General features: G+C 51.1%; 4 protein-coding genes and 1 long non-coding RNA gene across 9 annotated transcripts; 2 read left to right on the forward strand and 3 right to left on the reverse strand.

The window, feature by feature from the left end:
- Positions 1-4277: 4277 nt before the first annotated feature.
- Positions 4278-10302, forward strand: LOC132478016 (uncharacterized). The gene is made up of 5 exons (XR_009530357.1): positions 4278-4441; positions 5087-5361; positions 6084-6157; positions 6420-6519; positions 8916-10302. It is a non-coding gene; the product is annotated as an uncharacterized LOC132478016 (long non-coding RNA).
- On the reverse strand, positions 7230-30609 carry DOC2B (double C2 domain beta). The gene is made up of 9 exons (XM_060080692.1): positions 30237-30609; positions 22511-22590; positions 19248-19322; positions 16734-16843; positions 16465-16591; positions 13687-13844; positions 8838-8919; positions 7957-8053; positions 7230-7366 (listed from the first exon to the last, which is right to left on the reverse strand). The coding sequence occupies exons 1-9, from the start codon at positions 30607-30609 to the stop codon at positions 7230-7232; spliced, it is 1239 nt and encodes a 412-aa protein (XP_059936675.1).
- Positions 30610-57849: 27240 nt separating this feature from the next.
- RPH3AL (rabphilin 3A like (without C2 domains)) lies at positions 57850-199995 on the reverse strand. 5 transcript variants are annotated; one of them, XM_060080694.1, is made up of 9 exons: positions 199968-199995; positions 145371-145482; positions 141476-141619; positions 138646-138775; positions 109252-109338; positions 83037-83211; positions 62730-62843; positions 61132-61276; positions 57850-58992 (listed from the first exon to the last, which is right to left on the reverse strand). In XM_060080694.1, the coding sequence occupies exons 2-9, from the start codon at positions 145445-145447 to the stop codon at positions 58962-58964; spliced, it is 903 nt and encodes a 300-aa protein (XP_059936677.1). In that variant the 5' UTR covers positions 145448-145482; positions 199968-199995; the 3' UTR covers positions 57850-58961. The 5 variants fall into 5 exon arrangements, with proteins under 5 accessions (XP_059936677.1, XP_059936676.1, XP_059936678.1 ...); XM_060080693.1 differs by lacking the exon at positions 199968-199995 and adding an exon at positions 171722-171806; XM_060080695.1 differs by lacking the exon at positions 199968-199995 and adding an exon at positions 171722-171806 and having other exon boundaries at positions 57850-58996.
- Positions 199996-212998: 13003 nt separating this feature from the next.
- On the forward strand, positions 212999-215791 carry LIAT1 (ligand of ATE1). The gene is made up of 2 exons (XM_060082802.1): positions 212999-213179; positions 215367-215791. Exons 1-2 carry the CDS (start codon positions 212999-213001, stop codon positions 215771-215773), a joined length of 588 nt encoding a protein of 195 aa, XP_059938785.1. The 3' UTR covers positions 215774-215791.
- A 13448-nt stretch (positions 215792-229239) lies between these two features.
- RFLNB (refilin B) lies at positions 229240-237135 on the reverse strand. Its single transcript, XM_060081302.1, has 3 exons — positions 236867-237135; positions 234018-234127; positions 229240-232217 (listed from the first exon to the last, which is right to left on the reverse strand). The coding sequence occupies exons 1-3, from the start codon at positions 237080-237082 to the stop codon at positions 231887-231889; spliced, it is 657 nt and encodes a 218-aa protein (XP_059937285.1). The 5' UTR covers positions 237083-237135; the 3' UTR covers positions 229240-231886.
- Between the last annotated feature and the right edge of the window lie 1372 nt (positions 237136-238507).

The raw sequence follows: 238507 nt of genomic DNA on the forward strand, positions 1-238507 counted from the left end.
TAATTGCTTTAAACTGATAATCATTTAAGTTCAAACATTCTAAAAGTTCTACATTTTTTGCTCCCCTCCCCCACATTTTGAGTTTTTGATATCATTTTACATCTTTGTGCTTATCCCTTTACTGTTTATTTTAGTTGCTTTTTAAATTTTTTTAAAAATCTAAGTACTGGCTTATTTAAGTGATCTTTAATCCTTACTATATATTTGCCTTGCCTATTGGGATTTTCCCTCTCCTATAGATTCTTCTTTTCCATTTAGAATAGACCCTTCAACGTTTCTTTTAGGGTAGGTTTAGTATTGCTGAATTCTTTTAGTTTCTACTTGTCGGAGAAATTCTTTTCTTCTCTTCTAAATGATAATCTTGCTGGATAGAGTATCCTAGGTTGTAGGATTTTCCCTTTTAGGGCTTTGAATGTATTATGCTACTTCCTCTGCCCTGCAAAGTTTCTCCAGAGAAATCCCTTGTGGGGATTCCCTTGTATATGACTGTCTCTTTTTCTCCTGCTGCCTTTAGAATTCTCTCTTTAGTTTTGCCATTTTAATTATGATATGTCTTGGTGTGGACCTGTTTGGGCTCATCTTGTTTGGGACTGTCTCTGCTTCCTGAAATTGGATATGTTTCCCTCTTTAGGTTTGGGAAGTTTCCAGCCATAATTTCTTCAAGTACATTTTTTTTTTTTTTTTTTTCTTTTTGCGGTATGTGGGCCTCTCACTGTTGTGGCCTCTCCCGTTGCGGAGCACAGGCTCCGGATGCGCAGGCCCAGCGGCCATGGCTCACGGGCCCAGCCGCTCCGCGGCATATGGGATCCTCCCAGACCGGGGCACGAACCCGTATCCCCTGCATCGGCAGGCGGACTCTTAACCACTTGCGCCACCAGGGAGGCCCTTCAAGTACATTTTTGATCCCTTTCTCTCTTCTTTTTCTGGAACCCCTATAATGTGAATATTGGCACATTTTATATTATCCCATAGATCTTGTATGTTGTTTTCTCCCCCCCCTCCTTTCTTCTGTTTTTATTGGGTGATTTCTTTTATTCTATCTTCCAGATCACTTACGCATTCTTCTGTGTCATTTAGTCCGTTGTTCATTGCTTCTAGAGTGCTTTTTAGCTCAGAGATTGAATTATCAATTTTTGATTGGGTCTTTTAAATTTCTAGTTCCTTGGTAGAATGATCTGTGCTTACCTCTACTGTCTTAATTCAGTTAGCATTTTTATTACCAACTTTTTGAATTCATTGTCTATAGACGGATTATCTCTTTTTCATTATTTCTTCAGGGGTTTTCTCTTACTCTTTCAGTTGAGACTAGTTCCTCTGTGTTTTCATTTTACTTAACTTTCTCTGTCTCTATGAATTCAGGTGCAACAGTTTCTGTTATGGTCTTGAAGGGGTGTTTTTATGTGGGAACATCCCTGTGTAGACTGTGTGCACCTAACATCTTTGGTGTGTGGGTTGAATTTGATGTGGATGCCAGCCCACTACTTTCCTCAGGATGTGATGACAACTATCACCTTGATAGGAGGGTACGGCTGGCGTTGGAGGAGCCAAAGACTGTGCAGGGTGTGAGGCGAGACTTCCTGTCTCCTCACTGGCCGCAGTCGCCCTGTTGGGTGGGGTCTGCTCCCAAGCTGCTGGAGTGGAAGCCCTGAGGGTCGGGCTGGAGCTGGCTCTGTTCCCTTCAAGTGTATGTTTTTCCTTCTCCCCACACTGGAACCTTTGCCCCGAAGGAGGGGAGTGCTGAAATAAGCAGGTTTTGTGTGCTTACAGATGTCCAACGTGCTGCTTGTGTAGGTATCTGCAGTCACGCTCAGAACCAGACCAGGGTTGTCTTTTCCCCTATTGCGGTGGTCTCAGCTCTAGTGTTAGGTTGTGGCATGGAGTGGGTGGGGATGGAGCGTTTGCTTGGGGATCATGGCATTGTGGTTTCAGGAATCGAAGTCGCTGCACTGTCATGAGAAGTCTGGGCTACTTCTGTGGTGCTGAGTAAGCGCCAGCAATGGCCGCCACTCAGCCTGTACCATATCCCAGGCCTGTGGGTCACCTCTGTGTCCCTAGATCGAGTCTTTTTCCAGGATGTGGCTGCCCTAGATTCATGCCAAGCTGTGGTGTGGAGTGAGTGGGGCCAGGGGGTTCACTCAGCTTGGGTCAGAGAGTGTGGCAAGGTGACAGCTGCTAGGGCAGAAATCCCTCCGCCCTGTTGGGTGGCAAAGCCAGCACTGCGTACTCCTCACCAGTACAGCCTAGGCTGCTCCAGCCTTTCTTTGTGTCCCAGCTGTTGTCCAGGCAGCCAAAGGGTCTTGCCTCCTCTGTATAAGACCCCAGGACTAGAATGCCCAGTCTGTCTCTCAACCGGTTCACTCCCCAGGGTGAGTGTCCACCTGTATGATCTCCCTTTCCCTCTTAGTTCCCTCCTGGGGGCACAGGTCTCGACCCGGTGCTTTTCTTCCTGTCCTACCTGGGATGGGATTATGGGGGAATCTTTCTTGCAGCCTTGGTTGTATAGGAGTCCTTCTGCCAGTTTCCACGTAGTTTTTGGTGAGAATTGTTCTACATGTGGATGTATTTTTTGATGTGGCGGGAGATGAGCTCTATATCCTCTTACTCTGCCATCTTGATCACCCTCCCACTCTTTCTTTCTCTCTCCTTTCCTCCTCTCATTCTCTCCCTTTTTCTACTCAGGGGACTCTGGTACTTGGGGTCATTTCTCATCTGTACCCCAGAAGTCTTTGGAGCTAACAGGAGTCTTGTGCATACTCACCTGGGCTTGGACCCGCCATCTTCATAACCACATGCTCCAGACTCATGGACTTGGCTCCTTTCAAACAGTGTCCATATTGGCAGCTTTCATCCATTCATTCAACAAATACTTACTCGAGGCCTGCCTTATGCTCAGTCCTGGTCTGGGGCTACTGTGGTAAACAAGACAGGTGTGGCCCTTACTCTCATGAAGGTTAGTGAGGGGAGAAAGGAATGAGCAAATACACAGGTGATTTTGGTGGTAAGTGCCGTGAAGAAAAGAAAGCAGGCTGATGCGGGAGAAAGTGACTGAGGTTGTCAAGACAGGCCTTACAAAGAGGTGACGCTCGAGACCTAGATGATCAGACTGCACCAGATCACCAGGCAGGTTTCTCTGCTGAAAATAACAGGATCCGACTCTAGTTAACGTAAGCAGAAAAGGAATGCACTGGAAGGATATTGGGTACTTCAGAGAATGGGCGGGAGGCCTGGAAAATTAGGCCAGCACAGAGGCAGTTGCTAAGGGAGGTTGGCCAGAACACTGACCAAAATCATGCTACAGCTGGTTCTTGTTAGCACCCAGCCACCGCTGCTCTGGATACTGACCTCAAACCCTGGACCCACAGGCACACCACCACCACCAGAGGGACCTCCAAACTGGGCCTGATCACCGCAGACCACAGGTTGTTCACAGGTAAGCCGGGGTTGCTCCCATCTCACACAGAGTGAAAGCCACAGACTTTATAATGTCGTCCTTGATCCAGTCCCCCGTTCCCTATGCTCTCATCTACCCTTCTCTCCTTGCCCCAACCTGCTCCACCCACATCGCTTTCCTTGCAGTTCCTGTCACACCAAGCCTGCCCCCACCTCTAGGGGCACTGGCTGTTCCCTCCACTTGGAGCACTTTTCTTCAAGTCTCCCCAGAACTGCCCCCTTCACCTCCTCCAAGTCTAAGCTCAAAAGTCACCTTCTCTGGAGGCCCACCACATCTCCCTATTTAAGCCCAGCCTCCCCTGCCCACAGGATTCCTTTATGCCTTTTTTTCCCTTGTCATCTTTTAACATGTTATGTTTACTGTTTAATAAACTGTCTTGCTGATTAATCTGCCCCAGGTGCCTAGACCAGTGGCTGGCCTTGGAGTTAACACTCCACAGCTGTTGGTTGGATGTGTAGATGATAACATGGCATAAAATGTCTTGGGAGGCATAAGTTGAATCCTGGTCTGTCACTAACCAGCTGTGATTGCACAAACATTTTACCCATCTGTAACATGGGCACCTACCTCAAATGGATTCTTGGTGAAGAGTAAATGAGACAATGTGCAGAATAAGCCCTGGTTGCCGGGCTCTCGTTCTTTCCTGTTCACCCATTCAAATCTATTAAGATGAGTCTTCCAAGCCCATATGATCACAATGAACGTTTCCATTTACTTTGGATTATATGTTATTATAAATATTAACAAATAAGACTTAAAAAGGACATCTTTGGGTAGGTCAGACGAAAGTACAAAAATTGTGTGTGGGGCTGCAGTTTCAGGACTGTATCTGCAGCCGTCACATGATAGCAAAACGGTGGTAAGCAGTGCACGAGTCTGCGTCGAAGACAGCCAGAATCCATGCATCGGGAGGTTCTCTCGGTTGGAGAAGGAACAAAGGGAGGACATGCTCGGGCCAGGAGATGCAGTTCCTCGCTCTCGCCACTAGAGGTCAGGAGGTTACCGCTTCAGGGTTGGAAGACGGGCCCGTGGGGGATTAGCTATTGGTGGCGGTGGGTGCTGAGACTAGGCAGGGGGGTGGGGATGGCGGTGGATGCCACACCTGGTGGCCCCCTGGTTATTGACATCTGACTTTGGAATGACTTTTTTTTGTTTTGTTTTTGTTTGGTGTCAAATTCACCATCTTTGTGGGTCTGAGGGACCAGAGGAAAGATGCCAGCTTGGGGTCAAAGGGAGAGCTCACACTGCAGCTTCTCAAAGCGCCTTTTTCTCTAACAAACAGATACAACCTGTAAGGGGTCCAGAACAGTGCCAGGGTCCTAGTGAAGGTTCTCCCTGGGAGGTCTTCTACCCAGGTGCCCCATCCTCCACTCGGGCTAGCTGTCCAGGAGCCCCACCTCCCAGCCTGACTGTCCCTGTGGTCAGCTGGGACCATGTTTAAGGACCAAATCTGCTCTTGCACAGTCTAGGGCAGTAGAAGGCCTTGGACTAGGTGCCAGGTGTCCTGGGTTCTTATCCCAACTGGGTCCTGTGTAGGCCTCTTCTGCTTGCTATGTGTCTAACAAGGAAGTTGTACTAGGTGAGGCTCTAGGTGTACTTCTAACCTGGCCATTCAGCATTTCCGTGTGTTCACAGGGAATTCGTGAAGCTCCTCTCTGAATGAGAAACCTGCCCCCCGCCCAAAAGGCAAAGCTAAGACGATAACCCAGAGTTCACCCAGGCACAAGGTTCCTCATAAATAGACTCAGCCTCTCTGAATCTCCTTCCTCATCTGTCAAATGGCGATGGCAATTAAACCCATCTCACAGGGCTGTGAAGATTCATCAAGACAACAGTGGTTGTAAAACCCTTACCACACACAAAGCCTCCTTAGGGAAAACCAGGACTCCCTGACCAGCAAAGTTTGCCAGGTACTGTATGGGGGCTGGAGTCCTGTTTCCCCTGCAAAATGGAAAAAGGCTGATGGGCACTTGGTGGGATTCACATGATCACCCCAGGCCTCAGATGGTAATGTGCTTTGTGTCTGCAGCATAAGGTCTAGCCCCAATGCCCCTGTGAGCCCTGTACAAGCGTTGGTGTGGGTGTGGTGTCCAGAGCTCTGGGCTGGAGGTGGTGGGGCAGGGGCCATGGAACCTGGTCTGCCCCAGCTGTGGTAGGGCTGGAAGGCCTCAGGTAGATCACTTTCCCTCTCTGGGCTTTGTTTCCCATCAGTGCAGTGATGGGTTGAACACAAATTCCTGGGTTCTGCATTTTGTTCATCCAGCGTTCCTGAAGGCCCCTTAGTCGGCAGGAAAAGTTCGGGGCTTAAAGCCTGAGCCCAAGATTCTGATGCCCTCATCCCCCTCCTGGAGACCTTCACCCAGGGTGCAAGGGGCTCTCTCTTAGCTTCTGGAAGACAGAACCAGCCCTTCCCAGAAACGAGGCCCTGGACTGCTGCTGAGTACTCCTGAAAGGGATCTCAGTAGGGCTAGGATGCAGGGGCAGCCACCTGGGGCTCCCCACTTCCCAACCCTGAACCCAGAAGGGCCCTGGGGGGGGGAGTGGGGGAAGGGGAGAGGAGGGTAAGGACAAGGAGGACTTTTTGCTTCTTTTCATGCAGAGAAAAACAGACTCTTTCTCTTCTTGACTGCAGCTGACCTGATGCTTAAGCTTGGAGCGAGAGGCAGGATCCATCCTCCAGCTTCCTCAGGAGGAGAAAGATCAAAGGTAGGAGAGCTGGGTCTGAGAACTGAACTTGACCGTGCACCAACATCAGTTTAAGCCACTTCCCCTATGTCTACAAGCCCAGTTGGCCTGGCAGCTAGGGGTGGGAGCAGGACTCAGTGCTGTTGCCCCTAACAAACCCTGCTCCCTCTCCCAGAGAGACCCTGGGTCCCAGACAGTGCCCCTGGCCCAAATCACCTTTCCCCTCCAGGCCTTATATATGGTTCCCACTGCTTACACTGCTCTTCCCCCTTTGTCTGCCTAGAAACTCCACTCACCCTTCAAGACCTTGCTAAAGCATCACTTCCTCCAGGAAGCCCTCCCTGCTCTCCCAGCCGAGTCAGCAGAATCCACAGAACATGCAGGTGGGTCAGGCTGGCCTTGGCATTCCTCACAACCCCATTGTAATGGTTTGTTTCCAGCTCCCTGACTAGATGGGGACCTCCCTGAGGGCAGGCCCTGGGTCTCATTCATCCCCAGGGGCCTGTGGAATCATTGAGTGAAGCGCTTGGCCTGTGCCCACGTGCACTGGGAGCTCCAGGATCTTTACCAGACTCCTGGCTCTCAGGTCAACTTTTTTCCACCCACCCAGTCATGCCAGAGATGAACAGATGTAGTCAGAACCTCCTTTTGGGAATGAACTTTCTTCAGAGTCCTGTCTTGCCCCTGCCCAAACTCTCCTTCTCTTACTGCCCCTCTCCCTGATGGCACCCCCGCTCTCTCAGCCTGGGGTCCCCTGCGACTCACTGCTGACCTCTAGTAGGGTCCTTGTCTTCTGGACCGCCCCATCTACTTCCTACAGGTGGGTGCGGAGGCCAGGGTCCTCTTCTTCCACGTCTGGCCCTCTCAGGCCCCAGGGGGCCGAAAGCAGGCCCAGCTCTCTGCCCCCGCTGTCCCTCGGAGGGGCTGGGCCTTCCATGGCCTCTAAACGGGGACTGCAGTGGCTCTGTGTCCAAGCAGGCGTCCTGGATCTCCCCAAACTTGGGGGCGAGGCCCTTAGTGGCAGCTGAGGAAGCCCAGGGCCAGGCCTGTGCTGGGCCGGGCAGGGGTGGGTGCAGTGGGCAGGTGGGGTGGGTCAGTCGCTGAGCACGGCCCCCGGGAGCTCGTTGGTGAGCGTGTGCCAGCGCTCGATCCGCTTGTCCTTGTTCTTCAGGCAATCAAACCAGTGCTTCAGGCGCTCGCCCTTGGCATTGATGCCCAGAACCACGCCGCCTGCAGAGGGGAGCCAAGAGGCAGCCGGGACACGGTGACCTCTGACTCTCAGGGTCTCTCTGGAACCAGTACCCCCTGGCACCCCTCCCAGACTTTGTGCTCCAAGGCCAGACTCTCTTCCCTGCCCACCCGCTCTGAGGGTGGACCGTGGTCTGACTATCACACTCTTGGAGCCCCCACCCCCCACTCCCCCAGTCAGGGCCCAGGGATCCTGCTCTTCCTTTACCCAGGACCAGAGCAGTACCTGCGGAGCAGCACAGTGGCTTGTGTTGGTGCCAGGGCGGCTCCACTGTGCACAGCCACCAAGCCCATCAGAAATTTGGGGCCACAGTGGCTCAGAGTCCAGCCTGAGGGGCTGACCATCACCTCTTACCCCTGCTCCACCACAGACTGCTGTGTGACTCGGCCAGGCCTCTTTCCCTCTCTGGGCCTCTTTCTCTGTCAGATGGGGTCAGGCTGGATCATGTCTATGGCCCCAACTTTCCCCACAGGCCAGGAAGGCGGGACTGTGGCCTGATTCAGGGCCCCTGCCCTTTGCTGAACCCAGGCTGGGCATGTTGCTAAAGAACATTCCCATCGTGTCCTCTCACCGATGAAATCGTTGGATTTTCCAATGTCATAATCCCAAACGGTGATCTCCAGGGTCTTCTTGGCCAGGTCCCCGTGCTTAATCTCATAACAGAATTCCTGGTGGCCAGAAGGGGAGTGTCAGGACCAGTGACACGGCCTGTAAAGTCGGCCGGTGGCCAGTGCACAGCAGTGGATGATAATGGATTCTCACCCATCTCACCCACTTCCAGATCCTCGGGGTCCCCTTCCCTCTGACCCACCTGCCCCTTTATCACTGAAGCTGCTTTTCTCAGGATCCTCAAGAGTCTCCTTATTGCAAGTCAATGCACACTTGGCGGCCTTGGCGTGCTTGACCTCTCTTGGGTCTGATTCTGCTGACCACTCCCTTCTTTGTGGAACCCTCTCTCCCACCAGCTTCCAGGATCCTTCAACATCTGGTGTCCCCCTCGCTCCCTGGCAGCACCTCCTCGGCCTTCTCTGCCTGCACCCGAGTCACTCAGGCTCTGTCAGAGGCTCCCCTCCCTCATCTCGTTCCTCGGAGCTCCTCTCCAGCTGCACCCACCCCCTGGGCTGAGGACCTGGGTATCTTATCTGCGCCCACCTTCCTGGGGCCACTCACATCCTCACACCACCCCCTCCACATCCAACATGGCTACATCCCATCAATTCAATCCTCCGAAGAGTTTTCCAGGCCTCTCCTCACTTCTGTCTGCACCACCTTGGCCTGGTTCAGCCTGGCCTCACTTCTCCCACCAGTCCTCCTACCCCACGGCTGGGGGCTCTCCTGTCAGTCCCTCCCCAACCTCCAGCTCCCACAGTGACCCTTGAAAAACCCAGTCCTTCCGGGGTCCCCTGTCCTGAGGGAGAGTGAGTGGCTCAGGGCTTCACCAGCCTCTCGTACCTCGTTGAACTCTGGGTTTAGGGTTTTCTTCTTTACCGCTGTCTTATGTTTGGATTTCTTGTCCACATCTGGCTTCAGGTATCTGGAATTATAACCAATCAATAGGCAGAGGGTGAGAAGACACTCTGAGTACACATGGAGCCAGCAGGGCTTGGAAGAGAGAGATTCCCAGGCCTCCCGTTCATCCTAACCATCGGATGTCCCCAGCACTACTCTGTGACAAAGGTGAGCGGTCAGTGCAGTGGGAGAAGCAAGTGGGTCCTTCATCACCTGGACCTCTGTTCACAGCCCGTTCCTGACGTCACAGAGCCCCTCCATCCCCTAGGAAAGAGGATTTTATTTCTGGAAGTCTAATTTTCACAGCTCACATTTCCCACCAGAAAAACATTTTTAGCAAAGTTGGTCCCTTGCTAGAGCTCTTCTTTTTGTAATAGCAGATTATGGAGATAGAATTCACACACTATAAAATTCATCTTTCTCAAGTGTATAACGCAGCAGTTTGTGGCATAGTAGCTGGGCTGTACAGCCATTGCCACTACCTCACTGGAGCTTTGAGGAAGGAAAAAAGGTCTTCTGGGCAGTGACAGCAGTGCTTCCTGAAGGGAAAGAGGGAAGCAGGCCAGCTCCCTCCACGGGCATCAATCAGCTCCGTAGACTTCGATGCACAACAGCAGTCTTCATCTGGGGCTCAGAAAGGTGGAGGGACTCACCCAAGGTCACACAGCTGCTCAGCACAGGGATGGTGCTCAGAAGCCAGGCCCTCTCCTTCGCGAAGCTTCTTACCCTGTCCCTGCATGGACACTAGTGACAATTGCCCTGCTCCTGCTGGCAGGACCACATCTGTCTCACCCACCACCAGCTTCCTGGTACCCAACTTGATGCCTGGCACTGGGTGGGATCAGTGAACATAGAAAGTGGCACCTCATTATTGCTTTTCTGTGCACTTTTTTAAAAAGTTGTGATTGTTATTACATAAGAAATACTGGTTCATTATAGAAACACTAGAAAATATGTATTAACAGAAGTTGGGGGTGGAGAGAGAAATGAATACACAGGTCTGCACAAAAACCTGTTCTTTAGCAGCTTTATACAGCCATCAGAAATTGGGACGACCTGACGGACGACTACTTGGCAATGCAGACCTACAGACCGAGCTCCGGGCTCAGGCATCACGCAGCTGGCTCCCCAGAGCGTTAGGTTATATAGGAGTTGCCTTTGTAAGTCAGTCTGGAAAAGGCAAAACTGTCGCAACAGAAAACAAATCAATGGTTGACTGGGGCCAGGGGACCCTTCTCGGGTGATGGTGTCTGGGTCTTAACCATGGTGGTGGTGACAAGCTTGTATACGTCAGTCAGTCACACTTCAAAAGGGGAGAAACCGGGCTTCCCTGGTGGCGCAGTGGTTGAGAGTCCGCCTGCTGAGGCAGGGGACACGGGTTCGTGCCCCGGCCCGGGAGGATCCCACGTGCCGCGAAGCGGCTGGGCCTGTTGAGCCATGGCCGCTGGGCCTGCGCGTCCGGAGCCTGTGCTCCACAATGGGAGAGGCCACAACAGTGAGAGGCCCACATACAGCAAAAAAAAAAAAAAGGGGGGGAGAAACCTACTGGATATAAATTATACCTCAATAAAGATGACTATTTAAACAGGTTGGGGGGGTTCCCTTAAACCCTCACCCAGAGATGGTGAATTTCTGCATTCCTTACAAGCTTCCATGCACTTCTTGACTCGTCTTTGCCTGTTTTACTTTGGGGGCGAGGAGGAGGCATGGGGGCGGTCCTGCACAGTGGGAGTGTTTCCCAGCCCTGCCTCCGGAAGGCCCTGAAGGGACGCTGTCCCAGGCTCCCTCAGCGCTGCACAGCCAGTGTCCATCTAGTGATCCTCACGAGGCCCCAGCTAGGGGTCATCCCCTGTCCTGCCCCCAGGCCTTTGTCTATGCTGTCTCCCTGCCTGGAGTCCCTTCTCGCCTCACCTCACCACTGCAGGGGAGCTTCCCGAGGGAGTGTGGCCTGTGTGGGCGAGAAGTGCACCCTGGCCATGCTCCAGGGGCCCGCCCATGGCTGCTCACCCTCCCTAGCAATCAGCACTTCCTCCTGCCTTGGCCACCAGGGCTCATGGAGCCTCCCTACCAGTGCCACCGCTGGTCCCTTCTGCGCAGCGACTGCTGCTCACCTGAGGCCCCTAGAAGACAGCAGAGGGCTGGAGAAGGAAGGGGTTGCCTAGGGCAGCACAGCAAGTTGCTTTGCGCTTTCTCAGTGCCCCTGGGTGTGAGATGGAGATGGTAACAAGTACTGCACAGGGCTGCTGGGGGGCTTCAAAGAGGCCTGGCACAGCCCTGGCACCCAGCAATTACTCGGTATGTGTTAGTGATGATTGTTAACCATCATGAGACCCTGAAGAACTGGACTTGGGGTCAGCTTCCAGCCTGGGGAAACTGAGGTAGCTGTCATCTGGGGTGAAGTTTATAAAGATGATAAGGGTGCCGACAAAAGACCTTGGCCCATCTAGCTTTGCCCCTCAGCATCCCCCACCTGGCACTTCCATGTAGCTCTCTTCTCGGGGCCCCAGATGCTCTGCTCGGAATCTTACCTGTGCCTTTATTTCCCCTACTTATAGCAAAGAGAAGGCCCATGGTCCATGAAGGGGCCTTTCAGAGATAGGGAGCTCTGAGCAGTAGCCCGTGCAACTCACCCAGGGAATTTCAATCAGATGTAGGGGTTTCTAAGCTGCTGGGGCCTCCCTCTGATACAGCGGGACACCCACAGAGCTGTCTGTCTGAAAGGCCCATGGCTGGAGGGTGGGCCCAGCAACTACCGCACCTGTGGCAGGGGAAGCCCCAGGCACGGTGGACAGGCCCTGCCAGGGCTACCTCTCCCTGGCTGTGGGAGGTGGCTGGACCCTCTGTTGTACCAGGTGAGACCCTATTTTCTGGATAACCCAGCATGAGACCCTGGAATTCCTATCAACTTGGCAGGTGGGAACTGAGCCCAATTTAGAAATTTCACACCAGCCTTCCCTTGTGGCACAGTGGTTAAGAATCTGCCTGCCAATGCAGGGGACACGGCTTCGAACCCTGGTCTAGGAAGATCCCACATGCCGCAGAGCAACTAAGCCTGCGCGCCACAACTACTGAGCCTGCACACCTAGAGCCCGTGCTCCGCAACAAGAGAAGCCACCGCAGTGAGAAGCCTGTGCACCGCAACAAAGAGTAGCTTCCGCTCGCCGCAACTAGAGAAAGCCCAGCGCACAGCAACGAAGACCCAATGCAGCCAAAAATAAATAAAATAAAAATTAGAAAAAAACCCTCTAGCATCACAGTTAGAGGGGGAGGCACTGTCCTCCCTCCCCAGAGACAATCACTACAGGATCACACTGGTGCCCCCCACTACAGTTTGCTTTGGGCTCAGCATAGCTCTGGCCACGTTCATTCACCTGGTCCTCATTTATTCACTTCAACCGCATAGTACTCCACTGTACACAGATGCCACATTTTATTAATCTGCTGATGAACACGAGGCTACTTCCATCTTATCGCTATCACAAGCAATGCTGCAAAAGCAGCTTTACGCCAGGGCCTGGGTCTCTAGGACACAGACCTGGAAGGGAAATGATGCGGCCACAGGGCATATGCATCTTTCTAGGTTACCGAGTATCACTTCCCTCCACTGTTTTTAAGAGTCTAATTGTCTTCTGAGCTATTACAGCATTTCCGTTCCCAGTGGTCTCTGATCCACTGGAAATCACTGTCTTGCTAAGGGTTGAAGTTGGGGCCCAACATTGTTTTTTGAGCAGAAAACCAGTAGTCCTTGTGGTGGCCTCTGTCACCTGGGCCTCCTTACTGTCCCCTGAGGCCAGAGCCATCCCTGCTTCTTTTTTTTTTTTTTTTTTTTTTTTTGCGGTATGCGGGCCTCTCACTGTTGTGGCCTCCCCCGTTGCGGAGCACAGGCTCCGGACGCGCAGGCTCCGGACGCGCAGGCTCAGCGGCCATGGCTCACGGGCCCAGCCGCTCCGCGGCATATGGGATCCTCCCAGACCAGGGCACGAACCCGTATCCCCTGCATCGGCAGGCGGACTCTCAACCACTTGCGCCACCAGGGAGGCCCCATCCCTGCTTCTTAACTATCTTAAACCCTCTGTCCCTTTCCCTGAGCAGAAACACCTCCTTTCTGCTGAGCCAAATTCCTCCCCAAGTCCTACCCTTCAAGACAACCTCACTACATCCATCTTTTGTTTGTGGAGCGCACCAAAGCACAGATGGTGGTCACCAAAACACAGGCTTTATCCCTCTCCAAACGGGATTTATCCCTCACCAGCTCCTGCCTGAGCTAGGATCACAGCCTGTCCTGACCCAGGTTCACGGCTCTGGGGCCCCGAGTTAAGTCTCTCCCCAGTGCTACCAGAAGCCCCACCTGGCAGGGCTTGGTGGACCCCTATCTGTGTCTGTGGTACCAGAGAGCACTGCCCACATGTGCCCAGCCCTAAGCCCTGATGGAGTCCCTTCACTGGATCTCCTGGCCTCCTGTCCTCCAACCTGCACACAGCCTTTCCTGGGCCCCATGACCACAGAGAGACCTGAACCAAACATCAGGAGATAACTGCTCTCTATCTGCGTGACTGGGCTGCCACTCAACTGCTATGGACGTCAGTTTCCTCATCTGAGAAATAGGTTTGGCCAGATTCAACCCACAGAGTTGCCCAAGGAGCATAGAAGAGTATGACCTCGTGGGCACAGCACCCCTGGTGCTTCACACAACTACTTGCCACACGGACTACTGATCTCGATGCATAGACCTCCCAGTCCCTGGAGGTGAGAAAGTGAGGAAGGAGGCGGCTGGCCTGGGCCGCACACTCACGTTTTCACGTAGGGATCCGAGTAGCCGTTGGCGTCCATGGCAGCCAGGTGTGCGCAGCGCACAATGCCGACCAGCAGGCCCTGCTTCTGCGAACTGTACTTGAGGGAGATGAGGATGCGGCCCCGCTCCTCCAGGGACTTGTCTTCTGTCTTGTCCACCTGTGGGGCAGGTGGGCGGTCACTCAGCTGTCCTTGCCTGCTCCCACCTCTCCTGCAGCCACGGGCCCAGGCCAAACGGAGCCCGGTGGGTGGTGAGGGGTCACCCTGGCCCTAGCTCCCTGGAAGGTGCTTCTTAGGCACATTCCCAGCCCCAGGGGGAGCTAGGAGGCAGGTGGGGTGTGGCCTAGGCCTGCCCTGTCTAGCGCCTGCCTCGGATCAGACCTCAACTCTAGGCCTCACTGTGTGGCCTCCCCACCCCAGCCAGTCCACTGAGACCATTCCTCACCCTCCTGAGACCACCTGTTTCTACCTTCCAGCTGCTACTCACCTGGAACCCCTTTCCTTTACCCTCTGTCCACCCAGCCTGAGCCCTATGACCCCCAAAGGCCCCTCCTAGGTTTCTCTGCCAGGCTCCCCTTGCACTCGGTCCCTCTGCTCTTGACTGTTCGCTGCCTGGCACTAAAACGGCAGCTTACGTGGCCCCTCATGGGCAGGGGCCATGCTTGCACCTCTCTGGAGATGGAGCTCCTGTTAGGTGAAGGAAGGACTACCTTCCCCAACTCCCACACCCAGAGCAGACATGGCTAGCTGATGACTGCATTCACCCTGAGCTCAAATGCAGCCTCAGTATCTTCTCAACACAGCGCTCAGGCAGCCTGTACCCGTGGCTCAGAGGAGGCGGGTGAGATTTAACTACCTGCCACTCGGGCCTGGGGCTTTGTGTATGTGATAGCCCCACTAAACCATGGCTCTTGTGGCAGTTGTGATGTGTGAAAATTAAACAGTATAAATGAGCCAGGATATTTTCAGCCGTTTTTTTAGGGTAGGGTATACTTTGAATTGTTTCACATGAAGACCATTGAACTGGGCATCGTTCAGTATTTACGGAGAACGAATAGGGTTTACAAGGCTAAGCAAAATCTAAAAGGTATCATCAAAATTAAACTTTACTGCTGATTGATTATCCTGAACTGCACCCTTGTCATTGTGGGTCCCTGAACTGGACCAATGAGATCCTAGCAAATTCAAGCAAGGCTAAGCAAGCCCCTGATCACACCTGGTGCACTAGCATGCATGCTTTCACGCACCTCCCCGTGCATGAAACAGGTGCTCACACATACATTCCACGCTCACACACGATTCACACACCACACAGGTGTTTGTTTACGTCAGGGATCAAAACTCAGAAACACAACTCCAGCAGGAGTTGGTGTTGCCTTTTATAAGTGACATATATCATTTGGAGAAACTGGGTCACCTATGGTTAGTAACTAATAATAAAATTAAAAAGGTTATCTCCATCACACTAATATCTATGAGTGGGAGAGAATGTGATAATGGAATACAATTTGCTCAACTTATGCAAAAAGACAGAGCTGGGTTTCTGGGAGGGAGGTCTGACCTCAGGTCACTTGTTCCAGGCCAGGCTGCGCTAAGCATGTGTCTCAGGGCCCTGTGGAGGAGGGGTACAGGCACTCAGGGGACAGCCGCTGGACTCTGTCCTCTTGAGCTTTCCCATTGCCCAGACCTCTGGTAGGGTATCGTCCTGGGGAGGGGACCGTGCCCTGAACACCATGCAGTCCCTGAAGGCATAGGTTTCTTAGGGTCCCGGGCCTTGGACCTCTTGGCCAACCCCTCCCGGCCCTTCTGAACTGGGTGAAGGGAGGCCTGGGGAGGGGAAGGAACGGGGAGGGGAAGGGGGAGGGGAAAATTGCTCAGAGACTCTGGGAGGGCTCAGCTGCTGCCGACGACCAGGGGGCAAAATTGGTTTTGACGTTTTCAAACAATTGCAATTTCTAGGAAAGAATGATTTTGTCTCCTCTGGGTATCTCACAGGCACCTCACGCCTAACGTGTTCCAGCTGCGCTCCGAGCACCCCCAGCTGCTCCTCCCATGGTCCTCCGCATCCCAGTTAATGACCCTTCATCCTCCCAGGTGCTCGGGCCCCAGGCGTGAGGATGCTGATCTTCAGCCCTCCTCCTGCCTCCACTGCTGCCCCGCCTAGGCCTGAGGCCTGCTCCTCCCTCCACCCTGCTGGTCTACCCACCCTGGCCTTCCACTCCCTCCCACTCTGAGGAGCCTGTTAAAATGTCCTCAGATGCCTTGGCCCCTGCCTAGCACCCTCCTGTGGCCCATCTCACTCAGGGATAAGGCCAGAGTCCTCCCAGCCTCCCCAACCCCCAACCTCTGCTCTCAGCTCCCAGGACCCCCTCCCCTCGCTCGCTCTGCCCCTCTCATTTGACCTCTTGCCTGTGCCTCCCACAGGCTGGGCGCTTTTCCATACAGGGCTTTGCACCTGCTGTTCCCTCTGCCTGGAATATTCCCTGCTCGCCGAGTGAGCCCTGCCAGAGCACCCGTCTAACCCACTGACCCCTCTCATGCTTTCTTTCTCGGCCCTGATCCCTGCTGAACAGACTATCTGTTTGGGTCGTTTATTTCATTTTTGGTCTGTCTCCCACCCAAACTTCATGAGGGCAGGGAGATTTATCTGTCTCCCCAGCACCTGCACTTGTGCCAGGCACATAATAGGTGCTCAATAAATGCTCCTGGCCCTGCGCTCATGGCAGGGTGGGCCCTAGACGGCTGCAGAGCCCATGACTGGAGGTTGTGGCCCACTCACCGGCAGCTGCTTCTCCAGGCAGATGCTGAACGTCTTGGTGTGGTTGGGCTTCAGCTTCTTGAGGGGCACCCGCGTCTCCCCGATGAGCTCGTTGTGGCGGAATTTGTCCTCGTCACACACGGAGATCCTGGAGGGCAAAGGGGCCTCTCAATTTGCTTCCAAAGTCAGTGCGGATTTGCAGGTGGTGGGCCGGGGGGGTGTGGGGAGGGCCTGCCCTGTGGACAAGGCTGGGTGGGGTGCGGGAGCCGGCAGGCCGGGGTCTCACCCACCGCAGGGTCTTTCGGATCATGTCTTCGTCTGTGATCCCGTAGTAAGTGAGGGTCTCGTTCCACGTGGGGTTCAGAGTGTTTCGGAGAGTTTTCGTTCTGAGCTTATTTGCCTGGAGAGAGCAAAAACGATCCTCTGAGTGTCAAAGAGGGTGACGGGCAATGTAATGGCCCCAAACACATCCCAATCCCCCAGATCCCGTACATAAGCGCTCTTCCCTGGCAAAGGGGGATTAACGCTGTTGTTAATCAGCTGACTTTAACATAGGCCGACTGGGGACTTCCCTGGCGATCCAGCGGTTAAGATGCTGCACTTCCAATACAGGGGGTTTATCTGGATGATGTGGGTGGGCCATGTCCCACGTCATCACAGGGCCCTTAAAAGTAGAAGAGGGAGGCGAGAGAAGAGTCCAAAGGAGCATGACAAGGGGAGAAAGTCAGAGAGGCGACACCAGCTTTGAAGATGGAGGAAGGGGCCACGAGCCAAGCAAAGGGGGTGCCTCTAGACGCTGGAAAGGAATGGGAAATAGCTTCTCCCCTCGAGCCTCCAGAATGGAACGCAGCCCTGCTGACACGTGATTGTAGCACAGTGGGACCTATGTCGGACTCGCACCCTGCAGAACCGGAAGGTATATGAGATTTGTGGTGTCGTAACCCAGCCAGTTGGTGGTCATTTGTTAGCGCAGCCCTAGGAAACTACAACAGGAGAATCCTGCCTCCCAGGTGCGTGCCCAGGTGTGTGGCGGGGGGAGGGTGTCTGCAGGAGGCGTGGTCTGGGCAGCTGGGAAGCCTGGCTTGGACCTAGATTCTCTCCCTCAGCCTCCTCGCCTTCGCTCAGGCTGGCCCCTGCCGGGAAGGCACCTCTCCTGGAGGACACCTGGGGGCTGCCTCCCCTCCTTCCTCAGTGCTTCCAGAGAGCTTGGTTCTCAGACTCCTTACCTGCCTTGCCCCCTTCAGACCCTGACTTCCGTAGCCGATTCCCTTTGATGTCCGCCACAAACCGGCCCAGGCTTTGAGGTCAGACAGCCCTGGGTTCAAATCCCAGCTCCACCACTTACATAAGCTCTGTCGAGCCCAGTGGGTTACTGACCCTTTCTGAGGGTCAGGCTCCGGGGCGTAACACCACATCTCTCTCAGCCTGGTTTTTACGACCTTCTCTATAAGGTGCTCTATGAAACTGCCCTACAAAGGAATCTATCCTATAGGGGGTCCCTAGGATTCAGCAGCCAGGTACTGCCGACTTGAGGTCCCAGGAGTCTAGAGACGCATGGTCACTGAGCCCCCGAGTTGGGCCCCTTCCACTGGTCGCATGGCCTTCACAGCCCTGGGGGTCCCCCCTGCAGCATGAGGACAGAGAGGCCTGGAGTGGGGAGCCTGCTCCTCCAGGTGTAGTGGGAGGTCCACTGCCCTTTCTCCTGCAGCCCTGCCTTCCCTTCTGGGATGGCGCCCCTGGACCAGGGGGAGCCCGGGCCCCAAAGTTAACTCAGGCCCCAGCAGCCTGTGGCTCCTCAGCCCGGGGTGGCCACCTGGGGGTGGGACCCCCCAGTTGGTCTGCAATTGTCCTGAGCAGTGGTGGGGGAGGCCCTCTGCTCAGGGGGTTGCCCCCACTGCTGATTCTTCCTATCAGGTCACTCGAGGGCCAGGAAGGAACTCCCCAACTTTGGCTTCTAAGAAGGAGGCCAGGACAAGAACACCAGCCACTGGGCTCTGCTGCTCACGCTCCTGTGTCCTGTGTCCCCTGTCCCTCTGCCTCCGCCCAGGTCTCTACTTGGAAACAAAGCTGCTGGACTCCAGTTGAGTCCCCCCTAGCATGGGGTCTGCCCTACTCACCCCTTGAGATATCTGTGGGCTAGGGAAGGACCCAATTCTGAAAAGATGTGATCTTCCCTCCCATGACATTACAAATAAAACTACACTGAACTGTAAGACGTATGAAAGGAAGTCTCATCAAGTTCTGATCTTCTAGTGCTGAAGGCCACCTTGATGCTTTTCATAGAGAATTAAAAAAAATTTTTTTCCCTCTCCTTTCATAGATGCACCTGTTGGGCTGGTCTGCTTGTCAGGTCATCTGGTACAGGAACAAGGGTTCTGTAGTCAAATAATTTGGGCAGTTGCTGACTACTCCATCCCCCTTGTGGGGCATCACAGAGCAGCCCATCAACACATTAAAGGCTCTGGTAAGTCCTGCAGTAAAGAAACCTGTTTAACAATGTTTCCCAGTGTTATCTGGCCACAGAACCCTTTGTTTACACACAGTATTAACGTCCAGCTGAGAGTGTTTCTTATAAAACGCTAGCCTAGAAAGTCTCCCAGGGAGTTTCCCCAACTCAGTAGGCAGGTGGTGGTGACTCAAGGTCCCTGGGAGGCCTAGAGGGTGTGGGGGTGACTGGGTGCTCTGGGTGGAGGTGGAGTGAACCCCTCACCTTGCTTGGGCTCTGAGTGGGTGTGGGAGCTGTGGGCCTCCCTGGGTGCCCCAAGCCCAGCCTGGGCCCCAGTTACGACAGGCAGGCCCCTTACCTTACTGGCTCCTGGCAGCAGGTGCAGCTTGACATAGGGGTCTGCCAGCCCATTGTGGTCCATTGGCTTCAGGCCCTGAGCAGAGGAGAATGGCAAAGGGTGTAACTGGGGGCTTGGGGACACAGCTGCCAAGGCCTCCAGGCACCTGGGTCAGCAGGCATCCCTGCCCCCTGGGCCTCCTGGCTGGGTCCATTCACGACCCTCTTCACAGAAGCAATCCTGCCCCACACGCCCAGAATGGGGGGTGATCTCCCCCCAACCCCCCGCCCCAAACGTCTGGCCCTGGGCAGGCGACACGGGGTGCCTTGGTCAGATCAGCCTCTTTCTGTTTTCCTTATCTTGGAGGCCAGGTGACTCACTTTCTCTGAATGAGGCTCTCGTTCTCCTGCTGTGGTCAGGCCTTTCCTTCCTCCCGATCCCCCTTCTCCCTGCTCCCCATGCACTGCGACTTCCCTCACAGACCCTAGGCCCTTGTGACCCTCTGTCTGCTCATCCACACGCTTCCCTCTGCAGCCACGGGAAAACGTTCTGTGTCCTGGAGACCAGGCTCAAGTTCTCTCTGGCTTTGCCACAGCCCCCTGCCAGTCTGTGTCCCCAGAGGCCACACAGGCTGGCCGGCCATGGAGGGTCCCTCCACAAGGTGGCACCCCTCACTCACTCAACCACCAGTCAAGTGTGCACAGCCAAGGAACTCACGGAACCATAAACAGACAGGGGCCTAGCTGACCTCACGCTCCCGGGACGGCACACGGGGATGGAGGAAGGCTGCTGGGGCACGTGTGGGGTAGAGATGGCAACCTCACAACCTCATTCAAAGATGAGCTACAGGGCCTCCCTGGTGGTGCAGTGGTTGAGAGTCCGCCTGCCGATGCAGGGGATACGGGTTCGTGCCCCGGTCTGGGAGGATCCCATATGCCGCGGAGCGGCTGGGCCCGTGAGCCATGGCCGCTGGGCCTGCGCATCCGGAGCCTGTGCTCCGCAACGGGAGGGGCCACAACAGTGAGAGGCCCGCATACCGCAAAAAGAAAAAAAAAAAAAAAAAAGATGAGCTACAAGTTGGCTGCTCATGACCAGCCCACCTCCCCCACTTCCCAGGGGAGCTGAGGCTCTTCTTCCCCCTCCCCACCTTGTTTCGGAGGAGCTCCCAGGTAGGGGCTGAGATCTGAGGTGGGGTCTTCCAACCTCCAACCAGCACTGCTCTGCTACTGGGAAGGGGCCCACGGGTTTTAGAGCCAGGCTGGCCGGGGTTCAGGTCTCAGCTCCTGCACTTATCAGCTGGGTAAGTGGATGACTTCATCTGCCTCCTGAGCCTCAGCTTTATCATCTGTAAAATGGGTTAATAGCCCCCACATCTCAGGGTTGTTGGGGGAGCTGAGGAAGCAATGCTGACACGGGGCCTGCTGGTGGGGCATTTGCTTCCCCCTTCCCCTAAATGCCGGGCCCCTTGGAAGATGCCGGAGAAGCGGCTGAGGGTGGAGGCATCTGAGCTGTGCCGGGAGCTACCTGGGCTCCAGCTCTGCCCTGCTCCGTGGGGCCGGCTCCAGGAGGAGGCTTGGCCGGGTGGCCCTGCGTGCACCGTGGCAGAGAGGCAGACCTTCCCAACACAGGCCTCTCATCCCACCTCTCATCCTTTCGCACAAAAGTGGAACTTTCCAGTTCTGCTGTGGATATGAGTGCCCGTATGTGCGTGCGTGCGTGTGGTGCGGGGTGGGGGGTGTCTGCCGCCAGGCCCTGTCCTGCAGGACAGGATTAGGTACTGAGCACTCACTCATTTAATGCTCACAACCACCACATACGTGGGGATGATTAACCCTATTTTACAGATGAGCAAACTGAGGCAGCTGTGCTCACCTAGAGGGAGGGTCCAGTGCTGGGGCATCTGGCATCCTCCCAGAGGATGCCTGTCGGCCTCAGCCTTCCTACCCCCTGGGGCTCCTCCCCACACCCCACACCCCAGCCCAGCCCCAGCTCCTCCGATGCCTGCACCGCCCCCTCCCCTGCAGAACTGGATCTAAGCAGAGGATGAACTGGAGACTGTGGGAGCGACCATGGCTCGGGGTCCTCCCATCCCCCATCTCCAATGCATTGAGTGATACAAACCCAAGTGGACACACGCGTGTGCACACACATACACACACACACCCAGTACACCCACATAGCCCCTCTAGAGCCTGGGTAGGGAAGGCGGGGCACATAGCACAGGAGGGGCCTGGAGTCTGGGTGGGGAGAAGGGACGGCTCTGGCCCGAGCAGCCTGGCAGCCAGTGCCCATTCCCAGTCCCCAGGCCTGGACAACCTCTACACAGCTGGGTGGAGGGAGAGGGAAAGAGGTCTGCCGGGGCCGTGCACCCTGCCCTCCACCTCAGCACAGCCGGGGGTTATCAGATTCCCAGCTCTGTACCTAGGGCAGGTCTGGAGCCCTTTCGAGGAGGGCAGGGAGGAAGGCAGGGCGTGCCCTGTGTCACAGCCCGAGCAGCTCCCAGAGGAGAAGGCAGGGGCGGGGGTGGTGCTGGCCCAACAGGGACACTGCTCACCCCTGCCACGGCGGCCCAGGCCGGGTGGGGCACAGCCGGGGCCGAACCAGGCAGCCTGCCCCTCTGGGGGAGCAGAGCCACGGGCAGGGCGGGAGGAGGGGCGGAGGAGCTCGCGGGTTGCGGTGCTGGTGGTGCGGGGCTGGGCGCGGGCAGCGATGCCGGAAGCTCCTCGCTCTGAGCCGGGCCCAGGCCCTTCCACTGCTCTACCGGGAGGTCTACCAGGCCGCACGGCTGCCCTTACCTTGCGGGAGAGCATCAACTTGGGCACCTTCCTCCCAGGGGGAGCGTCGCGGTGTGGGGACGAAGGGAACAGCGTGGCTGAGAACAGAGCTGACGGGTGCCAGGACCAGCGTGGGGTTTACAGACGCCCACGCCTCCACCCAGAGAGCAAGCTCAGGCCGGTGCGACCAGAGACTAATCCCCCGCCTGGTGTGGCGTCAGCGTCCGGAGCCTCCTCGGGGAGTCCGGAGGCACCCAAGTCCAACCCTTCCTCTTGGCCTGCAGGACAGGCCTGTCACCTCCCCGCCCGGCCTTCCCTCCTTCGACAGCTCCCCAGCTCTGGGGCCTCTGTCTCCTGAAAGCTGCCCCCCACCCCCGTTCTCTCCGGCTTCTCTGTTCTACTCTTTCCCCTGAAAGCCTCGCCGTAGGGGAGGCAGCTTCGCCTCAGGAGCAGCTGAGATGACTGAAGCCAGAACTCCCTCCCCGCCGTCTGCGCACAGGTGGGGCCTACCTTGGCCTTGCTGATGGTGCAGTGGAGAGCGTTGTTCTCCTGGTCGTAGAGCAGGCTGAAGTCCAGCGTGCCCAGGGCGGCTGCAGACAGGGAGGGCTCAGGTCACGCCGGGCCCACATGGCGGAGAAGCGTCAGCCACCCCTGCGCGGCCGGACGGGGTGCCACGGTGACCGCGCTGACTGCCACCAGCAGAGCACCTGCTGCATACCGACCCCCCCAACCCTGGGGAGGAGGCTCGGGGGTTAGGCCCGTCACCTCCAGACACCGCGAGCGGTGAACTGAGAGTCAAAGCCGGGCAGCGGGCCCCTGACGCCTGCGCCGTGCCTCGCGGCCCGTGGCTGGTCCAGGGTGGGGCCACGTGTGCTGCGCGCTCAGCTAAAGGGGTTCCTGTCCTCCTGCTGCAGCCACCGGCCAGGGCTCTAGACCCCAGCTCCCCCTGCCTCTTAACGGTCCCGGGGTGTGCGAGAAGGCAGAGGGGTCAGGCTCTGCAGCACTGCAGGCCCCGGCCCGGCCGACTGGCTGGCCCACTCACCACCCGCCAGCAGCACTTGGGGTTGCGGCTCCCTCGTCTCCCTGGTCCCTCGGGAGCCCTGGGCAGGGTGTGAGGAGCGAGCTAGGCCCGCATGCTGCTACCCTCAGCCTCTGAAATACAGTGAGTGATTCCCGAGGGCGGGGAAGAGGGTGCTGCCACCCTCGGGCGTGATAACACGCGGCAGCTGTGGCTTTTCTCACCGACATGGTTCCCGGCCTGAAGGCTGGGATTGTGGGTCGGAGCAGACCTCAGGGGCAAATCTCTCCCCTGCGAGGTACACATTCACAGCATGTCTTCAGAAGCCCAGATCCTCCTTGCAGGCTGCTGGGCTGGTCAACTGGCATCTCATTCATTCATTCATTCATTCATTCATTCATTCTTTACCAAGTGTTTACAATATGCCAGACTCCGGGAACGAAGGTATCAATAAGACAGGGTTCCTGCCCCGAGGAAAGCACAGCTTAATAGGAGGAACAGATGAAAAGGGTTGGTCAGGACAAAGCCTAGTGGGCCAGGACTGATGGAGGGCTCAGGGGGGACGCCTGGCCTGGATGTGAACTGGGGCCATCAGGAAAGGCTTCCTGGAGGAAGTGACGCTTCACCTGAGCCATGCAAGACGAGTAGGGCTTGGCCAGTGCACCTTGGGGCTGGGGGAAGGGGCATTCCAACCACAGGCCAACCCAGAGGGTGGGGGGCGGAGTGGTTGGAGTGATGCTCTGGGGGAGGCCAGGGATGCCCAGTGTGGGTCTAGAGCAAACCACAGCCTGCTGGCCGAGCCCAGCCACTACTTGTCTTGCACCCCAGCTTCTAACACAGGGTCAGGCACACAGCTCAGTGTCTCTGTCATTGTCTCGCGGGGGCACCCGTAGGGTGCGAGACCTGCCCTCTGACGTCTGACCCTGGGTTCATATCCTGGCTCTGCACTTCCTTGCTGTGTGACCTTAGACAGTGTATCTAGCCTCAGTGTGCCTCAGTTTCCTCATCTGCAAAATGGAGACACAACAGCATCCACCTCATGGCATTGTGCTTTAACACCATGCCTGGGGTACAGAAAGTACTCAGTAGACAATTATAGAAAGAGCAGATCCATTTAGGTGATTCTTCTAGATAACTGTACTTGCCCCTCTGAGACACTTTCTGGAATGAACTCATTCCGAATTGGATCACTCCCCTCCCAGCCTTCGTGAGCAGAATACACAAATCACACTTTTCGGAATAACCTGAGTCATTGCTATGACTACGGTTACTGTTCTGTGTGTCAGGGTCCCAGCCCAGACCCAGAAGGGCAGGTGAGATGATTCCTCCACCGAGGGATCCCAGGTGGCCACTCTTTTTTGAGGTTTTCTTCATTTTTTCCGCCTCCTCCTTTGCCATCAGTTTGAAAATCCTGTTAGAGTACTTGCCCCTGGAAGCACAAACAGCTCTCTCTCCTATTCACTAGTTACTTGTTTCTTCTATGAAACCAGGTGAGAATACTTGTTAAAATTGTTTCTAAACTAAAAGTCAATAGGCCATGGGACTTCCCTGGTGGTGCAGTGGTTAAGAATCCGCCTGCCAATGCAGGGGACACGGGTTCAATCCCTGGTCCGGGAAGATACCACATGCCGCGGAGCAGCTAAGCCCGTGCGCCACAACTACGGAGCCTGCACACCACAACCACTGAAGCCCACACGCCTAGAGCCCGTGCTCTGCAACGAGAGGCTACCGAAATGAGAAACCCGTGCACCGCAACGAAGAGTAGCCCCCGCTCACCGCAACTAGAGGAAAGCCCGCGTGCAGCAACGAAGACCCAACGCAGCCAAAAAAAAAAAAAAAAGTCAATAGGCCTTGAGTGGAGCCTAAAGTCCTTTTCCCTGAGCAGAGCATGCGTGCTTTAGTCCAGGTGTATCTGGCCTTTTGCTGCCTGTATCTTAGCTCCCCTCTGTGCGGGTAAGCAGGTGAGGTGCTGTAAGAGAGTGATCTATCACCACGTCTGTAACAACTAACAGCCATGGGCCCAAGCTTCTCCAGGCCCAGGCTTTTGTAATAATAGTCTCTAAAGCTCTTGGCTTTGCGCGACAGTAAATCAGTCTGCTGTCCCCTTCAGACCTAACCTGTGGCTTGTGCCCCCCAGACATTAGCCTCCTGAGGGCAGGGACCATGCCTTGGCCACACCTCTGACACCAGCAAAGAGCAGATGTTCAATCCACACGGCCAGTCCATCCAAACCAACTCATTCTCCAGCTTCGCATGGGAGCAGAGATGTGGTGTGATGCTCATCTATTAAAACAACACAGTCCACGATCTCTGCCCGGTTCCCAATTCCAGAGAAGGACAAGCCAGCAGACAGAGTCCCCACTGGGAAATTCAGCTCCAGGCGGGGAGAGGCGTCCCTTCCACTGGCTCTACAGACATCCGTGTTTAAGGAAGGCCCAATGCTGCTCAGTGAAACCAACACGGGTATTCGCTTCCCAGGAAGGAACAGCAAGCCCAGTGCTGCCCCAGGATGGGGTTGATGAATTTCTTTGAACTCCAATGCAAGTTTTATAAGAAATAATAGTTTATAAATAGAAGCTCAGTCACCATTTTTAGAGACTTGCCGGTGGTGGAGCTCTCTGAGAGGGCTCATCGCCCAAAGTCTTTATTTCCTATTTGGAGAAATGAGGCTCAGAGAGGGGAGGTGATTTGGTCAGGGTGGCACAGCAGAGCTGGAAGCAGAATCCAAGCCTCTTCACTTCCATCCTGATAGCTCCTGCCTTAAAGCTTAGTGGCTTCCAAAAATTTTTTTCTGCTGCTTTGTTTAGCTGAACTCTTGAGAGGGTGCAACGGAGAAACAAAAGAGAGAGAATAACAGAATTGCTCTTGGGGTGTGGGGAGTGGGAAGGGCTCAGCCACCGCCCTGGAGGAGCCTCTGAGTTGAAAACCCCCCGGGCTTGTGCAGGCCAGGCGGGCCCTGAGGGCAGGTGAAGGTGCTTGTCTGTGTGAGCCACAGGGTCCTGTCCTCCAGCCACTCAGATCACACCTCCTGGCTGAAGTTAACAGCCTTGGATAAATAATGAGGCTTGGTCACTAATGGGCCTTTGAGAGTTGTCACCAGCTTGTTGATAATTATAGAGCTTTAATGGGGCTAATTCAGAGAAAATCAAGCTCCAGCCCCTGTCAGTTCCTCTAAGGCAGCACATCCCTCTGCTCTGCTGATGGAGACTGACAGCATCATTTTGACCTTGGTTTGCACCTGGACTTTCCTCACCTGTACACCCTTGGGAGCAGGAAACCAGCCCTGGTTTTGTTTTGTTTTTTTAAGAAAAATGTCAGCCTCTGGAATAGTTTAAAAACAACAACAACAACAACAAAACCATGGCAAGAACCACAGAAAATGATCAAGCCTGCGTCGAAAGCATTTCATAGTTGGGGAAACTGAGGCACTGACCAGGCGCTGCAGGGGGTACAAAGAGGAATGAGCCACACATCATATAGCCCTGCTTCTCGGGAGCTCAGAGGCAGAGGGTTAGGACTTTTATAAACCTATTAATTCCCCTGCTTTACATTGTTCAAAAATTTTCCACTGCCATCTGGACTCGGTTCAACCTCCTTGGTGTAGCATTCAAGGCCCACTGTGATATGGCCGCTTCGGCCTCATCATCAGAGGCCTTTGCCCCTTGCTCCAGCCACTGGACTCTTCCTCCTTCCACTAAGCCAGGCTGCGTCCTCCCTCCTCCCAGCCTCAGAGCACCCTCTCTGTGGGGGAACTCTGTGCAAGCCAGTGCTTCCCATTTGGGTTCCTGACTCCCTGTCCTCACTGCTGGGCTGCTTGTGTGTCATGGTTTCCATGAACTCCCTGACGGCAGAGATCATGTCTCAGGCATTCTGGAACCTCCACACTCAGCAGAGTGCCCGACACCTAGTTGGTCTTATAAGGTTAAATGCATAGAAATACGGTCCGGGTAGAATATGACTTGGCTCCAAGGAAAGGGAATCACAGCCAGTGGGCAGAGGGAAATTATTCGAGCTGAGGGACTTCTGGGCAGGCCTAACAGCGATTCTTCCCCTCCATCCTTGCTCCAGGCCTCTGTGGGGATCAGTCCTGACCTAGCCCAGGGTGAATCATGCAGGGGCAGGTGTAAGCATGGGCAAGAGATGTAATTCTGGCCAACGAGACAGAAGGACAGATCTCCTGGGGACTTCTGGGAGAGGCTTCCTCACTTTTAAACTGAGACATGGGAGAGGAAACTGATCCTTATCAAATTTAGGATCTTACTATTACATGTGATGTCTGGACCTGCAGCAGCCACCTTGAACCATGAGGGAGGTCAGCCTAAGAGGAAAAGGGCATGGCCATGTGGAAAGATAGAACCATCACCACTGACGCTGCTGATGAGCAGCTGCATGAATCTACCCCAGTGCCACATGACCTCGACACTCCTCACTGTTTAAGGCACTCTGAATTTTTTTCTGTTACCTATAACCCCCAAATATCCTAGTCATTACAGCTTTGAAGAATGGACTGTTTCCACAGGTGGAGATTGGGTGGGAGGGCATCTCAGGCAGGGGAGCAGCACATGCGGAGGGTGGGACATAGGACCCATCAGGAGGGCAGCAAGCAGCAGAGTCCAGCTTAGCCAGGCTGCACTGTGGACCACTGGGAGGGGAAGGGCACTGGGGGGACACTTCTAACTATAACATTTCTGCATCTTCTCCCCATCAGCGCTCCTCTATTAGATCAATTTGGAACCTGTCAATTTTGTGCTTATGCCTTGAGGTGAATTAATAAAGGATGGGCTTTAAAGAGAAGGAACAAAAGGCCGAATAAATAAACAGCACTTCACTCTTGGCCTTGGACAACAGAGCAACCGTCCTAATTTCTTTTTGTTAGAACAGACATAATCCAATAATTAGGGCAGCAAATAGCATAACCCTGGCTAAAGCTGTAATGAACCATCTGGCTTGAATCATTTAGGCTTATTGTGGGGATCTGGTTGTCAGAGCTGAGACGGGGGTAAAGCCTGGAGTATTGGGCAGAGAGCAGTTCTACCCCAGAACCTGGTCCCCCCATGGGCAGGAGCCAAGATTTCTGTGCTCCCATGGTGGGATGTTTGTTCGGCCACTGAGGGGGTCTAAGCCCAGGGTGGCTGCCCCTTGAAGGGAATGAGGGGGCCAAGCTGGCCCTGGCTCAGCCACACACCGTCCTCCTTGGCTCTTTTCAGCAGAGTGCCCTGGTGACATGGGTGTGGCCAGCCCATGGTTCAGGCTGACAAGGCTGTGTCAGACCTTGTACCGCTGACCTCAAGTGCGTCTGTCCCCTGGCAGGACAAGGAGCTCTCTGGGTCCGGGGCCCCAGCCCTGTTCCCTCTCTGCTGCTAGGAGAGTGTTCTGTGAAGACTGCTGAGTGGATGGACTGAAGATGGGGCGCTTTCGGGTCCCCTCCTTGCCTGTGGGTTCAGGGACAGCCAAAAGAAACAACCAGATTTCTCAGCTCTTAGCCGTATGTCATCAGAGGGCCCTGGGTGGCACCAGGAGGGCCTGAAGCTCAGGCAGAAGCCCTGCCCTTCTCGCTTGCTCCCTTGGCATAGCGGGAAAGATGCTGGAAATGGGAACAAGTTCCTCACCCCTTCTTCTGGAGCTGGCTGAAGATTCAGGACATGCAAAGGGGTGACCTGAGTCTCCGTTAGGGCCTGCCCAAAGGCACAGCAAGTGAGGGGGTGCACCTTGCCCAGGGTGCCAGGAGCTGGGGGGGGTGGTGAAGATTAAGGTCACAGCCCGGAGGGCAATAGACTCTCCCGACCCAGTTTCCCCAGGCCGGCAGGAAAGTGGACGGAGAGGACTGCTCCCCATCCCCATGCCCAGAGGGCAGGGCCTCATTATGCCAGACTTTGGCCAGAAGGCTGTGGTCCAGGCCCGAGAAAGTGCAGAGCAGGCAGCTTCCCAGCACAGGCCCGGCTCCGAGCGACCCACGGTCTGACAGGCCTCCTCCCACTTGCACCTCCTGGGCCTCCCTAGGTAGGGTGATGAGAGGTCGGGCCCCACCTCTTCCCGCAGTGGTCACCCCCACTGTCAGCTTCCAGAGGCACATTTTATTCTGGGGGAAACTCTAGACCCCCAACCTGAGGCCCATGTGGGCATTCAAGCCAGACGCAGCCACCCTCGCTGCGCTGCGCGGGGGATGGGACCCGGGGAGCCTGGGGGAAGTCGGCGAGCGACCCCTGCCCCGGGAAAGGTCCGCCTCCCAGGCAATGCCGGCGTCTGACTAGGGTTTTCCACCTGAGAGTGACGCGGCTGGGGCTACAGCTGGGCTGGGGGCCTGACGAGCAGCGCTGCCCCATCCCCACCCCAGTCCCGCGTAAACCCCTCCCGCACCGCCCGGCGACCTCTTCGTTCTCGGTTTCCCCTCCAGTCCCTGCGCGGGCACCCTCAGAGCCCAGAAAGGCGCCAGGAGCGCCAGCCGGCCGGGCCTCGGCCCCGGAGGCCCCGGGAGCCCTGGTGCTTGCCTACTCCCTGGGGCTCGGGGCTCAGCCCCGGAGGAGGAGGCGCGGGCTGGGGTGGGGGACCCTTCCCGGCCGGGGAAGCGGGTGTAACAGGTGGGCGAAGGTCGGCGGCCCGGTCGAGAGCAGCGGCGGGACCAACGGACGCGGGAGGAGGAACCACCAAGGTTTCTCCAAAGGACAAGCGGCCCCGCGGTCCCCTGGCCCTCGGCCCCCACGCCAGCCAAGCCGCCGCGCTCTGCGGCCGCCGGCCCCACCAGGGAGGCCGCCCGGCCCGGACCCCGGGCGCCCTCTGCCTCTCGCCCAGCCTGACCCTCGGCCGAGGGGCCGGTCCGCCGCGGGCTCAGGAGAGGGGAGCGACCGCGCGGTCGGCAGCAACTGGTGTCTCCCCGGGGCGCAGATCCGCCCTGCCTGGGAACAAAAGCCGCCGCCCGCGCCGGGGCTCCCAGCGGGCGGGCCGAGAGGGGGCGCGGCGCGGGCTCCGGGGAGCTGGGCCCCGGAAATGGGACACCCCCGGGGGGCCCCCAAACTTCCCACCTCTCCGATCTTCTCGGGGGCTGTGTCGGGGCTGTGTGTGCCGGGCGCGCGGAGAGCGCACATCGCGGCCGGGGGTAGCGACACAGCGAGGGGTGTGCCGGGGGAACCGAGATCGCGGGGGATCCGAGGGCGGGCGAGGTCGGGAGCGCGAGCAGCCGCGCAGGGGCGGGGGCGAGAAGCCGGCGGGTGGGAAACTTACTGCAGTCGTCGGACTCGTAGCCGTCGGCGTCCGGCTCGTCCTCGGGCAGCTTGGCAGGCGGTCGCGCCGTGCTGCGGCCGGGGCCGGGGCCGGGGCTGGCGCCGTAGGCTCCAAACAGCTGGTCGACATCCTCGTCGTCGTCGCGGGCGCCGTCGGAGGGGCTGCGGCGGCCCGCGCTGGCCGCGGCCGGGCGCGCGGGGGCGTCCGGGGGTGCAGCGACGCGGGGCCCGGCGTCCGGCGGCAGGCCCCGCGGGAAGCGGGGGAAGTAGTCGGAGATCTGCTTGATGGGCCGGATGGGGCCGGGGCACACGTCGATGGCCATATGCTCCTGGATGCTGATGGTCGCCTTCTCCCCGCGCCGCCGGAGGGTCATGCAGGCAGAGCGGCCCCGCCCGGGCGCGGCCCGGCCAGACTCGGCGCGGCCCCGGCCCGGGGGCGTTTCAGCAGGCTCGGCTGGGAGCGGCGGGGGCTGCGGGCATCGCCGGCGGCGCCCCCGGACGGCCCTGACGCGGCTGCTGCCTGCTCGGCGGCGGCCGGCGCGAGTGAGTGCCAAGGGCCGGCAGGCAGGGGGCGGGCCCAGCCCGCGTCACCGGCAGCCGCCGAGCAGTGCGAGAGTGCGGGCGGCGAGGGCGGCGCGGCGCGGAGCGAGCTGAGCGGCGCCGCACTCACTCGCACTCACACCGGCGCGCACGCTGGCCCGGGACCCCGCGCGCGCACAATCGGCGGGCAGGGCCACCGGGCGCCTTCCACTCACGCACCGCAGGACGGGCGGGGAGCTGAGCAGGGACCCGCACCTTCCCGCGCGTGCCCGCACTTTCTGGGCTCCGTTCACACAGGACACATACCGGTGTGCAAGGACACTCCCAGCGCACAGAAACGTGTGCAGACCTGGGCGGAAGCTCCCACTGCTCCCACCTGCAGGACACACGTACCCGTACAGAGTTGCCTGAGGCGGCGGTGGCACCGTATACCCCCCAGTACACACACGTCCCTAACAGGACACACACATCCCTAACAGGACACACACATCCCTAACAGGACACACAAACAGCGCTCGTCGAGGTGGTCAGGGGACCCAGGGCACCCCTGTCCCCAGCACACCTAACAGGACATACGAACACACCCAAAAAGTGATCAGGGGACTCAAGGCACCTCCCAACCCCCAATCTAGCAGGACACACAGCCACACTCCTAGGAGTGCCGGACAGGATGCTCACACACGAGCAAGACATCCACAGCTGTACAAGGTCACTACTGGCACAGTTTGTTCACCCTTCCTCTCAGGTCACATACAAACACACTCTCTGTAACCAGGAGTCAGTCTCTCACTTGGTCCGTGAGTAGGTTGAGGGACCCAGCCCCCGCCCGCCCCGCATGGGGACAGGGTGGGTGAGGACCTTGACCATAAGCCGTGGTCAGGAGAGGATGAGGGCAGGCAGGGCTGGGCATCCCCAGGGAATGATGAGCCAGGCAGAGGTGGAACGGCAGGGCGTGGCCAGCCCACAGGCTCAGGCTTCCCACACGGTTGGATAACCAAACAAACGCCCAGCCCTGGCTGCTGTCCTGCTTTCCCGGGAACAACGCTCTGTTGGGAACGGCTGCTGCTTATACAGGTGTGTCCCCAGAAAGCCCTGGGCACAGACGGAATCCTGCTCACTCTCTGGTTTCCACTGAACATCAGAAATGCTTATCTTCTTGGCTGGGTCCCTTCCAGGAAAACTGAACGCAGGACCCCAAGTCTGTGCCCCTCCACCTACCATAACCCCTGTGGAGGTGTGGAGAGCAGAGAGAAGAGAGAGGAGGCCTCACCTTCATCACTTCCAGTTGCATCATTCTGGCAGATCACTGGCTCTCTCTGAAGCTCAGTTTCCTCAGCTGTGAAATGGGGCTTCTTCCAACCTCACAGCATCGTGGGGAGGCCGCATCTAGCACAGAGCATGGCAGATAAGAGGTGCTCACCAGCGTCGGCTTTCTCTTCACCCTTCCCTTCGGGAGATGAGACTCATTGGTGAGACATGTGATGGAGATCCGCAAGTTGTTTCACGACAAGTTCTGAAATGGATGGTGAAGGTCACCACCCACCCTTGAAACCTATGGTATACTCTGTCAAGAGCCTTCAACAGCTGTTATCTCACTGATTCCTTTTATCACCCCACGATGTAGGCAGGGTACAATGTTCCCATTTTGCAGGTGAGGAGATTAAAGCTCAGACACAGTGACTTGCCCAGGTGACTGCTGGCTGGTGGCAGAGCTGGGGTCCTGACTTTTTGGAGGCTTCCACTGCCCCCATCCCCGCCTTTCCCTCCTCACCCCTAGAGAGCAGAGCTGGAAACACAGGTAAACTCTTGCTCCCCAGAGCTCCTCCTGAGGCTTCTTGGCTGGGGACAGCCCGAACTGAGGAGGAAGAGAGAGGGGGCCAAGAGTCTTAGGGGTTACAGTGGGAATGAACCAGCCTGGGGGCTCCCTAAGGACCATCTGGGATCCTGGTAGGAGAGAAATTCAGCCTTCCAAGAGTCAAAGGCCAAGGGAGGGACAGGAGAGCCTGGAAGCCTAACACAGTGAGTGGGTTTCCCATTTCCAGGAATGCTTAAGGGGATTAGTCCTTAAATAGGCACGGAGTGACATCTTCTGTGCTAGAGGTGGCTGCTTCACAAAGCGATTATGTAATGACACAGGGTACTAAAATACAGGCACTGAACCATCATTTCATAATTCATTCACTTGAGGAGCACGAGAGTGTTGTCTTACAGATGGGGAAACTGAAGCTTCAGGAGGTCGAGTGACTGGGAATGAGAGCCTGGATGTCCTGACCCTGTGCCCTTTTGATAGCAAGGCTCTGCCCTTGAGTTCACTGGGAGTGGGGACAGAGGGGGCTGATCACTTCCTCCTGGCTTCTTGACTTTCTGTGGGTCTGGCTTTCTGGAGGATCAGCCGCCGGCTCTTGGCTCGGCAGGTGCTGGCTCTAGGGAGGGTCTGGAAGAAGTGGGAGTGGAGGGCCCAGCCTCCAAAGCATCCAGTCAGTGAATGCCAGGATGACCACTGGAGAAACACGTGGCATATCTGAGGCCAACCTCCCAACAGGGAGTCTGAAACACCCCACGTCAGGCATTGTGACTTCTTTCCTGGCTGAGAGCGACCAGTTAAAAGCCTTTCCTTCCAGTAGGTGAGAGGCATTTAGAGGAAATGACCTCGACCCTGCACTTGGCTGGACGTCCTTGGTTGGCGTCTCTGCTGGTGTCCGTGTGCCCTGGGAGGAAGGACCCTCCCTGGCCCTGGTCTAACGTGAACCCCCATTCTCCACCCTTCCCTGATTACTGGAGGAGCTCTAGGCTTGCTGTGCTGATAGAAGTTTCTCTGTATTGATAGAAAATTTTAACCCAAATTTAAACCAAACGAGAGGCTGTTGGAAAAATTCCAAGCACTTGCTGTTTGATGGAGAGGGGACTTCTGGGGGCCCTTGTCCATTCATTTCTCTAAGAATCCACACTGCAACAAATATTTATTGAGCACCTACCCTGTGACAGGCTCCAGGCTGCGTCCTGCAGGGGGCCTGATGGTGAACAAAGCCCCATTTTTCTTTCGATTCCAGAGGACAGAGAGCAAATCAGGAAGGGACGGGGAGCCATCCACTCTGGCCTCCCCTGCCTCTTCCTCAGCCCACGCCGGGGCCTCAGCCCGGGAAGCGTGTAAGTTGATGCACAGTGAGTCGATGGAAGCGGTTGCCATATAGCCTGTGGCTGCTGAGAGGCAAACTGGATATATTAAGCAATATTAAAAATGCAGCTCTTTCTGATAATTTATTATACACCTTTCATCAACACATTATACTCGTCACAGTACGTTTACTAGCACTGGGCCTACCAGTGAGGAAAAGTTAACACTTACCAAATGATGTTATTTCACAGATGTCAAATGTTCTTGGAGCTGTCGTGATGGGCTAAATGGCTCAAAGAGATGTCTCCTTTTCCTCCTGGGACACCTGTTCAGTGGTGTGCAGACCACAGGTCTGTCAGCACCCACAACTCCCACTTTCTGAGGCCTGGAGATGGAGGACCTGGCCCAAGGTCACGGGAGGCTGACCCAGGACTTACACCCAGGGGCTGAGGGGAGGGACTACGCTTCTCTCTCCCTCTCCACACAGGCCATGGTCTGGGCTGCTGGATTGGAAAGAGGCCGAGGGGAGAAGCTCACCTGGCAGGAGGGGCTTGGCCCAGGATCAGGCTGCCTCTGGCTGGAGATCAGATGCCAGGGAGGGATAATGCTGAATCCTTAGGGGAAGCTCCAGAAGTAACCTGCTGAAGGACAAGGTGTGTAGGCTGAGGCTTAGATGACAGCAAGGATGAAGCAGCCCTCTCTGCCCCCACCCTAAGAGGCCTGGGGACTGCTGGAGCCCAGGGGCTGGCTCGAGTGTCTTCTAGAGCGGCGTGGACGTTTCAGCATTATGCATGGGCTAGAACGGGCAGGAGCTCTAACTGGCCATTATGAAACTGAGAGCCAATAGCCACGTACGCTCCCTCAAAGAGCTTTGAATTATGATGCAGGTCAGAAGATATTAACAGTGCAAATGGTGGCTTCCAATTTTATTTATTTATTTGTTTGTTTATTTATTTAATTTTTGGCTGTGTTGGGTCTTTGTTGCCGTGTGCGGGCTTTTCTCTAGTTGCAGCGAGTGGGGGCTACTCTTCGTTGCGGTGCGTGGGCTTCTCATTGCAGTGGCTTCTCTTGTTGTGGAGCACGGGCTCTAGGCGCACGGGCTTCAGTAGTTGTGGCACGCGGGCTCAGTAGTTGTGGCTCACAGGCTCTAGAGCGCAGGCTCAGTAGTTGTGGCGCACAGGCCTAGTTGATCCACGGCATGTGGGATCTTCCCGGACCAAGGCTCAAACCCTTGTCCCCTGCATTGGCAGGTGATTCTTAACCACTGAGCCACCAGGGAAGCCCAACTCATTCTACTTTTGAAATTTATAAAATATTTCAGTCATAGAGAAAAGGCCTAGAGTATAACATAAAGACCCACAAGCCAGCCTAAAAACAAAACATTTCAGGTTTCTCAAAAAGCTAAACATAGAATTACCATATGACCCAGCAATTCCACTCCTAGGTACACACCCAAAAGAACTGAAAGCAGGGACTCAAACAGATACTTGTACACTAATGTTCATTGCAGCATCATTCACAACAGCCAAAAGGGAAACAACTCACCTGTCTACCAAGAGACGAATGGAGAAGCAAAATGTGGCATATCCATACGATGGGATATTATTCAGCCCTGAAAAGTAATGAGTTCTGCTCTAGGCTACAACCTGGATGAAAGTTGAAAACATGTTAAGTGAAAGAAGATAGACACAAAAGCACAAATATTATATGACTTTCCTTATAGAAAATGTCTAGAATAGGCAAATTTATAAAGACAGAAAGTAGATTAGAGGTTACCAGAGTCTGGGGTGAGGGGAATGGGGAGCTTAATGGGCACAGAGTTTCTGCTTGGGGTGACGAAGGAAGTTTTAGAAATAGAGACCGGTGATAGTTGCACAATATTGTGAATGTGATTAATGCCACTGAATGCTACACCTAAAAATGATTAAAAGGCAAATTTTGTGTTTTATATATATTTCACCACAATTTTAAAAATTACAGATGCATTTGAAACCCCCTGATATTCCTCCTCCATCCCATTGCTCTCCCCAGGGGCCATCCCTGTCTTGAATTCCATAATTATCATTTCACGCATTCATTTTTATGTTACTCAATATGGATGCATCCATAAATATATGATATTGTCTTGCACATCTTAAAGCTTCATATAAATGGCATCATACTGTACACATCCTCATTCAGCTGATTTTTTCACTTACCATGGTTTGTGAGATTTATTCCTGCTGATGTGTACACTATAGTTTGTTTTCATTGCTGTGTAACATTCCACTCTGTGACTACACCGCAGTTTATTTCTCCTTAGTGTCATCATTGGACATTTAGCTTGACTCCCACACTTTGCTATTGCAAACCTGTTGCCATGGATAGTCCTATCTCCTGGCCCACACGGGAGGGTTTCTTTGCAACTTCCTGGATAGGGAATTGCTGGGCTGAAGGATATATGTATCTTCAGCTTGACCAGATAATGCCAACTGCTCTCCACAGTGGTTACGACCCTTTCATTCCTATCAGCTGTGTCTGAGGGTTCCGCTTCCTCCACAGCCCCATCAACACTGGATGTCGCCCACCTTTGGAAGTTTTGCTGGTCTAATTGGTGTGAAAGGGCATCTCATCATGTTTAATTTGTTCTTCTTGCTAACTAGGTGCTGTTGCATTTTTTCCCCACTAAGAGTGGGTGTGAGCTGACAATACATAAACGTAGTAAATTGAAAATTGAAGCATTTCTATTGATAAGGGGTAGGTTAAATACAGTATGACTCACCTTTACAATGGAATATTATTACGTAACCGTTAAAAAGGACAAGGCAGCTCTGTGTGCACTAATATGGAGGATATATTGATATTCTGATGCACTAAAAATCTTTTCATCACAGATATATTGTCTAGTAAAAAAGGAAGAGGGGGGCTTCCCTGGTGGCACAGTGGTTGAGAGTCTGCCTGCCGATGCAGGGTACATGGGTTCGTGCCCCAGTCTGGGAAGTTCCCACATGCCGCGGAGCGGCTGGGCTCATGAGCCGTGGCCGCTGGGCCTGCGCGTCCGGAGCCTGTGCTCCGCAACGGGAGAGGCCACAGCAGTGAGAGGCCCGCGTACCACAAAAAACAAAAAACAAAAAAAAAAGGAAGAGGCATAAAACAGTGTGTTCTCTTTGTACATAAAGATATATATACACATGTATTTATATATGCATAAGATACCTCTGAAAGAACAAACAGGAAATTGATAAAAACAGTTCAAGGGAACTGTAGGGTCAGGGAAATTTTTTTGCTCTGTGCATCTACACTACACATATGTATTACCCGTTAAACAAGAAATTCATAGAGACAGAAGGTAGAATAGAGGCTACCAGAGGCTTGGGGATGGAGAGTGGGGGATTATTATTTAATAAGTACAGTTTCTCTTTGGGATGATGAGAAAGGTCTGGGAATGGATAGTGGCGATGTTTGTACAAAATTGTGAATGTACGTAACCCACTGAATCATACACTTAAACATGGCTAAAGTGGCATATTTATGTTATCTGTATTTTGCCACTATAAAAAAGTAGGAAAAATGTTTTTAAAAAAGTAGGAAAAGAATAAGCCCATGATGAAAAAAGATTTTAACTGTACCCTTTAAAAATAATAATTATTTAAAATTTTGTTCCTTTCTGAATCTCCAGCCCCTGAAGATATAGTCCTAACCCTGGCTCCACAGCAGGGATGGTGGGAGCTGGGAGCCAGGACCTGGATCTAGCGGGCAAGGGTCTCCACTGGACGGGAGTTGAGACTTCCAGAGTCCCCCAGAAGACAGAGATGCCAGCTCCTGAGGCCTCACCTTGGCTGAGCACTGCCTAACTCCCCATCAAGACTCTGGTCCCATGAACTTGGTGGCCTGGGTGTCCCATGCAGCTCTGAAGTTCCCCAGCCCCACGCTTCCTTCCACTGCTGCTTGCCTCTCAGCCCCGTCCCCGTGGCTCGCAGATCCCTGCTTCTCTGTAAACAAGACCTCTGATGATCTGGGCCTCACCATTTCGCCCAGCTTGGCCCTCTTTCATGCCTTGGCACTGGAGTCTCCCCAGATCCTTCTAATGCTCTGCCCACGTGTTGTGCCCTAGCGCCCACCCCCTCCGTGCCATTCTCACGGCCCCTGATGCCTTCGCCCCTCAACACGACAGCCCCAGCCCGGTACCCCTCCATCAGCAACCTCCCTCCCAAGGGCTTCACGTCAGCCACCACTTCCCATGGCCACACCCTGGGCCCTGCCGTGCCCTGTCGCCGCGCTACTTCCTAAATCACATCTGCAGCCCAGGCAGGGTGGGGGGATCAGACACCAGAGAAGGAAGACCTGGTTCACAGGGCGGAGCAGCTTCCTTTAGTCTCCCGGCTGCTGCGGACACCCTCGCCTGCTGGTCCCTGCATTTCCACCTGAAAACCTCCGAGGGTCCCAAGCCCCCAGCAAAAGCCCAAAGCACAGCCAAACAGAGGACACCCTGTAACCTGGCGTTCCCCAACCTCTGTCACTTATGCACCAGCTTCTCAACTGGGACCTGCGTTATTATTTACTTTAAATCAACGTGCATTAAAAAATGCTTTAAATACCCAGGTTAGCTCTGTTCTAACCATAATATCTGGGATGGGAATTGACGCGGTGGTTACACTTCTCCACTGCACATGGAAATAAACATATAATTATTATAATAAAATTGTTTTCATTAAGTAAATAAGGTTACGTCCATTGCCCAGGGTCTCACAGCCAGAACGAGGCAGAGGTGACGTGTGGCTGGCCTCGCTGCTCTCCCAGCCCCCGTCAACCAGCCAAGTCTGCTACGCGTCGAAGCTGAAGACGACAGAACACAGCTCTGTGCAGGTCCGTTGCAGGGTGGGGCGAGCCTGTCTGAGGCTTGCTTGGCATCCTCGTGGCACCTGCCAGCTCTGGGCTGGCTCCCTCCCCACCCCCGCACACACACACACACACACACACACACACACACAGGGCAACGGCCCAGGGGCCTACGCTCCCACGGGGCCAGGCCTTGGTGCTCACCTTCTACCTCATTGGAGAGCCCAGGGTCTGAGTCAGGTTAGCAGCATGGCAGCCCTACACCCCCTGCCCCCAGCTCTAGATCCCCAGCGACCGGCCGGCCCACGCAGGAGGCAAGGCCTTGGCCTCAGTCCTGAAACGTGAAGGCTGAGAGTTAGGTCAGCAAAGGGGGTGGACGGAGGAGGAAGGGGTCCCGGCAGAACGGCTGGCGGTCGCGCAGGCTGCAGCTTGGGCTGTGAAGCGGGGCCCTCCAGGGGCCGGGGGTGGAGGCCTGATGGCCCTGCTGAGCCTTACACCGCCCCCCTCCCGGGGGGCTGCTTTCCCGCGGGCTCCCCTGCCTCCTGGGCGAGTGTGTGAGCACTTCGCTGCATCCGCATTTAGAGTCAAAGGCTCCAGGACGGTGCAGGGTCCTCACAGCTCCTCCAGCCTCCCCTCGCACTGCCAGCCCGGTGCCCAAACACGGTGCCCAAACACACCCATCGCCCAGCCGGGCTGTTCCACCTCTGCCTGCTGCCCTCTCCCTCCCACCCCCGCCACCGCACACACCTGCGCTGTCCCGATGCTCAGGTGTTGTTCCTCCGAGGCCAGAAATTCTTTTCAGGATGCCCCCTCGTGGCTGGGTCTGTGCCTCATTAGAGCGCTCATCTCACTTTCCGTGACTTTTGTTCCAGCATCTGTCTCCCCGACTTTCTTGAGGGCCTCGAGGGACGGCTCCGTCTTTGTGACCCTCAAGCTGTGTGCTCAAAGTTGACATGCCTCTGGAGCCCCGGGGGCTTTCCCAGGACTCACCCCCAGGAGACCAGGTTGCAGGCCCAGGGCAGGCCAGGAATCGCCCAGGGTCCCAGAGTTCAGAAGCTGGGGGGCAGGCAGCCTTCCACAACACAGCCAATGTTTGTTAACATGGAAACCTAGGCCGAGAGAGGTGACCTGACCTGTCCAAGGTTGCTCAGTAACTCTGAGGCAAGCCAGGGCTTGTGGCTCTGTGCCAGCCACTGTCCTGGGGACAAAGAGGGTGGTTTTACCCTCTCCTGCCACTTGGGATCCTTTGGGCACAGCCTCCAGCTCAGGACTTGAAGCACATCCCAGATATGCCGGTGGGGTTTTCCTGCTCCCTGGGCCCTGCCTGGGTTCTGGTGGCCCTGGTGGTGACTGGAACTTGACCCCTTCCCACAAGGCTTTGGCAGAGGATACTTAGTCCTGAAGAGGAATCCATTTCCTTTCCTTCATCCTATCCTCCTCTGCCCAGGCCCATTGATGCAAGCCTAGGTCTGCCTCAGGGCCTTTGCACTAGCCAGCAACTCCTCCAAAATATCCTTGTACCACATCATCTCATGGGGGGCTCATTCCCACCTCTTAGATTTCAGCTCAAGGCCATCTCCTCGAGAGGCCTGACAACCCGAACAAGCCAGCTGAGTTCAGGTCCTGTTTACTGTTCATTGTGGGTGAGCTCATTGGAGGTAGGGACCCAGCACAGTGTGTTGCCCATAGCTGGCAGGCACTCAATTCACAGTGGCTGAAGGAAAGAATCAAGCACTTTGACAGCCGGGCCAGCCAGAACCAGCCGAGGTTGTTGGGGAGAACCTCGGGGTTACAGGCAGGGCAGCTGTGGAAGGAGGGAGGCAAGGCCAGCAGAGGCCTCGCCAGCCCACCCGGCTTCTCCCTGCCGCACAAGCTCCCACCCTGGGCAGGCGGTGGCCCTGGAGACAGCAGCGTCCAGAGGGAGGAGGGAGGGAGAGCAGAGGGTCGTCCATCAGCCAGAGACGTGGAGAGCCTGATAAATGAGGGAGGCCGTCTGAGGCTCCTCCACCAAATGTCTGCCTGGTGCTCTGGACGTCTGGGAGCCTGGTGGGCAGGCGGACGGGCTGCTTCAGCCCAGCTCCTATGGGGACTGCGGACAGCCAAGGCAACACCCTGACTGAGGAAGAAGGACAATGCCCTCCCTCTCCCTGAACCCCCAGGCACCTCAGTGTATGGCCAATGACCTTATACAACTTTCACCCCATCCTGCAAGGCAGGTCGTTATTTTGTTTGACTTATTTTGAATTTCAATATGCAAGAGTATAGAGGTTGACATATCAAATCCCAAAACATACCCACCAAAATCAACATGTTCCTCTTTTTTTAGAGACTTTTTTTAGCTTAAAAAATGTGAACTATAACAGAAAATTGCATAAAACGCAGATGCACAGTGTAATGAATAGTTATAAAGCAAACACCAGTGTAATCACCACCATTTCATCACAGAATCATGAAGTAGGGAGTTACAGTCCCCCGCCCAACCCGAGCTGTCCATGATGTGTCTCTCTCATTCCACGCTTCCCTTGCCCCCTACAAACTCTGATTTTTATGACACCACTGCCCAGGTTTCCTGGTCTTTTAAATATATAAATACAATAAAACATTACAGACAAAAATGTCCCTTCCTGAGTCCCACTCAGTGGGCAAACATAATTATGATACATCATTCCAGGCTCTGTCTGATGTTCTTACTATGCATACTTGTATTAGAGAAATACTGTTTTATATAGTCTAAAACGTTTCACAAGTGGCATCAATACTGGGTGTATTATTCTGCAACTTGCTTCTTCACTCATCTCTAAATGCTTTACCAAAAAACAGCTTTATTGAGGTATAATTTATACACCATAAAATTCAACTGTTTCAAGTGTATGATTTAATGGTTTTGAGTAAATTTACAGAGTTGTGCAACCATCTGCACAGTCCAATTTCAGAACGTTTCCATCCCTCCAAAAAAGTCTAAATGCTTTCTTGTTTTCTCTCTTTTCCTCTAATCGCTTTTTCTTTTTTTCTTTTTTTTTTTTTTTTGCGGTACGCGGGCCTCTCCCTGTTGTGGCCTCTCCCGTTGCAGAGCACAGGCTCCGGACGTGCAGGCTCAGCGGCCATGGCTCACGGGCCCAGCTGCTCCGCGGCCTGTAGGATCTTCCCGGACCAGGGCACGAACCCGTGTCCCCTGCATCGGCAGGCGGACTCTCAACCACTGCGCCACCAGGGAAGCCCTCTAAACGCTTTTTAAAAAAAATAAATTTATTTGTTTTTATCTTTGGCTGTGTTGGGGTCTTCATTGCTGCAAGCAGGCTTTCTCTAGTTGCGGCGAGCGGGGTCTACTCTTCGTTGCGGTGCTCAGGTGGCTCTCTTGTTGTGGAGCATGGGCTCCAGGCACGCAGGCTTCAGTAGTTGCGGCATGCGGGCTCAATAGATGTGGCTCATGGGCTTAGTTGCTCTGCAGCATGTGGGATCTTCCCAGACCAGGGTTTGAACCCGTGTCCCCTGCATTGGCAGGTGGATTCTTAACCACTGTGCCACCAGGGAAGCCCTCTAAATGCTTTTTGATACACATTTTAATAGCTGCCCTCTATAAAGCTCCTACTACGTGCCATGCGTTCTAAGAGCGTTACCTATGTCACTCATTTAACCCTTGCAGAACCTCTGTAAGATGAGTTCAGAGAGGGTGAGGAACCACCCAAGGTCCCTCTGCGAGAAACTGATGGAACAGGCCAGGAACCCAGCCACCTGAGCCCAGAGGCTGCAGAGCAGTTCCGTTCCCCAGTGCTCTGAATTCCACGTTTTTCCTACTATAAGCTACGTTGGGCGAACTTACACAGATGAGACACTGCAGCTCAGAGGGGCCAAGTGACTTGCTCGATATTCCCGGGGTGGGAACCGGCAGAGCTGGGATTCGGATCCAGGTCTGTGTGACTCCCAGGCTCCCCCTTTTCTGGTCCCCTCTGCTGCTTTTCTCTTTTCATTACAGCAAAGGGAAAAGGGAGGGAAAGGAGGGGGAGGCAGGGTAGAAAAGGAGAGAGAGATGTCAGAACCGACTTCTAAATTCGTGCATGTACCCACAAACACACTGACACAGCCGCACATGCGCACAGAGTGCTGCACACACCTGTACGGGTGCACATCCACCCAGGTGCATACGCACAGCTGCACACACACTCACCTGACCAGAGTCAGTGTTCAGAGGCCCCTTGTGCTCAAAGTGAAGAGAATGTCAGAGTGTGTGTGTGTGTGTGTGGAGTGGGGGATTCAGCCTTGCCGGGTCCCTCGGTGGCCCCTGTGTCAGGGTCCAGACCTGGGAAACGCTCCATCAGGGGCAGGGCCCCTCCCTGCGGGGGGGCTGGGCCTCCGTTCCCGCAGCCCCCTCTCCTGTCCCGGTGTCTGCTGAGGGTCTTTGCTAACTAAAGTCTCAGTTCCAGGGAAACGGAGCTGGGTGTGATCTCCGGGGACTTCACGGAGCTGTTGGAGCCACCGGGCCAGCCCGGCTCCTGTGCTGCCAGGAGCCGAATCCACCGTGTCTCTGCTCACTGGCCTAGATGCTTCCTGTCCCCAAAGATCATTCCCGTCCCTGGACTCATTTGAACCTACACAGACATGTGAGGGGCATGGGAGCCCCGCTGAAAAAGCAAGAGCAAACACCGAGTGAGCATGTGCTGTGTGCCAGACATATGGCCTCGACGCAGGTCTGTGAGGCGTGCATGGCGACCACTACCACTTCAAACATGGGGAAACCCAGGCACTGGGGGCCTTCTGCAGGACCCTACAGCTAACAAGAGGTGGGCTCTGGATGCAAACCCGGGCTGTGTGTCTGTTCCACTTGGCACGGGGAATACCCAGCCCCCCAACCCATGCAACAGCACAGTGAGTTCTGGCATCCAGCCCCCAAGCCTTGGTCCTGCCTGGTGATTTGCAAAAGCTGGTAAGCTGACAGGTTCATGATGAGGTTTTTACCCAGCTGTGGCAAAATGGGAAAAACAGAAGATAATGTAGTTACTTTTTCACAACGTTGAATTCCCTTAATTCAAAAAAGATGGTCTTTTCTTGATTCTTTTTCCTTTCTTTTCTGAAATGAGAGTGATCTCATATGATGGTTATGATTTTATATTCTTATTCCGCAAGATAAAAATGTGAGCAGCTGCATGCCAGCCCCCAAATCTGGGGGAGGTTTTGTTTCTGGTTGATGGACCCCCGAAAGTTTGGGCTTCTTCAGGGTCCCCCCAACTCAGCCCACCTCAGCCTGGAACTGGGACCTCTCCTTCTGTAACAGTCCTCTCCAGTTTCATATTTGCATTTGCCAAAACAATCTAGTCGAGGAACGCCTGTCCAGGATGTTTAAAATCTTTATGCCACCAGCTCAAACTCTGGATTGAGTTAACAACAAAATAGAGGAAAACTTTTTTCTTCTTTAGTAGTCAAGCTTCAAGGCAACTTCAACCTAGGAACTCAGCCAGTTCCTGGGAAGTGAAGGATCAAAGACCTCTGAGCAGTAAAAAAAAAATGTCTTTAGAACAGAGCTTAGCTCGAGTCCAAGCTTTGGCCTTAATGGAAATTAAGAACAATCGTTTGGTAAAGCTTGTTTATCTCCCTTCCCCCAGCTAACGTGGCGCCCCCAGGGGCAGCGGGCAGGAGGTTGGAAAGGAGACCCGCAGGGCTGTCTGGGGCAGGTCTGTTTAGGGCAAGGCAGCGGCTCAATATACTGGGGCCATTTAGTACCGGGGGCCAAGGGATCTCCTCACATCCACAGCACCCTGAGTAGTCAAACAAAGTTTACACGACACTTATATGTTGACCTGGAAAAAAAGGGGTGCTCCTAATACACCTCAGAAAGATTTCCGTGAAAGTGGCTAAAAAGCAAGCACAAAACCCAAACCAAAACCAAACAGACAAGGGAAAGGATAAACTTCAGCTGTCTGGAAGCTTCGGAGAGAGTGGAGAACACTATAGGGTGAGTGCCTGGGCTGGGTGGGAGGTGGGGTCAGACAGCCCTCCCCCACCCCCTGCCAAATTAGCAGTGCTGTGCAGGGGCCAGAGCTTACCTGGGGGAGCTGCCTCCTGGCACCGGCCGGTACCTTAGATGGTCCCAGGGTCATGTGTCCAACTGCAGTTCCCAGCCTCCCCTGCTGGAGCTTGCACCCGGAGACTGGGAGCTAGTCTGTCCGCCCCCCGGACCATGTGGAGTGGGCGCAGCCAGAGAGAGCAGGCGAGGCAGGGCATTTACCGCTGTTATCGTGACTGAGGCCCCAATCCGAGCAGGTGTCGTGCATTACTTCGTGTAATCCTCACTATTGTCATCTTCAGCAGACTGAGTCTCAGAGAGGTTAAGTTATCTGCCTAAGGTCACACAGCCAGCAGATGCCAGAGCTAGAAAAAGAACACAGCTTTGTCTGACTCCAGGGCCTGGGCTTTCTGCCCCTGACTCTTCAGCCAGCTGGTGGCAAGTCCTGCCACCTGGGGCTTCTAGGGAGGACACACCTGCTTGGGCCCGGCTGTGCGCCAGGCCTGGGATTAACCTCACGTTCTCTCTCACCCCTGGGGCTGCATGGACAGTGGCAAGCAGAATGCTTTCATTTCTCTTTCCCCAGATACCAGCTCTGACACCTCCAATTTCTACTGCAATCACCGTGTTTGCTGAGTCAAGCAGGGTATAAGGAAAATCGCTCTTTCCCTGGAATAATTTTTCATCTTGTTATTTCCATTAGCTGACTCTGTTTGAACCTGTTCCACACTGCACTGTTTGAATTCCCAGCTTGGAAATCCCTGGGCTGGGCGGGAAATACTGCTTCCCTCCTAGGAGTGGATGAGGGAGGTGCTGCCAGCAGATGGGGGGCAGGGCATGGAACACAGTGGGGAGGGGACTGATAAAAACCAGGGCAGGGGGCTTCCCTGGTGGCACAGTGGTTGGGAGTCCGCCTGCCGAGGCAGGGGACGCGGGTTCGTGCCCCGGTCCGGGAGGATCCCACATGCCGCGGAGTGGCTGGGCCCGTGGGCCACGGCCGCTGGGCCTGCGTGTCCGGAGCCTGTGCTCCGCAGCGGGAGGGGCCGCAGCGGTGAGAGGCCCGCGTACCGCAAAAAAAAAAAAAAAAAAAAAAAAAAAAAAAAAAAAACCAGGGCAGGAAGGAGGGGGCATTTTTGTTTCTTCTGACTCCAGAGGAGGGTGTGTGGTGGAGTTCCACAGGGCTCTGCTGGGCTGATGGGTGTGGGTGTCAGAGGCCTGCTGGGACCCACAGCCAGGGGGCCCAAGGAAGGCAAAGCCATTGGCAGGAAGCGGGGGGTGGTTCCAGAAAACTAGAGGACTCTAGACCCATGCCCCGGACCAGGGCACAGAGTAAGGCTGCCTGAGGATGCTGATTTCAGTTTTCGACAAGTTGAGAATCCTCAGGGGACCATGTAGATGAGCACAAGCTTAAGAATAGGGGGCTGGGCTTCAAATCCTCACTCCGCCACTTGCTAGCTGTGTTATCTCGTGCAAGTGGCTTAACCTTTCCCAGCCTCAGTTTCCTCATCTGAGAAGTGGGAGGAATATGTCTGCCTCCCACTGTCGTGAGGACTAATGGGGGTGAAGTGTGTGAGGAGCTTAGTCTAGCATCCAGTGTGGCCCGTGGGACCCAGATGTCAGCTGTTTACGGTGAGCAACCCTTCCCAGTGTGCCTGGGACCTTTCCAGGCTTTGACACCAAAAGTCCTGCATCCTGGGAAATCCCTTAGGTGTGGGGACACTGGGATGGGTGGTCATCCCGGCTGCGGTCTCCATGCTCCTCAGATCCAGCAGGGGAGCCTTCAAAGTCCACTTAGGTGCTCTGGGAAAGGCTGAAGCCTTTGCTAAGGTTTCTGCAAAACCTGGGGTGTTTGCATCCCCTCTGGCTCGGGGGTTTTGCTTTGGCCGGGTTGACTCCATATTGTGGAGTGGATACCATTTCCACACTAAGATTCTGAACCACAGAGATTCAGATATGAAATTCAGCCCCTTCTTCCCCCAAATCCATTTCCACAAGGTATGTGGGTGTGCAGGTGACACTGTGGATGTTTCAGGTGGGGTGGGAGTGGCTTATATCACTGCAAACAGCATCACAGGGAACAAGACAGGCCAGTCCTTCGGCCCCCTTGGGGGCGTGTGGCCATGTGGGGGGCAGTGGTGGCTTCACTCAGGAATCCCCAGCCTCACCCTATCTCTCTGGCATCACCCTCTGACCTCTCTTCCTTCCTCTAAATTCCTGTTCATTTCTATCTCTTCTGGGGCCTTGGGCACCGGTTAGACTATGTTCTCAGGATCTTCCACAATCAGCCTTAAAAAGTATTTTCCTAAACGAAGACTGTTCCTTCCCCAAGAAGAATGGTGGGGCCAACCATTCAGATAACAGCAGGTTGTTGCACATGAACTGTGTTGAATGAACTGTTTAGACTGGGAAGGACCTCAGAGTGGGGAAAGGCCACACTGGGGATCTGTTCCTGGTTGTGCAGGGCTCCCTTCCCTGGCTCTTTCAGAGACAGAGCTCCTGGGCTCCCACTGATTTCCCTCCTGGTGCTCCAGCCCCTGTAGCGGAGCTGCTGCTGTTGAGGGAGCCCTCCTTCCCAGGTGACACCTGCCCCAGGCTGGCTCTCACCCCGGAGCTACAAAGTCACCACCTTCAGGGCCAGAAGACCCTGGAGCACAGCTGGTTCAACCTTTTATTTAATGGGGAAACTGAGGCTCATGCTGGCAAAGCCCACCTGTCTGTACCCACACGCTCTGGAGGCAGCAGAGTCAGGGCAGTGAGGAGAGGGGTGCAGCCGGATGGGTAGCCGGACTTGCTTCTGCCACACCCCAGGCAGCAGCTGCTTTGGGGCCTGGAAGCCTGGCGCCCGGGCAGGGTACTAATGGAGGCTCCAAGGACCAGGTCCTCAGCAGCCCGGGTTTGTCTCAACATCAGCTCTTCCCTGGGAGCCTATCAGCTGCTTGGAACTGAGTGAGCCCCAGGCAGGGGACCCCACAACTTGTGGAACGTGTAGGCTCCTGATCTGCTGGCCTTTCCCTGGGGATGGAGAACAGATGGGCCCTGGACTTGGGAGTGTTTCTATCCATCCATCCATCCATCCTCCCTCTGGACAGCAGTCCATCCTTCTGTCCATCCTCTCTTGTCTTTCAGTACACTGGTCCACACACAAGAATCATTCATTCACTTATCTTCCCATCCATCTGCACAACACTCCACCCATCCACCCCTCCCTCCCTCCCTCCATCCTTCCTCTCTCCCTGCCTCCCTCCCTCCATCCTTCCCTTCCTCTCTCCCTGCCTCCCTCCCTCCATGCTTCCTCTTTCCCTGCCTCCCTCCTCCCCCCTTCCTCCATCCATCCTTCCCTTCCTCTCTCCCTGCCTCCCTCCCTCCATCCTTCCCTTCCTCTCTCCCTGCCTCCCTCCCTCCATGCTTCCTCTTTCCCTGCCTCCCTCCTCCCCCCTTCCTCCATCCATCCTTCCCTTCCTCTCTCCCTGCCTCCCTCCCTCCATCCTTCCCTTCCTCTCTCCCTGCCTCCCTCCCTCCATGCTTCCTCTTTCCCTGCCTCCCTCCTCCCCCCTTCCTCCATCCATCCTTCCCTTCCTCTCTCCCTGCCTCCCTCCCTCCATCCTTCCCTTCCTCTCTCCCTGCCTCCCTCCCTCTCCCCCCTTCCTCCATCCATCCTTCCCTTCCTCTCTCCCTGCCTCCCTCCCTCTCCCCCCTTCCTCCATCCATCCTTCCCTTCCTCTCTCCCTGCCTCCCTCCCTCCACCCTGTCCACCCACTTACCCACCTCCCTCCCCGTTTACCCATCTCTCCACCCAGCAATATTTCTTGACAGCTAACCAGGGACTCAAAGATGCATAAGACATGACCCTGCCTTTAAGGAGACGGGGGTGGGGGTAGGGGTGGGGGGACGGACTCTAGGGAACCCAGCTCAGCTGCACCTCATCTAGAGGCAGCGCCCAGGCGGCAGGCGCGCAGATCCGAGCAGGCTCTGCCTTGGGCGGGGGGCAGGGATGGCAACACCCAGCTTTAGGTTCCCTTTTCCCCATTAAAGAGCCTGGGCAGAGGGTGGAGAAGCCAGCAGTGGGGAGGGAGAGGCTTCACTTGTCAGCTGCTCAGCAGGTACAGTCAGATTTAAAATGTCCCCAAAGAGCGTCTGCTGAGAGGCAGGGGGTGAGCACGCTGAATTATTTCTCCAGTAATTGGCACTGAAGCAGCTGCAGACATCCTGTGGTCTGCATCAAAGAGCTCAGAGCTTGGCCTGTCTCGGTGAGGCCTTGGGGGCAGCTTGTCCAGGTCTCCCAGGGTTCTTCCAGCTCCCACCCGCCTCTCCCCTCCCCATCTCCTGGTACTGATGAGCCGCCAGGCTCTCCCTGGCTTTCTGTACAAGGCAACCTGGGGGGCGGGGCTGGGCGCATGCAGGTCGGAGCCCTGGCCAGCTGCTGGTGAAGGGACAGGGACGAGGGCACTAGAGCACCGAGGCCCTTCACTGCAGGGGACAGCCTTGCGGGGGGGCTCTGCCAGTGTGTGTCTGGCAGGGTCCCTTTCCCCAGATGGTCTGGGCAAGGCCAGTGCCAGGTTTTCCTTTAGTCTCATCCCTCCCGTGTGCAGAAGAGCCTTTGCTGGCCCTTCAGATGAGCAATTTGAACCGACTTGTCACACGTTTTGTAAACGGTTGGACCTTTCTGTGTGTGTGTGTGCGTGTGCGTGTGCATGCTGTCCATCTCCCCTGGCAAGGGCCCCTCCCAGTGCATTTCTGGCTGGTGCCTGGGGCACCTCTCCCACTGCGGGGCTCTCCACCTGGTTTCCTTATGCCGGAGGCTTCTCTCCCTCCCTGGGGGCAGAGCGCAGGGCTGGGGCGGCCTGGGGCGGAGGATCCAGACAGCTTGGTCAGTTTCCAGAGGCTTCCTTCCTGCTGCAGAACCAAATAGAGACATCAGGTCAAAGGGAGCCCCTAGGTTGGCAGTAGGGGTGGGGATGGGTCCCACCCCTGCCCCTGGGACTTCCCATCTCTCCACTCCCTCCCAAGGGACCTCTGGGGAACAAACTCAGAAGACTACTTAGTCCAGTTGTCTCATCTCATAGATGGGCTGGCAGCAGAGCCAGACAACCGGTGTCCCCAGGCTGTCCCTCAGCAGACAGTGTGAGGATCCTCCCCGTCAGGCCTTGACTGTGGATCTGGCCATACTTACAGGGTCTGCACACAGAAAGAACAGCCAGGCCAGCCAGGAGCAGCTACATAATTTGCGGGGCCAGTGCCAAATGAAAACGTGGGGCCCCCTGTTCAACATTATTGAGAATTTCGAGACAGTGACAGCAGAGCCTGAACCTGAGTGTGAGGCCGTGTGTGACTGTACAGGTTGTGCATGTGCCCGTGAGGCCGGCTCTGAGGCCGGTCAGGTGCCAGCCGTCGAGGAAGCTGCTGAGGTCCCTGGGTGGCTGCTGTTCCCCATGCCATGAGCCACAGGGGGCAGAGAGATGCAGGACAGCATCCTGCATTAGAAGGAAAGGCAGAGCCTCGTGCGCTGCTGGTGGGAATAGACAATGGTGCAGCTGCCGTGGAAAACAGTGGTGATTCCTTAAAAAGTTAAGTGTAGAACTACCACATAATCAAGCAATCCCACGCAATCCAGCAATACACCCAAAAGAATTAAAAGCAGGGTCTCGAACAGATACTTGTGTATCAATGTTCATAACAGTCTTACTCACAAGAGCCAAAAGGTGGAAAAAACACAAATGACCATCAACAGATGAATGGAAAAACCATGTGAACTCCCCAGTGGAATATTATTCAGCCATAAAATGGAATGAAATTCTGACACAGGCTACAACGTGGATGGATCTTGAGAACACTAAGCTAAGTGAAATAAGCCAGACAAAAAAGAACAAATACTGTATGAGTCCACTTACATGAGGTACCTAGAGTAGTTAAGCTATAGAGACAGAAAGTAGAACAGGCGTGCCTGGGGGTGGGGAGGGAGGAATGGGGAGTTAGTGTTTAATGGGCACAGGGTTCACTCTGGGATGATGAGAACGCTCTGGGGATGACGGTGGAGATGGCTGCACGGCAATGTGAGTGGATTTAACGTCACTGAGCCGTACACTTAAAAATGGTTAAAATTTATGTTATGTGTATTTTACCACAATAAAAAAAAATAAAGAGAATAAAGGAAAGAGGGGCAGGTGGTGTGGGAAGACAAGACAGTTGTGGAGGTTTGACAGTTGAGATGGGTTGGGGGCTGTGGAATTGCAGCTCCCAGTCCTGGAGCTCAGGGGTCATGTTCAGGTGCGGCTCCCACAGCCCTGGGAGGAGTTGCAAGTCCAGAGACAGGCTCTGGCTCCAAAGGTGCTGAGAGGCTATTTGATTGACGGAAGCTCCTGGAAACCCTCTAAGCCAAATCCTCCTGCTTATACAGGCCTGAAAAGACACTGCTTCCCTGAACCTACCCTGGGTCTCCCGATAAGGGAGGATTCGGGAGAGCATGGCGTGTGCTCAGCCTCGCTGGGCACGAGACAGCGTCCAGCGTGGGGGCAAAATCTCTGTGCAGTGACTGAACTTTATTCTCATTTGTTAATTAGCAGAAGGAAAATACCCCAGTGGGACAAGGGGCTGACTTTACCCTACTCATCTAGACATGTTATGATCTGTGTCTTTCTCTGCCTGCACATACCTCCCTCCCCGCACTGAATCCTGATTTGTTCTCACCAGACCGCCCCCCCTGCTCAACCCAGCATGGTCTTTGGCATCTGACTGCTCTGCATGCAAATACAGGCACTCTTGACCTCCCTGGGCCTCAGTTTCCTCTTCTGTAAAATGGGAACATTAGAAGTATCTGCTGCATAGGTGGGTGAGGATCCCTAAAGCATGCAGCAGGTGCCTGACTCAACAGATGGTGGCCGTGACTATTATTACACAGCAAAATGCTTCATCTCTCCCAGGCCCTGGCTCAGTGGAATTGAGGGCTCTGTTGGTTGTCAGCAAACAAAGTGGTGTGAGGAGGCGGGAGCTGTGAGGGAAGCGAGGGAGGGCACCGCCTGGGGTCCTTGATGGGCCTCCAGCCGGGCAGCTCTCCTCTCCACTGCCTGCTGCCCGGGGGCAGCTCTCCTCTCCACTGCCTGCTGCTCCCGGGCACGGCACACTCGGGGAGAACACGTCAGAGACAGTTCACCGGAGAGGCAGGAACAGGAAGAGAGAAGAGATTTCAGGCTTCTGGGAACCTAGGGATGTGATGCCAGAAAGTGGGCGTTTTCTCCTTTGGGAAAGGTGCCAGCCCCCATCTTTGTGGGTAGAAGTGACTCTCACCTGCTGGGCCTGTGGATGCTCTTTGCTCCAGGGCTAAGGAACGGCTGGGGGTGGGGCCTCTGTCCAGGGGTGGGATGTGGCAGCAGGACTCGGTCCCAGGCTTGTCTCCTCCTCCAGTGGGGCGCTGTGTCGTCTCCTCCTCCAGTGGGGCGCTGTGTTGTCTCCTCCTCCAGTGGGGCGCCGTGTTGTCTCCTCCTCCAGTGGGGCGCTGTGTTGTCTCCTCCTCCAGTGGGGCGCTGTGTTGTCTCCTCCTCCAGTGGGGCGCTGTGTTGTCTCCTCCTCCAGTGGGGCGCTGTGTTGTCGTCTCCTCCTCCAGTGGGGCGCTGTGTTGTCTCCTCCTCCAGTGGGGCGCTGTGTTGTCTCCTCCTCCAGTGGGGCGCTGTGTTGTCGTCTCCTCCTCCAGTGGGGCGCTGTGTTGTCTCCTCCTCCAGTGGGGCGCTGTGTTGTCTCCTCCTCCGGTGGGGCGCTGTGTTGTCTCCTCCTCCGGTGGGGCGCTGTGTTGTCTCCTCCTCCGGTGGGGCGCTGTGTTGTCTCCTCCTCCGGTGGGGCGCTGTGTTGTCTCCTCCTCCGGTGGGGCGCTGTGTTGTCTCCTCCTCCAGTGGGGCGCTGTGTTGTCTCCTCCTCCAGTGGGGCGCTGTGTTGTCTCCTCCTCCAGTGGGGCGCTGTGTTGTCTCCTCCTCCAGTGGGGCGCTGTGTTGTCTCCTCCTCCAGTGGGGCGCTGTGTTTTCTCTGCCAGCCCGGTCCTCATCACCCGCCCACCGCTCCCCTGCCTGGGTCGGTCTAGGGGTGTCATCCAGGGAGACGCAGGTAAACTGGTTCCACTAGATCCATGGGTCTTCAAAGTTGGTCTCCTGCACTTCCCTGGTGGCACAGTGGTCAAGAATCCGCCTGCCAGTGCAGGGTACACGGGTTTGAGCCCTGGTCCGGGAAGATCCCACATGTCGCGGAGCAACTAAGCCCGTGCGCCACAACTACTGAGCCTGCGCTCTAGAGCCCACGAGCCACAACTACTGAGCTCATGTGCTGCAACTACTGAGGCCCGCACGCCTAGAGCCTGTGATCCACAATAAGAGAAGCCACCGCTCGACACAACTAGAGGAAGCCCGTGTGCAGCAACGAATACCCAACACAACCAAATAAATTAAAATAATAATAATAATAATCTGCCTGCCAATGCAGGGGACACGGGTTCAATCCCTGGTCTGGTAAGATCCCACGTGTCGTGAAACAACTAAGCCCATGCGCCACAACTACTGAGCCTGTGCTCTACAGCCCACGAGCCACAACTACTGAGCCTGCGTGCCACAACTACTGAAGCCCGCACGCCTAGAGCCCATGCTCTGCAACAAGAGAAGCCACCGCAATGAGAAGCTCGTGCACCGCAACAAAGAGCAGCTCCTGCTCGCCGCAACTAGAGAAAGCCTGCGTGCAGCAACGAAGACCCAATGCAGCCAAAAAAAAAAAAGTTGGTTTCCCAGTGGGGAGCATCAGCATCACCTGGGAACTTAAAAATGCATGTTCTCAGCCCCATCCTGGACCCCTGAGACAGAAGCTCTGGGGTGAGGTCCAGTGACCTGTGTTTTAACAAGCCCACCGGGTGACTCTGATGCTGCAGAAGGGTGGGGGCCACTACTGAACCTCAGCCTCTAACACTGCATTTGACACTTCAGCAGCTGCCCAGTCAATACTGGATAGATGAACCATTATTCCCCGAGGGGAAGAGCATGACCATCTGCTGTGTCCCAGGCTCCATGCAGTCACTGCACTTACCTTCTTACGTCAACAACTCTTGAGGCAAGGGCCACATCTGAATCCTACGGGAGTCATGACTAATAGCAGTGGTAGGAGTTTTACAAGTGCTTTCAAGTTTTTAATTTCCACAACAATCCTGTAAAGGAAGTATTATCCCCATTTTACAGATGAGGAAGCTGAGACAGAGAAGTACCCATAATTTCAGGTACTAAGTAGTAGAGCTGGGATTCAAAATCAGGTATCCGAAGTTCATGAGCATTCCACCTGTGGTCTCTTTTAAGGACTCCTTGGGTCATCCAATATTTGGGACAAATCAAGTCATTTCTGCACTCCATGATCTTTACAGATGACACAGAACATCCTCCATCCCTAACTGTGAGAATCTCAGGTTCAAAAGTTAATTTGTAAGTTGGATGCTTGAGACTCAGAAAGCACGGATTTCTTGGTTCCCAGAACCACCATAAAGAACCCTTAACTCCTGGCAGCTCCCAGACCCTGGTGGGGGTATCTGCATCCCATCTCTGCCCGAAAGCTGAAGGCTTCCGGGGTTAACACATGATGAAACTGCTTCAGAACCCCATCAACCCTGGGACACACCTCTAGGAAACACATTTGGAATTCACCCTGGAGGCTGTAAGGATTGGGTCCTTCTCCTAAGCTAGGTCTGGTCCAGGCACGGGGTTCTAGTGGGAGGTGAGTGTGGTGGCTTGTGCTACATCAGGTCTGAGGAGTCTAAAGGGGGTGTCGGTCCCAGCACAGAGGCTCCTGAGAGCCGGGAAGCGGAGGCAACAGCCCCTTACAGGCTGGGCATTTGGATGTAGGGGCCTCTGGAGCTGTATTTTCTCTGCTCGGCAGGTCCTCATCGCCTCTTTATCTTACTTTCCTGCTATGGCTCCAGGGCTCTCACCCACATCCCACAGGTTTATCCTGTTTGATATATATTTTTCCAAAAAAATTCCATGGTTAGAAATATAATTTGGTACAAAGTTAAAAACTGTACTATGAAGTTTATAACATAGGGCAGCAATCTCCTGCCCTCCCCATCCCCAACCCAAGTCCCTCTCTAGGCAACCCTTAGAACTCAGCCATTTCTGCTGGTGTTTACCTTTGTACTGAAACCTCATGCTGATTCTACTTCTTGATTTTTCAGTTTTATATATTATATGTCATGATATAGAATATCATGATATCATATTCAATCTCTCCAACACAGGTATGCTTCTTATCCTGTTTGTACATCCTTGGGTATCTCCCCTGTCCTCATGCTCCAATCTGGGTTGGCTGGCCTTGGCCTCTGGCCCACACACACAGCCACTGCCAACATCCTGGGGACTCTCTTTGCCCCTCTCCTCTGTTGGATCCTCAGTTTCCTGTGTTCCTGTGTCCTGGTTTTCTCCCTTGTTTGGTTGGAGCACATCCTGTAGTAGCTGCCTGAGAAAGAATGTAAGGGAGGTAAATTAAAACAAAACAAAACAAAACTTCACAAGTCTGAAAATATCTTCATTCTACAGTCATTAAGATTTGGGTGGATATAAACCCAGATTAGAAATTATTTCCTGCCAGAATTTGGAAGATACTTCTTCACTATGTTCTGGTTCAAAATTTGCTTTGAGAATTTCAAAGCCATGTTAATCCCTAACCCTTGGTATATGACGTGTTTCAAAAAATTTTTTTTCTCTTTGGAAGGTCTTAGGATTTTTTTTCTTTAGGATTTTTATCCTGGTGTCCTGAAATTTCATGATAAGGCTTGCTATAATTCCCTAAATTTTTATTCTGAAAGATTTCAGACATATAAAAATAATTCAAATATGACATATAATGAAATATTATAAATATTACAGACCCATCTATCCATTGCTGAGATTAATGAAACATTATCAGTAAAGTTGAAACCATTCCTTGTGCCTCTTCTCAAGATGTATCTTGAAAGCTGTTGTTTATCCTTCCTATGCATTTTTTATTCTTCTACTGCATAAAATATATGTTAATATATAACATTTTTGCATGTTTAAAATCTCTATATAGATGGTGTCATAACATATTTATTTTTTATGCCATCTGTTTCTTTGCTCAGCATTGTTTGTGAGAGTCATCTATACTGAGCGTGGCCTGACTATATCACAATTTATGGATCTCGTCTTCTGTCGATGGTATTTAGGTTGTTACCAGTTTTTAGCTAATAAAAAGGTACTGCTCTAAACATCCCGTGCACATCTTCTGGAGCACACATAGAAGAGTTTCTATAGGGAAATGGTTCTTGGTTCTGCCAGCACGTGGAGTCATCTGGGGAGCTTTACAAAATCCTAAAGTCAAGGCTGGGCCCCACATTGATTAAACCAGAATCTCTAGGGGTGCATCCAGCATGAGTGTGTGTAAAGCTGGCCAAGCGATTCCAATGAGCTGTCAGTGGTGACCACCACTGCTCTGGACCAGTGTTCCTCAGAGTATGTGGTCCTCCAGCCAGCAGCCTCACCTGGGAACTTGATAGACGTACATGCTCAGCCCCTGGCCCAGACTTGGTGGGTGAGAATCTGTTTTAGCAAGACTTCAGGTGATTGCACTGCACCTGCAGGCCAGGTGCATCTTCATCTACAGGTATTGCCACATGGCAGCTCACGATGGTGGTGGCCCACCGCACGGCTGTGGTTTTATGTCACTGTGCTCAGCACTTGGTGGGTTCTTGCTCTATGAAAGCTCCTTTCCTTCAGTCCTGGGAGATATTCTTGTATCATTTCTTCTACAATTTTCTCTCCTCTCTTTTCTGTTTCTTGGCTTGAAATTCCTATTAGTTGGAGGTTAGACCTTCTGCATGGATCTGATGTTTTGGTTGTCCAATGGTCTTGACTTTTCCTTCTTTGTTTCGGTGTTTTACTTTCTGGGAGATTTTCTCACATCTTCCATCCCTTCTAATGCCTTTTAAAATTTCTGCTATCATACATTAAAAAAAATTTCAAGAGCTTTAACACTTCCTTTTAAAAAATGACATTCTTCCTGTTTCATGGGCAAATATCTTCAGAGGATTGTTCTCTGACCCCTTTCTTCTGTGTCCTGGAGCCTCTGTACGTTCAGCTGCTGGTTTTGGTCAACTGCTGGTACCCCTGGCTGTTGCCACTATGACTGTAACACAGCAAAGCTAACAGGAAGCTCTGTACATGTGTGTAGGGCTTGGGAATGGGGGCCTCATAGTGGTGACTGGGGAGAGACTGGGGAATTGGCAATTTCAGGATCTGTCCATCTTTTCTCTTTGCTCAGTTTCCCAGAGAGAAATTCAATAATGTCCTGCCTTGGGGTGGCTGGATGGGAACAGGCCCAGCTGTCAGCAGAGGAAGGGGGCTGAGGGTCTCCCCATTAACCATCGCTTCACCCCAGCCTTTGGCCGGTCCTGGGGTTCCCAATCCGGAATCCTTCTAGTTCAGCCTTGGCCAGCTGTACACCTGTCTTCTACCAGGATCAGAGAAGGGCAGTCGTGTGCCATCTGGGCTCGGGTCAAACCACTTCTTCCAACCAATACTATTTTCACACCATCTTGAACTTCCGCCTTAGGGATACCTGGTCCCTCCATGTTCTGAGCATTTGGGGGATTCTGCAGAGAAAATGGGCTTGTTAAGGGTTGCCAGCTCCCTTAGACACTTTGGGGAGTGGGGGAAGCTGGCACTAAACAAGTTATATGCTTCCATCTTCCAAAGTTTTCAGACCTCTCTTACCTGCTGCCATCTTTGCAGTTCATGTCATTTTCATTCCTTTATGTCACTTTGGTGGGGTTTGGGGAGACGGAGGAAATACAGATGTGTTCAGTCCACAGTGTTTAACCACAAATCCTTGCCCGTTTTACACGCATTTTGACACATTTACATATAAGTTCATATAACTCATTTTGATTATTTGTACTTTTAATTTTTACTTAGATGGCCTTGTTTTTCCATTCAACGTTAGGTTTGTGAGCCCTTCTAACCCACGCAGATCTAGCTCATTCCTTTTACTGTGGCTTAGCAAGTGTTCCAGCAACCAACGTACCACATTTTTTCCATCCATTTCTCTACTGATGCATCTCAGAAACACAAGTGATTGTGGCCTTTTGATCAACACGCTGGCTCAATGCAAATTCTCATCTTTATTGTTTTTATTCTGAAGCATAACTTGTCACAGGGAAACAGTGTTCTTATCACTTTTTTTTTTTAACTGTCTGCCAGCGACTAGGGCAAAAGAGATAATGGTGGGGGCCTGAGAGCCTGGAGAAGAAGGCCCTTCGAGGACCAGGCACGGGGTGGTCAGGAGGGAGGGTGTGGGCGCCGTACACACAGAATCACGCATTCTCTCTCCTCCAGGAAAGGTTTTCCAGAAGCATCTGCCCACACTTTGAATTAAGTGTTTTTCTGCCAAACTGAGCCTACTGAAGAGGAGTGAATTAATGGCTTAGGGAGCTTCACGCCCAGCAGGGGGCTCAGCTGAAGGCTGCTTGCTCTCCAGTGAGTGAATTCACAGTGTTCACCAGAACCCTTTCCAGCTCCAGCAGCCCTCGGGGAGGCCAAGGAAGGCTTCCGAGAAACCTAACAGAGAGCCAGGTTCAACAGCAGCTCCTGGGCCGGGGTGGGAGGAGTCTGCATCCATGTGCAGAGCCGCAGGGGAAGGGGGAGGATGGGTGGACCTCTCATCCCACCTGCTCTGGGTTCCTCTCTGGGGGCCACGCTCAGGTGTGGGGGGCCACGCTCAGGTGTGAAGGGTCACGCTCAGGCTCTGATTTCTTTTTCCATGAATACAAATATGGAGAAAGCCCTGCCTGGCACCCTCTGAAATTGCAGTGCGTAGGGGAAGGCCCCAGAAGGTGGGTCTGAAGGCTCTTCCAGTCCAACTAAGACGAGAGCAAACTTAAAATGAACATAGGGGTAGACTGGGGGTGGGGCTGGGGGCAATAAATAAAGGTCACGGCTGAGGGGAGTGACTGGGGTGGCGGTGGAGAGGGGGGCTCCCAGGAGAGAAGGGGTGCAGAAAGGCACTGGGTGGGGGGAAGCAGACTCAGCCCCGCAAACACTGGTTTGTTGAGTCAGAGGTCACGTCCGGCAGGGCTGGCGGTGGAGGGCCCTGGGACTGGTCAGGAAGGAGCCGGGTAGGGTCTGGTTCCAGCTCTTTCTCTCTCTCTCTCAAGCTCTTCCACTGGAAAGTCTGCCCCATGCACCAAGCACGCCTCTGCTCAGGGCAGGCAGAGGGGACCGTCGGAGCCCACGTCAGCAGCAGGGGCTCGCCCAGGTGTGCCTTCTACCTTTGGGGGAGAGAAAAAAAGGCCACTATAGGGGGAGCAGAGGCAGAGTCCCACCCCAGTGACAGTGTGAACTTTGGGAATGAAATGCAGGGAAGGCTGACTCCTTGCTGGAGTGGCCTGCACCTGAAGCAGCTGCCCCGTCTGAAACTAAGCAGGGGGCTGCCCGGGAGGGCCGGCGGCTGAGAGCTGGGCAGGGGCGCCTGCATGCTGGGCCCAGCCCTGCTCCACTGTGCTGTGTCATTGCAGGCAGGTCGCCCAGTCCCTGTGCTTCAGTGTGGCCATTGATACCTGGGCTAGTCAACACAGGTGATCTTGGGACGCCAGCAGGAGCAAATGGACATGGGAATATACAACCTTCCTCTAGGCCAGTCCTTTCCAAGTAACAGCTTAAGCCCTGGAACCCTGTCTATGTGCTGGGCCACACAGCCTGCCCCGTGATTACTGGACAGTTCCTGAAGACACACTCAGGTAGGTACCCCACATGGACCCTGGATCTTACCCACCCTGCAACCTGCAAGGGACACGATGTGGTCCCCATTTCAGTGATAATGGAACTGGGCACTGAGAGATCAAATATGAGGTTGAATCTTATGGATTTGACAATATTTAACTGTTTTTGATCTACAGAAATGCAATTTCATGTGGTTCGACCTGATGGTTTGCCCAAGTTCCCATGGGTATGGGTGGCAGGGCTGGGACTGGAGCTTGGGCCTGCTTGATTCCAAACTGCCCTCTCTGGGGGGATTGCAGGAGGCGAGGGTAGGGGGCAGAGGGCGCACGCCCATGGTGCCTCCCTCCCTGAGACCTGCCCACCCAGTGTCACAGTCTGTCTCTGTCCCTCATGACCATCAAAAGGGGAAATGAGGGAGGAGGAGGGAGGGGAGGGGAAAGGGGAGGGGAGGAGGGAGGGGTGGGGGAGGGGGAGGGGAGGGGGAGGGGAGGGGAGGAGCGCTCCCACAGGGTTCCCTGGTGGGTACTCCCCAGCCCAGCAGGCCTGCAGCCGTCCCTGTGTGCGGCAGGGGCACCAGCTGCTGCGCTGACCCACACAGTGTGCACTGTGGATCCTCTGGTTGTAGACGCACTAAGCCCAGCTGGGGCTTCTTTCTGGAAGGAGGCTAGGCGCCGATCGTGCACCTGCACAATTTTCTCCCGCTTGAGTGTGAGGACTCCCCTGTCCCCCAAGTGTAGGGTGACCTCAGGTTGGCCGGGGCAGGTGGGAGCTTGGACTCTTGCCCTCGGCTTCCACACCCATCACATGGGGATAATGAGCCTCCTGTCTATTTGGCCAAGAGAATGAAAGTTGACCTTGGAAGTGCAAGGGCAGGCCGGCCTCCATGCCGTCAGCTCTAGGGGTCCTGAATCCTCCCCCTCTTAGGATTTGGGCCTGCCCTGGCCTGGGCTCTGTTTTGGGTGAGTTGATTTGCCTTCCTCAGCTATGCAGTAGGTTTCTGGAGGTCAGGGACTGTCCCCCACCACACCCGGCCCAGGCTGGGCACGCACTGCCTGGCGAATAGCAGGTGCTCTGAAAACTGTGACTGTTAGGCAGGAAGGGAAATGCTCTGAAAGATGATACATTTCATAAAGCAGAGGATGGAAACAGCCATTGTTACAGTTACCGAGAACGGATAGGGAAGGTCACCACTGTTCTTTTGGGTCCCTCTTTCTGTTCATTGTGGGCACGGATGGGTCTGGCTTGCCTCTGTTCAATGGGCACCTGGCACAGGGCTCGAAAATGCAGAGAACTGAAAACACCCCCTAGCATTCTCCAGGGCAGAGAACTGAAAACACCCCCTAGCATTCTCCAGGGCAGAGAACTGAAAACACCCCCTAGCATTCTCCAGGGCAGAGAACTGAAAACACCCCCTAGCATTCTCCAGGGCAGAGAACTGAAAACACCCCCTAGCATTCTCCAGGGCAGAGAACTGAAAACACCCCCTAGCATTCTCCAGGGCAGAGAACTGAAAACACCCCCTAGCACTCTCCAGGGCAGAGAACTGAAAACACCCCTTAGCACTCTCCAGGGCAGAGAACTGAAAACACCCCCTAGCAGGCTCCAGCGCAGAGAACTGAAAACACCCCCGGGGGTACAGATAGAGAGGAGGTGGGTACGTTGGAAGGAGGAGCTTGGTACTCACTGTGGCCTTTTGTGTCCGGCCAGGGTGGGGCCCCCACTGCGGGTCCGCAGAGCTGGTCCTGTCTCGATGGCCAGGCTGCTCTGGCTCCCTGAGAGGTGGCTGGGTGGGCGGGGAGGCCCCATCTTTGATGACTCCACGCTGCCACCTGCAAGAAACCACATGAATGATTCAGGGTTGGGTCCTTTGGGCCTTGAACTGAGACAGGGACCATCTCAGCCTGACAAGGAGCTGATCTAAAGTCTCCTCATTTGGAATTGTGACCTGTATCTATGGGACCGTCTGCCAGAGCCCCTTCCCCTGGGAACCGCCACCCCCTTTCCCCATCCACATGGCTGCCATGTTCTAGCGGGACCCCACCCTCTGGCCACTGCTGACTGGCCCACAAGCTACAAAGGCAATCGAATGGGCCCTCAGGTCATTTCACTAAGGAACAAGTAGTTACCCACATGAAAACTGGCAGTGGGGACGAGTCTGTCCTGCCCTCGGAGAAGGAGGGTGTCGTGGGGAAGCGTGTAAATTTCTGTTAACCCAACAAGAGGGACATTCACTGCTGCCTCTGCAGACTAAAGAATCCTCACTCAGACACGGTCGTTAGCCCCTGCTCGGCCCAGAGAGCAGAGATGGGGCCTGCAGACTGCACTCCATCTTCCCATCTCCTGACCCGCTTGGCCGCAGCTGAGAGCCGGTGTGAAGAGAGGGGACAAGAGCTGCGGTAGTGGGAGGTGAGGAGTGTAAAACCTGCCCTAGCAACCAAGGCTGGCAGGTAAGTGTCCTCCACTTTCCTAAGGGAGAATATGCAGCCTGAAGGGGCCTAAGAGATCATCTAGTCCAGGGACAGTTTTCACCTCATGCATCATCCCTGCCTACTAATACTGATCCCTGGGAAAACTGCATGGAGGAGGATTCCGAAGCCATGTCAGGCTCTGTGGGAGAGAGTACCATGATCAACTGGTAATGTCTGCCATGGGCACAGGAGTGCCAGGCATTGGCATCTCTGACCTAGTCCAGACTGCCACCCCCGGCAGGAATTCCTTCTGTATCAGTTCTGGCAGAAGATCACCCAGCCTTCCATTTCCTTCCAGTTTGAGGCAGTTATTGAAAAGCTTTCTTCTTAGGTATTAAATTCAGCCTGAAATGTCATGCAAGTATCCCAGTTCTAACCTTTGGAGTGACTCTGAATGAAGCTGGTCCTTTTCCTGGGAAGGTCCTTCATGTGTCTAAAGGAAAGGAAAATGTGCCCCCAGTCCTTCTCTGCATATATACCTGAGCTTCCCTTCCATATATATATATATTTTTTGGCTGCTCTACACAGCTTGTGGGATCAGTTCCCCGACCAGGGATTGAACCCAGCCCATGGCAGTGAAAGCCGGAATCCTAACCATAGGCCGGCAGGGAACTCCCCTTTCCATCTGTTCTTGAGTGGTGCCAACACTTTAGCTCCTAGCCCTCCCAGCTGAAGGCCCATTTTGCCTCCCGGATCTAGAACAAGTCCACAGACCCACCCACTGGGGAGCCACTAGGGAGCGGTAGCCTGAGGAAGCAGCAAAGCCACTGCCCCGGGGGCTTGGGAAACAAAGAGTGCTGCTTCCCACACTTACCTGATTCCCCCCGGGGTTTGTCGCCTTTCCGGTCCCTGACCCCAGTGGGTGGGAGTCTGTCCTCCAGGCTGGAGGAGCTGAGATCTGAGTCGCTGTCACTGTCGCTGGAAACCACTGGAAAAGAGACACCAACACAGGAGGTCACCCCCCACCGGCCACCACCGGCAGGCGTGTCCTTCCAGGACAAAGTGGCATAGGACCTCCGCCGGCCCTGGTGTTTGGGGCACGGGGACAGTGGTCCGGGGATAGGGATGGCAGGGTACTCCCTTCTGTCAGTCAAAGAGGTGAGTCCCGGTGCGAGGAGGCTAGGACTCGGGGGTGCGGTGCCCAGTATGACCAGCACCGGCAGGGAGGGCTCAGTCCTCAGGCAGCCATCTCCACCCATCACCCCCTCCCTGTGGCTGAATCAGAAGCCTCTTGCTGGGAGGAGCTGATTACCCCCTTTGGTGCAGGCCCAACTGCACCTGGCAATGTTTAAAGGTGCCCGGCCATGCTCTGCAGGGATAATTCCAGTCCTCGCTGACCCTGATGGAGGGCTCCAGGGCCCTGACATACACTAACTCAAGGAAGCTTCAGAACAACCCTGCAAGATAGGAGATAGCATTGTCCCCATTTCACAGGCAAGGAAACCGAGGCCCTTGCCCACAGTGGGATTCTTACTCTGGTGGGCTGGCTCCACAGCCTGTGTTTGTAACCACTCTGATTCCACCAGAAGAACTGAACTGGGAGCCAGCAGGCCTGGGCTCTCATCCCAGCTCATCCAGCAACTCCCAGTGGGGTCTTGTGAATGCAGAAGGACCAAGGCTGGTGGGGCTGGAACCCCAGGAGAGGGAAGGGGAGGGGGAGCTCCCACAGGGAGCACCTGCTGTGGTGGAAACCCTCTTTTCTGGACTAAATGCAACCATATTTGGCTGGTTAATCAACAGTGGGAGTCATAAAACAGGATCTATTCATACATTAAACACTCCATTTTAATTTTAAGCATAGAAATGTACATCCATTCGCCAATCTTTTTTTTTTTTTTGTGGTATGTGGGCCTCTCACTGTTGCGGCCTCTCCCATTGCAGAGCACAGGCTCCGGATGCGCAGGCTCAGCGGCCATGGCTCACAGGCCCAGCCGCTCCGCGGCATGTGGGATCTTCCCGGACCGGGGCACGAACCCGTGTCCCCTGCATCGGCAGGCGGACTCTCAACCACTGCGCCACCAGGGAAGCCCCATTCGCCAATCTTTTGATGAAGGGCTTGGATGCTTCTTTGAGATTGACCCACATGGTCTTTTGTGTCTAAACTGCATCCATATTGCATTGTGATTCTCAGGTTCAGTTTCTTTAAATTGGAGCAGATCTTGAAGACATGGGCAAGCAAGAATCCTCTATTTTTCCGTTTCTTTCTCCCTTTTTTTTTTTTTTTACAGCTGTGCTGCCTACACCTAATTCCATAGCTTTTGTAAGCAAGTGACTTCTACCAAGTCTTTCCAAAGTCTTGGTTTTAATGAAACGACTCTGTGTCTTTTCTGACTTTTTTCATCAATTTATATAACATTTAATTAAATGATGTATTTATAATAGCAAGTATAACCGCTCAGAAAGGTTTGGGATCACAGGTAACCAGCTCGCATAGGTGACTAACTCAGCGGGTGGGGTAAGAGTCAGTGTGTCTTCCCCAGGAATGTAATATGCTGGTTACAGAGGGAGTTGAGTGCTTTCTGCCAGGCACTGTGCTAGGCACCTGGGAAGCATTATCTTACTTCATCTGTAGAACAAACCTGAGCCATAGGGACATGTTTGGTGGGAGATGATACTGGAAACAAAATCAATCTATATCAAGGGCAGCTAATGGGTTTCATCTGATGCTCTAGGCCCCTCTGGAGCAGCGTGCAGAGGAGAATCCTGAAATTGCATTAAGGTCCAGCAGGGAGAGAGTCTGGTCAGTTAGGGAAGCCCACAGTGGTTACAGGAAGGGAAATGGCAGGACCTATGCCATGTAGCTTCCACCTGGATCTAGAGCCTTCTGGAAAGTCTTCATGCCTTCAGCCGGTGTCACCTTTCAGCTAAGGAAGTCACAAGTCATAGAACCAAGCAACGAGAGGGGCTGGAGCTGGCTGACCACTTCAGCCTAAGAGATCTTTGCCCCTGTGCTTCCACAGCAGGGCAGCTGTGCTTCGAAAGCTTTAATGACTAATTGGTTCTTCTCCCTCCTTCATCCCCACATCTTGCCAGTTTCATCTAAGCGGTTCTTGAATCAGTGGCCTCCTCACCCTGGTCGCTGCCCTTGCTTCACTCAAGGCCTCATCGTCTCCAGCCTGGATTGCTGTGACACCTCCCAGCTGGGCCCCATCCACAGGCACCTCCTTTTGTACAGGCTCCACTAACACACAGATCCTGGCTCACCCTTCTTTACAGGCTCCCCGGGACCTACAGGATCAAGCCTGAACTCCTGCCCTCCACTACTTCTTCAGCATCATCCTGCACAACTGGCTCTCCTATCTGGGGCTCCTCTGGCCCCACGTGGCCTGGAGCTCCTGCCAAACTGCCAGTCAGCACCTCCCGCAGGGACTGGCTTCCCTCTACCCAGAATGCCCTGCCCACCCCTCTTCTTCTGGCTTAGTTTGGGTACCACCTCCTCCAGGAAGCCTTCCCTATGGCTCCCACCTGTCTGGCTGAACGCCTTGTGTGTTCTGCTACACCTGCAGCAACTACTTCCCTCTTTAAGTGTTCTGTGTATGTTTCCCCCAGCAGACCGAGAGGCTCCTGGAGGGCAGGGGACAAATTGCACCACAGTTAAGGCTGGCGTTCTTCTCCTGCAGAGCCTGATCCGTGGGGGTGGATCAAGAACGATGCTAACAGGATTGCTTCCAGCTTTGCCTTCCTGTCTGCTCAAGGGTTTTGCCTCTTCTGCTGTTTCTTTCCCTTCTTGCCCTCAAGGAAGAGTTCTGCTTTGGCTTTCTGAGCTTTTGTGATGAAGAATCTAAAAGAGATGGGGACGGGAGGGGTTGTGGTCCACATGCCCCCTTTACAATATTTGAGAAACACAAGTAAAGGCCTGATGTATTTTGCAATTGCTTTTTAGGTCCCAGACTGGGTTTCTTTGATTATGAATCTGCTGAGACCCGATTTTATGGGCATCAGTTTTATAAGCATTTATGTATTTTTGGCTCATTCACTGACTGACTAAATGCCAACTCTGTGGGTCCCCAGACAAAGGGAGTGGGAGGTGGCAGGAGGTAGCAAGCCGCTCCCCACGTCTCCCTTGGGGCAGATGCAAAGGAACTGGGGAGGATTCTTCCCCCTCCCGCAGCAGGAGGAGGGGGTGTCCAGCAGCCTGTTAAGCAGCGGGAAATCCCTGAGGGGAACACGGTTACTGTTCTCCACATTGGTTTCCCCATCTCTTTGGCAGAGATGCTTACGGATACTTTATTCCTTTTTCCTGACTTGGAATGTTCCGTCTCCCCCATGTTTGATATGCAGGACCTTCAAAATTCTGGGGCAGGGTGGAGAATATGAGGCTGAGGCTGAAGCAGTGCGGGGTAGGGGACATGACATGGGGCTCCATGGTATGGAAATAATGCCTGGATTCTTTGGTGCTAATGAGCAGATGCCACAGGGCACGACGTACCAAGAGCCTGAAAGGAGACGATGGGAAAGGACATCCCAGGACTCGGGTTATGGTGGCTACTCACTCACCCTATTTCTTCACTCTGCTCCCTGTTCTGTCATCTGTGGTACATGGTCACAGTGCTGAGCTAGGAGTGGGCTTAAGCTGCAAGAAGACTGCTATGCTATGTTGCGAGATCATTTTTTGTTGGGAGGGGTATGTGCTGTCCAAGCACCAGCGCTGGAGGTGGGGTTCGGGGGCCATATTGCCTAGTTCCCACTTGGTGCCTGTGCTGTGCAAGGTTTAGAAAAAATAAACCTCCCCAAGTGACACTCAGTTGTCTTGTTTTTTGTCTCCTTTTATAGACAAGGGCCACAGCCATGGAAGGGGGGGAACAGCCCCAGATGACAACTGAGCTCACAAAGACATCACAGAGAAGCAGCCAGCCAACGACTCATCCCTTTCGGATACGTCTCCCTCGGCTCAAGCAACCTTGCTCACTGTGTCTGTGATTTCAAGCAGGGGGCCAAGCCTCAGCTTAGAGGTCTCTGTGGTGCAAACTCAATCCCATCTCTAGTCCACTCTAATGAACCCCACTCAAGAGAAATAAACCCAAGGAAGTCGGCAGTGTGGACACCTGGCCTCGGCACTTAGGTCAGTGGGAAAGAAACGCACCAAGGAGACCCTGTGGAGAACATCCCTGGACACAGCCCAACGCAAACGCTGTTTATCCAAATACTCCTCCGGCAGCAAGGGAAGAAGTTTTTCTTCTTCCTCCCCCTCCAAATGTTGCTGGAAAACCCGAACCTTGGCTAATTTGCCATTCGATTGCGCTGCCACCTTTTTCCCTGCACGGCAGCTGCAATCGTAAATCTTCCAGGTTTATTAACAAAGCTTTTAGGCTCATAAATCTTTTGGCTCTTGCTCTTCCACCTTCAAGAAAACACTCTGTGTGTCTGAAGGCTGACTTTTTCCCTCTCATTCCCCAAAGGCTGAGTCTAGGATGGTTCGGTCAGTGATGAGCACTTGTATTCTGCCCACGTGTGATTTTCAGATTGAAAATGGGAAAACACCAGGGAGAAGACGGTCCCGAGAGCTTCTCCAAGAAGGAGGTGTCACTAAATGGATTCACCCGGGCTCTGCCAGGAAGCAGGGGGGGGGGCCTCCCCCTCTGCAGTGGCCTCAGCCCCCGGACCGCTTGCTTGGGGACCTGGCGTCCCTGAGATTTTCCCATCATGCCGCAGCAGGGCTGCCCCACTCCGCCCAGCTCTCATCCTCAGAAGCGGACAGCCCCGGCCCCAGCCATGCCCGCTTCTCTGGGGAGAGGCCAGCTTCTTTTTTTCTTCCCCCCTGGCTCACTCTTGGATGGATTTGCAATTTGACTGTCACCATGGAAACTCAGAGTTTTGGTACATGAAGGTGGGGGGAAGTCTTCCCTTTTGGAAAGTCTTTCCTGACTGCCTCAAAGAACGTGTGGCAGCTGCTGGTTTGTGGAGATACCTTGCCTGGGACGGTCCAGGGGACAGGCAGGATGCTGGCCACTGGACCTCACAGCACTGCACTGGGATTTGGGGGACCTGCTTCCTGCCTCTGCTCTGCCACCATCTCTCTTTGTGACCCTGGCAACACCTCAGGGCTTCATCACACACAAAAAGAGGCCAACCTAGACAGCCACCCTGGGTCTGAATCCTAGGATTCAACTTCAGGTCAGGTTTGTTCCATCAGTGGAGAGACCCCAGTGCCCAACTCTGGTTGAGAGGCGGGGAGATGTGACTTCTGGGCCACACAACATCTGCCTGCCTCGCACAAGGACAGCCAGCAGCCTGTAAGCTTGGGAGGCCCTTGTGAGCAACTGCTGCTCTGCTCGGAGGCTCCCAAAGCCCCAAGAAATTACGGGAATTAGAGAGGAAGAGAGATATTTTCAGCAAACATTCTGCCAAAGGCAAAGCAGATGGTGGAAAATTTTGCATACTAAAAGCAAAAAAAAAAAAATTTTTTTTTAATGTAAAGGAAAGATAAGGCCCTGGGGAATGCAGAGACGTCCCCAGTTAGCCTTACCCAGCCCACCAGGCGGGCACAGCTGCAGAGAAGAGTCACAGAGCTGTCCCCATGGGGACGGGCGAGGGCTGCCCCACCTGGGAGTAGGGCCAGGCTTGCAGCCTGAAATCCCACCAAGGTGCCTCCCGAGTCTGGGGCTCTGTCTGGTAGCAGCAGCACCGAGGTGCAGGGGTGGTGCAGAGGCTCCAAGTCACCCAGTGTCCTCGCTCTGCCACTTCCCAGCTGTGGGACTCTGGGTCGGTGTCTTCACCTCTCTGTGCTCAGCAGGCCCACCTATGAAATGGGGCAATGATGGATCCTTTCCTGGGTTGTTGTATTAATAGAGATAACACAGGCAGTGTCTGGCACATGGTAGGTGCCTGATAAATGGGAGCTATTTTATTTGATGGGGGGCGGGCATCCTGAACTCATGGCCCACGCCATCTGGCACAGAGCTGGCCTCTGCACTCACCATGTTCGGTGCCCGGGCCAACCTCACAGGGGTGGACTCACCTTTTCCAGGGGAGCTTAGATTTCCAAGTTGTGTTTCATAAGACACTGGAGGCACTAGGTGCCTTCAGAGGCTGTTTGGAGGCCGAGCTGGGATTTGAACCCAGGCCTAACTCTTGTTGGAATCTCTGCTCTTTCCTCCTCACCCAGGATGCAGGGCACCCCATGGTCTGGCCTCACCCCAAGGGCTCTGGGCCCCTGCAGGCAGGTCAGTTCATCCTCTGTCTCCTCAACATGCCTTTTCCCCCCAGAGGCAGGGGCCGCAATGTGTGTGAGAGAAACGTCTAGTTCACTCCCAACATCTAGGGTTGAATTCTAGCTCTGCTTTGGACACTCCTGGACAAATACCTTCATCTCTCTGAACCTCAATCTTCTCATCTGTAAAATGGAGCCAATAACAACTTCCAATAAAATAAGACCAAGAGATCAAGTAGGACATAAAGCACTGTAAGTCTAAACAGCTACACAAGCCTCTACATAGTTTTGAAAATTAGATGCCAATTCATCCTCCAGGAACCCGTCCAAACCGTGCCTCTGTTGGAAAATTTCTCCAGCCCAAGGACGGAAGACAGGCCCTCCTTCACTCTCCCCACAACTGCTGGGGCAGCTCTTCTGGCCCCTCTCAGACGACCCCTGGCATTGCATTTCTTTTCCTACAAACACCTGCCTCCACTTCCCCAACTGTACCAGGAACCCCTTCAGGGCAGGGTCACGTCTTAACTGGTGTCTGCCTCCTTCCCTCAGCCCCCATCACTGGGCCTCGGGCCAACCGGGCACTCAGCAAATCCGTGCTGACTGCTTTCTGAAAAAGCCTCCCCAGGAGAGAACGCGGCTCTGTGTAGAGACAGAGGGACTGATGGTGGTCAGCAAGGTGGTGGCGAGCCAGCTCGGGCTGGGCTGTCCACCGGGCAGGCGCCTCCTTGCAGCCTCTCCCAAAAGGACACTCGAGTGGGATGAGCGAGCCAGGCGATGGTGGCCTCAGCCTGAGCTAGGCACAGACTAATGGGGGGAGGGGCTGTTGGAGGCCGGTTGCCATGGACACGGGATGAGTGGGCTCTGGGGAGAGGAGTGCACTGTGTTCATGCAAAACCTTCTCTTCTTCCAAACCCCAGGCCCGAGGATGAGGACGGGCTCTTCCTTTGTTTTGGAAACTCCCTCCAGGGTCCCAGAGAGTCAGGGTCTGGACAATAAGAAAGGGAGTCCCAAGGCTAGGGGGCCTGTCCTCATAGGAATGGGCTGGGTGGAGCCAGAGAGGCTCAGAGCCTGCCTCCCTCCCTCCCTCCTGGACTCGGAGTCAGGAGATCCGGGTGACCCTCCCTGTCCAGCTGCCTGATCACCCTGGGCCTCATTTCCTCATCTCTGAGGTGGGGATAGTCACAGGACCACCACAGAAGGAGGGGTGAGGGAGTGGGACCCGGAAGCTCTCCTTCCTTGGTCCCCCTTCCAGGCTGCCACCTGGGACCTCAGCAGGGACAGCACAGACCAGGCCAGGAATTTAGAGTTGGGGAGTGGAGGGTTTCCTATGCTTGCTTATTCATTTGCCATTGATTTTAATTAACTTCCTCCTTGGGGCTTGCAGACAGACAGGAGGTACCAGATACTGAAGGCGAATCTTCAGATCAGTGGTGATATGGTCGCCAGCACTGAAATCCTGTGGTCCTGCCCTGGCTGGAGGAGCTCCAGATGGAATGGGAGATGGACGGATGGAAGATAAGAACAGCTCCTTCCAGAGAGAACATGATACTCTGTAGGGGAGGTGGAGAGTGTTCAGGGAAAGGAGAAGTCAGGAAGGACTTCCTGGAAGAGGTGGAATTTAAAGATGGGCATGATTTTGGCAGGTAGAAATGCTGGGACTGGGGTGTGCCAGGCATCCCTGACAGAGAACAGGAAACGCAACGGCCAGGTGGTGGGCTTCTCCAGGGCCAGGATAGGCTCAAAAGGAAGGCTCCAGACTCAGGCATCTAGGGGACAAGGGGCTGGTCTGGCTTGGATGTGCTCTGCACTATTTCTCTCTGGCAGGTAATTGCTTCTGATCTGTGGCAGAGATGAAGCAAAGTGGGTGAATACAGTTCCTGACAGTTCGTTTGCTGGGATGCAAAACGCATCTTCATCCACTCCATGACGTCAGTGCTCTCTCTCTGTCCTTCTTTCGGTCTCTGTGCCTTTGTCTTTGACTTCATCTCTTTGTGCCTCTCTTGTTGATGGTTTTAAAAAAAGCTCTCTCTCTGCCTTTGCTTCTCTTGTCTTTCTTTCCCTCTCTTGTGTGTCTTTGTGTCCCTGTGTGTTTTGAGTCTTCTTGGGTTTGTCTCTTGATCCCTATTTCTGTTTTGGTCGGTTTCTCTCACTCTCCAGTCTCTGCACATGTCTATCCATCTGTCTCTGGGTCTCCGCCTCTGTCTCTGTCTATCACGTCCCCTCAGAGTCTGGCCTCAAGGTGTATCCCTCAGGTTCCCTCACCAGGGCTGGAATCTCAGTCCCTGCTCAGGCCCATGGCATCTGATCTCAGAGCCTAGGTGGGGGGCTGGGCTGCCAGCTTTGCTTGGACTCCATGTGGACCCCAGGAGTAACTGAGGCAGGGGCGGCCCGGCCCCTCCTTCCTGTATGGAGATCACCGGACAGACAGCTTCTCCCAGCCTCTGCCGCCACTCCTGGACCAGCGAGCGGAAATCATCCTGGCCCCATCCGTGGGGCCGGCCTCCACCCCGTGATGGACAAGAGGCCTGGGGAGAGGACTGCTGAGCTGAGTGGAATCAGCACTGTTATCTCCGAGGGCTTTATTGGAGTCAGATAGGGCAGGCGGGCCCAGATTTATTCACTTCACCAGGTCCCCAAAGGCCGAGAAATCTAGAGTGGGCGGAATTAAGCTGCAGGTCCACACGGCGAGGCAGGTGAGCGGCTGGAGAGGGGTGTGCTGTATTGCACGTGGCGAGAGTTCTGCAGTCATCTGCTCAGCTGAAGCCGGGCTGCCTGGGGGTGGGGCCGTTTCCCCAGTTCAGCTCAGATGGGGGATTGCAGGGTTGGCAGCGGGCAAGGAGTCCCAAGACCTTATCTTGAAGCTGGAGTCATCCAATCAGCTGAGGCTGTCATCGGGTTGGGACAAATTAGAAGCGAAAGCCATGCCCCTGACCTCTGTGGTGTGGCTAATGAGGGCCTCCTGCTCTTGGAAAATCAACCCCCAGGCCAGCGAAGATGCCCAGGACAGGCAAGAGGGCTGCAGGGGGCAGGGGTGGGGCGCAGCAGTGGGGACAACGGTGGCTCCTGGAAGCTCAGGGCTTCTATTCTGGGGGTGGCCCCTCCCTTCACACACGCCGGCACCGAGCTAGCCCTTCACCAAGGGCTCCGAAGGTCACGACAAATTAGTAACGCATGGGCTTCTCTTTCAAAACACAGCCACGCAAGACATGGCCAGGCCTCTGCTTCCCTGAGACTTGGGAAAAGGGCAAAGTTTCCCGAACACCATGGGGATTTCTCATTCTGCGCACGCCGACATTCCCATGTAAATTATCTGCCTTAGTTTCCTCTTCTGTAAAATGGGACGACAGTAGTACCCCCAGCACAGGTGTCGGGGGATTACACAAATGCACAGAGCCTGGCATGGGCTGCGGTCCACGGCAGCTGAAGCCTGAGACCTGCCTCTTTCACCTGCACAGACCAACAGGCAAGTGGCACCCAGGCCCTCAGCTGAGCCTGGAAGAACGGTGGCCGCATAGAAGACTGACTGTCAGTGTTTGCCCAAGCGGGCCTCACAGTGAGCTCGGGCAACTCAGCACCACCACCCCCTCTCCTGCCCCCAGTGGGATGGATGGCATTCCCATCCCTCAACGGCTAGTGGGAGCCACAGACAGGATTGTCCAGCTATGACTTGTTTTTGTTTATTTATTTTTTGGACCCAAACAGCAGACCTACACCATGAAGACCGGGGTCAATGGCCTTCAGGGTGCCGGGCTGGACACACAGCACCCTCCTCAGGTGGTTCAAAAGCAGCCTCTCCTCCCTCCTCTCTGAGCAGTCCTGTCTGGTTCACATCTGTGTGTGTATTTGGTGGTTTCTATTATATTTATACATTAAAAAAGCCCAGGTACTTCCAGCTGCCCAGGACTCTAGAACCCATGCAGGGTGTAAGACGAACTGAGACAGGGAAGGTGATAATGAAGCATTAGGGACAATCCCGGGGACAGGACCGTGAAAGGAAGACTCAGGAAGTTCATAAGCGCTTAGTGACCATTTACCACAAACACAGGGCACGGGGTGGGGGGAGGGGGATGGGATTTCACTGGCAGCACATACCCGGAGTGTGTGTGTGTGTGTGTGTGTGTGTGTGTGTGTGTGAGAGAGAGAGTGAGTGAGTGAGTGAGACGGGGCCACCGCTGAAATGGGGCTGGTCTTTCCGGTAGACGCAGCCTCAATGTACAGTCTGGGAGCTGCTTGCCTGTCAGAAATTCCTCCATAAAGTCTCATCCCCTTGGATTTGGAACCATGAGATATGAAAGCTGGAAGAGAACGGACTCTCTGTTTCAGTCCTCGTCATCCCCATCCTTCTCATGGGGAAACCAAGGTCCAGAGAGGAAGAAGGACTTTAAAAAACTAAAGTTTTCCTGCCCGGGGATCCCCTAAGAAAACACAGGAGCTCTGCAAGACCCTGGGGGCGACAGTGGTGGGTCACCTCCACAGAAGGCACAGAACCACCGTGGGCGGGATTTGTGGGGTCAGGGGAGGAGAAAGGACGCCCAGGTGTGCCATGGTCGGGCTCCTGTCTCCCACTGGTCAGGTGAAGGGTCAGTGAGTGAGGTGGGCTGGATATGAGAAGCCTTCACTTCCACAGAGACGTGCGCCCACTGTTTTTGCAACAGGTGTCCCTGTTGGTCTAACTTCTAGTCTCTCTCTTTCACTGGGATGTGGAAACAAGAGCTATTTCACTTTCTCCTTAATAACCCAGCAAGGGTGATGATCAAAGAGCGTGAGAGACAACAGGGAGGGGTGGGGACTGCAGCAAACCAGAGACTGCAAGGCCTGTGTGAAGGGGGAAGCTGCCACTTAGCCTGTCCAATTTTTCCAGGGAGGGGCAGTATGCCAGACCTTCTGATTTTCAAAAAAGAAGCCAGAACTCCATTTTTTTTTTTTTTTTTTTTTTTGCGGTACGTGGGCCTCTCACTGTTGTGGCCTCTCCCGTTGCGGAGCACAGGCTCCGGACGTGCAGGCCCAGCAGCCATGGCTCACGGGCCTAGCCGCTCCGCAGCATATGGGATCTTCCCGGACCGGGGCACGAACCCGTGTCCCCTGCATCGGCAGGCGGATTCTCAACCACTGCACCACCAGGGAAGCCCCTCCATATTCTTTTTAATGAACATTCTCTACCTTAAAAAAAGTTGTCAATGAATTTAAAGCAGTGAGTCGGATCGAGTCACTGTTCCATCAGTTTGCGACCTGTAATGCCGGCAAATGTCCAACCCACCCAGGACAGATGGCATCCCACCTCCAAACGATGAAGCCCTCCTGCTCTACTCTGCCTTCTTCTCCAAGCCTCGGCCAGCCTGCCCCCCGCCTGCCCCCTAAACACACACTCCCAGCTGCTCTGAAGGCTGCAGGGAGTTCATGTACCATATCCAGCCTGGTGTGATAGAAACGGCAAGTCCTGAGTCTGCTGGGGAAACACTGGGGGTGAGTAGGGAGTGGGGGAGAGGGCAGCTGAGCACCCCGAGGAGCTTCCAAAACACTCATGTCTCAGGAACAGAGAAAGAAGGAAGGCGGCATAGCACCAACTGGCTCTGGGCAGTGAGCAATCCTGTCTGAAAATAAAACATTTTACAATCCACAACCGTGGCTCATTAAGAATGAATGGATGTACTGGTATAAATAGCATGCTGCGTTAAGAAGTCAGGAAACAGCATATGCGTTTGATGGAAAAACGGCTGCCGCGAAACTGCTGATTAGCTCAGTCGGCTGCAGCTCTGTGCTAACGAGACAGGGGTCTCGGGTTCAAAGCCATGTGGCTTTCTCAATCTTGGGCCATAGACTGTGTCCCCATCCCCCCAGCCCTGGTCACAACATGGGGTCATAACTCTGGATACATAGTAACAAGCCCCATAGTAAGCTTCCCCCAGTTTCTGAGCCATGGTATCCCTACTATAATATCCAGCCTCTGCTTGAATGCTCCCAGTGACAGGGAGCTCACTGCTCTGTAGGATACAAAACACCCAATTCTGTGATTCAATGGTTATTGAGCAAGAGATACAAATTTCTCCCTGCTCCCAGCTCTGCTTTTGGGGAAAGCAGCCTCAATTGGGCGTAACGGGCCACACCATCTCTAATGTCTGACAGGTTACAGGCTTGATGCATAAAGGGCATCCTGAGCAGGAGGGAGTTGGGCCAATCATGTCCTCCCCAAGTGTGGACATGGGTCCTGAGAGTGGGGGCAGAGGCTGAGACTGAAGGGCATGCAGACTTGCAGCTGAGTACCAGCTGCTGGACGGGCAGAGGCTGGGGAATGGAGCTGATCCAAGAGTTCCCTGAGAAGCAGAAGAAGATGCTGCCATATCCCCCCATCCCCACAGGCCTCGAAAGCCTGACTCTCCATCCCTGCTTCTGGCAGAACTTCCTCAGCAGCCTGGCAACCAAAAACCCTCGAACCAAGTCCGAAAGGGGAAAGCCAGTGTGTGTGGCGATTTGGGCAAGAGCTTTACTCCGAGCTACACTCAGAGGGGAGGAGAGTGGGCTGGGATTCAGAAGCCTGGATCCCAGGCCCTCTTAGCTGCAGCCTATGTGACCTTGGGCAGACATCCCACCCCTCATCCATCACTTAGAGTCAATTTCACGTCCTTAGCTGCCCCATAGGCTGTTCTGAGCATCAGATGAGATAATGGCTGAGAGTCAAGGAGCTCTGGCTGAGGGCAATGCAGTACCAATGACTCGGCTTCTCCAGGGGGACAGGAGATGGCGGCGTAGGGGCGGGAAGGCTGGCTGAGGGTTCACTCCGGAAGGGCGGCCCCAGGAAAACATTTGCAGCTGAGCTGAACCAGACTGCTTAACCCAAACAACCTCGAAGCTTGCTTTCACTGGACTGCAAACAGAACCACAGTTCAGGATTTTAAAAAAAATTTTGTATAAAACCTAGTGAACCAATAAAGTGATAATGAAACTCTGATTTTTCTTAAAACAACCCAGCTGGAAAAAATCCAAAACCTCAAAGTACTTTTCCAGAACAGACCTTGAAGTGACCAGCGTGTCATTCTGTTCAGTTCCACCCAGGGAGCCTGTGCTCTGCTCAGGGGGATGACGGAGGGTGGGAGGAGGGAGGGTTCCTGCAGAGGGTCCTGGGGAGGGATTGCACCCGGGCCTCAGTGGGGAGGGGAAAGGGAGTTTGCCTCGTGGCTACTGGGCGCTCAGGGCACCTGCCTGTGCTCAGCTGGGGCTTTTTGGGGTCTAGCGGGGCAGGCAGAATGGAAAGGCCTCCCCGGTCTGGCCAGTCCACAGGGCAGTGACGAAAGCTTTAGACGGCGATGGGCCCCCGGCCCCCAACCCCTGCCTGGCCCCAGGCTCTCTAATAGAGGTGAATACAGCAAAGCCTCACAGATCCAGGAGTTGGTCTCCTAGGAACCTCGGCTCTCTGGCTCCCATCTGAGAAAAGGACACACATCCTAAAATACCCCCGGAGCACTGTATGGACCTGAGACTTGGGGCTTCAGCGCTGCCCCCATCCCACCCCAGGTGTACAGCCACAGCTGGGAAGGGCGGGGCAGGCCAGCCACAGAGCAGACCCAGGGCAGTGCTATCTCCCAGTCACAGCACTGGAGGCTGAAGAAGATAAGCGCCATCACACTAAGTGTCCTCGGCCTTGGAGGCAGAGAAGCACAAAATCCTATCTGAGGAAAACTGCCACATGTAACGACTTCAGTCAGATCAATTCAGCTCTCCATCAATAGGGCATCAGGCTCCTCCAGCATAAGTACCAGCCTGCTTCTATGATAATGCAAGGCTGCAGAAGGGAAAAGCTTAATTTTCCAGCCTCCTCTTTCAACTTTCTTCTTTTCCTTATAGTGATGGCTGGAACTGTAACAATCATCTTGTGACCACAAGGGAAAGAGCAAGAAATATCAAGACATCTGTCCTGACCTCACTGAGCTGCTGAACCAAAGCTGCAGTTGCCTCCTCTAAGCTTTCAAGTATATGAGAAGGGCTTCCCTGGTGGCACAGTGGTTGAGAATCTGCCTGCCAATGCAGGGGACACAGGTTCGAGCCCTGGTGTTAGAAGATCCCACATGCTGCGGAGCAACTAAGCCCGTGCGCCACAACTACTGAGCCTGCGCCCTAGAGCCCACGAGCCACAACTACTGAAGCCCGCGTGCCTAGAGCCCGTGCTCCACAACAAGGGAAGCCACTGCGACGAGAAGCCTGCACACAGCAACAAAGAGTAGCCCCCGCTGGCTGCAACTAGAGAAAGCCCCTGTGCAGCAACAAAGACCCAACGCGGCCAAAAAAAGAAAAGTATATGAGAAAAAAATGTAATCTCTTATTACCCAAATATGCCAGATTAATATCCCTACACCCAGCAAATATCTTTCCACACACTGCCCGAGGGTGGGAATCCAGCTGAGAGGAAAGATGCCTGCAGAAGGGGTGGGTCCAACTCGAAAGAGATGAAGACCTAAGAGCCCACAGTACTGGTTCCACTATTTACACCTTATATTTCACAAGGGAACAAAGAGGCCTGGGAGTACACAAAAACTGACTATATTTATTGCTGCCATAAACTTGGAGCGACGACCTGCCAAGGAAAGTAGCGTGGAGCACGCAGTCCAGTTGGATTGATTTGGTGGGACAGTGGAGCCCTTTCCCCAGAGGCAGCCAGGTCAGACCCAGGGTCGTCACAGGAGGAACTCAGGTCACACTGTTTCCCTACCCCGTCCTGGAGAAAGAATGTCCTGCTATGAGCAAGCTTGTAGGGGGCCCACCAAGGGGTCTGCACGCAAATCCTGGACCAAAATCAACACCCAGTGTCCACAGGAGAGAGAGCATAGCCAACTCAGGTAGTCAGCCTACCTGTCCTGTAGGCGCCACAGTATCTCTGAGTTTGACACAGAGGAAAGAAACACTTCTAATCTTTCTCTAATACGTTCACTGTGTTATTTCTAACATTTAGATCTTTAATCTGTCTGCAGTGTATTTCTGGATACAGATGGAATGGGATGGAAATCTAATTATGCTAGCCCTGGTTGATAAATAAACCAGTTATTTTCCCATTGAACTGAAAAGCTACCTATGTTTAGCTTCCATACATCCTTAGGTCTATTATTTTTCTATTCTGTTCCACTTATCTATATAAATATTCTATTTATTCTGGTGACAATACTACACTGTTTCTCTTGACTATAGTAACTTTAAAAAAAATTGAAGTACAGCCGATTTACAATGTTTTATGTGTACAGCAAACTGATTCAGTTATTAAACACACACACACACACACACACACACACTCTTTTTCAGATTCTTTTCCATTATACGTTATTACAAGATATCAAATATAGTTTCCTATGCTATACAGTAGGTCCTTGTTTATCTAGTTTACATACAGTAGTGTGTATTTGTTAAACCAAAATCCCCAATTTATCCCTCCCCTCCTTTTCCCCTTTGGCAACTATAAGTTTGTTTTCTATGTCTGTGAGTCTACTTCTGTTTTGTAAATAAGTTCATTTGTATCATTTTTTAAGATTCCACATATAAGTGATATCATATGATATTTATCTTTGTCTGACTTACTTCACTTAGTATGACAACCTCTAAGTCCATCCATGTTGCTGCAAATGGCATTATTTCATTCTTTTTTATGGCTGAGTAATATTCTGTTGTGTGTCCTTTGATAAGATTCTATAATTTTTTCCATGTTTGACCTATAATTCTTTTTTAAAATTTGTTTCTGGGCATTTTACAATTTTTGTTGCAATTATGAATGGATTTTTCCAGTTCTAATTAGTCAGTATAGAGTAAAACTGTTGATTTTTTGGTGTGAACTATTGATTTACTTTGTGTCCTGTCACTTCCCAAATTCTCTTATTAATCCTGGTGGATTGTTTTAGTAGACCCTCTTGGGTTTTCTTGGTACACAATTACATCACCTGCAAATAAGAGAATTTTTTCTTTTCCAATAGTGACAGATTATTTTATTTTCTTGCCTTGTTACATTAGTTAAATACTACAGAATACTGTTGAATGATGGTGATGGAGGTATTCTTGACTGGTGTTTTGATAGAACATGGCTTCAGTGCTTTATCAGTTAATATGATATTTGGTGTTACATTTCTGTTTTGGGGTAATTTTATCATATTTAAGTATTTCCTTTTATTCTCATACTACTTAAACTTTTTATTTAACAATTTTTTTTTACCTTGTAGAAGAAGACATTTCAAAGCAAGATAGGAAACTTATGAGCCACAAAGCAAAAGAAAGACATACTTGACTTCACAAAAATGAAAAGAAATTGTTTTTAACTGGCAAAATACTATAAGTAAACACTAAAGTCAAACAAAATCTAGTCAAGGAGAAAAAGGTTTGCAACCCATTTAATACCCCTAAGGAGCAACTACAAATCAGTAAGAGAAAATAAACAATATAATAAAAAATGAGCAATGAGTTTAAACAGTCAAGTTTTAAAAGAGGAGGCTTAAATAATCAATAAATAATAAGACATGAAGAGACGTTCAAATGTACAAATTAGAAAAATGAAATATCATTTTTCTTCTAGCCTACTGGCCAAAATGATAAACGCCAAAAATATTCATGGCAGGCAAGGATGCAGGTATAGATAAGTATAGAAAACTATAACAGGGCTTCCCTGGTGGCACAGTGGTTGAGAGTCCACCTGCCAATGCAGGGGACACGGGTTCGTGCCCCAGTCCGGGAAGATCCCACATGCCGTGGAGTGGCTGGGCCCGTGAGCCATGGCCGCTGGGCCTGTGCGTCCGGAGCCTGTGCTCCACAATGGGAGAGGCCACGGCAGTGAGAGGCCTGCGTACCGCAAAAAAACAAATAAACAAACAAACAAAAAAGACAACTATAACATTTTCAGAATATAGTTTGGTAATGTCTATTGAAATTTAAAACACACAACCCGTTTTTGGAAACCTGCCCTACGGAAATAGAAGCATCATATACATATAAGGATGTTTCAGTACTGTCTGCAGTGGCAAAAAGCCAGAAATCATTTGAATGTCCATCAATAGGTGAATAATTAAATCACAATACATGATATGATGGGATTTTACTCAGCCATTAAAAAGAATAAAGTAAAATCTATATATCTATTGACCTGGAGGGATGCCCATGATATTCTTTTAAGTGAAAAAAGCAACATGCAGAGTTATGGGTAAGAGGCTATTTTTGTTAAAATAAAAACAAAAGAAAACATAATCCTGTATCAAGTATATGTTGGTAGGAATAGGGAGAAAGGGGTTTGGAGATGATGGCAGGAGAGATTTTAATTCTTCATAGACTTTTGAATTGTTTAACTTGTTAAAAATTCATCAGGTATGCTCACGTAATTAAAAATTAACCAAGACAATTTAAAGGAGGAAGAAAAGGGACCTGCCCCAAAAACATCAATACATTTCACTTGATTGCTCTGTCGCCTGCAAAGTTCTTGGCTTCTATCTATTGATTCCCCTTCCTCTTCCAAGTGAAGTGAGCTGGGATGGCGGGGGAGAAGCTGGGAGACACAGGTGTCCCTGCCCAAGAGGGAGCGAGGGAGAGAAGAAGGTGGTGGGGAGAGAGAGAGAGTGAAAGAAAGAGGAGAGAGTGTGGCAGGGGCGGTGACGGGGGGTGGTCAGAGAGAGGGAGCTGGTGTCAGCATCAGCTTCCACATCAGGGAGCAGGGACTGTGCGGCTGGCCCTGGAGACAGGGACGCGGGAGGAGAGCTGCCTCAGGAGAGCAAGGTGGTTTTCACAGCCTCCTGGGCTGTCCACCAGACCCCTGACACAGGGGAGCCTGAGGTCCTAATGAAAATCCCTCCATAGGCCTTTCAAAGATTCCAGAGCAGGTGGGTAGTTCATTCCTTCATTCTTCCACTCAATCACCTAATAAGCATCTACCTTGTGCCTCTCCCATGCTACGTGCTGAGGAATCGGCCTGTTCAGGACAGGCACGGCCCTGCCTGCAGATAGCTTCCAGCGTGGTTGGGGGAGCCCACACCCCAGTGCTGGTCACTCTGTTTCTGTCTGGCCTAAGCTCAGTTGGGGCTGAATGGGGTGCTACGAGGGCCAGGCTTAGCAGACAGGCTCTGATCTGGACCACAGACCGCAGCTCTGACCCCAGCCTGCTGCCTGGCACCCCGCACCACTGATGATGGGGCTGCAGATGGCGGGGGAAGCCACTTTCCAGCGGCCTCATGCTCTGGGGGCCTGGGGGCCTTCCAACCCAGTCTGCAGAGGGAGGCCGAGTTCACACTGGGGTCGGGGGGCCTCCACATTGCCTGGCCCGGCCTCACTGCAAAGTCAGTTAACGACGGCGCCAACTCCAAGTGTGTGGGCTGCGGGCCTCCTTGCCCACGTAATTAAAAGGGCATCTGTGTGTCTGAGGAGGAGACGAGAGAAGGTCCTGCCCTTCCCTAGGGATGTGTGTGCGTGTGTGCGTGTGTGCGTGCACGCACGCGTGCTCACGTGTGCCGCACTGGTGCTGGAGCAGACAGGGCACTGAGGCTCCTTGGGGTGAGGCCTCAAGGTCTCTCCTCCTCAATCTACGGGAAACAACATTCTAGACCCGCCAGTGTCCCCCAGCTTCAGCCTCCACAGCTGTATCTCTTCCCTCGGTCTGAGGGACACAGATGCACCCCAACCGGGCTGGGGCAGGAGAAAGCCCCAGCGCTGAGGGTGGAAAAGGGACTCCCCTCCGGCCGCCCGTTGCCCCCTGACTGCCCAGGTTGCACCTGCACTTGCCGTGGTCCCCACCGAGGCTGCTCTGTGGCGGTGGTGGCAGGGAAGGTGAACTCATGGGACTTAGAAGGGCAAACAGAGCCCAGGAGAACTAGGCGGGAAGGCTGGCTGCAAAAACCCGAGTGATGCCGAGAAAAAGTATCTGGAGAACAGACGTCAAGCTGTTAATGCCAGTTATGTCTGGAAGGGCTGACCTACGGGGGATTTTTACCTCTAAATCATATGACAACTTTCAAAACTGTATTAATAAACACGCCTTACTTTTGTAACAAGAAAACCAAAGTCCAAATGACATGAAGATAAATGCCAGGTCATAATCCAAACATGGAGGTGTTCGAGAGCCCCTCAGAAGCAGCTGCCATGTCTACTCTCTTGGGTCCATCGTCCCCAGTAACAGGATAAGCCCTCATCCCTCTGGCTGCCATGTCTCATGTAGGACCCTCAGACCCTGAGCCTTGGGCTGAAACTCCGACATTTCAGGGCAGAAGGAGCTAAAGCCCCAAGGGCAGGACCCCACCTTTTGGTTCCAGCTCTGCCACACCGAACTGAGAAAATCCCTCCTCTTTTCTGGGCCTCAGGCTACTCATCTATAAAATGGGGCTACAAAATACCTGTTCTGTCCACCTCCAGAGTCTGTTGTGAGACCAGGAACTTTGAAAATAAAATCACAAGCACTAAAGCATCATGCAAGCAGTGGAGAGCCGTCCACCACCCCAAGCACTGTTATCATGACCCATGGGGCACGTTCCCCTTCTGATGGTGGCCACTTAGGACACACCCACATCAGTGCAGTCACCACAAACACCAAGGGGCCCTGGGCACACCGTCACTTTGCTTGTTAAGACCAGGGAAGCCAGGAGTCCCCCTTCCTGAGACAGAGACAAGCACTGAGAAGACGTGGTACAGACCTGCCTTAGAAAGATGCATTTTCATACTTTGCAAAAAACCTCAACTGACATCACATTTCTGCACAGATCCATAGTGCTGTCCATGGCACTGCCGCCCCAAAATTAGTGCTTGCTGGTGAAACGGCCCCCCGGGGACCCTCCTGATGCAAGCAAGCACCCTGCTGAGGACCAGCCACCCACGTGGTGCAGGCGGGGAGCCAAGGGCACAGAGAGGGACAAAGACCAGTGTGAGCCCCATGGAGGGGTGGTGGGCCCTGGCCTGGTGCGTGTGGCACTGCTCAGTTGGCTGATGGGTCAGATGTTGGTTGCCATCCCGGAGAGGGGGGCAGTGGGGACTTACCTCTCTCTCGGGCCCACGTGTAGACGCGGCTGCTCTCAGGACTTCTGGGCTCTTGCTCTGCTGGCTCCATGGGCAACGGTCGGAAGTGGGAGTGATCGGCCTGGCCGGGGGTCTTCAGGGGCAGGATGTACTTGGGGATCCCTTTGTAGAACCAGGCCCCCGACCTCTTCCAGACCTGGAGGGGGAGACATCTGCTCAGAGCCCAGGATGCAGAGCAGTCCTCCCTGTGCCCTGCTCCCAGCCGGCCCCACCTCCCAGAAGGCGCCCAAGAGGCCACTGCAGTCCTCCGGCCTGTCCCTTCCCCTCGAGACTCTGGGCAGAGCGACAAGAGGTCAGAGGAAGGGCTGGGCCGGCCACGGCCTGGCACTGACCATGGTCTTGGAGAGCTTCTTGGGATGTGATTATCTCTGTGGGGGGCACAGACGGGCCCGGAGTTTAGTGAGAGCCACAGATTAGAATTCAGAGCAGCGAGCGCAGTAAGGTTCCTGAACCCTTAACGCCTGCTTCCGAAAACGCCAAGTGCTCTGTGATCTCTCTCCTGATGAAGGAAGTGTGTTCAGGGTATTTATAAGACGAGTGGGAGCATGTGAAGGAAGGAGGCGACCTTTTCTGAGAAGAGGAAGCCTTGGTGGCTCAGAGCAGATGTGTGGGTTTGAATCCTGATCTGTCATCCCGCAGCCGGGAGATCTGGACGCATCAACCTTCGTGACCCTCAGTTTTATCATCGGTAGGTGGAAGGCAGGAACAGTGCCAGCTCCCAGGGAGGCCATGAGGGTCAGACTTGCAAGTGAATGTAAATTCCCGTAGCCTGCTGCCAGGCACAGAGCAGCCACTAGACAGACAGGGTGCCCACTATCGGCACTGTCACCCTCCTCTGTCATCTGACAAACGTGCACAGCTTTACAACCAGGGGACCAAATCCCCTACTCAAAAGGGACAATTTAAAATCAAAAGGCCAATCATCAAAAAGTCTACAAACAATAAATGCTGGAGAGGGTGGAGAAAAGGGAACCCTCTTGCACTGTTGGTGGGAATGTAAATTGGTACAGCCACTATGGAGAACAGTATGGAGGTTCCTTAAAAAACTACAAATAGAACTACCATATGACCCAGCAATCCCACTACTGGGCATATATCCTGAGAAAACCATAATTCAAAAAGAGCCATGTACCACAGCGTTCATTGCAGCTCTATTTACAATAGTCAGGACATGGAAGCTCTATTTACAATAGTCAGGACATGGAAGTCAGGACAAGTGTCCATCGACAGATGAATGGATAAAGATGTGGCACATATATAGAATGGAATATTACTCATTCATAAAAAGAAACGATATTGAGTTATTTGTAGTGAGGTGGATGGACTTAGAGTCTGTCATACAGAGTGAAGTAAGAAAGAGAAAAACAAATACCGTATTCTAACGCATATATATGGAATCTAAAAAAAAAAACTGTACTGATGAACCTAGCTGCAGGGCAGGAATAAAGATGTAGACATAGAGAATGGACTTGAGGACACGGGGTGGGAGGGGGAAGCTGGGGTGAAGTGAGAGTAGTACTGACATATATACACTACCGAAAGTAAAATAGATGGCTAGTGGGAAGCAGCTGCATAGCACAGGGAGATCAGCTCGGTGCTTTGTGACCACCTAGAAGGGTGGGATAGGGAGGGTGGGAGGGAGACGCAAGAGGGAGGAGATATGGGGATATATGTATATGTATAGCTGATTCGCTTTGTTATACAGCAGAAACTGACACACCATTGTAAAGCAATTATACTCCAATAAAGATGTTAAAAAACCCAAATCAAATCAAAAGGCCAGAGTCTGCCCTGATTCTCTAGAGGACAGTGTTTCCCACTCCCCAACTCCTCTACAGCAACTGGATCTGTGGGATGTTAGCAGGGACCAAGCCAAAAAAAAAAAGAAAGAAAGAAAGAAAAGAAAAAACAAGAGTTCTCCATCATGTCCCTCAAGAAGCACCAAGTTAAACCAAGCTCTGTTACTGCAGGACTTCTCAGAGCCTTTAATATACCAGTGTGCACAGGGCTCTCCAACAGAGCAAAAGGACAGACAGTGCTTCCCACTTGGAACCTACCCAGCAAGTTTTCCTAGAGGAACTCAACCCTAGTAATGGGTCTGCAGAACCTTAAGTGTAGCACTTACTGTTCCCTCGTGGAGTGAGGTGTATCTATTTCTCCAAGTAGATGGCAGTCACCTACTTATGCTCCAGAGTGCCAGGCACAGGACCACTGAGTCCAAACACTGTCCTGGGCACGAGTCACTCAGCCCTCCCCACCAGCTTCCCTGTGCAGAAGGGCCTGCTTTTGTGTGTGGCTCTTGAATAATGTAGAGATGAATGCTTCTTGGAGCTGCCTTGGAAAACCCTTTCTGATCCTCTCGCAGTCCTCCTACGATATGTAGTTATTTCTTTGAATCAGTAATACATGCATATGATCTAAAATTCACAAAGTGCGAAATTAAAATGTCTCCTTTCCCATTCCCAGAGGCATCTGGTGATAACAGTTCCTTGAGGAAGCTCTATTATTATTCCCACTTTTCAGATGGGAAAACTGAGGCTCAGACAAGTTAAGCAACTTGCCCAAGGCCAGCCTACCATTCTATTGGCCTCTACTCCACACTGAAGGTTCCCAGAGTCTCATCCCAACAGTTTACAGATGTGAAGTAGGGGCTTGTTAGATTGTGGTTGAGCAGGGGGTAAATCCGCAGCGGGTCAGACATCACCATCATGGATGATGCTAAGTGTCTAGATGCCTAGAGGTCAGGGAAGTGCCATATAGGGAGAGGAAATAAACACAAACAGCCGCCACCAAGGCTACCCTGTCCTTATAGAGCTGCTGTGTGGCTCCTGAGACCAGGTGTCCAAGCCCAGGGCCATGGGGGGCTGGTGAGGGGCTCACTCGGCCTCCCTCTGCTAAGCGAAGGCCTGGGCATCCATTGGTGCTGGCTTTGCCTGCCCTCCCCTGGGCATCCCAGACTCCTGCCCCCAACATGTCTGGGCCTTGGGGGTACCAAGTGAAGCAAGCTCTTGAAAGCCATCTATGAACGGTGGGGTCTGGGTGGGCTTAGGAACCGCATTGCACTGCCTCTCTGACCCCCACCATGGATGTTGTTTTGCCTTTTTTCCCCTGAGAAATACATACATACCATGCAAAATTAGGACAATAACAAAAAAGCAAAATGAGGAAGGTCACACAGATAGAGCCCTGCTTAACACTGTGTTGTGAATTTTCTTACACCCTTTCCTGGGCATATATACAATTCAGTTTTCCTCCCTCCCTCCCTCCCTCCCTCCCTCCCTCCTTTCCTTCCTTCCTTTTTGGAAGAATAGGGTCATGTAGATGCTATTATATGATACTTAACTATATATCACAGCAGTTGTACTGTGTTAATAAGTAACGGTCTCCACATGAAACTATGGTTCTATAGTTTGGATTTATTAAACTTAATTAAATCAACCCTCCACTGATGGGAGTTTAAATTGTTTCCAATTTTTCACTCTTCTGAACAGTGCTGCAAACATCACTGTGTCACACCCGTCATCAGACGGCTGTCGGTTACTGCCTTAGGAAATATTCCCAGGAGTGAAACTGCCGGGTCAAGGGATATGTATACATAGATGATGACGTATATTCTCAGACTGGCCTCAGGAAGAAAAGTCAAATCCCCAGCGGTGCACTAAGTGACTTCAGGACAGGGACCCCACATTACACTCTCAATTGTGTTAAAATACACACACTATAAAATTTACCATCATAACCATTTCTAAGTGTACAGGTCAGTATGTTAAGTACACTCACACTGTTGGGTAGCCCATTTCCAGAACTCTTTTAATCTTGTAAAACTGAAACTTTACCCATTAAACAAGTCCCCATGCCCGTCTCCCCCAAACCCCGGTGACCACTGTTTTACTTTCTGTCTACGAATTAAGTGGAATTGTACAGTACTTGCCTTTTTGATGTACATACAGTATTTGTTATTTCACTGAGCATAATACCCTTAAGGTTCATCAACATGTGTCAGAACTTTCTTCCTTTTTTGAGGCTGAATAATATTCTGTTTTATGTATACACCACATTTTCTTTATCCACTCATCCGCTGATGGGACACTGGGTTGCTTCCACCTTTTGGCTGGTCCTTTATTTTTGTCTGTCTCTCTCACCGGAGTCTACCAGCTGGGAGGGAGGCCCAGGGCGTCTCTGCTCACGACTGGATCTTTAAGCTCCTAGCACACGCCTGACACACAGTAGGTGCTCCGTAAACACTGGCTGAATGACTGAATTGGCAGCCGTGGGTTGTTTGCTGGAGCGTGACCCAATCCATATAGTCTGTCGCCTTCCTGGGGAAGTGGCTGGAGGGTTTCACCCAAGTTCTTGTAAGTAATCAAGTGGATTTACCACTTCAGATTAAAAGGGGGATAAAGAGGGAGTGCCTAGCAGGGCGTGCCAAGGTGCACATCCCTGACCTTGAACTTCAGGGCACAAGGCAGCCATGTGCTCCCAGTCTTTCCTTGAGCACCAGTGAGACCCACAGCCCTGGCTGCCCCTGCCCACCCTGGCATATCACAGCCAGCGGGCCCCATGCCATCAGCTTCATTTCCTGTTGCAACGATCCACCTCCACCCCTACCACCCACTTAAAAAACACTGATCAGTCAAGTGCTTTTGGGAAACGGGATAAAGAGCACAAGATCCAAAGTATTAGGTTGAATTGCATGAAACTACTGATATTCAACCTTTTGTGTGTGTGTGTGTGTGTTCAACCATTTTTGACCTATAAAACCCCCTGTCAGTTTCATACAATTCACCCCGATATTTATGCGCAGCAGGGGCCATGGCCCCACGGGTCTGCCAGGCGTGCAGCGCCTCCCTGGGGTCCAGAAGGCAGGTGAGTTCATTGTAACGGGGCCTTGGTCTGTCTGTTTCTCTCGTGCTGGCGCTGCAGTCCAGGTGGAAGGCCGGATACTGCTGTGATGGGCAGAGACCAGACCAGACTGGCTGGTGATCCCGGACCAGCTGGAGGAGCAGCATTTTCTGAGTCCCCAAGGCAGAGGGACGAGAGCACACAGGTGCATCACTTGGTATGGGGGGCACACCGTGTAGAGGTGCATTCCAGACACTGTCGGGTGTTTTGGAAAATGCCTTCCACATGGGAGAGTCAAACTGGTGAGGCGAGGGGTGAGGGACTCCCAGTTCTGAGCAGCCATCTCCCCTCCCCCCACGCCAGTCCCCGCATGTCCTCAGACCTTCTCCCGACTTGCTGCCCCCCCCAACCCCGTAAAATGCAGTAGCTTTTAATCACGTGATTTCTGCTGTGGGCATCCAAGCCTATCATCCACAGCCTGGCATCAACACTTGACCCGTCCCCAAGAACAGCGGTGGGAAAAGCCCTCCGTGGAAATTAACCCCCAACCATCCTGTCTAGGGCCGCAGATGGGGAAAACCTTTGCTTTTTGGAGAAGCCGTGTCATTCTGCAAAGCCGCGTTCTGCTCCCCACGGGTGGTTCACTGTGATAAGGCCAGCAAAGCAGCTAGCCTTGAAAATGCCATTTAATGAGAAAAAACCCACACGGCCCCCATGGCACTGGCGGGACGCCAGGGTGTGGGATGGCTTCAACCTTAAATCCTCCCCTCGCTCCGCCTCGCGCTCTGTGCTCCGCCTCTCGCGCTCTGTGCTCCGCCTCGCGCGCTCTGTGCTCCGCCTCGCGCGCCCTGTGCTCCGCCTCTCGCGCTCTGTGCTCCGCCTCGCGCGCCCTGTGCTCCGCCTCAAGGTTTTCATTCCAATCTCACCTCGCTGCCAACCTGACAGCAGATACTGATGGATATTAGCCAAGCTGTTCCCAGGGAATTTTAATTACGATAACAATCGCTAATCATCGGCATTTCCTGAACGGCTGTGGCTGGAGAAGGTGGTAATTGGCAGAGACTGTTGGACAGAGGGCAGGTCTAGGGCCCTGGCCTCCAGGGAGGATGTGGGAGGGGCGGCCTAAGACATCTGCCCCTGCTCACCACCGCTCTGCCTTCCGTGTGTTACCACCTCTCCCCACCTCCCACGCCACTCAGGAGTGCGCCTGCATCAACTCAGGGGAGGCGACCACGCTCTCTGCTCCTCACCCCAGGGGTGGGAGTGGGGGGACAGTCTGGCCTTCGCACATGCTGTTCCTTGCACCTGGAGTGCCCTTCACCCTTGGCTCCATGAGGCAGGGACACTTCCCCTAGGAAGCCTTCAGTGCCACTTTGTGCATAGTCAGAGCAGCTCTGCTGCCCCGTGGCTCTGCTGACCCAGACCCTAACCCAGCCAAGAAGCTGTGAGCTCTTCCAGGGCAGGGCTGTGCCGGAGCCATCCCTGTATTCCCAGGACCCAGCTAGGAGGCTGTACGTGGCAGGAAGGTTGCTGACTGAGTGACTGAATGAACAAACCAAGTTGGCAAAGCAAAGGAACTGTCCCCGGGGGACAGAGCGTGGGACTCTGCCTTCAGGGGGACCATGTTCTGTTTGCTTAACAAGCTCCAGTCTTGAAAAGCCGTGGGAAATGGCCTGTTACTGAATGTCTCTTAAAGGGTCCACCCACCCTGGCAGGGAGACAGCATAGCTCTCCCTACCCAATTACCTGAACACACACACACATACACCCACACACACACACAAACACACACACAGTGCTGGCTTCCCAGGAGCTCTGACAGGCAAGCTAGACTCCACAACGTGGCAAATAAGACCCCAGAGCTCTGCCAGCTCCTGCCTCTCTCCCCAACACTGGGGATCAGCCAAACATAGCCGCTCCCACTCCCGGATCACACTAAGCTGTCCACGCCTCCAGGCCTTTGTACATGCTGATTCTTCTTCCTTCCCTGGGCTGGCAGAATGAAATCCAGCCTTTAGGAAATTACTTTTATCCAGAAGTTTCCACAGAACCATGCAGGTCTCCCACTGCAGTGCACACACATTGTCATGAACGCCTATTTACATGTCTGTTTCTTGCACCAGGTTGAAAGCACCATGACAGCAGGAGCCCCCCAGGCCCCCCAGCACCTGCTAGCACATGCTAGATGCCTGACAAATACCCATCAGCTGAGATTACTGAACACATATCCAAATTTCAAGGCTTTAAGTAACTCAGCTTACTTAACAGAAACACTGGCTCTTAGAGGGTGCTATGGACTGAACTGTGCCCCATCCCCAAATTCATATATTGAAGCCATAAACCCCAGGGTGATGGTATTTGGAGATGGGGGTCTTTGGGAGGTAATTAGGTTTAGATGAGGTCATAAGGGTGGGGCCCTCACAATGGGATTAGTGTCCTTATAGGAAGAGATACCGGAGAACTTGCCTTTCTCTCCTCTGTGTAAGGACACAGTGAGATGGCCGTCTGCAAGCCAGGAAGAGAACCCTCACTGGGAACTAAATGTGCTGGCACCCTGATCTGGAACTTCCAGCCTCCAGAACTGTCAGAAGTAAACTCCCATTAAGCCCCTTGTGTATGTTATTTTGTTATGGCAGCCTGAGTTAAGACAGAGGGAGACATTGCCTGGAAGGTTATAGTAGATTAAACATGGTGCCAAATTATTTTCCTCTTTTCCCATCAAGAGGTGGAGTCTATTTTCCCCACCTCTTGAATCTGGTCTAGGCTTGTGGCTTGCTTTGACACATAAAATGTGGCAGAAGTAACATGTGAAAACTTCTGACCAGTTTGGAACACTGCTGCCATCATGAGAGAGCCTAATCCAGTGTACGAAGGACAAAAGGCCACACGGAGAAGAACCAAGACACCCCAGCCAACAGCCAGCACCGGTTGCAGAGGAGTGAGGCTTCTTGGACCCTGACCTCAGTCAAACTGTCAGATGACTACGGTCCATGAATGACACCAGGAGACACCAGCAAAAGAATCACCCTGATGAGCCCAGCCCAAGCTGCAGATGAGCAAATAAATGATTGTTTTTTTAAGGCATTTAAGCCTCCACACCTCTGGTAGGACATCCAACCTCTACACACTTCTAGAAAAAGGAAACAGTCAGATAGGTTGGTAATTACCTGAATAAAGTAGGAAAGTTAAATTCAGGAACTTAAAATATATATAGGCTCATTCATCAAATATGAACAACATGCTGCAAAAAAGGGACAACTGGAGAATAAGAAAAGGCCCCTAGAAATTAAAAATATAATGCAGAAATATAAAAATGTAAAATAAAGGCTGGAAGATAAAAATGAGAAAATTTGGAATGTGGAGCACAAAGATGAAGAAACAGAAAAAAGTGGAAGAAATGATGAAGACAAAAATGCTCAACTTTAGGGATCAAATTCCTAATAATAGACTCCTCAGAAAGAGAGCAATAGAAAAACATTTCCAGGAGCTGAAAGAGGGCATAAGACTTCAGATTAAAAGGTTTTTAATTGAATATAAGGCAGAAAAAAAGGAAAGTAAAATACATACTCATAAAATCACTTAGTTATAAATATAAAAAGATCCTAGAAGCTTCAAGAAAAATAGGTCTCTTACAAGGAAACCAGAATTAGAACAGCATCAGACTTATCATCAGCACACTGGATACTAAAAGACTTTGCATCTAGAATTCTACCAAACTGTCAATCAAACAAGAGAATAGAGACATTTTTAGACTTGCAAGGACTCCAATTTTCCTATACATGGTATCTTTTTAAGAAGTTACTTCAGAATGAGCTCCAACAAAACAGAGGTGAAAAACAAGAAAGAGGAAGACAAGATCCTAGAAACAGTGTCTCCAACTCAGGAGGTGAGTCAAAGGGAAATGCCATGAAGACGGCTTTCAGTAAGTAGTGCAGGATAGAGCCAGAAAAGGGTCTGCAGGGGTTTCTGACAGGAAAAGAGAAGGCTCCACACAATAGAAGGTAAAATCAAGGAGCTGCATAAAAGGACATAGAGTTTCATTATTTTTTTGTCAATGAGAACAAAGGGCAATAAAAAACTCCAAGGGAAAACTAAAATCATACCAGAAAGTCACGGTCCAAATATTAGGGAACTTAAACTGTGACGTGGCTTAAGATATAAAGAGTTAAAAAGAAGTCCATTTGATCATGATACTAGGAATGTTTTCCTTTGGATGGTCCAGGGGTCGAGGTGTCACAAATTACCAAAATGTGATCTTCACATATCATTTGACCCTGAGGTGTTTAATGTTTACAAAATGATAAAAAACTTAAATCTCTAATAATTATTGAGCACTTTGTATGTGTCAGGCACCATTCCAAGAATTTTGTATATAACTTATTTAACTCTCACGAAAAACCGATGAGGTGGGTAGTATTAACAGCTCTATTTTACAGATGAGGAAATCAGGCACAGAGAGAACATGTGACACAAACAGGGAAGAACAAAATAAAAACGGGACCCCAGGCTGTATAGCTCCAGAACCTGCCCTTTTCACCCTCTTACAAAATCATATACAGGTTTGTGAAATTAAATGCTATTTATTGATTTTCAGCTCTTCATTATTTATTATTTTCAGCTCAGAATTAATTAACCTAGAGACAAAGTGTTGTTTTCTTAGATTCTGTATTTGTCTATTTGGCATCCATTAATCACAGGGCCAAACCAATGGCCAACGCTGTTTACATCTCCCCTGTGATGCAGCTTTTGCAGGCATGTGAAAGGCATATTACAAACCCTCCAACCGATCCTGAGTCCACACTCTAACCACCCCCTTTACCTAACTCTCGCTCACCAAGCCAATATTCCCCCTACCCTAACTCAACCCAGGGCCAGATACCAGGCAACCAGGGCCAGCCTCTATGCCCCAGCGGCCGCTGAAACTATTCAACCTAGCCCACCCTAAGATACGTACCCTGCCCTGCTCTGCCTTTCCCGTAGAAACCCCATTAAAGGCTGTGGCGCACGCTTTCCCTTCACTCCTTTCTGCCTCTGGTGCTTCCCCATGTGGCCCTGAGTGGCGTGGAATGCCCCCTTCTTTTGGGAACTGTAAGCAATAAATTCTTCTTTCAATGGCATTAGCCTCTTCCCGTCATCACTCAGTCACCTTTGTAAACTAAGATTGAGGCATAAGTCACAAAGCATGGAAGAATTAACTACAGCAACAGAACAATCTAAACGTACAATCCTGGCAATCTGTTAGTAAGGGTGTCATCTAGAAAAGGAGGGAGGTGAGAGTAGGGGAGGGAAGAATGGAGGCATTCGCACCCACAACTCATGCAGAAGGAGTGGAGGTGTGAATGTTAAAGTTGATGGAAGAAGAAAGAGGCAAATAGTATAGAAAGTTACAACTGTAAACAAAGAGTTAAAAAATGGTAAAGTATCAAAAATTAGGAGGAGAGAGGGGAAGCAGAGGAGTCCAAGCTAGCCAGCCCCTCATCCTTCACAGCATGGAATCGAGTCGATAGGGAGTACCTGAAGTTGATAAATCAAGAAAGTCAGGGCACTGTTGGGTCATATGGTAGCTCTATATGACCCAGCAATCCCACTACTGGGCATATACCCTGAGAAAACCATAATTCAAAAAGAGCCATGTACCCCAATGTTCACTGCAGCACTATTTACAATAGCCAGGACACGGAAGCAACCTAAATGTCCATCGACAGATGAATGGATGAAGAAGATGTGGCACATATATACAATGGAATATTACTCAGCCATAAAAAGAAACGAAATTGAGTTATTTGCCATGAGGTGGATGGACTTAGAGTCTGTCACACAGAGTGAAGTAAGAAAGAGAAAAACAAATACCGTATTCTAACGCATATATATGGAATCTAAAAAAAAAATGGTACTGATGAACCTAGTTGCAGGGCAGGAATAAAGATGTAGACATAGAGAATGGACTTGAGGACACAGGGTGGGAGGGGGAAGCTGGGGCGAAGTGAGAGTAGTACTGACATATATACACTACCGAATGTAAAACATGTGGCTAGTGGGAAGCAGCAGCATAGCACATCGAGATCAGCTCGGTGCTTTGTGACCACCTAGAGGGGTGGGATAGGGAGGGTGGGAGGGAGACGCAAGAGGGAGGAGATATGGGGACGTACGTATGCACATGGCTGATTCACTTTGTTGTACAACAGAAACTAACGCAGTATTGTGAAGCAATTATACTCCAATAAAGATCTATTAAAAAAATAAAAGTCAGGGCAGGAGTCAGCATGTGAACTAAAGCAAGCAGTCCATACGTGATGGGCTGGGTGAGGGAGGGGTCGGACAGGCTACTGCCATCCTCAGCATAAGCTCTTCAGAACAATTGGATTTTTTCTTAAAAGCACATGCATGTATTACTTTGATTTAAATTGAAGTATAACAGATTGGTAATTGGAGGTCAATGTTATTAAATCCCTGGGCTGCTTGGCAGGTTGACACATGGTGTTGGAACGGTCTGGGGCTGGTATGTGGAATCTGGATGTGCTGGTAGGGAAGGAAAAGAAAGAAGTAATTAAATTTTTTGTAGTGGAGCAAGATAGGAAAGGCTTAGTCAGGTGATGGTTAGTTTGAAAACACCAGCACGAGTTCACAACACTGACATTTCTGCCCCTGCAGAAAGATAAGCTCCCCCTCTAATGTCACTGCCCACCCCTAACCTCCAGGAGTCAGAATTTCGACAATGGGAAAACCCTGGACAACTTTTCAAAGGGAACCAGGGCTTCCCAGCATAAAGGCAGGCAGAGCTGGATCCCTTTGAAAAGAGAAAGGGCCCAGGGCATCATGCTGTTAGTTGGAAGAGACGCTTCTCTCAAGACTGCTGGGCAGTACTCAGTGACCAGGTTTCCGTGGTGACAAGCTGAGTATGAAAAGCCATGATTACTGCTGAGGGCAACAAGCTGATACTGAGCAAGGCCAGTCAACACAAGATGTGCTAATGTAACATGCACATGTATTTTCAGCATTACTTTTTGCCAGAAATGCTATCTGTCCAGTCCAACCAGATTAGGACCATACGACTTTACAGCTGGATTATCTGCTACCCTATTCAAGCAGGATGGAGATGCGGCATTTATACGACGTGTGTGACTGTGGCACGGATGTGACTGTGCAGGTTTGTTTAGGGTGAGGAGCGAGCGGGGCAGAAGCGGGTCACAAGCCTGTGTCACACGTGTGTAACCAGAGGCAGCCTGTGGAGACGGAATCACCTGCCGTCCTATGTGCCTAGGATGGCGCCTCCACCTGCCTCTGTAATCAGAAAAGGGCTGTGATCCTCATCCCCCAAAGGTGCGTGGATCCTATCAGAAAAAACTGAAAACAGAGGTGCATCCAGTCTTCCTGAAAAATTGCTCAGTTGACAAACAGATGAATTAAAATAAAAAGCTCCAGAATGGGGGGACTCAGTGGTACCAGAAAACTCACCAGGATCGGTGAAATAAATGAAAGGTAGAATTCAGTCTAGATAACTAATGTAAATACAACTGAAAAATAATAAAAATGTGAAAGAAATGATGCTTAAAAATAGGTAACAATATGGGCCTCCCTGGTGGCGCAGTGGTTGAGAGTCCGCCTGCCGATGCAGGGGATACGGGTTCGTGCCCCGGTCTGGGAGGATCCCATATGCCGCGGAGCGGCTGGGCCCGTGAGCCATGGCCGCTGAGCCTGCGCGTCCGGAGCCTGTGCTCCGCAACGGGAGAGGCCACAACAGTGAGAGGCCCGCGTACCGCAAAAAAAAAAAAAAAAAAAAAAAAATAGGTAACAATAAAAATCTGTCCCCAGATTTCAGACTGTCTCAACAAAAAGCAAGACGTGGCTGGAAAGAAAAAAAGCATTGGGTTCCTCATTTTTCAGGGCAAGTGGAGTTAATAGGCACTGTTTCTACTGTAATGTAAGCGATTAGACAAATATTGGTTGGAATAATTAAAAAGCTATATATGCGTATATACACCTATCTGTCTGCCTGTCCATCTAAGACAACTAGCAGAATTAAAACTAGAGAGTTTTTCATACTGAAATACTTGATTTTCTGACAGTTTTATTTTTCTTCTTTCTTTCCTTCATCTCTTCCTCTCTCACTTTCTTGTTTTGTTTTAAAATTTTTTCCTTTTTCTTCTTTCGGTAGGAATTAAGTTTAGAGCAGTCGTCTTTCCTCATGGCTTGCTTCCCCTCCCTCAGAAAGTCGAAGCTTACAAACAACTTCTGAAGAGCAAGTCTGCAGATGTTCATTCATTCGAACAGCATTCATTCAGTACCTCCTATGTGTTAAGACCGAGCAATGGAGAGAAAAGATCAAATGTCCGTGCCGGTGGGTGGCCCCAGGACCTAAATCCACAAAGGGCTGGGGTCTGAGACTCTGTTTTTCACTGCCACATGAGAGTGTGTTCATGGCCTGCCCTCAGGAGCTATTCTGTCCCGGGAGGGTTTCCCTGTATCCATCCCCCCAGCACCTGGGGTGGAATCCTCAATCTTGCGGTGTAGAGCACAAGTAAGCAATCCAGGGGGAAGCCAGGGCAGCAGGGCAGAGCTCCCATCCCAGCCCAGGCACCCACCAGCCACCCACCAGGTTCTGGCTCTCCACTAGTCCCTTCTAAAGTGCTAACTAAGAATCGAGGTGTTAGGGGAAAGCTAAATGAGACCCCTCCCAGGAATATTTGCATATTTGTAATTTAAAGGATAACACTTTAAAACACATCAGGCAGGGCTTCCCTGGTGGTCCAGTGGTTAAGACTACATGCTTCCACTGCAGGGGGACGCGGGTTCGATCCCTGGTGGGGGAACTAAGATCCTGCATGCCGCAACTAAAGATCCTGCGTGCCGCAACTAGGACCCAACACAGCCAAAAAAAAAAAAATCAGGCGTGTGTGTGTGTGTGTGTGTGTGTGTGTGTGGTGCTGGTGAGCCGGTGAGAACATCTCCACCATCCTCCCACCCACCCTAGGCCCCGGCAAAGACAAGAGGGCACGCACCTGCCTCTTCTTCCAATGCCCGGCCCTGCCCGCCCTCCCCCAGGAGCCAGAGCCCTCCCCAGGGCCTGAGCGAATTTCCCCTTCAAGTGTTTTTTTTCTTTTTTTATACAGCAGGTTCTTATTAGTTATCTCTCTCTCTCTCTTTTTTTTTTTTTTTTCGCGGTACGTGGGCCTCTCACTGTTGCGGCCTCTCCCGTTGTGGAGCACAGGCTCCGGACGTGCAGGCTCAGCGGCCATGGCTCACGGGCCCAGCCTCTCCGCGGCATGTGGGATCCTCCCAGACCGGGGCACGAACCCATGTCCCCGGCATCGGCAGGCGGACTCTCAACCACTGCGCCACCAGGGAAGCCCAGGAAGGCTGATTCTTGAAGGCAGTGGTTGCCAGCCTGGTAGAAATCAGGAGGAAGCTGGTCTAGTGGCAGTAGCCTTTTAGACAGCCCAGGTACTGCACGTCCTGCTGTGTCACCTTGGACCTGTCACTTAAGGTCCCAGAGCTTCCATTTGGTGGGAGGAGTGGGGACACAGGGCCCCACATCTGGCCCAGACAAGGACCCCAACAAAGGCTGGTCCTCTTCTTCTTCCTGTTTTCACAGAAGGATTTTCTGGCACAGCAGTAGGACACGTGTCTTGAGTTATTTCCTTAGGAGAGGGGATGGTTGTGTATTTCCAGGGCTGGGCACCACCTAGGAGCTTAATAAATAGCTCCTAAAGGATGGAGTCTCACTCTACTCCCTAGTCCCCATCTGCCAGACAGCTGGCTAGTGGAAGGGGAACAATCGTGCCAGCCAATGTCATTTGGCATCTGGAACACGTGCAGGAAAAGCTGATTATCCAAATTTTTATTCCAATTAATGCAAGAAAAGGACCACATTCAGATGCTTTCTCCCTAGCTTTTCCCCTGCCTCCCCAGGGCCATGTAGAAGAGGGTATCATCGCAGGGAAGGCCAGGTTGTGCAGGCACAACAGGGAGGGAGAGGGGGGTAAGCGGGCTGTGGTGTCAGGATGGTGTCACACCAACTGATCACAGGGTCGGTGAAGCTGGTCCACACCTTGTTATTCTCAAGCCCGGTCATGGGGACCACAGGGTTCCCAACCCCGTGGACCGCTGAGCACACCTGGGTGGCTAAGTAAGTGGCAGCCGGGCAGCTGGTGGTGCAACAGCCAAATGCTCGGACCTGTGGGCCCTGGTCCTGTGGGCCAAGGGCTTAGTGTTGGAGCACATCGACTCCCCTCCCTACTCCCCGTGGCTAAAGAGCCTCTGGGGACCAGCCCCTCCCCCCACCTGCCTCAGGGGAACCCAGGACCCCCTCACGTGGAAGGAGGGGAGCCTCACTGGCTCCGTGCTGTCCTGTGAACACAGGGCACTGGGTGCGGCCCCATCCTGGGCTGCTCCTTCCCCAGAGAGCCACTGGCCTCCCCGCGACACCTCCTTCAAGTCTTTGCTCACATCTCACCTCCTCAAAGAGGCCTACCCTGCCAGTCTCCACCCACACCCTTTTTTTAAACTGTGGTAAAATATACATAACATAAAATTTACCTTTCTAACCATTTTTAGGTGTACAGTCCAGGGGCATCAGGTGCATCCACACTGCTGTGCTCCTGTCCCCACCATCTGTCTCCAGACCTTTTTCATCTTCCCATACTGAAACTCTGTGCCCATTAAACAATAATCTCTCATTCTCCCACCCCCAGCCCCTGGCAACCACCCTTCTACTTTCTGTCTCTATGAATCTGACTATTCTTTGGACCTCATATAAATGGAAATCCTGGGGACTTCCCTGGTGGTCCAGTGGGTAAGACTCTGCCCTCCCAATGCAAGGTTCGATCCCTGCTAAAACACGCCGCATTGAAGATCACACGTGCCGCAACTAAGACCTGGTGCAGCCAAAACAAATAAATAAACATTAAAAAAAAAAAAAGGAAATCCTACAATATGTGTCCTTTTGTGTCTAGCTTATTACACTTAGCATAATATCCTCAGGGTTCTTCCATGTTGTAGCACGTGTCAGAATTCCATTCCTTTTTAAGGCTGAATAATATGAATAATAACAGGCACAGACCACATTTGGTTTATCCATTCATCCAGTGGTAGATGCTTGGGTTGCTTCCGCCTTTAGGCTGTTGTGAATAATGCTGTAAGCAACACTGTATATACCCGGAAGTAGAATTGCTAGATCATTAATTTTTTTTTTTTTTCCAGTACGCGGGCCTCTCACTGTTGTGGCGTCTCCCGTTGCGGAGCACAGGCTCCGGACGCGCAGGCTCAGCGGCCATGGCTCACGGGCCCAGCCGCTCCGCGGCATGTGGGATCTTCCTGGACTGGGGCACGAACCCGTGTCCCCTGCATCGGCAGGCAGACTCTCAACCACTGCGCCATCAGGGAAGCCCTAGATCATTAATTTTTTGAGGAGCTGTCACACCGTGGTCCATAGTGGCTGTGCTACTGTACTTTCCCACCATCAACGCACAAGGGTTCAAATTTCTCCACATCCTCACCGACACTTGCTATTTTCTGCTTTTTAAACATTAGCCATCCGAATGGGTGTGACATGGTGGCTGGTCTACTTTCAGCACGGCTACCTCCCTCCCCACCCTGCACTCCACACTCCTGATCTCTTCGCTCTGTTCTACTCTCCTCTTCCCGTGAACATCTAATATACTGGATAATTTGCTCATTTATTAGTTTGGTTATGTTAGGGGAACCACTGACTGAAACTGCCCACCCTGGCCAGGCAAGATAGTAGCCATTTGCATGAGTTATCTTAACAACAGGAGGTCCTGGTAAGGAACGGGGAACTAACAAGCTACCACCAACCGGAAGAATTCAGGAAAGGTCAAAAGGAGAGAGGAGACGCCAGCCCATATGTCCTATCAACCTCCCAGAATCCTTCTCGCTGGAACCCATCTTGGCTGAGTGATGCGAGCGCCACCAGGAAAGACCCTGAGTCAGAATGAGTGGCCAGAGACAACCCGGAAACTAACCCCATGACCATAAAACCCGAGTCTGCGAGCCACATGGCAGAGCAGTCCTCCTGGGTTCCCCGACCCTCCTGCTCTCTGCCCGGGGGCCCCTTCCCAATGAAGTCTCTTGCTTTGTCAGCACGTGTGTCTCCTCGGATAATTCATTTCCGAGTGTGAGACAAGAGCCCGCTCTTGGGCCCTGGAAGGGGTCCCCCCTTCCTGCAACAGTTATGTTTATTGTCTGTTCCTTCTCTCCTCCCCTGGTCCCTGCTAAAATGTAAACTCAAGGCAGAGATAGTTGGCTGATTTGTTCATCACTATTTTCCAAGGGCCTAAGACAGTGCCCAGCCCATAGTAAATGACTATTACATGAATGAATGAATAAATGAATGAATGCATGAATAGACAGTAGAGTTGTCAGAGGAGTTTTGGAGGCAGACACACCTGGCTTCAACCCCTGCTCCGTCAATTACTACCTGGTGTCTTTGGGCAAGTGACACGAGGACAAGAGTGAATACCTCACTGGGCTCCAGTGAGGGTGAAGCGAGATACTGACTGGCCTACAGTGGGTGCTGAGTTAATGCCTGCTACTCAGAGCCAGACTGGACTCCCCAGCTAGGACACCAGGCTCAGCGGACTGGAGTGCAATGGTGAGAAAGTCAGTTCCCTCTTGGATCAGGCAGCACCTGAGAGAGGAAAGTTCTTTCTCCAGCGCATGGACATGGGCCCAGGTAGGCACCCCAAATAAGGGGCAGGGAGGGGTGGGAGACCACTCTGCCTCCCCACAGGAGGAAGGGGGGCTGCTGGGCCCCAGGACCCTCCTCCTCCTGCTGCTTCCGCCTGTGTGGGAGGCCAGGAGCCTGCGCTGATAGCTGCTCCACTTGGCAAAGCAGGGCACGTGGGTGGTGGCCGACACACAGAGGAAGTGTGACCATCCGGGTCCCCTGGGGCCGCAGTGGCAGCAACCCAGAGCGAGCCAGACACAGATGGCGGGGTGCTCAGGCAGCCGCCCGTGCACCAGCCACCCACTCCTGAGCGCACTCCCGGGCCTCTGGAGGCGACCCTCTGGCAAAGCTGTTTGCAGCAAAAATCCAAACTGCAAGTAACAGCAGGGCCAGAAGAGAACCAGCGTGGGGAAGCAGATGGCAGCTTGCGGTGAGCACGGGCTGCCCTCCTGGGAGCCAAGTGCCACGAGGATGCTGGGCTCGGCTGGCATGGCTGCTTCCCACGGGCTCCAGCTGGGAGCGAGGGAGCCCCTGATTCTCCCAACCTCCTGCAGGCTTGTGCCAAGGTGGACCCTCCCCAGGGGCCCTAACTGGGCTACTGGTTACCCGCCAGCCTGGTGGTTGGGGGGGGGTTGAGATGATTTAAAAACCGCCATGTGAAGCCACTTTCCTACTCCACAAATTCCCCTTTCAGTCAATCAAGAAGCAACAAGGAGAGAGGGGCCGGAAGCAGGAATACAGACCTAGCATCCATGGGCACCGTGGGACGCCAGCCAGGGCCATCTGTGATAAGACTACAGGGAAATCAAAAGCCCCCTGCTGGGAAAAGGATCTAAAGTGATCTAAACAAGGAACCCGCTTTCCTCTTTTGCAAATGTCTCTTTCAATCAGCAAACCTTTCCCGAACACCTTTTATATGAAAAGCACTGCAGGAAACACAGTAAGTGTCTCCACTGAGCTATAATCAGGCTGCTGAGTGAAACAGGGAAGGCACAGCGGACGCTGAGCGGAGGAGAATGCTCTAATTGTATTAATCAGCTTCCAATTACTTACAAATTGGCCTTCTCCCCTTTCTAGCTCATCCCCCTCAGAGAATGCCTGCATCCTCAAAGAAGCCTTCCTACTCCAAAGGTACATTTTAGAGGCTGCAGGAATGGTTTCTAGAATCCTGGGGAATCTGGATTCCAATTAACTTTCCCCCTGATTACAGTATAACTTTGAATGAGTCACTCTTTTTTTTTTTTTGAATGAATCGGATTAAAGGCTAAACAATCAATGACGTGAATTTCTGGCTTGCAACATCATGTGTTTAGAAGGCCCTGATGAGGTCCTTCCCAAGCTCGCACTAACACACCCAAGAAAGCTCGTGAATAAAGGGCACGCGAACACCAGCACAGAAGGGATCTGACATTTCACCTACAGTCAGTCTCCCCTCTGAAGACAGGCGAGTGGGATGGATGAAATGGGTGTGTCACTGGTCCACCCACCCTTGCCTGCCTAGCAGGGATCAGGGTGCAGGATCAGGGCTGTCCCTGGGCAGCCTTCCTGGCGTAGCATGACTACGGGTTTCTGATGCTGCTCAGGGGCTGTCCTCCCTCCTCTAATTCTGTCTTTATGGATGGGAGACAGACTCCCAGCAAACAACCAGGCAGGAGCAGGAAGGAGCTGGCAACAGCGAACTGCATCTGGGAAGGTGGGTTTTCTTTTTTTTTTTTTTTTTTTTTGCGGTACGCGGGCCTCTCACTGTTGTGGCCTCTCCCGTTGCGGAGCACAGGCTCCGGACGCGCAGGCTCAGCGGCCATGGCTCACGGGCTCAGCCGCTCCGCGGCATGTGGGATCTTCCCGGACCGGGGCACGAACCCGTGTCCCCTGCATCGGCAGGCAGACTCTCAACCACTGCGCCACCAGGGAAGCCCAGGTGTGTTTTCTTAAGCTCAATCGTGGGAGAGTGGGGAGAGGTGGGAGAGCCAAACTAGGGGCTACAGATTTCCAAGTCCTCCCTAGTTCTGATGGCCAGAGGGCCAGGTCCCAGGAGAATCAGGGTACCTCCTCCGTGGAGCAGAATCCCAGACAAAGGAAAGGGGCTGTGAGCAGTGCTTGAGCTGCTTCTGGTAAACCCTGGGCCTGCAGCTCTCACGGCATCAGGAGGGGGATAAAGGCACATGTGCAACCACCAAGACCAAACACAGGAAACCACCAAAGTCAGACCAAAAAAGAAAAAAGGAATCAGTGACATGGAAGAAAAGTTTTAAGATTTTTTGGAATGGAGGGAAAAATGAAAAGAACTTGAAAATGACTTGGTAGAAGATGATAAATACACAAGGCAGAGAATGGAAATGCACTCTTCAAATTATAAGTGCTCCCAAGAAGAGACCAGACTAGTTCAGGAACAAAGCAATAAGTAAAAACATAATTGAAAAGCTTTTCTGAATGGAAGATCCAAATACGTTTGTCCTAGACGAAAATCAGTGAAAATGACCTAGGCATATCCAGATGACATTATTAACTTCCAAATATAGGCATAAATAATACTACCAGGTTATTTAAAAGGGAATAAAAGCATACACCTGGCTTCAGACTCCTCCCCCACGTCTCTGTTCTTGCCTTCAAAACTACTTTATGGGGCTTCCCTGGTGGCGCAGTGGTTGAGAGTCCGCCTGCCGATGCAGGGGACACGGGTTCATGTCCCGGTCCGGGAAGATCACACATGCCACAGAGCGGCTTGGCCCGTGAGCCACGGCCGCTGAGCCTGCGTGTCCAGAGCCTGTGCTCCGCAACAGGAGAGACCACAACAGTGAGAGGCCCGCGTATCGGAAAAACAAACAAACAAACAAACAAAAACTACTTTATGCTGAGCATCAGATCTTGTCAGCCTGCCTTCTCCTGTTCTCAGTTTTGACTTCACGGGCTACATCTGCTTGTTGCCTACACTGCATCCTGGAAACTGTCTCTGGTTCACAAGGTCCTTCCCTGGGGTTCTGCAGGTGTGCCTGATGTGCTATTTAACCAGTCCACTGAGGGATGTCTCATTCCCTTTTCTTTCTTTCTTTTTTTTTTTTAGATTTTTTTTTGATGTGGATCATTTTTAAAGTATTTTATTGAATTTGTTACAATATTGCTTCTGTTTTATGTTTTGGTTTTTTGGCCATGAGTCATGTGGGATTGAACCTGCACCCCCTGCATTGGAAGGCGAAGTCTTAACCACTGGACTGCTAGGGAAGTCCCTTATTCCCTTTTCTGTGTCTTTAAATCTTGAACTTATATCAGAGTTTATTAATTTGCCGACAAGGAAACCAGGAAAGTGACCAAAGAACGTGCCCATCCACAGAGGGAATAGAAATGAGGTGGGACAGGGAGCTGGGAGGCCAAACACTTATATAAGCAGCTGGTTTAATTAGGTAAAGACTGTAGTTTCATGTGGTCACAAAAAACATCATATTCATGGCAGTCAGTACAGTGGATTATCAGGGGCCAGGGACTCCAAGCTGTTGGGAGTGCCAACCAGGGATCAAAAATAAAAAACAATGCATAAGAAGCAAATGATAAGGAAACAGCTGTCTCTGTTAATGGGAATGACAAGGTTTACTGGTCTAAAAAATTACTGAAGTATCATTTGATTGAGTTTGTGAATTCCTTAATAACATTTTTCATTTTTAGAAATGAAAATAGTTCATTTGCTTCTTTTTCAAAATTGCTCATTCTTTTTTCAAATGTCCTGTTTGTTCAGTTTGGCTTTTACTGCTTCTCTTATCTCTTTTACTTAATTTAAAAACTTATTTGGACTTTCCTGGCAGTCCAGTGGTTAGGACTCCGTGCTTCCGCTGCAGGGGGCCCGGGCTCGATCCCTGGTTGGGGAGCTAAGATCCCACATGCCATGCAGTGAGGCCAAAAAAAAAAACCAACCGTATTTATATTTCTTTCACAGTTTCACTATTATCTCTAGTTCCCTGGGCACTGATTCTGCCTACTCTCCCTCATGGTGGTTCTTTTCACGTGTGGTCGGTTAGACAACAGAAGCCAAACTCACAGAATTTTGAGTGGGAAAGATTATGATCAATTGCATTATCAGTCAAGTCACTGTGTTTTTTGTATAAAGGCAACAGCTATTACCAGATAGCAAAAGACTCAGAAAATACACTGTCCACATGTCATTATTTAAGATCACATAGCCAGCTAATTATAAGTCAAAAGCAATAACTCAAGGGTCTATAGGTAAAGAGGGACTATAAACACTGATGTTTAGTTTTCCCTTCTAAGTATCCATTCTGAGGACATAATCTCAAATGTAGGCAAAGAGCTATGTACACAGATATATAAAGCAATTAGCAATGAGAAGGAAAAAAGGAAATAACTCAGATGGCTTAAATTAGCAGAATATCCATATGACAGAATGTTTACAAAGAGTTACTGATTACACTGAGAACTGCTTACGATAAAATGTTAATTTTAAAACAGAGGTTCAACAATATAAAGAAAAAAGACACAGAAAAAAGAGAGAAAGTAATTATGCCACAATGTTAACAGTGATTGTCTCTGGATGATAAGATCATGGATTTTGGGAGAGTGTATATTTCTTTATGCTTTCTATACATTGTGAATGTCAGTGATCCATACTAATTTTATAATCAGAAGAGAGTAAAATGTATAAAATATTTTTTAAAAAATGAAAACTTCTAAGGGTAACAACAGTCAAGAACTTAAATATCTGGGGTAATATTATTATTATTATTATTATTATTTTTTTTTTTTTTTTGCGGTACGTGGGCCTCTCACTGCTGTGGCCTCTCCCGTTGCAGAGCACAGGTGCTCCAGACGTGCAGGCTCAACAGCCATGGCTCACGGGCCCAGTCACTCCACAGCACGTGGGATCTTCCCGGACCGGGGCACGAACCCGTGTCCCCTGCATCGGCAGACGGACTCTCAACCACTCTGCCACCAGGGAAGCCCTCTGGGGTAATATTAAATAAGAAAGATGAAATATCATGGTACTAACTCTGACATTATAGTCTATAATTTATACTCAACACAGTAGCCAGAGTATCCTTTAAAAACTGGGGGAGGATTCAGGTCACGCTTCTCCTCTACTTCAGACCTTCGGGGACTCCCCATTTCACTCAGAGTAAAAGCCAAAGTCCTTCCAAGGATCTACAAGGACCAACACGATCTGACCCCCTGCCACGTCTCTGACCTCCTCTCCTGAACTTGACTTTGCTCCAGTCACACTGTTCTCCTTGCTGTTCCTCAAACCTACGAAGGACACACCTGCCTCAGGGCCTTTGCACTTGCAGTGCCCTTTACTTGGAATGCTTTCTGTCCACACAGCCATATAGTGTGCTCCACACCTCAGCTCAAATGACATTTTATCAGTGAGCCCTTTCCTGACCCCTGTATAAAATAGCAGCTACCCCTATGTTCCCATCACCCCGTCCCCTTTACCAAGTACTTTTTCACCATCTGTGACATGGCAGAACTTACTTTATTGCGTTTGTGGTCTCCATCTCCCATGAGAAGAGTTCTTTTGCCTGGTGCATAGAAGGTGCCCAATAAATAAGCACTGAATGCCTGAATAAATAAATGCGTGAGACTGTAAGCTCCTCAAAGGCAGAGGGGCTGAAGCTGACAACACTGCATCACTGAAGTGCACAAAACAGGCAGCAATGCCAGCCTGATGGTCCCAGGGACATGCAGCCAACATTCGACTCACTCCAGAAAAAAATACTTATAATCACAGCCAAAGATGACAGCAGAGAAGAGTCAAATGGAAAAAGAAGATAAGCGTGTTTGGGCACAGAAATATGAGAGTTTCCACCAGAAAAGGCAAGATCTTCCATCAGGACATGGTTTTTGCTGCACGACTGAACTCCACATTTTTATCACAGACTCAGAACCAGCTCTATGTGGCACTTAAAATGACATTTCAAATGCTCTTTCTATTTAGCTATCTCTTTGTTGCGATTAGATATTTTTCTACGGGAAAAAAAAAGGCATTAGGAAACCAATTTCCCTGGCACTCTCCCACCCCAAAAGCAGGCAGGAAAATGCAGCGCTTGGGTATGGTATCCACAGGCACCCAGACAGACACACATACTCTCAGGGCCCGTCCACACCTCCTAAACGTCCACAGTCTGCCTGGTCCTGCAGAGAGGGAATACAGCATCCTTGATCTTGCTCAGTTTTATCAGCCTCTAGAAATTCAAGGACAAACTGATAGCACAGTGCACTGCCTCATATTCTTTACTCTAGGAAAGATAAGAAAATTCATCCTAAGCTATTTCAGACTTTTCTGGGCATCGGAGCGCTCGGAGATTAGGACGGGCTGCTGGTGGACGCCGCCTGTGGTAGCTCAGGAATATTAATGAGCGTGACGGTAACTCATGGTAGGGCTGGACGGGGGCAGCTGACCCCCACCCAAGCCCTCCACTAAATTATTACATTTGCTACATTTGTCTTTCCTCTCATCCCCCTCCTTTTCCTTGACAATTCCTTCATCTCTGTCCTCCCCACAGCTCGGCCGTGTCTTGTCATCCTGCTCAGGAATCTCCTACAAGATAGTATTTTAGGGTATTTTCCTCTCTCATGGATGCCTGCATCTTAAAAGGGACCCCTTGAAGCCCAGAAGGACCCCAAGTTCAGAGGGGGAATTTCCAGCTGGGTCAGAGAGATAGGCTTCTAATATTGATGGAGTGCCTATTCTAGGTTGGACACTTTGTCTACTGTAAGGATGTTGCTGAATTTTCACAGTATCTCCATGAAATAGGTATGATCGTCTCCATTTCAGGAGGAGAAATCAGGGACCTCTGGGCAAGACAGACTAGAATGTTAGTTCACGCTTGGAGGCCCTGCCTACTAACTTCCCTGTTCCAAAGACACGGCAGTGATCCATGAAAAGATTCCAGCAAGGAAGCTCAACTGTGCTCAGAAGTAAGATATATATCTCAATGGATCAGAAGCTCCAAATATTTACTATTTTGAGGGGCTGAAGGCACAGCCTGCTGACTCAGAACCCAGAAGCAGGTGGAGGGAGCTGGAAGATTGGTTTTCCAAGGGTACAGGGACTAAAAGTCTCCCATGGGAGGTGGGGGACCAGTCCCTGAAATGAGGGCTGGTGAAAAAGCACTTTCCATCTGAGGGAGGAAGCTGAGGAAAGCAGAGGTACCACCTCCCCACCCTCCTGAGACTAAAGCTTATCTGTGAATGTGAATAGTGAGAGAAGCTGGAAGAAGCACACACGTAGCCAGGGCCTGACCAGACTGCCTATGGCTTTGACGATTGGCTCCAGGAATAATCCCGTTATTGCTGTGAACATGCAGCTCATCACTAACCCAAGACAGCTGGCCCTGCGCCGGGGGACCCAGGACCTGGGTGGAGGCAACTTGAAATCACTCGGCAAAGGAGAGCTGGGTGGAGGTGGTGAGCAAGGAGAGAAAGAGAGAGAGATGGACTCCCACGCAAGATGAGCAGACAAACCCCAATTCCAAAACACCCGAGGAAAGCTGTCGCTGAGAAGAGACAACCAACAAAGAGTCGCAAAGATTTAGCAAGTTGGAAAGCAGTACTGAAGAATTTACCCAGAAAGTATCTCAGAAAGGTAAAGAAGAAAAATGAGAAAGCACAGTTGGGAGCTGTGGAGAATGGATGGAGAGGCTCAGAACTGTATCCCACAGGGTTTCCAGGAGAGGAGACTTGGAAGGGCAGGGCAGCAATATTCAAGGATATTATGGCTGAGGATTTTCCCTAACTAAAGACATTTTATGGATCCTCAGATGAAAGGCACATATTAATCACCAAGCAGACAAGTAAAAAAAAATAAATCCACATCTAGAAAACCTGGGGCATCTTCCCTCTACCCGACTCCTTCTGTGCCTGAGATCCCTGGCCCACGACCTTCCCCAGGAGCTGCCTGACAAGGTCCTCCACTGTTTTAGCCCCACTCCTGACCCTGACACAGTGAAGAAAGCCCTGGGTTTGGGGTTGGGAGACGTAGGTTCGAGTCCCCCATCTGATACTGCCTCAGAGTCCTTGCTGAGCCTTGATTTCTTCCCTTCAAATGGGATCAGAAGTAGAATGATAGAAATTTAGAAACAGAAGGGACTTTGGGGGCGAGGTCATCACAGCAGACCACGGCTAGACCACGGCTAGACCACGGTCAGACCCACTAACTAGCTCAGTGCCCACAAGATACTAAACCTCCTGCGTCTCCATTTCCCCATCATTAAAAGGGGATGATAACCGCACTGGCCTGTGGGGGTGCATAAGGTTGAAATGAATTCATTCGTGTAAAGAACTTAGCACGGTGCCGCGCGCAGAGTGAACCTTCAACCCGGGGCAGCCATTTCTGTTATGATAATAATAGATGCCCATGAAATGCCACCTGTGACCTATACTCAGTGCAGGGGGCTCCCCACTGAAACCACGGACCCCAGGCAGAGCAGAACCAGGGCCCACTGCCCCCCCTGCACTGGGGGACGGGCAATCAAGCCGGCTGCCCTCCCCACCCTCGTCCCGGGCTGCCCCTGGTAGGCCCTCCTTGGCCTTCTGAGAAGCCCCTCTCCGTGACCAACCATGAACTTCCCTGAATTCGTGCACGCCTTGGCCCCGCCCCGGCCCCGCCCAGGCCCCCCCCAGACCCCGCTGCCCCGGGTACCCTACCTCTCTCTGCTCACTGCAGATCTTACACAGCCACAGGGGCCGCTTCTGGCCGGGGGAGGCCTCGATCCCGCATTTGGTGCAGACTTTCTACAAGAGAGAGGACACGGGAACGTAAACACTCAGTCCCTTCCTCCTCAGCTGAGGGGCTGGGAAAACTATAACCAAGGAGCCCTTTGGCACCTTCTGAGGGGATGGCTTTTGCTTCAGGCCCCAAGGGGAGATAACCCAAAGGATACAGATCATCTAAAACCTGTAGCTGGCTTTGGGGCACAATAGGTGTGCCCATCCAAGGATCTCCAAGAGCATGGAATAGTGAAAGGAAGGGAAGACCAGGAACAAATAAATAAATAAATAAAAAGAAAAACAAAAAAAAAAGAACATGGAGCAAAGAAAACAGACATTTGTATATAACCATGCAAAAAATTCACTTGTGTGCCTGACAAGGTAAGACCATGATATGGTGAGAAATACCAGTGATCGCTTGGGCACTTCCTTCATGCCAAGGCCCTTCATTTAACGATCCCAGGACCCCTATTATATAAGAATTAGGCCCATTTTACAGGCAGTAGTTTGAGAATTGCTCAAGTTCACGCAACGACTAAGTAACAGACTCAGGTCTGCCTCTAGAGCTGCTATATAACTGCCCCCGGACACGTAAGCAGCCAGAACCTAGTCTCTGCAGCGTTTCTCCTACAGAGTTGCTGAAGATCATATAACTTCTCGGTGCATATTTTGCTTCCCCAAGATGCACAGCCACAAGCCCTGGAGGGAAAAGCACCAGGAGGCACAGGGGCACTTGGCGGGGCTGGGGCCGCTTCTGGGCTAATCCAGGCAGAGTCTGGTTCAGGGATGGCGTGCCCTCCTCAGAGAACAGTCACACCAGCTAATCAATCCATCTTTCTGCTGCTGCGTGGAGGCTGCCCGGTCCCTGTGGGGCTTAGGGCTCTCTCCTCTCTCCTGTCGAGGGAAGGCTACATCTGCGGCTTGGCCTTTTCTGCAGGCTGCCAACTGAGCAAGGAGCACACCTCTCCACGGAGAGGGAAATGTCACCAACTTGGCTTTTCAGAGCATGTTGTCACCGCCTGATTGGGCAGTAGAGCCACAGGAGGTGAGGAACCAGCTCGTGGCACAAGGGAAGCTATGATACATTCGTGGGGGGTATGCATTCGCTTCCATCAGACCCACAGGTACAAGAAATGTCACTTTTCTCTTATTTCTCCAAATAAACTGTAATCTGCTCCAAGCTCCTGTCCCTCTGGGTTGGCAGGAAAGTCCATCCCAGTCTGTTTGGGCCCGACTCTCGTGAAGGTCCCAGGCTTGGGGTCTTTGGTGGTGCAGTACATCTGGGAAGGGTCCCCTGGGTGCTGCCAGACTGCTCGCTGCTGTGCTGCTCTCCCTCTGAGCCCCCACGGTCCCTCAGAGGGGCAAGGGGCCTGGCCACTTGTGTCAGGCCTGGGTTTGGGATCTGTGCCAGGCTGGGGTGCCGCCTCTCTGGGGGCCAGCGGCCTGTCCCCCTGGAGCCCCAAGCCACCAGTCTGGAGACTCTCCCTTCCCCACTAGGGCTGCCTCTTGCTACCCCTTCCAATGCTCACCCCAACCCTTCTACCTCTGGGACAGGGGCGCCCATAAGATGGGCCTCAAGAAACACACATGGGGGGGCTTCCCTGGTGGTGCAGTGGTTAAGAATCTGCCTGCCAATGCAAGGGACACAGGTTCGAGCCTTGGCCCGGGAAGATCCCACATGCCACGGAGCAATTAAGCCCCTGCACCACTACTACTGAGCCTGTGCTCTAGAGCCCGCGAGCCACAACTACTGAGCCCATGTGCTACAACTACTGAAGCCTGCACGCCTAGAGCCTGTGCTCTGCAACAAGAGAAGCCACGACAATGAGAAGCCTGCGTACCGCAATGAAGAGTAGGCCCCACTCACCGCAACTAGAGAAAGCCCGCGCTCAGTAACGAAGACCCAACACAGCCAAAAATATAAATAAATAAATTTATTTATTTATTTATTTATTAAAAAAAAAAAGGAAACACGCACGGGCCCCTCCTTCCTGGGGTAAAGAGAAGAAGGAGGTGCTGAAGTCAGTTGGCTGTTTTTCCCGCTTGTTCCCATGATCCCGTATAGATGGTACACGTGGGAAAATTAGTGGAGCCATCTCAGAGAGGTGAGATTTTCCTCTTGTGTTTTCTACATGCTTGTACGGTTCAATGACAGCTCGTCCTCCAAGTGCGCAGTGTGCCTTAACCCCCTCCCCAGGTTGCTGAATCAGACAATGCTGCTGGGAATCGGGAGAGAAGACCAGTTCCTCCCATTATGGAGCACCAGGCCCTGCCACCCTGGCAACAGAGTGTGAAGGGTGTCATGATGTCCATCATACAGGTGAAGAAAATGAGCCTCAGAGATGTTGAAGACTGCCCGCAGTCCCACAGTTAGGCAGCGACAATCAGGATTTGGGAAGCTCCCCTCTTCTGGACCTTAGGAGAGCTGAGCACCCACGTGGAGCACAGCCCTGTGTTGGGAGGGTGGGGCCCGGTGAGGCACCCAACGCTCAGTCCCAGGCCGGCCTGCCTGCCAGGCCAAAGGGCATGCTGGCTGCCTTGAAGGAGTGACATTTAAGCAGGGTTTGAAGGATGGGCGTGCACGTGCCCTCGATAAATAGCATCTGATTGATTGATCATCAATGCTGTTGGGCGGCAGAGAAAGAAGCTAGGAGAGAGTGCTTGAAAGCTGTGTCCTGTCTTCTACCCAGAGAACACAGCACACGGAACCACCTGACCTGGGGGCAGGAGCCGTGTGGACCAGTCGCCTTCTAGAGGCAGGGTCAAAGGCTGTTGGGTCAGCTCCCAGTCCTGGTGGGGGAGGGATGGAGGGCATGTCCCAAATGTTCTCTCCTCCCCCTGTCCTGTGGGGTTCTGGAGGGAGTTGGGGGTGACATGTCAGGGCATACCCTCCCTGGCCCACGGGCAGCCCTGTTTTCAGGCTACCAGCCATCACTAGTGGACCCCCCGGTCAGTCCCGGCCATCTCTTGGTCCGTCTTTACAAGCTCCAGCGTGTCCAGCTGGGGAATCTGGGCCAGCAAAAAGATAACACGCCCCAGTTCAAATAATACATAATTGCTGTTCTATTAAATCTCGACCAAGAAGAGAATAACGAGCCTTTTCCCCTTATGGTCTTGGTCTTTGTTCCAGGTTCCAATAAAGAAAATTAAGCAGGTGGTATTTTAAAAAGCCAGTGAGAGAGAGTGTGAGCCGGCCACAACATCAACTCAGTGTAAAGGGAACGCTGCACAGTCGTGTCAAGGACAGCCGGGCCTGGGGGTGGCCACCAGCTTCCCTGCCAAGTGGGTTTCCATTGAGCGGAATTGCCTCGGGTGAGTGAGCGCTGGCTTCCCGGGCTTGGCTCTCTCATGCTTCCCGCAGCCTCAGACTGTGTCTGAGCGTTAAACGAACCAAGTCTAGCTTCTGGGCCTGACTCAGACGCTCCATGCATTCCTTTATGCAAATGTACATCCCATCCCAGAACATGCATGGGGAACGGGGGTGGCTCAGGGTGTAGCCCACGGGACACAGGCTTTGGGGCAGGGGAGCACAGCGTCTGCCATTTAGATGCAACCTTGGACTTGTTACTAACCTTCTCTGAGCTTCATTTCCTTGTCCTGAAGACAGTGGTAACAGGCAGGCTCATGTCACAGTTAGGAGGGTCAAGGGAGATGATTGACGCAAGTGCTCAGCACAGTTCACGGCAAGGAGCAGGCAGCAACCACAGTCCTGCACAGCTGCCTCAGTGAAGGATGCCACACGCATCAGTCATATAAGCCAAAACCCCAGAATCATCCTTGATCCCCACTCTCCCTTCTGCCCATCCAAATAATCCATCTCCAAGAACTCTAAGTCTCACTAGAACTGTCCACTCTCCTCCAACACCCCCCCTATCCATACTGCCATCTCCGGGGCCTGCACCATGGCCCCACCCCACTTTGGCCAGCCTCCAGTTGGCTCTCAGCATGGAAGCCAGCGTGATCTTCTCAAGATGCAAATCTAATCACGCCCTGTCTACCGTCCTTGCCGGCTTAAGAGCCTCCAGAGACTTCCTGTTGCCCTCTGGATGAAGACCACACCCTTTCACATGATGCACGAGGCCTGCTCAGGGTAGACCTACCTCCTTGTGACCGCAGCTTGCACCCCTCTCCCCTACTCCACTGCCTCGTTCTCCATCTCAAGCCCCAGCCATGTTGGCCTGACTTCAGTCCCTGGTCCTCCATCTGCTTTTCCTGCCACTGGACCTTGGCGTGTGCTGCTCTCTCTGTCTGGGATGTATTTGACCACACGCTCTCCTTATTAGCCTATGCATACTTCAGACCTCAGCAAAAGCAAAAGCACTGCTTCTTCAAGGAAGCCTTCCCTGCCTTCTTACCCGGTGGGAGCTTCCCTAACGGGCTCTTGTCTCTTCTCCTCCACTAAGACTTACCCTCATTTGTGTGGCTGTGTAACTACGGTCACTTCCCCTACTAGGCTGTCAACAACCAGAGGGCAGAGGCCACGTCTATCTCTGTTCACCTTCCTGTTTCTGGTATCTGGCATATTGAATTTTGGGGGAATAAACGAATACACAAATGAGAGCTACTTTTAACATTACACCTGAGAAGGCAACATGTGGCCCCTCCTGGAATGTGCCAACCTGCTGGGGGGGAGAGACGCACAGAAACAGGAAACACTCACTGGGCAGCAGGGGGCAGGGGGTGCCCCGTCCACACTAAGTGATGCTGATTGGTCAGGCAACGGGAGACCAGACAAGGAAGAGCCTCCTCTGGGGCGGGGTGTCAGGGGTGGTGGGACTGCTGCCCAGTGGGCAGGGCATGAATCCAGGCTGGGCTGGCCCCAGAGGAAATGACACTGAGGGTCCTTTGCTAAGGGTGGGGGCAGAGATGCGTGCCCCGCCCTCCACATGACCACTCCTGCCTGCCTCCCCAGGGGGGCATCCTGCAGGCTGCCTGTGTGTTCAGACTCTTTCCAAGGTCTGTGGGGTGCCCTCCTGAGCATCCTCATGCCCTAGGCCACTTCGGTCACCCCAAGACTCCCTGGAACCCCGCCTCTCCATCCAACATCATCACCTTCACCTTCCCACACTGTAGGTCAGAGTCAGAGGCACGACAAGGTCTGGGAGACCACAGAGCTCGGGCACCCCACTCCCAGGCCGGGCTTCCCATCCTCACCGTGAGCCCCTGACTCATTCCACGCGGAGCCCTCACACTCATGGAGGAGTCCCCAGGCTGCCGCCGACTAGAAGGGAGCAGGTGCGGTGCCCACGCGGGGGTGGGAACGAAACTGCTCGCGCCCCTCCGGAGCACTTAGTACCCGGGAATCAGCCACGTCCTCCGTGACAGGCCCTGAAGCCTTCGCTGCATCATCCATCACACAGAAAGCGGTGTTCCCGACACTCAGCCAACCAAAGAGATGAAATTGTGCTTAAATGTTCCATACAAGGAGGCCAGAGAAACGTACGCTGTGCTGCAGAAATGAATAATGGAGATGGTTAATTTGAAAATATTTGGTGCTTCAATTCAACAAACGTTTACTCAATACTGGATGGAAGGTGCTGTTCTAGGAATGATGAAGATGAACAAGGCATGGCCCTTTGTCCTCAATGAGGGTTCCATCGAGCAGAGGACTTGATGAACGAGGAAAACTCATATGGAAAAGGACTTGCCCAAGAGCTTCAAGACTGAAACTGGAAAAGGACTTGCCCAAGAGCTTCAAGACTGAAACTGGAAAAGGACTTGCCCAAGAGTTTCAAGTTTCACCACTGAAGTTTGTCAGTGAGATGGTCTCTCCTTAGGAACCAGGCAGCAATGATGCTCATGGAGCGGTTACCCCCGATCCTCACCCCAGGAAAGCAGGGTAAAGAAACGGCTGTGTCCAGACAATCACAGCACAGGCACGAACAATGTGAAGAAATCAGCCCACGAGTGTGCATTCCACGCCACCCAGTGTGTTCCCCAGGCTAGAACTCAAATCTTCAGCAAGGAAAAAAATCCGATTGTGTTTTGGAGAAAGGTACTTGGCAATAAAAATGCCGACGTAAACAGACAGAATGAAAACAATCACGACGGAACTGTGTATTTACTGACATGGAGCAATGTTCACAATAAATTAAGTTTAAAAAGCATGTTATAAACAGTAAGCCTAGTGTGATTCTCTACCATATAAATATGTATATGTGCCTATATCCATTTAGAAGTAGATATATGCACAGAAAAATATCTGGAAGGAGAGCGGCCAAAACATAAATTGAATTGTGCTAAGTCGAGATCTATTTTAAATGGGTAAGCAGAATTCCTATTTAAAGGAAGGCTATGCTAAATGTTTTGGGAAATCACTTGCCCCGACTTCTTTTTTGTTTGTTTGTTTTGCGGTACGCGGGCCTTTCACTGTTGTGGCCTCTCCCGCTGTGGAGCACAGGCTCCGGACGCGCAGGCTCAGCGGCCATGGCTCATGGGCCCAGCCGCTCCGCGGCATGTGGGATCTTCCCGGACCGGGGCACGAACCCGTGTCCCCTGCGTCGGCAGGCGGACTCTCAACCACTGCGCCACCAGGGAAGCCCCCGACTTCATTTTTTGACCCTATGTGGATTTTTGTGGGTCAGGATGGATTAAAGAAGCTGAAGGCATAGGCACAAACGGGAGGGAGACTGGACTTGCTGGTTGAGTGTGGCTCAAATGTAGATAGTCAGCCTTGCCTCCACCCCCCTCCACCTCTGCAGGTGGTGTCCACAAGTCACTGACCCCTCTGATCACAGGATCAGTCCTGCTCAACCCCAAGACATCAGCCAGGCTTGGAGGTGCATCACCAGCCCTGGAGGGCCAGGAGGGCAGGGGCTAGACATGGCCTCCTTGCTATAGACAGACTCAGTATCTGGAACCCAGGCTCTGCTGCCAAATGACTTTCAGTACGTTAGATACTGATGTACATATTAAAAATATTTATATACTTTAGATATTGATGTACATATTATAAATATTTATATACTTTCTTGAGCCCTGGTGCTACACCAGGCATCAAGGTAGGTGCTTTATGTAGAATCTCACTTAATTTTCATAACCACCCTAAGAAGTGGGTATTATGGTCCCTATTTTATCAGCTCAGGATCTGAGGCTTGAGGCTAAGTAACCTGACCACGAGGAGCTGGGATGTGAACCTTGTGCTGTTTGAGCTCCAGGTTTCTGCTCAGAGAAGAGACGCATCCAAGCCTTCCTTCTCTACCGGCGGCTCAAGTGAAGGCAGGGCTGGCTCCCTGGGCCCCGGCTCCCCTTCCAGAACACCAGACTCGGTCAAGCCTCAAGTGGGAGAGGGCACAGCCAGGGCCCTCCTCTGTTCATTAGGACACAGTCTGGGGGCCAGCAGGGCTGAGGAGGGCATGCTGACCTGAGCCCTGACCACTGCAAATACTGAGTCACCCAAAGATGCACGGCCTTAAGAATGCCAGCCACCTGCTGCTTGGCCTGAGACAGAAGCCAGGAGGCGCCCGGAGAAGAATTTCAGAAGGAAGACAAGTCTCTCTGTGCTTCCAACACTGGTGCCTTGCCGGGGAAACGCCAGCGTTCCTGTGTCCCGGCTGCGGGTGGCAGGTGTACTACCCCACGCAGGGCCACTCTTCACCTCGGTCTCTGGAAGGCTGCACCGCCTCCTTTGAGTGAGCCCTCCCCAGCTCCCCACCAGATGAGTCGCTGATGCTATTTGGGGACCACCTGCAGACCCCAGTCCTGGGCAGCCCCCAGCCACCTCTCCCAGCTGAAAGGCAGCACTGCAGATTTCAGGACTAGCTTCCAGAGCACTGCCTTCTATCTCCTGCCACTCGCTACCGTCAGCCCTGCATCCTGAGCAGAGAGGAGGGTTAAAAAGGCAATGGAAGGAGCTCGAGATGAACATTCATAAGCGCATAGTAAAAAGGCATGCCTAGGGCTTCCCTGGTGGTGCAGTGGTTGAGAGTCTGCCTGCCGATGCAGGGGACACGGGTTCGTGCCCCGGTCCGGGAAGATCCCACATGCCGCGGAGCGGCTGGGCCTGTGAGCCATGGCCGCTGAGCCTGCGCGTCCGGAGCCTGTGCTCTGCAATGGGAGAGGCCACAACAGTGAGAGGCCTGCGTATCACAAACAACAACAACAAACAAACAAACAAAAAAACTGGAGACTCCATGCTCGGTTTTGGCCTCTTTCCCAGGCAAACGTGGGAAGCAAAGATTTGAGCTGTCTCGACTGGGGGCACGCACGGTGGGTGACAGGAGGGCCAGTGGATGCACCATGGCTGCAGATGAGAGTCTGGGCAAAGGAGCGGAGACGGGTTATTCAGTATGAAGCTGAGAGGGAGGTTTTAAAGACCAGCGAATCTAATAACGTACGATCAAAAGGGGACCGCGTGAGACACAGCCCTGGGTCTTGAGGAATCCATTCATTCCTTCAGCAAGCGTCTGTGCGGGGCATGGTGGGTACTCAGCCCCTTGGGGTGAAGAGACATACAAACACTGGGCTGCGCAGACGGAGCACTGACTCCTGGTGAGACTGAAGCGCGACAAGGCAGAAACACTTGGTGGAAGGGAATTATGCACAAATCATGGAAGGGATGAGGGCTGAGGGGATGGCCGGGGGAGCCGATGCGTCTCAGGCGAGGGCCAATGTCGACCCCTGAGGCTGGGGTGTGCCCCTCTGAGGGGGTGCCAGACCCTCCAGGGCCGAGGACAGGGCACTTGTAGCAGGAAAAGCACATTCAACAGTATGCTCACTTTTTTCAAACATAAAATATTATTCTGAAATTTCAAACAGCATTAAAAAGGTGGAAGGTTTCTACATTTATCTAAAGGGAGTCTGGGTTTTGAGAGGCTAAACGAAACTGCTCTGCAGTCCCGATGGGACGAAGGACAGCTGGGGACTCCACACTTCTCCGTCTCAACCTCTAAGGGGACCTTGGGTCTCACGGGGCCTTGAGTGGGGACAGGCGATAGCACTGACTCTCCCCAGGGGCGAATGAGGGTAGAAATCAATGGGCGTCACACATAGAAAGAAAACTTATGGTTACGGAAGGGGAAGGGGGTGGGAAGGGATAAATTAGGAGTTAGAGGTTAACAGACATACATTACTATGTATAAAACAGGTAAACAACAAGGACCTACTGTATAGCACAGAGAACTCTACTTAATATCTTGTAATAACCTATAACAGAAAAGAATCTGAAAAAGAGTATATCTATATATGTTATATGCATATATAATATGTGTATATATAACTGAATCACTTTGCTGTACACCCAAAACTAACACAAGGTTGTAAATCAACTATACTCTAAAATAAAATTAAAATAAAAAAAAAAAACCAAGGACCTACTGTATAGCACAGGGAACTATATCTGATGTCTTATAATAACCTAAATGGAAAAGAATCCGAAAAAGAATATATCTATATATATATAGCTGAATCACTTTGCTGTACACCTGAAACACTGTAAATAGACTATACTTCAATTTAAAAAAAGAAAGTAGGGCTTCCCTGGTGGCACAGTGTTTGGGAGTCCGCCTGCCGATGCAGGGGACATGGGTTCGTGCCCCGGTCCGGGAGGATCCCACATGCCGCGGAGCGGCTGGGCCCCTGAGCCATGGCCGCTGAGCCTGCGCGTCCAGAGCCTGTGCTCCGCAATGGGAGAGGCCACAACGGTGAGAGGCCCGCGTACCGCAAAAAAAAAAAAAAAGAAAGTAATCAGTGAATGGTCCTATAAGGGGTTCTCGGGCACAACCCTCCTAAAGTCTCCCAGGCCTGGAGTGCACCCTAGGGCCCCCTGTCCCTGGGCCAACCTGCCGAGGGGGAAGACTCTGGGGTAGATGGAGTCCAGTGCACGCGAGGGCTCCCTGACCCGCGCTGAGCTTTCCTGAAGCTCTGAACATGGCTGGCTCCTCCTGGCTTGGGTCCTGCCGGTCCTTCGGGGACTACTCCTGGAACTAGCTCCTTCCAGCCCTAAAGGAAGAGACCCCTCGCTCCTGGAACTGACGGGGCCTGGGCCATGGTTGAGCTCATCAAGTCCTCTGGCCTCTCAGTCGCGGGTCCACGTGGCTCCATCCAGATCCCTGGCCCAGCGGTCTCCAGGGACCAGCCCATCACACGGCGGCCTGCAGCTCTCCCACCCCACTCTGACTGGGAGGGAGTCAGGGCAGAGGAGGGCCCAGGTGGTGGAGGAAGCGGGCTCGCATCCTCTTGCTCCCTGCCAGGTGGTTACTTAGAGTTACAACTCATAATAATGAAAACAGTCACCGTTTACTGAGCACTTACTCCATGCCTGGCACCCAGCTCAGCGCTCCACACACGTCATCACATTTAATCTCGTTTATGTTCACAACGGCCCTGTGAGGGGGTTTTTATGATCCGAATGCCTTGGATGAGGAAGGCAGCCTCGTCCTCAGAGATCTTGGGTGGCTTGGCTAAGTTCGTGTCACCAGGAGGTGGCAGAGTCAGGATGGGGACCCAGGCTCATCATCATAAAAAGCAAGAGCTTATATAACACGTACTGAGGTGCTGGGCACGGCAGGAGTGCTTCACACAGATTACTCAGATGACGGCCCTGGGGCAGACAGCCCAGGTAACTTGTCCGGGGCCACCCAAGGAGAGTAAGTGGAGGGCCAGACTGGGGTCCCACTCCCCATCTTGCCTCTCACTCATGCCCACTATGACCCCCACCCTAGTGGAGAAGGATGCTGATGGGGCCAGGAAACGGATGTCCTGAGAGAGAGGAAGTGGATGGGGCTCTCCAGTGGACAGTGGTGGTCTGAAGACACATGGCCAAGACAGACACTGGCCATCCTGGGAACATGAACTCAGGGAATTAAAGGCCCCAGACACAGCCAGCTCCAGCCTCCCCCAGCCAGGCCATGGTTGCATAACCAACCTCTGTGGGCTGGGGCCTCCTACAGATAATCTCTCACCCAGAGGCATGCCTGCCACCTGGTAGCCACCTGGTAGCCACCTGGCCCAGGCTCTGTTACAAGAGCACAGCCAAGGGAGAGGCTGGATCATTTTGGTTTTCTGTCCTCACAACCAGCATCCTAAAAACACCCTGCCCCTATCTGCAGCCTCCCAGCTAAGGCTACAAGTGAGCCTGGCTCCTCTGGGGCTGCTGCAAAGCCATAACTTGGAGGGAGGGCCAGGCAAGGAGCCCCTGGCCAGGTGTGCTGAGCAGATCCTAGCTCCGAAATTCTATGGCTCTAGGGTGTGCGACCAGCCTGTGGGACGGATCCCCAAAGATACTGAAGTCACAGCCCTGCTTTTGGAACGCTTGAAATCTCCATGGGAAGGCCAGGTGGGGGTCTCCAGTGGACCTTCACCATCCCTCCCCCTAGGATTCGGTGGGCAGCAACTTTCGCTACAGGTTGGGCCAATGACGTCAAGAGCATTCAGCAAACACTTCCTAAGGCCCTGCTGCTACCAGGCCCTGGACTAGGTGGAGAACACAGCGAGGCTCACGGGCTGAGGGCACAGAAACAAGAAGATGGATGCACACATATGTGAGAGCCTTCCTCCTCGGCCCCTGCCTAACTCTCCAGCCTCACCAAGCCCACCATGCCAGCCCCAAACGCCTCACTGCCTGTTCCCAACACTCTAGGTACTTCCCTGCCGCTATGCTTTCACCCAGGCTTTGCCTCCTGACTAGCGAACTCCTACGCATCCTTCAGGAACAACTCAAATGTCTCCTCCTCTGTGACCCCTTCCTTGATTTCCCTCCAGGGGAAGCACTAGTTACTCCCTCCTGTGCGCTCCCAATATGGGTCAACATCTCTAGAGTGTTAATTGTATCATATTGAAATTGTCTATCCTGTGACTATGCTCCCTCTAGAAAAAGGACATTGTTGTTCTTGTTTAAATCCCCGAGTTTACAGGCATCTGGCATGTAGTTGGCTAGGAAGGAAGGGAGGGGCTGACTGACAAGCATCATGGACTGTGGGGTTGGGATTCTGCAGACATCTGGGGGCCGATGGTGGTTTTTAAGGAGGGGAGGGGCACAATCAGATGTGAGTTTCAGAAAAAGCACCTTTGCTGAAAATACAGATTCAGTCACTCCCGGTCAATTTGTCCTCTGTATTCTTAGCAGAGGCTCTTTTTCCAGAACATTCCCAGATGCCTATGGAATTCCAATCCTAGCTGGGTATGGAAGGTGAGGAAAAGGAAGGACTCTGGTTCATTCTAGAGGCTGCCAGCTGGCCAATAGGATGGACGGTGGTCATGTTAACAGAGTGGGGATGAGCGGCCGGCAAAATATTCGGCTTTGGACACATGGATACTTGCAGTGCGAGTGGACTCCTTGGAAGAGTTGTCTCGCCACAGGTGACACCCAGGGCCAGAGCTTGGGAGGAAGGCAGGGGACAGAGACGAGGGAGGGCCAGCACACGGCGTTGCCTGAAGCTTGGGAACGCAAGGCAAGTGAGAGGCCATGTAGATGGGTGAACTTTCGATATTGGTCTGAGCGCATCTACTGTCAGTTTCACCACCCTTAGAACAGGTGCTTCAGGAGGGGCCGAGGCTTGGCCTGACTCTGAGGTCACTCTGGAACCTGGACTGGTGCTTGGCACACTGTAGGTGCTCAATAAATGTTTGTTTAGGCTGAAGGAGATATGAGCATTTGGTCTCTGATGGAGCTGATGGAGCTGGTGGAGGGGGAGGGCATAAGAAGGGGGAGGGGCCTCAGTGGGGGAGGGGCCTCAGTGGGGTGGGGCCAGGACCTGGGTGAGCAGTGGGGCCCCAGGGCAGAGCCAGAGGAGCAGGGCTGGATGCAGACAGTCGGCCAGACAACAAATTCAAGCTGCTGGGCCAAAGAGATCAGGGTGGGGAGTGGGGAGGGCTTGGGGAGACTAGAGAAGGCCAATCCGGGGTCCACAGGAAGCCAAGTTAGTGCAGATCCCCCCACCAGCCCAGTGTGGACATTCAGCTCCTCGGCAGCCTCACCTGTCCCAGGGTCAGCACCGTCTTCTCTGACTTTTTGGGGTTATCCTAACTCTCAAAAGGTCAGTTTATGTGAAAATACCCTCTCCCTTCTCTGTGCCCACTCCAGTGCCTGGATGCAGTAAACGCCCTCGAAGCCAGTAAGTACCTGTCACTGGAACTGATTTTTTTTTAATTTGAAAAATACAGCGGACTTGACAAACACCCTAGGGCTTCTTAACATTCCAGGAGCAACAGCACTAATGATCAGCTAAGGACCCTGGTGATGTGCAGGAACAGAGCTCCAGGGAGCGCGGTGACAGGTCTAGGCCAGGTAGAGTCAGGTCTGACCCTCAGGCCTCGGAACTCCCAGCCCAGTATGCAGTTTATGCCGCTACGGTCAGCAGCTTGTGCTCAGGCCATGAATGGACTGAGGGCCCTGGATACCAAGCGGCGGCGGTTAGACTCTATTCTGGGCAGTAGAACAGAGTGGCAGTCGACTGCCACTGAGATTTCAGCCGGAGGGAACAAGCCACACTTGAGCAAGACGAAGAAGCAGAGAAGCAGAGAATGAGCTGGAAAGCAGATGATACTCCACTGCAGGCAGTCGGGAGCCGAGTGGGGAGGCCCCGCAGTGGCAGCCAGGTGCTCGGGCCTCACTCCCTGGGGGCCCCAGACTACACTCCTGTCTGCGCCTGGAAACTCAGCAAGGCAGTTGTGGTTCTTGGGCAGAGGGGTCTCCGGAAGGCTTGGCAGATCATAACCCCTCTCAGCCTCAGTTTCTGCATCTGTAACCTCGGAGAGTCATCCCTCCTATGGAAGGCAGGATGACAAGGTGAGGAAAGGGTTTGGAAGGAGAGAGCTCAAAAGTCCCCTCTGGGGGCTTCCCTGGGGGCGCAGTGGTTGAGAGTCCGCCTGCCGATGCAGGGGACACAGGTTCGTGCCCCGGTCCGGGAAGATCCCACATGCCGCGGAGCGGCTGGGCCTGTGAGCCATGGCCGCTGAGCCTGCGTGTCCGGAGCCTGTGCTCCGCAATGGGAGAGGCCCGCGTACCGCAAAAAAAAAAAAAAAAAAAGTCCCCTCTGAGAAAGGCCCGTCTCTTTCCCGGTTTGGAGGCCCAGGCTAAAGGGTGCCCTGGCAAGGAGCCGGTTCCCGTGCTCCCCTCCGCTCCCTCTATCCACAAGAGCGGCATCCTGGTTTCCCGGCAGGGAAACAGAAGGACAGGCCAAATCTACCTCCAGTTAAGGTCAGTGAACAGCAAACAGCTGTGCGGGAAGCGACGCAGCAGGAAAAACAGGGGCAATTTGAGAGCGATGAAGAATCGCAGGGCCTGCGAACGGTGGCAGCTTGCGGGGCGCAGCTGGCGAGGTGAGGGCCACGTGGGTGGCGCTGGCCACAGCTTGGACTGGAAATGTCATTATCTGTTATTTACCGCAACAGAGGACAAGAGGCTGCACAAAATTACTGTTCCTGGTAACAGCCGCTAAACAGATTTGCCAACACGGCTTCCTGCTGCCGGCGGGCTTGCTACACTGACCAGATCCCGGGAGAAGAGCCACTGAGGGGTGTAGCGAGGGGCCCAAGGGGGTGCCGGACGGATGGATGTCTCAGTGGGGAAGCCCAGCTGGTGTCCCCAAACCCAACCCAAGCCCAAGCCTACAGACAGTCTGCCCACTCAGTGAGGGGCTGGCCTCACACTGACTGGTCCATGACTCAACAACCACAAACACCCCACGTGTGTTCAGCTGCTGCTCAGCCACCTTAGGGGTGTGACAAACTCTGGGGGGTAGGGTCCTGCCTCAGGGGTGCTCAGGGTGCCACACCCCACTATGGATGGTGAGCCCTAGTGTTGGGGCTACCATCCCTTCCCCAGTGTTGCAGGCACTTAGCCAATGGCCTTTGCACTCCATGGACAAGCTGGCACCAGACAACACCTTCCTTTGGGGGTCTCCTGTGTGCCTTCAGCTCTCTTTACTTCCCAAAGGGCATGTGGGTAAAGTTCTGAACCAAGAGGTAGGAGGAACTCCAAGGCCCTGGCTGTGCCACCAGGAGCAAGTTATCCCTCTGGGCCTCAGTTTCTCCATCTGGAAAATGGGTATAATCACTGCCTTTTGCCTACTGACCTCCAGGGGGCTCTGAGGGACTTATGGCATCACAGGAACATCAGGGGCAGAGGGGGCTTTAAGAAGCACATGCCGACCCCCACCCTGGCTTCCTCCTGCTGAGAGGACACAGACTCAATCACAGCCTGAGCCAAAGCCAATTGGGAAGCAAACCTGCCGTGGCTTTAAAATAACAACAAACCGAGCTGTGTTCTGGAGATGCAGAGAAATGAGCTTTAGCTCACAGCTGTGGCTGCTGCTGCTCCCTGATCTGTGCAGGCTCCTGGGGAGCAGGTTCTGGGGTGGTGATCCTGCAAGGACTGGGCTGACCTGAGCTTCATGGGAGGAAACTGCTGGATAGCCCAGGAGACCCCCTCCTCCAACCCCTCCAACTGCTTCCTTTCACAGGGAGCACGAGAGGCCCAGAGCGGGAAGGGATTTTAACCCGAGGTCACAGGGGGAGCCCAGGGCAGAGCTCTCCTGCACTCCTGACGCCCGGTCCACACAGCGCAGGTGCAGGGGTGGCAGTCAGTATGAGTTTCAGCAACACTGGCCCCGCCCCTATCCCACCCCACCAGCTACGTCCATCCTCTGACATACACAGGGACCCGCGCCCTCAATGGGACTTCAGACACGGGTAGGACGTGTGTATCGGGGGAGAGTGCTGAGCAAAGGAAGGCAGCAGAAGCCAAAGTGCAGAGAGAGAGAGATGCAGCCCTGGGAGAGATGCAGACGAGGGGAGAGGCCAGGCCTAACAGGGAGCAGGATGGAGGGCGTCTGGTGCAAGAGAAGGTGGGCCCAGGCCCAGTGTCCCCACTCCAGTCCTGCCCCTGAAGGGTGTGTGAGCAGCCTGGAAAAGAAGGAGTTACAGGGAAGGGAAGGGTGGCTGATAACTAAGCAGGGGCCTGGCCCGGAGTGAGCTCTCCATCACTGGCAGCTTTTGTTATTTCTGACTCTTAACTGTCTTTGAAGTCCCCATCCTGGGTGTTCTTGCCTGAATTCAGGCCTTCGTTATTGCTAATTGGATAATTCAGCATCCGACAGGCTCTCTCCAACCCACTACACGTTCCCTCCTCCAAATCCACCTCTGGACTTAAACTCCCCAGAGACCCACCTGACAGCCATCACCTGCTTAGCACCCTTTGATGGCTCTGCCGCCAGATCCTCGCTTCACTCTCTCCCTCCCTCAGCCTGCCTCTCACCATCACCCCCTCCTTCTCCCTCCCTCCCCGACATCCACCAGCTCTGCCAAACGCCCACCAGTCCCTGCACTTCCTCCTGAAATGCACCACCCCTGCCCCCTGGGTATCCACCCTTCCAGGCTCAGCTCAAAGTGAGCGCCACGCTGCAGCCTTCCGTACCTCTCGGGGGCCAGCCACCCCTGCCCCTCCACTCTGGGATCACTCCATGCCATCTGCATCTAAGCACTTGTCACACAGAGCTGCATTATCTGTCACCAGGTGAGTTCCTAGAGGGCAGGGCTTGGCTGGAAGGTGAGCTAAGTGGGCAGGGTCTCCAGATGGCCAATGACCATGGCGCTGGTCTCTCTCCAGGACACTCTGGGCCTTGCCACCGGGAGCCCAGCCTGGCTCTCAGCAGCTCCTCCGCTGCCTTTGTCCTGATGACCCTGAGTTGGAGGTCAGTGTCAGATCGGGCTATCAGAAGGGCTCTGAACTGCACAAAGTGGAAAGAAAGAAGCTACTTTGAGGGAGGAAAAGCCACGGCACAGGCACCAGGGCAGCAAGAGAGAAGGGGGCCTTGACGCAGACGTTCTGTTCGTCAGACTCCTGATCGAGGCAGATGTTCCAAGATGCTGTGTGGGGTCTGGTCCAATCCTCCCATCCCGGCAACGGCAGCCAAGTCAATTCCTGCCAAGCAGTCAGAGAGGGCCCTCGGGGCAGACGAATTAAGTGACTTTTTCCGGGAATTTAGGAAACATCAGTAGCTGAATGAAAAATCCATCTTCGTAATGAGGCACAAACACACGTCTCCTAACATCTGAATTAGGTCGAGGAGGAAAAAAGACATTTCAGGGCCAATGTGGAGGCAGCTCAGATGAAACAGCTGTTGCTCAAGAAGCTTGCTGTTTTTGTGGCCGCACCGGAGGGACAGAGATGCTGAGCGCTGGGTCTGGAAAGGGAGCAGGGGGCAGGGAGCCAAGGATGACTTTCACCGCACCTCCCATTCGGGAGGGAGGCCCTGCAAAAACCTGCCCCCCCCCAACCCTCGTGCACTGTTGGTGCGATTGTAAAATGGTGCACCTGCCGGGGAAAACCGTATGACGGGTCCTCCAAAAATTAAACAGAATTCCCCCATGATCCAGTAATTCCACTTCTGGGTATACACCCACAAGAACTGAAAGCAGAGTCTCAAAGAGATATTTGCACACCCATATTCACAGGAGCACAATTCACGAGAGCTAAAACGTGGAAGCAAACCAAGTGTCCATTGCCAGGTGAATGGATCAGCAAAACGTGTTACATACACAATATTATTATTCAGCCTTAAAAAGGAAGGACGTTCTCACACGTGCTACCACATGGATGGACCTTGAAGATATTATGCAAAGTGACAGAAGCCAGTCACAAAAAGACAGATACTGCCTGAATGCTTATATGAGGTACCCAGAGTAGTCAAACGCATAGGGACAGAAAGAAGTGGGGTGCCAGGGCCTGGGGTGGGTGGGGATGGGGAGTTACCATTTAATGGGTATAGAACTTCAGTTCTGCAAGACAAAAAAGCTCTGAAGACAATGGTGGTGATGGCCACACAACAGTGTGAAGGTACTTAATGCCCCTGAACTGTACACATAAAAATGATTTAAATGGTATATTTTATGTTTGTACATTTTCCCACAAGTTAAAAAGTAAATAATTTTTTATCCTGCCTCTGATTTGGGGGAATCCAAATTAATCCAAGGAGCGGGGTGGGGCAGCTGCCAGCACACAGACCCAGCAAGGGCCAGGCTACGGAGATGTGAAGGGTCATGGGTGGGGCCTCCCCCTTCCCTTGCCTCCCTGGCCTCCTTTCTGGTCCTCACTTACGCTGTGCTCTTTCCCACCCAGTGCCCCATCCACGCCGCTCCCCCTGCCTGGGATACTTTCTGCCAGATCTTGCGTTTCCTCATTACAGTCCCAGCTCAGACGTCACCTCTTCATAGAGGCCCGTGCTGCGCATCCGAAATAAAATAGCTGCCTTCCCACGTCCTCCCCACTGGCTGATCGAGTGCCCCCCACCTTCAGTTTTTATGTTTCTGCCTCCCACTTTCTGGAATTGTTGTATTTACTTGTTCTTGTCCATCTCGCCTTTCCAGCTCATAAACTCCATGGGGGTGGTGTGGTACAGCGGTAAGGGCAAGGATGCTCGGAACCAGACTGCCTGGGGTCAAATCCTGGCTCCCCAACTGACTGGCTGAGTGATCTTGGGAAAAGTACTTAACCATTCTGAGCCTCAGTTTCCCCATCTGTAAAGGGGGGATGATAAAGGTGCTGAGCCCACTGGGTTGACAGGAGGATTGCTGGGTTGACAGGAATGAGCTGACAAGTGAAAAGCCCTTAGAACAGAGTCTGGCACAGCACTGAGAAGAGGGAAGTAAGGGGTCTCACTGTGACAAGTGGTGGGTACAAGGACAAGGCCTACCTTGCTCACCACGGTACCTGCAGGGCCTGGCATATAGTCAGCACCCAATAAAACCTTAAAGAATGAATGAATCAAAAAATTCTGCAGAGAGATAAGACCTTCATGAAATTCAATTTCATTTTCAAGGATGGGCCTGTGGAGCTGAGTCAGCTCCCAAGGAGGTAAAAGTCCCCCAAGAGGGCTGCTCCGTTCTCCTGCCCACACAGGCCTGGGCCCCTGGAGGTGGGCTCAACCCAGCCTCAGGTGCTTAGCTTTTGCATTGGGAACATCCTGAGAACATTCAGGCTGCTTCTGAAGGTCTTGGGAAAGGAGGTAGAAAAGCTGGTTCCCCCCCAGTGGCGGGGAGGGCAGCTAGCCGGCCACTGCTGGTATCAAGGGAATCCAGGGGGAGGGTGGGCTCTGGACAAGGCCATGTGGGTGCACCTGGGGTCCTCAAATCTGCCACTGCTTCACCTTAAAGTGTGTTCTTTCTTTGTTATTTGTTTGCTTATTTATTTATTCTCCCAAATATTATTTTACCTTTCACATTTAAATGTGAAATCAAGCTGAAATTGACTTTTGTGCCTAGTGGGAGGTCAGTCAAGATCCATCTTTTCCATATCAGTATCCAAATGACCATGCGTTATTTATCCAAAAGGCCATTCTTTTCCCACTGCACATCCGTGTCTCCTTTGCCATACATTGGAATTCTTATTTTCGCTCATTTTTGCAGCAGGCGTGTAGAAATACAGGCACACCTCATTTTATCGCGCTTTGCTTTACTGTGCTTGGCAGATATCGCATTTTTTACAAATTGAAGGTTTGTGGCAACCCTACGTTGAGCAAGTCTATAGGCGCCATTCTCCCGACGGCATTTGCTCACTTTGTGCCTCTGCATTACCTTTTGGTGATTCTCACAATATTTCAAATTGTTTCATTATTATTATATTTGTTACGGTGATCTGTGATCAGTGATCTTTGATGTTACCCTATTCCCTGAGACACAACAATATTGAAATTAGGCCATTTACTAACCCTCCAATGGCCTCTAGGTGTTCATCTGAAAGGAAGAGTCACATGTCTCTCTCTTTAAATCAAAAGCTAGAAATGGTTAAGCTTGGTGAGGAAGCCATGTCGAAAGCCAAGCCAGAGGACTTCCCTGGTGGCACAGTGGGTAGGACTCCACGCTCCCAATGCAGGGGGCCGGGCTTCGCTCCCTGGTCACAGAACTAGATCCCACATGCATGCCGCAACTAACAGTTTGCATGCCACAACTAAGGAGCCCGTGTGATGCAACTAAGGAGCTGGCAAGCTGCAGCTAAGGAGCCTGTGAGCCACAACTAAGGAGACTGTGAGCCACAACTAAGGAGCCCACATGCTGCAACTAAGGAGTTGGTGCTCCGCAACTAAGGAGCCCGCCTGCCGCAACTAAGACCCAGTGCAACTAAATAAATAAATAAATAAATATTAAAAAAAAAAAAAAGAAAGCCAAGCCAGACTAAAGCTAGGTCTCTTGCACCAAACAGTTAGCCAAGTTGCGAATAAAAAGCAAAAGTTCTTGAAGGAAATAAAAAGTGCTACTCCAGTGAACCCATGAATGATAAGAAAGTGTAACAGCCTTATTATGAATATGGAAAAAGTTTGAGTCGTCTGGATAGAAGATTAGACCAGCCACAACATTCCCTTAAGGAAGGGCTTAATCCAGAGCAAGGCCCTAACTCTCTTCAATTCTATGAAGGCTGAGAGAGGTGAGGAAGCTCTGGAAGCTGCTTCAGAAGTCTGAAGCTAGTTGAGGTTGGTTCATGAGGTTTAAGGAAAGAAGCCGTCTCCGTAACATAAAAGAGCAAGGTGAAGCAGCAAGTGCTGATGCAGAAGCTGCAGCAAGTTATCCAGGCGATCAAGCCAAGATAATAAATGAAGGTGGCTACACTCAACAGCAGATTTTCAACATAGATGAAACAGCCCTCTACTGGAAGGGGATGCCATAGCCAGAGAGAGGAAGTCAATGCCTGGCTTCAAAGCTTCAAAGGGCAGGCTGACTCTCTTATTAGGGGCTAATGAAGATTTAAGTTAAAGACAATGCTCATTTACCATTCTGAAATCCTTGAGCCCTTAAGAATTATGCTAAATCTACTCTGCCTGAGCTCTATAAACGGAACAACAAAGTCTGATGACAGCACATCTGTGTACAACATGGTTTACTGAATATTTTAAGCCCACTGTTGAGACCTACTTCTGAGAATAAAAAGATTCTGTTCAAAATATGACTGCTCATTGACAATGCATCTGGTCACCCAAGGGCTCTGATGGAGATGTACAATGAAGATTAATGCTGTTTTCATGCCTGCTAACACAACATCCACTCTGCAGCCCATGGATCAAGTCTTATTATTTAAGAAATACATTTCAGGGCTTCCCTGGTGGTGCAGTGGTTGGGAGTCCTCCTGCCGATGCAGGGGACGCAGGTTCGTGCCCCGGTCTGGGAGGATCCCACGTGCTGCGGAGCGGCTGGGCCCGTGAGCCATGACCGCTGGGCCTGCGCGTCCGGAGCCTGTGCTCCGCAACGGGAGAGGCCCGTGTATCGCAAAAAAAAAAAAAAAAAAAAAAAAAAAAATACATTTCATAAAGCTATAGCTACCACTGATAGTGATTCCTCTGATGGATCTGGGCAAAGTCAATTGAAAACCTTCTGGAAAGTATTCACCATTCTAGATGCCACTAGAACATTCATGATTCATGGGAAGAGGTCAAAATATCAACATTATCAGGAATTTGGAAGAAGTGGATTCCAATCCTCATGGATGACTTTGAGGGGTTCAAGACATCTGTGGAGGAAGTAGATGTGGTGGAAATAACAAGAGAACTAGAATTAGTAGTGGAGCCTGAGGATGTGGCTGAATTGCTGCAGTCTCATGATAAAACTTGTACAGATAAGGAGTTGTTTCTTATAGCAAAGAAAGAGCAAAGAAATTATGAGCAAAGAAAGTGGTTTCTTGAGATGGAATCTACTCCCGGGGAAGGGAGTAGATTGTTGAAGTGAAGATTGTTGAAATGACAACAAAGGATTTAGACTGTCACATAAACTTAGTTGATAAAGCAGTGGCAGGGTTTGAAAGGACTGACTCCAATTTTAAAAGAAATTCTATTATGGGTAAAATACTATCAAAGAGCATCGCATACTGCACAGAAGCTGTTCATGAAAGGAAGACTCTAAAGTGTAAATATAACTTTTATATGAACTGGGAAACCAAAAAATTTGTCACTGTATTGCAATATTTGCTTTACTGCAGTGGTGTGGAACCAAACCCACAGTATCTCTGAGGTACACCTGTCCGGATTTTTTTGTATGTATATTAAACTTGTATACACCACCTTGCTAAATTCACCAACTAATACTAACCATTTGTATTTAGAGTTTTTCAGATTTTCTAGTTATATAACCATGTTTTCATGATAATGAGTCTTAGCTATTCTCTAATCCTTATGCTACACATTTCTATTTCTTGCCTGATTGCAGTGGTTAGGCCTCCAGCACAATGTTGGATAGAAGTGGTGATACAGATACATAGAACTTGTCTTATACCAGACTTTATGAGAAAATTTTTCAATAACTATTGAGTATGATGTTGCTTCTCCTGTGTTCTTTACTAAGATATCCCTGCTTCTCCAAGGAAGGGGAAGCACGAGATAATGAATGCTTTGGTCTGAAGCAATGGAGGGGCAGCATGGCACAGCAACTCACCCTGGGGGACCCAGCTCCCCACTATCTGGCCAGGTGACCTGAGCAGCCCACATCACCTCAGCTGAGCCCCTGTTCTCCAGCTGTGACTGTGGAACAGCCTCACCGACCCTGATTCCCTTATGGCTTTGCCCTAAGGACCCAGAAGGATGACTTTTGTGAAAGTGCTTTATAAACTCCAAAGGACATTACAAGGTGAGACAGTGGCCTCCATGTTCACTGTTTGCAAGAGCGAGGATGGCCTGAGGGAGGAGGCAGGAGACTCTAAGCTGAGGGTTTGGGGGTGTGGTGCAGGGGAGAACATGGGGAGGGCAAGGGGAGCAAGACAAGCAGAGGGAAGGCGGTCACTTGAGGTCCTTCACCACCACCCTGAGCCAGGCCTGGGGCTGGGACCTTAAAGCAGGGTTGTTGTTTTTTTTTCCTGGGCTATGCCATGCAGTTTGTGGGATCTTAGTTCCCCGACCAGGGGTTGAACCCAGGCCCTCAGCGGTGAGCGCACGGAGTCCTAACCACTAGACCTCCAGGGAATTCCCAGAGCAGGCGTTTTCCAGCCCAAGGAGGATCAGAATCCCCAGGAGGGCTGTTTGTTAAACACACTGCCTCTGTTGGCAGAGTTCCTATTCAGTACGTGCTATGGATGAAGTATTTGTGTCCCCTCAAAATTTGTGTGTTGAAGTCCTAACCCTCCATGTGATGGTGTTTGGAGGTGGGCCTTTGGGAGGTGATTAGAGTTCAATGAGAGGTCATGAGGGTGCGGCCCCCGTGATGGGATTAGTGGCTCCAGGGTTACTGCCTGCTGTGGGTCTAGGATGACCTCAGCAGGATACGGCTCCTCAGAGCCTTGAGCAGGGTTGGGGACAGGGATCAGGGTCTGGCCTGGCGCCTTTCCTCCAATGGCCCCCCATCCTGGGTGGGGGATGCCTGCCCACCCCCCCCCACCAGCTGGATGTCCCCTGAAGGCTTTGAGCAAAGTGCGGGGCTGCCTCACTCTTTTTGGTTGTTTGTTTGTTTTTTGCAGTACGCGGGCCTCTCACTGCTGCGGCCCCTCCCGCCACGGAGCACAGGCTCCGGACGCACAGGCTCCGTGGCATGTGGGATCCCCCCGGACGGGGGCACGAACCCGTGTCCCCTGCACCGGCAGGCGGACTCCCAACCACTGCGCCACCAGGGAGGCCCTGCCTCACTCTCGTTCACCAGGACTCAGCACACGTGACCGAGACCATCATGTCACGGGCAGGCTCCTCTGCTCCCACACGTGGAGCACATTGTAGCTGAGACCAGAGAAGAATCTGATTGCTTCCCCCGCACGGTGACAACGCCATCCTGGGCTCAGGTGGGCTCTCCAGCAGCCCTGCCCAGCCTCCCTATTATTGGTGAAGCCAGACTCTCAATTAAAGTGAAAGCTGGCAGACTCAGATCCTAAGCAATTAGGAGTGCCAGACCTCTCTAATGAACCAGCCAGCCCCTCTCCCTTCCCACCACAGCCTTCTGATAATGAGAGCAGGCAGCCTGGGCATGCAGGCCCAATTAGAGGGGACGCTGCTCTGAGGACCAGCATCATGGGTTCCACCCTCACGCTCATTAGCTTGTGGCCGCTGAACACTGCCAGGGCTTTTGCTCGGGACACCGCCATGTGGCCAGGAGCACCTGAGGATCTGCCCCCCAGACATGGATCTGGATGCTTCCCATGTCAGAGATCTCCCCAGCATCCCTTCTCTGCAGCCTGCCCTTGCCCAAGCACCTCCTGGGAGCCAGTGCTATACCATTGCAAAAGGTGGGGAGGTGGAGAGGAGAGATAGAAATAAATAGGGAGGCACCCCGGAAATTGGTGAGCCCAGAGTGGAGGGATCCTGATACCCCCAATTTGGTCACTACCTTGTTAGATCTCTCTTAGCCCCCGAGGGCTGCCTCTGTAACCCCAAACCCAACTGTAATTAATTGCCCATAATCATTTAACACCCACTGCCTAGAGGGCAGGCATCTGTGTGTCTTTACACTGTATCCCCAATGCCTGCCCCAGTATATTGTCATATTTATATGACAACACATATTTGTTGAAAGAGTGAATAGATGACATTGTCTACCCCTCCCAGACACCAGAGAGCCCCTGTACAAGGGCTAAAGCTTTGCAGGGGGCTGTGAGGTTAAGTCTGGGCCTCCCTCCTGATTCTCCAGAGACTTGGCTCCTAAGCAACCACCACCTGGCAGAGTGGCCCAGGGTGTCCTCCCTGTCTTCTGGGCCTGAATCCTCGTAGTCAGGCACTTGCCCAGCCCATTTCCAGCTGTATGCCTCTGCTGTGCTGTTCTCCCATCCCTGGAATGCCCTTGGCTCTGCTTTCAGCCTCTCAGAAGCCTAACCAACTTTCAGGGGCCAGCTCCTCCAGGCAGCCCTCCTGATTGTTCTCAGTCCTGGAAACCCTGGTCCCAGCCATAGTCAGCATCACTCTAGAGGGTACTGTCTGCCCACCTTGACCATGAGGACCAGAGGGAAGTGGCCGTTCTGGACCCTTCTCCTTTTGGAGTCCCCTAACCCAAAATTAACCCAAGAACAGGCTGAATAAGTGACTGAGTGTTAGGTTCACCTGAGGAACTTGCACAGAAATCAAGTTTGGTTTCCCTGCTTAAGAAATCCAATCCTGGAGAGCTACAAAGGCTTCCAGAGGCTTTTATATAAATTACAAAAACTTTGGGACTAACTGTGGGAACTCCAATTTTCAGTTCAAGAAAACATGAATTGAAATGGCAGTCCAGTGGTTAGGACTCAGCAGTTTCACTGCCGGAGCCCAGGTTCAATCCCTGGTGGGGGAAGTAAGATCCTGGGGAGAGGGGGGTGGTGGGGGGAGAGGGGGAGAGAGAGAGAGAGAGAGCAAGAGAGAGTGAGAGAGAGCGAGAGAGAGCGAGAGAGAGAGAGAGAGGGAGAGAGAAAGGGAGGGATGAAGGAAGGAAGGAAGGAAAGAAGGAAACAAGGAAGGAAGGAAGAAGGAAGGAGGGAAAACATGAATTGTAAAAAGGAGAACATAGGTTGCTATTGGCTGAATTGTGTCCCATCAAAATTCTTGTGTTGAAGCCCTAATCCCCAATGTGACTGTATTAGGAGACAGGGTCTTTAGTAGGTAATTAAGGTTAAATGAGGTCATAAGGGAGGGGCCCTGATCCAAATAGACTAGTGTCCTTATCTGAAGTAGGAGAGAGACCAGAGCTCTCTCTCCACCATGTGTGGACACAGTGAGAAGGTGGCCGTCTGCAAGCTAGGAGGAGAGTCCTCATCAGAAACCAGATTGGCCAGCACACTGATCTTGGACTTCCCAGCCTCCAGAACTATGAGAAATCAATTTCTGTTGTTGAAGCCACCCAGTCTGTGGTCTTTTGTTATGGCAGCCTGAGCTGACTGATCCATGGGGTATCACGAAACCTCTTCTGAGCTGTATGTGAGGTTGGTTCTGTTTTTGTACCACCTGGGCAGTCTGAAGAGCTAGGACCTCGACGTGAATTAATCATAACAGGAATCCTTCACTGAGTGTTTGTGATGGACCCGACACTGAGGGCTTCCCTGCATTAGCTCATCTACCCCTCACACCCACCCAGTGATGAGGTAGTTCTATTCCCCCGTTTACAGATGAAGAAACAGAGGCCCAGAGAGGTTAAGTGGCTCATACAAGGTCACTGCGCTGTGCCCAAGCTGGAGCACAACCCAGGTCTCTCTGCATGGGAACAGCACTTACTGGCAACCCAGGAGGACCTCCGTCCCCTCACCGTGCAGGACCAAGTGACCTCTAGCCCTGGCCCATTTGGAATCTAGGACCCGCTTTCCTTCCTAGGACCCTCAATCACCCCCCTAACCCCTCCCTATTTGCTTAGAATACATTGAAGAGATTGATTCCCTTAGCGTATGGCCTTTGTCCCTATGTTGCCTCGTCCCCAACCTCATCATCTTCCAATGACAGCCATCGCCCCCTAACTCATCTCCTGCTTTGCTTCTATGTCCCCCTGTAACGCACTTGCCAGACAGCAGCTAGGCTCACCTCTTCAAAACACAAACCGGATCACATTACATCCCTGCTTAAAACGCTCCACTGACATCCCATGAAACTTAGAATTACATCTCAGCTCCTGACCTTGACTTACAAAGCTCTGTGTGATTGGCTATGCCCACCGCTCGCTCCCTCTGCCCCAGATGGCTTCATTAGTTCCTTGAACATGCCCAGCTCATTTCTGCCTCAGGGCCTTGGTGCCTGCTGGTCCCTCTGCCTGCAACGCTCCTCCACCTGGATCTTCCTGGGGCTGGCTCCTGCTGTGGTCAGGTCTGAGCTCACAGAGACTCAACTTGAGCACTTTGTTTTAATTCACTACAGAGCCCTAGGTCTACTTAACGTTATTTTAAATTTGTTTATTGTCTGTCTTCTCCTACCCCTAGAAAACAGTCTCCATGAGAGCAAGGACTTTATCTTGTTCATGGTATCGCCAGAACCTAGAACAGGGCCCGTACACAGTAGACCCTCTACTATTTGCATAATGAGTAAATGAATGACTGAATGAATGACACAGTCTTCTCAAGGATGGATGAAGATAACCCCCCCAAATGCCCATCATTCAGCTGTGGCCCTAATTGGCACGCTCTCCTCCCACTCTCACCCAAGCACAAGTCCCCTCAGAAACTCAGAGGGCTCCTGATCTCACCATCCAAGCCAGGACCAAGTCTTCAGCCTGCTGTGAAATAAGGACATTTTCAAATGGAAATGTCCTCCCGAAAAGCTACGGGGTGGGGGTGGTGAGAGTATCTGGAAGAGCATTCCCCCACCCCCACATTCACGGAGGTTCTCCCCTGGGACTCCCACTGTTGCCTAGGAAACGGCTCTGCAAGGAGCAGCGGGCATTAACCCTTCAGCAACCAGGGGCAGCAGCCTGCCTCTGCAGCAGAGGCCCCAAACTTTTCCGGGGAAAGGAGACAAGGCTCTGACAGCCTCTTCATGGTCCCGCAGACCCGGACATTTATGGTAGTCATGGAGTTGAGGGGTAGGAGGAGGAAACAGGCTGTTGGGCCTCATTCTCCCAGGCAGAAGCCACATACTAGAACCCCACCTGCCCAGGTGCTGGGAGCAAGACATTCCTGAGTCCCTGTGCCCAGTAGTACCTCGTTGGTATCTATCTAGTCTAGGCCTGTGGAGGCTTGCGGAGGAGCGGCACCAAAGTGCCCACCCCCTCCCTGACCCTCAGGCCCCTCCCACACCTCCACTGTTCTTGGGACCCCTCACCAGTTAATCCACATTCCTCAGCCCAGTTCACCACATGCGACTGAACGGGGAAGAGGGACCTTAGCGGAAATCTTGGCTTTCCCTCCTATTCATTTGGTACATTAACTTCTTTGCACCTTGGATCTCTCATCCAGATTTTGGACATCACTGAAAATGCCCTAGTCAAGGCTGCCAATGGCCTCTGCTGCCAAGTCCATGTCTACTTCTTTGACGTTCCCATATTTTACAGTCCTCTCAACTCTTAACGCCCCACCCCACCCTCAGTCTTCTATTCCCTGTTAATTCTTTCCAGAATTTATTTCTTCCTGAAATCTCTTTTTTTTTAAATTTTATTTATTTATTTATGGCTGTGTTGGGACTTCGTTTCTGTGCGAGGGCTTTCTCTAGTTGTGGCAAGTGGGGGCCACTCCTCATCGCGGTGCGCGGGCCTCTCACTATCGCGGCCTCTCTTGTTGCGGAGCACAGGCTCCAGACGCGCAGGCTCAGTAATTGTGGCTCACGGGGCTAGCTGCTCCGTGGCATGTGGGATCTTCCCAGACCAGGGCTCGAACCCATGTCCCCTGCATTGGCAGGCAGATTCTCAACCACTGCACCACCAGGGAAGCCCTTTCTTCCTGAAATCTTCTTATCTATTACTTTACTATTTACTTTATTTATTTACTTTACTATTTACTATTACTTATTATCTATTACATTACTTTTTTTGGGTTCCCTCAAGAGAGAAAGTTCTTTCTCTGCCTTGTTCACCAAAATAACTCCAGGCTTAAAATAATGACTAGCACATGGAAGTTACTTGAGAATGGGTTCTAGTAAAACTAGAGTGAAAAACAAAACAAGAAAAAGACATGGTGTCTTGGGAACAGTGCTTCTAACCTAGGAGGGCAGTAAAGGGAAGTCCCATGATGACAGCTATGCAGTAACTACTGTAGGCTACAGCAGGAATAAGAGTCCAGAAGAGTTTCTGGCAGGGAAAAAAAAAAAGTAGGCTTCACGCAACAGAGAGTGAAATTCAGATGCTAAATAACCTTGAGGACTGGAAGGCACATTATTCTTTGGTCAATGAGAAAAGAAAGGCAATTAGAAACTCCAGGAAAAACAAAAAGTTATTTTAAGAAGTCTTGGACTCAATATTAATATGTGGCATAATTTAGAACAATCAGTGGGGTATACGAAAAGGAGAAAATCCACTTGGCCTTGCTGCAAAGATCATTCTCATTTGAGTGGCCAGGGATCAAGAGAGCAGACCAATAGAATAGGAAGTATAATCTTAGCAAACTGTTTGGCCCTGAGGAAAATTGTATTTAATGACAACTAATAACATATCCTGAATACTTATATGCCAAACAAGGTTTTAAGAGCTTTGCATATAATACCTAATCCTCACAACTCTCTAAGGTACATATTATCATTATCCCTATTTTATAGATGAGGAAGGTGAGGCTTGACATAGTAAATAAGTAAATAAGTTTTCTGAGGTCATACAGCTAGTGGAAGAGCTGAACTCAGACCCAGGCCTGTGAGACCCAGAGGTCCACTCCCCAGAGCTGGCACTAGAAGCCTGGCCATTTGACCTTCAGGCCCCAATCCTTCTTGTCAAGAAGCATAGGATACCATGTGTGCACACATGTATGCACGAATGTACACACACACACACACCCCTGGGAGCCAGGATGCAAAGCCACAGAGTAACAGGGCTGGTCCAGGCTGGGAAGCCAGAGCAGGGCCTTACCTTCCTGCAGTCTTTGCAGAACACCGATGAGCTGCCCAGGAAGCCCAGCACCTCCCCACAGAGCAGACACTGGGAGAGGCCATTCCCCATCACATTGCGCCTCATGGTCTCCAGCCGCTCCACCAGCCGCCTGCAGCACAGGACACAGAGTCAGATGGCACGTGCTTCCTGTCTCCAACCAGACCCCTGCCCAGGCGCGGCTGCCACGGGGCCCCAGTACTATACCACTTCCTGGGGGTTGGTTCCCTCACCTGGGGTACTGTTCCCTGCCCCATCCCTTCCCCTGGCTAACTCCTAATCATTCACTCACTCACCAACCATTAACTGGGCACCTACAACATGCCAGACACTGGGAATATTGTAGCAAACAAGCCAGAGATGGACACGGTCCCTGTTCTTATGGAATTTATGTTCAATGAAGGGAGAAAGTCCACAAACAAGCAAACTGACTTCAGAGGGGGGAGTGTTATGAAATAAAATAAGTGGGGCTGGGAGGGGGCAGGGCATGTTTGATGGTGATTCGTGAAGGCCTCTCTGTGGACATCTGAACTGAGAGGTAGAGGATGACAAGGACCAAACATGTGAAGAGCTGGGCGAGCAGCAAGTACAAACAGCAAGGCCCTGGCGCATTAGAACGGTAAGAAGGCCGGGGGGCTACACTGCCTGGGATAAAGGAGGCTGGAGGGGCGAGGAGGGGCCAGGTTACACGGGGTTTGTAGGTTGGATTGGTTTTTGAAGTTTGGATTGTTTTCTAAGATCAACGCGAACCCACTGAAGAGTTTTAAGTAGAGGAATGATCTGATCTAAGTGACTTTTCTAAAAGCTCCCTCTAGCCGTTGTGGGAAGCTGGGATTACAGGGGGAGTCCGGGGAGGAAGCCGGCAGGAGGCGGCGGGAGGGCTGGGGAAGGTGGACGGGGAGCAGGACGGGCTGTATTTCAGAGTCATTGTGGATGGATTTGGGGGAGGAGAGGTAAGAGAAGGATCCAGGAAGGAATAGAGGCTTTTGGCTTAAGCATCTGGGTGGACGGAGAAGCTAGAGGGAGAAAGAGAAAAAGGTCCTCTTTGAAACCTGCTGAGCCCAGGATAGGTGCCTTTCCTTGAGTCCCACGGCGCCCCAGCCCACCGTGACCCCTGTTTCATGACAACCTGTCATACAACACTGCCACGCCCACAACACGCGGCCACTTCTGCTTCGGTTTTATTGGCCGCTGTGTCTCCAGTGCCCAGTGGATTCCCAGTGAAAATTCTTGAATGCATGGAAGATGGGGTGTGGGTACGTTATGTCCTGTAACTCTCACAACGGCCCAGTGCAGAGGATGCTGTTTTCCCCCCCACTTTAAAGGTGAGAAGATTGAGGCTCCGAGATGTGAAGTCACTTGCCAGCATTGCACAACTCCTCAGAGGTAGAGCCAGGGCCACACTCAGGCCACCCCAAGTCTCATGGCAACTCCACCCTCTCCCCTGGGGTGATCAGGCCCTGCCTGGGGGCCGACGGAGGGCGGACTGGGCGCCGAGGCTGCCTCTGCCCACCTGCCCTCCAGCTGGCACTCCTGACTTCCACAGGAATCACCGTCCCTCTTCCAGGGACCTGCAGGGTTCCGGGAGCAAAGCCGAGTTCGGCCCTGGCCTGACCCACTTGTTTTTTGGGGACCCCCTCTCCGTACAGCCCTGTGACTCCCACTCATGGAAACACACAGGATGCGCCTCCTCCCTCTGGGATGATTAACTGCCTCCTGGGCCATTCCTGCCCCAGCCAAACCCAGCGCTCACAGCCAGGGCCAGACGATGTGGGCAGCACAGGGAAGGCAAAGATAGCAGCTCAGATGGACGGGAGGGGGGCGCAAATGCTTCCCACAGCTGCGGGGAGCCCACGGGGGACACCCCTCACCAGCTCCCAGCACGCCCTCCTGGGGGAGCCTGAGGGATGTGGTGCTGGCCCATCAGCACAGGCACCTCGGAGACCTGCAGAGCTTTGCAGGACCCTTGGGCTAGGCCTGAGAGAGGGAGGGGCCCCAGCCAGGTGCGGTGGGGAGAAAAGAGCAAAGGACAACTAGTCTGTCAGATACAAACCCTTTTTGTAATGAAATGGTAGTAATATGTCAGTATTATGGAGGCACAGACAACAAACTGTTTGGACAGCAGTGGTCTTTGTAGTGGTTTCACTTTCTAGAACCGTGCATTTCTACAATGTCTGACTTTTTAAAAATGATCATCTATTTAATAGAAAAAGATAAATAGAAAAAGAACAAGGAAACCAGAATCAAATTAATTCCTGCCAGTGCCCTGCATTTATGTTTTCCTCCTCGTGCCTGCCTGTGCTTTTCAGATTGTCTAGGAAGTATGAATTGCTTTTGTAATTAAACAACAAAAAAGATACAACAAAACTGAAGACTATGTAGGAGACAGCTCTGGATGCCGGAGGCCGGAAGGGCTTAGAATAAGCTGGAGAGAGGCTCCTGTGGGCCTTTGATGAGAGAACCCACAGTTCAGCCTCCACGTCAATCCCTCCCCTGGCTGAACCACAGTGACCCTCCTTTGTGCAGAGCTACACAGACCTTAACGTGTTTGACGGCACTCATTCATCCTCCCCACAGCCTGGGGCCCACACATCAGCTGCTATCCCCATCTTACAGAGGGGTATACTGAGGCTTGGACAGGCTGGGTTAGGAATCGCACGCCAGGGGTGTTCAGGCAGAGCTGACTCACTCCCAGTGAAAAGCTGGAACTAGAAGCCAGGGCACCAGACGCCCAGCCCACTGATCTGGACTAAATGCCCTTGCTTCCCTCTCCACGGCCTCACTCCTGCCCCATCTTGGGAGCAGCCCTTACCCGATTCTCTGCTGTTCCAGGACGTCAAGCCGCTCGGCCCTCTGGATGACCTGCAGGATGGCCTCCACCTCGGCTGGGCTGAGGCACTGGCTCTTCCTCTGCTTCTCTGTCTGGTAGGTGTGCACAGACCAGCCCGTCTGCAACCTTGAGAGAGGACAACACAGAAGTGCAACCCCAGTGCAAACTGGCATCCCCGCCACATCCACAAAGGTCCCCTGAGCACAGTCTGTGTGTGAGGGGCAAGGGGTTCAGACACCAGCCTCCAAACGCTGCCTCTGCCACCCGCCAGCTCCCGGGTCCCACAAGGATAGCAGCACCCCCTTAGCACCTCGGGGGGGCTGGGGGGAGACAGGAGCATGGAATGTGCCAAAGGCCATGGCCACAGCATGAGTGGTTTCAAGGGAACAGCACTGAAGATGACCAAGAGAAGAATGAACACCCGGATCTGAGTTGTACAAGAAGGTGAGATGGAGTTTACTGTGGGACAGGAAAGACTGGTAATTAGGTTAAAAACAAGCGCTGAGGATAAATGGATATTCATGCAGCATTTTGAAAACAAGAGGGATCCAGGGCAGGAGGGTAACGCAGCACAGGAGGAGCGGTGAGGGCCGGCCAGTGTGGCGAGGCGGGGCTGGGCCCCGGCCCAGAGCCCCAGGACTGAGGGGAAGAACTCCAACGCTTTCTGTTTTTCTGGATGGTGAGAGTGGCAGCAGTGGACCAAGCCCCAACTCCCTGCCCTGGGGCCCAGCTTCTTCCAGACTTTCTGCGCCAGGTGGTGGGAACACAGAGACGGACAAGGTGGCAAGGTCACTGCCCTCCAGAACTACAATATTCTGGGGGAGACGGATGCTCGATCAGTTACAAAAATATTTATTTACTGAAAAATTCTGAGAGCGATTCATTCGATACCTATTTATTGAGCATCCACTGTGATGCCAGGCTCGCTAGGTGCTGGGACAAGCCACTGGGCAGGCCACGCAGGTGGGCGTGAGGAGGATGTACAAATAAGGGGAATTGACCCAGGCAGGGGAGCAGCTCTAGAAGGGCTCCACTAGGGCTTCCCTGGTGGCGCAGTGGTTGAGAGTCCGCCTGCCAATGCAGGGGACGCGGGTTCGTGCCCCGGTCCGGGAAGATCCAACATGCCGCAGAGGGGCTGGGCCTGTGAGCCATGGCCGCTGAGCCTGCGCGTCTGGAGCCTGTGCTTCACAACGGGAGAGGCCACAGCAGTGAGAGGCCCGCGTAACGCAAAAAAAAAAAAAAAAAAAAAAAAAAGAAGGGCTCCCCTAAAGAAGAGGCAACAGACAAGAGATTGTGACACAGGATACAGGGCAGGAAGGTGAGGGTGTGGACGCCTTCCTAGTGGTTCCCTGAAACGGATGGACACTGGTGGCCTCACGTCACCACTCAGTGCAGCTCTCGCATCCAAGCACTGCCGACGCTGTATAAGTTAGGAGAGCTACAAAGCGTGTCCTTTCTCTGTGAGTAGAGAGAAAGCCATCCCAGGCTGGTTAAGGTGAAGGACTCAGATTCTGAAGCCCAATGGGTGGTCTCATCTTATGGCCCTGCCCTTTCCCAGGTATGAGAACTTGGACAGCTGCTCACCCTTGATTGCCTGATCTGTCTCTTTAAGGGATGCCAGGAAGGTGAAAGAAGGAGGGTATATAAAGTGCTCTGTACATAGCAGATGCCCAGTTGCTGAGTAAGTGGCAGTTAGTGATGGTTTTTATAATGATCGTGGGTGAGACCATTAGGAACAGCTTAACCAAAGAGGTAGCATTTGTGCTGGGTTTTGCAGGATGAATAGGAGCTCCCCCAATGGAAGCAGGGAGTTGGCATTCAGGCAAAGGACACTGAACGGGCAAAGGCATGAAGGCATAAAGTAACGTGCTGCATTGGAGAGGTCCAGACTTCTAGACTGCCTATTTCTCCAATTTAAAAAAATGCCTTGGTACAAACTACTGTGTATCAAATAAATAAGCTACAAGGATATACTGTACAGCACAGGGAATATAGCCAATAATTTTTACAATAACTTCAAATGGAGGATAATCTATAAAATATTGAATCACTACATTGTACACCTGAAACAAATATAATACTGTAAATCGACTATACTTCAATTTTAAAAAATACCTTGCCCTAGACTAATACTTTTTTAAGTGACCCTCACAGAGCTGAGGAAGGCAAAGAATGGGAACGGGGCAGGACTGGTGGGGACAGGAAGGGAGGCCAGGCCTTGGAGTGGGCAGGGGTACACATTCACCTGTCCCTGGCTGCAGGGATTTGTAACACTCTCCTTTAAGGAGCCTGGCATTACAAGGCAGCACACCCCGGGGAGGAGATAAAAGGTGCTATGGGCTTCCCTGGTGGCGCAGTGGTTAAGAATCTGCCTGCCAATGCAGGGGACACGGGCTCGAGCCCTGGCCCGGGAACATCCCACAAGCCGCAGAGCAACTAAGCACGTGCGCCACAACTACTGAGCCCGCGTACCGCAACTACTGAATCCCACGCACCTAGAGCCCGTCCTCCGCAACAAGAGAAGCCACTGCAATGAAAAGCCCGCACACCGCAACGAAGAATAGCCCCCGCTCGCCGCAACTAGAGAAAGCCTGCGTGCAGCAACAAAGACCTAACTCAGCCAAAAATAAATAAATAAATAAAAGGTGCTACAACCGCTTCTGGCTGCTGCTGAGCGCAAGACCAGGTCACGGAGAGCCAAAGGGAATGCCGGCGGGATCACCAGGGGTCACACTGGGCCCTCCTACAAGAGCCCAGCTCACGTCAGCTCCTCACATCCAGCCACGGAGGACGCATCATCTCGCCTGGTGTCAGAGGAGAGAGGGAGAGAGGACGGTTCCACCCCTGGTCTCTCCCCCACAGGGGTCACATGGGGGCTAAAAGAGCCGAGCCATCCCAGTGAGCGGGACAAATTAACTGTGGTGCAAAGAGTCCTGCAAATCACGCAGGCCTCCACTCTTCTTGGGCATTTCAGATTCATTTCTCTACCCTCTTTTGATGTTTCAGCTCTGTTCCCTGCAGGCTCACAATGTTTAACCGCAAATTTCTTGAACTTGGTCCCATTTGGGAAATGCTGGCTCCTGTACCCAGCACGACTTGACAGATGAAGAGGCACTCTTGGGCTTATTTGACCCCAGGGACTCCCAACTCCCTGGAGGGACAGGAAGAGACTGGAAGGCTGGAGAGGCATCTGGGAGCCCCTGGTCTCCAGCCACGGAGGGGGGCAGTGGGTGGAGATGGGCTGATCTAACTACAGCCGAGGGGTCACCAGGCTGAGAGATAACAGGAAAACTGGGGGCAAACCAGAACAAGAGAGACCCTGACACGAGCACGGCAGAGACCTGGGATGCTTCAAGGCTGGTTGTGTGTTTCAGCCCAGAGGGCAGCTCTTCATAAATTAGACAAGCCTTTGGTCTGTCAACTCAACTATGAAGTGGGCATCCAGAGATCAAAGGCTCCCTGCTGCCAGGGACTCAGGGGCTGAAGGCTCAGTGATGGGGGATTTATACTCTTAACAGAGAAGGTAAAGGAAGTGGCCTGGCTCCCTGGAGCCTATTGTGATCGAAAGAACACAGGTGTGGGGTCAGATGGACCCAGGGGAGTCCCAGGCCTGCCACTGACAAGGCGGGTGACTTGGGTGAGGACCTCAGCCTCACTGTCCTCATCTGAGAAATGGGAACACATTCCATACGGCAGTTAAATGAATGAATGGCTGTTAGGCGCCCAGCTCAGCGCCAGGAGTGTGGTGTGTATTCGATGGGCACTTGTCTCCAAATTGCTCTTTCTGGAGGCCTGGGATTGAATCTTCTCAAAGAAAGGAGGGGATTTAGGAGGGGGGAGGGAAGGGAGGGCCCGGCCAAGCCCTAGAGGTACTCACTTGGCTCGCAGGGCAAGCTGCCGATCATTGGGGCAAACCCACTGATCATTCCCACTGCCGAAGATGGTGTCGGCCATGACTTGGAGCACCCAGCCAGGGTGTGGAGTCACATCTGAGGGGAGAAGAGGGAAGAAGAAAGAGCGTGTCATTGGCTGGGTGTCACTGGCAGACAGGGTCCCTCAGACACCCAAAACCGGTACTTCCAACCTATCCCTGTCGGTTGCCGGCCCCTGCCCCGTCCCCACCCCGTCCCCGAGGATGTCTGGAATCTCACCAGCAGAATCACTCCTCCAGCTAAATGCTATTCCCTCAAAGCTCCTCTTTCAAAAGACTCGTGATTCTGGGAGGGGTAGCTAGGTGGATCACGCAGCTAAGTGACAAGGTTGGACTTGATTGGCAGGATGTCAAAGGGACAGAATTGGAGAGGAGAAAAGAGGCACACCTCAGCAGTTTTCAACGTAGCGGGCAAGCCCCAAGGGCGCTTGATCCCTGCACCCTCCAAGTACTTCCCCTGTTTTACTTCATGGGGACCACGATGAAAATGGTCCCCTTGGGAATCCTGCAGGGAGGAGACCCTGCTCCAGAGCTTGCTGGTGGCTTAACTTGTGCAGCCGAGCTTAGCTGGCTTTCTCCTTGCCACCAAGGACGTGTGTTGGTGGGGAGAGTAAGGAGGGGAAGGGAGAGGGAGGAGTTTGAGGGAATCCCAATCCCAGAGCAAAGACGAGGGGCAGCACTGAGTTATCCACACTCCTCTGGTCTAATCCCCTCCAGGCCAGTGGTTCTCAAACACAGGACTCCTTTACACGCTTAAAAATCACTGAGGTTGGAAATTAGTCTGGCCGTTCCTTAAATGCTACACAGAGTTACCACAAGACCCAGAAAGGACTTTGAAGTATAAACACAATAGAACAGAAAACGTATGTCCACATATGAAATTGTACATGAATATTCACAGCAGCATTATTCATAACAGCCAAAAAGTGGAAACAATTCAAATGTCCACTAACTGATGAATGGATAAAATGTGTACAATGGAAAATTGTTTGGTCATAAAAGGGAATGGAGTGCTGACACAGGCTACACAACATGGATGAACCCTGAAAACACGCTAAGTGAAAGAAGCCAGTTACAAAAGACCACATATTGTATGGTTCTATTTATATAAAATGTCCAGAATGGGCCGATCCATAGAGACAGAAAGTAGATTAGTGGTTGCCAGGGGCTGGGGGTGGAGGGGAGGGAGGAATGGGAGTGACTGCTAACGGGCTCAGGGTTTCTTTTTTGGATGATGAGAACGTTCTGGAATTAGAGAGTGGTGATGGTTGCACAACTTTGTGAATTCACTGAAACCACTGCCTTGTACCCTTTAAATGTCTGAATTTTACGGTATGTGAACTACATCTCATTAAACTGTTATAAAAAAATTCTTGAGAACTCCAAATGCTATGGGCTATAGCTATTGATATTTACCATATGAGAAATGAACACTGAGAAAAAATTTTAATTGTCAATGCATCAAAAAATAATAAACCCATGAGATGCTCACATATTTTATATAAAAACTATATGTTCAAAACAAAAACAGTTAGTGAGAATAATGGTATTGTTTTGCATTTTTACAAACCTATGGTAATGTTTGGCTAAACAAAAGTCAGTTTCATCTCTGCCATTTCATTCAATCTTTTGTGATATGTAGATTTGTTAAAGTACATGAGGGACATCCAGACTCTCACAGATACATGCTATAGCTGGGCAAGGGTGGAGTATTTTAATAGCCTTCCCAGGTAATTGTGGACATGCTTATTTCATACTGTACCCAAACTCAACAGATGGTAGTTTCTTAAAGATTAGTTCCAATGTGGCATTCATGCCAATGAACTTTTCACCTGTATATTTGTGAGAGAACTTGACCAAGTGTATTATTTTTATTACTAAAATAGTTTTTACTTTGTGGACCCCCCCGAAAGGCGTTGGGAACACCCAGAGATCCCTGGACCGTGGTTTGAGAACTATTGTTCTAGACCAATGTCACCTATTTCTGTGATGACCAGCAGGGGGCAGCGTGCAGACTGCAGCTAACTGACCCACTCAGGGACCACCAAGCCCACTACCTTGACCGCAGTGGGCTCTCTATTCCACTCGGCTGATCCAGGCACCCACTCCCCATTGTCAGCCACCTTGAGAGCGAGACCTGAGTTAACCCAGGTCCCAAAGAGTCGCGTGTGGAGTCCCCATGGCCAGGCCCCGTGCTGGGAGGGCTGCTGGTGCCACCGTCACCAAAGGCCTCCTCACATTTAAAGTCTTGACCTTCTCCCAAAGGAGACTCACATCCAGTCCAGGAAAACACAGGTGGGCTCAAAAATGAGACGCTCATCAAACAGCTTTAAACCAGTCCCATTTCAGCTACAATTTGTTTTGCTGTTTTTTTAATAAGTTCTGTTATCTCGTGAATAGCGCAGTCACACTGCTGCATGGGTGTGAAAAGCATTACCCTGTTCCAAGTAAACATTTAAAACACACTCATCTCAGTAGCCCTGTTTCCTTATTATTTTAAAAAAATATTCTGGGAGCTTCAAGAAATGGAAGTGATGCGGTGTCCCTAATGGGGACAGGCTGTGCCCAGGGTTAACTAGGTGTCCATCACCTCATAGGCACTGCCATTCCTGCCGTGGCCTGCAGGGGGCACCGTGTCTCGGGCCACTGCTCCCAGCACTAGAAGGCCCTGAGCCTTCCTGCCCACCAGGCACCCTCACAAAAGCAGGGATGCACCAGTGGTGACCCAGAGGGAGGGGCAAGCCGGGGAATCTCAGGGTGGGAATTCCATCATCTGCAGAAGCTTCTGAACCAAAAGGGAGCGGAGCGGAGCCGGGGGAGGAGGTGGGAAGAAAGGAGAGACCCTGTGCTCTCAGGCTCGAACCTTCACCTCCTTTACAGCGGGACAGGTAGGGACGTCCAGGAGACGGCAGCAAACACAGGTGGAGAAGCAGCAGCGCCTCACGGCCCCAAACACGTCACCCCCAAGTGAACCTCCAAACAATGAACTTCGCTTGTCCCCTTTGGGTCACTTCTGGGTTTTTTTTTTGTTTTTTTTTTTGATGTGGACCATTTTAAAAGTCTTTATTGAATTTGTTACAATATTGCTTCTGGTTTATGTTTTGGTTTTTGGCCGCAAGGTATGTGGGATTTTAGCTCCCCGACCAGGGTTCAAACCCATACACCCTGCATTGGAAAGTGAAGTCTTAAACACTGGACCGCCAGGGAAGTCCCTGGGTCACTTCTTAGGGGGCCAGAGTTTTGGGATCACTGACAAGAGAACCCCCAAACTAACATTTATCTGTCCTCTGACCCATCTGAGGTCTATTCCTTTCCTTTGCTTTATTTTTTTTAACTTGAGCCAAAATGACTCTGCAGCCACCCACAGGCTCTGTTCTGTTCTTCCTCAATCTAATTATTTTTTGTTGGGCAGAAGAAAAAAGAATGAGGATGAGAGACTGAGAAAAGGTCACACCTATGCGGGTCTGCCAACCCTTAACCAATACTATTTCTGCATCGGGTCACGTTGCACTGTAAGTATGAAGGGAAAGGTTTCGTAGCAGTGAGGATCACTCAACTAGGAGAGAAAAGACCTGGAAAGTCCGGCTTTTATGCAAACTTACTGGAAGACCAGGAACCATCAGTTATTTTCCCTGGGCCTCAGTTTCCCCATCGGTACCCGACGGAGCTGAGACAGACAGGCTGGAGGGATTGCCCTGGGCAATTCCAACAGATTCCCACCCGCTGAGTTGCAGGAGGGATGCAGGGATAGCAGGCGGGGGACTGGAGAAGGATCCTGGGGTGGGAGGTTGGTCGCTGCTCCAACCTGGTGGGGGGATCTGAGTCCCCACCCCAGCCTGGTCCCCGGGGCAGGGAGGAGGAGGCATCCTGGGTCTCCCACCCATCTCGCTTCTGGAGCTTTGAGGAAGATGAGCCCACGGAGCCAAACACGTCAGAGAGGCCCAGGGAGATGAGAGAGAGGTCCCCTCCCGGGGCCTGGGGCCTTGGGCGCTGGTGGCAGGGTCTTCGACGATGGTAAGCTCGCGGCCGAACATCTCCACAGCGGTGGCTCCGAGCAAGAACTCAGGCCCCGTCCAGGGACTGAGGTGCCTGCCCCGGGCTGTGGCTGGCCCCTCGGAAGGCACAGCTGTCCCTCGCCCACGCGGAGCAATCGCGGGACAGGTGGTGGGAGGGGAAGGGTAGCCTGGGGAAACATGTCTTAGGAAACTGCGGACAGAGTCAGCTTAGGATCCCCAAACCCCTGCAGACTGAGCTGGCTGCCAGCTCCTCGCCCGCCAGTCGGCCCCTGCCCCCGGCTGCCCGCACCCCCTCTTCTGCCAAGCTGTGTGCTCACTGCCACCCAACACACCTCCTGGGTTCTGCTCCACCTCCGGCGGGGGCCTCGAGGAGGAACAGGGCAGGAGGTGCCCTTCCCAAGGTCCAGGCCCTCTTAAGAGCTGGGTCCTTCAGACTTCCAAAGAGCAGTGCATGTGAGCTGAACACGGACCGCACCCTTGTACTGACACACTTCGATCTGTCCTGGACAAAAATCAGATGATGAGGTGACTTCCCTGGTGGCACAGTGGGTAAGACTCTGCACTCCCAAAGCAGGGGGCCCGGGTTCAATCCCTGGTCAGGGAACTAGATCCCACATGCATGCCGCAACTAAGAGTTCGCATGCCACAACAGAGGAGCTGGCAAGCCGCAACTAAGACCCGGAGCAACCAAATAAAGAAAGAAATTAAAAAAAAAAAAAAAAAGAATGGGATTTTTGCATAAGAGAGGTAGAGATCCAACTTGAAAAAAAAAAAAAATCAAATGATGAGGGACCAAAACGGGGGCTTAAAGAAGGTAAGTAAAAAGCAGGAAGGCGAACCCACACATTCACAAGTGGAAATGGCCCAGGGCCTGGAGCGGAGCAGAGGCAGTGGGGGCTGCAGGCGGAGGGCTGCAGGGGGCTCTAGCCTTGCTCTAAATGAGGGGAGAAGCGGCACCTGGGGCCCGGCCTGTCTCGGAGGCCCTTCCGGCTGTGAGAGGGGAGAGGCTGAAGGATGGGTGTGTGTGTGTGTGTGCGCACACGCACGTGTTCGTGGGCTCCCGGGGGGGCCTGCATCCTCTCTCCATCCCTGCACAGGGCCGGCTACAAAGTAGGTGTTTAGTGAATAAACTGCAGTGGAGCTGATTTCATCAGACAAATCACCTTTCTCAGACAAGCAGGAAGTCAGACAACAAGCCAGACACGCTCGGAGCAGGGCGGGGCTCTCACTATGTTCTGTGGCCTGGTCACTCCCAGGCAGTCTGTTCCTCAGGATTCCCCACGTGGTAGTTAGCACCCAGGTGCTCTGTCTGAGCCGCCTCCCTGCAGAGGGGCCCAGCAGGGCCTCCGGGTGCCGCCTGCACCCCGCTGGGCAAGACAAGCTGAGCAGCACCCTCCCCAGCGCTTCTAAACCCTGCAGCACAAGGGCTCAGGGGACCCGTGGGGAGACAGAATCACAACTTGCCTGGTGCTGGTTTCTGGAGAAAATTCCTAGGGGGCAGAGGTTTGTGAGCCCCAGGAAACTTTCAAGGCAGATCTGTGAAAGCGAACATTCTTACTGGGAGATCAACTCTCCGCTCCTTAAAGCCAAAAGCGTGTCACCCTGGCGTTAGTTGCTGCAGGCAAATGATGGAGTCACAGCCGACTCCACTGGGCAACAGTCAAAATGCAAGCTCCCGTGGTCTCTCCCGGGCACTGCCAAATATGCGCCCTAAACGCACTCAGCACCCACCCCCAGATGAAGACTCACCATCTTCGTGTAAGATCGTCCCATGTTTTCCTAGGTGTCTGTGTACAGATTTTAAATAAAATTGGGTTCTTACTACACACGCTGTTTGCTCTGCTTTCTTATCATACTGCACTTTCTCACCTTATTAAAAGTCTTCAGAAACATGATTCTTAATTGTAACTTAGTATTCTGGATATATTTCATCATTTTCCTCCTGGGGGAGGCACACAGATTGTTTCCAATTTTATTCTATTATATTCAGCTTTCAAATGGATATCCTGGGAGAGAAATCTTTGTGCCCACTTCTGATTATTTCCTTAGGATAAATTCCCCAAAGGGAAAGGAAGTGTATTTTTTTTTGAAATGCACCTCCAAAGCGCATCTAGAATCATTCACTACAAAAAGTTCTGCTGCAGGCAGCTGTGTCCGGTCGGCCTCATGTGGACTTTTGTATTTTCAAACTCAGAACTCAGAGATGGAAGAATCTGTCTGTAAATCTCCAACAAGTTGCTTTTAATAATGTGTACAGGGGGCTTCCCTGGTGGCGCACTGGTTGAGAGTCCGCCTGCCGATGCAGGGGACACGGGTTCGTGCCCCGGTCCGGGAGGATCCTGCGTGCCGCGGAGCGGCTGGGCCCGTGAGCCATGGCCGCTGGGCCTGCGCGTCCGGAGCCTGTGCTCCGCAGCGGGAGAGGCCGCAGCGGTGGGAGACCCGCGTACTGCAAAAAAAAAAAAAAAAAAACCACCTCTTCTCTGCAAACATTCAAGTCTACTTAAAAGAAAGCTTCTCCCTCTTAATGGACTTTGTGGGCTTAGAACCTGGTGAAGCCACACCGGCCTGAGAGCCCGGTGACCCAGTGGTCAGGTAACACCTCGCCAGCCGAGTTCTCCCTACAGAGGGCTGGGGTCTCCACCTCCACACAGGCCCGCAGAGAAGAGGAAATGAAAACACAAGCCTGTAAACTCCAAAGAACAGCTCACATTACTGACCCAGGAAACCTTCCAAATCTTACAGTCTCTTTAACACAGCCTGGAAAACGTTTCTAGCCTGCAGCTGTCTCTGAGATGTACCAGATTCTGAAAAAGATACCGGAGGGCAAAACAACCTGCCCCTCGAGAGGATCACACGAGAGGATCACATCCACCCACGGAGGCTCTGCCCTGCCTACAGGACCACAGGGACAAGGACAGCTTGACACCAAGCAAGGACAACTCCTCATCGCCCACACCTTCTCCTGGTAGGGTTCTCTTTCCACCTTCAGACCCTGGTGTTTTCACCTCCTTGGTTTTATTTCAGGGAAACTTTCACTGGTACATACAACTGAGCCATGTCTGACGCCCCAGGCTGGGATGTGAATGGAAGAGCGTTCATGGAGCCGTAGGGTCTGGCCTCATGGGAAGAGCAGAGATGATACAGGGAGAACGGCGAGAAAGAGGCAGGGGGGATGGAAGGGCTGAAAGGAGCCGCAGGGTCTAGGAGGGGACACCACGTGCAAAGGCAAACACAAGTCACCAACAGGTGCAGGACGCCGGGTCCAAACAGCCACTGAGAGAGAACAAAAGTGCATCTTTCCACACAGGTGCAGGTGGGTCTTCTGGGAGTGGCTGAACCAGGATGAAGGAGACATGAGTCCCAGGCAAGAGCAGCAGCCATCCCACAGACTCAGAAGCAATAAGGAAATGTCATAAACCACCCAGTTAGGGAATGGATGTTACATGGCGTTACCATGGCAATAGATAACTGATACAAATGGCATTTGGTAGACAAAATCCCAACCCTGACCTCAATATCCTGCTGAGTCCAACCTCCCAGAGCTGTTTGGAGTTTGATTTGTAAACTGTGAGCAGTGGAAAAGCCAAAAGGCCAGATGAGGGAGGCAAAACAGAAGGCACAAGAAGCAAGTAAAACCCATTCTGCTCCCCACCCACGTGCCAGAGGAAAAGCTCGGAGGAGAGGGGGCTGGGGGAGGGCCCGGGAGCCACCTCCGGTGGCCTGTACAGGGCTGGAAAAGGGGTGTCATCCCAGTGCCAAATCTGAGCCGATGCCTGGAGAGTCACGCAGGAAAGGATCTGGAGCCGGCATCAGCTCTGGAAAGAACACTGTGATCCTTTAGTCATGTCTGCCCTGGGTGTGGCAGGGGAGGGTGGCTGCCCATTCACTGCTGCTGCTGGGTTTGCCATTCGGACAACCAACTGTGCCTGGGCAGGGGGGCGGGGGGGTCAGGGGGAGGAAATGAGGGTCTAAAGGAGGGAGAAAAAGCAGGGATGAATATAAAAGCATACTGGCCACCCAGCCCGTGCTTCCCGAGGCCTCAAAGACACCGTTTAAGAGCCTGCAGTTCTACACCCAGGGTATTAATATTCCAGGGAACCCTTAGCAACAGGCCCTGACATCTGCTCTGTTACTATGATTCGGGAAACATGATAATAGCAGCAAAATACGGTGAGCAGAGACATCAATGTTTCCTCCACCTGTCACACTGCACTCGGAGGATGAAAGATTCAGACAGGAAGCCTCAAAGGCCTGTCTGAAACCCGAGGGAACCTCTCTTGAGCTAATTATGCACGAAGCAAGGCTGCAGAGGATTCAGGAGATGAGACAGGAGTCCCGGGGAAGCTACTGCCTGACAAACGTCCCTAGGAGTCACCCTATCAGCGGGCACTGTGCCAGATTTGCTTCCTCGGGTGACTTCTCTCCCCCTCCCCATTCGATTCTCCCCCTATCTTTGCCCAGACTCTGGCAAAAGCTTCCCAGTTGGCCTTTGGACCTCCTGAGGCTCACCTCACCCCCTTCACTTGTAGCCAGAGAGATCATCCTTCAAGTGTAGGTCAGACCATGCAATTCCCTTGCTCTAAACCTTCAATGGCTCCCCAGTGCCAAAGGGAAAAACCCAAGCTGCACTAAGGCCATCCATGATTTGGCCCAAACTATCCTCCCAGTCTCACCTCCCACCACATCCCTCCGCAAGGTCCATGCTCTCGTCACTGGGAGCCTGGATGTGTTCTGGCTGCTCAGCTTTGTTTCTGGAAGTTCTCCCGTGACCCCCCTTCCCTTTACACTGTCTACCTGCAGAGGCCCAGCACCAACCCTCTGGGGATTCTCCTCCCCACCGAACCCCAACTCGGAATTGACCCCCTTTGTCTCCCCTCAGCATTTCACTCCACTCTGTGTCCTGGAGCGGGTGGGTCTTTACTTCTGTTAACTCCACGAAGAAGGCAGCTCTCAGGACACAGGATGCAGGTCCCCCTTTACAGAATGAATACTGTCCTTCAAGAGTTTACCACAGCCCATGGGATAAAGCCCAGCATCCCTAGCCTAGAATTAAAGGCTGAGCACTGTGACCTCCCCCTGCCCCTTAACCTTGCTCCCAGCCACACGCAGGCCCCTGCACTGAGCTGGTCTCACCTATCCTGCCTCAGGCCCACTCTGCAAAGCAGTTTATACCAACTAAAACTGTGGGAAGGGACTTCCCTGGTGGTCCAGTGGGTAAGACTCCACACTCCCAGTGCAGGGGGCCTGGGTTCGATCCCTGCTCAGGGAATTAAGATCCCGCACTCATGTCGCAACTAAAAGGGCCTGCGTGCCACAACTAAAGATCCTGCGTGCAGCAACTAAGACCCGACACAGCCAAATAAATAAATAAATATTAAAAAAAAAAAAGTTGGAAATCCCCAAAGGGCTCTAACTCTTGAATGGTCAACAGTAGCCCGTCCGGCACAAAGTCACAGTCCATGTTAAAAATGACAAATGACCTGGAAAAGGGTTTACAGCAAGAGTAAGTGCAAGACGTGTAGACCACATCATAGACACATTGACAGCACAATATAACAGTCATGGGCCCACAGGGAAAAAGCAGAGTTCATGTGTCAGAGAGCAGGGTGTGGGATTACAGGTGAATTTACTTCTGGAGCATTTTTCTAAGGATGACTTAGGAAGAGTCAGACAAGTGAAGGCACCCTACCTGTCCTCATGGCGCACTCAGGTTCCTCGTCTCGGGTGGGGCTCTCTAAGACCCCTCAGCCCTAGCTCAGATTCCTGCAGCCTTTCCTGTCTGTGCCCTGCAAAAAGCAGTCCATCCTAGACGCCCCAGGGCACATCCCCGCTGAGGCACAGGGTCGAGTGGGCCGCTGGCCTCAGAAAGACAAGTGGCGCTGCTTTTGTCTTCGTTGTCCTCATTCATTCACTCAACAAACAAGCTCTGAGTGTTGACTCTGCACCAGGCATGTGCCACATCTCAGCTGACTGCAGGGTGAGCCAGGGAAGCTCCCTGTACCCTCAGCAGGCCTCACAAGGTGCACAGGTAGGAGCCCCACATACTGCTGCAGGGGTCTTCTCCCCGGGGAAGTAAATCCTCACCCCGAACGCCCACTCCAGTGGACCCAAATCCCTGCCTGTCTCTTTGTCTCGCTGAAACTGTTTTCTCACTTCCAGGCTGAAACAGTACTTGCAGCCTCCAACCGAAATGAGATGCAGAGCATCCCACTTCTTACCCCTCTCACTTCAGGTGCCAGCCCTCCGATTTTAACAGCCACAGGCTCTGCCTACGTGTCCCCAGAGGCACAGCTCACTTCTGTCATTTCTAAAAGGCCTGAAACAGAGCAGGTGGAGGTCCCAGATCAAGACGACCACAGAGTTGATGGCGGCCAACTCCAGGGCAACCAGACTCCTCAGGCAGGATTCACCCTTGAACACACGGGAAGGAGGGAAGTCTCGTAGGCTGGCTGCCGGGCCCAAAGCAGTGCTCCAGTCCCCGTTGGAACACGTGGTATTAGTCTCCGACAGCCGCTGTAACCAGGTACCACGAGCTGGGAGGCTTACAACAGTCCTAGAGCATGGAAGTCCCAAACCGAGATGTGGGCAAGGCCAAGCTCTCTCTGCAGGATCCAGAGAAGAATCTGTCTAGAGAAGCATCTCCCTTAGCTTCTGCTGTTTGCTGGCAATGCTGGGTGTTCCTTGGCTCATGGCTGTTTTGCGCCAGTCTCTGTCTTCATCTTCACATGGCATTCTTCCCTCTGTGTCTCCACGTGGCCGTCTCCCTGTGTTTCTATCATGTTGGATTAAGACCAAAGGAGATTCCGATATGACCTCATCTTAACTAATTACATCGGCAATGCCCCTATTTCCAAATAAGGTCACATTCTGAGGTCCTGGGCATTAGGACTTCAACATGTCCCCTTGAGGGACACAATTCAACCCATAATACATGGGGAAAAGAGAACCCAGAGCCCTACTTTGGGGGTTGGGACAGCAGACCTGGTGGGCCCTTTATGTATGCATAGATGTTTAAGCTGGTCTGAAATGCCCCCTGGAGTTCCTGGGGTCCTCAGGACCAGGAGAGGGGTTTACATCTAAAACAGGGAGTTGTCATGGTTGATGCAAAAAGTGGATTCAGGAAAACAATCTCCTTTGGTCATTGCTTGTCTTGGGAGTTCTTAACAAGCGAGCCGTGAACTTGGATGGGAACAAACTGTATCTTCATTTTCATTAACCTATAACTGAAATTACCTATTTCCTTTCATTATGAATATAGGCAACACACCACAGTCATTCTAAAAGTACCTGTGTCTTAGTCATTGGTAGAATCACAGATATTTTCATACCACAATACTGAGCTGCAGATACCTCGAAATATTGTTTATGCTCACCACTACTTTAAAATTACAATAGTTATCAGACCTACTGCAAGGCTGTTTACTTAATGATTCAAAAAAGAAGCACAGGGACTTCCCCGGTGGTCCAGTGGGTAAGACTACATGCTCCCAATCAGGGGGCCTGGGTTCAATCCCTGGTCAGGGAACTAGATCCTACATGCATGCTGCAACTAAGAGTCTGCATGCCACAACTCAGAAGTCTGCAATGCCGCAACTATGAGCCTGCATGTTGCCACTAAAAGATCCTGCATGCCACAACTAAGACCTAGTGCAGCCAACATAAATAAATTAATTAAATTAATTAAAAAAAAAGTACATGGGTTACTGTATCAAACGCTTGTTTTTTAAAAAAAAATCTGATAATGATAAGTCAATATAATTGGCATCCTCTGTAATACTGTTTGTGCATTTAGAACCATTATTTTGAGAAACATTCCATAGCATTCACCAGACTGTCAAAAAAGAAGTCTATGGGGGGCTTCCCTGGTGGTGCAATGGTTAAGAATCCGCCTGCCAATTCAGGGAACACAGGTTTGAGCCCTGGTCCAGGAAGATCCCACATGCCGTGGAGCAACAAAGCCCATGCGCCACAACTACTGAGCCCACGTGCCACAACTACTGAAGCCTGTGCGCCTAGAGCCCCGTGCTCCGCAACAAGAGAAGCCACCGCGATGAGAAGCCCACACACTGCAACGAAGAGTAGCCCCAGCTCGCTGCAACTAGAGAAAGCCCGAGTGCAGCAACAAAGACCCAATGCAGCCAAAGATAAATAAATAAATATTTAAAAAAAAGAAGTCGATGGCACAAAAAATAAAGAACAGGAGATAGAATTGAAACTCAGCTCAAAGGTTACCAGAATAAAATCAAGCCTTCAGGGTAAGCAGGTGTCCGTGGCTCGGGGGACTCTGCTCAGAAAATGCCCGAGTCGCCCATCCCAGGGGCTGCCAGGCACCTGGCTTGGGGTGCACACTGAGGGGTGTGAAGGCTCTTTGTCTTTTCATGCAGAAATATAAGCCTGTTTCTATCTTAGCAATTTGTGTGGAAAGTCCCAAGCAAACAGAGTTTTTGCAAAGGAAATCTGATTTCAGCTCACACCTGAGAGCTGCTTATTGGAGGAGCCCAAGAGAAACCTCTCCATGAAGCGGAGAAGCCTCTGGAAGGAAAAGAGGCCCACCCCTTCTCACCCAAGCCTCAGGTGTGACGACAGGGTAGTCCTCCGTGTGCTCAGGTCCCGGGAGCAGCGGCCTCTGACAGCCCTGCCAGGATACCAGCTCTAGGTGGCTCTTCTCAGGCTCTGCCAGGTCCTTCAGCCCACTTCTTCCGCCTACTTCCCCAGAGCCGGGGCGGGGACCCTGGCGCTGTTTGCCTAAAGCCAGGAGGCAAGGCAACCCCTGCTGACCTCGCTGCTATCTGTGGCCAGCTGTCCTCTCTCGTTCATGGAAACACAAACAGACGGTTCCCTGTTCCAGCTCCAAGGTTAAGTACGTGCTGCCCAGGTGCCAGCTGTTAACTTCTCTGCACATGCCCTGTTCCTCTGGCAGAGGTTAAGACCCCAAAGAACTGGGGGTGCCCATCACGAACGACCACGGTGAGGACTGCCAAAGACTCAAGCCAGGCAGAGGGCCATCTGAAAGTGAGAGAGGGGACCACCCCCAGAATGTGGCTTGGTACAGAGAAGGTGAATGGAGAAAAGGCCAAACAGGACCACTGGCATTTTGCAGGTAGTTTTGGAGCTTTTCGAAGGAGCCCGCAAATCAAAATTCGCTGCACATGCGCAGCCTGGCCCTGAGCTGCCTAACTGGGAAGGGAAGGCAGCCGACCTTACAGGGCACTGCCTACCTGCCAGGTGCTGGCCACAGGCTGACCAGGTGAAACTCATCACAATCCCGAGGGGATGGCATGCCGTCATCCCCTTCCAGAGAAGAGGCTCGAGACCTGATGCTTGAGAGGTGCAGCCACTCCCTCAAGGCCACGCAGCTGGCTCCTGCCTGGCACTTTCTGTCACCCTCTCTGCCCCCAAGGAGCCCTGGCTGCTGCGTGTGGCACCTAATGAAAGCAATAAGCCAGGGCGCATTCTCCAAGCCTCTCCCATGCTCCCAGCGCTCAGGAGTGTGCCAGGAATTCACAGAAACCGAGACCTGCAGGAACTGGACGAACAGGAGTTCTGAGAAGGCTCAGAGTTACCTGGGCTGAAGCAGAGCTGGAGGTACCGCAGAGGATGCAGGCTGGCGCGGGTTTCCCAGAGCAGGCAGCCAGTGGCTGGGATTAGAGGTGCGAGGCCCGGGAGATGGGCGGCAGGTGCTCAGGCGCCGCTGTGCCCCACCTATGCCCACAGAGCAGAGCGGCTTGAAGCCACAGGTCTCTGACAGCCCCTTGTTCCCCACCATTCCCACTGCCTGACCCAGGAGCTCACCCAGAGCTCAGTCACCCTACGATCCTAAGTGGTTCCCCTGCATCCTGGCTACCCCCCTCCCCCGACCCAGCCTTCCCCACCACCAGAGGGGCCCTGCAAAGGCCCGGCTCTGCTCAGACACTTCCAAATCAAGCCCAATGTCCTCACTTGGGAGTGCGCGGCCATCCACAGGCTCTATGCCACCTTGCCAAATTTATCTCCAGACAAACAGAAATACTTGGCATCATATCCTGTGACTAAGCTCAGGCCTCCTCCCGGCAGCCCCCCTGCTGCTCCCCAGCCCACACCCAGTGCCCCAGCCTGAAGCAACGACTCCCTCCTCGGCATCTCCACAAACACTTTTTACCTCTTCCCAGCACTTCCCAGTTTTGGGTGGTTTATGAAAGCGGCTGACCTCACCTTCTGGACCAAACACTCCCTGAGAGCAGGACAAACCTCGTGCCCAGATGACACTCAAAACACGTGCACCGGAATAGAATTGAGAGTCCAGAAATAAACCCATACATCTGTGATCAACTGATTTTTTTTTTTTTTCCATACGTGGGCCTCTCACTGTTGTGGCCTCTCCCGTTGCGGAGCACAGGCTCCAGATGCGCAGCCTCAGCGGCCATGGCTCACGGGCCCAGCCGCTCCGCGGCATGTGGGATCTTCCCGGACCGGAGCACGAACCCATGTTCCCTGCATCGGCAGGCGGACTCCCAACCACTGAGCCACCAGGGAAGCCCGATCAACTGATTTTTCAACAAGAGTGTCAAGACCACTCAATGAAGAAAGAAGAGGCTTTTCAACAAATGGTGCTATGAAAACTGGGCAGCCACATGCAAAAGAATGAAGTTGGACCCCTACATCACACCATTTAAAAAAATGGACTCTAAACGGATCAAAGAGCTAGTAAGAGCTAAAACTATAAAGTAAGAGCTAAAACTATAAAGCCCTTAGAAGAGAGGGGCAAATCTTCACGACCTCAGATTTGGCAGTGGGTTCTTAGATATGAGAATGCAAACCCAAACCACAATGAGATACCCCTTCACACACCAAAAGCATAAGCAACAAAAGAAAAAAAATAAAGTGGATGTCATCAACTTTCAAAAATTTTGTGCACCAAAGAACCAATGCTAATCCTAAATGTTCTCCTGAACATACGTCTATTCAATATTTTCATGGTATATTTATAGAAAAATATTAAAAGAACAAAGGCTCACCATCCACACCTTTTATGAAATTTCATAAACAGAATTATTATTGCTTTCCATCTCTTACTTCCTGTAACTTCCCTACTTCTGTAAACCTGATTCAAATTATTGTCCTGATTTTTATAGCTCAGGTCTATCTCAGGTGTTTGAGAGAAAAATACAAATGTCTATTAATACATGTTGCCTTTCAAGATTTTGAACAAAATGGGTGGCTTCGTTGCCGGTACTTTGCTACCCAGGCCCATATAGCCAGCACAACCCACCTTTTTCTCATGGGTGTGAATCTTTAAAGTTGAGTATGTGACTATGTAACCCTGGAAGGTAAGGATGCTAAAAAAGCTGCCACTCTGGTCTTGGAAATGTTTTCACCCCTCAAAATGTGTTCACTTGTGCAACAAAAGATATGTATAAGTATGTTTGTAGTTAAATTGTCTTTAATGCACCCAAACAGGAATAGTTTCAAATGGCCGTGTAGAGTGCAATAGAAATGATTCATAAAATGGAAAAAAAGAAGGTGAAAAGATAACTCACAGAACGGAAAAAAAATATTTGCAAATCACATATCTGATAAAGGGCTAGTATCCAGAAAATATAAAGAACTCCTACAACTCAACAATAAAAAGACAACTCAATTAAAAAATGGGTAAAGGACTTGAATAGACATTTCTCCAAAGGAGATATACACATGCCTAAAAGCACGTGAAAAGATGCTCCACATTAGCCATCAAGGAAATGCAAACCCAAATGCAAACCCAAACCACAGTGAGTTCACACCCACTAGGACAGCTATACTTTTAAGAATGGAAAATAACATGTGTTAGCAAGGATGTAGAGAAATGGGAACCCTCATTCATTGCTGGTGTGAACGTAAAGTGGTGCCGCCACTGTGGAAAACAGTTTGACAGTTCCTCAAAAATTTAAATATAGAATTACAACATGACCCAGCAATTCTAATCGTAGTTATATACCCAAAAGAACTGAAAACAGGTTTTCAAACAAAAACTTGTACACAAATGTTCATAGCAGCACTAGTCACACTAGCCAAAAGGTAGAAACAACCCAAATGTCCATCCACTGGTGAACAGATAAACAAAATGTGGTGTAACCAACAATGGAATATTATTTGGCCATAAAAAAACAAAGTGCTGATTCATGCTACAACATCTATGAAGCTCAAAAACATTACACTAAAAGAAGCTGGCTGCAAAAGACCACATAGCATATGACTCCATTTATATGAAATGTCTAGCACAGGCAAATCTGTAGAGACAGAAAATAGATTAGTAGTTGCCTAGGGCTTAATGGGGAGGAGGACAGGTAATAGCTAAGGGATATGGGGTTTCTCTTTGTGGAGATGAAAATGTTCTAAAACTGGCTGTGGTGATGGCTTCTCCCATCTGCAAATATACCAAAACCCACCAAGTTGTATACTTTACACGGGTGACCTCTGTGGTATATGAATTATATCTTAATAAAACTGTTAAAAAACAAAGCGTGGGGCACGGTGAAGAATGAATCAGGGGTCTGGACAGGGCAACCAGCTACACAGTCTCCAGGGGACAAGGAACTGGCCACTTACATTTTACTGTCACCCTCTGGTGGCCTGGGGACAGATTAACTGCAAATTAACCTCAATAATAAAAAACAACAGATGGTGCATTTGTGAAAACACTGCAGGAGAGGGGCAGGGGAGAGAAAGAGAGAGAGAAAGCAAATATGGTCAAATGCTAAGAATGACTGAATCTAGGTGGAGGGATATCTTTATACTGTTTGTCCAGCTTTTCTGTAAGGGTTGAAAACTTTCACAGTAAAACTTCCATAATGAGCTCTCAAAGGCTAAAGCTGGAACACTTTGCACAACAAAAAAATAACAGTAGTGTTGGATTATAACCCATAAGATAAAATAAGTATCTGTGAGTCTTTATGACATAAATAATTGAATAAATATATAAATTAATAGGGAAAGGGGACAACTCTCTCTTACAGAAGGGCACCAATTAATAAATACAGGCACACCTCATTTCGTCGCGCTTCACTTTATTGCGCTTTGCAGATACCGTGTTTCTTAACAAATTGAAGGTTTGTGGCAACCCTGCATGTAGCATGTCTATTGGGGCCATTTTTCCAACAGCATTTGCTCACTATGTGTCTCTGTGCTACATTTTGGTGATTCTCACAATATTTCAAACTGTTTCATTATTATTATATGTGTTATGGTGATCTGTGATCAGTGATCTTTGATGTTACTACTGCAAAAAGATTACAACTTGCTGAAGGCTCGGATGATAGTTTGCATCTTTTAGCAATAAATTATTTTTGCTCTGGACGCGCAGGCTCAGCGGCCATGGCTCACAGGCCCAGCCGCTCTGCGGCATGTGGGATCTTCCCGGACCGGGGCACGAACCTGTGTCCCCTGCATCGGCAGGTGGACTCTCAACCACTGCGCCACCAGGGAAGCCCCCAAAGTATTTTTTAATTGAGGTAGGTACATTTTTTTAAGACAAAATGCTATTGCACACTTAATAGACTACAGTATCATGTAAACATAACTTTCATAGGTACTGGGAAACCAGAAAATTTGTGACTCACTTTATTTAGACATTTGCTTTATCCCAGTGGTCTGGAACTGAACCTGCAATATATCTGCAGGCTGTCTTGTACAGAAGGAATGAAAGGACAGAAGAATCAGCATTAAAACACCCCAGTAGGTGCTTCCCTGGTGGCGCGGTGGTTGAGAGTCCGCCTGCCGATGCAGGGGACACGGGTTCGTGCCCCGGACCGGGAGGATCCCACGTGCCGCGGAGCGGCTGGGCCCGTGAGCCATGGCCGCTGGGCCTGCGCGTCCAGAGCCTGTGTGTGCTCCGCAACAGGAGAGGCCACGGCAGTGAGAGGCCCGCGTACAGCAAAAAAAAAAAAAAAAAACCACCCCAGTAATAACTGTTGCAGGCCAGATCCATGGATGGACACTAAAATTAGTAAGCAAAAGTCTGGGGAGAAACAGGACACTTACATAGTCTCAAGGTATCTCTCCTGGATATTTATTAATTACAAAATAAAAAAACAGTAACTTTACAGGGGAGAAAGCTGGCAGACACGACCTTAACCAAGTGATCAAGACTAATATCACCAGTGATAAGACGTACGGACATCACATCCCTCCTGAAACAATGTACTGAGAAAGACATAACATCGTTTGGGTGGTATTCTTGCCCAAAATGCTAACTGCAAATCTAATCATGAGAAAATACCAGACGAATCCAAACAGAAGGACATACTATAAAACAAGTGACCAGGACTCTACAGAAACATGAAGGTCATGAACGATAAGGAAAAATGGAGAACGGTTATATTCTTATATGAGATGTTAACAGGGCAAGCAGGGTGAGGGGTATGCAGGAACTCTCTGAACCATTCTTGGAACTTTCATGGAAGCCTAAAATAATTCCAAAATAAAAAGCTTTAAAGAGTTTTCATAATTAAAAAGCAGCAGTTTTGATGCAAGGTGTCTGTTGTTTGGAATCCCATATACCAAGCAACACATGATGTGTTGTGGCCTCGTAGGACGGTGCCAACTGGGGTAACATCCCCTCCTTGACCAAAGCAGTAGCTGAGGCCCACCCGGGGAAGGTGAGAGGGGACTGAAGGGGTGACCGTGAGGGCCCCCACTTCCCCGCATGGGATCTGGGCTGGAGGGAGCAGGGGTTGGTGGAGGAAGGGGTGAGAGTATCTATCAAGGTCTTTGCTTATTTCTGAGACAAAGGATGCTCCACAAAAGGGAAAGAGGACGTCATCTAGAATTTCACACATGTGGCCTTCTTTGTGTGTGACAATTTGTATGACTTTTATTGTTTGAAATTATTGCACTTGTAGTATTTCTATACTTTCAGATGGTCTGGATTAAATACTTGACATTTTTAACTAAATAACTTTCCAATCTACTTACTAACTTGTTTTCACTAGTTTTGCTTTAACAGTGAATAGGGTCATCCACGACCCTTTAGCTCCCCCATTAACCTGGTTAATAAGACCATGTTGTCTGATTACCACTGTCTATGTTATGAATGTGTTCTCCTCATGGAGAATTTACAGTGTGTTCACTGACCCACCAGCCAGAGATGACACTGAACTGGGGTCCAGACAAGGGAAACAGAAGTGTGATAAAATGTTAATAGTAGAATCTAAAGTGGTGGGCATATAGGTGTACACTGCAAACTTCTTTCAACTTCGCTTTATATTTTAAATTTTTCATAATAAACCAGTGTTAAAAAAAAGTAAAATTACAAATGAGTATTTTGGGCACACAAACTGTAAACCCAGATTTACAGCCTCAGTGGGAGGATGTGCCTAGGAGGCTCCATTTGCAGAAAAATACGTGCACACCTGTTCCTTCTCCCCGCAGGTATCTGCAGGCGACAGGGCTGTGTCTGAAGGAAGGAGAAGCAGTGGGATGTCCCTGTCATGGCCAAGGCTGGAGGCCTGTAGACACAGGCTCCACATAAATACATTCAGCTCCTTGGGTTCAAACCAAGTCAGAAAATGGGTAGCAGCCACAGGTTTTGTTAGCTCTGAATGAATTTGGCAATGGATGCCCAGGCTGACCAAACAGGTGCCAACCTGGTCACATACCCTCGGTGGCCCTGCCAATGGCTGATGAATTCTCTTCTTCTGCCAAAAAATAAAGGGCGGTGGTTCCTTCTGAGTCTGTTCTTTGGGGCAGGTATCTGGGATCTACATTCTCGCCCTGTGTGAATTATTAGCTCAGTGATCTTGGGCAGCTTCCTTCATTTCCCTAAGCCTTGGTTGCCTCACCTGTAAAATGAGTAGCAGCCTCCCGGCCTGTTGGGAAGAATAAATTAGATCAGTGGCTCTGAATCAGGGTGATTTTATTCCCCCATGAGACATGTGGCAGTGTCTGGAGACATCTCGGGGGCAGGGGTGCCACTGGCTACAACCCAGTGGGTAGAGGCCAGGATGCTGCTAAACATCCTACAATGCACAGCACAGCCCCCAACAACGTAATATTATCCAGCTGAAAATGTCAAAGTGCCAGGTTAGAAAAACCCTGATTTAAATGGTACAGGTAACCCACCTAGCACAGGACCTGTAACACCGTGCACTCTCGGTGCAGGGCTGCAATAATCATCATCATCATCATCACCACCACCATCACCATCATCACTGTTATCATCACCATCACCACCATCAGTATTATTAGCCTGGAACTCCCAGTACCCAGAAGAGCACAGGTAGGGAGCATCAATGACAGCATTTTACTAAACTGAACAAACAGGTCATTCCTTTGAGTTAAGGACATTCCAAAATGTCCCTTCAATCCCCTAAGCCAGTGGTCCCCAACCTTTTTGGCACCAGGGACCGGTTTCATGGAAGACAATTTTTCCATGGACCGGGGGTGGGGTGATGGTTTCGGGATGATTCAAGCACATTATATTTATTGTGCACTTTATTTCTATTATTATTACATCAGCTCCACCTCAGATCATCAGGCATTAGATCCTGGAGGTTGGGGACCCCTGCCCTAAGCTCACCTGAGGGAACTGAAGCATGTAGGAGCTGTGAGACGGGTAAGGGGAGCGGTGGTGCCCTGGGGACAGGGTCCGAGCAGATGACGGCAATACCACCCGACAGCCTTATTTAACATTGAATGTGTGTGAGTTCTGTTCTAAGCAGCTGACGTGTATTAATTCATTTTACTCTCTCAGTGACCAAGGAGGTCAGTTCATAACAGAATAACATATTATAATAATATTCTATTATTACTCTTCACTGTGTTCATAACCACTGAACTGCTGTTTCCCTGATGGGAGGGAGCAGTGGCTTTGCAGAGTTCACCCTCTGCCTGTGGCCAGTCCTGTCGCTTGCCTGACTGCTCTGCAAAGAACCTTAGAAGGCACGGTCCTGTCTCCCAGCAGCCTGCAGGGAATGTGGATGGTTTCCGGGCCTTCCATTCAGTACTGTAGGAAATGCCCAGACAAGCTCACTTCTGGGCAAGGCAGATGCCTGGTGAGCAGAATGCATGTCGACTGGGAAGAGAAGCCAACATGAGGGGAAAGGCCACGTGGCTTTCCGGAGAGGGGTGGGGGACATATTGGTGAGGCCACCTCAGAAATCAACCCCAAGGCCCATCTCTAAAGGAGACAGGAGCCAGCAAGTCTAGAGCCACTGCTGGGAGGACCCCACCAACCTGGTCATTTTCCTGCCTCTCTGCCTTTTCCTCACTGCCGCCAGCAGGATCTCTACTGGGCCTACGGTTCATCCTCAGAGAAGTCAAAATGGGTAGTAGCTGGGGTGCCTACACTTATAGCCAGCCTTGGAGAAACGGGAGCCCAGGGGACATGGTGATAGAAGGAGCAACCAAGAAGAGATGAGTGGAACACATCTGGGGCTCCTGACAGGGAAGTAAGAGGAGGCTGGGGAAGGGCTGAGGCTGAGAAGTGGGTACCTGCTGGGACATGGCAGGCTCCCCACATGCACACACACCCCAACTGTTCATTGTAAGCACAAATGGAATTCTAGTGGGTTCTGGGGTCTCAAAGACTAGGACACAAGGGAAACCCAAAATGTCACATAGGAGAAGCAAAAAGCATGTCTGCTAATTATCTATGAGAAGACCCACCATTTACTGAGCATTTACTATTTGTCAGGCTTGGTGCCAAGTGCTTTATAGAATCACCTTCATTTTTCACAGTAGGTTTTAACAACTCCATTTTACAGGGGAGAAAACTGAGGCTCAGAGAGGTGAATGATGTACCCAAAGCCATAGGAATTGAGTTAGTAGGTGACAACGCCCAGGATTTGAACTCCAAGCTCAAGCTCTTAATTTCAAGGGTATCCCAACTTCTTGGCACTAAACAGAACTATGTGTGTTTTGGGGCCTTATCCCATGCCAATCACCCCCACTTACCCACACAATCTTTCCTTATCCTTTCAGCTAAGTCAGAGACAATGAATACGATTCTAAATAAGGAAAACACTATTTTTCAAAAAATAAGAAAACAACCCAGTTAAAAATGGGCAAGAGACCTGAACAGAGACCTCACCAAAGAAGATATACAGATGGCAAATAAGCATAAAGATGCTCAATGTCATATGTCATTAAGGAACTGCAAATTAAGATAGTAATGAAATACCACTACAAACCTATTAAATGGCCAAAATCCAGAACACTAACACCACCAAATGCTGACAAGAATGTGGAGCAATAGGAACTCTAATTCATTGCAAAATGGTCCAGCTACTTTGGAAGGCAGTATCTTACAAAACTAAACATGCTCTTACCATATGATCCAGCAATTACATTCCTTGGTGTTTACCCAGAGAACTGAAAACCTACACACACACACACACACACACACAACATGCCACTCTAATATTTATACCAGTTTTATTCATTATTGCCAAAACTTGGAAGCAACCAAGATGTCCTTCAGTAGATGATTGGATAAATAAACTGTGGTATATCCAGACAATGGAATAAAATTCAGCAATAAAAATCAGCCACCTAAAAGAAAAAAGAAATTTAATAAATAAAAAAAATGAAAATGAGCTACCAAACCATGAAAAGACATGGAAGAACCTTAAATGCATATTACTAAATGAAAGAAGCCAATCCAAAAGGCTACATACTGTATGACATTCTAAAAAAGACAAAATTATGGCGGCAGTAAAAAGATCAGAGGTTCGGGGGAGAGAGGGGAGGATGAATAGGTGGGGCGCAGGGGATTTTTAGGGCAGTGAAACTATTTTTCTGTATGGTGCTGTCATGGTGGATACATGTCATTATACATTTGTCAAAACCCATAGAATGTACACCACCAATAGTGACCCCTTACTGAAATCTATGGGCTTTAGTTAATAATAATGTATCACTATCAGCTCATCACCTGTAACAAATGTACCACATCAATGCAAGATGTTAATAATGAGAAATTGGGGTAAGTAGGGGGTACATGGGAACTCTGTACATTTCAATTTTTTGTCTGTAAACGTAAAACTTTTTTTTAAAGTCAAATGCTACCAATACAATGGAAAAAATTTGTTTTAACTTTCTTCTACAGAGAAAAAAAATATTGTCCTAATCTTCATCAGTGGGAAAGAATCTTGAGATATTAATATTATTACAGCTAGATTTATATAACGTGTCATACCCTTCAAATTGTTTTTGTGTTGATTAACAATTTGATCTCATCCCATCTGCAAACAAGGAAAGTGCATGTTGTTCGGGTCTTTAGTCTACAAACGTCTTGCCTATCCACACCACGTGGCCCTCATGGGTGGGGGACACAGCCTAGTGCTGAAGGTGGATAGGCCTTCATTGCATGTATCACAATTTGAATGTGTGTATTTACTTCTTTGTTTACTTGTTAAGCTCTGGAGAGGGGCCACCTCTGTTTTGTTGGCTGTGACTACCCAGTGTGGACTATGCATGAGCGAGATGAATTCTGAATGAATCAGACAATGGCTCTAATAGATGCTGGGACTGCACAAAGAACAGAGGGAGCAAAGAGCAGTCTCAGTTAGGATTTCTCTCTGTGGCAATCCCAGAGGGCTTCCAAGTGGAGTAGGGTCTGGCAGAGAGCTGAAAGGAAAAAGTAAGGCCTTGGCAGGCATTAGGCAGGCATTCCAGGAAGAGAGATATCCTGGTAGAACTGCTGGAAAGGAAGAAGCCTGTCTGAATGTTAGAGCTGGAAACTAATTCAGAGAATGGCTAGTTAAGGTCATAGGCAATTAGGAACCAGCTTTCGGGCACTAATTTAGGGCAGGTGAGATCACAGACCTGGGGCCTCCTTGGAGTCAGGGGAAACAACAAGGTGCACTTTTATTCTCAAGCTTTCACCTAAGTAAGGCTAACAACAGAGGAAAGAGAACACAGATTTCCCCTTCTCTCTACACGCACATCCCCTGACATCCCGGGACGCGGAGTGTGGCCAGAAACAGTTAGGCCAAAGGCACAATGTCTCCAAGGTCAAATTTTCCCATTCTAAGCCGTATGTATTAATTATTTTAAAATCAAAACAATGCTTCTCCCCCACCCTAAGTGATATCCTCCCAAAAATGTCTCCCAGGAAAACTGATGTTCAGGATTGCAACTCTAGTTTTCTGTCTCACAGCGGTAAGAGCAGCTAACGCTTACACAGCACCTTAGCTATATCATAACTCATGCAATGCCTGCAGCAACACTGGTGGGTGCCAGCACCCCTATTTTACAGACACAGTCCAGCACACTGCATGGAGCAGCCCCACGCCAGACGGGGGCACAGACAGTGAATCTTTCTCCCAGGTGGCATATCTGGCCCACAGTCTCATTCCTACAACGACACAAGTGTGTGAGTTTGGAATCAGGCGCTGCAGTGAACCGACTGTATAATTTGGGACAAGTCCTATTTCCCCACACCTTGCTTCGTTCTCTGGACAATGCAGGTTTTGTCCAGAGTGAACACGGTAAAAGTTCCAAACACAGTGCCTGGCACACAGTAGGCCTTCAAAGGGAAGAAAAACAAAAGCAACCCTGTTTTTTAAACCAAGCCTGTCTCTGAACTCCTGGGGAAATTCTCTGCACTAGAAGGAAAAAAAATGGGAGAATTAAACAAACAACAGTCTGTAACCCAGATGACCGCGGGTCCAGCTGATGAATGAAATCTTGGCCCAGGGCTGCCAGCCAGGCTGCCTGGGCCTAACTGTAGGGCAGGAATCAGCACTCTGACCCAGAGAGGAGCTTCCTTCAGCCGACCCCACCCGCTTCCCCCAGAACATTGCACACTCAGCCAGGAGACCCCAGGAACAGGCCATGGGGCCCAGCCGGGAGAGGCAGGCGCCTCCCTTCCAGGCCTCTATGCACAAACTCTGAGCCACACGCCTGCCCGGCTCCCACTGCTTCCCTACAGAGAGACCCAGAGCTGGCTCCTTTGCCCCAGACCTGCCTCTCTCCAACGTCTCTAGGCAGCCAGCCAGAGCCAGCCGGAGACAGGCCGGGGGCTGAGCCGCTGGTCCTCAGCCATGGCTCCAGTTTGTCCGCTTACGCTCTCTTTCCTTAGGCCCCTGCCTGGACCTCCTGCCTCCAGTCCTGGTACCCACTGCAAATAAACGAGTCTCTTCAGACAGTCATGAAGCACTCCCCGCCTCAAGCACCTTCAATGGCTCCCACTTCTCCCTGAGTTAACTTTGGAGTCTGTATCCTGGGATTCAAGACCCTCCACGATACAGTCCAAACCCACCCTCCTGTCCCGACACGACTCATACGTCGCAACTAAAATGGATTTTACCGAGATTTGCACACACGCATTTGCACACTCGCCAGTTCCGATGCACCCTCTCCCGCCTCCACCTAGCTGGATCCTGCCCCTCCCCCACCCCAGACTCTTCCAGGAGCCCTTTCCTTTCCAAGCCTCTGAATTTCTCCAGCACGCTCTTCCCAAACCTCAGGCGTTCCCATGCCAACTGCCATCCGTACTACTCTTTACTTAGTATTTTCCTTTAAACCAACACACTCTTCTACTGAAATTTATTTTCAAAGGAAACTTTATATCTCCACCATAAATAGAAAACTGTATCATTTGCTATAAATAGAAGGGAACTTTAAAAAGTTATGTTCTAATGCACATGAAAATACATAGTCATTAAAATGTTTTAAGTGCTCGTCTGTAGAATACACTTAATATTACTGTATAATATACTTAAAAATCCTCTCACACTCTAAGAAACGCCGCCTTGGCATTTCTTTATTTTTGCCTCCTTCTGGCCCTTGGTTTTTCTGGTCCTGTCCCACAGTTATCTGAGGACTTGTCACAGTCTTATCCTAGTTGACCCCAAACAACAGCACTTGGGGGGCTGCAGCCCCTCTTCCAGTGCCTACACACAGCGTGACGTGCAATAAAAATATTTAACGAAAGTTCCATTTGCTCAGTTATAGTAACATGGCCCCTTTCTCCACCCGGCCCTGGGCCGATCCACCTCTCAACTTGCCAAAATACACATCCCCTCCTCCAGCCACCCCTAAACCCATCCCTGTCCACTGGAGTCTCTCAGAGGATGGTACAGCGAGTGTGGCAACTGTCAGGGAGGTGCTGGGGGGCTCCCCCCATTCTCCGACCCCTGCCACCTCTTCCTGGGAAGCAGCAGGCCCTGGGGTAACCCGGAAAAAGCAAGTCTACCATTAACGACATTCTCCCAGCACAGACACACCCTTCCCGAGTGTTAGCAAAGTTCTGGGAAAACTCCTGGCTCCAGAAAATACAAAATCTTCCCGTCACCTTGTTGCCAAAGACCCCAAAACACCTACCAGGAACCGAGGGGGCCTGGCCTGGGCCTGGCCCTGCTGACACCCCAGGCAGAGAAGGTCCCGCTCCCGCCCACCACGCGTTGTCAGGGGCGACCCTGATGAAGATGAATCACTGGGACTTAAGTCAATAAGCGGCAGCTGCGGGAAGGCCCAGCTGGAGCCAAACCAAGGCCTGGATTCTCCGCGGTGGAGGGTGGACGGAAGCCCAGCTGAAGCCCGCCCACGGCCAGTCGTGGGTGAGCAAGTCCCCCTAATGACACCTTCTAAAACTGAACAGATGAGGGACCTTTCTATTAGCGGGAGGCCTCCCGTGGGAAGGTCTGCATTCTTTTTAGTTTTTTTTCTGTTTTTAAAGTCTTGCCGCTTTTACAAGTTTCAAGGATTTTGTTGTTGTTATTTTATCTATTTATTTATTTATTTTTTGGTTATCATTTTATTTTATTTTATTTTTTGCTGTTGTTTCTAAAAAGGGCACATTTTATGGAAAGGTATCAAAACCATTCATTCCAGGCAGTGGTCATACGTGGGGTGTCAGCATCTCATGACTTCCTGAAACTTCAACTGCTGGGGGCGAGGCATCCATCTGGGTGTAGCTCCCCAGGAAGAAGGTTTACCGAGGCCCAGACAATGTGACGAATGCCGCAAATGGAGTGGCCTCCCACATGCAGCTCGAGGAGGACAAGGGTCATGGCGGGACAGCCTGACACCTGCCTGCAGGGAGACGGAAGGTGACAAGGGTCCCCTTCTTGTCCTTTTCATAGTGCCAACAAGCTAATGACAGAAAAGAATGTGGTGGTGAGAAGAAAAACACCACATCTACCAACTATCCCTCATGGGGGACAAAATCAGGTGCTACAAAGAGGGATGGATGGACGTAATCACGAAGAGGTTCTCCAACTGGGCTCCAAGGAGCCTTAGCGGGGTGCCATGTACCTCACTGGGGCTGCTGATGTGGAATGAGAGGGAGGTGGATAAACGGGATGTATTTCAACCTAGCCCAGGGCAACGCTGCTCCTGTCAGCTTCCTCTACTGGATTTTCAGGGAAGACAGCCTTTGAAGAAAAGATTCAGTAGCTAAAAATGTTGAGAAGTGCTAGTGTGTGATCCCGGTTGTATCACGTAGGAGAATGTGATGTGAGTCTCTCTGAGTCTGTGGAAAGCAGTCGCCACATACCCAGGTGTGCCGGGAACCCACTGGTCCTTCATCCTGAGTGGGGGCTCTGACTTTAGGAGAAGCGACAGGTCCAGCCTGGCCACTCTGCCCTTCTCCTGGCAGGACCACAGGCACAATCAGGCCAAGCCTTGAGCTGAGTCAAACGTCCAGATAAGAGACTCCATAGCGACGGGGGCCAAATGCAGACATTAGAGGCAGATTTGTGGATCCAGGGACCAAAGGCCGAAGAGAAGTGAAAAGTGGTGTCCGTGACGGGAGGTGGCCTCTGGGACACACACGGTGGAGAGGGGTTGGTTTCCACGTGCTCCCAGCAGCTTGCTGCACAGAAAGGCCGACTGTTTGAAGGTCCAGGATGGTCCAGACCTGAGGATGTGAAGAGACCCGAGGGTACACGCTCACTCAACAGAGAACAGCGGGTGGGCTGCTGCCCTGCTATGCAGCTGGCGCCCTGAAACCTGCCTCCAGACGGCCGGGGCCTCTGCTGGCCTTTCACAATGGACGTACATTCTGTCTGCCCAGCATCCCTCTCTTTGAGAACGACGCCCCCTCAGGGCCAAGGAAATCCTGCCCAGTTCTTCTGGGTGGGAGGAACAGGCCCTTCCTTCCTCTTCCTCAGGGTGAATGTGACCGGGGCCGGCTAATTAGAATATCCCCACCCACTGGGCACAGTGACCGACCGAGGCCCAGCTTCCCTGGGCTCTCACCAGAGTTACTGAGAAGTACCCTCTTTCTCTGTGACAGCAAGCTATGAGAGCAATGTTGGCCTGAGCTGGCCAACGGCCATCTTGCTGCCACTTGCAAACAGCCTGAGAATAAAGCCAAGCAGAGCTGAGAGATGGAGATAATCGACTGCTGGATCCAGCCATGCCTGAACCGCTCTTTTGGTTCCCAACTTGCCAGGTCCACAGAGTCCCCTTTTTGCTTAAACTAGTTGAGTTGGGTCTTTGTCATTTGCAATCAAGTGTCCTGGGTATGTCACCTATGCAGGAGCGGGAAGGGGTAAGAATGCACCCCATGTACTAACCTGAGTGAGCCTGATGTCTTAACAGAAATGACAGGAGCCCTGGAAGTAAGCTTCCTGCTCCCATGCCAACTACCCCTTTGGAGCCTGTGCCAGCAGCTGCCCTGCTCAGGGATGTCAGGGCGGCAGCTGCTTTCCTCTGAAGCACCCAGGGCTCATTCCTAGGCTTACTCTGGTTTCTCTGCAGCAGTCACGTGGTCCACAGGGAGCCCCTCCACTGGGGGCTTCTTCCCCGGTCCCTAGATGATGTGGCAGCCTCCTCTGTCTCAGCATCCACCCAGACGACTGCAGGAAGTGGACACACTTGTTCACACCTCCAGGGACACATGAAGCTGCCCCGGGTCATCCCAGACCCTTGGCTCATCTCCCAGGTTCCAAGTTCAGGCTCCATTGTCCACCTCTGGCCACCCCAGGTTGGCCGGTCTTCTGGGCTAATGCAACCAGAACGAACGTGGAAAGGAGGCCTCGCGTGCTGGCTCGAGAACCTTCAGCACTGACACGTGAGGAGCGTGTGCATCCAGTAGCATCTCTCCACCCTGCGCCATCCTGGGATCCAGGAACCACAAGCAACAAGGTCCCATTGCCGCTGCATCTCCTCACTCTCCAGTCAAAACCTCACCGGGTGGGCTTGAACAGTGAAAGCAGGCGCCAAACTGCTTAACAAACCCACACATAAGATGTGCAAGAAGGAGGCCAAAAGGAATAAACTGAATGACCCATACGTGAGATGGAGTAATTTAATAATTAATATAAATAGGAAATAAAAGTTCCCTAGGTAAGCGACAGAAAACACGCCTTAAAGAGTTCAAGAGGAAGGAAATTAGGAAAACAAAGCTCTGTCTGGAGGATCCAAGACTGTGTTCAAGATAACATGCTAGGACTTCCCTGGTGGCACAGTGGTTAAGAATCCACCTGCCAATGCAGAGGACACGGGTTTGATCCCTGGTCCGGGAAGATCCCACATGCCGCAGAGCAACTAAGCCCGTGCGCCACAACTACTGAGCCTGCACTCTAGAGCCTGCGAGCCACAACTACTGAAGCCCGAGCGCCTAGAGCCCGTGCTCCGAAACAAGAGAAGCCACCGCAGTGAGAAGCCCACTCACCGCAACGAAGAGTAGCCCCCGCTCGCCACAACGAGAGAAAGCCCGCGCGCAGCAACAAAGACCCAACGCAGCCAAAAATTAATTAATTTTAAAAAAAGATAATATGCTACATGTGATCAACGCACATTCTGTTTAAAATCAGAAATATGTTGGCCACAGTGCTATTGGGTAAATCAGCTACACAGAGCCCCCTAGAGAGCTGGGCCAGGCTGGGGGCGGGGGAGGGCAGAGCATGGCTGGGGCTGAGTCCTGGGACCAGAACCTGCAGAGCGTGGTCGCCAAGGGTCAACAGGCACAGGAGAGGAAGGAAGTAAACAAAGTCCAGGGAGCCCAGGCACTGCCTCCACCACCCCCAGGCCAAACTGGGGCCTCCGTGATTTCCCCAGCTCTCCCGCCAGCCTGCCCCTGCCTGCCTGGGGCCCCTCCCACCCCATCCCTGCTCCACTCACAAATCTGCTGCCCAAATCAAGCCTGTGGGCAAAGCTCCAGCAGCTGGCCCAGACTCACCTTTCCTGGTGTGCTCCCTGCCACTGTCCTAAAAGCACCCCAAAGTCATTCTGGCTCTTCTCTCCTCCAGATCCACCTCTCTGCCTCGGCTCCTGCTACCCCCAGGGCCCCAGATTTCCCCCCCTCCACCTCATCCTTCCAGACCCAGCAAAGGGTCCTGCTACACCATGGAGCCTGCCTTGCTTTCCCCTTCCCTCTGGTAGCAACCTCTCCTCCCCTGAAGGCCCTTAGCTCCTTGCCTGTCCTCTCCCTGTAGCACTGAGCATTTGACACCTTATATTTATGTTCTATCTTCTATTGGGCAGTCTGCAACCGCTTCACCTCTGCACTCTCTTTATTTCATTCATTCATTTCACAAATATGTATCGAGCACCTACCATGTGCTGGACCCTGTGCTAGGGCTGGGGATACCATGATGAACAAGACAGACACTGTCCCTGCCACCTTGGAACTCACATCTCAGTGGGGGAAACACTAAACAAACAAACGTAAATAAATATATCCATATGTGCTGTGATACAGGCCATGAGAGAAAGGTGCAAGGGGGCATGATTTGTGAGCTCTGATGCAGAGAAGAGTCAGGAAGGCATCTCTGAAAAAGTGATGTTAAACTGGGATGAGGTGGGTGAGCACAGTGGGTCAGGCACTCTTTCTAGGCACATAATAGGTGTTTTCTAAATATCTGTGGAACAAGTAAATGACTGTAATGAGTCAGAAATTCCTAGTATGTCCCCTGTATCCCTCCAGACACACCTACGACCCATCATCACCCTGATGGGTCCCTCCAACTGGCACCTAGAGGCGGTTTACAGCAAACACACCTCCTATGGACAACAGGACATGGTGTCCACTCATGTCACCCCTGCAGAGGTGCTTGCCATGGCTTCCTGTGGCTCTCCACTCAGAATTCTCTCATGACTCCCAATACCACCATCACCCCCAGAGCTGGAATAGCAAGCAAGTGGTTTTGTCCTGTATGCCGACTCCACATCGTTGGTAATAGCCGCCTGGAACACCATGCCTGAAGGACTGCAAGGCTCTCTCTGGCCTCAGTGGGAAAGGACCGTGATTGATTAGTGATGTCTAGCATGGGAGGAGGAACAGAGAGCAGTGGCACACGTGCCACGTATTTCCCTTGCCCCTCAGGGTCTCGTGGATGACCACCCAGGCAAGAAATTCCCTTCAGATCTAATTGCCTGGAAAAGCACTCAGCGTCTGGTCTCCGGCTTCTTATGGACCCCATGAACCGTGTAAATAATACATTTTTTTTCCTGCTTTGATCACTCATTAGCTCAGAGCTAAATCTGTGGTTCAACCATAGTAAACTGGGCATAGCTCTATGGCCTGAATATATGTCTTAACTCTCTCCCTGGTTGTGACCTTCCAGTTAATCTATGTTTTTCCTGAGCTTATTTTTATGGGTTTCTATTTAATTACATACACACACATATACAAGCATATCTAAAAAATATCTATACATAGCTCTGGCATTAAGTATCTACTTTATACCTTTTTATTATAAATACACATTTCTCTAATTTCTTATATAGTCAAGATATATAGAGAAATATATGTTCTTGTTAGCATCTCAATTCCTTTACAGAACAAGACGGAGGCATAAATGGAGGGACGGATGGATGACAGACAGGAAAACCAGGAAGAATAAGCTACAGACTGTGCCTGAGAGAATTCCGAAGATCGTCCACTCTGTTGTGAACAGAGTCCGGGATCCGAAATCAGAAGGCAGGCTTTTAGTCCCAGCTCTGACCAGCTGTGTGGCTGTGAAGGGTAAACAATTACTCACACACCCGCTCCATCCCATGCCCAGGCAACCTGAGGGTTTATCAGCTATTAAATGCATATAAAACAATCTGCCCTACTTCCTTCACTAGGTTATAACAGAAGTTAAACGCAGAGGTTTGTGACTGCTAATCAGAGGTAAGGCACCAGCTGCGTGCATGCCACCGGCATCGTTATTAGTATTGGAAACAACATTCCAGGCAACCAGCACACGGCTGTGAAGAAGAAGACGCCAAACCGCTCAGCCTCCTATAAATGCTGCAGGAATTCAAAGAGAAATGGGCCTTTGGAACTCACATCTGCATGCAGTGTCCTTCCTTGTCCCCCCCACACCGATGTCTGAGACAGTATCTGACTAAAGGACTTCAATTCCCTGCTTCTCACAGTGAGAGAAAAAGCCCCGTCCAGGATCAATCCCCCTCCTTAGCACTGGAAATGGCTGTCCCGGGGTGAAGGGCCTGGGGCTCCCAGTGTCTCCCCGCCCCCAGCGGTCTCCCTTCCACAGCATTCCCTGCACAAAGGGCTGGCGGCACAGCACGCCTTACCGGCAGGCCTGCTGAAACTAATGAGCTGAGGCTGGAAACGGTGGGGCTGGGGACGTGACTGGCGGCTGACCCTCACACGTGCTTCCCACTGGACCTCACAGACACCTCCTGTCCCCTCCTGTCCCCAGTCAGAGGTCCATTTATTCCGCAACCACCGGGGCTTCCAGGCATCCGATGCAGCGCCACTGAGTTTCAAACAGCAGGTGAAAATGAGACAATGACAGGAACTGGGGTCGTTTTCAACAAGTTTCCAGCAGGGCATGAGCTAGACCTTGCTTTTCTGGGAGAATGGACAGAATTCACAAAGGTAGTAAGACTCATTCTAAATTCTGGAATGTTCCCTGCACAGTTAAGGGCTGAAAGTGGAGGCCCAAAGGGGAGGGGAGATGGATAGTCAGAGGGCTGTTGATAAGCCAGTTCAAGTGATAAAATAAGGTCTCGTGTGGTTTATCCCTAGGGACAGACCCATCTCAGGCAGTGAGTTCTCCGAAGTGGCGGGGGAGGGACCCTTGACACAAGGTCGCTTGCATCCCATTGGACGCCCCTTCTTCTCCCTGGTCTTACCAGCTGCCCAGCTGCCTTCAGGCGTGGGCTCCAGAAGCCTCAAGTTTACACTGGGACCAGCCTCCTCAGGCCCAGCTGACTCTTCCAGGGGTGCACTCAGCCCAAGCTGGCATGTTGAGGTCCCTTCCTTGAGAATCTAGGAAATGGGCTAAGAGACTTAAGTTTTAACTCAACTGCTCTCTGGAATAATAAGATGCAAATTTAGGAGCTGATGGAGGGGCCATTTTCCCCAGGTGGGAACGCCCAGGGAAGAGAAAGGTGGTCTGCGGTGAGAGAAAAGAGAGAAGAACCGAAAGAGAGGATGAGCAGACACAAGGCAGAGGGAGGGCTCCTGGGTTTTCCTCTGCCCCATGTGCTTCATCCAAACTCTTCCAGGGGCCTGGGCTTCTGTGACATGCTCCAGTGTCCTGGCAATAAATCGCCATTTCTACAGTTTAATGTCTACTGTTGGCAGCGAGGCCGGGCCTAGTTAGCCACAAATCCTACTTAGCCTGATTAATATGATGTCCATTTCCCTCCCCCTCTCTCATTAAGCACAGAGATCTCAGCCAGTCTCTGGGCTGATTAGAAATACCTGGGAGGATGCAAATCAGTGGCCTGTGGAGAGCAGAGGTTGCGTTGCCAGAGGGACCCAGGTCTGGCTCCATCTAATGGGGTGACCTTGAACAATAACCTCCCTGACAGGTAGGTTCCTCTCTCACCTGGGCTACTGCAGACGCCTCCCCAAGTCCACTCCTGGCCCTTTCCAATCTGTTCACCAGGGCTTCGCTGGTGGCGCAGTGGTTGAGAATCCACCTGCCACTGCAGGGACCACAGGTTCAATCCCTGTTCCGGGAAGATCCCACATGCCACAGAGCAACTAAGCCCGTGTGCCACAACTACTGAGCCTGTGCTCTAGAGCCCGTGAGCCACAACTACTGAGCCCGTGTGCCGCAACTACTGAAGCCCGCGTGCACCTAGAGCCTGTGCTCCACAACAAGAGAAGCCACTGCAATGAGAAGCCCGCACACCATGATGAAGAGTAGCCCCCGCTCACCGCAACGAGAGAAAGCCCGCGTGCAGCAACAAAGACCCAGCTCAGCCAAAAATAAATAAATAAAATAAATAAAATAAATAAATTTATTTGAAAAAAAAAGTCACAATGAGCTCTTCAAAATGCCAGCCCTGCAACGGAGCCACCTACAGAAATCCTCCAGTGACTTTCTACTGCTCTAATGATAAAACCAAAGGCATCCCAGCCCAGCCCAGCCCAGCCCAGCCCAGCCCAGCCCAGCCCAGCCCACCTGGGGCCTCTGGTAACACACCACACTCTTTCCCCTTGGGGCCTGCAGACACCCTGATACTCCTCCCCGGGGAATGCTTCCCCTAACTCTACTCCTCCCAACCTCCTTTGCCTAGTCACCCGCTTTGATTTTTTTTTTAATTAACACCATTTTGAGATTTAATTTAGGTACTATAAAATTCACCCTATTAAAATGTACAATTCAGTGGTTTTAGTATATTCACAGTTATGCAGCCATCACCACTCCCTCATTCCAGAACATTTTCATCTCCCCCAAAAGAAACGCTGTACCCATTAGCAGTCACTCCCCATTCCCCCCTCTCCCCAGCCCCCAGAAACCACTAATCTTTCTGTCTCTATGGATTTGCATATTCTGGACATTTCATATAAATGGAATCACACAATCGGTGGTCTTTTCTATTCTCTATTTCCCTTTTTGTGCTCTAATCTTTATTACTTCTTTCCTTCTGCTTGCTTTGGATTTAGTTTGCTCTTCTTTTTCTACTTTAAGGTGGAAGAAGGCTATTGATTTGAAGTCTCTCTTCTTTTTTTTTTTTTTTTTTTCTTTTTGCGGTATGTGGGCCTCTCACTGTTGTGGCCTCTCCCGTTGCGGAGCACAGGCTCCGGATGCGCAGGCCCAGCGGCCATGGCTCACGGGCCCAGCTGCTCCGCGGCATATGGGATCCTCCCAGACCGGGGCATGAACCCGTATCCCCTGCATCGGCAGGCGGACTCTTAACCACTTGCGCCACCAGGGAGGCCCTCTTCTTTTTTAATATAGGCATTTACAGCTATAAATTTCCTCCTGAGCACTGCTTTAGCTGCATCCCATAAGTTTTGGTATGTTGTATTTTCTTTTTCATACATCTCAAAGTATTTTCTAATTTCTCTTATGATTTCTTCTCTGACCCACTGGTTATTTAGGAATGTTTTTACTTTCCACTTATTTGTGAATTTCCCAAATTTCCTTTTTGTTATTGGTTTCTAATTCCATTCCACTGTAGTCACAGAACATACTCTGTATGATTTCAACCCTTGTAAATGTATTGAGGCTTGTTTTGTGACATAATATATGTTCTCTCATGTGAACATTTAAAGAATGTGTATCCTGCTGTTGTTAGGTGGAGTGTTCTATAAATATCCGTTAGGTCTACTTGGTTTATAGTGTTCTTCAGGTCTTCTATTTCCCTATTGCTCCTCTGCCTACCAGTTCTGTCCATTATTGACAGTGGAACCTTGAAGTCTCCAACTATTATTATTTCTCCCTTCATTTCTCTTAGTTTGTGCCTCATGTATTTTGGGGGCCTGTTGTTAGGTGCATCATGTTTATAATTGGTATGTTTTCCTGATAAATTGACCCTTTTATCATTACAAAGTATCCTGTTTGTCTGTAGTAAATCTATTTTGTCTAATATGAGCGTGGCCACTTCAGGTTTCTATTAGTTACCACTTGCATGGTATATCTTTACCTTTTTACTTTCCACCAATGTGTATCTTTGAATCTAAAGTGTTTTGTAGATAGCACAGAACTGGGGTTTTTAACTTATTCTGTCAATCTCTGTCTTTTTATTGGAGTGTTTATTCCATTTGCATTTAATATAATTACTGATAAGATAGGATTTATGTCATTTTGCTATTTGTTTTCTATATAGTCTTATGTCTTTTTGTTCTTATACTCTTCCCTTACTGTCTTCTTTTCTGTTAAATAGGTATTTTCTAGCATACCATTTTAATTCTTTTTTTTAAAACTTTATTTATTTATTTTTGGTTGCGTTGGGTCTTTATTGCTGCGCGTAGGCTTTCTCTAGTTGTGGAAATTGGGGGCTACTCACTGAGGTGGCTTCTCTTGTTGCGGAGCACAGGCTCTAGGTGAACAGGCTTCAGTAGTTGTGGCATGCGGGCTTCAGTAGTTGTGGCGCATGGGCTTTGTTGCCCTGCGGCATGTGGGATCTTCCTGCAGGGCTCGAACCCATGTCCCCTGCATTGGCAGGTGGATTCTTAACCACTGCGCCATCAGGGAAGCCCTTAATTCTCTTTTATTACATATTTTTTAGTTATTTTCTTAACAGTTGCCCTGGAGATTACAACTAGCATTTTAACTTAAAAAAATCTAGCTCTGATTAATTCCAACCTAATTTCAATATATACAAAAACTGTGCTCTAATATAGCTGTTTCCTCCCCCTTCTTTTATGCTATTATTATTATATGAATTACATCTTTGTACATTATAAGTCTGTCAACACAGTTTCATAATTATTGCTTTATGCAGATAGGAGAAGAAAAGAGTTACAACAAAATACATTTACACCTTTAAAGATGCTCCTTATTTCTTCTTGTGAACTTGAGTCACAGTCTAGTGTCCTTTCATTTCAGCCTGAAGGACTCTCTATAGTATTTCTTGTAGGGCAGGTCTGATAGCAACAAATTCAGGTTTATTTATACAGGATGTCTTGATTTCTCCTTCATTTTTTTTAACATCTTTATTGGAGTATAATTGCTTTACAATGCTGTGTTAGTTTTTGCTGTATAACAAAGTGAATCAGCTATATGTATACATATGTCCCCATATCCCCTCCCTCTTGCATCTCCCTCCCACCCTCCCTATCCCACCCTTCTAGGTGGTCACAAAGCACCAAGATGATCTCCCTGTGCTATGCAGCTGCTTCCCACTAGCTATCTGTTTTACATTTGGTAGTGTATATATGTCCATACCACTCTCTCACTTCATCCCAGCTTACCCTTTCCCCTCCCCACGTCCTCAAGTCCATTCTCTACATCTGCATCTTTATTCCTGTCCTGCCCCCAGGTTCATCAGAAACTTTTTTTTTTAGATTCCATATATATGTGTTAGCATACGATATTTGTTTTTCTCTTTCTGACTTACTTCACTCTGTATGACAGACTCTATAGGTCCACCCACCTCACTAGAAATACTTCAATTTCATTTATTTTCATGGCTGAGTAATATTCCATTGTATATATGTGCCACATCTTCTTTATCCATTCACCTATCGATGGACACTTAGGTTGCTTCCATGTCCTGGCTATTGTAAATAGTGCTTCAATGAACATTGTGGTACATGTCTCTTTTTGAATTATGGTTTTCTCAGGGTGTATGCCCAGCAGTGGGATTGCTGGGTCATATGGTAGTTCTAGTTTTAGTTTTTTAAGGAAACTCCATACTGTTCTCCCTAGTGGCTGTATCAATTTACATTCCCACCAACAGTGCAAGAGGGTTCCCTTTCCTCCACACCCTCTCCAGCATTTACTGTTTGTAGATTTTTTTGACAATGGCCATTCTGACCAGTGTGAGGTGATACCTGACTGTAGTTTTGATTTGCATTTCTCTAATGATTAGTGATGCTGAGCATCCTTTCATGTGTTTGTTGGCAATCTGTATACCTTCTTTGGAGAAATGTCTATTTAGGTCTTCTGCTCATTTTTGGATTGGGTTGTTTTTTTGATATTGAGCTGCATGAGCTATTTGTATATTTTGGAGATTAATGCTTTATCAGTTGCTTCATTTACAAATACCTTCTCCCATTCTGAGGCTTGTCTTTTCATCTTGTTTATGGTTTCCTTTGCTGTGCAAAAGCTTTTAGGTTTCATTAGGTCCAATTTGTTTATTTTTGTTTTCATTTCCATTTCTCTAGGAGGTGGGTCAAAAAGGATCTTGCTGTGATTTATGTCATAGAGTGTTCTGCCTATGTTTTCCTCTAAGAGTTTTATAGTGTCTGGCCTTACATTTAGGTCTTTAATCCATTTTGAGTTTATTTTTGTATATGGTGTTAGGGAGTGTTCTAATTTTATTCTTTTACATGTAGCTGTCCAGTTTTCCCAGCACCACTTACTGAAGAGGCTGTCTTTTCTCCATTGTATATTCTTGTCTCCTTTGTCATAGATTAGTTGACCATATGTGCGTGGGTTTACCTCTGGGCCTTCTATCCTGTTCCATTGATCTATATTTCTATTTTTGTGCCAGTACCATACTGTCTTGATTACTGTAGCTTTGTAGTATAGTCTGAAGTCAGGGAGCCTGTCTCTTTCATTTTTAAAGGACGTTTTTCTGGATATAGACTTGGTTGATGGTCTTTTTGTCTCAGCACTTTGACTTTCATTCCATTGCCTTCTGGCTTCCACGGTTTCAGGTGAGAAGTCAATTGTTAATCATATTAAGGATCCTTTGCCTAGTTAGTCTTATCCTTCAGTTCTGAGCTCAACCATCTCTTCCTCCCTGGACTAGGTCAGACCCTTTCGTACATGCCCAGCGCTCTGTACTTGTCCCCTGTAGAGATGATCACAACTGTAATTAAATAATTAATCATAGAAGTAGCTCTCCAGTTTGTTTCTATCACTAGACTGTAAGTTCTGTAAGGCAAGGACCAAGCTTGCATTTTTCACCACTCTATCCCCAGAGGTAACACAGTACCAGTCATACTGCAGCCTTTCAAAAAAACATTTACTGAGTGAATAAATGAAACTCATCCTAAAGTAGGTTGAATTATTGGTGTCAATTCTTCTCTCTGTAAGAGTATGTGATAGCCACATTCTGCCATGGCTCAATGGTAGGCAGGGTGATTCCCTGCCCCTTGGCTTAAGATTGGCCATGTGACTTGCTTTGGCCAAATGATGCAGTGGTGATGATGTAAGCAGAGGTTTGAAATGTGCTTGTGCAACTGAGCTTGCACTCTTGCACTCCTGCCTGTAACTATGACACAAACATGCCTTGGTGGTCATTGGACCAAGTGGGATAAGAGACACATGAAACAGGCCTAAACCCAACTCACAGCTTAAAGCCAACCAAGTCCCACTGAGAGCAGCCTAGGTCAGCCAAACCCCACCCAACCCACAGATACATGAGGGATGAATAAATACTTATTGCCAAATGCCAGTGGGTTTGGGGTTGGTCTGTTACACAGCAATATCGTGGCAAAAGATGACTGAGACATATGCCCTGGCAAGTCTGAAGAGTGGGAGGAAGTCCTGGGGAAGGTCTTGCACCTGACCCTTCATATGGCCCACAGTTGGATCTGGGTTGACTCTACAATCGGATGCACATCCTGGCTCTAACGTACAGACTAAACTTCCCCAAATTCTACAGTCCCACAATGGGGATACTCATCTACCAGCCTCCTGGAGCCGCCCAAAGTGTATTAAGCACCTACACAGTGACAGGTGCAGAGTGGGTACTTGATAAGAGTTAGTCTTCATCCTCCTCCACCTCCTCTACCTTCTCACCCATTCCACCCCTGGGCCTGAGAGTGACCTTCACAGCCAGAATATCTGCAGAATATCTCTTCTCTGCTGTGCACCCTAACCTGTCCCAGGGGCTGGCCCTTCTTATTGCCAACTGATCCCCCAGACTCAGGTAAGACGAGGAGACAGGGATGTGGCAGGTACAGCAATAGCTCCTTACACTGTAACTCTGATTCCATGTATGATCTAAAATTATATTTATTCATTGGCAATTTATAACTGCCTATTTCAAGGAGGGCTTGAGGCAGCTTAGGGGCTGAACACAATAAAAAATAAACAATTTGAGGATCAAAGAGAACAGAGGCCAGGCAGAGAGCAGAAAGAGGAGGTGGCACCAGAAATCTGATGCAATACATCAGACTCTGCGATTTCCAGCAGCTGTAGAAACAAGACAAGCAAGTGGGCTACAAAATTCAATATAATGAAAGCAGCAGCCCTCAAGCCTGGGTGTGAACCCCGTTCGCAGGCAACTCTGAGGCCAAAGGACATGCATCAGGCCAAACTGGGGAGACCTCAACACTAACAATAATACCACCATCCATGCACCAAACACTGTTCTAAGTGCTTTGTACATGACTTCTCACGGAGTCCTCTGAACAATGAGACAGATACTATTATTATCTCCATTTTACAGATGAGCAAACAGAGGCAAAGGAACTTCTCAAGGGCACAGGGTGAGGGAGTGGCAGAGCCAGGATGAAAGCCTGCAAGTCTGAGCCCAGAACCCTTAACCACTAAGCAAGTCAGCTTCTGCTTTGCTCACGCTGGGCCCAGCCACAACCCGGAGACCCTGATCACTGGGCCTCTGGCTCTGAGTTGGTTGTAGGCCGACCTTCTTCCCTGTTGAGGCCTCATCCCCCACGCTTCTGAAGATCTGTCGTTAGCCTAGCCTGTTTGTCAGGACCCTATTACCTCCTGATAAGACCCTGCAGATGGCCTGCCTCGGTTCCCACCTGCCACCCTCTGGAGATGTGCCTTATCTCCCTCCCCACCTAAACCTGCACTCCCAGAACATGCCCCTCACCACCCAGCCCTCCCCAAAGTGTATCAACCTCCAGCTCCTCCGACCTGCCACAATTCGCCATCCATCCACATGTCTGTCCCAGGTTCCAACACAAACTCTAAGAGTCCACGTTCTACACCTGTCAGCAGAGACCACCGTTGAGAATGATGTACAGTGAACGTCCTCTAAGGCCATGACCCCTGAAGTGCAAGCCTTCAGCCCCTGACTAGCTACCGTGTGAGCCCATGCTCCGAACACCAGGTCTGCACCAAGAGAGGCCAGCCCACAGTTGGGTCCTGCCTGCCCCCTGGGCCTGTCCTCTCTGCCCTGACCTCAGCGTGTCCTGGATGCAAAGTCTCAATTCTGTAAAGGCATTTTAGATTCCAAACAGGGAACCCTCACTCCTGAGTTACCCCCTTTGCTAAATTATCCCCCTTCACCCTGCCAGGGGGGACCCAGGTCACCACACGACACCCGAACCTGCAGATGGGTTTGGGGAAATTGGAGGCTGTCCCAGCCCACGAGGCCCTTTTACATGAAGAGAGAAGAGGCGACCCTTGGTGGAGGCATGTCTCTTCCACCTGTTGGAAAATCGCTGTCATAAACTGATAATGCTAAAACAAGGTGCTTCACAGCCATGTGTGAGAAAATCGCCATCATAAACCACAATGGAAAGCCTCTTCCATGCAGTGCCCTCGTATGGCTCCCAATCCGCAAAAATGACTTTGGCAGACCTGCTGCGTCCCCAGCCATGGCAGTTCTGGCCAAGCAAGATACTCAAAGCAGCTAGTTTCCTGCTCCGCAGAACCCTGCAGACGCGGAGACCACGTGGTCAAGAATCACGCCCACTGTCTGCTGTGCTCACATTAAAAGTGGAAGGTCCTAACAAGCCCCAGGAATGGGAGAAAGGTCTTCGTGTCCAGGCTAGGGTCATCGGCCCCCAAGCAGTGGCTTCTGCAAATGAGGAAAACCGCCAGCAGGATTAGAACTGGCGGGGAGAGAAGGTCACCACAGGAACAGGCTCTCAAGAAAAGCCAAGGAATGAGACCTGGGAAACATGGAAAGCAGCTCCGTGGCTGCTCCAAGACACGGCCTGGGCTGATCACTACCATTTGGGGTTAGAAAGAATTTCACAGTCATCTCTGACCTTTTCTTGGCGAGCCTCACCCATGGCACCGACCCCTGATCAAATACCTGCCCAGACCCTGACATTAATGAGGACAAGCACTGACAATGCTGAGACCAGTTGAAATTGGGTCGTTTCCTGTCACTAACCCGTGTGATTCAATGACATTAAAAAAGAAACCAGAAGAGAATTCATTTCTTTTTTTACTTGTAAATGAGGCCCCACTTAGAGCAGACCAATTTCAACGTTGAGCCTTCTTAGGCAAAGGGTCCCTGAGGGATGGCGCGAAAGAACTTGGGGTCTAGCCCTTGTTTTCTGATCATGGCACCAAACACGCCTTCATCCAACCCCCCTGTGCTCTACATCGAAGAGAAATAAACCTGGTTTCCAAAAATGAAGTCTGGAAAATAATATAGACTCCTACATTTCACCTTCTAAATTAAGCCAGTTACTTAAGCCATTAACTTTCCACTGGGGACCGAGAGAAAATTGTTTCAAAACTGGGAACTAAATATAAAGTTAGGGGGAATGGGACTTCGCTGGTGGTGCAGTGGTGAAGAATCCGCCTGCCAATGCAGGGCACATGGGCTCGAGCCCTGGTCCAGGAAGATCCCACATGCTGCAGAGCAACTAAGCCCATGCGCCACAACTACTGAGCCTGCACTCTAGAGCCTGCAAGCCACAACTACTGAGCCCGTGTGCCACAACTACTGAAGCCCACGCACCTAGAGTCGTACTCCACAACAAAAGAAGCCACCGCAATGAGAAGCCCGTGCATCACATCAAAGAGTAGTCCCTGCTCGCCGCAACTAGAGAAAGCCCGCACACAGCAACGAAGACCCAACGCAGCCAAAATAAATTAATTAATTAATTTATATTAAAAAAATAATAAAGTCATGTAAAAATTCAAGGATTAGCTAGACGCAGCTTCTACTCTGGGTTTTTAGCAATAGGAGGGGCACACTCCACCAAAGTTTGGTGCTAACAGTTGGGTGCACTGTATCCAAAAGGATTCTTCGATTGCAAGCAATAGAAATAAGGTGTGGCTGACTTAAGCAGAAAGGGATTTACTGGCAGGATACCTGGATGCAGAATTGATGGGAAGGCCAGGGTCCTGATGTGGAAGAACACAGGAACCCCGGCAGCTGCAGAGTCTGGGCCTCAAGGTCTCATCAGCTGCCACATGGGAATGAGTGGCTCCAATACCGTTTCCCTTCCTGCTTCACTCTGCTTAGATTTCATATCTCACAAAGAACAGCCCAGCGGAGTAGCCCAGCTTGGGCCAACATCCCACCCCTTGACCTGGGTGATGGCTACATGGCTGTGTTCACTCTGTAAAAATTAGACAAGCAGTACATTTAGAATTTATGCCGTTTTCTGAATGGATCTACGTGTCAATAAAAAACAAAGATAAACCTAATCAGTAATTCCACGCCTAAAAGAAGTCAAACATGGAAGAGAAATAATACACATAAGAGAATGAAAACATATGTCAACAAGAAGACTTATGGCCACTCCATTTATAATAGCCCAAAACTTACCATATGACCAGCAATTCCATTCTTAAGTACACATCCAAGAGAAGTGAAAACATATGTCCACATAGAAACCTGTACATGAATGTTCATAGCAACATTTTTTATAATAGCCCAAAGTGGAAATAATCCAAATGTCCATCAACAGATAATGGATAAACAAAATGTGGCATAACCATACAATGGTATATTAGTTAGCCATAAAAAGGAATGAACCTTGAAAACATTACAAGTGAAAGTTAGGGAAAACCACATATTGTATTATTGTACTTATATGAAATGTCTAGAATAAGCAAACCCATAGAGACAAAAAATAGATTAGTTGTTTCCTAGGGCTGAGGAGGTTGTTGGGAGAATAAGGGGAGTGAATGCAAAGATACAGGCTTCTTTTTGGGGTAATGAAAATGTTCTGGGACTAGTTCATGGTAATGGTTGTACAATCTTGTGAATATACTAAAAACCATTGAATTATATACTTAGAAATCGTGAAGTTTATAGTAAATAAACCATTGAATAAAAACAGGGACTTCCCTGGTGGTCCAGTGGTAAAGAATCTGCCTTCCAATGCAGGGGACGCGGGTTCATAGGGAAACTAACATCCCACGTGCTGCGGGGCAACTAAGCCCTCGGGCCTCAACTAGAGAGCCCGAGTGCCGCAAACTACAGAGCCCACATGCTCTGGAGCCCACATGCCACAACTAGAGAGAAGCCCACACACCACAACAAAGATCTCGTGTGCCACAACTAAGACCCAACGCAGCCAAAATAACCCCCCACAAACGCAAATGGATCTATTAAAAAATGGAATACAGTGTGACTCCATTTATAAAAGTTCAAAAGTATACAAAATTTTAAAATGTATTGTTTAAAGACATAAACCTACATGGTAAAGTTATAGAGAACAGCAGGCTAATAATGATAACAGAATTCAGGTTAGTGTATCCCCTGGGGATGAGAAGAGAGGAAAACCCACCTAAGGAGAGGCATAAAAACAATTTCTAAAGGGCTGTTGATACTGTTTCTTCATTTGGCTGGGCATATATCTGCTTTATTACTCTTCTTTAAACTGTACATATTTGTTTTATATGCATATATATCTATTTCACAATAATTTTTTAAACAAATACTTCCTTATATTCCAACAATATCCAGTTAAAGATAAGACTGGGGGGGAAATGATCCTATTCCCTAGCAACAAAAAACATAAAACACCTAGGAACAAACAAGAAATGTTCACAACCCCCATAAAGAGATCTATGAAACTTAAGCGGGTGCTATAAAAAAAGAGAATGACAGGAAGGAAGACACGAATCAGTAAGGGACAGACCATATTTCTACAGAAGAAAACTCAATATCGTTATTATTTTAGAAATTTATTGTCATTCCAAATTAGATTCCAATGATATGTGCAGAAGAGCTATAAAATGATTATAAATATCATAGAGAAGAATGACTAAATGGGCAAGCATAACCAAAGAAAAGCTGAGAAAGAATCTGCATGGCCAGGGGTTAAATTTATAAAGTCATAATTTAAAAAATGTGATAGTGGAAGAAAAAGAGATCAGTTAATGAAAAAAGAGAAAACCTGGAAGCTCATATGTTTGTGCACAATAATAAAGCTAACATTTAGAGTCAGTTGGAGGAAGGCTGAAGGAAATCTAGTCCAAGACCAAAATCTATTAACCTAGTAACACAGGTTACTGGACCTGGGAGGCTAAGGGAGAGGGGGGAGGGAGACTCTCATGTTTTGCCTTTTTGAATTTTGAGCAACATGGTTGTAATGTACAGTTGACCCTAAACATGGTGGGGGAGGGTCAAGGGCATCAACCCCCTTGTAATTGAAAATTCCCATATACCTTTACAGACAGCCCTCCATATCCGTGGTTCCACATCCTCAGATTCAACTAACAACAGACTGTGTAGACCTGTAGTACTTATTTAGTGAAAAAAAATCCATGTATAGGTAGACCCACAGAGTTCAAACCCGTGTTGTTCAAGGGTCAACTGAATAGTCCAAAAAAATTAAATTTCAATTTCAAATGTAGTTGGCAGGAAAAGAAATTGAACTAAAAGAACTGAGGGACAATTTGAGAAGAAATAAAATCAGGCTCTAATCTTATACCATAAACCAAAATAAATTTTGGTAGGATTAGAGTTGAATGTAAGAGAGAGAGCTGAGTGGAAAAGCTGACACCAAATAAAGAACAAGAAGAAAATATAGGTGAATATTTATCTGAACTTGGGGTGGGGAAGCCCTTTCAAACCCAAAAGCAAAGGAAGAAATCACAAAATGAAAGGACCGATAGACTTAACCACATGGATCAGTCTGCTGGAGCTGCAAAAACAAAATACCATAGACTGGGAGGCTTAAAAAACAGAAATTTATTCCTCTCAGTTCTGGAGGCTGGAAGTTCAAGATCAAGGTGTCAGTCAATTCAGTTCCTGGTGAGGGCTCTCTTCCTGACTTGTAGACAGCAGCCTTCTTGCTGTGTGTCCACATGGCCTTTCCTCAGTGCATGTGTGAGGACAGAAAGAGAAGGAGAGAGAGAGAGCTCTCAGCCATCTCTTCTTATAAGGGCACTAATCCCATCATGCGGGCCCCACCCTCAGGGCCTCATCTAACCCTAAATACCTCCCAAACATTCCACCTCCAAATATTATCCAACTCTTGGAATTAGGGCTTCAACATATGCATTCAGGAGAACACAAACATTCAGTCCACAACACCACATAAACATTAGAAACTTCTCTATGTTTAATAATAATAATAGAAAAACAAACACTGAACTGAGAAAAAATGTATTACCTATATGTCAGTCACTATTCTTATGGATAAATAAATGTTAAATAAAATATAGGTTATAAAATTATTCAGGGACTTCTCTGGCAGTCCAGTAGTTAAGACTTCACCTTCCAGGGCAGGGGGTGCAGGTTCAATCCCTGGTCAGAGAGCTAAGATCCCACATGCCTTGTAACCAAAAAAAAAAAAAAAAAGCCCAAAACGTAAAACAGAAGCTGTATTGTAACAAATTCAATAAATTTTTACTTTAAAAAAAATAAAATAAAATCATTCATATAGAATGATCTCTATTTTTAAACATTAAACATGGTTATCTCTAGAGGCTGAGAATCACAGATGTTTACTTTCTCCTTTGTGTATTTTCTAAATTTTCCATAATGAATATGAATTACTTTTAAGATTCAAAAAAATTACCATTATTTTTAGAAAGTGTTATGTCATGTTCAAGCAACACTGGGGACATAGGGTCCAGTTCTGCAAAACTTTAGGAGGATGTTTGATGGGCCAGGCGCCCAGCACAGCCTGGAGTGTGATCCATATCACCCTATAGACTCTACAAGGAACCCCAGAAAGAGGCAAGTCCTTCTCCCTGGAGGAGGCAGGCATGACGGGGATCTTGCACCAGCGAAAATCCTGCCCCATGGTAAAGAGACTTATTTGAGGTGGCTCGAAACGGACAGACCCAGAAGCGAAGTGACAAAGAGACAGATCTCAAGATCTCAGCTCAAAAGAGGGAATAATTTCTACCTCTGTGAGCTGCCCCTAAATGCAAAACACCATACAGTGAGCTTCGTGTCATGGTCCATCCATGACTCAGGCATAGATGGAAGAAGGCTTCTTGTATGAGGAAGGGGGTTAAATTAGACATTAATTTTTAATTATGTAATTACTTTTCCTTTTAGAAATTTAAAACAGATTGTATACTTAAAATGAATGACTTGGGCTTCCCTGGTGGCGCAGTGGCTGAGAGTCCGCCTGCTGATGCAGGGGACGCGGGTTCATGCCCCGGTCTGGGAAGATCCCACGTGCCGCGGAGCGGCTGGGCCCGTGAGCCATGGCCGCTGAGCCTGCGCGTCCGGAGCCTGTGCGCCGCAACGGGAGAGGCCACAACAGTGAGAGGCCCGCGTACCGCAAAAAAAAAAAAAAAAAAAAAAAAAAAGAATGACTTATTTGAAGTATATAAATTATACATCAATGAAATTATCTTTAAAAGTTTAAATATCACAGAGAAGGCTAAATTTCTCTTTGATCTCCCCCCACACACACACACGCACACAATCCTGATGCCCTTCCCCCTTCCCTGGAGATAATAGCTATTATAAGTTTGGAATGCCTTTTTCTAGACCTTTTCATATTCTTTTACATGTAGGTATGTGTTACTTATATTTGTATTCATATAAAGTATGAAGGACTATGTGAAAACATTTCTATGAAAGGCATCATAATGTATTCATCACTTGGAAACTTGCTTTCTTCACCTTATAATCTGAGAGATTCATCATTATTGTTATAGAGAGATCCAACTAATTCTTTCTCAAAGCTGCATAGGACTCCCAGGTATGAAAATGTGAGCTGATGTAGCAGGTGCTATTCCACCACCAGCAGACATTCAAACCGTGTAGAGTTTTTCACCATGGACGGCAAACTGCCACAAAGGCTGTCCCAGAACTTTCCACCTGTGTACACATGCCAGGTTTCCTTTAGGGCAGACCCTGGGAAGTAGAATCCTTATGATGTACGGCAGATGCTTTTTAATTTGACAGGTCCTGCCAAATTGCTGTCCTAGCCTCAGATCCCATGGCTTTAAAAACCTGATCCCTGTGAAATGTCTTCTTGTCAGTTTCAGCTCAGCGTTTCAACCTACTTGGCATATTCTGCACCTTGGTTTTGTTCCATTGCCCTCCATAACTATTCAAATCATCATCCAACCATGAGATGGGCTGCCCTGGTCACTGGCACCACTCAAGCCAATGGCCACCCTCCTGGCCACTCACGGAGGGGGACCTCTTGAATGGGGAGGCGGCCCTTCTAAGCTTCCGTGAATCAGAAGATGCTCTACCAGTAAATGAGAAGGGGATGAGGGCTGAGCAAGAAGAAACTGTACAAACCCCGGCATCAACTCAACTGCTTGGGTGGGCTGGGCCTAACGAGGAAAATGCAATCAACACATTGGAAAAAAAAATAAAAAATATAAAAGCATCAACACGTAAATTAGGTGTGAGTGCAGCCGAGTGAGTCAGGCAGGCCTGGATATTGACAATCGTTCACCCTCCTCACCAGGCAAGCCAACCGCCAACTCTGTGGTGATGCCCACCAAGGTCACCGAAACACCTGACCAATTAATTGTCTGCGGTATACTAAGTGCTTTTACATAAGGTGCTAACTATGTAACTGTGGTCTTACATAAGGTGCTCCAGGATTTTTAGCAGCACATAACCGCCATGTGAAAGGAGGAGCTGATCTCCCAGTGAAGGCCGCTCACTTTCCAGGCGGGCGCCGTCCTTGAAATGCTGATGTTTTGCAGGCAGCCCGCTGCTGTTGGGAGGGCTGAGGATGTCTGTGCGGAGGTCGGCAGCACCAGCCATATTCCGCAGTTTCTCCAGGCCAACCTGACACCCGCCGACCAGCAGAAGGCGATCCACGTCACCTCCTTACCCCCAGGCCTCACGGCAGGCAGAAAAGGGCTGCTTCATGGGCAGAACCCAACCAGCCACCTCCGAGCTTAGCAAGCTGTCCCCAAACCCCACGGAGTAGAGGGGGACGGGAGAAAACCAGAGCTGGCCCTGGCCCTGCTCCCACATCCCCAGGGCCGTCTGCCCCAGAACCTGGGTGCCTACCCTCATGTCACCTCCCACCTCTCACAAGAAATCTAAGATTCCGGGTTTAGTGTCAAGTGTGTGGCCCCTATAAGGGAGTGGAGCATCAGTATTCATGTCCTGGGTTGAGGGTCACTGCTGCCTTTTTCTCTGTTTCAGTAAATTTTATTGAAGTATCACACACACACAAGTACACATACTAAAATTGGTGAATTTTGAAAATATGAGCACACGTATGTGACCAACACCCAGATAGAGAAACCGAACATCACCAGCCTCCCAGAAGCCTTCCTTGTGCCCCTGGGAACTACTACTGACCTCTAACATCTGATATTCATTCTGCCTTTTTTGCACGTTATATAAATGGAATCCTACGGTACACACTCTTTTTCGTCTGGCTCCTTTGCTCAACTGTGTCTGCATGATTCCTCCATGACGTTCCATGTGGCTGTGGACTGTTCTGTGGTACAGTGTTCTATTGTATGTATCTACCCCACTGTATCTGTCCATTCTACTGCCAAAGGATGCTGGGTGATTTTCAGTTTTGTGGCTATTAAAAATAGTGCTGCTGTGAACACTCTAGTACATGCCTTTTCACTGCAGCCTTTTGCCTCTCATAAGATATAAAAAGTTGAAAACGACTGCTTTAAATCAAATCTTGAGAAAGCCAATCTGCTCTATCTCTCCAATTCACCCTCTCATTAAATGCAGTCTTTCCACTATCTACATGGTACCAAGTAAAGAGCATTGGCCACAGGAGTCAGACTTCCTAGTACTAAAGCCCAACTCTACCACCTACTTGCTCTGTGTCCTTGGGCAAACACTTAACCTCTCTGTGCATCATTTTCCTTACCTGTAAAATGGGGAAAACAATAGTATTTCTACCTTCATTTGGTTGAGGATTAAATAAAGGAATAAGGGCTGCACAAAATAAGCACCCATCAAAGTTAGTAGCTATGATTATAGCCAAAGGCACCCTGTCTCTCTCACCCCTGAGGCACCCTGTTCTGGGTGGCCTCTGCCAGGATAGCTGAGCAAGGCTCTCACACAGGAGGAGACAGCAACTGAAGACAAACAATTTCACCACCTCCAACTGGAATGAAGCTGTACCAAAAAGCCCTCCCTAATTCCCTGGTGGTCCAGTGGTTAGGACTCCATGCTTCCACTGCAGGGGGCACAGGTTCGATCCCTGGTCGGGGAACTAAGATCCCACATGCCGCGTGGTGCAGCCAAAAAAAAAAAAACAAAAAACAACACAACTGTTCTAAAAAGCCTTTTATTTTTCTGTTCTCTGTTCTCGGGCTTCTCTGTTACACCAGATCGCGCTCCTTCCCTCTGTCTTTCCAGCCATCAAGGCTGTGTGGAGGCCACAGCTACTGTCCTTTTACCCACAGGGCACTGGATTTCATTCAAAATGTGACCTAAACCAGAGGCACCGTTCGGGGTCATTATTTAATGGTGTGCCAGCAGCCTGGTGACAAGCTGCTGGGCTGTTAACAGTGCCCAGAAATCGCCGCCTGAAAAAAACAAATGTTTTAAATGTCCCCGCAAAAGGAGAGTCAAATGGAGTATTTCATTTTTTTAGGTGACAAAGATGGAAAAAGCCCCTAGAAGCATATGATGCAGAGAGCTAGGAGCAAGACTCCAGGCCTCGCATTACTGGTTGCCGTGGCAACTGTATTTCACATCAGGAACTCATTTTCATATGACAGTGACCTGTGGAGGAAAGGGGAGTATAGCTCCTAAGGAAACTTAGTTGAAGGTGGTACTGTTGGGGATAGGGTTGATTTTGTTTACAAAAAAAAGCATTTAAAAGTGCCCTAGGGGGGACTTCCCTGGTGGCACAGTGGTTAAGAATCCGCCTTCCAATGAAGCGGATGTGGGTTCGATCCCTGGTCGGGAAATTAGATCTCACTTACATGCCTCTACTAAGAGTTTGCATGCCAAAACTAAGGAGCTGGTGAACCACAACTAAGGAGGCTGCCTGCCACAACTAAGACCCGGTACAGGGGCTTCCCTGGTGGCGCAGTGATTAAGAATCCGCCTGCCAATGTAGGGGACATGGGTTCGAGCCCTGGTCTGGGAAGATCCCATATGCCATGGAACTAGGCCCGTGCGCCACAACTACTGAGCCTGGGCTCTAGACCCCGTGAGCCACAACTACTGAGCCCACGTGCCACAACTACTGAAGCCCACGTGCCACAACTACTGAAACCTGCGTGCCACAACTACTGAAGCCCGCGTGCCTAGAGCCCGTGCTCCACAACAAGAGAAGCCACCGCGATGAGAAGCCTGTGCACCGCAACAAAGAGTAGCCCCCGCTCGCCACAACTAGAGAAAACCCACACGCAGCAACGAAGACCCAACGCAGCCAAAAATAAAATAAATAAATAAAAATAAATTTATTTAAAAATAAATAAAAATTTCGGTGCAACCAAAAATAAAATAAATTAAATAAATTAAAAACACTTACTAAAAAAAAAAAAAAAAAGTATCCTAAGGGACAGAAATGACCTGAGGGCTCCTCGGGCTTCTCTGTTCCACAACTCTTACTTAAGACACACATACACACATTTGCACACATACGCACGGCCCGTTTTCAAAGGCCTCTGGGGCAGCTGTCACAGCCTCCCCTAGTCACTGGTCCCACCATTAAGCATCTGTTCTGTTACAAAGTCCTTTCCTGGAGTCCAGTGGGGTCCCAAGCAACCAGCTGACCACACCACCAAGACATCCTGCACATCTGGGACAGGTGCTAAGAGGACCTGTAACACACTCCCTGGACTGAAGCGTACGCTTTCCTGGACAAATAGCAACCCCTACTATCAAAAAACAGTCTCAGGAGTCAGACAGACTTGAGTTGCAACCTCTGTTCCACCCACCTACAAGCTGTGTGGTTTAAGCAGGTCCCTGGACCTCACGGGGTTTATGTCTTCATGGGGAGAATGAAAACAAGAATCCTAGCTCCTACCCCTCTGGGGGCTGTGCGAGTAACACACACGAGGGATTGCTTGGAAAGATCAGCACATGCCCAGCACATACCGACCACTCAACAGCTGCTATGATTAAGAACCGGAAAAGCATCTCTCATACCCATGATACAACTGGAGGCTAATAGCAGAGAACAAAGTATTAAGTTGGGTGGCACAAATAAATGGTAATGAATCCATCCATGAGCCCAGAAGTGCAGGCCAGTGGGAATCTGGGACTCGAACAGTCCAGGAGGGAGGTGGGATTTGAACCAGACTCTGAAGGATGGCCAGAGGTGTTCTCTGAGGTTAAGGGGAGGAATTCCTTTATCGAGAGCCAACAGGATACCCAGTCCTGGAGATCCGAGAGGAAAGGAAGAGGCTTCAAGGACACAAAGGGGCCTGCGATGAGCAGACAGACAGCCGTGGTCCTCAGGGCATGGTGGAGTGAGAAGGCCAGGAAAGAGGCCCCTAGGGCAGCTGGGAGAGGCAAAGCTTTCCCAGGGAGACAGCTCTGAGCTGGGTCTCTAAGACTAAGGCCAAGAGGGCCGACCATGGTAGGGAGGGAAGAAATCTCAGGACTGGAAAGTGGCTCTGGAGGGTGAGGCCACACGACTGAGGAGCTACAGGAGGTGGCGGAGCTGAGCTTTGTGTGGGAGGAGACCAGGAGCCTCTGAAGATTTCCTAGGGGAGAGGGCTCAGCAACAGGGTAAAAGCAGTAGTCATCCAGAGACCATTGGTCTAGAGGTGACATGCCAGATGGACTGTGGGAGCTGGAAGGGATTCTGGCATCAGGCCAGCGAAGGGGCCTCTGACCTCCTGCCTGAGACATTCAAGGCCTGGAACAGTAGCTTGGTCACAAAGGGGCAGGGAGAGGCAAGACACTTCAGGGAAAAGTCAGTGTGACAGAAGGGAAGGAAACCCACTGCTGGGGAGTAAGGAGGACATGGTGAGTTTGGGGTGTCACTGGGCATCCAAGGAGCCAGGACTAGAGCTAGAATGGCCGGGGGGAGTTCCCTGAGGGATCCCGAAGCAAGTTCTCTGAGAAGATAAACACGGGGCCTCACAAAACATCCTAGAAAAGAGGGAAGGGGCGTCAGAAGAGGAGAAGGAATGATGGAGAAACAAGAACAAAATGAGGAGAGAAATCACAGCAGAGAAGGCTGCAAAGAGGGGCCTGCTTCCCGGGCAGAAGGACTTGGCAGCAGGATGAGGCCGACAAAAAAAATCGGTGTTTGGAAACAAGCTGACTTTCAGGGAAGCAGTTTCAGCAACGTGGTGGGGACAGCAGCCCAGGATGCGCAGGAGTAAGCGGGGAGGCGTGGAGCCAAGAGGCAGGCAGCAGGTGCAGAGCCCTTGCGGGGAAAATGTGACAGTGAGAGAAAAGAGGAAATGAAGCTTTCTGCTCCAGTGCATGGGATTTTCCCCCCCAAGAGATGGGAGGCCAAGTGGACGTCAGAGGCAGGAGGATGGAGGGGCACCCGGAGACGGGCACGATCTCTCAAGGTGTGTGGGGGGGGCAGAGACTAGACTGCAGCCCTGGCTCGGCCAATGCTCTTACCAGGGTGTCCCGGGACACTCTGACTCCCCCAGACCTCCAAATGCTGGGGGATCAAAGGTTCTCATGCAGCTGCACAGATGGAGCCTGATCACCACCACCCCCAGCCCTGAATTCACGGAGGATAGGTGCCCACCTCCCACATCACACCTCTCCCCAGGGCCACCTCCAGCGGTGGGCATGTCACAGCCCACGCAGGTAGGAAAATCAGGTCCTCAGCCTTCTGAGCCCCAAGCAGGGGACAAAATTCCCAGACTTCCCAGCAGAGCCCTTGCTGCAGCCCAAGAAAGGGGGCTTCCACACCCACAGCGCAGGTGTCACGGGCACCACTGTGAGTCCAGAGCCTTCATCCTGAAGGCAGGGAGCCCCCCTGGATGGATTGCTACACTTCAAACCTGCGGCTGAGAAAAACAGAGCTTGGCCCTGGAAAACAAACCCAGGGCAGGATTCTCAGGCTGAAAGAGGTGCTCAGGGTGAGGAATCCTGTCTGGCCAGTGAGAGCTACCTCCATCCCGCCCTCCTCACACCCTCCTGGGCACCAAGTGCTATTCGATTCCCACTCCTGACCACCTAACTGGGGGCGAAAGCCCCGACGGCCAGGGCCCAGGCCCACCATCTGGAGCGTGGGATCCTCACCGAAGGCCAGGCCGAGCACGGAGAGGAGGTGCGCGCCGTCCCCGCGGGGCCCCTCTCGCGCACGTGAGCGCCCCGCGGGTTGTCGGTAAACACCGCGCTTGTTGACGCGCTCGCCCGGAGCGCTCTCCCCAGCGCCGCCCGCAATCCGCCGCCGCTCTCGGCTGCCCACTTGCTCCCCGCGGCCCCCCAACGCGGGCGCACGACGCCCCCCACCCCCCGAGGGCCCCAGACAGACTAAGGGCCGGACACTGAGCACCAGGCGCTGCGGGGGCCGGGCCCAGGCGCTGTCCCGAGCCTCTCGAGACCAGCCCCGGTGTCCAAGCCAGGCGGGCGGCGGGCACGGTGGGAGGGAACGCGGCTCGGGCCCTGTGCGCGCCCCGCGGCCCCCAGGCTCGTCCCCACCCCGCGCGCAACAGCTCCCCGGACCCACCCGCCGCTCCAGGGCCGCCCCACGCGCCCCCGCAGTCCCAACCACCGAGCCGAACGCACGCCCCGGCGCTCGCAGACCGGGCCCCGAAAGGGGGGGCCGCCCCCGGGGCGCCAGACTCACCCGGGGTCCGGCCAGCCTCCGGCACGCTCCCTGGCTGCCCTCTGGCGGCGGCCGCGGGAACCCGGCGCTCGACCCGCCCCGCCCCGCCCCGCCCCTCCCCTCCCGGCCAGGGACCTGAGGCCTCCGGCGGAGGACCTGCCTGAGGTCACCCTGTAGGCCAGGACCCCTCTGGGTGACTGTCCTCGCCGCCCCAGTCTCAATGGCCCCTTCTTGTTTCTGGGTAACGAACATCACTGTCTGTTCCCTAAGCAGCTCCAAGTCCCCAACCCCCCAAATGAGCCATTCTAACCGCCCAAGTTGCAAAAGCAGGGCAGGTATGACTTCTGGGGCCTAAAACAGTACCTGGCACCTACTGCAGCTCAACGTGTATTTGTTGAATGAATGAACGCTCCACTGACGGACGCCGGACAAGCTGTGGCAACCTGGCTCAGTCACTAAAGGAAACGGCCACAAAAAAGACCCATCAGCCCTGTGTCTTAGCTCCCCCGTTTCAAGAACATCTGCCACATTCTCCACTTCCACCCACTCGGAGCCGTGGTGCCTGGCTTTGTATGCAGGTGGGGTGGGAGCGCGAAGCTTGGAGGGGCAGTGCTAGAGCCCTGTTACCCTTCGTTCTCTATCAGGAAAACGATTCGACCCAAAACCTGTTTATGAACTGATTTCCTGAGATAACTCCAGGATCAGTTGCTGAGTGATGACCAAATCTGGAAGTCCTGGTTTCCAGACTCACACAGCAGCCTCCACCAGTACCTGGGTCAGCCCTCCGTTTGGGTTCTGGATCTTGCCGATGGGAGAGATGCTCTTGGGTAAGTGAGCACATCTCTCTAAGCTACCACTGTCCAGTAAACTTTCTGCCATTTTGGAAATGTCATACTGCCATGCTGTCCCCTAGCCACCGGTCACATGGGGTGAACTTTTTAATTTCATTTAATTTTACTTCGTTTAAATTTTACTTCGCCAGTGTAGCTAGTGGCTAAGCCTCAGTTTCTTTATGTGCAAAAGGGACGTGATAGTCCCACTGGGAGGACTGAATGAGATCATGTAGGCGAAGCCCTGATTCTAGGCCTGGCTCACTGGAGGGGCTCAGTCCAGTCATCAGCATCAACTTCACCACCATCATCACCTCACTCAGCCTGAAACCTCAAGGCTGTAGGGATTCTACAGGCTCTAGGCCACCTACCTGCCCCACAGCCACCCCTGCAGGCAGGAGTCGCTCACATCGCCGCTTGCACAGCCCGTGACACAGCGCTCACCACCTCTGGGGGGGGGCCTAGCCTCTCTTTGGACTGCTGATCACGGGAGAAAGATTTCTACACTGACCTGAAGTGGCCTCCCTGTAGCACCTCTTCCTAGCTGAAGTTGTACCTCTTTGGGGCTCAGAAAAAGTGAACCCCGCTAGCCTTCATCCCTTCAGTATCAAAGCTTTCAGCAAAGCACTGCTTGTCCTCTGCTCTGTGCCAGGCTCTGGCTAGACTGGGGATTCGCACTCATTTCACTGAACTGTTGTTTCCCCAGGCCTCGCCACATTGTCCCAGTGACAGTAACAAAACAGCATTTGTCTGGCCCTGCCCCATGCCCCGGGGGATGACTCACAGGGGAGAGAAGACACAGCCTCCCAGCTCGCTTAAAAAGCCACTTCCTCCTCTCCTGGCTGTGTTTATTCCCTTGGCCCGCAAGGCAGTACACTGGTCCCGGCCCATTCCTCCCCCGACGCCCTCCACCATAACCTCCTCCTCCTCTTGGTGTTGGGTCCATCATGCTCACTGCAGAGGGACACACGCTTCCACACATGCGCACACACCGACACACACAGGGACCTACCACCCTCAAGCAGCCACGAGCTACTGCACAGCCTCTCACTCCAATGTCATGGCGGGAGTCTGCTGCTGAGGCCCTTTCTTTTGACCAACTCCTCTTCCCATAGCTTGGGGAACAGCACCCTTCCTGCACCACCTCCGCAGCCAAATTCAGAATGGCCTCCTGTCCTCTCTTTTTGCGACTTGGTCCAAGTAAGCTCACGTCTCCTCTTTCTTCAGATGGATTTACGGGATGACGGGACAACAAAAACAGAAAACCCCTTCAAGAAATCAAGGGTGCCTATGAGAGGGGCAGCTCGCTCCCCAGGAGGATGCTGGCTGAGCTGGTGACTCTCTGTAGCTCCAGGAGCAGAGAATGGTGAGAGAAGAAGTTTTGGGGAGTTGACTCTGCCTCCTGGACTTTGGGGGCCAACGTGAACCTAGAAGAGGGTCACTCAACTATAGCTCTATTGACACTTGGGCCAGTTAATCCTATGCTGTTGGCCGGGGGTGCTGTCCTGTGCCTCGTAGGATAGGTAGTGTCATCCTTAGCCACCTACTCCCCAGTCATGACAATGAAAAATGCCTCCAGACCTTGTCAGTTATCCCCGGGTGGGGGGGGGTCCACCCTCCTATCTTCCACCCCCCATCACTGAGAACCACTGATCCAGAGCCTGGTGTATCTTTTTAGCCTAGAGAATTATGAAGGGGAGGGCAGAAAACTGCTCTGTGCTTACAGTAGTGGGACAAACAGGGTAGGGTACGTAGGCCTGCATTTCCACTATTAGGCCAGGGGAGAGGCCAAGAGGAAACTGTGGAAGAGAGCTGTGTTTGGTCTTGAAGAAGTTCCTGTCCAAGAAAGTGGCTGGTGGGACAAGGGAACCCTAGCTGTCAGAGGCTGCAGGATGTTGCTTGGGAGGCAGGTGCTTAGAGGGAAGCAAGAGAATGCATCACATAGGGGCTCCTGGAGAAACCCTCAAATGCCCTAATCCGGAGGAGATCAAAGCAGAAGAAAGGTAGGGAGAGAAGAGAGCTCTCCTCCTTCCTCCCTTGAGAAAAACAAGGCTATTTCCTGGATTGACGTCATCAAGTTGAATTTGTTCAACAAATTCATTACACAATTAAATAAGAATATTTTTACCCAGATTTCTGCTTCCTTCAAGATGGAGCAACAGGGACCAGAGTTAGCGTCAGGCCTGAAACCACTAAAATGTCAGACAAAATATATGAAACAACAATACCCAAGACATTGGACATCAGGCAACAAAGCAAAGTGATCCCTGGGAGAGAGGAAACAGCAAGGTGAAGCCTGCACTGCTCAGCTTACTGCCTGGAGAGTTTCCAGACCATGGTTCAGAGAAGGAGAAATCTACCTGAATGGAAGAGACAAAGCTGGATTCTGAGGAAATGAAACCAGTTAGAATTCTCAGGGCAGAGGACTAGAGAGGAGAGAGATACAGAGAGAGAGAGAAATCTAGAGATCTGTAGAAGTTCCCCCTCAAGTATTCAATGAGTACTGCTCAGCACATGTGTGTGAGAAAATTATGCAAGGCTGGGGGATGAACCACCCAAAAGGATTAGTGGGAACAGTGCCTGGTGCTCACACAAGGCTGGAATAATGCCTGTTCCCAAGAGCCAAAGTGGAAAACATCACAGTTCAGGGGCCACTAGTTAGAATACTAAGAAAGGTCTTGCTTTGAGGCTAGAGAAAAATTAACCCTAGACTAAATCCAGAAATCTAGTTCTGGTCCCACTTAAGAAAGCTTAAATTCAAGATCGGAAAGGATAAAACTCTTTCCAAGTAAGTTAACTGCCACAACCAAGTTCAAGAATGTTTATAGGAATTCAGAAATATAACAAGGTAAAATTCACAGTGTCTGGCATCCAACAAAAAATTACCAGAACACAAAAAAGAAGGAAAATACAACTCATAAAGAGGAACAAACTCAATTAATTGGAACTGACTCAGACATGACACAGATGATAGAATCAGTAGGCAAAGGCATTGAAACCGTTATATGTTCCAGAAGCTAGAGGAAGGCTTGAATATATTAGGTACAGATAATGGAAGTTTTTTCTTTTTTTTTTAAAAAGACCCAAATTGAACTTCTGGACATGAAAACTACAATGTCTGAGATGAAAAATACACTGAATAGGATTAATGGCAGATTAGACGTTGCAGAAGAAAAAATGGGTAGCTCCCCTACAAAACCCTCAGTGAAGTCTACTTAACTCGCTGACACTTTTGTGTGAGTTGATTTTGGTGGACAACTCAAAGAAAGTGTTGAGGTTTTTAAAGAAAGTGTCCTTGCACAACAGCAAGGACAGGGCCCAAGGCAGGGAGCCTTAAGAGAGTAAGTGCTTCACATTAGGGATGGGCCCTGCTTTGATTTCAAAGCAGCCTTGGAGGAGCCCCCCCCAGCTGACATCCTAGTTATTAAGAGTTCTTTCCCAAATTTTCTTTGGTTGCTTCTGCAAATTCCCCCCCCCCGCCCCCGTGCTGCCAAAAAGGCCCAGTGTTCCTGCGACCACAGCAGGTGTGTGACTTGGAGGAGCATTGAAATCTGCTACGTGAGGAAGATGGGTAAAATACTGGGTCTTCAAGAACCTCATAGTTCAATTGGGAAAACCGAAACATAAAGAAATCATCTCTGGGACTTGCCTGGTGGTGCAGTGATTAAGAATCTGCCTGCTGGGCCTCCCTGGTGGCGCAGTGGTTGAGAGTCCGCCTGCCGATGCAGGGGATGCGGGTTCGTGCCCCGGTCTGGGAGGATCCCATATGCCGCGGAGCGGCTGGGCCCGTGAGCCATGGCCTCTGGGCCTGCGCGTCCGGAGCCTGTGCTCCGCAACGGGAGAGGCCACAACAGTGAGAGGCCCGCATACCGCAAAAAGAAAAAAAAAAAAAAAAAAAAAAAGAATCTGCCTGCCAATGCAGGGGACACGGGTTCGAGCCCTGGTCTGGGAAGATCCCACATGCCGCGGAGCAACTAAGCCCGTGCACCACAACTACTGAGCCTGTGCTCTGGAGCCCGCGAGCTGCAACTACTGAAGCCTGCACGCCTAGAGCCCGTGCTCCACAACAAGAGAAGCCACTGCAATGAGAAGCCTGTGCACCGCAACGAAGAGTAGCCCCCGCTCGCGGCAACTAGAGAAAGCCTGCGCGCAGCAATGAAGACTCAACGCAGCCAAAAATAAATAAATAAAATAAAGAAATTAAAGAAAAAAAAGAAATCATCTCTGGACAATGGCGTGCAGGCTGTAACATGCTGCCTATTGTGTACTGATCTCATGGTAGACAGGCGCATGGAAGTAGGACATTGTTTATCTCCATTTTACTGCTATGATAGTTGAGACATAAACACCTTAAGGAATTTTCCCAAGGTCATACAGCAGGTAGTAGCAGGGCCATTATGCTACCTTACCCCTGTGGCTACATAAGATACAAAAGAAACACAGAGGAGTGAACTACAGTGTGGCAGGCTCAGATCCGGCTTTCCAGAGGAAACCCTTGTTCAGCCTCCCAAAGGAGTAGGATTTGCCAGGTGGGCCAGATAGGGAAGGACATTGCAGGTAGAAGGAACAGCAGGTGCAAAGGCACAGAGAAGGCAAGAAAGGGGATGTTGAAAGGTTGGGAGTGGTGAATGGTGAGGCAGATCAGAAAATGAGCCCAGAGTGGTAGGTAGGGACCAGTGGGAGAAGGGTCCCGGGCACCTGGCCAAGGATGTGGATTACAGCTGGCCAATCATTTCCAGTCTCATATCCTTGAATTCTGAGGCACCATCAAGAAGTACAGAGAATCAGCAGTCTATCTGTGTGTGTGTAAAGAAGACATGCCTCTTTTCTATTGAGTCTAAGAGACAAAGGTAAATAGATAGTGGCTTACACAGATTCACTCCCACAGATGGGACTGCTTGCTAATGGAAGACTTTATGAATAAAATACATCCTCATTATAGAGTTTTATATATTTCCAAGTGCCACGGATTGATGTAATAATCTGTGGCATAGACATTCATGTCTTCAGTTTATAGACGTGCTCATTTATGTGCCCAGAGACACACTGGCACAAATTAGTGATTAAAGCTCAAACTCTCTTCTTACTTCAAGGCACGTGGTGTTCTTTTGGTCCAGTAAACCACAGCCCTTCTGTATGTCTCCTATGACACTTTCAGAAGATTGGAGATGGGGAGCAGGCAGTGTGGACAAGTTAGGTGGCAGGACACCCCCAAGAGCCCGAGAATTTCTGGGTGTCTGTAGTGATCCAGGACCACATTGGCTGGCACCCTCTGGCCACCTAATCAGGTGGAAGACCCAGAAACCCTCACTCTTGGCTTCCCAAACTACAGGGATGACCTCATTGACTTCCATCTTCCATTTGACAAAGGCTCTTTCCTTGACCAAACTTCCACCAGGTACCTCTGAGCCCACTTCTCAACTAGGCCTCAGCCTTGGCCTGTGAGAACTGCAACTCCCAACACAAATGATTTTGTCCACTCTCCCACACACAAAGACTTGAAAAAAAAAATCTAGCCTGGCTTCTAGCAGTCTAAGGCCACGGTGTCCCTGCAATGACCCGGTCCCTCCCTCCCTCTTGAGTTTCTGTCTGAGAAAGCTCGTCTGCCAAGGGAATTTACCATTTGTTCCAGCCAATGCCTGCTGACAGGCTCCTGGCCTCCATTTCCTTAGAGCATTTATTTTGAAAACTTATTGTTGTAAATCCTTTCTCTGTGCCTTTGAGATGTACATGTATCTCCTGGAACCCAGGAGTGTCTTTCTCATGGACCTGGGAGCTATTCCTCTGAACTATAACCATCAGGGACGATGGGGCCCCTGTGTCTCAATCTCTTTAGGCAGGTATCTTGGTTGAGTGCCAGTCACCAGACTAAGATAGCCTAATCCTACTGACATTGACCACTTACTTGCTTTTTGTAATTTTTCACGGTCTTGACTCTGCTTGATTCCTCACTCTCTCCCCTTCCCTACTCCCTTACTCTCCCTTTAAAGGCCAAGTGCCCCCTACATAGATCAGAACCAAGCTCGGTTCTATTCTAAAGAAGTCTCTTTTCCCTGCTGCAGTAGTACTGAATAAAATCTGTCTTCACCGCCATTAACTATTATCCAGCTTTGTTTTTCTTTAACACTTTCTAGAAATGTTCCTGGTGAGTCGGAGCCTTGGGGCTCCCTCATCACCTCAGAACCAACAGGCGTCCAGGACTGGGAGTTAAATAGCAGCCCACAAAGGCAAACATGGGGGCAGCAATTTAGATCTTTGAGTTCCGGAAATAAGACTGGGGGCCAAGATGTAGAACAATCAACGAACGTTCTGAAGGAAACTAAAGTCCCAGGAGAGGCTCCAGCATCCTCATCAGCACAGCACTTAACTACTGACGGTGTGGGGAAGGGGCTGTACAAACAGAATTGCCTGTGTACGTCCCAGCTTCCTGGGGTTTGTCATATGAAGAGACAAGCAGAAACAGCCCAGACCTGAGGAACAGACCATCACATCTGAAAAGCACCCAGACCCTGTGCAAAGAGGCATATTTGGGGGTGACATATTCTTCTACCCTTCAGGGTGAAGGCAGGACATCTAGAGCAAGAGTGTTCAGGGGGAGGGAGCAGGAAGTCAAAGACCTGGGCTGAGACGTTTGGACATGTAGGAGAAACAGCTAGGCGGTCAGCGGGTCAGTGTGGTTGGAGGGGAGTGAGGAGATGGTAGCAGGTGTTAGCAGCCCCTTCACATGGCTCTACTTCTTATCCAAGGACACTCTCTTTGCCTTTGTCCCAAATCAGCCTAAACCAGGCTGCCTCATTCTGTTTTAGAAACTCCCAAGTAGGGCTTCCCTGGTGGCGCAGTGGTTGAGAGTCCGCCTGCTGATACAGGGGACGCGGGTTCGTGCCCCGGTCTGGGAAGATCCCACATGCCGCGGAGCGGCTGGGCCCGTGAGCCATGGCCGCTGAGCCTGCGCGTCTGGAGCCTGTGCTCCGCAAAGGGAGAGGCCACAACAGTGAGAGGCCCGCGTACCGCAAAAAAAAAAAAAAAAAAAAAAAAAAAAAAAGAAACTCCCAAGTAGTCTGCCATATGGCTATAATGCGATTTACTCAATAGGTTGTAGGATTTTTCTTTTCCTTTTTCTTAAGGTACCATGAGGTACGAAGTAAAAATCAGGAAGCAGTTGGAGTGGCTTATAAAAGGAGGAAAAATAAAGAGCAAGCCTGCTCTCAACAGCTGCAAAGCCCTGTTGGGGCAGAAGTAGATGGAGGCCCATATACCATATGTCTAAATATTAAAAGTGGTAAAATAAATGGACATACTGTTAAATAAAATAAATACTATCTTTCTACCTTGACAAATAGACCTTCATACCAGTCTGGAAGGCCAGGTTTAAATTTAGAATTTCTGGCTCTTTGGGGTTCTGCATCCAGCCCATGGCCTGCCCCCTTCTCTTCCAACACCCAGCTCCATCCTGCACTGAGAAGGCCCTTGAATACATAGGTCTGGACACCTCAGCCTGCCTATTGAGTTTCCATCTATGCTGCCCTTGGCCTAGGGCTACTCAGGAGGATGGACTCAGGAGTGAGGCCCAGATACACCCTCCAAGCAGGCAGGGGTCATTTGGGCAAGAAATTCCAAGGTGCCAGGTGCTCAGACTGTGGGCCACAAGTTGGAGGAGGAATGTGAGGTGCTGGGTGGGAAGGACCCCTTGATTCCACAGACTTCCTGTCCCTTAGGGAAGGATATAGTCGTTGTGGGGGAGAGTCAGAGCAGTGTCCTGTGAAGCACAAGGCCCAGGGCAGGGACCCCACTTGCCCAAGTCTAAGGCTGGTGCTGCTAAAGAGTGGGCACTGCCTGTCTACCCGGGGGCAGGAGCTGACAGCATGGAGAAAGCGGGCAGGAAAGAGCAAAGAGCTGGAACCAGCAGCCCAGCCAGCTGGGGGGACCAAGGCTGAGCAGGCATCAGGGAGGGACAAAGCTGGAAGCTCCACCCAAGCACGCCTACGTCAGCACTGGCCAAAGGGGACAACCTGATCCTTGCAGAGAAAGAAACCTTAGCTCCTACCAGCTCAGAACTGTAACAGCCACTGAAACCACAAAGAGAAGTACAAACAAGGAAGCTGAAACAAACAATGAAAACACTATCACCTCTTCTGTTGGGCAGCGAACATCTTTGTAAAGTCAACTGTTTTCCTGCAAGAGGCTAGATGTGTAAAACTGGGAAGGTGGGCTCCAGGCCCAGCTGGGAGGCTGATTAGCATTGAGAGGTGAGCAAGTCACTTTGCATCTCTCTGCTTCCTCATCTATCAAACAGGTATATACTTGCCCTATCTCTCTCTACTTGCAAGGGATTTTTGTGATCATTCCAAAAAATGTATTCCTCTGCTGGATGTGAATTTTGTCTCTCGAAGCTGATTGGCTGGTTCAACATAACCTCGATGCAACCTTCACAAAAATCGGGAAGAGAAGTGGCCTAGCTGCCTCCTGCCAGATAAGCATCCAGGCAAAGAGGACCAGCTGAGAGGGAAGACAGGCCAGCCTTTCTTGGAAAAGGAGGGCAGCTGGTCTTTGTAAGCACCCGTCTGCGAGCACCAGGGTCAGCAGGGTAGGGTATCTGGAAAGCAAACCCCAGACCTCTCCATTAGCAGGTGGTCACCTGCACAAAGGACCTCTGTGATTTACATTTCACTTAGCTCCTGGGGACAAAAGCAGACAGTCAAGGGGCAGATTACAAGCACTCGCTGTGTGCAGAGCTGTAGGGGATACTTTAGGGAGCTTGACAGCAGGTGAGAGACGGAGGAAAATAGAAGAACAGAAAAGTCTTTTACAGAGCAATGTGTTCACTCATGCCTGTGTATGGATCGGTACTAATGACGCTGAGTACTAAGAGTGCCAAAATGTATAGATTTGATGCCATTCCCATCAAAATCCCAGCTGGCTATTTTCAAGAAACAGACAAGATGATTTGAAAATGTATATGGAAAAGCAAAGGCTCTAGAGGAGTCAAAACCATCTTCAAAAAGAACAAAGTTGGAGGATTTAACATTATTTAATATCAAGACTTACTATAAAGCTGCAGTAATCAGGACACTGTACTATTGCTGTAAGGAAAGACAAATAGATCAATGGAACAGAATAGAGCCCAGAAATAGAGTCACACATATACAATTAGTTGATTTTCTACCAAAGTGCCAAGTCAAGTCAGTGGGAAAGGAATGTTGTGGTGCTCCAAGGACAATGGTGCTTCAAGGACAAAGGACGACCCTGCCTGAAAAAGTGTCGGTGTCACACCCCCTACCGGACTCTTACTCGCCCTCCCCACCATGTTGCGATGGTTATGAAATTCCTGAGCCCACCTGGGTGATGCCCACCTGGGCAATGGGACCCGTCCCAAATAAGGAAAGGCATCTGGCCTGTCCCACTCCCACTCTATAGAAGGAAGGTATATGTGCCTCGACCAATCAGTAAACAAAATTTTCACCTCGGACCGTTCTTTCCTTTTCTGGCTATAAAAACTGATCAACAGCACACGTTCGGGCTCGACTCTCCCAGACTACTAGGAAGTCGGGCCGCTGTTCTGGCAGCGACCCTTCCCTCTAATAAATTCTATCTTCTTTACATTCTGCCTTGTGTCTGGAAATTCTTTTCCAACCCGCATTCGGACCACGACAAATGTCTTTTCAATGAATATTTCTAGAACAACTGGAAATCCATTTGGAAAAAAAATGAATCTCGATCCCTATCTGACTTTATTCATAAGATGAGTTTGAGATGGATGGTGGACCTAACCCAGAATCATAAAGCTTCTTGAAGAAAACAGAAGAGTACTTTTGTGATCTCAGAGTAGGAGAAGATTCCTTGGCCAGTATACAAAAAGAAAAAAACGTATAAAATGGCTTCATAAGAATATAAAAATTCTGCTTACCACAAGACACCACTAAGAAAATGAATTGACAAGCTACAGACCTGGAAAAAAAAATCTCTGCAGCAATATATGTGACAAAGGATTTATATCCAAGACATGTAAAGAGCTTTTACAAATCAACAATAAAAATATAAATATACCAACGACAAAATGGGAGCAGACGTGAACAGACAATTTACAAACTAAGTTATACAAATGGCCAATAAGTAGTTTAACAAGTGCTCAACCTCATTAGTCATCAGGGACATGGCACTTAAAACCACAGGGAAATACTCCATACACACCAGAATGGCTAAAATCAAAGACTGATGTTTCAGTTATCTATTGCTCCATAACTTACCACCCCAAAACTTAGTAACTTAAACAGTTACAATCATTTTATTATTTCTCACAGTTTCTTTGAGTCAGGAATTCAGGAAGGGCTTGGCTTGGTGGGGCTGGCTTGGGAGTCTCTCTTGCTGTTATAGTCAGACTATGGCTGGAGGTGGAAAAGTGGGGGCTGGAGCAGCTGGGGCATCTCTCTCTCTCTCCTTTTACATAGTCTGGGGGTCTCTCCATGTGGTCTAGCTTGGGCTTCCTCACAGCATGGTGGCCTCAGGGTACCCAGACATCAGATGTCTTAGCAGGAGGCTCAGGTCTCCAGGAGCAAGTCTTCAGCTAACAAGGTAGATGTGCCGTACCTTTTATGACCTGGCCTAAGAAGTCACATGGTGTCACTTTCACCATATTCTACTGGCTACATGTGGCTCCACCAAGCCACCCTGATTGAAGGGGAGTGGAATTAGACCGTGTCTCTTGATGTGGGAGTGGCAAGATTCTACAAGAGCCTGGGGAATAAAAGTTGTTACTGCAGCCATTTTTGGAAAATACAATCTGTGGCGGATTAACCTGGAAAGAAAAGCTGACAGATCATACCAGGCCTTGTAAGCCACACTAAAGTTCAGTCGTGTGATGGCCCACTCCCCACCTTCCCCTTGGAGGGTTTTAAGCAAGAGAGTGAAATTGTTCATCATCTTAAAAAGTTCTGGGCTTCCCTGGTGGTGCAGTGGTTAAGAATCCACCTGCCAATGCAGGGGACACGGGTTCGAGCCCTGGTCTGGGAAGATCCCACATGCCGCCGAGCAACAAAGCCTGCGAGCCACAACTACTGAAGCCCGCGCGCCCTAGAGCCTGTGCTCCGCAACAAGAGAAGACACTGCAACGAGAAGCCCATGCACCGCAACAATGAGTAGCCCCTGCTCGTCGCAACTAGAGAAAGCCCGCACGCAGCAACAAAGACCCAATGCAGCCAAAAATAAATAAATAAAATTATTAAAAAGGAAAAGTTCCTCCTAGCAGCTATGTGGATTTGGAAGCAGAGACCATTTAGGAAGGGGGTGCCAAAGTTCACGTCCCAGACACGGTGGTCAGCCCCAGCCTAGGTGAGGGTACAGGGAGAGAGTGGGGGTAAGGAAGACTGCCAGGGCTCTGGACTGACCAGCTGTTTTTGTTCACAGAGATGAAGAATGATGGAGAAATGAGTTTGGACACAGTGGGCTTAAAAGGCCAGGACAGACATGAGATTGGAACTCGGGGGATAAAAATTTAGGAGAGAACACACAGCATTTAAAAGGGCACAGGGGACTTCCCTGGTGGTCCAGTGGTAAAGAATCCACCTTACAATTCAGGGGATGTGGGTTCGATCCCTGGTCAGGGAACTAAGATCCCACATGCCACGGAGATGCAACTAAGCCCGCAGGCTGCAACTACTGAGCTCGTGTGCCTCAACTAGAGAGCCCACGTGCTGCAAACTACAGGGCCCACGCGCTCTGGAACCCGCACGCTACAACTAGAGAGAAGCCCTCGTGCCACGATGAAGAGCCCGCATGCCTCAACGAAGACCCTGCTTGCCACAACTAAGACGGGAGGCCGCCTAAATAAATAAATATAGATAGATAGATAGATAGATAAATGCTTTAAAATAAATAAATAAAAGGGCACAGGAGGGGAAAATGAGTGTCAACCCGTCAGAATCTCGGTACCCACTCTTCCTCTTATCACCGCCGACCAAGCAAGCTCGCAGGATGAAATGCGCATGCGCACATCTCCTCCGCCAGTAGCTCCTGGGCAGCAGCCTGCGGATTGCGCACGCGCGCGGTGTGCGGCGGTCGTCGTGGAGACGCGTGGCCCTAGCCTGGCCCTAGCCTGGCCCTCGGCGCCCGGAGCCTCCGGCTCAGCCGCAGCGGGTCTCGTGCTGCCCCAGGCGCAGGCCGGCTCAGCCGCAGCGGGTCTCCTGCTGCCCCAGGCGCGGGGGGGGGGGGGGGCGGCCCCGCGGGTGGATGGACTGCGGCGGTGGGGGCGGGGCGTCGGGGGATGGCGAGGAGGAGGAGCGAGAGGGCTGCACGGCGGCCTCGCAGGGGTCCAGACTGCCCCCCATCTCGGGCTGCGCCAAACGGAAGGTGAAGAAGAAAAAGAAGAAGAAAAAGAAGAAAAAGACCAAGGGGTCTGGGAAGGGGCACGGTAAGAGGAGCAGCTAACGCGTCCGCCTCGCTCTCATACCTGAGATTCTTCTCCGAGGACACCCACCCCACCCCTCAGAGACCCCCACCTACTTGGGGACCTTAAGCCCAGAAACAGAAACTCGCCAGTCCTACTCAGAGGTCCTCCCTCTCTCCGCACGATGATGATCCGCCCTCCGCACAAAGACCATCCATGTCCGCAGAGACCCCAAATCCTGCGTCGAGAATTCCCAACATCAGTGGAGACCTTCAGCCCCACACAGAGACACACCACAGAGCCTCCCAGCCCCACACTGTGACTCCCAGCTTTACACAGACACTCACTCATCTTCCTCATCCCTCAGTCCAGGCTTAAAATCCTGAACAGCTATACCTTCCCCACAGAAATCTCAAGCCCTCCTACAGAGATGCCCCCATCCTCACACAGAGACTGTCCCCATCCAAGCTACTAAGGCACTAGTGACAAACGCTCTCACTCATACACAGAATCACGGGCTCCTGCCTTCCGCCTGGACACCCTCCTTTCACCCTCCTTTGTTAGGGGCACCTGCCTCTGGTTGCTATGTAGACACCCAGGACATGCATATAAAGTATGCTCCCTGTACAGACCACCCTTCCTTTTCCCTCATCTACCGAGGCCACCCTTCGACTGCACTCAAACACCATCACACCAGTCACTGCTACACACACTTATAATCCCTGACACCCTCAACAACACCCCCTTCTATCAATATAATCACCAAATAAAGCTAAAGCACAGACACCCCAGCAGGCACACACATTCACAGTCTGCACACACAAGTAGACACTCTGCTACATACTCACACGCCTAGACCTCTCCAGTACACGTATGACCATACACGTGGGGTTCTCACTCCAGGCCCTCCTGTGGACACTTCACAGACGTACACCCACTAACAGCTGCCACAAAAGCACAGAGCGCTTCGGCTCACCGAGCCCCTCTCATAGAACGCCCTGGGAGCTCGACAAAGGCCCGGAGCACCCATTTGTGGAGAGAGTGCAACAGTGACATAGAACGCACCTGTCCACGGGTGCTGTAAGTCTCCACTGTCCTTGTGTGGTTCACCTCGGTGGCTCTTGTCTGTCAGGGAGGTGGCTCTCGCCGATCCTGGCACAGCTGCCCTGACCTCCAGCACAACTAGTCCTGGGTTCACGTTTCTGGGTCCTGGCCCTCTTCATGCAGAATCAGCTCCCCTGACAAGCTGAAGGCAGAAGGCGCAACGGGCAGGTTATAATTACTTCTCCAGCTGGGATCATAAGCAAAAGGCAAGAAAACAATTCTGGAGTTTAGGTCAATAAGCTCCATGTGTATCTGCCAAACCAAATGAGGAAATTTATTATCTTTTTAGCTTAGCTTCTGCCTCTAAAGATTACAGTGGCATGTACCTCATACTGTCAGCAGGGGACACCAAATAATTTTCAGGGAGTAGGAAGGTATAGGAATTCCAAGAGAGGATTTTTTTCTTATTTTCTTCTCTCTCTTTTTTTTTTGGTGGGGGGAGGGAGATTCCTCTATCCCAAAGAAATAGGATGAGCTGATTAAAGAATCATAAGTTGTAGTATTGTATATGCATGTTATATAATGCAGAAGGGCTGTTAATATTTTTAAAAATCAGTATAAGCCACACAGAAAAAGTATTTCCTGGCTTGGCAGAATGCTTTCCACAGTCAGATTTAGGAAGCTTTTCTGTTGTTCTTCATTTCTTCCATCATAAAGTGTCTAGAATAGGGGTAAGTCATAGGCTCCCAGAACTGGGCAGTACCTTGGCGAGCATGTGGGTAGGTGAGGTGGGGGGCAGTGTGGAAAGGACAGGACCCCGGCAATCGGGTGTGTGTTCAAATCCTGGCTCTGCCAGCTGCTTTGTGACATCAGCAACTGACTGAAACTTTGGGAGTCTGTTTCCTCACCTGGAAAATAGGGCTGACAGCCTTTACCCAGAGGACCTGGCTCATAGTATGTGCTCAATAAATGGTTCCTCCCTCCCCAAAATGACAACCCAAAGCATGTAGGCAGTGGATGTGTACGGGGCTGGTGGGCTTGGCCACCTGAGGCCCCAGGTGAGGAGGGGCCTCCAGGTCCCCCCTCACATCTTTAGTGGTTTGGGCATCACCCCCAAAGCAGGCTGAGGGCAGGCATCACAAATGCTAACACCACCCATCTGCTCAGCAGATAAACATCAGAGTCGAGGCCTGAAGACTCAGCAGCTGTCTCCATCCTTCCATGGCATCTTAAGTCCCAGCAAAGATCACGGCCTGGGGCCAGAGCACAGACAGGACAGGGATGAAAGCAAGCTCACCCCCTCTTACTCCTGCGCCGTATGTCTCCCCTGCTTTGCCGAAATAGAAGAGACCCTTTCCAACCAGATCAACGAAAGTCTGCGTTGGGATGGCGTTCTCGCCGACCCAGAGGCAGAAAAGGAAAGGATTCTCATTTACAAGCGGAACAGAAGGAAGCGGTACCGGGTTTGGGCCCTGAGGGGCTTCCACTCTGACCCCGGTGACGAGGAGGCCCCAGAGAACCCAGCCTCCCTCTCTGACCAGACGGCGGCCGCGGCGGCCGGCAGCCCTCGCTGACAACCAAGCGCCCCCATCACTGCTTTGAAGGAAACCTTAGCCCGAGGTAGCGGCTCCACCTGAGTGAAAGCCCACCTGTGACACGGACAAGCTTATCATTTATCCTTACCACACATTTATGTGTTAAAAAAAAAAGAATAAAAATAAAAGGAAATCAGACCTACCTCTGAAGGAAGCATGTGTCTGGTGTGTTGATGAGCTCAACTCACCTTCCACCAAAACGCCGCTCGAGGCCCCGGAAGCCACAGCTCCTTCCTTAAGAGAGTAAGCAAGTTAATGAACAAAATTCTTTTCCGAATATCCTTTTTTTCTCAACTAAGCTGGCATCTCTTTGTTATTTAATTTCCCATCACAATTAGATATGTATAATCTCCCCCACCCACAAAAAAAGAGAAAGTGTGTAGACAGTATCAATTCTAAATTTTAAACTAATTTCATGGGTAAAATTCCTCACACAGCATGCTTTCAGAAGCCCAAGGAAAATGCCCCGAGTTCCCTAAAGCCTTTTTTTTTTTTTAATTAAATATACTCCCTGCCCTATGTGGCCTTCAAAATAAGTGAGTTCCAGAACATCATCTTTGGGAGGTTATAACGGAAAGTCTCAAAAGGAATATTGCTTCTCTTATCAATAGGGGCCTCCTCTAATCCCCCAAGACAGCATTTCAAGCAAAGTTCTGGAGCATTAAAAGGGCCCTACAGGGGCTTCCCTGGTGGCGCAGTGGTTGAGAGTCCGCCTGCCGATGCAGGGGACACGGGTTCGTGCCCTGGTCCGGGAAGATCCCACATGCCGCGGAGCGGCTGGGCCCGTGAGCCATGGCTGCTGAGCCTGCGCGTCCGGAGCCTGTGCTCCGCAACGGGAGAGGCCGCAACAGTGAGAGGCCCGCATACCGCAAAAAAAAAAAAAAAAGTCCCTACAACACTACTTGTCCTAAGTTAATATTCTTCCTTTCCACAAATATTGAGTGAGGGCCATGTGCTGCCTTAGTTTGGGTTCTTCCAGAAGCAGACAAAGACTTCACTGCAAGTAGATTATCTCAATGGAGAGGATGCAGGGGAGAAGGCCAACCCAGGGACACCATTAAACCAGCCTCCATACCGGGCAACAGGGCCTCAATCCCACAGGGAAACACTGTCAGGATTATCCCCGTAGAGGGTGAGGGAGCTGGGGTGTTATACTCCCCAGAGGCATTGGCTGATGGGTCCTGGGGGTGTTGGTTTCCTGGCATTTCCAGCCTGCCACACCCGGACCAGAGAGCAACCTCAGCTCGGGCGGGGGGGTGGGGGGGAGGAAATCGCCCTCAGGCACAAAGCAGCAGCCTGAAAGTTCCAAGAGATAGAGGTGGTCTCTGGGGTAGCATCGGACACCTGTGTCCAGCACAGTGCAGGCCCTGAAGGGGACAGAGTGGACATTTAGGATGGGGTTCCTGCCTTCCAAGGAGGTAAAGACATACAGTGTACACAGGAGAAGTTGAAAGCCAACACAAAACACCACAGAATGCCTATTTGAAAGTCAGGCGAAAGTGGTCCTCTTGGTCTCCGCTAGCCCCCAGCTGACAGAGCAGCCCCCTACCCCTTCCTTAAAAGGACAGTGACAGTTTTCACAGCGGCCACCAGACCCTGGCAAGATAGACTGAGGGGCTTTCAGAAGAGCCCTCTCCTCCCCTGGAGAGGAGGTTAGCAGCCGGGCCTGGCAGGGGCCCTCCCTGTGCCGAGGCTAGGCCTGTCCCCTGCTGCCAGGTTGGGGCACACCCATGGAATCAAGCAAAGGGCACTGAGGGCTCAGGCACAGCTCCATGGGGAGGAGGAAATGGGAAGTATGCTAATACTCAGACCTCACCCAGTGATCTGGGTTCAAGGTAAAGACAGCAGAGGGTGGGGCAGTTCAGTTGGCATTTCATGTGCCCTCTGGCTCCACCATGGTGGCTGGGGGTGCGGTGCATGTACCAGTCAGAGGGCACACCTGCCTTGGAGTACCTTGGTCTCTTGGTACCATCTTCCATGGGGGGTAGGGATGGGGGTGGCCTGTGGCCCCCTTTCTGCCATGAGATATTCTGGGATAATGGTGAAAATGATGCACTTTGACCTCAGAGCTACATTCTTCTCTTTCCCACCACGTGCTAGCTGTGTGACCTCAGACAAATTGCTTAACCTCTCTGAGCCTTAGTTACCACATCTGGAAACAGGGATGCAAATACCTATCTCAGTGTTGTGAGAATCAAATGAAGTAATTACATAAAGCATTTAGCATAGCGCCTGGCCCCTAGGAAGCGCTCAATCTATTGTAGGAGTTTTGAGCAATGATGTTTTAGGTGGGGTGGTTACACAGCCACCTCATCAAAGGGTGAGCTTCACAAAGAAACCTGGCTTCAGTGACTGGCTGATAGAATTCAAACAAACCGCAAAACAAATTACAGGGTTCTGGTGCAAGAGGGAATGTAAGAGGAATGAACCGAGGGTCTCAAAGTCCAGTGTTCTGGGGAAGGGGCTTTGAGCCAAACAAGAACGTGCCTACTTGTAGCCTGGAACTAAAGGGGAGTCTGTGCTCAAGATATGAACAGAGGAAGCAGGTGGGGATTAACTCTTCCACAAGCACAGAAGTGGCTCCAACTCAAACCACGCTGGGTTAGAAGTTTTAAGTATCTTCTCATATCCAGACTGTTTCAGTGAGGACTCTTTACCCAATGAAAACTGGCTTACTGACAAAACAGAGTGACTGATTTATAAGGCCAACAGTCCAGGGTTGGATATGGCTTCAGGCATGGCTGGATACAGCAGGTCATACTGTGTCATCAAAATTTGTCTCTTTCTCCACATCTTGCCTCTGCCTCCCTGATTAGCTTCATGTTCAGGCAGGTTCTCATAACAGGATTGCAAAAATGGCCACTGACATCCTTATAGTTCATCGAAGAAAAGAGAGTCACTCCTGTATCCATATCAACCCCAGAGAAGATCTCTGGCCTGGCAAGGGTCATATGCCCATCAATGGACTAATCACAGTGGTCAAGGAAATGCAAAGACCTAGGGTATGGTGGGGACGTGGCGGAGGGAGCCAACCCCACTGGACACATGTTCTGAACAGACTGTCATAGAATCTATATAAAACCTACATAGAATACAGAGTGACTCCCTAAAGAGATGCCAGTAGATTTATCCATTACCCTCCAAGTGAAGAATGATTCATTTTTTAAAGAACTTGAGGAAGGGTCATGGGGGTGGATTGCATAGCATGAGTTAATCTCAACGACCCAGATTGACTGCACACTCATCTCCAGAACTACTGACCCTTGCCCAACACTATGGAATCTATTAACTAAAGATGAACAATACTGTGTAACCATGGGTCCCTGAGCTGTTCTGGAACAGAATGTTATCAGCTGGTCAGCACAGTTTAGTAATGATTGGGTTTATGATTTGCACCTGGTTTTGGTGGCGCCTAGGGGGTGGATTTCAACCTTTAAGGCTAGAAGCTAGCCTTAAGGTCAGGTAGCTAGAATGTGCCTACATGACCAGCTCACTCTAAGACACTCGCACCCTAAGTAGCCCCTGGGTCTCCACGCTAGTAGTGGTTGGAGACTCGGGAACAAAGCGCTACTGTTTGAGCCTCGTGAATATCCACTGTGGACACTGCAGGAAAATTCCAGGGATGTTACGACTTCAGTGTGGACTGGCGTGGTAGATACGGCAAAAGTGATGGAATGTCTCTTCCGAGATGAGGTTACAAAAAGAGAATGTGTTTGCAGGAAGGAGGGAAGCGTGAACAGGTGGAGCACAGGTGGAGGGAAGGGTGAACAAGGCTGTGAAGCTATTCTGTACGAAACTGCAGTGGTGGATACATGTCATTACACAGTTGTCCAAACCCATAGAAAGTGTAACACCAAGATAGACTCCTAAACTATGGACTTCAGTTAATAATAATGTATCAATGTGGGCTCATCAATTATAACAAATGTACCAACTCATGCAAGACGTTAACAATTGGGGAAACTGGCGGGGGTCGGTGGGAGGTTCATGTGGCAAGGAATCTACGCCCCCCGCCGACAGCCCACAGCCCCACGCGTGAGCTCAGAAGCAGGTTCTACCCCCGTTAAGCCTTGAGGTGACCACGCCCTGAGTGACACGGTGGATTAGAGCCTGTGAGACGGGAAACCAGAGGCATCCAGCTGAGCGACACCCAGATCCCTGAACCACACAAACTGCGAGATAATAAAGTTGTTTGAAGCCACTAAATCTGGGGGCGATTTTGTTACGAATACAGTTGGCTTCTTCCCTCACCGTCAGCTGTGCTTCTCAGCAAGCTGCGTCCCCCTCGACCTGAGGGTGGAAAACCCGAAACCCAACCTTCTCCTAAAAGCCATGTATTATTGGGCATCACAGACTCCCACCGCTGGTGCTCTGAGGAGGCTTAAGTTTATACCCAGAAGCAATGCTGTGCCCTGCAGGGTTGAGGGGGGGCTGCTGGATGAGTTAAGTGATCGTTAAGACTGAATGGTTTCCACCTGTTATGCTCACACCTGGAGCTGTCAACAGCTATTTATATTTTCATGGTCTGTGTTTTGCATCCTGCCCCGCACCTTGTAATTATAATACCTTAGGTCATTTTCTAGTTTATAGGTTCTTCTATCTCATTTGTTCCTCAGTCAAGATGTCCTCTGAGTGGTGGGAACTATTATCTCCACGGTACGGTTTAGGCTTAAAGAGAAGAGGTGAACTGCTCAAGTCACACAACTTGTAAGAGATGGGCTCCAAGGTCTCCATTGGTCTTTTTAGAAAATGTTTATCAAGTCACTGCTCAGTCTGCAGTTCTCTGCTAATTGCTGCCAGGATACTGGGAATAACCATCTCATGGATCAGGCTCCTCCCTGCCCAGGAGCGGTGGTGCCCAGGAGCGGTGTAGGCATCACACACCCAACATAACACGATTCCATCTCCACAACCATCTCTGAGATGCAAGGTGTTGTGATCCCAATCACACACGAGGAAATGGACACAGAAAGGGAAAGTGACCTGCTCAGGGTCACTCAGGGCCTAAGGGGAGGAGCTGGGATGTCACACCCAAGTCCGGTTTGTTCCAGAGGTCCAGCTCTTAATCGCTGTGCTGTGGTGCCTCAGATGGGCCCCCAAAGCAGCGGGGAGCCAAGCTACACTCCCTTCTGGAGTTCGACCGCCATGGAAAGAGGCAGATGAAGACAGAACGGGGGCTCGTCGGCAGGGCCGGTGGCTGAAGCCGGCTGGGGTGTAGTTGAAAGGAGGGAGTCCTTCCTGGGAACTGTGGCTGGCAGGGAAGCTTCCTGGGAAGAAGAGGCCTGGGGAGGTAGAAATCCCCACCCACTGGGCTCCAGAGGGCCCCAGGGTGATGGGAAAACACTCTCTGGGGCCTCCTGGCCATGCTGTGTACTTGTTCATGGTCAAATCTGGCCTTTGAAACTCCTGACACACTCCCTTCGGATCATCACTGGGAAGGGCTTAGGAAGCATCCTCTCTCCCACCTCACCCCAGGCCCGCATGCCCACCTGTGGCTACTTACCGGCCACGCCTTGGCGTTGAGGATGGTGCCAAGGTCTCACTGTCAAAACAGGGGCCTGGGGCTTCCCTGTTGGCGCAGTGGTTGAGGGTCCGCCTGCTGATGCAGGGGACGCGGGTTTGTGCCCCGGTCCGGGAAGATCCCACATGCCGCGGAGCGGCTGGGCCTTTGAGCCATGGCCGCTGAGCCTGCGCGTCCGGAACCTGTGCTCCGCAACGGGAGAGGCCACAACAGTGAGAGGCCCGCGTACCGCAAAAAAACCCAAAAAAAAACCAGGGGCCTGGGACCAGCAGCCCCCACAGGGCCTGGAGCTTGTTAGAAACTCTCCGGCCCCAGGCTAGACTTCCCGAATCAGAACCTATAGTTTAACAAGCTCCCCAGGTGACTCATGCACGTTGATGTTTGAGCAGCTCTGGTGCTTGGGAGACAGTTTCCCCAGATCTCTCACGTGTTGCGCATCTTGTAAGGAGTCTCTGACTGCCTTTTGTTTTTTCTTTTTTTTTTTGGCTGCACCGCCCAGTATGCGATCTTAGTTCCCAGACCAGAGATCCAACCTGCACCCCCTGCAGTGGAAGCGTGGAGTCTTAACCACTGGACTGCCAGAGAAGTCCCTTTTTTTTTTTTTTGCCTTTGTTCTTTGAAGGATTTTGGGGTGACCAACGGCCTTGGAAGATAGACAGGGTCTCGATTCCAGTTCCTAAGCTCAGAGTTCCTCTCCCGTCAAACACCCTTTATATCCCAGTGCCACCTGGCCCCCTCTGCATCATTCTGTGGGAATTGAGGCTCTGGAAACCAACAAACAAATGCTGACCCTCTAGCTATTGCTGTGACTCATAAATCATCCTTTGTCTCTGACCCAAGAGTCTCATGTCTTTAGCCAACATCCATGAAAGTGTGGAGGCTAATGTGTTAGCTTGCAAATAGTGTAAAAGCTCAGACGCTACACAGTTCTTAACACACTGACCACTTAACTCTCTGGTTTCTCTTCACTTAGATCACCAGAAAGCCGTACCATGTTCTACACGTGGGTTTTACTTCTCAAATTACACAGGAAATGCAGATATATTACAGACAAATTAGAAATTACAGATAAGCAAAAAAATGTTTTAAAAACACCCAGTAGTCTCACCATTCAGAGAGACTAAGCCTCATCTGTTTGGTATCCATCCTTCCAGTCTTTTTCTATTCAAGTATCTACATAAAGGAAAACAAAATTAATGGGTTAATAATACATATGTTGTCTTCTAATGATCCTCTTAAAAATGTAGCATGAACATCTTTCCAAGTCACTAAATTGACATCCACATCAGACTTTGTAAAGCTTGCCTGGTATTTTATTGTATAGATTATTTATTCAATCCCTATTTGTGGACATTTACTTGGTTTCCTACTTTTTGGCGATTCTGAACAATTTTGCAAAGAACATTCTTTTTTTTTTTTTTTTTTGCAGTACGCGGGCCTCTCACTGTTGTGGCCTCTCCCGTTGTGGAGCACAGGCTCTGGACGCGCAGGCTCAGCGGCCATGGCTCACTGGCCCAGTCGCTCCATGGCATGTGGGATCTTCCCAGACCAGGGCACGAACCCGTGTCCCCTGCATCGGCAGGCGGACTCTCAACCACTGCGCCACCAGGGAAGCCCAAAGAACATTCTTATATGCACATTTTAGTGCAATTGTCCAGTGCTTTGGATACATTCTTGGAAGTGAAATTACAAGCCAAAAGATAATTAAAACAAGAAACACTTGCATGGCTTTTAACTCATGGCAGGTACTGTTCTAAGCACTCTGCATGTATTAAATCATTTAATCTTCACAAGCTGTCTATGAGAAAATAACCCTTCTTATCCTCATTTTACAGAAAGTTTAGGGACTTGCTAAGGTCACACAGCTAATAAACGATGGAGCTGGGATTTGAATCCAGGTGGTCTGGTGAAGAGGTCTAGAATATGCCACTCCAAAATATGCCACTTTGGCATAAAGATTATTTTGAGCTGAAGGCAACTGAGAATCAACAGATGCAAGAAAAGTTCTTTGCTTTCCCCTTATCTGCCTAAAAGCAGGGCATCAATTTCCCTTTGTGAAGTTGGCATAGATTGCTCCCGCACCTCCTTACCATGATGAGGAAAGCAACTCCTGTTACCAGAGACAGAGAGGCACCGAGATGAATCTGCATAAACAGGCCTTGTTAAATAACCCTTATCTTCCATTAATTTCTCCAATTATTTCCTAGTCACTTTCCCACAGTTTATTGGCGCTAGGCCCAAACTCCCTTTCCTTTTTCGAATGACTTCTCAATTTATCACCCTTTGTTAAAATGGTATATAAGCTCCTGAGTCTAATTTCTTTGGCTTTTCACTTCTGTGACAACCCCGTGTACGTAAAAAATATTAACATCAACAACACTGTATGCCTTTTCTCCTGTTAATCTGTTTTTTGTCAGTTTAATTCACAGGCACCATGCACTAAACCTAAGAGGGTAAAGGAAAAGTTTTTTCCTCCCCTCCCCTGGCTCCGGAGTCTGTGTGTACCCTTACCATACATATAAGTGCCTGTTTTAAACGCCCTCCTTGTTTTTCTCAAGAGTCCAACAGGAAATGGTACTGGAAGAATATATGGATCCTTGATGTTGTGCCCCTTAAATAGATACAGGTGGTGGTAAAGTCCTCTTTGAACTTAGTGCCAGGAAAGAGCCCTGTCTTTAGAGGTTCACTGCCTTATACTAGATACTGTCACACTGTCTCCTTTCCATTTTGGCCATGCTTGTAAGGAAGCTCAAGACTAAGTTTTATCCTCACTAACAGCAGCTCTTTGCAGTCTGGATTCTGGTGAAGTTCCTCTCCACCCCCCCCACCCCTTCACTATCTGGCCTTTATCCTTTTACCCTGGTTTTAGGGCCTGTATCACATAGAGGGTGTCTTTTTTGTAGTCATCCCTATCCCCTTTTGAAAATAAATAGATACAAATAAAGACTTGAAAAAAATGAATAAAAGAACTCATTTCAACTAACTTTTTGGACCCTTATTGCTTTGTAAGAACTTCTCCAGGTTGGAAACAGTGGCGCTGGCATTCAGAACATCCTGTTATTTGTGCTCGCCAGCTTAATTACCTGCCCTAAGCCCCAGTGCTTTTGGAGAAAAGCAGTAATTTGTAATTACCAGCAATTGGTTTGACACACCCAAGACCCCTGCATTCTCCTGCATTCTCATTCTGAAAAAAAACCCAGTAAACATAAAGAATAGAAACCTGGGGTCTTCCCTGGTGGCGCAGTGGTTGAGAGTCCGCCTGCAGATGCAGGGGACATGGGTTCGTGCCCCGGTCCGGGAAGATCCCACATGCCACGGAGCGGCTGGGCCTGTGAGCCATGGCCGCTGAGCCTGCGCATCCAGAGCCTGTGCTCCGCAACGGGAGAGGCCACAACAGTGAGAGGCCCGCGTACCGCAAAAAAAAAAAAAAAAAAAAAGTCCACATGCCACCGCAACTAAGAGGCCCATATGCCTCAAGGAGGATCCCACATGCAGCAACTAAGACCTGGTGCAGCCAAAATAAATAAATAAATATTAAAAAAAGAATAGAAACCTCCTGGGAATCGCCTGGCAGTCCAGTGGTTAGGACTCTGCACTTCCACTGCTGGGGGACTGGGTTGGATCACTGGTTGGGGAACTAAGATCCTGCATGCCACACAGTGAGGCAAAAAAACAAACAAACAAACAAGCAAAAAAACCCTTTATGCTCTGATGACTAAAAGCAATGTTGTCTCTTAGATTGGTCCATTCAAACCACCATCAAAAGCTACAGTTCTCCAAAATCAGTAATGGTTTATCAGGGAAATAGGAGTGATTTTTATTTTCTCTAATATGTATTTTCCAATTTTTAAAAATGATCACGGGCTTCCCTGGTGGCGCAGTGGTTGAGAGTCCGCCTGCCGATGCAGGGGACACGGGTTCGTGCCCCAGTCCAGGAGGGTCCCACATGCCCTGAAGCGGCTGGGCCCGTGAGCCATGGCCGCTAAGCCTGCGCGTCCGGAGCCTGTGCTCCGCAACGGGAGAGGCCACAACAGTGAGAGGCCCGCGTACCGCTAAAAAAAAAAAAAAAAGATCACTTATCAGTTGTGTCGTAGAAACATAATTTAAGATATACTTTTTCCAGTATTTTAGTATGGAAAATTTCAAATATAAACAAAGCAGACATAGCATAATGAAACCCCATGTACCCATCACCCAGTTTCTAGAATTTTCATCTTCTACCATTCTTGTTTCATCTATATCCCCATCCATTCCCCACCCCTCTCACCTTTTATGGTTCTCTTTTCTTTGGGTAAAAAATTACATTAGAATGCATAGATCTAAATTGTACAATCTTGACAAAGTATATACCCATGCAACGTACCCCCATCAGGGTATAAAACATTTCCATTCCTAAAGACAGTTCCCTCACTCCTCTTCCCAGTCCAAACCACATACACCTAGGCAATCACTATTATTTTTTTCAACTTAGTTTTGCCTGTTCTAGAATGTTCTGTATATGAAATCATACAGTACATATTCTTTGGTCCCTGTCAGCATTATGTATATGAGATTCATCCATAATGTTTCATGTAGCAGCAATGTATTACTTTTACTGCTAACTGGTATTACATTGCAGGAATATACACCAAGGTGGATCAGTTCTCCTACTGATGGATGGACATTTCAGTTCCTTCAACATATGACTGTTGTGAACAAAACTGTAGTGAACATTATATATTTTATGGACCCGCATTCATTTCTCTTGGGTAAGTATCTAATGGCATTTCATTGTGATTTTAATTTGCATTTCACTGCTAGCTAATGATGTGGAACACTTTTTCATGTGCTTATTTTCCATCTATATATCTTCCTTTATGAAGTATCTGTTCAAGTCTCTTTCCCATTTTTAACAGGGTTGTCATTGTTATGTTGACTTGTAAGAGCTCTTTATTTAGTCTGGATATAAGTCCTTTGTCAGATGTGAAATTTTTTTCAGTGCATGGCCTTTTTTTTTTTTTTTTTTTTTTTTTTTTGCGGTACGCGGGCCTCTCACTGTTGTGGCCTCTCCCGTTGCGGAGCACAGGCTCAGGACGCGCAGGCTCAGCGGCCATGGCTCACGGGCCCAGCCACTCCGCGGCATGTGGGATCTTCCCGGACCGGGGCACAAACCCATGTCCCCTGCATTGGCAGGCTAACTCTCAACTACTGCCCCAAAAGGGAAGCCCCATGGCCTATTTTTTATTCAATATTTTCTTAATGGAGTCTTTGAAGACAGAAATAAATAAATAAAATAAACAGTTTGCTTTTCTTTTCAGATTTTCTATTTCATCTCATGCCAGTTGGGTCAGATAGTTTTTTAAAGGAATTTTTTCCTTTTTGCCTATGTTATCAAATTTGTTGGCCTACAGTTGTTCCTAATATTATCTTATTAGGCTTTTGGTGCCTGTAGGATCTCTATTCAGTCATGATATTGGTAATTTATGCTTTCTATTTCTTAATCAATCTAGCTGAGATTTATCAATTTTTTCAAAGAATCAAATTTTTGTTTTAAAAATTTTCACAATTGTTTGTCCATTTCTATTTCATCAATAAGAATCTTTATTATTTCCTTTCTTCCTCTGACTTTGGGTTTAATTTGCTCATCTTTTTCTAGCGTCTTAAGGCAGAAATTGCCATAAGGGGGCGTTAGGGGTGGGAGCTGCTTCCTACAGTTACTAACAATTGGAATTACTTCCCCTTATTCTTTTAGCCTTCCAACATCTGTGTGGTCAACTCTCTGTATGAAATCCCCTTTGTTGGAAATATCTTGTATGGTTTTGGTTTTCCAGACTGGACTCTGATTGTTATACATACGAACTAGCATTTCTTAAAGTGCATTCCAAAAAACACTAGTCCTATGAAATGCACATAGGCTCTTTGGTCTAATGAGTTTGGAAAATGTTACATACTAGATCTTCCCTTTTGAAGATTATCAATGCATGTTACCACATTAAAGGCTAAGGTAGATTATTCTACAGCAAAAACTCATTCCTTCTCACATCCATGGTGGGAGTATGGTTCCCTGACCCACGGATGTGAGCTTTGGCCATGCACCTTGCTTTGGCCAGTAGAAAGTGGGTGGAAGTACTGGGGTGCCAGTTCCTAGTGTAGACCTTAAGAGGTATTGTATGTTTCTACTTGCTCCTCTGGGATCTTTTGACCTCTTCCATGAGAAGAATGCAACCTTCCCAGCCTACTTCAGAGACAAGGGGAACAAATTTGAACTCAACACCTAGCCTTGGGCAGAAATGCCCTATCAGACCCATAGACTCGTAAGCAAGAAAAAAATGCTTGCTGCTGTATATCACTGTGATTTTGTGGGCGGTATTACATAGCAAGAGCTGATTAATACACGGGTTCCAAGAAGCCTTCAATAAGCATGTTTAGCATTGTTCAACTTTTCATTTCCCCAAACTTATTTGATCACAGAACCCTATTTTACTCCACAGAAAGCACTCTAGGAAATAGTGATATATACAAACCACTGGATAATGATTATACGCCAAAATAAAATTATGAGAATTTAATTTTGACAAGAGGCATTCCACACAATAGGAGTCATTACCTAATCAATAGAGTTATTCATTTCTTAAATTTCTGGGAAGTATACCAAAAGGGCTTTCTAAGATTTATCATATTACTATTAATTAGACCTACTGCTGCTTCTCTTGAGGACACCAGCTTAATCTGATACACTTAAAAAGGTTGAAAAATTGAAACATTATTAGCTTCAACACTTTTGCCTCTCTCTCTCTCTCTTGCCACACACGCACGCACACACACACACACACACGCAGACAAATTATAGCTTTAATCCTACAGGCTTTAAATATTTTTCCATCAAAACCTTGGAACTGCTGATTAGCTCATTCATTTTATGGAAAATTTACACCATATAACCTGAAAGGCAAAATTAGCCCTCATTGTCATCCCAATCAGCCAAGTTAGACTTAATTTCTATTAAAAAGAGACTGGCTTTTATATTTGTAAGAATGGTAATATGTATTCCTGGGACATGTTTCTTTCTGAGTCGCAACTCAAAGACTAACGGATGAGGCACAGAGCCTCGCCATGAATTTGAGGCTGGAGTGAAGCAAGATGCCTTCACTTTCAGTAGCTCTTACTGACCCTCTCTTTTGCTTTGCCCAAAGGGACTTTTCCTCAGGGAAGACAACAGTCTGAGATTGAAGAGATATGGGTGGTCATATGGAGTGTCATCATTCTGACCGCCTCACTGTATGAGATATCGCAAATGAGAACTCCCAACGCGGACCCACCTTGCTTCCACCACCATGACGATATTATGTGCAGGACGCTTGCTGCAGGCATGCACAAAACCTACAGTGGATCCTGGTGCCCAGACACCATGTTTCTAGCTGTCCCTTTGTCCTACCTACAGGTTTTTCCAGCCCAGGGCAAAATACCACAATAATATTCAGGCTGGGTGGACTAAGGTGCGTATTTCTTCTGCAAAATGGGAGGAAGGCGATTTGAAAGGGAAGGTGGGAAGGGGCTGGCCTGACATCATTCACAGGTGCATCTCGAGCAGATAGGCTTTGGGAAAGAGTACACATCAAATCTGGGAACAAATTCCTTAAAATTCCTGTGCCCAGGAACTCCTTGGAAAATCTTCTTGTACCCCCAGGAGAACGCATACCCCAGTCAGAAGTATTGTAATATTAATACATAATCACGTCTTAAAATTTCTCAAGAGGAGGAGCCGTTTCTCTCACTTTTCTTAACCAGGCATTATGAGTTTATTTTTAAAAAAAAGGAAGCATCTCCAAGTGTTTTTAAAGGATAATTTATTATTAAATGAAGAAGTCATAAAACAAAATGAAGTGAGACAGATGTCAAAGATAAATTTAAAAAGTCGTTTTCATCAAATACTATTCCTAAGGTGAGAAACAGGAAATGTATCAAATGAAAAGGTACTTACTCTTTTTCAAAGGTCTGTGATTTCAAAAGAAAACTTTTCTCTGAAAGTACAAATCATCTTTATTACATAAAAGACATAATTTAAGAGTCTGAGAAAAAAGACTTTTTAATTCATAAGTAAATGGTGTTTCCCAGACTCCCTTAGGAATGCTTGTTTTTAATCAGTGGGTTTTAAAAATCATCGCTTCCACCTTGCAAACTAACATGAATCCACCACAGATTGACAACATGCTATCCACCCTGACGTGTCCCCTTATGTCTTCACATGCTTCCTCTTCTGCAACTTTCAGCAACGCAGATTTGGAGAAAAAGAAAGGATCTGAGAGAACTACAGTCTGGTCCCTAGTGAATAACTTAAAACAAAATCTGCTTTTCCATTCACATGACACATGTACAGTCGCTCACTTCTACTTACTTTACTGATATATTTCATATCAAAAACTCTCATACATGCATCTCAGCACGGGGCTGTTTAAAGGCCACATTCTCTACCCCTCGTCTCTCTGGCCGAGCTGCCCAGGACAAGTGTCTCCATTGGGCCAGAGCAAAACCTTGGGAATTCTCTTACCATAGTTTAAAAATCACATTTACCACTTGTCTTAAATGACAAGATTATGAAATCAGAGAGAAAAACCCATTTTTAATCAATACATGCTGTGTAATTGACTCTTCCAAACGCAGGAGGCTGCTCTGCATGAAGACAGGAGACTACAGGGTCTTGGAGTGACCCCTCGAGGGGTCCCTGCTGAGCTTCACGCTGGTAAACTCAGGACCATGGAGCTGAGCGCAGGCTCCACGGAAGGGATGCTTCCAACCAGGTGCACGACAGACTAAACACTATTCAACCTGAAGAGGACAGCAGACCGTTTGGCCCTCTAGGCCTCTGATGACTTTAAATGACAGTGATTATCATCACACCTGCTCTCCTCAGAATAAAAGTCCCTGCTGTGGCTCCAGGGTACCCAGAGAACTCTCAATTCTCCTTTCAGGACAGATGGAAGCCATCAGCACAAACCCGGAGATACAGCGGGAGTCCGAGCTTCCAGGACTCTGCAAGCCCCAAGCACTTGACATAACTTGGATGCATTCAAAGGAAATACCCACGGTTTTGTTCTCTCTGATATCAGAAGAGCAAAAGCCATCTGCCACTTTCTTTACTCAAAATCCATGGGGATCGGCAGGAGAAAGATGTATGGGCCGGGTGAGGCGGGGCGGGCAGGAGGCTGAAGGCCAGAGGCAGCCTGGCCTCCGTGCCCTCCTGACCTGGCCCAGCCTGTGTTCCCGCTTCTGCGGCCCGTTCAGCTGAATTCACACAGTTTCTTCCATTCACACACAATGCCATGATTGTCACACTAAAACGATCGCTTAGACGTGTACGGTCACCCCAGCGCCCAGGTTTTAGAGCCTGACTTGTGGCATCAGTCCCTATGCTCAATTCTCCTTTGCTTCCCTTGGCTGGAGGCAGGGAGGTGGATTTCCTTGTTTTTTCGCTTAGGCCTCAGGCACCAGCAGAATTCCTCCGCAGTGTTGACCCAAGGTCACTGGAAAGGACGACCACCCCGATGACCCAGATCACCAGAAACATCTGTGTCCACCTCCTCCCCGGGGGTGTCAAGTCCTAGGTGTGACCGTCGGCTCCCACTGTGAGTGAAACGCCTCCTGTGGACTCCCCCAAAAGTGTTTTCCCTAAGCATTCTTTCAAAATGCCATTTCTCTCCAGAGGACCCTCTGCTATGTTTCGCCTTATGAAAAAACTAGGAAAGTATTTGGAAACCCCAAAATACATATCAGGAGAGTTACACAAGCCTGTGGAGACATTACCAGATGCCAGGGGTTCAAGGCGCTTCGCCAGAGCCTGAGCTTGGAACCCACCCACGGAAGGAACCAGAACCAAGCTGTTGCCCCCAGACTCAGCCACCCGTTGATCTGACCCCACTCCGGAGGCAAGCACAGGGTGAACGCCTTCCTTGCTTCCTTCCTTCCTCTCTTTCTTTTTTTTGAAAGGCATCTTACATTGTGGTTTGGGGTTTTTTGATATCACAAGAAAGATTTAGAGAATTCCAAGAGTTTTGGTTAACAGGAAATACAAATGAAAATTTAAAAAACCAGAATGGAACTCAACTCTCCACAGCTTGAACCCATATGGGTGTCACAGCTCACTGAATGAGCACCACTTTCGTAGCAGTGAAGACACCGGGGCAGAAACTTCTTCCAACTCACTTTTTCCATCTCAGAGATTTTTTCCACGCTCTTCCTCAGACAAACTGACCGACGGAAGAAGAGCGCTCCCCTCTTCCCTACTTCAGAGTGTGGCCATTTTCCTTTTGCTCTAGCCATCCTTTTATTTTCTCATCAAATTGAGACTTCGGGGAAGCTACGTAGCAGCAAACTAGGAAACACACTCCTTTTAAAAACAATTGGAAAAAATTGTAAAAAATCAAATTCTTTCAATAATCAGAAGATGTTGTGACTTTTTTTTTTTTTTATTCCCCAGGCTGGGCTTAGAGGTATCTCTGAGTTAGACTCTTCTGGGGCTGGAATGACCCACAAGGGCAGCCTGGCCCAACCCAAGCTGGGCAGGAAAGCCGGGCCAGCCCCCCGGCCTGCTGCAGTCAGCTCTCCTCTGACAGGTAATCACCACCCACGAGCTCCATGGCTTCGAGCTCCACGCTGGACAGGAACCTCCTCAGTGTCTTGCGGCAGTTGTAATCCAGGGTGGTGGTGTAGACGGTCTTGGGGTACTTGGGGTAGACGATGGTGGTGCTGAGAAAGCGGGCAGGCTTGTGGCGCGGCTCAAAGCGCACCTCAGCCTTGTAGTTGCGCCACGTGCAACTGGGGATGCAGGTGATGGTCTGGCTGCAGGAGGCCACCGCCAGGCCCAGGGGCAGGTGGACGTCGTCGATGAAGTGTCGCTCTGAGTCATACTTGACGGAGGACGTGTACCTGAGCGGGAGACATAAGGCAGCGTGAAGCCGCTCCTCTGAGCTGGGGGAGCAGGGATCCCTACCGTGACCTTGAACCTTGAGACTCTAGGGAGAAGCCGCACGGAGTTTATAACGTGCTCACTGTGTGCTCCTGTCCTAGCGCTTTACTTCCAGGATCTAATTTCATCTTCCCAACAACCCTGGGAGAAGAAATCGGGGTGCCGAGGTTAAGGTCACAGTGGGAGGGAGCGGTAGAGCTGGGGTTTCAGTGCGGATGTGCAGGAGTCCCAAGTTCAACCCGCACTCACTGTTCCTCACTGCAGGGGGCAGCCCCTGGAGTCGGCTCCGGCTGACTTAAGCTTTGAGACTTTGGCCAAGTTACTTAACTTCCAAGCCTGTTTCCTCTTTCTGAAAAAGGTGCCCAGTAGAATGGGGGAGAGTGTTAACACCGCGACTGCTGTTGTGGGAATGATTATATATAACAAGGCAGATTCTCCTGTCCACAGGGGATGAGTGGTTTCTCTATCCCCTGAAGTGAACAATCAGCTCTTTAATGAGAGGAGAAGGGAACCCAGACATCCTGAATGCTGGTTCTGAAAGCTCGGTGATACCAAATACTAGTATTGGGGCCATCTCTGCCTTCGGTTTGGAGACTCCCTCAAACCCAGGGAACCGAGATCTGACCTTATGCATCACAGCAAATTACAGTCTTGTTTTCCATAAAATAAATTCACATCCACGTTCCTCAGCAGCTACTTTATAATTTTTTTAAAGTCCTTCTTGGGCAATTTGGGAAACTTTTTTTTTTTTTGGAAGCAAAGCATGAATTCATATTACTTCCTAATTATGGCATCTTCATAGATACTAAAATATGCACCAGCAGGACCTCCCTGGCAGTCCAGTGGTTAGGACTCGACGATTCCACTGCAGGGGGTGAGGGTTCGATCCCTGGTCGGGGAACTAAGATCTCGCATGCTGCGAGGCGCGGCCAAGAAATTTACAAAATAAAACATAAAATAAAAAATATGCATCACACATAGACAAACTGAACAGCACTGCCCCTCGCCAGCCCCTACCCACTGGTCGGGGAGTAAGAATCAGCACTCTTTTTTAAAATGAGTCCAGTGGAAACATCTCTTCGCCTTGGGCAAGTAGGTTAAAAGGCTGGGACGCTCATGTCATGAAGTCATGTCCCCATTTTGTTCAAAATACAAGCTCCTCAGGCATAAAAGGCTGAATTGCTCACCTCCAAACTGGTGAGCCTCCTTTGTTCTGTGTCAAAGGGCCCTTTGTATTCGTGCAACAGAACTCCATCTCTAAAGCCACCAGCTACCAAAAGTAAAATTCCTTTCTCTAAAAAGACATATCTTTAATGGAGCCCCTCAATGGATCTCTGCCCCCACATGAGCCTGGATGATAAATTCCCGGAGAACGGTACTTGCCCAGCGAAATTAGAACCTGAGGCAAGGTCACAGCACCTTGACACTGGGGTGGGGGTGGGGAGATGTGGAGAGAAGCTTCTAGAAAGAGGAATTACTTTATTACAAATTTTTAAACATCTAATGGCCATGATAAGTGAAGTGCAAAAAGCAAGTTGCAGGACTTTATGTATAACACGATTTCGTTTTTATTTTAGTAAGTCTATCTGTATTCAAATGGTTAAAGTACAGAAAAAACATCCGAAAGAGTACCCACCAAACTAGAAGAGTCTTTAGCACACTTCTGTCATTGACTATTTTTTTTTGAATAACAAGCGTTAATTACTGGAACAAAAAATTGAAAATAGAAATAAAATGAAATCACGGCCCGCTATATTTACCTTACTTCAGTTGGTGGTAAGGGGTCAAACTCCACTCCTTCGCCAAACGACAGGGGGCATAACCTTGGCGAGCAGCCAGAGCCCAGGGCGTTGGGGAGAGAAACTGGATTCTGCAACAATAGAAAATGCAGTTAGATCACAGGCCCATCCGATGCTTTCCCCGCAGAAGGTCCTGGCTCTAGCCTCCAGCTGATGGGCCCAACTGAGATTTGTATCACCCTCCAGGGAATGATGCCAGCGAAGGGCTGACCCACAGCACGGGAAGACCACTGGACAGGGCACAGAGGATGCCAAGAGGTCTGCTCGAATCCCAGGCCTATCATGAATGTGTGCCCTCAGCAGAGTCACAGCATATGCCCTGTGACCTTATTTGCACATCCAGGGGGTGTCCCTTTCCATCGATAAGGTTTTGTGGAAGGATGAAAAGAGGAAACAAATTACAGCTCAGTGTCGTGACCGCTGCCAGACCCCAGGGCTGCTGCATCATCCCGCAGCAAGGCGGTGAGAGAACCGCCATGAACTGGGACCACGCTAACCAGAACCTTCAATTATGTGCCCCCAACCCTGTCATTGTCTCAGCAACTCTTCAGAAAAGGCCAAAACCAACAGAGAGAAATGCTACAAGGGATTTTTGGTTTTTTACACTGAAGATTCAGTCCAACTTCCCCCATGTCCTCTGCCTCTGAGGCCACCAGATCAATACCCAGCCAAGATGGAGGAATCTGCAAACTCATTGGGAAGATGAACACCAGAAAGTTCTCTATGTCACCTTCCACTATCCAGAAAACTCAAAGAGCCAGAGCACAGCATCCCAGGGGTTCACCGCCTTCCAGCCTGGTCAGAGCATTGGGCTTTCTGATTCACCAAGTAGCCTGAGTAAGAGACGGGACCATCCTCCACACAGCTGCTGGGTTTTCACCTGACCTGACTGGAATCAGGGCTTCTATGTTAAGCGAGCAACAGAGACCAGCCCTTTGGGTTCCTGGGCTAACTGGGAGCTGTCATTTTCTTTGCCTCATTTGAGAGAAGAACCTACACTTGGGCCAGGGTATGGCGGTGGCAGCCCCACCCCCATGTCTTCCAGGAAGCAGACATTTCTAGAAGGTTGACTCTAAGACTCTTATGTTACCAGGACAAGGTGGCAAGTGGGGGCACAGGGTGGACATGCAAAAGCCAAAGGGGACCAGGTAGGTCAGGGAGAGGCAGGGGGACCCCAGGGTCCAGCCCTGAACTTGGTTGGGGGAGAGCTTAATAAGCCCCCACTGGGGCTTGAGAACCCAGCTGGGAGAGGGGGTAAGGTGTGGGCACCGGCTGCCACAGAGCTTTAGGAAACAGCCCCCAGAAGTGACAGGGGGCCCTGCACTGCCCCAAGCTCTCTAGCTGCCAGACACTCCCCAACCTGGGGGTGCCTTCCGGGAGTCCTGGGGGCTGCAGGACAACGCAGCCACCAAGAGGAGGTAGGCGCCACCCAGTACTCACAGGTATCCAGACAAGCACTCGGTTCTCTTGCCCCTGCTCCCTCATCCCTGCCACCCAACGCTCCCTGAGCACCCAGCCAGGTCCAGTGCAGGCTGGGAGTGGGGCGGGGCAGCAGGGGTTCTACGCATGAACAAGGGGCCTACCAGGGAAAGGGGACGAAGTCACAGCCTTTGGCATGGCTCTGGGAAGCATCCAGGAAGACTTCCCAGAGGAGGTGACAAGTTGGGCACTGCAGGGCTGGCAAGGGTTTGACAGGTGGAAAAGCCAGCTGGGTGTTGGGAGAGGTAGAAGGGGATGGCTGGGAGGGAAAAGGCACACCAGGGGGAGGAGCAACATCAGAGGCACCCATGTGTGTACCTGCCTGTGGTCAGGGGATGTGGAAGATGAGGCTAAAAAGGGCCAGATGGCGAGGGTTCTGAAGGCCAAGATGAAGCAAGTGCTGCCTTCTAAATGGAAGTGAGAGGATGCACTGATGTCCACCGGGACACAGGATCACTGGTCAAGAATTCCACGCGCCGTCAAAGTGGGTGGGTCCCTGAGGAGTAGCAGCTGCCACTGACTACTTCACCCAGGGGACAAGGCTGCAAACACCCATCCCCAAGGGGGAGGGGTGGCCTCAGAGTCCCACTTTCAGTTTGACTGTAGGCAGGATGTGGGTCCCCTGGGCTCTAGGTAAAGGCAATAAACATCACCATGTGAGCCATTTCTAAGGTAAAAGGGACCTGGTGTTTTTTCTTTAAATAAAAAATTTTAAATAAAGTAAGAGGATTCATTTTTGAAAGTTTCCACCCACCTAAAGGCCTCCCACCCATCATGGGCCAGACACGGGTTAGGTGACGGGACAAGAGGGGCCACGGATCTGAAAAGGTCCCCTCCAAGGCCACTAACAGTCCCCCAAAGCTGGCCCCCTTTGCTCCCTGAATCAGGGAGCCCGAGTACAGCCCTCTCCCCAACACCCACCGGGAGGGGAAGCAGGCCCGCTGGAGCCACCGGGGGCGAGGGCAAAGCCCGGAGGTGCCGGGGGAAGTTTGCTCTCGGTGTTCCTGGACCCCTGCAGCCCGGCAGGGTCAGGAATGTGGCCGAGCCGCAGCCTGGCAGCCCGGGGGGCCGTCACCCCGAACGGAGGAGGCGGTGGTCGCCTTTCCCGGGGCTCCCGGGCCTCCCAGGCGATGACAATTTTCCAGCCACCGGCTCCAGCTGGCCGGGCTCTCGCCGCGCCTCCCGCCCCGGGCTCCCAGCGCTGGCCGACGGGCGGGCGGCGGCGGGGACAGCGTGCCCCGGTAGAGCCGACACGACCGCCTGGGGGTCTCCGGGGCCCGGGCGCGGGGGAATGGAGAGGATGGGGGAGGGGCCGAGGCGGGGTCACTCACCGGGGCCGCGGGGGTGGCCGCCGCGTCGGGCTCCAGCGCCCCGGGGGCCGGCGCCCGCTCCCCGCCGCCGCCGCCGCCCCCGGCCGCCGCGAGCGCCCAGTGGCTGGGGCTCGGGCTGGGGGGCAGCCCCGAGTCCGGACTGTCCAGGACGCCGTCGCCCTTCTTCTTCGCGTCCACGAGCTCGGGCACATCCTGCAGGCTCAGCCGGCCCACCATGGCGGTGCGCGCGGCGGGGCCGGGGCCGCTGCCCGCCGGCCGCCCTCCCTGCCCGCCGCCCGCGCGCCGTCCGGGTCCGCCGGTCTCCGCGCTCCCGGGCCCGCCCCCTGCCCCGCCCCGCCCGGGGCCCCGCCCCGCCCGCCCGCAGTGGCGGAGCCGCCAGACCGGGCGCCAGGGGCCGCTGCGCTCCTCCCGGCCGCTCAGCCCGCCCCGAGCGGCCGATCACAGGAACTGGGGGCGCCGGCCCGGGCCCCCGCTCCGCTCGGCCACACGCCCCTCAGCAAGCCGACCCTGTACCCTTCTCGCGCTGGGCCCGAGGGCGCCTTGTCCCCTCGCCCTGGCCCAGCCAAGCCGGCAGGAGCTCACATCTCGAGCCCTGGCGTCGGGCGGGAGGCAGAGTAGAGCCCGGGCCCGCAGAGGCCGGGGGAGCCGGCTGAACCCAGCGAGCAAACAACTGGAAATTATTAATAGTTAATGTGCTTCGTATGGTTCCAGCCGCCTCTTGGCTCAGCGGGCGGGCTCTCAGTTTGTGTCTGGCTCTCATTTCTGCCCCGGAGGAAAATAGCGCCTACTCCGTTTCTCCTCAGGGGGCTCAGGGGCTGGGGGGGTGCGGGCGGAGCTGGGAGGAGCGCATCACTCCCTGGCCTGGGTGCTCAGCGGAACAGGCCGTGGCCACACCTGGCAGGAAAGTTCTGCGTGGGCGCAGACTGGACCTCGAACCAAATGGACGGGCTCAGCAGGCTGCCCACCGGCTGTCTGAAGGGCCAGGGGCTCCCTGGTGGGGGTCACAGCTTTTCAGACGGGGGACTTCTTCCTCCTTAGTTTGACAGAGAAGCCCTATCTGAGTGGGAACTTGTTGCAGTAGCTGCCAGCTGTAGAATTGGGCTGTTCTCAAATCTAAAAGTACTAGAAAGTTCGAGTACTGTTTCTAACAGAGACCTCCCTGATTATCAGTAAGTATAGGAAGTCCCCGCCTTCCACCAGCCACTGTACCCTGGGGGTTTCTGATGGGTGCCCAACTAGGGCCTCAAGCTGGAGCTTGCCCAGACCTAGCCCACAGGTGCCAGCTCTGGAGAGGAGCAGTGCCGTGGACTAGGGACTTCCCTGGCTAGATGAGAGGTGGGCGTGGTGCATGCCCCACCATAGCAGGCCAGTCTGTGTCCTTGCAAAAACAAAGGATCCTTGTCCTGCTTTGGACCTGGTGAAGTCCAAATTTAGAGCAGGTAGATGTTCGAGATTTGTTGGGAAAGTTCAGCCCTCCTACCCTCCTCACTCATCACTTTCAGGTAAGGAAACGGAGAAGGAATTTGACTTGCCCCAAGTCACACAGCTGGTACAACGCAGCTTGCTGTGACCAGAAAGCCCAGGATCATCCCCTCCATAGAGAATAAAACCGGGTACGTGCCTGTGTGCTGGAGGTCATTC

This window comes from Mesoplodon densirostris, chromosome 18 (assembly GCF_025265405.1).
Source record: "Mesoplodon densirostris isolate mMesDen1 chromosome 18, mMesDen1 primary haplotype, whole genome shotgun sequence".
NCBI lineage: Eukaryota > Metazoa > Chordata > Mammalia > Artiodactyla > Ziphiidae > Mesoplodon > Mesoplodon densirostris.

Bases quoted from the DNA above. Each gene is read 5' to 3' on its own strand.
- RFLNB (XM_060081302.1), bottom strand. From the start codon at position 237,082: ATGGTGGGCCGGCTGAGCCTGCAGGATGTGCCCGAGCTCGTGGACGCG. The intron at 234,128-236,866 runs GTGAGTGACCCC...CTATTGTTGCAG, and splicing joins CGGCCACCCCCGCGGCCCCG to AATCCAGTTTCTCTCCCCAA. The intron at 232,218-234,017 runs GTAAATATAGCG...TCTCCCGCTCAG, and splicing joins TTACCACCAACTGAAGTAAG to GTACACGTCCTCCGTCAAGT.
- DOC2B (XM_060080692.1), bottom strand. From the start codon at position 30,609: ATGACCCTCCGGCGGCGCGGGGAGAAGGCGACCATCAGCATCCAGGAG. The intron at 22,591-30,236 runs GTAAGTTTCCCA...CCCTGTCTGCAG, and splicing joins CTACGAGTCCGACGACTGCA to CCGCCCTGGGCACGCTGGAC. The intron at 8,920-13,686 runs GTGAGTGTGCGG...TTATAATTCCAG, and splicing joins TCGGATCCCTACGTGAAAAC to ATACCTGAAGCCAGATGTGG.
- RPH3AL (XM_060080694.1), bottom strand. From the start codon at position 145,447: ATGGCCGACACCATCTTCGGCAGTGGGAATGATCAGTGGGTTTGCCCC. The intron at 83,212-109,251 runs GTAGGGTACCCG...CTCCCCCTCCAG, and splicing joins TCTGCAGTGAGCAGAGAGAG to GTCTGGAAGAGGTCGGGGGC. The intron at 58,993-61,131 runs GTGAGTACCAAG...CCCCAAAGGTAG, and splicing joins GCCGGACACAAAAGGCCACA to AAGGCACACCTGGGCGAGCC.
- LIAT1 (XM_060082802.1), top strand. From the start codon at position 212,999: ATGGACTGCGGCGGTGGGGGCGGGGCGTCGGGGGATGGCGAGGAGGAG. The intron at 213,180-215,366 runs GTAAGAGGAGCA...CCATCTGCTCAG, and splicing joins GGGGTCTGGGAAGGGGCACG to CAGATAAACATCAGAGTCGA.